The 259,010-nt window shown below is 43.1% G+C and overlaps 12 protein-coding genes and 3 long non-coding RNA genes across 17 annotated transcripts; 7 read left to right on the top strand and 8 right to left on the bottom strand.

Annotated features, from left to right (window-relative positions):
* The first annotated feature begins 39,439 nt into the window (after positions 1–39,439).
* On the top strand, positions 39,440–41,708 carry LOC124279305 (cell death specification protein 2-like). The gene is made up of 2 exons (XM_046715117.1): positions 39,440–39,573; positions 40,909–41,708. The coding sequence occupies exon 2, from the start codon at positions 40,919–40,921 to the stop codon at positions 41,681–41,683; it is 765 nt and encodes a 254-aa protein (XP_046571073.1). The 5' UTR covers positions 39,440–39,573; positions 40,909–40,918; the 3' UTR covers positions 41,684–41,708.
* A 23,799-nt stretch (positions 41,709–65,507) lies between these two features.
* On the top strand, positions 65,508–73,193 carry LOC124279337. Its single transcript, XM_046715148.1, is given in 8 exon segments — positions 65,508–65,642; positions 65,794–65,890; positions 66,601–66,684; positions 66,686–66,901; positions 67,594–67,761; positions 70,485–70,637; positions 70,861–70,995; positions 72,451–73,193. Coding segments are annotated over 8 exon segments (1,101 nt in total). The 5' UTR covers positions 65,508–65,526; the 3' UTR covers positions 72,583–73,193.
* Positions 73,194–75,659: 2,466 nt separating this feature from the next.
* On the bottom strand, positions 75,660–78,460 carry LOC124279338 (ADP-ribosylation factor-like protein 2). Its single transcript, XM_046715149.1, has 5 exons — positions 78,293–78,460; positions 77,523–77,633; positions 76,946–77,108; positions 76,246–76,326; positions 75,660–76,081 (listed from the first exon to the last, which is right to left on the bottom strand). Exons 1-5 carry the CDS (start codon positions 78,355–78,357, stop codon positions 75,947–75,949), a joined length of 555 nt encoding a protein of 184 aa, XP_046571105.1. The 5' UTR covers positions 78,358–78,460; the 3' UTR covers positions 75,660–75,946.
* Positions 78,461–78,656: 196 nt separating this feature from the next.
* LOC124279336 (ribosomal protein S6 kinase delta-1-like) lies at positions 78,657–100,208 on the top strand. The gene is made up of 13 exons (XM_046715147.1): positions 78,657–78,923; positions 80,253–80,288; positions 81,386–81,503; positions 84,185–84,300; positions 88,645–88,871; positions 89,122–89,999; positions 90,394–90,518; positions 91,929–92,084; positions 92,942–94,428; positions 95,400–95,527; positions 95,837–95,919; positions 96,177–96,272; positions 98,625–100,208. The coding sequence occupies exons 1-13, from the start codon at positions 78,828–78,830 to the stop codon at positions 98,736–98,738; spliced, it is 3,660 nt and encodes a 1,219-aa protein (XP_046571103.1). The 5' UTR covers positions 78,657–78,827; the 3' UTR covers positions 98,739–100,208.
* A 3,410-nt stretch (positions 100,209–103,618) lies between these two features.
* Positions 103,619–107,825, top strand: LOC124279333 (28S ribosomal protein S18a, mitochondrial-like). The gene is made up of 5 exons (XM_046715145.1): positions 103,619–103,784; positions 104,124–104,155; positions 105,817–105,921; positions 106,644–106,767; positions 107,461–107,825. Exons 1-5 carry the CDS (start codon positions 103,661–103,663, stop codon positions 107,556–107,558), a joined length of 483 nt encoding a protein of 160 aa, XP_046571101.1. The 5' UTR covers positions 103,619–103,660; the 3' UTR covers positions 107,559–107,825.
* A 123-nt stretch (positions 107,826–107,948) lies between these two features.
* Positions 107,949–110,474, bottom strand: LOC124279332 (radial spoke head protein 9 homolog). The gene is made up of 5 exons (XM_046715144.1): positions 110,154–110,474; positions 109,490–109,655; positions 109,249–109,378; positions 108,365–108,511; positions 107,949–108,238 (listed from the first exon to the last, which is right to left on the bottom strand). The coding sequence occupies exons 1-5, from the start codon at positions 110,378–110,380 to the stop codon at positions 108,078–108,080; spliced, it is 831 nt and encodes a 276-aa protein (XP_046571100.1). The 5' UTR covers positions 110,381–110,474; the 3' UTR covers positions 107,949–108,077.
* Positions 110,475–110,754: 280 nt separating this feature from the next.
* On the top strand, positions 110,755–117,496 carry LOC124279330 (uridine diphosphate glucose pyrophosphatase NUDT22-like). Its single transcript, XM_046715143.1, has 3 exons — positions 110,755–111,339; positions 116,387–116,592; positions 116,729–117,496. Exons 1-3 carry the CDS (start codon positions 110,863–110,865, stop codon positions 116,928–116,930), a joined length of 885 nt encoding a protein of 294 aa, XP_046571099.1. The 5' UTR covers positions 110,755–110,862; the 3' UTR covers positions 116,931–117,496.
* A 6,978-nt stretch (positions 117,497–124,474) lies between these two features.
* On the top strand, positions 124,475–125,228 carry LOC124279335. The gene is made up of 3 exons (XR_006899339.1): positions 124,475–124,486; positions 124,826–124,830; positions 125,162–125,228. It is a non-coding gene; the product is annotated as an uncharacterized LOC124279335 (long non-coding RNA).
* A 2-nt stretch (positions 125,229–125,230) lies between these two features.
* LOC124279329 (photoreceptor outer segment membrane glycoprotein 2-like) lies at positions 125,231–129,307 on the bottom strand. Of its 2 annotated transcripts, XM_046715141.1 has the most exons (5): positions 128,669–129,307; positions 127,527–127,580; positions 127,190–127,418; positions 126,568–126,736; positions 125,231–126,012 (listed from the first exon to the last, which is right to left on the bottom strand). In XM_046715141.1, exons 1-5 carry the CDS (start codon positions 129,229–129,231, stop codon positions 125,705–125,707), a joined length of 1,323 nt encoding a protein of 440 aa, XP_046571097.1. In that variant the 5' UTR covers positions 129,232–129,307; the 3' UTR covers positions 125,231–125,704. The 2 variants fall into 2 exon arrangements, with proteins under 2 accessions (XP_046571097.1, XP_046571098.1); XM_046715142.1 differs by lacking the exon at positions 127,527–127,580.
* Positions 129,308–129,321: 14 nt separating this feature from the next.
* On the top strand, positions 129,322–130,832 carry LOC124279334. The gene is made up of 2 exons (XR_006899338.1): positions 129,322–129,404; positions 130,026–130,832. It is a non-coding gene; the product is annotated as an uncharacterized LOC124279334 (long non-coding RNA).
* A 2,113-nt stretch (positions 130,833–132,945) lies between these two features.
* On the bottom strand, positions 132,946–134,827 carry LOC124279328 (tubulin-specific chaperone C-like). Its single transcript, XM_046715140.1, is given in 2 exon segments — positions 132,946–134,077; positions 134,079–134,827. Coding segments are annotated over 2 exon segments (1,023 nt in total). The 5' UTR covers positions 134,616–134,827; the 3' UTR covers positions 132,946–133,591.
* Positions 134,828–141,095: 6,268 nt separating this feature from the next.
* Positions 141,096–169,356, bottom strand: LOC124279324 (nesprin-1-like). Of its 2 annotated transcripts, XM_046715135.1 has the most exons (25): positions 169,196–169,356; positions 168,154–168,804; positions 166,846–167,178; positions 166,441–166,574; positions 166,102–166,294; positions 165,353–165,985; positions 164,894–165,214; positions 164,333–164,653; positions 159,764–160,078; positions 152,968–153,134; positions 152,700–152,862; positions 152,364–152,551; positions 151,632–151,782; positions 151,194–151,514; positions 150,802–150,996; positions 149,563–149,619; positions 149,139–149,304; positions 148,828–149,003; positions 148,552–148,666; positions 148,258–148,463; positions 147,368–147,697; positions 146,668–146,880; positions 146,397–146,534; positions 146,048–146,100; positions 141,096–142,188 (listed from the first exon to the last, which is right to left on the bottom strand). In XM_046715135.1, the coding sequence occupies exons 1-25, from the start codon at positions 169,277–169,279 to the stop codon at positions 141,963–141,965; spliced, it is 5,850 nt and encodes a 1,949-aa protein (XP_046571091.1). In that variant the 5' UTR covers positions 169,280–169,356; the 3' UTR covers positions 141,096–141,962. The 2 variants fall into 2 exon arrangements, with proteins under 2 accessions (XP_046571091.1, XP_046571092.1); XM_046715136.1 differs by lacking the exon at positions 146,048–146,100 and having other exon boundaries at positions 142,045–142,188.
* On the bottom strand, positions 142,195–146,041 carry LOC124279327. Its single transcript, XR_006899337.1, has 4 exons — positions 145,690–146,041; positions 144,887–145,124; positions 144,724–144,827; positions 142,195–144,471 (listed from the first exon to the last, which is right to left on the bottom strand). It is a non-coding gene; the product is annotated as an uncharacterized LOC124279327 (long non-coding RNA).
* Positions 169,357–173,597: 4,241 nt separating the features above from the next.
* LOC124279304 (nesprin-2-like) lies at positions 173,598–177,946 on the bottom strand. Its single transcript, XM_046715116.1, has 6 exons — positions 177,738–177,946; positions 177,504–177,608; positions 177,335–177,361; positions 175,002–175,148; positions 174,597–174,767; positions 173,598–174,098 (listed from the first exon to the last, which is right to left on the bottom strand). Exons 1-6 carry the CDS (start codon positions 177,903–177,905, stop codon positions 173,598–173,600), a joined length of 1,119 nt encoding a protein of 372 aa, XP_046571072.1. The 5' UTR covers positions 177,906–177,946.
* Positions 177,947–178,458: 512 nt separating this feature from the next.
* On the bottom strand, positions 178,459–224,036 carry LOC124279303 (nesprin-1-like). Its single transcript, XM_046715115.1, has 28 exons — positions 223,881–224,036; positions 222,438–222,761; positions 222,209–222,329; positions 221,976–222,027; positions 221,437–221,593; positions 219,718–220,041; positions 219,101–219,406; positions 218,584–218,910; positions 218,079–218,228; positions 217,213–217,386; positions 215,568–215,780; positions 214,401–214,517; positions 213,963–214,148; positions 211,911–212,051; positions 210,557–210,702; positions 209,722–209,902; positions 209,224–209,532; positions 201,618–201,944; positions 198,359–198,664; positions 191,257–191,571; positions 185,580–186,050; positions 184,008–184,079; positions 181,762–181,926; positions 180,904–181,086; positions 180,113–180,277; positions 179,618–179,965; positions 178,920–179,138; positions 178,459–178,749 (listed from the first exon to the last, which is right to left on the bottom strand). The coding sequence occupies exons 1-28, from the start codon at positions 224,034–224,036 to the stop codon at positions 178,492–178,494; spliced, it is 6,213 nt and encodes a 2,070-aa protein (XP_046571071.1). The 3' UTR covers positions 178,459–178,491.
* Between the last annotated feature and the right edge of the window lie 34,974 nt (positions 224,037–259,010).

Below are 259,010 nucleotides of genomic sequence, written 5' to 3'. Positions count from 1 at the left end.
TTTAATGCCGCTCCACAATACATGTGAAGGTTCACATTTGTGCATAATGTTGTACATATTGATAATGGTTATATCAAGTTATCTCTGAATAATAACAATCATGGATATCAACAATTTATCTTGGTTTTGTTTCATGGCCAGTTGATACAAATAGAAAAATAAGAGAAGCTACACATTTTTTTATGAATCAGATCGTTTTGATGTAATAATGAATTGATGGACTGACCGTAGAATATCCATATTCGTCTGATGAGATACTGAGTTATTGCCATTTAGCACATCCCGCAGGGAGAAACCTTTCACATAGAAATATGATTCGTATCGAATGGTATTATATTTAGGACACATGAAAAAATAGTCGAATACATCCTCACAATCTTGTGAGCAGGAACAAGAAGCATTATCAGAAATGAAAGGATTATACTTATCACTGTTTAAGTCACTGCATCCCAATCTAAGGCGGCAGTGTATTATTTGACAAAATCGACTACCAAAATTTAGATCGAACATTGTGTTGGTATTAACTTGTGGTGTGATAAGATTCTTAAACTGTCCAACAGAGGAAGCGTTTGTAGCATTTGTAGGTAGGCCATTCCACAGTTTAATTGTATCGGGCAAAAACGATTTGGCATAATCAGTAGATTTGCATCTTATAGTCTGATAATTTTCATTATTCCTAAGATTGTAGTTACTGTTATCAGAAACATTCCCTGGAGCAAGATCACAAAGATCGTCAGGAACCATATGGTTTACCATTTGTAAAATAATGTTAATTTAGAAGTTTCTCTCCGTTTCGCTAAGGAAGTCAGGTTTGTCTCATAACATAGTTTCGCATGGCTCGTACCTTTAACTGCACCGCATATTGTGCGTAAGGCATCTAAGTACCATCTCACAGATAAAGCTTCGTCTCTAAAAATATATACTCTTAATGGAAACAAATTTCTCCATCTCAACTGAAAATCATACAGCATTAAATAAGAAAACCTTTGTATTGTTAATTATGATAAATCAAAAGCCAGCCAGCCAGACAGACAGTCACGACAGACAGTATATTTCAGTAAAAGGACTTCGGCCAAAAATACAAACTTTATCACAAGTATTGACACAATGCGCATTTACATTTTGTTTTAGATAGATACACATCTCTTATTACATCACTGTTATTACTATAATTGATCGCAGCCAAAGCGTATTCATGAATTGGGAAATATCCAAACCAAGATTCCAGGAGGCGAGCGTACCATTTGGGCCGTGCTTGGTCCTTTACTCTCTTTGTTGTTTATGTAAATGATATTGCTGAAAACAAGACGTTTTGTTGACAATACATCGACTGGCATGCCATCCAATCATAACAGCTATTCTTAACTGAGTGGGAAAAACGCTGCTAACTTACAATTCCGAAAAGACTAAATCTGCTCTATTCATTCGCGAAAAAAACCCACTGGAGATAAACATTTATATTTCGACGGAAAAGAAACCAGATCTGTTCATAGACATATGCACTTTAAACCAGTGGTTTTGTCATATAGATACTATAATAATAATAATAATAATGATATACCTAATGAGTAAACAAACACCTACTTCACAGAGAAACTCTTAAAATATATATTGAGTCTTTGAAGGGCATTTAGAAGTGATACACATAAAGAAGACAAGAGTTTGTTTATGGATGACAACTTCTTTATTGTGAAGGGTCACGACGTTTTGAAGTATATTCTTACTCCTGCACATCCAGTCTCTAGAATCATCAACAGGACCCTCAAAACATCCAAACCTAAACCCAAAGCTGCCACATCACCCATCAGGATCACTATTCCCTACCTAGGCCCTGTCAGCCACCAGGTCTCCCGACTAGTAAAGAACACGGCAAATATTGATGTCACCTTCTCCAGCAACAAGACCATCAAAACCCTCCTGCACGCCAATGGCAGAGGCACCAGCAGCTCAACACCCAACCCCAGAGGATGTGTATATCAAATTATCTGCAATTGTGGTGACACATACATCGGCGAAACCCTCATGCCTCGGAACACCAGACTCATAGTTAACATCAAGCATCCGTCAACAAACTCGACCTCAAATCTGCTGTTTCTGAACACATCAACAAGAACCAGGACCACGCCATCGTATGGGAAGGCACCAAAGCCCTATCTGTCAACAACAACAACCGGCGGCAAAGAAAATTACAAGAGGCCATAGACAGCAGAAGAAGCCAACCAGCAATCAGTCGTGACCAGGGAACATATCTTCCTAGCGCTTGGGACTTATTAATTTAATTGACCATCACTGCTGGTCTCTTTGTCCTTGTATTTATCACTATTAGGCCTGGCTTCCATTTGTGATCTCAACACCCTGTTATATGCCACTATTGTTACCTCATCAACTACGCCTGGATTAACAATCCCTGGCTTCCGTTTGTCCATCCACCCAGTTAGTGCTAATTATACCCCCCCTGGCTTCTATTTGTCTTTCTTATCAATCATGCCTGGATTAACAATCCCTGGCTTCCACTTGTCCATCCACCAATTAACTACTGGTTTCCTTTGTTGCACTGTTGTTGTTTCAACATGTACATATATAGATGTTTGTTCCTAACTGTTTCATTCACCTGATGAAGGAGTAAGAACATACTTCGAAGCGTCGTGACTCTTCACAATAAAGAAGTTGTCATCCATAAAAAACCCTTGTCTTTAAAATATATATTGTTTCGAGATCACAGGTCGAATAATCAAGTGAAGGACAAAAGGAGACATTTAAAGAGTTACAATTAAAAGCTGCACGAATTGTAACTGGTCTACTGCCTTAAGGTATTAATAATATTACAACATCGGGTGGGAAGGTTTAGTAGAGAGAAGTAAGAAATGTTAAATTTGTCTTTTCTTCGAACTTCTGTTAAGGCACCGTAGTATCTAATAGATATATACTCTCCCAAAAAAGAAACGCATCATGAGAATAGCAATTTCATGTAGCAATGAATTAAGACGTGATTCATTTTACAAAAGGTTTTGCTCTGTTTATGAGTCCTATGGTGTTTATGTTTTGAAACATCACAACAAAAGGCACCATCCGTAAAATACCCGTATTTAAAAGCATGATTTTCAGTTTCGGCGTGTAGTGTCACAGAATACACAATTCACATGCAATGCACGTGAAAGTTGGGGATCAGATAGTCTCAATGATGGGTATAAAAGGTTGATCGCTGTCTGTCGATTATTCACTGTATTTGGAATATTGTTGACGAACGCAAAATGCCACGTCTAAGTGAAGCCAACCGTCATATCGCCATTGGTTTGCTTGCAGCTGGCCAGTCTCAACGTGCAGTTCCCCGACGCATGAATGTTCACCAAAGCACCATTTCACGGCTCTGGGAGAGATATCGCCGGCAGAATGCAGTAGCAGATGCCCCTCGTAGTGGGCGACCTCGAGCGACCACTGCGGCGCAGGATCGCTACATCCGGGTACATCACCTGCGTCATCGAACAGCTACGGCGACCAGTACCGCTCGACAAATACCCGGATTGAGGAGGCTTTCTGCACAGACCGTCAGGAACAGGTTGAGAGAGGCTGGTTACGTGCCAGAAGACCTTATTTTGGCCCTGTGCTTCGACAACAAAATCGTCGACATCGAGTTCAATGGTGCACCAACGTTCAGGCCTGGAACCTACCGAATTAGCGTAGAATCTGGTTCAGTGATGAATCACGATTTCTATTGGAACGACGCGCTGGAAGAATGCGGGTGTACAGACGTCGACGTGAACGTTTCGCCGACGCTTGCGTTCCCCAGGTGGCCAGATTCGGCCGGGGAAGCGTTATGATGTGGGGGAAAATCACCTGCCGTAGGCGAAGTGATTTGGTGATGATCCAGGGCAACTTGACAGCTCAACGGTACTGTGACGAAATCCTACGCCCAAACCTCCTTCCAATCATTGATCGCCAGAGGGAGTTGTTTCAACAGGACAATGCCAGGCTCCACACAGCACGTCACACTAGAGGCTTCTTAGAGAACCACAACATCAATGTGCTCCCCTGGCCCTCAAGATCACCGGACGTAAACCCGATCGAACATCTGTGGGATGCCCTGGACAGACGGGTGCGACGCCGTAACCCTCAGCCACAGACACTTCAGCAACTCGCACAGGCACTACAGGCAGAGTGGGCTGCGATTGGGCAACACGAGATTCTGAGCCTTATTCGTTCGATGCCGTGCAGTTCTGGATGCCCACGGTGGTCACACGAGGTATTGACTTCAGCGCCACCACACGTCTCCATGTGACACTCAAACTGACTTTCCTCGAGTTGGTGCCAAAGACGGATAGGTCTGCATTCCCAGTGTGCAATTTCGCTATATTTCATGGACTCATAAAGCCTACCAGATGTTTCAAAATAAACATAAAAATACAGTTGAAATTCCTATATGCGTTCCTTTTTGGGAGAGTATATATTGTGAAACTTTGTTCCGTCATCAGAACAAAATTCTACGATTTCTTATTTACAAAGGTTCCGCCCTACCTCACCTGCGTACTTCACATATGGGAAATATAATATCTCGCACTGAGATCAAACTGAGATGCATGTGGAGTCAATTGAGTTTAGATAGAAATATTCAAATAAATGTGAAAATGCATATCATTACACCCTGGAATGTCCATTGGTGACGACGCGAGGGCATATGGCGAGGTTACTCGTACTGAAATCAAACCGCCAATGACTTCACCGACGCTGACGTTAGCGCAGCAGACCCCGGGGACCAGGCTGCCAATGACTTCATCAACGACAGCAATAAAGAAACAAAACAATCGCTTCAAATCTAGGACATAATCAGGAATGTCACCAAACATTCCAACGACAGTGACAACAGCAACACAAGTGACGATGAAACAGACGATGCAATCCCAACGTTTCAACGCGTAAGAATATCCTTGAATGACATGATTACCTGTTTGGAAAGTAACGGCGACACTGCCTCTTTTGATCTGATCTGCTGAACACGACCGCAACAAGTACAACATGGGCAGTTAAGCGCTAGGTTAAAGGAGACTTTTGGAAGTGTACATAAATGAATATGTAATTGTCCTGGGCGGCAATTGTCCTAGGAGGCAATTGTCCAAGGTGACAAATGTCTTGCTCCCGTTGTTACATGTACTGCCAATACTGGACTCATATAGTCAACGTATAAATATTCATTAAAGAACTGAACTTTGAATATTTGAACTTTCCTTGATAGAATTTGGGTAGGAGAGGTAACTCTGGTCAGCTGACAAGTGAGTCAGGTATCCCGAAATCCGTTTATCCGGGCGATATTTGAAAACTTGATTGTGTGAATGTGTTTACCGCCGTTAAAATATTATTCATAGCATGCTTACTGATGTGAAACTACTGCTATAACACAATGTAGATCTCATCATTACAGAAACTACTGCTATAACACAATGTAGATCTCATCATTACAGAAACTACTGCTATAACACAATGTAGATCTCATCATTACAGAAACTACTGCTATAACACAATGTAGATCTCATCATTACAGAAACTACTGCTATAACACAATGATCTCATCATTACAGAAACTACTGCTATAACACAATGTAGATCTCATCATTACAGAAACTACTGCTATAACAAAATGTAGATCTCATCATTACAGAAACTACTGCTATAACACAATGTAGATCTCATCATTACAGAAACTACTGCTATAACACAATGTAGATCTCATCATTACAGAAACTACTGCTATAACACAATGTAGATCTCATCATACAGAAACTACTGCTATAACACAATGTAGATCTCATCATTACAGAAACTGCTATAACAGAATCACACAATGTAGATCTCATCATTACAGAAACTACTGCTATAAACACAATGTAGATCTCATCATTACAGAAACTACTGCTATAACACAATGTAGATCTCATCATTACAGAAACTACTGCTATAACACAATGTAGATCTCATCATTACAGAAACTACTGCTATAACACAATGTAGATCTCATCATTACAGAAACTACTGCTATAACACAATGTAGATCTCATCATTACAGAAACTACTGCTATAACACAAATGTAGATCTCATCATTACAGAAACTACTGCTATAACACAATGTAGATCTCATCATTACAGAAACTACTGCTATAACACAATGTAGATCTCATCATTACAGAAACTACTGCTATAACACAATGTAGATCTCATCATTACAGAAACTACTGCTATAACACAATGTAGATCTCATCATTACAGAAACTACTGCTATAACACAATGTAGATCTCATCATTACAGAAACTACTGCTATAACACAATGTAGATCTCATCATTACAGAAACTACTGCTATAAAACATCATGTAGATCTCATCATTACAGAAACTACTGCTATAACACAATGTAGATCTCATCATTACAGAAACTACTGCTATAACACAATGTAGATCTCATCATTACAGAAACTACTGCTATAACAAATGTGAGATCACAATGTAGATCTCATCATTACAGAAACTACTGCTATAACACAATGTAGATCTCATCATTACAGAAACTACTGCTATAAAACAATGTAGATCTCATCATTACAGAAACTACTGCTATAAAACAATGTAAATCTCATCATTACAGAAACTACTGCTATAACACAATGTAGATCTCATCATTACAGAAACTACTGCTATAACACAATGTAGATCTCATCATTACAGAACTACTGCTATAACACAATGTAGATCTCATCATTACAGAACTACTGCTATAACACAATGTTGATCTCATCATTACAGAAATGAATACACGCACGCACGCGCAGTATATTTACTGTAAAAGTAAAATATGTACATTCATTCTAAGTTTAAGGAAGTGTCCCTCAGTCCCATTCACTTCTTGTGAATGCATATCTGTAGGTCAGTTGAAAAGGAGCCCCATTAGGATGGGAGATTCTAGTGTCTTCATGTAGGGCTTTTATGCGATAGAAGGGGCTGTGCGGAAGGGAAAATAATATGGCGAGACAGACTACTATCCTGAAGTCATCACAGATACTAAGTTTAGAGTCTTATAAGAATTATAAGAATATTAACAACCCTAAGGCTCGTCAAATCGTTTTAGATCATTTAGAAAACATGAACTTACTAGACGCATGGAGAGAGGTAAACATTGACACGAGAAAATATACATGGTGGAAAAGAAACCCTCGCAAACAAGCTAGGTTAGATTTCTTCTTGGTCACTGAAGACCTGTTTAACATAAGTACCAATACCTCCATCATACCAGGCTATAAGAGTGATCATTCGGCTGTAACACTATCTCTATCAATACAAAATAGCAAGGAAAAGGGACGTGGGTATTGGAAGTTCGTTATTACGACATGGGGAATATGTAGCATTAGTAACTGACTTACTCAATGATACTAAGCATGAATACGCAGATCCTAAGTATACAGATGAAGAAGTACACGGCACAGATCATTCAGACTTACTCTTAACCATCAATGATACACTGTTTTTGGAAACACTCTTAATGGAAGTCAGGGGGAAATCTATTTCATACTCGTCATATCTTAAAAAGACTAAGAAAGAAAAATACAAAGAATTGGAAGAGAACATATGTCGTTTAGAAGATGAAATAAGGAATGCTTTCCAAAATGTTGATGAAACTCTTCTCTCAAATCTTTCAAAAAATAAAATCGAACTCGAAACAATAAAAGAAGAAGAAATGAAAGGAATACAAATTCGTAATAGAATCCAATGGTATGATGAAGGGGAGAAACCTACGAATTACTTTTGCCATCTGGAGAATAGAAGCTACACAAACAAACTTATTAATTCTCTTATTACTGACACTGGTCATGAAATAACAGATGGAGAAGCAATAAGGAATAAACAGAAGATTTTTTACGAAAATTTGTATAAATCAAGTAATGTAATCGATGATGACAGTAAAGCTATATTCCAAACTATTGACACCCCTTCCTTAAAGGTCACATGCAACCAAAAAATCAAACATAATTAAAACACAATTATCACTTATTCATGACATATAATATACATTGCTGGTTATGAAAAAACATATAAACAAAATTATAAGCGTACAATCGCAAATCAAAAGTGCAATATTGTGTACATGGGTTTACTTCCCAAGAAACGAAGCAGCCGGGATACCGAACCCAGTCAGAGCGGGTGGGTGTGCACTCAAGTGTAACGGCTGGTTCATTTGCAGATGCCGTCACGGCTCATTGTGTGTGTATATATAGAGATGTTGGGTTTTGTAAATACATGCTCATTTTTTGTGTATAACATTTTCCAATCAACAGACATCATAACATGTCATGTGTTCAAGTATCACACCTGCCTGTCTGTGTAATTACATAATGTGACAGAGACCGAACTCGGGCCATAAATCAATGCGTTTTGTTTATGGTGTATAGCCTGATTGGTGTTAAGTTCAAATTGCAGGTCAGTGATAGCACCTGTGTATTGAATATTGTCATTAGCAGATAGGCAGGCAGACACACAGGTGTCAATAAAACAAGACATTGAGTTTTGTCTGTGACAACGACATATCTATATCTCAATTCTGTCAACGCTAAATAATGACATTGCTTTCAAGTATCGAACTGAGAAAGTGACTCGGTAAGAAGAACGTGTGGTGAAATAGACAAATGAAATTATATAAACAGTTAATTTACTGTCATAACATATAAAAAGCTCGCGCCTGTGAGATATCAACAAAACATTAGAAAAATAGCTCACACCAATGCCTTCACCGGAGTATTCAACCCGCTTCCAAGCTGCGCGAACCTATTTCACTGCGCACGTGCTATGAGCGCAGCCCAGCTGTTGAAACCCGTTTTCCCCAGAAAAGTCGGGGGAAAATTAGTGAAACGTTTGAACTCCGATTTCGCGCGGTTTTTTTCATCGCGTTATTTTTCAACTTTATAAGTTGAATTTGCATTTTTGACGATTTGTTTCGGTAAGTCCATACCGAAAGGTATCAGAATCTGCAAAGTTGTGTTTTACGTTGCATGTGACCTTTAAACAAAGACCAGTCAGATGAATTAGAACGTGAAATAAGTCTCGAGGAATTATCACTTGCCATTAAATCGATGAAAAACAATAAAAGCCCTGGCCTAGATGGTTTCCCTATAGAATTCTTTAATTTTTTTGGAAAGACCTTAAAATATGGGTTCAGCGGTATGTTAAGGACACTTTCAACCGGAACTCTTTGACAATGACTATGAATAGAGGAGTGATCACATGTATCCCCAAACCAGGCAAAGATAGAAGATTCCTAAAACAATGGCGCCCTATCTCCCTCCTTAATGTATTGTATAAGATTATAAGTACTTGTATTACTAACAGGATTAAGAAGACACTTGATAATCTCATTAACGAAAACCAAACGGGTATCATCTCAGGAAGATGTATAACAGAAAATATCCGACTCCTCTACGGCATCATGTTCGAAACTAAAATACAAAACAAAAAAAGTCCTGATTGATTTTCAATAAGCCTTTGACACTGTCTTTAAGAAGTTTATTACGATGGTACTGGATAAGTTCGGGTTTGGATGTAACATACAGAAATGGGTAAATATATTGATATCAAATGCTTCTTCATGTATTGTTTTAAATGGACATTTGTCAACATTTTTTTTGTAAACGAAAGGGGTTGTAGGCAGGGTGATCCAATCTACCCATACTTATTCTTACTCGTTGCCGAAATACTAGGGATTTTATAACGACAACATAAAGGGAATTGTGCTAAACGAAATTGAGCACATTATTGGCCAGTATGCTGATGATACTGAATTATTCTTGGATGGATCGGAAGCATCTCTTAACGAAGCTATGAAAACACTTATAACATTTTACAATATGTCTGGTCTAAAAATAACATGGATAAAACTAAAGCAGTTTGGCTTGGGGCAATGGCTGGCAGTAAGACAACTTTATCCCATGATTTTAAGCTAGATTGGCATAGTGAAAATTTTGACGTTCTGTGAATATAACTAAATGCAGACTTACAAAACCTTTGGGTGATCAATACTAAAAGGAGACTTGAAAATATTAAAAGAATTCTTTTGAGCTGGAAAAAACGAAATTTAACCCTGATTGGAAAAATAACTGTTATAAAAACCTTGGTTCTATCAACTCTTGTTCATATCCCCTCTTCTCTCCCAAATCCACCAGATGAGTTTATAAGCTATTTTTTAATTCATATGGAACGATAAGAGGGACAAGATAAAACGAATCAATTTAATGCGAAAGTACGAGGAGGGTGGTCTCAGGATGGTCGATGTTAAAACTGTTATTGATTCATTAAAACTTTCTTGTTTAAAGAGATATGTTTTAAAATCAAACTGCTATACACTAGCCGCTTTCCAATAGAACACATCATTCAGTTAGGAGCGAATATTAACAAAAACTACAAAGTTACAAATCCGTACTGGAAATATGCACTTGATGCCTGGAATAGATATATAAAGGAAAATGTAGTTAATGATATTAACATAAATGAAATTCTTATGCAACCTCTCTGGTTAAATCACCAGTTTCACAATCCATATTTGATAATCAATAACTGGTTCAAACAAGGAATTGTTCATATTAAAGACATTTTCAATGACCAAGAGCTACTCTCATTTGCAGAACTTAAAACAAAATTTGATATTAAGGGCACAGTATTTAACCTAAACCGTGTCATCCTTAGTATTCCAAAAAAATGGAAAGAAGTCACTCAAAAAGCTGGACACCCAAGCATAACAAATGTATCGATATGTTCCCCTTGGAATGATCTTATTAAACTTACTAAAGGGTCAAGGTCATTTTACGATAGTCTCATATCTAAATCCAATTTTCCAAACGTATGCGAAAAATGGGAAAGTGAATTAAACAATCATATCAATCAATCTTTATTCGGCACTTAAAGGCCACAGGCCTATAGTACATTTATATACACAATATTTACAACTGCGCAGCAGAAAAGCACATGTCAAATATTTACAGATTTCAAATTTGAAGCCGATTTTCTATGCATAAATGCAAAATAGATATACATTGACAGGTTCTGTAATTCAAAAGTATTTTCATTTGTTAATAATCTAGTCATTTTTATTTCATTTGGATGGGTATAATAGTAGGATGTTAAATATTTCTTTCTAAGGTTTTCATAGGCGGGGCAGATGAAAAGAAAATGGTATTTGTCTTCTACAGCAATAACGTTACAGAGGTTTCAAATTCTATGGTTACGCGGAATATTCATGTAACGCCCAGTTTCAACAAACAAGTCGTGGGATGAGCTGCGAAAACGGGATAAAGCTACACGGAATTTCTTTACAGTGATTTTTGGTAAATAATATTCTTGGCATAGTTCAGATTTCCAATGTTTATAATACAGACATTTAGAGGATAGACAGATAGATTCAAGCCATTTTTGTTGATAGATGTCCTTCATTCTTTGGGTCAGTGACATAATAAAAGAATTTTCTGGTTGGGCGTTTTGATTATTCCAAACATAAGCATATCCCGTTTTGAATAAAAATTCCCTTACATTAGTTACCCAATTTCTTTTCACATTTTTATCATATACTAGCATCATATTATAACACTTCTTAGGAAATCTATGACATAGCATAGTTAACAATCGTAACCAGTACTTTAAAACTTTAATAGTAGAATATATGTATAATGGAAATCTACCACACTCGCCGTATACCATAGTGCTACATGTGCTAGATTTCACACCGAGATATTTTTTTGCATGCATACAAATGGACTTTTTCAATAGATTCATAATTATTCAAACCCCATATTTCTGATCCATATAAGAGTATTGGGCGTACTTTAACATCAAATATTTTAAAGAATGATTTATATGATATGTCCCCCAGGATATGGGCATTTCTAATTATAGTTATCAAAACCTTAAGGGCTTGTACAGATGCCTGTTTTGTGTGGTTAATCCACGAAAGATGATTTGAAAAATAGACTCCAAGATATTTATATACTTTTGTAGTTTCTAGTTTTTCGCCTTTGTAAATCCATTTCTCCCTTTTTTGAAAGTTTCCCGCCATTCTTAAAAACAATAACCTTTGTTTTACTCCTGTTTACTGCCAAATTCCACTCATCAGAATAGATTTCAAGTTGATCAATTTGTTTCTGTAAACCATTTATGGTGCTGGAAAACAAGACAATATCATCCGCAAAGAGTAACAAAAATAATTGGGTTAAATCTGGATGTAGCTGGATCCCGTTTGTATAGGTATCACATATTTGCACAGCTAATTCATTGATAAAAAATGTAAACAGAAAGGGACTTAAAATACAGCCTTGTCTGACACCTAAATGGCAAATAAAATATTCTGAGACTTCATTAGTGTTTCTTACACATACGTTGACATTTTCATATATGCTACACAAACGAATATATTGTCAGCCCGCTTAATTAATCTTTTGTTTATGATATATGTAAAATGTTTCCCGAAGATACTAAGGAGAGTAATTCCACCGTAGGTATTTGGGTTGTTTACATCACCGTGTTTATGTATGAGTACAATAATACCATTTGACCATGATGTAGGAAAATTACCGGTTTCTAGTATAACATTAAATAAAAGGTCAAGATAAGGAAGTAATATATCAGACGAATGTTTAAAAAATTCCGGGAGAATATTGTCTATCCCTGATGACATTTTGCACTTGACATTCTGTATACTTTCTATTATTTCCTGTCCATCTATGGGTGTATCTAAAATGTCATAGACAATACCCAAGTTAGGGTCAGTATTTACAAAATGTGTTGGTGCCTCACTATTTACGGTAGTGTCACTATCTATTTCCGGATTTGAGAAAAGATTTTCAAAATATGTATACCAATTTACAATTCCTATGTTATTTTTGGGGTGTTTTTCGAATTAAGATTTTTTAATTCTGTCCAAAATATTTTCGATTCATTTATATTTGTTTCTAAATATACTCTTTTATGATCAAAATATTCTTTTTCCTTCCGTTTACAGGTCTCAGTGTACTTATTTCTAGCTCTATGATAGTACTCGAGGGATTCAGTTGGTTTCTGTTTTCGAAAATCATTTAATAATTTACGTCGTTCCTTTTTCAAATCGTAAGAGGCGACTAACGGGATCGGGTGGTCAGGCTCGCTGACTTGGTTGACACATGTCATCGATTCCCAATTGCGCAGATCGATGCTCATGCTGTTGATCACTGGATTGTCTGGTCCAGACTCGATTATTTACAGACCGCCGCCATATAGCTGGAATATTGCTGAGTGCGGCGTAAAACTAAACTCACTCACTCACTCACTCCTTTTTTCAAATAGTCACTTTCACTATCAAACCATATATTTCTATTACCTCCCCTTGGCGAAAGCTTGACTTGTTTTTTCATATCCGAAGCTGCTAAACTCAGAGCATCTACAATGAAATCTACACTCTTGTTGATATCTGTAAAAGCAACATCCATAGATTTTTCAAATAAATCCTGTATCTCATCAGTATGAAGATATTGTTTCTAAATTCTGTTTACTTATCCCAGACAAATTTAAATGCTTTGTTATTTGTTCTAGTTTCATTACTTTTACGTTCACGAGAGTGATGCGCACGTAATTCTAGTGTCAGTGGTAAATGAGACGATTCAGCGCGTGGAAGTATATCAAAACTTTGTATGCTATCAAAAATTCTAGCCGATGCTAAAACGTAGTCAATAACACTAGTACCATTTGTACCAATAAATGTATATTGGCCAATATTAGAATCTGATCCACACCTACCATTTACTATGTGGATATTTAGAATACTACATATATCTAACAAGCATCTACCAAAATGGTTCACAATCTTATCACATGAGAATCGTTCAAGATCAAAGTTATCTAGAATAAAATCATACATCGAATGATCTTTACTTTCAGTTTGAAGAATGATATCATCGTCAACAAACTCAGAATTAGTACTTGTTCGAGCATTGAAGTCACCCCCACATAGCACATAGATGTTGGGTAAATCAGATATCAGCTCTAATAGTTTCTCCTGGAAAATTGTAATACCATTTCTGCAGTATGCATTCAATTTATTGTACCACGAAGATCCCTCTGGGTGTAATAAGTACAGCTATATAATAAGTCAGCATCAAGATCAAAGAGACATTTATCAAATAAGATAAATATTGTGTTATCCGTTATTTTGGACCATTTTATGTGGTGTGATAGCTTTTTTCGAACCATAACTAGTATGCCACCAAACAATCTTCCACATAATGCTAATTTATCTGCACTTTTACAAACACAATCATAATAATTAAATACATCACTAAAATCAAGATTCTTACTCCATGTCTCTATTATACCAATAATGTCAAAGGATGTAATATAATCAAGAAGGTCATTATCAGTCAGTTTATGAGAAATACCTGAAATGTTCCACCAACACAGCCAGTATGTAGTCACGCTCACTGTCACTGGAATCCTTCTGAAGCGCCGTATAGTCATTGTGACTCGATCGGCCCTGGCCACACCCCTATCGTGACTGCCCCCAACAATCATATCGATTGGAAGACCACATTTTTGCAATATAGACAAACCATTAAAGACACATAGCTTTTGGATTTTCAATACAAATTTATACATAGAGTTATTTATACAAAACGAGAGTTGTTTAAAATGAAACTAGTGGATAATGACATATGTACATCATGTGGCGTAAGTGAGAATATTTATCATGTGTATATTGAATGTCCAACCATTAGATTATTCTGGAAAGAATTCACCAATTTTGTTGATTATGTCCTGCACAGAACATTCGTACTCTCAGCTCAAGATATACTATGTTGTGCTAATAGCGACCCCTTGCTCAACCATATGATCATACTAGCCAAGCGCCACATTTTTGTCATGAATATCAAGGGTGTGAAACCAAGCTTCACCACATATAAAGGGTTACTAAAAGACGTATATGACATTGAGAAATATATTGCTAGAAACAATTTCAATGTGAATATATTGGAGAGAAAATAGATTATACCCTAAAATGTTCTGTGATTGTGACAATGAAATAGCTTATACCCAAGTGTATCTGCCTTTGCTCCAGTTTTACATGCTCTTTTTTCCCCAGTGGAAACTGAAACAAAGTCACATGCCACTCCTTATATTATATCATTACAAAACTTTATCCACGGATTGTTTTATACAAAGTGTAACCAAGTGAAGTGAATAAAAAAAGATGTGAAAAAAAGAAGTTTAGAGTCTTTATTGTTCAATTTAATAGCCATATGCTAACGACAAACGCTTTTTACAGCATGTCACCAATATGCCATACCTTAGATATTTTTCTTGCGTTGGTAAGTCGGCAATTCATAGATACACATTTACAAAGGGTGGATTACAATATTTGATTGCTGTTTTATAAGCTGGAGAACGAATTGTGTGTGTTACATGTCTCCATTGTACAGCGACGGAAATGTTTCCAGGGTCAATATGTGGGCACAAAATATCATGATTTTGAAATCTTCTTTCATCTTGTTAAATGCACACACATGCTATGTGGTATGTGTCAGGTAAAACACTTCCACTCGGGTTTTATCAGATTTAGTACCCTCTTCCTCGAGATTAAACCTCGTAGTCCTCAGTTTGAGGGGTAGAAGGGAGGGGCTGGAGGTTTTAGCGTGAAGATGATCGTGTTAAATCTCATAAAATCCACGGGAAAGTGTATGTTCTTAACCCTAAATTATCAACCGAAAGAAAAATGGGACACAAAATTGATACGACGTTTCAAAGACACTTTACATGAACCTTACGAAGCGGACATAAAATGTCTCTGGCGGCTATGATTGGTTGTTTGGTTCTTTACGCCACACTCAGCAATATTCCAGCTATATGGCGGCGGTCTGTAAATAGTCGAGTTTGGACCACACAATCCAGTGATCAACATCATGAGCATCGATCTACGCAATTGGGCAACCCGATCCCGTTAGTCGCGTCCTACGACAAGCATGGGTTAAGTATGGGTTGTTGTGACCCGGATCTTCAAGGTTCCTGCAGATATGAGGGTTTCCACTCAATATATAGACGTCTTGCGATTTATCATCTTTCCTTATGTAGATAGGGACATTCTATCAAATATCCTGGGACAAAAGTATCCATCCATATCCATATTAGTATACATAGACTATACCTGGGATAGAGGAACTTTCTGTAGACTATACCTAGGATAGAGGGACTTTCTGTAGGCTATACCTGGGATAAAGGGACTTTCTGTAGGCAATACCTGGGATAAAGGGACATTCTGTAGGCAATACCTAGGATAGTGGGACATTCTGTAGGCTATACCTAGGATAGAGGGACTTTCTGTAGGCTATACCTGGGATAAAGGGACTTTCTGTAGGCAATACCTAGGATAGTGGGACATTCTGTAGGCTATACCTAGGATAGAGGGACTTTCTGTAGGCTATACCTGGGATAAAGGGACTTTCTGTAGGCAATACCTAGGATAGTGGGACATTCTGTAGGCTATACCTGGGATAGACGGCGTTTCTGTAGGTTATACATTATACATGGGATAGAGGGACATTCTATAGACTTTACCTGGATAGAGGGACTTTCTGTAGACTATACCTGGGATAGAGGGACTTTCTGTAGACTATACCTGGGATAGTGGGACTTTCTATAGGCTATACCTAGGATAGAGGGACTTTCTGTATACTATACCTTGGATAGAGGGACTTTCTGTAGGCTATACCTGGGATAAAGGGACTTTCTGTGGGCTATACCTGGGATAGAGGGACTTTCTGTAGGCTATACCTGGGATAGTGGGACTTTCTGTAGGCTATACCTAGGATAGAGGGACATTCTGTATACTATACCTTGGATAGAGGGACTTTCTGTAGGCTATACCTGGGATAAAGGGACTTTCTGTGGGCTATACCTGAGATAGAGGGACTTTCTGTAGGCTATACCTGGGATAGAGGGACTTTCTGTAGGCTATACCTAGGATAGAGGGACTTTCTGTATACTATACCTGGGATAGAGGGACTTTCTGTAGGCTATACCTGGGATAGAGGGACTTTCTGTGGGCTATACCTGGGATAGAGGGACTTTCTGTAGGCTATACCTGGGATAAAGGGACTTTCTGTATACTATACCTGGGAAAGAGGGACTTTCTGTAGGCTATACCTGGGATAGAGGGACTTTCTGTAGGCTATACCTGGGATAAAGGGACTTTCTGTAGGCTATACCTAGGATAGAGGGACTTTCTGTATACTATACCTGGGATAGAGGGACTTTCTGTAGGCTATACCTGGGAAAGGGGACTTTCTGTAGGCTATACCTGAGATAGAGGGACTTTCTGTAGGCTATACCTGGGATAGAGGGACTTTCTGTAGGCTATACCAGTGGAGCAGACAGTATATGAAACCTACGTATATAATGTATATGACATAACATCAGTAATGTTGTGTTGAGTATATGAACCCAACGTATATAATGTATATGACATACAATCAGTAATGTTGTGTTGAGTATATGAACCCAACGTATATAATGTATATGACATAATATCAGTAATGTTGTCTTGAGTATATATGAACCCAACGTATATAATGTATATGACATAACATCAGTAATGTTGTGTTGAGTATATGAACCCAACGTATATAATGCATATGACATACAATCAGTAATGTTGTGTTGAGTATATGAACCCAACGTATATAATGTATATGATATACAATCAGTAATGTTGTGTTGAGTATATGAACCCAACGTATATAATGTATATGATATAATAATCAGTAATGTTGTCTTGAGTATATGAACCCAACGTATATAATGTATATGATATAATATCAGTAATGTTGTGTTGAGTATATGAACCCAACGTATATAATGTATATGACATAACATCAGTAATGTTGTGTTGAGTATATGAACCCAACGTATATAATGTATATGATATACAATCAGTAATGTTGTGTTGAGTATATGAACCCAACGTATATAATGTATATGATATACAATCAGTAATGTTGTGTTGAGTATATGAACCCAACGTATATAATGTAAATGACATAACATCAGTAATGTTGTGTTGAGTATATGAACCCAACGTATATAATGTATATGACATAATATCAGTAATGTTGTGTTGAGTATATGAACCCAACGTATATAATGTATATGACATAACATCAGTAATGTTGTGTTGAGTATATGAACCCAACGTATATAATGTATATGACATACAATCAGTAATGTTGTGTTGAGTATATGAACCCAACGTATATAATGTATATGATATACAATCAGTAATGTTGTGTTGAGTATATGAACCCAACGTATATAATGTATATGATATACAATCAGTAATGTTGTGTTGAGTATATGAACCCAACGTATATAATGTATATGATATACAATCAGTAATGTTGTGTTGAGTATATGAACCCAACGTATATAATGTATATGATATAACATCAGTAATGTTGTGTTGAGTATATGAACCCAACGTATATAATGTATATGATATACAATCAGTAATGTTGTGTTTGAGTATATGAACCCAACGTATATAATGTATATGACATAACATCAGTAATGTTGTGTTGAGTATATGAACCCAACGTATATAATGTATATGACATAACATCAGTAATGTTGTCTTGAGTATATATGAACCCAACGTATATAATGTATATGACATACAATCAGTAATGTTGTGTTGAGTATATGAACCCAACGTATATAATGTATATGACATAACATCAGTAATGTTGTGTTGAGTATATGAACCCAACGTATATAATGTATATGACATAACATCAGTAATGTTGTCTTGAGTATATATGAACCCAACGTATATAATGTATATGACATAACATCAGTAATGTTGTGTTGAGTATATGAACCCAACGTATATATATGTATATGATATACAATCAGTAATGTTGTGTTGAGTATATGAACCCAACGTATATAATGTATATGATATACAATCAGTAATGTTGTGTTGAGTATATGAACCCAACGCATATAATGTATATGATATATTCAATCAGTAATGTTGTGTTGAGTATATGAACCCAACGCATATAATGTATATGATATACAATCAGTAATGTTGTGTTGAGTATATGAACCCAACGCATATAATGTATATGATATAACAATCAGTAATGTTGTGTTGAGTATATGAACCCAACGCATATAATGTATACGACATAACATCAGTAATGTTGTGTTGAGTATATGAACCCAACGTATATAATGTATACAGTAATAATGCGCATGTTGAGTATATGAACCCAACGCATATAATGCATATGATATACAATCAGTAATGTTGTGTTGAGTATATGAACCCTACGCATATAATGCATATGACATAATATCAGTAATGTTGTCTTGAGTATATATGAACCCAACGTATATAATGTAAATGACATAATCAGTAATGTTGTGGTTGATATATGAACCCAACGCATATAATGTATATGACATAACATCAGTAATGTTGTGTTGAGTATATATGAACCCAACGTATATAATGTATATGATGATATACAATCAGTAATGTTGTGTTGAGTATATGAACCCAACGTATATAATGCATATGACATAATATCAGTAATGTTGTCTTGAGCATATATGAACCCAACGCATATAATGTAAACGACATAACATCAGTAATGTTGTCTTGAGTGTATATGAACCCAACGTATATAATGCATATGACATAACATCAGTAATGTTGCGGTTGAGCATATACGAACCCAACGCATATAATGCATACATGACATAATATCAGTAATGTTGTCTTGATATTATATGAACCCAACGTATATAATGTATATGATATACAATCAGTAATGTTGTGTTGAGTATATGAACAACGTATATAATGTATATGATATACAATCAGTAATGTTGTGTTGAGTATATGAACCCAACGTATATAAATGTATATGACATACAGTCAGTAATGTTGTGTTGAGTATATGAACCCAACGTATATAATGTATATGACATAACATCAGTAATGTTGTGTTGAGTATATGAACCCAACGTATATAATGTATATGACATAACATCAGTAATGTTGTGTTGAGTATATGAACCCAACGTATATAATGTATATGACATAACATCAGTAATGTTGTGTTGAGTATATGAACCCAACGTATATAATGTATATGACATAACATCAGTAATGTTGTGTTGAGTATATGAACCCAACGTATATAATGTAAATGACATACAATCAGTAATGTTGTGTTGAGTATATGAACCCAACGTATATAATGTATATGACATAACATCAGTAATGTTGTGTTGAGTATATGAACCCAACGTATATAATGTATATGACATAACATCAGTAATGTTGTCTTGAGTATATATGAACCCAACGTATATAATGTATATGACATAACATCAGTAATGTTGTGTTGAGTATATGAACCCAACGTATATAATGTATATGATACATGCCAATCAGTAATGTTTGTTGAGTATATGAACCCAACGTATATAATGTATATGATATACAATCAGTAATGTTGTGTTGAGTATATGAACCCAACGTATATAATGTATATGACATAACATCAGTAATGTTGTCTTGAGTATATATGAACCCAACGTATATAATGTATATGACATAACATCAGTAATGTTGTGTTGAGTATATGAACCCAACGTATATAATGCATATGACATAATATCAGTAATGTTGTCTTGAGTATATATGAACCCAACGTATATAATGTAAATGACATACAATCAGTAATGTTGTGTTGAGTATATGAACCCAACGTATATAATGTATATGATATACAATCAGTAATGTTGTGTTGAGTATATGAACCCAAACGTGTATATATGATTCAGTAATGAGTATATGAACCCAACGTATATAATGTATATGACATAACATCAGTAATGTTGTGTTGAGTATATGAACCCAACGTATATAATGTATATGACATAACATCAGTAATGTTGTGTTGAGTATATGAACCCAACGCGTATAATGTATATGATATACATATCAGTAATGTTGTGTTGAGTATATGAACCCAACGTATATAATGTATATGATATAACATCAGTAATGTTGTGTTGAGTATATGAACCCAACGTATATAATGTATATGATATAACAATCAGTAATGTTGTGTTGAGTATATGAACCCAACGTATATAATGTATATGACATAACAGTCAGTAATGTTGTGTTGAGTATATGAACCCAACGTATATAATGTATATGACATAACATCAGTAATGTTGTGTTGAGTATATGAACCCAACGTATATAATGTATATGACATAACATCAGTAATGTTGTGTTGAGTATATGAACCCAACGTATATAATGTATATGATATACAATCAGTAATGTTGTGTTGAGTATATGAACCCAACGTATATAATGTATATGATATACAATCAGTAATGTTGTGTTGAGTATATGAACCCAACGCATATAATGTATATGATATACAATCAGTAATGTTGTGTTGAGTATATGAACCCAACGCATATAATGTATATGACATAACATCAGTAATGTTGTGAGTATATGAACCCAACGCATATAATGCATGATATAACATCAGTAATGTTGTGTTGAGCATATGAACCCAACGTATAATGTATATGACATAACATCAGTAATGTTGTGTTAGGTTGAGTATGAACCCAACGCATATAATGCATATGATATAATATCAGTAATGTTGTGTTGATATAGCGAACCCAACGCATATAATGCATATGACAATCAGTAATGTTGTTTGAGTATATGAACCCAACGTATATAATGCATATGATATAACAATCAGTAATGTTGTGTTGAGCATATGAACCCAACGCATATAATGTATATGATATAACAATCAGTAATGTTGTGTTGAGCATATGAACCCAACGCATATATACAATGATGATTAATAATCAGTAATGTTGTGTTGAGTATATGAACCCAACGTATATAATGTATATGACATAACATCAGTAACGTTGTGTTGAGCATATGAACCCAACCGCATATAATGCATATGACATAACATCAGTAATGTATAGCATATATGAACCCAACGCATAAATGACATGAACATCAGTAAATGTTGTTGTTGAGTATATGAACCCAACGCATATAATGCATATGATGATCATAACAATCCAGTAATGTTGTATTGAGTATATGAACCCAACGTGATATAATGCATACGACATACAACAACTCAGTAATGCTGTGTTGAGCTACGAACCCTTACGCATATAAATGCATGATATTAAGTAATCAGTAATGCTGCATCGATGATGGTATGAACCCAACGCATATATATGCATACGACACCACCAATCAGTAATGCCAGGTTGAGCATACGAACCCAACGCATATACAACGCATATAATGTATATGACTACATTGTGTGTATGTGATACAATTGACATACAATCAGTAATGTTGTGTTGAGTATATGAACCCTACGTATATAATGTATATGATATACAATCAGTAATGTTGTGTTGAGTATATGAACCCAACGTATATAATGTATATGATATAACAATCAGTAATGTTGTGTTGAGTATGAAACCCAACGTATATAATGTATATGATATACAATCAGTAATGTTGTGTTGAGTATATGAACCCAACGCATATAATGTATATGACATACAATCAGTAATGTTGTGTTGAGTATATGAACCCAACGTACGTATATATAATGTAAATGACATAACATCAGTAATGTTGTGTTGAGTATATGAACCCAACGTATATAATGCATATGACATAATATCAGTAATGTTGTCTTGAGTATATATGAACCCAACGTATATAATGTAAATGACATAACATCAGTAATGTTGTGTTGAGTATATGAACCCAACGTATATAATGTATATGACATAATATCAGTAATGTTGTGTTGAGTATATGAACCCAACGTATATAATGTAAATGATATACAATCAGTAATGTTGTGTTGAGTATATGAACCCAACGTATATAATGTATATGACATACAATCAGTAATGTTGTGTTGAGTATATGAACCCTACGTATATAATGTATATGATATACAATCAGTAATGTTGTGTTGAGTATATGAACCCAACGTATATAATGTATATGACGTACAGTCAGTAATGTTGTGTTGAGTATATGAACCCAACGTATATAATGTATATGACGTATCAGTAATGTTGTGTTGAGTATATGAACCCTACGTATATAATGTATATGATATACAATCAGTAATGTTGTGTTGAGTATATGAACCCAACGTATATAATGTATATGACATACAGTCAGTAATGTTGTGTTGATATATGAACCCAACGTATATAATGTAAATGACATAACATCAGTAATGTTGTGTTGAGTATATGAACCCAACGTATATAATGTATATGACATAACATCAGTAATGTTGTGTTGAGTATATGAACCCAACGTATATAATGTATATGACATAACATCAGTAATGTTGTGTTGAGTATATGAACCCAACGTATATAATGTATATGACATAACATCAGTAATGTTGTGTTGAGTATATGAACCCAACGTATATAATGTATATGACATAACATCAGTAATGTTGTGTTGAGTATATGAACCCAACGTATATAATGTATATGATATACAATCAGTAATGTTGTGTTGAGTATATGAACCCAACGTATATAATGTATATGACATAACATCAGTAATGTTGTGTTGAGTATATGAACCCTACGTATATAATGTATATGATATAACAATCAGTAATGTTGTGTTGAGTATATGAACCCAACGTATATATAATGTAAATGACATAACATCAGTAATGTTGTGTTGAGTATATATGAACCCAACGTATATAATGTATATGACATAACATCAGTAATGTTGTGTTGAGTATATGAACCCTACGTATATAATGTATATGATATACAACAGTAATGTTGTGTTGAGTATATGAACCCAACGTATATAATGTATATGACATAACATCAGTAATGTTGTCTTGAGTATATATGAACCCAACGTATATAATGTATATGACATACAATCAGTAATGTTGTGTTGAGTATATGAACCCAACGTATATAATGTATATGACATAACATCAGTAATGTTGTGTTGAGTATATGAACCCAACGTATATAATGTAAATGACATACAATCAGTAATGTTGTGTTGAGTTATCATCCCAAGTGGTATACGTCATATGACATAACACACATTACAACTCATAATGGATGCTGGACAGCTGTAATGCGATGCTGGACAGCGCTACCACTACAACACATGTATTGTCTGAGAGGTATTCTTGAAGTTGTAAGTAATAGGAATGACGAGTGTGTATGGATGATCGTGTATAACCATGCTTGTTTACATTGTTAATCATCTTGTTTATCATCCATTGTCTTTGTTAGCCCTCATGTACCCTGTATATACTGCTGAGTCCATTCACGACCGTACTTGAAAACGGTATAAGTATCTGTACCGAAACGTCGTCACAGTAAAGAAGTCGATCATCCATAAACACCCGTCATCCCTACACCGCGTGTGTAGATTGCCGCTTCACTCGCGTAAGCATAACAGAAACACGACCAGCCCATAAAATCATACCGACCTGAGCCGCTGCTGTCGGGAGGGGTGGGGCAGTGTCACCTGACCCCGTCACGGACCTGGGTCGACCCTACACATTTGGGGTTAGGTGACGAAGCGCAACGTACCATCGTCCTCCCCCACTGTCTGGTTTTCGGGGACGCGTACCTCAGCTCCATCGAACGTCGGGCAGCGTGCGTGAGGACGATGCGGCCACTCAACACCAGGCAGTGTTGCGGGGCTGACCGGAGTGTGTTAAACAGAGCGAGGAAGGTTATGCAACAAGTGGGGTCAGTACATCCAACGGGCTGGCCGCGCGCTGACCCACCACCCTCGCTGACCACATCACAGACAGGGGCACGGTGGGTTATTGCGCTCAGAGAGATAAAAATCTCCATTACCAAGGCCGCACTGGCAGAAGTACTGTGTTAAATCCAACAAAAATGCAAATTATCGCGATTCTTAGTTTCAAAAGAAAAACTGTAAATGGGTTGACCATGTGTGTTGTGTTTGTTCTCTGTGGGGACCATGAAGATTTCATCTCGACACATGGACAAAGAAACGAGTTACATGTTTCTCCATATTGCCCACGTTCCCCAGTACGTGTGGACTAACTGTACAAATAGCATAGAACTTCTTTACATCAAGCTGCGCGGAGGTCCATGGGTGGATCTGTATGACGTGTTCGTCACTGTAGGAGGAAGTTGATAATAAAGCCTACCAACAGCAACCAGCAAACAATTAGGAAATTGATATTGGTTATATATCTTTCTGAATTCATTCATTCTTTATCACAAAATGTGTCTTTTTGGGAAACTGTTTATTAAAAAAAGATACCAGATTATTCATACTACAGAACCCACAGTGCGTTGAATTCTACCCAAAAAAATGAGGTTTTGTCTTTTTGCATTTTGGACTCGAAAAGGGTGCCAACAGGAAACATTGGTATATATGTTTAGTATTAATGAGCATAGTAACAGCACACCATGTCCGCTCGGCGAACACCACGATAAAATTATAATTCTAACAGACTCACTCAGTGGTCTTCAAGGAATAAAACAAAAAAGCACACACACACAAAAGAAAGCCCTTAACTAATAAACGGAATACTAAAAAAACACCCAGGATGTACACGCCCTAGGCAAAAAAGGTAGAGTTCAAAGTGAATACCACAGTTCAAATTCTAAACTAATAAATGTACTAAAAGAAAAATACAAAAAAACTAAAACTAAATCTAAACCTATTAACAGGGCGATAACCAAATTACAAATAGGTCACACAACATTTAATTCCTATCAACATAAAATCATAAAGTTAAAAAACACACCAAAAAGACAAATGCACACATTGCAACGAAACAGAAAGGTCCAAACACGTCCTACTACACTGCATACACTACCAACAACACAGTGAGTGAGCGAGTGAGTTTAGTTTTACGCCGCTTTTAGCAGTATTCCAGCAATATCACGGCGGGGACACCAGAAATGGGCTTCACACATTGTACCCATGTGTGGAATCGAACCCGGGTTTTCGGCTTGACGAGCGAACGCTTTAACCACTAGACTACCCCACCGCCCCACCAACAACAAAGAATGGTGCTCCAGGGTTCACTGGACACTAACACACACCTGACACTACAAACACTTCTAAGCCAACTAAATAACACTCAAACCTTAGGTATATTTCTTATCAAAATTGGCCTTCTAGGTCACATATAATCCCACATAATCAACTAGAGGTAACACAAACACATTTACAAAAACAAAACATAAAAACAAACAAAACAAGTACCAACCAAACCATCACGTAGTACATCGATCCCTCCTACCACTTCTGACAAATTTCCAAATTCAAAATTCATAAAATTTTAATTATACAACCTTAACGCTCCCTTCAGGTTGCCATATCTGTCGGTCAATCTCCTGCTCCACCCAGTCCCATAAAGGAAGTCAGGATGTACAACAGCTAACACAGTCTCTACAATACCTCACAGTCCTTCACTCATACCTTTCACCAATTATCAAATATTTTTAATCCATACTGTTCATTCTATTGTTATTTTCTCAATCTTGGTAAATGAGAGGCGAATCCGTGGCTGCATATATACATATATTTACAAAAGAAACAGATATATTCCAACTAGTTCAATAAACATGGTATATGATCGACAAACTATACTTGCATGTGTAATTATGTGCGTGCGTGCGTGCGCTCAACGTTTCTTCTTCTATGAGGTCTCTTACCCCCGAGAATAGTTTCCATGGAAACAGTGTGATTGGTCATCGTGCATCCACTTTCTCAAAGCATCATTGCTTTATACTTCAACGTAACACCTACGTCGATGACAGCATATTGGTCGTCAACGTAACACCTACGTCGATGACAGCATGTTGGTCGTCAACGTAACGCCTACGCCGATGACAGCATGTTGGTCGTCAACGTAACACCTACGTCGATGACAGCATGTTGGTCGTCAACGTAACACCTACGTCGATGACAGCATGTTGGTCTTCAACGTAACACCTACGTCGATGACAGCATGTTGGTCGTCAACGTAACACCTACTTCGATGACAGCATGTTGGTCTTCAACGTAACACCTACGTCGATGACAGCATGTTGGTCTTCAACGTAACACCTACGTCGATGACAGCATGTTGGTCGTCAACGTAACACCTACGTCGATGACAGCATGTTGGTCGTCAACGTAACACCTACGTCGATGACAGCATGTTGGTCGTCACTAGCATGTTAACCTTTTCTGTCTATTGAATTTCACAGCTGAAATCATATGGAAGTAGCAAAATATAACTTTAAAAAAACAAACTAATTTTTTTACTTTTAAAAAACTTTGACACTTTGAATGAAGATGTACTTAATTGTTTTGAGGGTACCTTAATCAATGAAACTCTATGAAATCAATCAGTAGGAATTAAACCAGGAGTTTCATCAAACCAACCCGGATCTGTTGCCGTAGTCGAGACAGTATGGCTGCAAAGACGGTAATTCGATACAAAATGATACCTTTTCCTAAGTAGATTATAACATCTATATTATTTATATTATCTGGATGTAAGTATTATCTACGTAGATGTAAGTATTCACTTCGTGGATATTCAAACTATCACGCATTTAAATGTTCGTAGCGTTAAGGATAACTTAAGTGTTTTGAGCGCAGAAATTGTGTCGTCTGATGTGATCTGTTTGACTGAAACATGGCTATGTGAAGACATTCGAAGTGGGGATATACAGATTCCTGGTTTCCAGTTACCAAGAGACAGAATAACACGAAAATATATAATTACTCTCTGGCAGATGCAGATGGTATAAATCACGATATTAATGCCATAGACTCTGATAGTTTATTTTCATCTGACGATATTGATACTATCACGGATGAGTTTACTTGTAAAATTAAAGATATTCTCGATAGAAATAATGGGATTGTCAGGAAAAAAGATCCTCTGTGTCTAAATATAAGACTCGAAGGCGTATTTATAAACTTGCTAAAAAACGAAATAGACTGGGACAAATTTAGACAATGCAGGAATAAAGTAATATCATTAGTCAGAAAAGCCAAAAGAGATTCTGAATTAAAAATAGATAAAATAATAAATAGTACAAAGAAGTGGTGGCGACTGGCTAACAGGTATATAAAAAAGCATACCGAAAATACGTCGTTTCCGGCAATTGTATCAAATAGCATTTTGTATGATGACATGGGAGATATTACTAATGCCCTGAATGGATGTTTCGTAAAGTCAATGAACGATTACAGTCTGTGAATTTGAACCTAAAAGAAGTTTATGGTATTCTTCTGTCTGTAGATAGATACAACTAAAGCTACAGGACCAGATGGGATAGGAAACAAACTACTTGAATTAACAGCGATTATCCTAGCTCCTATTCTTACCAAATTATTTAACTTATCTCTCAAAAATAAAATTTAATGTTTTACGTCAGTCTGGAAACAAGCATCAATAACGCCAAAAATCTTTTGATAGGGTATGCATGACGGTATCATCCATAAACTTAACGCTTATGGTATCCAAGGTGATCTGAAATGGTTCAAAAGTTATTTAGAAAACAAAAGGTAGTTATTAATGATTATAGTTCAGAATCAAAATATGTACAAGCAGGGGTTCCCCAGGGATCGGTCCTAGGACCACTGGTGTTTATTGTTTACGTAAAGGACATTGTCGAAAGCATAGAAAGTAATATGCGCCTATTTGTAGACGATACACGTCCATATATATCATAGTTGGCGATCACATGTCCGCAGCAAATTGTATAAATAACGATTTAGCAAAAAAATCAAATTGGGCCCGCTAAATGCAAGTTGGATTCAACCCTGATAAGGCCAAAACTATAATATTTAGCCATAAAGTCGGATCTAGTGTTAGACCAATTAAACCTATACATGGAGAGAACTCTTATAAAAGAAGTACAAAGCCATAAACATTTAGGAATTACACTTCAAAGTGATTGCTTCAAGTACAGTCTGACCAGAAATACACTTGATGCCATGTATGTGTCTTCAAGTATAGTCTGACCAGAAATACACTTGATACTATGTATGTGTCTTCAAGTACAGACTGACCAGAAATACACTTGATACTATGTATGTGTCGTTTATCTTACGTAATGTCGACAACTGTTGTCATATCTGGGACAACAGTTACCGTATCAACGAACAATCATTACTACTCGAGAATTTGCATGTGTACGCCCTGAGAACTATCCGTGAGGCAGTTCGTGGTACTAGTCATGCCAAAATATATAGCGAAACAAACTTTCAACCTCTAAAAAAACGAAGACATCGCTTCAAATTGATTACATCTTATAAAATGAAAAACGGTATTTCACCTGAATACCTCAACAATCTTATACCACCTGAAGTCTCTGAAAGTAACAAATATAATCTTAGAATAGATCCAACGTATAGACAGTCAAATACAGAACCCAGTCTTATGCCAGACACTTTCCTCCGGACACGACCAGTCTTATGCCAGATACTTTCCTCCGGACACGATCAACTTGTGAAATAATCTACCAGATGAAGTAACTAATGCAAGCTCATTAAAATAATTTAAGTAATTAATTAATCGACCTGACAGAATTACGAATAACCTGGGGCTGTATTATGGTTCTAGATTCTGCCAAATTTTCCACTGTCGCCACAGTTTAGGCTCCAAGTATCAGAAACCCCGGACTACACATGTGGGTATGAATTTGAGGATACAATTTACTTTTTCTTTACCTGCCACAAATATGTTAATATCAGAAAGACCATGTACTTTTACATACATACATACGTATTACCAGCTGTGACATCTCATTACCTAAAGAGGTATTTATAAAGCAAGTTTGTTTTTTTTTATGGATACAGATTTCTTTGGAAAACAAATCACCTTTACGACAAACCTTTACTGCACCGTTAGGCTGAAACACCTTTATGACAATCCTTTACTGCACCGTTAGGCTGAAACACCTTTACGACAATCCTTGACTGCACCGTTAGGCTGAAACACCCTTACGACAATCCTTGACTGCACCGTTAGGCTGAAACACCTTTACGACAATCCTTGACTGCTAGGCTGCACCTTTACGACAATCCTTGACTGCAACGTTAGGCTGAAACACCTTTACGACAATCCTTGACTGCACCGTTAGGCTGAAACACCTTTACGACAATCCTTGACTGCACCGTTAGGCTGAAACACCTTTACGACAATCCTTGACTGCACCGTTAGGCTGAAACACCTTTACGACAATCCTTGACTGCACCGTTAGGCTGAAACACCTTTACGACAATCCTTGACTGCACCGTTAGGCTGAAACACCTTTACGACAATCCTTTACTGCACCGTTAGGCTGAAACACCTTTACGACATCCTTTACTGCACCGTTAGGCTGAAACACCTTTACGACAATCCTTGACTGCACCGTTAGGCTGAAACACCTTTACGACAATCCTTGACTGCACCGTTAGGCTGAAACACCTTTACGACAATCCTTTACTGCACCGTTAGGCTGAAACACCTTTACGATGTCCTTTACTGCACCGTTAGGCTGAAACACCTTTACGATGTCCTTTACTGCACCGTTAGGCTGAAACACCTTTCCGGCAATCCTTTACTGCACCGTTAGGTTGAAGCACCTTTACGACAATCCTTTACTGTACCTCTAGATATGAAGCACCTCTACATGTACTCTTTATTGCACTGTCCGACGCTAAAATGAAATAATACTTGACCCATCATATCTGTATACACGATACAATGTAGAAGTATGTACGTATACAATATCTCTGTTTCATCATATCTGTATACAGACCCCTCACTTTCAGGACAAACTACATCACGGCACATCACCCATCACTTTCAGGACAAACTAAGTGTAGACTACAGTGTAGACGGCACATCACCCCTCACTTTCAGGACAAACTACAGTGTAGACGGCACATCACCCCTCACTTTCAGGACAAACTACAGTGTAGACGGCACATCACCCATCACTTTCAGGACAAACTACAGTGTAGACGGCACATCACCCCTCACTTTCAGGACAAACTACAGTGTAGACGGCACATCACCCCTCACTTTCAGGACAAACTACAGTGTAGACGGCACATCACCCCTCACTTTCAGGACAAACTACAGTGTAGACGGCACATCACCCTCACTTTCAGGACAAACTACAGTGTAGACGGCACATCACCCCTCACTTTCAGGACAAACTACAGTGTAGACGGCACATCACCCACATCACTTTCAGGACAAACTACAGTGTAGACGGCACATCACCCATCACTTTCAGGACAAACTACAGTGTAGACGGGACAAACACAGTCAGATTTGGCACATCACCCATCACTTACAGGACAAACTACAGTGTAGACGGCACATCACCCCTCACTTTCAGGACAAACTACAGTGTAGACGGCACATCACCCCTCACTTTCAGGACAAACTACAGTGTAGACGGCACATCACCCCTCACTTTCAGGACAAACTACAGTGTAGACGGCACATCACCCCTCACTTACAGGACAAACTACAGTGTAGACGGCACATCACCCATCACTTACAGGACAAACTACAGTGTAGACGGCACATCACCCATCACTTACAGGACAAACTACAGTGTAGATGGTTGCCTAACTGGTGCACCCTCGCTCCCACACCCCTAAACCCTCCCAATCTCTCTCTCTCTCTCTCTCTCTCTCTCTCTCTCTCTCTCTCTCTCTCTCTCTCTCTCTCTCTCTCTCTCTCTCTCTCTCTCTCTCTCTCTCTCTCTCTCTCTCTCTCTCTCTCTCTCTCACACACACACACACACCATGCACATGCAAACCTCACTAACGGATACACGCGAGGCATGGGAGCGTGACCTCTGAGTGACACGGGCTCCGCCATGATGGCGCAATAATTGCGTCAGGTGGTCAGTGCTGGGTTCACCCGAGCACATTATAGGAAGTGATTATAGAGGTCATGATGACCCGCAGCAGGAGGCCACACGCAATAGCTCCCAACTGTACCCTGCAATATCCCGTAACAATCACAGGAATCCCTGCAATAATACGGCGATGTCTCGGACTGATTTCATAAAGCCTCAGTGTTCTTACACAATACATACATGTACTTTTCATATGTTAGACAATACCTTGGAGGCACTTTGATGTGGGCTCGCAGCGACAAGTGTATTTTTCAATTTGCTTTAATCAGATTGCTCCTATCAGAGATTATAAGAAAAAAAGTCCTCGGTAAAAAGTACCAGTAAAACTTTGTAGTAAAAACTGGTTTGGTTATTTATTTGACAAGATTGACAAGATTTAGAAAAAACAAAAAAACAAGAAGAAATCGTATATATAATTACATTTTCAAATTGATGTTTGATCTTTTAAACATCTAAAAAACATGATGTGCTCGCGGATTAAATATCTAAAGTGACCTTTGATCTGTAGTAAAAACTGATTTAGTTATATATTTGACAAGATTGACATCAACGACATAAAAATAATAACATGAAGAAATCACATATGACAGATTAATTTTTAAATATCTAAACTGACCTTTGACCTGTAGTAAACAGCTGTAAGTGTGTCACTGTGTTTACTGATCACAGATTATAGGCGATATTAATTGGTTGCATCTCATTCAGAAATAGTTACCAGTAAAAACACTGAACATTTGTTGTTCTGACCACATCACGATGTTCCTAGAAGAGGTCACATGGTAACACCCAGACAGACCACATCACGATGTTCCTAGAAGAGGTCACGTGGTAACACCCAGACAGACCACATCACGATGTTCCTAGAAGAGGTCACGTGGTAACACCCAGACAGACCACATCACGATGTTCCTAGAAGAGGTCACATGGTAACACCCAGACAGACCACATCACGATGTTCCTAGAAGAGGTCACGTGGTAACACCCAGACAGACCACATCACGATGTTCCTAGAAGAGGTCACATGGTAACACCCAGACAGACCACATCACGATGTTCCTAGAAGAGGTCACGTGGTAACACCCAGACAGACCACATCACGATGTTCCTAGAAGAGGTCACGTGGTAACACCCAGACAGACCACATCACGATGTTCCTAGAAGAGGTCACATGGTAACACCCAGACAGACCACATCACGATGTTCCTAGAAGAGGTCACGTGGTAACAGCCAGACAGACCAAGTTAAACTAATGCATCCGGTGATAATATCACATCCATGAGACCACATGGTAATATTACATTCACGAGACCACGTCATAATATTACATTCATAGAGACCCATTGAGACCGCGTGATGATATTAAAATTATAGAGACAATTATAGCGACCATATGATAATACTACATTCATAGAGACCCACGGATGATAAAATCATAGAGACTCTTAGGGACCACGTGATAACACTTTTCTTTTAAAAGTTTTTATTGTTGATAATGTTAATATTATCGTAGACTCAACTTTACACGGTGGTTTATTTATACTCCAATGCATATTCAATAGGACATCAATGCTAGTATTTCATTCCTTGTGAACAATGACGTTATTTGCGCACTCTTCTATTTTCTGCTGCAGACCGCATTGACATAATTATGACAGCCCAGTGAAGAGTTCTACATTTGATGACACTAATTATATTCATTTTTCATCCGCTGATGATGGAGAAATTGTGGCACCTCAACGCGTGACGTGTCACAAGACTATTTCCAATAGGCACTTGTGTTCTCAGTCGCCCATTATAGAACACGCGTTATTCAATTTCCATCGAAATCATCGACATTTTCATCATTAAATTAAAGCTGACCACGACTATTGTGATGGTGACACCTGCCGCTACCGACCAGTATGGATAGGCGACATCTGGCGACTCCAGCGCCAAACACGACTGCCGGTAAAACACCCTGCTTTGCTTGCGTCTCTTGTGCAATATGGCCGCTGTGGTCAGTACTGGACGCCCCGATTCAGCGGCATTGTTTGTAACAGCCATAACGCCCAGCTGCCGCACGTTCTCAGTGCAACAATGCCATCACGTTGCAGGGGAGGGACCAACTTTATCGAAATATTACTGATACTTGCAATAAACTGTTGGGGTGTAATATTTCATTATTGAAAGATCGATAAAACCGTTCCAAATATGACTCCATCGCTGGTGACGCCAACAATATTTCCATGGAGATGTTGCAGCAATGGACACGGATGACGGACCAATGCAAAGTCTCCGCAACCTCCCACTCCATGTCCTCACCAGTCTCTAAGCTGGTTAGGTGTATCTTACACACCCATGGAGATGACTATAGTGATGATCACTATAGTGCAGGGGACCTATCCCTGTGTAGTGGAAAACTATCACTATAGTGCAGGGGACCTACCCCTGTGTAGTAGAAAACAATCACTATAGTGCAGGGGACCTATCCCTGTGTAGTGGAAAACAATCACTATAGTGCAGGGGACCTACCCCTGTGTAGTAGAAAACAATCACTATAGTGCAGGGGACCTATCCCTGTGTAGTGGAAAACAATCACTATAGTGCAGGGGACCTATCCCTGTGTAGTAGAAAACAATCACTGTAGTGCAGGGGACCTATCCCTGTGTAGAAAACAATCACTGTAGTGCAGGCAGGGACCTATCCCTGTGTGTAGAAAACAATCACTATAGTGCAGGGGTGTGGAAAACCTATCCCTGTGTAGTGGAAAAAATCAATCACTATAGTGCAGGGGGGACCTATCCCTGTGTAGTAGAAAACAATCACTATAGTGCAGGGGACCTATCCCTGTGTAGTAGAAAACAATCACTATAGTGCAGGGGACCTATCCCTGTGTAGTAGAAAACAATCACTATAGTGCAGGGGACCTATCCCTATATAGTAGAAAACAATCACTATAGTGCAGGGGACCTATCCCTGTGTAGTAGAAAACAATCACTATAGTGCAGGGGACCTATCCTGTGTAGTGAAAACTATATGCACTATAGTGCAGGGGGGACCTATCCTGTGTAGTGGAAAACTATCACTATAGTGCAGGGGACCTATCCCTGTGTAGTAGAAAACAATCACTATAGTGCAGGGGACCTATCCCTGTGTAGTGGAAAACTATCACTATAGTGCAGGGGACCTATCCCTATATAGTAGTGGAAACAATCACTATAGTGCAGGGGACCTATCCCTGTGTAGTAGAAAACTATCACTATAGTGCAGGGGACCTATCCCTGTGTAGTGGAAAACAATCACTATAGTGCAGGGGACCTATCCCTGTGTAGTAGAAAACAATCACTATAGTGCAGGGGACCTATCCCTGTGTAGTAGAAAACTATCACTATAGTGCAGGGGACCTATCCCTGTGTAGTAGAAAACTATCACTATAGTGCAGGGGACCTATCCCTGTGTAGTAGAAAACTATCACTATAGTGCAGGGGACCTATCCCTGTGTAGTAGAAAACTATCACTATAGTGCAGGGGACCTATCCCTATATAGTAGTACATATGTGTGTGTGTGTGTGTGTGTGTGTGTGTGTGTGTGTGTGTGTGTGTGTGTGTGTGTGTGTGTGTGTGTGTGTGTGTGTGTGTGTGTGTGTGTGTGTATGGGGTGTGTAGTGTGTGTGTGTGTACATATGGGGTGTGTGTGTGTGTACATATGGGGTAATGTGTGCATATGGGGTAGTGTGTCAGTGCATATATGTGTACATATGCGGTAGTGTGTAAGTGTGTGTGTACATATGGGGTAGTGTGTGAGTGCATATATGTGTACATATGGGGTAGTGTGTCAGTGCCTATGTGTGTACATATGGGGTAGTGTGTGAGTGCATATATGTGTACATATGGGGTGTAGTGTGTGATGTATGTGTGTACATATGGGAGTAGTGTGTGAGTGCATATGGTGTGTGTACATATGCCTAGCGTGTGTGCATGTGGGGTAGTGTGTGTGTGTGTACATGTGTGGTAGTGTGGGTGTGCACATATGTGTGTACATATGCGGTAGTGTGTGTGTGTACATGTGGGTGTGTATAGTGTGTGTGTGTGTGTACATGTGGAGAAGTGTCTGTGTGTACATGTGGGGTGGTGTGTGTGAATATATGTGTGTGTGCACTTGCGTGCGTGTACATGAGGGCTAGTGTGGGTGTACATGTGGGTGTACATGTGTGAGTGAGGGTGTGGTGTACATGTAGTAGTGGGTGTACATGGGTGGTAGTGTGGGTGTACATGTGGGTGTACATGTGGGGGTAGTGTGTGTGGGTGTACATGTGGGGTAGTGTGGGTGTACATGTGGGTGTACATGTGGGGTAGTGTGGGTGTACATGTGGGTGTACATGTGGGGTAGTGGGTGTAGTGTGGGTGTATGTGGGTGTACATGTGGGGTGTGGGTGTGGGTGTACATGTGGGTGTACATGTGGGGTGTACATGTGGGTGTACATGTGGGGTAGTGTGGGTGTACATGTGGGTGTACATGTGGGGTAGTGTGGGTGTACATGTGGGGTAGTGTGGGTGTACATGTGGGGTAGTGTGGGTGTACATGTGGGGTAGTGTGGTGGGTGTACATGTGGGGTAGTGTGGGTGTACATGCATAGTGTGGGTGTGGGTGTACATGTGGGGTAGTGTGGGTGTACATGTGGGTGTACATGTGGGGTAGTGTGGGTGTACATGTGGGGTTACATGTGGGTGTACATGTGGGTACATGGGGGTAGTGTGGGTGTACATGTGGGGTAGTGTGGGTGTACATATGGGTGTACATGTGGGTGTACATGTGGGTGTACATGTGGGTGTGTACATGTGGGGGTGTATGTGGGTACATGTGGGTGTAGGGTGTGGGTGTACATGTGGGTGTACATGTGGGTGTACATGTGGGGTAGTGGTGGGTGTACATGTGGGGTAGTGTGGGTGTACATGTGGGGTAGTGTGGGTGTACATGTGGGTGTACATGTGGGGTAGTGTGGGTGTACATGTGGGTGTACATGTGGGGTAGTGTGGGTGTACATGTGGGGTAGTGTGGGTGTACATGTGTACATGTGGGTGTACATGTGGGGTGTACATGTGGGTGTGTGTGTGGGTGTACATGTGTGGGTGTACATGTGGGTGTACATGTGGGGTAGTGTGGGTGTACATGTGGGGTAGTGTGGGTGTACATGTGGGGTAGTGTGGGTGTACATGTGGGGTAGTGTGGGTGTACATGTGGGGTAGTGTGGGTGTACATGTGGGTGTACATGTGGGTGTACATGTGGGGTAGTGTGGGTGTACATGTGGGGTAGTGTGGGTGTACATGTGGGTGTACATGTGGGGTAGTGTGGGTGTACATGTGGGGTAGTGTGGGTGTACATGTGGGGTAGTGTGGGTGTACATGTGGGGTAGTGTGGGTGTACATGTGTGATGTGGGTAACATATATCTTCAGTTTATTTGTCTGCACATAATCTGTACTCCTGTCAAACGTGGGAGCAGTTAACATGGCGAGAACTGATGAAGATACAAGATACGATATTTTTTTGCGCAAACGTTCCATGTAGTGACAATATTCTATAAACTACATAAATAAGTCAGAGTAATAATACGTAGACTACATTTGTTGGATGTTGTATATATGGTAGCAGATTATTTCTATGCTATCTGGTTCATTACTTGTAAACAGGAGGTTATTTGTTTCTGTGGTGGTAAGGCTTTGAAAGTACTTTGAGAGGAAAGGGACTTAAGTCGTCTATTAATTTGGTTTTGTGATCCCGTGCTTCGACTGGTTTAGTTGGACGTTCCTGCATTGATTGTGGCGAGTTCCAGGACACGACACTGACCCTTTGTCCCTGGACAGCCCTATGTGTCCGACTGGACGAGGCCGCTCTGGACGAGGCCGCTCTGGGTAGAGGAATGAGCTAGACCAAACAGCCGTTCCTATTGTACATAGTCAGATTTATTTCACAACGCGAAGTGCAGTTTTATATTACTATCAAAAGAAATGAATAACATAGACTATATTTCATAGTCACTTTACGGTAAACTGTAAGGATTTGTCTATTTCATAATGGAAAAAAAGAAGAGTTTTTCTCGAAAATGCTTTTAAATATATTGTTGAGTGCATGTAAACTGTTGTTCATATAGTTGTTGTATTTTTAAACTGCTTCTCGTGCGACCTGCTCGGGGAGGTCTGTAAATGTCAGAGTCGTACAGGAGGGGTCGCTACGTATTATTAAACATGAGCACTCTAGGTGTGCTCAGCGCGTCAGCACTGGCAGCGGAACTTTCAACTTCCTCGGTGTAATCCTACTTGTCGAATGTTCAATAATTATACCCCAATATTTCAGTGAGTATTTGTACGCATGAGACAAGGTGCCTGCATGTCTAGTGCTTCGAGGGCGTCATCCCAGTCACAATGCCGTATGGTTCATGTGTTCAGTTGCTACACGTGCCCATGTCACTCCAGGCAAAGTCACCAAAGTAAAATCAAAGCAACTATATCATCAAGTTCTAGGGATCGTCAACTTCTTTATTGCAATGAGTGCGACGTTTCGGTGTAGGTACTAACACAGTTATCAAGCAAGTGATATCATCATAGAACTTGGTTTTCCTTCATCTTTACAACTTCTAAATGCCTCTCAAAGAACTACATTGTATATCACCGGAATGTTCTAAACTTCTGATGAGTAACGTGTTATACCGCTAAAGAAGGTAAGGAATGCCAGATTGTTTATATTGCTACAGGTACCCTGTTAAAGCATAAGTGACAGGTGATAGTGGGATAAAATCGCGTGTTTAACAGATATAGTTATATACGATGTTGACTAATACCAAAGTATGGTTTTTTTCCAATTTAACAGGAATACGATCAAAATGGTTCTTTGTGTCTAACTGTTGCACCCCCTTCCCCGACCCCCCTTCCCTGACCCCTGTGTTTGACCAGCTGTGCCCGGTGATGATCGAGCGCCGCATATGACCCCTGTCCGCTAGCAGCCGTGATATATGACCAACGGTCATTCTTGCCTGTCTCATAATGTTCAATGTTACTTGCTACAACTCGGTCAGTTAGGTCACACTGACCCAAGCATCAGAGCGGAGCTATCTCTATTAGCACCCTTGTGATCGTCTCATTCTAACTGGACAATAATTTGGCGGGTTAGTATCTCTTGGTGTTACGCAATCTTCCTCTCAGAGTTAGCCAGACACAGAGATGGCCATTGGATTACCACAGTGAAAGAGAGAGAGCTATTAATAGCAACTGGCCAGTGCTACGTCACGCCAGCTCTTTATGCAGCCATTGTGCAAGCGGGTCACTCCGAGTTCACGCATTCGCAAACACTGTATAAGCATTGGTCACTGACAGCGCGTCAGTTGGGCTGACCTGTGCTGGAGTAAAGAGAGCTCGGACGTCGTCCGCTGCCGCAACAGCTTGGATACTATTTTGATTGTGTATACCACCCGGATACCTACCTCACTTCCCCCACCCGGATACCACACGTGGACTTCTTATTAACAGTAAGTATTAGAATGGCAGCATAGGTCAGCGTGACATGACATTGGACACGACTGTACTTGACCAATCTGGTCCCGAGTGGTCAGTATCCAGACTCTGCGAGCTTTGGCAGCGGGGTTCCTTGTGTGGTAGAGAGGGTCGTGGATGTCTCCTCGGAACCTGCCACACCCACCTGGTCCGACCTCAGCTTCGTCGCAGGTCTCATGGTTCAGGTGAATACTATTCCCGTTGGAACTTACTGTGTACCAGGCCTTCTCTGGAAGTGCTCCGGAGCCGACATGGAGCTATGATACATCATCGATCAACACGATTGTGTGGACAGTGGACCTGGAAACAGACACAGGAATTGAGTTGGGCTGGACATTCATGTGATGCCAAGTTTTCCCAGATTATGCAGTACATTCTGCCTCGTGTACCGCTATCCCGGGACCAGGCGTTCTGTGTATACACATGGGACTGGACACTGTACACGGCTTTCCTTACGTTAATTTACTTTCCTTGCGTTAATTTACTGGACTATTTGAAAACTCTCACCGTTGTTTTGTATTACGTATATTTAGACGTGGTTTTTAACAGTCGCCTGTAATTGGTCACAGCCGTGTAAGTACAACATGAAAACTATTCAGGATTCAAGATATGACTAGAACAATGCGTTGATTAAGATTCTGTGAGACAATTTGGGCCGATCCCTTGTCGACCCTCAGTACAACCCTCGTTCGTTGTCTAACAACAGGGGTCTGACAGACGGAAAGGAGGCGTCGTGTCGCCTTATCTCGCAATGCAGCAGGATGGACAATCACTCACCTCCAGACCATCTATATTAATTATTGTTTCGTTATTCAGTTTCTGATTTTTGATAATTTCTGACAGTTTTTGGTGATAACATACAACAGCGTTTAAACATGCCTGGAAGGAGATTGGTGTATCCTAAATTGCGAGAATACGTATGGAAATTCAAACTCTTTCTGATCTGTCGATTTCTGTTTACGTAAACCTTAGACTTCACATTGCTGTAGCGCTATTCAAGACAAGGTAGATATGATGTTCAACTATTGTTCAAAGTCTGTGTAGACCATGCGGGCCAGGCCGACCGTTCTTGAGGCAGTTATTAGACCGACACCCGAAACAGTACCAAGTGACACTGAATCCCGCATTGAAAGACTACAGCAGCTGAAACATATGCCGCTGTTTTCGATACATGATACGAATGCCAACTATTTAAAAGAAGTCAAAGAACACACGATTATTTCCTATGACAACAGTAAATGTGTCTTGGTATGATGATGTTTGTGTATTCGACCTGTTGGTTTTAATCTTTTGATTCTTTATTGTTTCAGTACATGAGCCATGGCCGACACAGCCCTCGACCTGAGTAAACCATCCCTACCGCCGCCCACGGAGCGCGTGGCCCCTCTTCCCCCATCCCTGCCGTCTCTGCCCCCCGACATCAGCAGCGACTCCGGCAGGGCGTCCACGTCCTCCACCAGCTCAAATGACGAGCTTCGCCAGCCTGCACCCGACCCCGAGACCCGGGGCCGAGACAGTCCCCTGGATGTGAAACCCCCGCTTCTATCCCCGTCTCCGTCGATGGACAGTGTGTCTGAGGACGACGACCATGACAAGTCAGACAGAGTTGCTCCAATCCGGCCGTTCAAGATGTACCCGATGGACGCCTACTCCGGTAGCCCGATGGCCGGCATGTCCGGGATGGGCGGCCTCAGCCCGACTACAGCTGCCGCGGCCGGCCTCAGTCCATCACTCGGAATGCCGCCCATGATAGACCCGGCATCTGTGTCGCCCTTTGCCATGACCCCCATGACGTCCCACTTATTACAACGAAAACGACGGGCAGAGAACCGCATACAAATCACGGAAGACGCGAAGAAAACGATACCTGTCCCGGAAGAACGGAAAGATGATGCATACTGGGAACGGCGGCGGAAGAACAACGAGGCTGCAAAGCGGTCAAGAGATGCACGGCGGATGAAGGAAGAGGAAATTGCAATGAGAGCAGCCTATCTGGAACAGGAAAATCTCAAACTGAGAGCACAGGTTGCCATCTTAAAGAACGAGACTGCCAAGTTGCACTACATGTTATATAACAGAATGTGATGTGGGAAACTATAGACTTCCTCAATCTCAGGGATACAAACGGTCACGCCCCGCGCCTTACCCGACTGTGGTGCCCACGGGCCCCGTCCAGCCTCGTGACAGAGACACGCATATAGGCAGGGGCGGAGACACCACCGAGTGAGTGAGTGAACGCGTCCAGCTCGGATGCGTGCCGGTGACTAGAACACGAATCTCAAGTCACGTGACACAGTGCACGTGCATATGTGTGTATATTTTTGTACAGACTCATGTATCTAGGTCAACGATTGTTCATCTCAGGTTGTCGCGGTGTTGTCTGACCGTGACGTGGAACGGCTGCCTCGCCGGCTGCTGTAACTACCTCAACAACATTCTGGATAAGCTTCAAGTCCCTCTCTCGAGGCAATCTGTTTTGTTTGGTATTCTCTCTAGCTAGGTACAAAATGTTTTTACTTGGAAAATGTGATGAAGATTATATTTACATGAGTGTAAGTGCTATCATTAGATGATGCTGTCGGCGATGACGCCGAGTGCAGAAGTAGGAATGGTTGTCGCAGGAGCGAGTTCTCTATACAGCGTGTAAGTGCTATCATAGGCCCGGCAGACATAGTAGCTAGACTAGAAGCCAAGATGTTTCTCTCTTATATATCATTATTACTATTATTATTGCTATTATTATTATTTGGATTATATATTGTCGCTGCTTCTCCCTCCATCAGCCTGTGCATTACTTGGTGCAGCTGCACTGTGAGCTGACCAAGGCAGAGTATTTTGTCATCTACACATTTGTATGAATAAACAATGCAGAATCACTCGCCTATCTTTTTCTGGTTTTTCCCTACGGTAAGAAGGTAAACAGATGGTGTTTGTGTCCAATACCTGAACATTTCTTGTGGAGTTAACATCGGTAGCCGGAGACTTCAATGTCAAAATTTCAATAACTCCGGGAAATCTGACCACACCTCATGTCGCTGGACACTTGATTAATTGTCCTTGGCACCCTCTGCGTGAATTATACATGTTTGAAACACTCATACTTTAATCACTTTATTCAGAATTGAAGGCCATGTGGCCAAGAGTACAACAGGCAATACAACATTGTCATGGTGTGTAGAGGTGACATATTATTCATAATACAATTATTTTAACGTAGGTTTTGCTTCAGGAATATACATATTCCTTTAAGAACAGTGAAACTGTGTATCTTCATAAGGGCTCGGAATTTGACAATTGAAGGTGGGCTGTAGAAATAGGCTGGAATACATTGGGATCTGCATCGGTTATAAAATGGACATATTAGCAACAAGTGATATTCGTCTTCAAGCACGTTTAAAGTACATTTGTTACAAACTAATTCTTTATATGGGACAATTATCTTTGAAAAACGTTGTTTTTGTATATTCAAGTTATGTGATTGACATCGGAATTTGATCAACATTCGCATAAGATCTTTGTTTGATGCGCCACAGGAAATATACAGTTCAGGTTCAAGAAGTGACTTAAATGTACTATAATTTACAAGAAATGATGAGTTTCTTATTTCACTATTCCAGTGTTGTATATTAATATCTATACAGCGTTGTTTGAAGTCAAACATGAAGAGATTTACATCGCCACAATCTTGGGCTAACCAGACATAGGAGAAACCTGCTGTAAATAGAAGCAGTCCAACATGTGAAACCCAGTTTGTGCCTCCGTTATCATTATAGGCATTTGGGTATCTATTTTGGTCCATACGAATAATTCGGCACCAATATTTAATACAACTTGAATAGTAATATACACACAAGTTATATCTGCCAATTTCTCCAAGTACCGCACATGATCAAATTTTATTAATGACTGACAGAAATCATTTATAGTACTCACTGTGAACCTTTTCAATACACGTTCTATAAGTATAGCTCCAAATTTCACTTCCATAGGTTAAAATTGGTAGTATCTTACTGACAAATATATTATGAGCAATAGTTAAAGACATACTTCGATACTTGGTGAACAGTTGAAACAGAGGGAAACATGCACGTTTGGCTTGTAAAGATAGAGTTTCACAGGCTTTGGACCAAACTAAACGAGATGAAAATACAATTCCTAAATATTTATAAGGGGTGGCCTCTACAGGTAGACCTTTCAAGAAACATTTTTCATTTCTCTTAACGCGTCCTCCGTTTCGAAAAACAACCACCTTAGATTTATCCAGGTTTACTTCAAAGCTCCGCGTGTTACAAAAATTTTCAAGAATGTCTAAGTTTCTTTGTAAATCAACAATGCTATGTCCTAGTAGTGCAACGTCATCCGCCCTTCATTAAGTAAAGCATTAAACTCGGCCCAGCTACGCAGTCGTCTTTCAAGAACATAAGTGAAAATTTGACCAATGACACTTAACATGGATATTCCCCGATAGTTGTTGGGATCAGACATATTTCCTTGTTTATAGATAGGTACCAGTAAACCAACATTCCAAGCAGAGGGAAATACTCCTGAATCTAACATGACATTAAACAACGCATAGAAATCATCAGCAAGGGAAGGTGCATTCTTCGTGGATTCTGGTGGAAGGCCATCTATTCCTGGTGACTTGCCCGATGAAGCACCCATACGTCACTAGGCCATGTCATGGCGGCAGGAGACAATGGATGGCATAATGTGTTCCTGAATGGAACTCGCATTGCTTGTAGAACAACAAGTCTGATTACACAAGTAGAATTGAAAAAGAAAATATTGTTATGAAGAAAGGCATTCATACGGTGGTAAATGACTGCACGATTTACGGAGAATCCATTCCCGGCCCGAACAGAACTGACTGAACTGGTCGTAATATGTCTAACAGTCCCTGAACCACATTATTTTCCCTACTGCCTGGCCCTCCCTGCAATGTAGTCTGTCTCACAGTCCCTGAACCACATTATTTTCCCTACTGCCCAGCCCTCCCTGCAATGTAGTCTGTCTCACAGTCCCTGAACCACATTATTTTCCCTACTGCCAGCCCTCCCTGCAATGTAGTCTGTCTCACAGTCCCTGAACCACATTATTTTCCCTACTGCCGAGCCCTCCCTGCAATGTAGTCTGTCTCACAGTCCCTGAACCACATTATTTTCCCTACTGCCCAGCCCTCCCTGCAATGTAGTCTGTCTCACAGTCCCTGAACCACATTATTTTCCCTACTGCCCAGCCCCTCCCTGCAATGTAGTCTGTCTCACAGTCCCTGAACCACATTATTTTCCCTACTGCCCAGCCCTCCCTGCAATGTAATGTAGTCTGTCCCTCACAGTCCCTGAACCACATTATTTTCCCTACTGCCCAGCCCTCCCTGCAATGCAATGTAGTCTGTCTCACAGTCCCTGAACCACATTATTTTCCCTACTGCCCAGCCCTCCCTGCAATGTAGTCTGTCTCACAGTCCCTGAACCACATTATTTTCCCTACTGCCCAGCCCTCCCTGCAATGTAGTCTGTCTCACAGTCCCTGAACCACATTATTTTCCCTACTGCCCAGCCCTCCCTGCAATGTAGTCTGTCTCACAGTCCCTGAACCACATTATTTTCCCTACTGTCCAGCCCTCCCTGCAATGTAGTCTGTCTCACAGTCCCTGAACCACATTATTTTCCCAACTGCCCAGCCCTCCCTGCAATGCTAAAACCCTACGTGAAGCAGGTCTAGATTTCCCCAGATTCAGAATCTCGGGTCTCCCTGTGTCTCCTTTTCAGTTTAAATGGGTTTATTTGTTACTATTAAATTATATATATTCAGTGACTAAGCGTTAGTCTAAACTGGTCGCTGTGAGCCGGTAAACTGGGCCCTTTCTCGTATATCTCGATGTACGGGAAGGACCAAAGAGACGATGGTTGTGAACACCGAAATAATCGACACACACAAGGTTAAGTAGTATTTTATTGAATGCCATTTTAGACGGAATCGCTACTCCTCCACGAAAGACGTCTAAAAGAATTTTCTTTTGTTTTGTAAAAACGCTACCATGCAAACGTTGGAAAGTCCTTTGAAAAATGAAATTGTACTTATTTGTTGGAAACTAATTTCCCAAAATTCTAATATGGTAGTATTTTAAGTATGTGATATCAATATTCATGAGAAATAACACTACACGGCTGTATTGTCGCGACCGGCGGCACCCATTGATCACTTTCTGCCTGAGAAATTTGAATGACAGTCAGTTCCGAGGATTTATTTGATTTCCAATATTTTACTTTGTTTACAATAACCATCTGTGACCATGTACTCGTATTGATTAAAAAGGATAAATTTTCATTCTTCAGTGTGAACATCGTAATAACGACTTAACATTTGAGACACGGCTAAAGTGTTTGCACCGTTGCACAACCCCCGAGCTGAATACTGCATAATGGACATACACTTGTCGATGCCGGGGCCACGAAATTATCACAGGAACCAAAATACAAATTTGAAGATCATTTTGTCCTTACATCGAGCTCAATTTACGAACAGTAATTCCCCCATATTTGGGGGTTTAAATTGAAATGTACTAGATAATGACGAGAAAGGTAAACAACTAAACTAGTTGCTAGATCTTTCAGCGCAGCGTCAATATAGAGACGGAGTCCAGGTTGAACAAGCCAAACATGACGTCAGCTATACGAGCAGAGTGTTTTAATGGCGGCCTGTACCGGCTTTAGGCTGTGTTGGAGGGGACCGGATATGTTTTTTATTTCAAGTATACATTTCAGAGAATACATATAGATCTACATAGAATAGAAGGTGACCCTCAGTGAAGAGATGAACGCACTCATACAAGTATGCAAGCACACACAGGTGGCGCTAAGAACGTTTAGTGCAGGTGCACCATCAGGACCTTCCCACGGGAGTGCCAGACTGAGTTGTGCTAACTGATATTGTTTTATTCCGCCATTTGATGGCGTGTTAATTAGCCACGTAAGCAATCGCCACATGGAGTTGATATTTATAAAAGTATGTTCAATTAGTGGAAGTGTGAACGTCAGGTTTGAAATCGTTGCCTGGGTCTATGTTGCTATGTACTGTTTCGTCATAATGTGTAATACACACCACGCGGGTGTCTCAAAACAAGGTGTTTGTCTTCACATCTGTAGCTCTGGCCTCTCGGCATTATAGCACTGTCACAGGCCGATTTGGGTATCACGAGAACAGCCTACTGGTAGCCTTTCAGTGAAAGTTTAAAGATTGTTTTGCACCCCCATACATGTATGCTACTACAACAGTGCTGAGCACGACCATATTATCTGAAGCTACAAACCGGAGTGACGTATCACAAGCTATCTGTTGAGCTTCCATGCCCAACAACTTTTGTATCCATAGTATAATTACGTAAAAGGACATTTCCTTTTTTAAGGATGCATGGTCGATGAAAGTTACGATTTCTAAAGGAATAAACATTGTACAAAAGGAAGAGCGCGTGTTTTGTTTAAAAGACGACCAGACTGAATCCTAATGTACTGAACGAGAAGATGTCATGGTAGGAGAGAAAGAACGGGTTCGAACCACGGCTGTATTGCACGGCTGTATTATACGACTGTATTACACGGCTGTATTACACGACTGTATTGCACGACAGTATTACAAGACTGCATTACACGGCTGTACTGCACGACTGTATTGCACGACTGTATTACACGGCTGTATTGCACGGCTGTATTGCACGGCTGTATTACACGACTGTATTGCACGGCTGTATTGCACAGCTGTATTGCACAGCCGTATTACACGGCTGTATTGCACGACTGTTTTACACGACTGTATAACACGGCTGTATTGCACGGCTGTATTCCACGACTGTATTCCACGGCTGTATTCCACGACTGTATTGCACGACTGTATTGTACGGCTGTATTGCACGGCTGTATTGTATGATTGTATTACACGGCTGTATTGCACGACTGTATTACACAGCTGTACTGCAAGACTGTATTGCACGGCTGTATTCCACGACAGTATTACACGGCTCTATTGCACGACTGTTTTACACGGCTGTATTGCACGACTGTATTCCACGACTGAATTACACGGCTGTATTACACAACTGTATTGCACGACTGTATTACACGGCTGTATTACCCGACTGTATTACACGGCTGTGTTGCACGTCTTTTTTGCACGGCTGTATTACAAGGCTGTATTGCACGACTGTATTACATGGCTGCATTACACTTTTGCTGTATTACAAGGCTGTATTGCATGACTGTATTACATGGCTGCATTTCACGGCTGCATTACACGGCTGTATTGCACAACTGTATTGCACGTCCGCTGCACATTACTTCAACATCAAGTGTGGACATGGTGCACGGCCACTGCATATTACTTCAACATCAAGTGTGGACATGATGCACGACCTCTGCACAGTACTTCAACATCAAGTGTGGACATGATGCACGACCTCTGCACAGTACTTCAACATCAAGTATGGACATGATGCACGGTTGCAGCAAATTACTTCAACATCAAATGTTGACATGATGCACGACCGCAGCACATTACTTCAACATCAAGTGTGGACATGATGCACGGTAGCAGCAAATTACTTCAACATCAAGTGTGGACATGGTTCACGACCGCAGCACATTACTTCAACATCAAGTGTTGACATGATGCACGGTCGCAGCACATTACTTCAACATCAAGTGTGGACATGGTGCACGACCGCAGCACATTACTTCAACATCAAGTGTGGACATGGTTCACGACCGCAGCACATTACTTCAACATTAAGTGTTGACATGATGCACGACCGCAGCACATTACTTCGACATCAAGTGTGGATATGATGTACGACCTCTGCACATTACTTCAACATCAAGTGTGGACATAATGCACGGTCGCAGCACATTACTTCATCAAGATACAGCTACATATAAGTTCACTTGCGCCGGACCAGGCGCGGTGAAGAATGTTTGACCTTACTTTGACCATTCCAGATCCAAACATCCTCCCGCATTTAAACCGTCAGCCTGCAACAAGATATCACATCCATCTTCTGACAACTAGAGTGACGTCACTGTGTCTGATTCATCTCATTAGCCCACCTGCTCACGTACATTCGCGTCATCCCAACAGAAAACCTGTGTCTGCTTACACCACAGCTGCCTGGATGAGGCCATAAAGACAATTCCAATCATCTCCTATGTCTATAGATGACGTCACTGTACCTAAAACGACGCCTTTGTCGTGTCAAACCGTTGTTTATCACAGGAAGCTCACGTCATACTGAAACAAACAGTTTCTGGAAATACATGGAAATCCAGTCACGTTCTTTTCATAAAACTCCTTTAAATTCAGTTACGATGAACGAAATTTGGACAAGGTGAGGATCCAATGGATAAGCGTTTTTCATGAGATTGAAAATAATGAATTGACTTTATCTGCTATGGAGATGCGTACAGCTATATGGATAAGATAGATTCAGTACAATACATCCCACTGGGGAACAGATGTGACACAACTACAGGCGCACAAACACATAAACTGTGCATAAATAAAATATGGTAAGTCATGAATATAAATGAAACATATGTTGATGTATCATTATGTATTAGTTGAAAATGTAAATATGAAAAAAATGGTCTTGAACGAAACCATATTACTACAGACGTAATAGGCCATCTCAATGTAAGTACTTTAATTTGGTAGCTTCGTCAGATAATATTGATCATACAATGTTATTCTTCCTTGATTGTTTTCGACAATGATTTAGATAGTGCTTTTCGTTATCTACTAGTTGAGTAGTGTTTAACCATGGTACCGTGCTGCCGGTAGGTGCGGGGCTGTCTCGTATTGTCGGAAATACCATGGGGAGAGAGGCTGTTGCTATAGTTGGTCAGCCTGGTCAACAGGACTGGTCAGCTGCCGGGCGAGCGGCCTGCTCTCTCCGACCAGCCCTGTACAACACCACACAAGTCATAGTTAGGTCACTGAGCGGTCAGTGCGAGAATAAAACACACACCTTGTTCTGCAACCCGAGACGCTGACCGGTCACGTGATGCGGAGTATTCCGTCGGATAAAAAGAAGTGGAGTTTAAGATGAGGTCATTGAAACGGCAACATGTGTGTAACCGACCCGTCTCGCATGTACACGTGATGCTTGCGGCAACAGTAGCCCCAACCTCCCGGTCTTAAACGCGCTCCCCCCACCTCCCCGCCCTGTCCCTCACCCCCGTTCTGACCACCTCCCGCCCTGTCCCTCCCCCCCGTTCTGATAAACATGACGAAGGAACATCCCAGGTCAGTCTAACAACTCGACCTGGTGGAAGCCATCGAGATACTAGTCATTGGTAGAAGCCATCGAGAAACTAGTCACTGGTAGAAGCCATCGACATTCTAGTCATTGGTAGAAGCCATCGAGATACTAGTCATTGGTAGAAGCCATCGAGATACTAGTCATTGGTACAGTGTGTGAGCGAGTTTAGTTTTACACCGCTTTTAGCAATATTCCAGCAATATCGCGGCGGGGACCAGATATAGGCTTCTCACACTGCACCCATGTGGGGAATCAAAACCCGGGTCTTCGGCGTGACGAGCGAACGCTTTACCCACTTGGCTACCCCACCGCCCTCATTGGTAAAAGCCACCGAAATACTAGTCACTGGTAGAATCCATCGAGATACTAGTCATTGGTAGAAACCATCGAGATACTAGTCATTGGTAGAAACCATCGAGATACTAGTCATTGGTAGAAACCATCGAGATACTAGTCATTGGTAGAAACCATCGAGATACTAGTCATTGGTAGAAACCATCGAGATACTAGTCATTGGTAGAAACCATCGAGATACTAGTCATTGGTAGAAGCCACCGAAATACTAGTCACTGGTAGAAGCCACCGAAATACTAGTCACTGGTAGAATCCATCGAGATACTAGTCATTGGTAGAAACCATCGAGATACTAGTCATTGGTAGAAACCATCGAGATACTAGTCATTGGTAGAAACCATCGAGATACTAGTCATTGGTAGAAACCATCGAGATACTAGTCATTGGTAGAATCCATCGAGATACTAGTCATTGGTAGAAACCATCGAGATACCAGTCATTGGTAGAAACCATCGAGATACCAGTCATTGGTAGAAGACATTGAGATCCTATTCTTCGCATCGATTGCCTGATGCAGAAACACGTACTACCGGTCCAGAGTGAAATTAAACAGTATCACATACATACATGCATACGTACATAAATATAACACGCTTAAATATACCACCCGCTGTGCTGCAGGAGGAATTACAAGAATGCTTAGATTTAATGTTAAGTGACCAAGAGTTGAGCACTTCTTTAAATGTATTAAATTGGATGACTACCAAAATAGGTTTCCGTGGTTAACATCAGTGGAAGTGGGACGTGGGACGTGACAGGTCGTCGGCGCTGACCCCAGTATACCCACCACGTTATCGGCAGTAAGTAAAAGTTGACGAGGCCACGCAACCATTGCCCAATTGACCGGTTCACGACCTGGGAGCCCTGCCAACTGCGGCCGTGTTATCCAAACTTACACAAGTTCTCGAGAAGTCGGCTAATGCAGACTTTGTGCTGCCTTGCGTAACGCTCTCTCTAGCGGGGCGGGGACGTTCGGGACGTCAGTGGAACCTTGCGTAACGTCTGACCGCTATAGTCGACACGTTGCGACGAACACTGAACACAATTGCACGAGTCTTGTGCAACACAAATAAGCAGGCCGCTTATACAAGTGATTAGAGCGCCAGTAGGGTCGTGAACTCGACAAGCACCTGTGTGGCCACCAGTCATGACGTCACAATCACAAAGACAGCCAGGGCTTTTAGAACCATGAATCCGTAAGACGAAGACTTAAATTCTCTTAACAGCATTTAAGCACAAAACGCTTCTTCCGACAGCTCACGAGTTATATTCCCGGTTGATTGACAGAGAGGCGATGACTCAACCCTTGTTCATAAATCTTCATTGAGATACCGGTTTGAACCTCTGACATTTATCCATTGCCTTTATCCGTTCCATACACTAGATGTGAAGCTAAACGTGATTTGCTTCAAAAGGTGTTTCCATTTCGTGTTTTAGTTTCTAGATTAGGGCGTCGCGTTGATCCCACATTTACAGGCCTAACGTGAACGTGTGAATAATCTCACTGTCTGTGAACGTGGTGTTCTTTTGCTGAATTAATTTTACTTAGGCCCCAACTTTGTAAACATTGATGGATAAGGACAGCTTTGCCTTCATCTATTCTTCACTGGGAAATTCCCAAGACAACCTAATGTGATTCACATCTGTATATTGTAAACCCGACAACGAATATCTCACATGACACCATCCACTATAACAGTATTGCCGAAGACCAACATCTCGGACTTGTACAACAATGTGAAGAAGTCAGACATTAGGTTGACGGTGAAATGGTACTTCTAACAATATCGGGTGTCCTACGGCCCAAACAGTGACACGTGTCAGGAATGTCGTCAGTTCATCTGCCTAAATCTCGTCCGCTCAACAGCCCAACCCAAGACCTCTGTATACTCGTCCGCTCAACAGCCCAACCCAAGACCTCTGTATACTCGTCCGCTCAACAGCCCAACCCAAGACCTCTGTATACTCGTCCACTCAACAGCCCAACCCAAGACCTCTGTATACTCGTCCACTCAACAGCCAAACCCAAGACCTCTGTATACTCGTCCGCTCAACAGCCAAACCCAAGACCTCTGTATACTCGTCCGCTCAACAGCCCAACCCAAGACCTCTGTATACTCGTCCGCTCAACAGCCCAACCCAAGACCTCTGTATACTCGTCCGCTCAACAGCCCAACCCAAGACCTCTGTATACTCGTCCGCTCAACAGCCCAACCCAAGACCTCTGTATACTCGTCCACTCAACAGCCCAACCCAAGACCTCTGTATACTCGTCCGCTCAACAGCCCAACCCAAGACCTCTGTATACTCGTCCACTCAACAGCCCAACCCAAGACCTCTGTATACTCGTCCGCTCAACAGCCCAACCCAAGACCTCTGTATACCTGTCCGCTCAACAGCCCAACCCAAGACCTCTGTATACTCGTCCACTCAACAGCCCAACCCAAGACCTCTGTATACTCGTCTGCTCAACAGCCCAACCCATGACCTCTGTATACTCGTCCGCTCAACAGCCCAACCCAAGACCTCTGTATACTCGTCTGCTCAACAGCCCAACCCAAGACCTCTGTATACTCGTCCACTCAACAGCCCAACCCAAGACCTCTGTATACTCGTCTGCTCAACAGCCCAACCCAAGACCTCTGTATACTCGTCCGCTCAACAGCCCAACCCAAGACCTCTGTATACTCGTCCGCTCAACAGCCCAACCCAAGACCTTTGTATACTCGTCTGCCAAAGGAGCAAACCTAGACCTTTGGACAAACACTCGTCGCTAGAATTGGTCTTCAGCAAGCCATGCTTGTCGTAAGACTCGACTAACGGGATCGGCTGGTCAGACTTGCTGACTTGGTTGACACATGTCATCGTATCTCAATTTCAAAGATCGACGCTCACGCTCAAATGTTTACGCAGCACTTCCGTAAGTCCATGGTACAGTATGAGATATACTGTTTATGCAGCACTTCCGTAGGTTCATGGTACAGTATGAGATATACTGTTTATGCAGCACTTCCGTAAGTCCATGGTTCAGTATGAGATATACTGTTTGTGCAGCACTTCCGTAGGTTCATGGTACAGTATGAGATATACTGTTTATGCAGCACTTCCGTAAGTCCATGGTTCAGTTATGAGATATACTGTTTGTGCAGCACTTCCGTAGGTTCATGGTACAGTATGAAATATACTGTTTATGCAGCACTGTAGGTTCATGGTACAGTATAAGATATACTGTTTATGTAGCACTTCCGTAAGTCCAAGTGAAAGTATGGGAGTCACTTTACTCTTAGTTATATGGTTTGACATTATTCATAAACAAAAACAGTATGCACGCACATGTAGATGGTATGCGATATAGCATTATTCACTGACAAAGGCAGTATGCACGCACATGTAGATGGTATGCAATATACCATTATTCACTGACAAAGGCAGTATGCACGCACATGTAGATGGTATGCGATATAGCATTATTCACTGACAAAGGCAGTATGCACGCACATGTAGATGGTATGCGATATAGCATTATTCACTGACAAAGGCAGTATGCATGCACATGTAGATGGTATGCGATATAGCATTATTCACCGACAAAGGCAGCACAGTATGCACGTACATGTACATGGTATGCGATATAGCATTATTCACTGACAAAGGCAGTATGCACGCACATGTAGATGGTATGCAATATAGCATTACTCACCGACAAAGGCAGTATGCACGCATTCGGAACCTGTTTACGTGGACATTGTTTTCTTCATCGATGTATACTTTGATCCCGTATTTTTGGTAAGTTTGGGTATTTATGACTAGTTCCCGTCAGTAGACTGATATAGAATGAGTCCTAATGGAATATTGTCTTCTTTGAGCATTCAGTTTCCGGCTGTCTGACTCGAACAGCTCCACGTGAAGCAACAAGATGCCCTGCGGCTTAATGGAAGGCAAATACCAATTTAAGCTTTCCTAAAAACTATTAAATTTATGTCCTTACCACCCGGACACCAAGACGTAGAACCCCACCCCCATCCACCCCCTTCCCTGCAGCCTCATCTCACCTGTTCATATATTACTACCATTGTTCTACAGTCAACTAATTACCTGCGGGGGGAGAGCTGGCTGACCCAGGGTCACGTGACCCGTGGTCACGGCCGGACCCCAGCGCCTTCAGAACAATACCTATTTACTTCTTTCTTACCCTGGTACACACTTGCACGTGAACTTTCAATAAACGTGGCACGTGCTCCTTCAAATCAGATCCCGCGGCGTCGACACAAAATAATAAAGCCATAACTAGGAACAAGAGGGCAGAAAAAACATTGTAAACGGCACCATTAGTCGGTGTGTTTGACAGCATTGAAGCACAGGCGGCCGACAGTGCCGGCATTGTACACATCAATGAAACCATTGACTCACAGAAAAATATATTGTTTTATAATGAATATGACATCCCGAGCGTAAAATGATGAGGAATGTAATTCAGTGCGGCCTCAAGCTGGCAGCTGCAGCTCTGCCCCTTCTCTCACCCCGGCCCTAGCTGGACCCTAAGCCAACAACCCCAAACCATCCCTCAAACATAATAAACATGAACAAAATACAAACAAACCCGTACAACAACAAATAAATCAACCACAACAAGAAGAAACTAAAACTATTAAAATACAAAAAAGACACACCAAACAGTTACAGTTATTTTCTTTATTATTTCAGACAACCCGATATTTGTGTACCCTTCAGTTCTCCATATCTAACATATGTGGTACAAAAAATACGTCGACAGTTTCCAACCGGGGGCCCTACTGAGCGCATAACTCACTAATGCTGAAGGGGTTGTTGTCGACATGGGTACTACAGATGTGTACCCAAGGTACGTCAGCCAAAATCAGAATACAGAAACGTACCCTACGACGAGTGCATTCCGCATTGTGCCGTTTTCTTGGACGGGACTGTCATACTGTTGTATTAGATTCATTTGATTGCGTTATATAAGAAACGATAATACACAATAACAAATATTTTGCCAAGCACAATACCACACGCAATCAGTTGAACGGGAACAACTACATAAGGTTTTGGTTTTGGTTGCAAAATATGGACTGGTCCCCCGTTTAGGGTACCGGGTACGTTTCTGACTTTGTTTAGGGTACATTTCTGAATACAGAAACGTACCTGGGTTACACATCTGTAGTGGACAACGACCCTTTCAGCCTGACTAAGTGACTGTCGATCAGTACTGGGCTACAGCACGACAATGGCGTTACAATGGTGGTGGTTCTTCAGTTTGCGTGGGCTCCGCTTTTCATTTCTTGTCTACCACTGTTGTTTTGGGGCGATACTTTGAAACGAGATAGGATCTAGATACGAACATGGCCGTGACACACATCCCCAGATTCCCAGTGCCACCAGGTTGTCTGGGCGGGGTACGACGACAGCCGCAAGGGGATGTCATGATGACCGCGGATCTCGGGGACGGAAAACCGATCACGGTCTGTCCCGGACAAAGCAGTCCGAGAGTGGTGCAATATGGCTGACCTTTCGACCCCGAAGTAACGCACCGGTGCAAGTGTTTAGTGCCGCTCTTGCTGTAATCACGTTTTCTTCTGACAATTTGAAGTTCATGTCGTCATCGATGTCTCACAGGGCCGTCCATCAAAGAATCTCCACAAGGACCACGTGATCTTTAAATGGTTTTCAATGTGCAATCTGTCCTAATGAGCGGACCGCCGGATAGCGGGACGGGGTGGAGGGGAAGAAGAGGGGGGGGGGGAGAGAGAGATCTGTCATCACCCTGTCTGCACCGTACCCATCTGTGTAGATTTACTGCTACATAGCGCCTCGAATACACACACGTCTTTTACAAGGCACGTGGCATCGATGGCGTCACATTGTTGCATCCAATCTCGACTGACATCTTCACTTCGTAAACCCGAAGTCAGTACTGTCACATTAGCGGTAGCTTATATCAGCCATACATGCATCACCTCAGTAAACATCAATAAACACCGTTACAGTATAACGACATCATGACTTGGAGACCGTGGGAGGTGGACAGCCAGCTGCCCCATGCAGGGCACGTTAGGTCGAATATTTCCAAAACTAATTCAGAGGGTGCTAGTAGTAGTAGTAGTTGTAGTAGTGGTAGTAGTTGTAGTAGTGGTAGTAGTAGTAGTTGTAGTAGTGGTAGTAGTTGTAGTAGTAGTTGTAGTAGTAGTTGTAGTAGTGGTAGTAGTTAGTAGTAGTAGTAGTAGCGGTAGTAGTAGTAGCTGTAGCAGTGGCAGTAGTAGTGGTAGTAGCTGCAGTAGTGGTAGTAGCTGTAGTAGTAGCTTGTAGTAGTAGTAGTAGTAGTAGTAGTAGCAGTGGTAGTAGTAGTAGTAGTAGTAGTAGTGTAGCAGTTGTAGCAGTAGCTGTAGTAGTAGTAGTAGCAGTGCAGTGCAGTAGTAGTAGCTGTAGTAGTGGTAGTAGTAGTGTAGTAGTGGTAGTAGTAGTAGCAGTAGCAGTAGTAGTAGTAGTAGTAGTAGTAGTGGTAGTAGTAGTAGTAGTAGTAGGTAGTAGTAGTAGTAGTAGTAGTAGTAGTAGTAGTGGTAGTAGTAGTAGTAGTAGTAGTAGTAGTAGTAGTAGTAGTAGTAGTAGTAGTAGTAGTAGTAGTAGTAGTGGTGGTGTAGTAGTTGTAGTAGTAGTTGTAGTAGTTGTAGTAGTAGTAGTAGTAGTAGTAGTTGTAGTAGTGGTAGTAGTGGTAGTAGCGGTAGTAGTTGTAGTTGTAGTTGTAGTAGTAGTAGTAGTGGTAATGGTAGGCTTGTCATAAGGCATGTGTTCGATTGCATGGGTGCAACACGATTCCCATTCTGGCTGTCCTACGTGCAATGTCAATGTCGGGGAAATCAGCATATAGGGGTGGATTAATGCCAGACATATGTGCATGGGGGAATCAGCGTATAGGGGTGGATTAATGCCAGACATATGTGCATGGGGAATCAGCATATAGGGGTGGATTAATGCCAGACAAATGTGCATGGGGGAATCAGCGTATAGATGGACCAATGCCAGACATATGTGAATGGGGAATCAGCATATAGGGGTGGATTAATGCCCGACACATGTGCATGGGGAATCAGCATATAGATGGACCAATGCCAGACATATGTGCATGGGGAATCAGCATATAGATGGACCAATGCCAGACATATGTGCATGGGGAATCAGCATATAGGGGTGGATTAATGCCCGACACATGTGCATGGGGAATCAGCATATAGGTGGACCAATGCCAGACATATGTGCATGGGGAATCAGCATATAGGGGTGGATTAATGCCCGACACATGTGCATGGGGAATCAGCATATAGGTGGACCAATGCCAGACACAGACACCTATACGCTGATTCCCCCGGCATGTGTCCACGACCTGCCAGCATACAGGTGGACCAATGCCAGAACATGTTTTTTTAGTAGTATAGGGGAGATCAGCATATAGGTGGACCAATGCCAGAACATGTGGGGGTCCAGCATATAGGTGGACCAATGCCAGAACATGTGGGGGGAATCAGCATATAGGTGGACCAATGCCAGAACATGTTGGGGGCATCAGCATATGGGTGGACCAATGCCAGAACATGTGGGGGAGATCAGCATATAGGCGGACCAATTCCAGAACATGTTGGTGTGTGTGGGGTGGTAGGGGAGAGATCAGCATATAGGTGGACCAATGCCAGAACATGGGGGGGGGGGTTCCAGCATATAGGTGGACCAATGCCAGAACATGTGGGGGAATCAGCATATAGGTGGACCAATGCCAGAACATGGACACCGGACCACCGACATCAATGTCTGGTGCTAGGAACTGGCTACGTCTGCAACACTGCGTGTCTGTGTACCGTGGTTCATTGTCTCCAAACACTCGGTGTCATCTTAACATAGCTTACTATGTCAAACACTCGGTGTCATCTTAACATAGCTTACTATGTCAAACACTCGGTGTGAGCGTACAGTAGTTTACTGTGTCAAGACACGGTGTCCTTGTGCAATGTGTTACTGAGTCGTTGATGATAATAATTTGGTGATTTTATAGAGTCAAAACACTCGGTTTTAAAAATAATTTGTGCCCTGCGGGTGACTCCGTAACCATGGCAACAGCATCATGTGGATCTGTGAGCGTTGTACATCATCGTGGACTGTTGTATTACATTGAGATGACCAGTACCTGACCTCACACGCCACATCGCCGTGACTGACCAGACGGCCTCAAAGCAACAATTAAAAAAGTCATAAGCGTTGACCTGGCGATAAAGTCAACATCTGCCGCACCAGTCAGTAGCGCACAGCGTCCTCTCTCCCCCACCCACCCCTCCGTTAGAATTGGTACGCCACTGAGTAGCGTACATCGTCCCCTCTCCCCCACTGTTTCCCCAACCCCTCCGTTAGAATTGGTTGGTTTGGTTGTTGCATAACGCCGCACCAGCTATATGACGGCGGTCTGTAAATAATCGAGACTGGATCAAGACCATCCAGTGATCAACATCGTGAGCATTGATCTACACAACTGTCATGCCATGACATGCGTCAAATAAGTCAGCGAGCCTGTGTTAGAATTGGTACAACACCGAGTATCGCACACAGTTTCCCTTCTACTTACTGTACCAGATACAAACCGTCAGGTGTTGCTAAGAAGCAGATAGACAGTATTGGCGTCTCATTATCATTATAGACAAACTGTATGGATAACAACTTCTTATAGTGCGTGAGTGTGACGATTCGGTACAGCAGTCTTGCTTGACAACGGTACGAGAATCTGTAAGTTGAAGTTGTCATCCATAAAGTTTGTCTATATTGTACTTCCAATCTTTTAAAATGCCACTCAAAGAAGTCTCATTATCAAATGACAAGAATAAAGAACAGGTTTCTGTAGCAATCGGTGGTAACGAGCCATACACCCTTTCAATCCACGTTTTGGCACAGATGGAGCACTATATGGGTTTAAGTGTTCAGTGCATGGCAATCACAAAAAGGGCGATCAGACAAAAAAATTGTCCTATTTCACCATGAGCATTAGACATGTAAGAGAATTGTGTACAGCAGAAGACAGACTGCAGCATTAACTGGTGTTGTTAATAAGACACCAGTACAGGTACTCAGATTGAGGGGCTGGATCTCAGGTCATCTCATCCTGTTCTCACGCGGTGGAGTTTTCTTATCTTAGATAACTGACCAGAGACGGAGTAACACATGACCCAACTGCCAGTCACGGGTCGCGGTCACTTGTTGCGTGACGGTGTGGGGGGCGCTGGGCCGGAACGCCGACTGACCTGGGTCACTTATGTCCCCATCGTTCACCCCTGGCTGACCGCCACGTTATTACGCTGGGCTGAACACGCTTTTCAACTTTTATGACATATTGGCAAACGTTAATCCTTCTGGGGCCATTAAAGTCCGATTGAAGGTGAGTGTTTGTGCCCCGATCTAGGGAGATGGTCATCGCGGCGAGGTGCTGAAAGAGAGGGCGAATTCCTCCCTTGTTTAAAGTTCACCGTCAGTTTGGTTGTAACAAAGCGCATGTGAACAAATAAAGCGGTATGAACTTTGTGAGAAGATGGTTTTCATGTCTGCACTGGACACGTCACTGGTTAGACCACCGAACACAACCTCTGTATGTTACACAGAATTTCAGCTGCCATTTAATAGAAATTAGTTTTTATTCAGCTAATTCAGTTTCTTCTCAAGTTCCATTCAAATCCAACTGCGTATGAAGCGAAATCAGTAATCCTCGGTGAAGACAATGAGAGAGCATCTGACCGTCTGGCCTCGTCTGACCCGCCTTGTGCAATACTTACAAATCACGATAGGCTTCCCACGGTACCGTAGTCTGTTTGCACATGCGCAATATGGCTTCATCCTATGCAAATTAGCGGGTTCAGTGAGTGGTCAGCAGGTCGCAGCAGCCCTTTGTTCCATCATGCTAATTACGCAACCATGCAGCTGATACGGAAATGGGCGTGGTTTGTGGGGGGAGTGGGGAGGGCATGTCCCTAACCCCCGGACTGGCCTTGCCCCCGGGACGAACACTGTGGAAACTAACACCAAGAAAATATCCTTAGTATAAATATAACCACATTCTGGTAATGGTCGATAATGGTCGATAATATAAAATATTTATAGTTGTTCTAACGTTAGTTACTGGATAGCCGTAAGCCGGTGGTGATTGTAGACAGCCAACCCAGCAGTTGAAGAACGGGACCTTAAGACCAAGAAAGTATCCTTAGTTCTGTACGGTGCTTTATTAAAAATCCTCGATAATATCCAGGGTATACGTTCCGATAAATCCCCATCGAGTATACCCTGGAGATTATCGAGGATGTATTAAACAGTCACCCCATTGTTCATTTCCTCCCACTCTCGGTACATGTTCCTATGATGTAGACAACTCATGTTAAGGAACACCCACAATGGAGGCTGTGTTACAATACCCACCAGACAAGAACAGATTCACTAATAGATTAACAAGTCCCAAACATCTTCTATAACCCTTGGTCATTTAAACATCTATCTATCAGTATATATATAGAATATTGTCACTGTTTCTCCATGGAACCTTTGTACAATGAATATCTTGCATCTTGTGTCTTACTACAGATGTATTAGACAGACTACAGGTGTATGAAAGAATCGGAATACATTAACTCATCTTGAGTATTTTGTGTTAGAAACCAGAAATGTTCTTTTACATTGCAAAGATTCCTTTACAGATTACACTGCCATAGATCCATGTAGCGCCACCAACTCTAAAAGACCAGTTCAAAGCTGCTACAGCAGCCATTACCCAGAACACAGAATTTATTGCGGGTCGGTTTCCGAAAGTTGTGAATTTTAAAAGGCTGGTTAGTAATTTTCTATTAGAGAGGGGGCAAGTTATTAGTTTGTTCCCAATGCTGGAACAAGTGAACTGTTCCCTCTTCTCGCCCTGACAGACACCAGTGGACCAACACTATCGTCCATCACTATAGCAGACGTGGGCGAGGAAGGGAAAAGATGGGTGTATCGTTTATTACAGCAACACGCTGTTTATCGCTGTTGTCATGACAACTCACCATGCACGCGACCCGGGCCCCAAAGGAGTTGTAAACATGCTTGTGTTTGATTTCAAAACCCTGCACGGTCCAAATGAACCCGCACTGACCAAGGTATAACCCAAGTTAACCCGTATTGGCCAAGGTATAACCAAAGTTCATCTTAGTTTTCAATGTTATTACATGTTAACTTATTTAAGTCACATTTCGGTTGAAATGCGTCGCTCATACCTACTGAACTCTGTGGGAGTTCTCTGGTTAGATACCCCTGAGTGACGTGATCATTTAAGCTGATTAGTTCCTGGTATTTATTTAATCTTCAATATAACATTTCAATGAGTGAAATGAACAAGGTATTGACAGCATGTATACATTTAAATCTTTCGATTATTTATACAAAACTTTCGAACCAGCAATGCAACTTGGGTGATGACTTTTCATCTCTGCTGTTCAGCACGTTTTTGGATTTCTTCTTCTTGTCGTTTTAGATGAGGTGACATTTAGGCCAGTTGTTTCATCCAGGTAGCTATGTTATCTCTACGATTAACATTGAGTAGCGCAGTTTATAGCTTGTCAACTCTGGCTGCCAGAAATGTAACCTCGATTGACCAAGGTCATTCAAATACAGTTAAAATATCGATTGCACATAATGTTACACAATTGCAGTGGCCGGACCCGCCTTCACTGACCATCAGGTTATCGTAATGGACACCAAGTGGCACGGGGCGCGTGGCGTGTCGTAATGTGACTGTGTAGTAGATAGAAGATAGGTGCGAGCTGATTCTGACCTGAACTCTTGACCCCTGTCCTGGTTTCAAAGGGGGATATACGCCAAAAACTGTTAAGAACACGGAAATGCTGGACGTGATCAGATAGCTTTGTAAATATTCCCATTCATCTGCTGAAGGAGCAAGAATCAGCTCTGAAACGTCGCATAAAGAAGTTGCTATCCATAAAAAACATGTCATGTATTCGTAATCAGGTAGGTTTGAGTGACGGGTCACGGTGACCTGCAATAGTGTACCCCGTCATGTAGGATATATCGTCACGTAGAGGTAGCATACATCTCTCTCACTCACTCACTCACTCACTCACTCACTCACTCACACACACACACACACACACACACACACACACACACACCAAAACAAACGTTACCCATCCACCTGTATGAATTACTTAAAAACTATCAAAGATATGTTAGAAGGTATTAGTTTACAAGAAATTAAGCTTAACAACACAGCTTTAAGCAAATCACGAAAAAAATAAGTTAGAAGGTATTAGTTTACAAGAAAGCTTAACAACACAGCTTTATGCAAATCACGAAACAATTTCTCAAATGCATTCATATTGCATCTTTTTCAGAGGAATTAAATTGTCCTATCTTCGACCATGCTGAAATAAACCAATAACAGTGATTTAGATGTCCAAAAGAAAGGTTGAAATAAAATTCTGCCCTGAGACAAAGATAAACAATTTAAAGTCATCAATTTTCAACTATTAAAACAAGAAACGACTGTTGTAGAGTGTGTAAAATTATAAAAGAATCATTCCTATGCTTTCAGTCTTTTAAAATATTTCTGCTGATTTGCATTAGTGAAAATAAGTAAAAAATGTCTTTGATATTGTGAAGAAGTGTTTAGGAACATCTAAAATTATCTTTGTTAACATTTTTGCTTGCCAAGTAATATTTGTCCATTTTCTATTTACAAATAGCAACATCAATCGCCAAAATGTAGCAATATTCAAGCAGTATTTGCATTCATTTCACGTGTAGAATGATTCTATAAGGTATAAAGAGAGAGTAGAATGCATGTTATGGTATAAAAGTACGACAAATATGCCACGATTAACAGCTGAAGAGAGAGAAAGAGCCATTGGTATGGTGCAGATGGGATCGACATACAATGCTGATGCCAACGCCCTCTGATGCCACCGTATCACGATTATAAGACGTATTCAGCGGGTATCCTCCCAAAACTTCCACATCCCAAAACTTCCACATCTTATAACAACAACATTCCTGGTTGACTGCACACACTTTAGCATACTGATTACCCCAGTCTGTAATGGTTTAACCCGTTAATTAGTAACGAATACAAACAATGACTAAGTAATAAATTATATATCCAAGATTTCACCCGCACATTTGGCAGTCATAACCCTGTCACTCTGTACTGTTGTTGGAGCATGTGGACGGTTCCGTAGAAGAACACGGCTGTGATAGGGCCGTTACGGTAGCGACATTATATACCGTCACAGTGTCACTGCAGTAACATGCAGTCTTTACCTGTTTTTCGATGGCAGGGACATCCATAAGTAAATCTTTTGCCTATTAAATATTCTTTAAACATTCTGCTAATATCTGACTGACAAATTTCATTAAATTATCTTTTAAAGTAAACACAAAAACTTGCTATTATTACAAATGTCACTACAGTTATTGTGCCACTACCATAACAATTAATGGTCCATACCATAACATTATCAATTTCCTTATTTAATTAAAATTGATTTATGTGTTTATGCCTGGATTTGGTATATTACTTTATATTTGCAAATCAGAATTGAAAGGAATTATTAGGCTTGTTGGCCCATTTTAAGCAATAAATATAAAATTTCAAAACTCATTAGCCATGTTTTATCTTAAATCTACATATCTTAATATACATGTACCTTAAACGTAGGTTAAGCTTGCATAATTTATGTTTTGCATTTGTATATTCAGAGTACTATGAACGTAAACAACAACATTTCAAGGTAATACAAGAAAACAAAATTTACATTTTTGCCTACATGAAATATGCACGAATTTATATTAATATATTTCAGATTTATTAACTATTATATATATTTCTACTTGTTGTCATTATCAGTTGTTTCAGTTCAGTGCACTTCCCGGGCTATCCTATTACATAAAAAGGGGTGATGAGGAGTTGTTGTTTTAACAATGTGTAGTAGTATTGGGATGTGGAAGTTTTGGGATATAACCATTCAGCGCTATCTAATTGATAAATATGAACGTAAGCGGAAGAATATCTATGCTTGCTTCATCGATTTAAAAAAGCCAGGGACACAGATGACAGAAATCTGTTGCTCAACAAACTAAATATACATGAAATTAATGGTAACATGTTACCGTCCATATGCTCCATGTACTCAAATGTGAAATATCAGCTAAAAACACAACAAGGGTTGTCTATGCCGTTTGCATCAAACACCGGTGTTCGATATGGATGTACATTATCACCAACACTCTTTAATATATTTATAAACGATATACATTTATATCTACAACCAGAAATACTAGGACTAAAACTGAATAATATTCAAATATGCCATTTATTATTTGCTGATAATATCTTGTTATTATCAGATTCACCCCTTAAATCTCAAATGCTATTGAACAATGTATCACGATATTGCACCATAAATAACCTACAAATTAACCATGATAAATCCAAAGTAGTTATCCACGGAAAGAACAAAAAATGCAGCAAAAACTTTTATTGTTATTATTGAAATTTATGTAATGTACATCATTAATATGTGAAATGTATCTGTATATCTATATCTGTGTACCTAATATGTTTACATTTGTTTTATATAGAATATTGCAACTGTTCCCTCGTGGAATGCTGTGCAATAAATATCTTATCTTATCGATCTTATGTCATGTTGGATACACCTCCTTCTCTCTCTCTCTCTTTCTCTCTCTCTCTCTCTCTCTCTCTCTCTCTCTCTCTCTCTCTCTCTCTCTCTCTCTCTCTCTCTCTCTCTCTCTCTCACACACACTCACTCACTCCACACTCTCTCTCCCCCAACAGAATCTGAAACTATGACAAACATGCAATTAAATCCTTCCTCTGAAGTGCACACCAAGCATTGTTCGAAAACTTCATGTATCATCATATACTTTGCCCCTGAGTTTTGGGTAGAGGAAATATTATAAAAAGAAAGGGGGTGTCTTTTCCCGCCGATCAGATGTATGTGAAATGTTTTAAAAACCTACTCATTGAATGTATCAATGTAAACAAACAGAAAAACAAACTAGAATCCCGTCTGCTGTCAGATGACAGCTTGTAACGGAAGATTTGCCGGCCGATTCTTTCAGTATCGCAGGTCTCTTAAATTTGCTCGTCCAGCAGAGTATTCTCCCCTTAAAAACTCTCTTTTCGAGTGAAACTATGTTAGTGCAGAAAGGAAGCGCCAAGATGAGACTCAAACAGAAAGATGGGGAGGGTTGCCTCGATAAAGTAGAGATAAAAAGATTGTGGGAACTGAATTGTAAAGAGAGTTTCAACGTCATATGTGTTGGCAGTCTCTTCAGGTGATGACAAAAAGCCGTGACCACGTTTTTTACTTCATAGAATCAGCTGATCAGTTTGTTGACAAGCCAAGTGTGGTGCACACTAAGTTAGTCATTAACAATTTTTAACCAGTTGAAGGTCAGTGTTTAGAGGTTCACTTCTCTGTTGCAGACAGAATGGCATGGCCGTGGTCACAGGCGGAGAGGATGCGATTGTGCGCTGTTACAACCTAACACCATCCGGAAGTCTGGCTGCCCAGGTCCCACAGGTAGGCAACAACAGAACCTATGTAAGATCACTGCAGCCAGCAGGGTTACTGGCCATGTACATTCCCTTCCTACAGGTAGGCAACAACTGAACCTATGTCAGTGTTTAAAACTCACAAAATTCCAAGCCAAACAGCCGGACTGGTAACTTTAAAAAATTACCAGTTCGGATACAAACTTGCCTGTCCGATTTTCAACAATGAAAAAAAATCAGGTATACCGAGTTTAGGTATACTGACAGTAAATGTGTTGTGATTGGTTATTGTAAAATGAACTGTCCAATAGTAAACATAATTATCATAAATACCTTAAACACCTCAAACTGACGACAAGAGAACCTGTCTGATATTATGAAGTATTTACTGTTAGGGGTAAAAACATCTACCAGACCACCGGACAGGCTACTTTTGAAATCTGACCGTCTGAGATGAAAATAGACCATTCTGGACGATCGGGCAGGCGGGAATTTTAAACGCTGACTATGTAAGATCACGCTAGCCAGCAGGGTTACTGGCCATGTCAGTTCCCTTCCTACAGGTAGGCAACAACTGACCTATCCTGACACATGGATCCTTTTAAGACATGAAGCAATTATATTCAAGACAAGTCTTACAAATCCAGAAAATCGGATTCTTTTACCTAAATAAGATGGCGGTTCCCCATTTAATCCAGATTCAAGGTTTAACTTATTTAGCCTGTTGATTTTTTTCAGGTTACGTTGGAGACCAAGAGTGGCCCCATTCAGACCATGGTTATTCATGACATGACCAAGTTCTATAACAATGATCTGATCGTGGGCTGACTCCCTGGGCAGCCTGACTGTCATATGTAACCAACAGATCCTTAGTCGGCAGAACGTCTCCCCCTGCAGCATCAACACCCTCCAGGTATACCACGACACAGCAGGGACATCGTCAGTCGTCATGTGTAATGACTCAGGGCTGGTGTCAGCAGTGCTGCCCTCTAGTGAGCAGTGGAGGGTTGATCTCAACAGCAGTCAAAGTGTCCCTGTGGTAAGCATCAGATATGAAAACAGTCACAGCGATTTACCTTGAGCTACAAAACTTGGGATCAAGGCCACTACCAATGATTAATTTTAGTGTCCTGTAAAGTAATGAAATAGTGGTGTGATCGCTTCCTGTAAGATTTGATAATTATTTCAAAGTATCTGTCTATTTCTTGTAAAAATTCTGTAAAATGAATATTACTTTGTACCCCAGGATGTGATATTCTCCTTTCTGCATCATGTAATCCATGATCTGGCATTGCTGTACATGTATTGTGTAAAATGAATATTACTCTGTACCCCAGGATGTGATATTCTCCAAGTGACAGGTCCAGTTAACTTCATTAAATAGGGTAGCAGAGAATGTTATTAATGTTGCTGCTCGCTGCCTAAAAGCCCGAATCGGAAACATTAAACCATCTGTAGCTTCGTTTTTAAAGAAAGTTAGGACATTGCTGATGATTTCTCGACACTGAGATGTCAAATGGAGACCTGTATCGGCTGTTCGGACATGTTGACAATCAACTGACAAAGGTGCACCTCTTCACAATAATAGACCCAACCAGTTGTGACACGGTCACGCAATGCATTAGTATTCACTTGATCAGGTCAAGCTGAACAAGCTGTAGCTGTGATGGTGATGTAGCGGTGATGTTGATGTAGCAGCAATGTTGATGTAGCTGTGATGTTGTTTCACAGAGTTCAGTCTCCCATCTGGTAGTGACATCTCTACTGACAGCGGAGCTGGTCGACCAGCATGGCCGGGAGTGCAACTATGTCCTGGTAGCTGACAATGCTGGTCACATCTTCATCCTCAACCAGGGCGTGGTCGTCATGGTGCTCACTGCACCAGCACCAGTCACCGCGGTGAGTTACCCACTTGATGCTGCAGTGAGTTATACACTCGACACTGTGGTGAGATATACACTAGACACCTTGGTGAGTTATACACTAGACACGGTGGTGAGTTACCCACTTGATGCTGCGGTGAGTTACTGGACACTGTGGTGAGTTACCCACTGGACATGTGGTGAGTTATACACTAGACATGGTGGTGAGTTATACACTAGACATGGTGAGTTATACACTAGACACTGTGGTGAGTTATACACTAGACACGGTGGTGAGTTACCCACTTGATGCTGTGGTGAGTTATACACTGGACACTGTGGTGAGTTATACACTAGACACTGTGGTGAGTTATACACTAGACATGGTGGTGAGTTACCCACTGGACACTGTGGTGAGTTACCCACTGGACGCTGTGGTGAGTTATACACTAGACACCTTGGTGAGTTATACACTAGACACCTTGGTGAGTTATACACTGGACACTGTGGTGAGTTATACACTAGACATGGTGGTGAGTTACCCACTGGACACTGTGGTGAGTTATACACTAGACATGGTGGTGAGTTATACACTAGACATGGTGGTGAGTTATACACTAGACATGGTGAGTTATACACTAGACATGGTGGTGAGTTACCCACTTGATGCTGCGGTGAGTTATACACTCGACACTGTGGTGAGTTATACACTAGACATGGTGGTGAGATACCCACTGGACGCTGTGGTGAGTTACACATTCAACACGTCTGTGATGTAATGAAAAATGGCAAATTTTCAAAAACCTATGCCCACTCTGCATTTCTCCTTGTTTTGTTCCCTGAGTGGAAATCTGTCAGACCTGCTTCAAGTTTGAAAAGAACTCATGACATACATCCAAGGGGTGGTTGCCATGGAGACCTCTTGGTGAGGGTCACAAGAAAAGAAATTGTACACTAGACATGTTGGTGACAATTAGACAGGTTAAACATCTGTAAGGTGGTACTGGTGTCATTCAAACATCCTGGATATAAGATTTGATGATAGATTAACTTCATCATTACTCATTTAGGAATTTAACATCATGATTTGTCAGTTGCCATTGGTTTATAATCCAAAGACGTCCACTTGCGTGCCTCTACGTGTCAATGCTCTGTGTCATGACATCAAGTTACAACTGATAACTGATGCCACTTGGAGCAAGCAAGCCGAACATCAAGATATTCACTAAAACTTAGAGTCTGTAGGTTTTGATCTTGTAATGATCAATGTTGCATGTGTTGTTATGTCTCCCCACAAAGGGTCGGGAGACATATTGTATTTTGTTGAGTATCCGTCGGGCGTTAGCAAATGCTCCTATTGTATCCTTTTGGGGTTTGAGTTTTTCAATTTTATATTTTCTTCTTTTCAACATAACTCTAAAACTACTTGAACAATCTTCACCAAATTTGCTATACTGCCCCTCCATATCATGTAGATGTGCCTTTTGGGGGTTTGAACTTTACTTTCAATTTTTGTTTTGTTTTGGTTCTTGATTAGATTCCTGTGAAAAGTTAGATCCATAACTTAATGTGATAAAATTGGATTTTGATTTCAGCATTTGTTGAAATATTTATTGACTAGAGGACAACTCTGTGACTGAAAAACAACAGATTCATTCATGCATTTCGAAATAGAATCACTTAGAATTCTGAATGTTTTGTAAAATATAACTATGGAGTTGTTGATTTGTTGATAAGCAATTAAGTTCAATTGAATATAAAAATATTAACTGAAGACTTTACAAACATAATAACATTTTATCAATACTATGTATTTTCATACTTAGAGCTTTTGAAATGAAGGAATCAAATGAATTGTTTGAGGTCTCAACGTTGACAAAAAGATCTGTTTATACGAGTAAGAACACTTTCTAGTTAGCACAGTGTTCAGGATACTAGGAGCTGGAACGTTTACACACTACTACCCACTAGTGGTGTTCCGATTAATTGAAATAATCGAAGATTGATCGCAGTGACCAAACGACCAAGCAATCGATCACATTTTCTCATAATCGAACATAAACGATTTTGGAACTACTGTTTTAGTCGTTGAAAAACTTGACATTGGAACATATCTTAGAAGTGGTCAGGGCCTGAAAACGTGTTTAATTCTTAGAAAACTCATTTCACTAAAAGCCATGACTGAATATTTCTCTAAGACTCAAGGAAGTTTATGTTCATGATATATTTTTAGTCATCACTTTAAAGTAGCAAGTTGCATCATGTTATACATATCTGCAATAACAACCTGGATAGGAAACTCTGAAACGCTAACCAATTTTTTTCGATATTGTTGTTGGTACCATCAATTTGAGATTTCAACCACTCCCAACACTTTGTACAGAGATGCCAACCACTCCCATTGGTAATGAAGCTAAAAACTCTATAGAATATTTGTAAGATCAATTGTGAGATTTCAAGTATGCCCAGAAATTGCCCAGGCTAAATCTAACTAGGGGACCCCACCGGGTTCCCAAAACGCCCCCAGCCCCTCTCAACCTCGGCACTTTCAGGGCTCAGGAATTGCTTTTAGCAAGGCATGACTCCGCTTTCATTTGATTCAGGGTTGGCATCTCTGTATGTATCTCAAAGTACACCCTGCTAAGAACACTTGTAACTCATAGTACTCCCAGTTAATGATATTGGAACTCACAGTATCCTCTTACAGTGATATGTGTAGATCATGAACTTAAATCCAGTGACTGTGCTGTTTTTCATCAGATGTGTAAAGGTCGCTTTGTGGCAGCAGACAAGTTGGATCTCTCATCCCCTGGGAAAGATGCTCCTCCCCTTCCAGCAGTCACCTCCAAACACTGCCACCAGGTGGCTCTAGGAACACAAACAGGAGCCATCTATCTCCTCCACAGTTTTACTGTAAGTCAACCCTTATTGCGTTGGGTCTCTGTTATGAGATATGTGCTCTTTCTGTAATCATATAATAGCTTCACATGAGAACCTAATGTTATGTTTGCTCATTAAGGAGGACTAGATTTCAAGGTCAGCTTCTTCGCTCTTTGTTGGCTGACAAACAACAGTATTTTAGTGGATGCCAATTATAGCTAAACCAAATAATGATAGTTATGCCATCTGTTGTCAGATAACTGTGGATGAATTTGCCAATGCACAGAGTAAGGTGAGCAACATGACCACACTGAATCGTCCAGATTCCGACACGGACATCCTGCTGTGCTGTGGGCAGTTCAACCACCTCAATGCCTACCATGATGGCCAGGTGAGCTTCTCATCTAGCTATGTGGCTGTATCTAGCCTGTATCTTAGTGCCAATGTGGCTGTATCTAGCCTCTCTGTTAGTGCCAGTGTGGCTGTATCTAGCCTCTATCTTAGTGCCAGTGTGGCTGTATCCAGCCTCTATCTTAGTGCCAGTGTGGCTGGATCTAGCCTCTATCTTAGTGTCAGTGTGGCTGTATCTAGCCTCTATCTTAGTGTCAGTGTGGCTGTATCTAGCCTCTATCTTAGTGCCAGTGTGGCTGTATCTAGCCTCTATCTTAGTGCCAGTGTGGCTGTATCTAGCCTCTATAGCCTCTATCTTAGTGCCAGTGTGGCTGTATCTAGCCTCTATCTTAGTGCCAGTGTGGCTGTATCCAGCCTCTATCTTAGTGCCAGTGTGGCTGTATCCAGCCTCTATCATAGTGCCAGTGTGGCTGGATCTAGCCTCTATCTTAGTGCCAGTGTGGCTGTATCTAGCCTCTATCTTAGTGCCAGTGTGGCTGTATCTAGCCACTAATTATCTCCCGCAACGCATTTAGCGGGGGGTATTAAAATGGACTCCGTCCGTCCGTCCGTGCACATTTGTCTTTTCCGGAGCAGAACTCTAAAACCGTTCAATATTTCTTCACCAAACGTGGCACATAGATAGATCTGGTGGTGTACTGGTGCCTTTTGGTAGTTTTGGAATTCCCAATAAACTATTTTTGGCTTTTGCGTGGCAACAAGTTTGACTTAGCCTGAAATTGGTGGTAGTGCTCTTTTCCGGAGCAGAACTTTAAAAAACCTTTCAATACTCTCCTTCCACTTTTCTATATACACACCTAAATATTTGACATAATCATAACTTGTAGACATAATCATGAAGAGTATTTTGCCATTGCGGGGGATATTGATGACTTTGTCTTCTTGTTTACATTTTTAGTGCCAGTGTGGCTGTATCTGGCCTACAGTGCAGGTGGTGGGGTAGCCTAGTGATTAAAGGGTTTGCTTGTCACACCGAAGACCTGGGCCCGATTCCCCACATGGGTACAATGTGTGAAACCCATTTCTGGTGTTGCTAAAAGCGGCTTAATACCATACTCACTCACTCACTCACTCACTCTATTTTATTGCCAGTGTGGCTGTATCTAGCCTTTGTCTCATGAAAAACAACTCTTTGCTTGCTCTACATATGAGTTTGTGGTTTGTACAACAAAATGAAGTAACCGTTCAACTGAATGTACTGAAGTCAGTGATTTTGATATATGGATTCTTATACACTCGCATAACAAATACTCAAGACTCAAAAATACAGAACATTGGTGGCTTGAATTCTGGAATGTGAAGACCAAGGAATACCAACCGTGGGATTCATATCTTGAATGAGCAGTATTTTGGTTTTCATTCAATTTCCATGGAAATATATCCTAGTATGGTCAGTAGGTATTCCTGTATGAATGTCCTGTTATTCCTGTTTCAGCTGGTGGCTGAGTTCCCAACACCCGACTGGATCCACACCCTGGCTGTGGCAGACATTGACAGTGATGGAGTTCCAGAGGCAGTAGTTGGTTGTCTAGATCACTCCATGCATGCGATCAAAATACTAACTTGATGCTGGGCAGTGATGTACTGCCATCTGGGACGATAATGTAAGGCAAACGTTGTGACATAAACATGCCCAAAGAGGATCAGTAGAAGAAGTTTACTGTCGTCACAGTGACAAGGAAAGAACAATGTCTGAAAGTATGGTGGCCAAGTACGGTTGATGTGAAGCAATCCTGCTGACGCGAACGAATGACATCATGCGAGAGAGTTGCGTGTAATATATATGTAGGACTGACACCTTGCCTCATGGAGAGAGATCTGGGGAACCGCATTCCATGTCTGAGGACGGATACATTCAAGTTGCTAGATTGGGAAGCCATAATCAATGTTGTTCCCTTTCATCCAGTGATTGTCAACTGTGCAGGGATCTTGCAGGCTGGGGCTACACATGAACATTGTCAACTGAGCAGGGATCTTGCAGGCTGGGGCTACACATGAACATTGTCAACTGAGCAGGCATCTTGCAGGCTGGGGCTACACATGAACATTGTCAACTGAGCAGGGATCTTGCAGGCTGGGGCTACACATGAACATTGTCAACTGTGCAGGGATCTTGCAGGCTGGGGCTACACATGAACATTGTCAACTGAGCAGGGATCTTGCAGGCTGGGGCTACACATGAACATTGTCAACATTGTCAACTGAGCAGGCAGGATCTTGCAGGCTGGGGCTACACATGAACATTGTCAACTGGATCTCGCAGGGGGATCTTGCAGGCAGGATGGGGCTACACATGAACATTGTCAACTGAGCAGGATCTTGCAGGCTGGGGCTACACATGAACATTGTCAACTGAGCAGGGATCTTGCAGGCTGGGGCTACACATGAACATTGTCAACTGAGCAGGGATCTTGCAGGCTGGGGCTACACATGAACATTGTCAACTGAGCAGGGATCTTGCAGGCTGGGGCTACACATGAACATTGTCAACTGAGCAGGGATCTTGCAGGCTGGGGCTACATTGTCATGAACATTGTTGTCAACTGAGCAGGGATCTTGCAGGCTGGGGCTACACATGAACATTGTCAACTGAGCAGGGATCTTGCAGGCTGGGGCTACATGAACATTGTCAACTGAGCAGGGATCTTGCAGGCAGGCTGTCAACTGGGGATCTTGCAGGCTGGGGCTACATGAACATTGTCAACTGAGCAGGGATCTCTGCAGGCTGGGGCTACACATGAACATTGTCAACTGAGCAGGATCTTGCAGGCTGGGGCTACACATGAACATTGTCAACTGAGCAGGGATCTTGCAGGCTGGGGCTACACATGAACATTGTCAACTGAGCAGGGATCTTGCAGGCTGGGGCTACATGAACATTGTCAACTGAGCAGGGATCTTGCAGGCTGGGGCTACATGAACATTGTCAACTGAGCAGGATCTTGCAGGCTGGGGCTACACATGAACATTGTCAACTGAGCAGGATCTTGCAGGCTGGGGCTACACATGAACATTGTCAACTGAGCAGGGATCTTGCAGGCTGGGGCTACACATGAACATTGTCAACTGAGCAGGGATCTTGCAGGCTGGGGCTACACATGAACATTGTCAACTGAGCAGGGATCTTGCAGGCTGGGGCTACACATGAACATTGTCAACTGAGCAGGGATCTTGCAGGCTGGGGCTACACATGAACATTGCTCTAAGTCCAGTACTGCTGGACACGTCCAGCAAGTTCCACTGACGTGCTGACCATCTTCTGCGTGCCTGGAGATGTCCAGATTTATGTTCTGATGTCAGATTGGCCTCCAGGTGGGGTGCATCACAGGGATGCTGTAGATGCTGAGACGTCGGTTGCCAGGAGTTGCATTGGTGGATGCACTGCATGGTTCGAATCTGTATGTCTTGGCAAGAGATGACAGGGTGGTCAGCCATTACAGGAACGTTCTCCAGTACGCGAAGTCGAGCTGCATTGTACCAGGGTCAAGAATTCCTATGGCTCAACGTCACTTTGGAGTAGCATAGTGAAAACTCAAAACATTCTAAAATGGTGTGTTGTTCCACTTTAAAAGATTGCTTGACTGACGATAACATGTCATTAGCCTTTTATAGAGAAATATATTTCTTCCAAAAGATATACAGTACCAATGATATTTGGTTGGTTGATTATGATCAAGCTTTTTCATAAACTTTTTTCCTTTTTCGAATTCAAAACTCCATTTTTTTATTTGTGAGGAAAATCCATGGCACAAAATCTTTAGCCTTTGAATACATGTTCTACATTGTACTAAAACCACTACTGTGTATCTCACCTGTGTTGGAATAGGTCTGCATGACTGCGTGGGTTCAACAGGTGACATGGTACAGTCATCATTCCCTGACTACAATACAAATGTTTGATTGGGACGCTGCTGTGATATGGCTGCTATACTGTAATATGAGCTCCCACAATCTGATCTGCCAGCTGGTCCTGATCTCTGCTCATCATTACTTTGTAGTGTGTTGTGTGATATACATGGAAGGTTGAAGAAAAACTCTATGAGCGTCGCTGTGTAGTCAAAACTCACTCACTAAATCCTGTGATTTATATGAATGGTGTTTTCAGAACCAAAGCAAAGAAAACAAATAAATCTCTATGGAAACTTTAATGTCTTCTGGCTCAATAAATATGGTGACCCTGTGAGTGGTGTGGCTGTTCTGTACTTCTTCATAGTGGTGGTCCAATCGATTGAAATAATCGAAGATTGGTCGTAATGACTAAACGACCAAGCAATCGATCACATTTTGTCATAATCGAACACAAACAATTTTGGAACACTTGTTTGCATTGACAATATTTATCAAAAGGTTGGTTTTGTTTGTTTTTCGTTTCAGAAGCACTACAAGCTCGTTCCAAGTCATGATTAATATTTATCTTGAAGACTCCAGGAAATTTATGTTCCTAACATATTAGTTATCCTTTAAAGACATGAAATTTGCCAAAACAACCGAAAGAACTAAATGTTTTTCTTTTATTTTGTGTACATTAACAAACATAACCAGGACAATTTGATAAATAACACTAACCAACTATTTTCGATGATTGATCGGTTGTAATGACCAATCATCAATTATAAGATTTTAACCAATTCCCAACACTACTGCTTCAGTTAGACTGGTATCGTAACAGGGTAGAAACCTTTATAAGCAACAGATGAAACTGTCCACAACCCGATGGACCAGACACATTGCCAGTGATGATGATGATTAGACATAATTAACATGTGGTCAACAGTATGGTAGCATTTACAATCAATAAGTGGCATGTACTCGAAGATAAGACTGGTATCATGGTCCTCGTCTCTCGGTCCAGCCCATCTTGCCATAATAGCAGGACTGCTGACCACTGAAATCGTTCAATAGTGTAGGGTATATCTATCACAGTAGCTCTGTCAGTCCATGGTGAAGATACGCGAGGCAATATCGTCAATGACCCAGTCGATTCCTTCCAGAAGGTGCTGGCCTGTCACGGCACTGCAGTCTTGAATCAGCCAGTGATGTGTCTTGATGTTATCCAGCTCCAGAGCCTGATACACAAAACACCAGTAACCATGGTAATATGGCACAACAGGCCTGCACAGAACCACACATCAACTACCATTGGTCGTTCTTGTATTCAATAAACATGATTCAATTGTCACTTACAGCATAGAGATGATGACAAACAACATATGAGAGAGGCCATACGTACCACCCGGATTTCATCTGATGTCAGTGCACCAGGCAAGTCCTGCTTATTTGCGAACACCAGAAGGGTTGCTCCAGCAAGTCTCTGAAACAGAAAACAATGACATATACACAAAGAAAATATACATGCTGAAACAAAACCTGACCATGCTGACAACACAAAACACTCCTTGTGGAAATTGTTTATATAATCACCAACTCTTAACTCTTCAGTAAGCATCTAGAACTAATCATTGCTACCTGTTGAATGTTGTGCTGTTTGAACTATTATACGTTGAACCTGTAGATTCAGTAAACATGGTAAGGCACAGAGGTGTTTAAGGGGTAGACTTGTACTAGATTTAGTGCTACAAGCAGCTTATTCCAGAATTATCCGCCATAGACAGTATTGTGAAACTTTCTAGCATTAAGTTGTTAGGTATATAAGGTATATTAGGTATATATCTCACATGACATCATAAGTTATCAGATGACCAGCATTGTGTCTGTGATGATCGTTATACCCAGCCTAGATCTAGTCATAAGTTGGACCATCCCAAGCCTCTTCATATACCACACTCCAGTTGCCCTTCCAAAGCCTCAACATACTCCAGTCGCCTATCCCAAGTTTCAATCTCCCATACAAAGCATCGACATACACCAGTAGCCCATCCCAAGTCTCCATCTACTCCAGTAGCCTATCCAGAAGCTGATCTACCACTGACCTCCTCCAGAAGCAGTGCCTGCAGCTCCTGCTTACAGTCCTGCAGCCTCATCCTATCAGCACTGTCCACAACCCAGATCAGGCCATCAGTGCTTTCAAAGTAGTTCCGCCAGTATGAGCTCAAAGATTTCTGTCCACCCACATCCCAGACATTTAGTTTAAACCTGGAATGAAAAAACATCCATGATTCTACTCCAATTCATTCAACAACCAACTTCTGTTACTAACTGTTATGGAAACAAAAACCTTGACTAGGACAAAATGTCCCCAAACAACAGGGAGTGAGTGGGTTCAGCTGAAAATACAAAGATTAATGTATTTCAAGGTATGACGACATACAAGAGCCAAAAGTGTCAAGTCATCATCATTACCACTTTGTAAAACCAATAATCACTGTTATAGTGCAAACATATAATGAATGAAGATGAAAATGGGATTAGAACCCAACTATGCACCACAAATTACAGTTCCTTGCACCATCCACTGTACAATCTGTGATCTATAGTACGGGATTGCATTCTGTAAACTTTCTGCTATAATGTTTTGGTAATAAAAACAAGCATTTCAGACACACCTACCCTCTATGTTCTAATGTCTTGATGTTGAAGCCAAGCGTTGGAGATATTGTGTCAATGTCTTCACCGTTGAATTTCTTCAGGATGGTCGTCTTCCCAGCATTGTCCAAGCCTCTGATTTCAGTGAAGGAATTTTAGCATAATGTCAACAGTTCTACTTATGCTGAACTACTGACCCCAGTTAACACAGCTTGCTCATAGTTTGATCCCCTTATGTCTGTGGGTGTTTTCAGGTTTTCATTTCTTTTAATCAAAATAATATAGACTGCTGTTTATGTGAAGGTAGCAGCACATGGAGTAATCCCACAGATGCCATCCGGGGAGTACTGCACTTAACCCTTAACCCTAAACCCTAACCCTAAGGATCGTAAAGGGTGCCTAACCCTAGGATCGTAAAGGGTGCCATACCCTAACCCTAAAGATCGTAAAGGGAGCAGCGAGGGCTGCGCCCGGTAAAGTGCATTCTAGCCGCCATCCGTACCTTATCAGGCTTGGGTTAACCTCAGGTGGTCACAGTATCAGAAATTGGATCGGAAGGTCCGTAGTTCGAATTCCATCAGGGCACTCTCAAATATTGCAGCAACATGATCAAGAGGGGTTTGTCATTTTGGTTACCCACTATAATGTGTGTGGTAATCAAATAACTTTTGGAATTTTACAGTATCATCAATGTGTCACTGAACATGTGACAACGAAAGCGTCTTAAAACGGCATCAGACAAGTTCAGTCAGATTTCGATGTAAATATAAACTAAATCATTGCAAAAAGGATACAGCATAAGTAGACGAACTTCTTTTTCTTTCTGCTTCATTTTCTTCAAAATTGTCAACAGTCCCATTTTTGATTTGATGTAAACACCCAATAAATAACATCTAAGTTGCAGTCATTCTTCGTGAATCATAGCTATTTTGAAAGAGAACTCTCTCGACTTGGAGGAGTGAACATAATGGGTGTATGTAAATAGAATATATACGGAATACGGAATAATATTTCTTTAAGATTAACATTATCTTGCTTTGTCATTTATAAGTAGCAGACAGTAACACGATTTGTTTATCCGTCTGTAAAACATAATCGCGTTTGATGTCTTTAAGCTTTGTCTCAGTCCCCGAAAGTAGTTAAAGTTTTTGTAATGATCCATTTCCTGTTTGGGTTGTACTTCCGGTGTAACCTAACGAAAATGACACCTCGACCAAAATATGGTGTAAAATGAAAAGAGAAAAGAACACGGACTTGTCTTTTCGTGTAATTTTTACAGTTAGATGTAATAACGATGTAGGGAAGTTTGAAAAGTTGTAAATAAGCACAATGGCGACTACCAAAGTTGATTACATTTGGTTCTTCGAGGTGTCGGACCCACAGTTACACCCTAAAGGATTTACTGTTTACAAAGTGACGTGCAAAGTAAGTGAGACTAGGATTGTTGCAACTCAAAAATAACTCTTTGAGACAAACATAGCTCTAAGCTTGTAATCGCACAATGGCTGTGACTTTCAGTTGACTGATGTTTTGTACTGTTACCGTATGCCCATGTATGGTCTCATGTAACTGTTAGGGTATTCATTTCTCAGTATATTTTAATTGAACAGTGTACACGATTTATTAAGCTTGAGTCTGGGGGAGAAAACAAACATAGAATTGGCCTGTTGTAAGAGCTAACGGGATCGGGGAGTCAGGTTCACCAGAGATCTATTATATGGTCTCTGGGTTCACTGGCTTGGTTGATGCATGTCATCATATCCCAATTGCATGAATCAGTGCTCATGATGTTAATCACAGGACAATATGGTCCAGACTAAATTATTTACACATCACCGTCATATATCTGGAGCATTGCTGAGTGTGGCATTAAACAACATTGCAAAGATGATAGATTGATAGTTCATTGAGGCATTTGCACACTTGATGATCCCAACAGCCATTTTGCTTGGGTATTGTTTCTTTCAAAAGAATTCAACCAGTTATATCATAGGTTACTTGTTGCTGAATTGATAAGATATTCCCTTAAATCACACTTACTAATACTACCATGATAACTGGAGTGAGTGAGTTGGGGTTTACGCTACTTTTACCTATATTCCAGCAATATCATAGTGGGGGACATCAGAAATGGGCTTCACAATAAATCACACATTGTACCCATGTGGGGATTTGAACCTGGGTCTTTACAGTTTAATCACTAGGCTATCCCACCACCCAACTTGATCACTGAAACCAACAGTTCAAGCCCTGAAGCTGGACCAAGATTTTCAAAAGGCTCTCAGCTCCCAACTGTTCATGGTCCAAGGTTACTATTTCTAGATTGGGTGGTTGCACTTGATGAGGTGAATTTGTACTCATGTTTGCTGAGTTTAGATATGATTATTGCCATGCTGCTGTGAGATAGCTGGAATATATTAAACTCAAGCTTTAATTTCTTCTGATTTTCCTAAGAATCTGTTTCCAGCAAGAACATTAAGAGATTACCTCCTTTTCAGGTCTCATGATTTTAGGTTTGTTTTTTAAACTGCACCTAACCATCTTCATTAGTTTGCAGAGAAACATGGCTTTACTTCTATGATAGTTATGCAAGAACAAACTGCTTTCAAACAAATACATCAATGGAACACACCCAAGCGAGGGGCTTATTGATATCATGGTAACCATGGTGACAGTTGGTGTTTACAAACTTTGTCATGCATTCATCACCCTGCTGAGTCGGTGGGTTTGTTATCAGAACTCATGTATTTTCAGGTGTTCCCGATAAGCTGCCCTGAATGTTTAAAGGAGGTGAGAGCCTGACTGGTGTTGATCATAGACAATGCAGTTGTAATTCAGCTAATATGTACAGATATATTGCAGTACTTGTTTTGACTGCAGCATGTGGGTGAGGCAGATGTAGTACAGTACTTGTTTTGACTGCAGCATGTGGGTGAGGCAGATGTAGTACAGTGCTTGTGAGGACTGCAGCATGTGGGAGGGACAGTTGTAGTACAGTGCTTGAGGAGACAGTTGTAGTACAGTGCTTGTTAGAGCTGCAGCATGTTGATGGGGCAGATGTAGTACAGTGCTTGTTAGGACTGCAGCATGTGGGAGGGACAGTTGTAGTACAGTGCTTGTTAGGACTGCAGCATGTTGATGGGGCAGATGTAGTACAGTGCTTGTTAGGACTGCAGCATGTGGGAGGGACAGTTGTAGTACAGTGCTTGTTAGGACTGCAGCATGTTGATGGGGCAGATGTAGTACAGTGCTTGTTAGGACTGCAGCATGTGGGAGGGACAGATGTAGTACAGTGCTTGTTAGGACTGCAGCATGTGGGAGGGGCAGATGTAGTACAGTGCTTGTTAGGACTGCAGCATGTGGGTGGGGAAGATGTAGTACAGGACAGATGGGGCAGATGTAGTACAGTGCTTGTTAGGACTGCAGCAGCATGTGGGAGGGGCAGATGTAGTACAGTGCTTGTTAGGACTGCAGCATGTGGGAGGGACAGATGTAGTACAGTGCTTGTTAGGACTGCAGCATGTGGGTGGGGCAGATGTAGTACAGTGCTTGTTAGGACTGCAGCATGTGGGAGGGACAGATGTAGTACAGTGCTTGTTAGGACTGCAGCATGTGGGTGGGGCAGATGTAGTATAGTGCTTGTTAGGACTGCAGCATGTGGGTGGGGCAGATGTAGTATAGTGCTTGTTATGACTGCAGCATGTTGGTGGGGCAGATGTAGTACAGTATTTGTTATAACTGCAGCATGTGGGTGGGGCAGATGTAGTACAGTACTTGTTATGGCCACACCATGTGGTTGGGATATTTGGAGTACATAGCTACAAGAAGTTAGCATAATCATCATTTGTCTGGTTTTAATGTTAGTTGATTTTTGTTGGATTTGGCAGACAATCATCTGGAAACGCTACAATGACTTCAAGCAGCTGCACAAAGCCATGTTCAATCTCCACAAGGCACTTCACAGAAGGGAGGAATTCCCACAGTTTGCTAAACCCAAACTGTTTGGTAAGACTGCAATATTCTACAGGCAATGAACTTCACTGAGTCTTATAAGTCAATGGTTGATGTTGTTGAAATATAACTGATTTCAATTTTTCTGGTGCTGTGTCATAGTAAGTAACATAGCAAATGTAGATACTGTGTAAATAATATGTAGATATCTTTTAGTGAAAGTGAAGAAGATAAGTTTTATGAAAAGTGGATGCTATACCATGATTTAGCAACTTTCAAGTGATCTTGTTGAATTCTTTCTACTTGCCTTTTGATGATCATGTAATCAGCCTTGATATGTTGAACCCAAAACTGTAAGTTGTGTGAACATTCTGTGAGTGATTGGTGAGTGAATGTGTTGTAGTGTCTTTTTTTTCAAAAAATGTTTTCTGTATTCCACTTTTGAAACTCACATCCTTAATGATTTTATGTAAGACTTTACAATCCCCTGGCTGTATCACCTTATTTGTAACAGGGAGTCAGGAAATATAAAAATTCAATTTTAAGAAAAATATTATGTAGTTACTACTAGTATGTAAATGTTATGTAGTAACTTTGTAGATACGATGTAAATACTGTGTAGATATATGTAAATGCTATGTAGTATTTCTGTATATACGATGTAAATACTGTGTAGATATATGTAAATGCTATATAGTTACTGTGTACATACTAGGGCTATAACGATACATTGAACTATCGACGGATTGCAATTGTTGAGTCTGCGATAGGAATTAATTGATGGTAGAAACGAAAAACTATCGATGCATCAACTTCAGTTGAGTAAGTACGCAACTCAAAATACAGGAAGTACCAGATTTGTTCACTTTTATTCAGAGTTATCCGCCCCTGTTACCTCTTAAACAAACTTGATCTGGGTTTCAAGTTTCTTGTCATTAAGTAAAAGAGACTGAAATTACTTCAGCTTGTTTTTATTTCATATAAACTATGCATTCATTTGGGAAATTACTTCAAATGAGACAATTCAAAGGGGTAAAAACTATTGCAATAGTATTGTAATAGTTGGTCACAATAGACGATCGCTATCGCAGAAGTACGTTGCAATAGACTATTACAAAAGTTGTTTCCCGTCATTATAGCTAAAATACATGGAATTATCATGAAACGGCCCTCCCATTATCAGAAATTTGCGGGCCGCTGCAAATGATATTGGACCGCTCAACCTTACCGACGGGCCACTATCAGTTCTGTTGTCAAGTGACGTCATAGTGGGTGCGTGGGCTTACGGTTCATTCGACATTAATTGGCTTTCGACTGGCAGATATTCTGGGTCAAACAAGTCAAAGCAACCCGAATTCCCGCTTTAAATAGCGGTAATATTGGCTTTCTTGTTGGTGCTAACCTTAGCAATTGCACTATTAAGGCTATTGATGGACCAAAACAGAACACTGACATAGTTTGACATGTTGTAGGCTATGGTATTGTCAAAGGCCAAGGTCGAATATCGTCACTTTCTGTTGTGACGTCACTTGAATGTTCGATGATGTAATTGCATTCGGGCAGTCAACCCCGTCAGAAGTTGACTTGGGTAAACTTACAGTCAAATTTCTTCATTGTTTCCTTTTTCTTTTCAACACAAATTCCATGTATTTTAGCAATAATAACGGTAATGCTATTTTTGAGGGCATTATCATTTGCAGAAGCCCTTGGTCTTTTTCAACTGCCCTCCTTCGTCGGGCAGTTAATGGCAGACCTCGGGCTTCTGCAAATGATAATGCCCTCAAAAATAGCATTACCCTTATAATAGTCACCCCAAGTACATACTGTGTAGTTACTTTGTAGTTACTATCTGGTTACTATGTAGTTGCTAGTTAGGTATTATGTAGTTATTATGTTGGTGCATGGCTATGCAGATGTTCTGTATTTGTTTAGTAGTTACTACCTAATTACTATGGTGTTACTACCTAATTACTATGGTGTTACTACCTAGTTACTATGGTGTTACTACCTAGTTACTATGGTGTTACTACCTAGTTACTATGGTGTTACTACCTAGTTACTATGGTGTTACTACCTAGTTACTATGGTGTTACTACCTAATTACTATGGTGTTACTACCTAGTTACTATGGTGTTACTACCTAGTTACTATGGTGTTACTACCTAGTTACTATGGTGTTACTACCTAGTTACTATGGTGTTACTACCTAGTTACTATGGTGTTACTACCTAGTTACTATGGTGTTACTACCTAGTTACTATGGTGTTACTACCTAGTTACTATGGTGTTACTACCTAGTTACTATGGTGTTACTACCTAGTTACTATGGTGTTACTATGCACCCTTTCAAACTATTGAAGCCAGATACACATGGAATGCTCTGGCCTTTCATCATTGTCTTATGCCATGTACTATTCAGGGATGGAAATAACCCATTGCCCGACGCCCAAGTCCAGTGTTTTTTTCTGTCGGGCAAGCAAATTTGTATATCTCACTGTACCGGTGTCCAGTTGATATTCCAATGTTAATTATGTTGTTTATTTAAAATATCAACAAGAAAACGGCCGGTATAGTGGAAAAATTATCAGGGCAAGTGATTTTACATGTGCCACTGTACCGGAGTACACTAACAATTTTAAAGTTATTTCCAACCCTGACTTTTACAGATGAATGCTTGGATACTCTGATGATCATGAAACATGTATTGAGATAGAAAGTTGTGTATTTGTTAACAGGTCGTTTTGATGACACTGTAATCGAAGAAAGAAGACAAAGTGGCCTTGATCTCTTAAACTTTATCGGCAAACAACCACATCTGTTCAAGTCACACATATTCGAGAAATTCTGGCAGGTAAATGTACAACCACATTCTACCTGGTCAGCAGTCTGCTGTATTGATGAAAGGACAGTGGCCATGGTGTCTCATGTCTTTAGAGAATGGGAGAAATATAGAGCAACCAGTTGCCATGGCATCCCAGATCTTTACAGAATGGTAGAAATATAGAGCAACCAGTTGCCATGGTATCCCAGATCTTTACAGAATGGGTGAAATATAGAGCAACCAGTTGCCATGGTAATCCCAGATCTTTACAGAATGGGTGAAATATAGCAGCAACCAGTTGCCATGGTATCCCAGATCTTTACAGAATGGGTGAAATATAGAGCAACCAGTTACATGGCATCCAGTTTTACCATAGGCATCCATGGTATCCAGATCTTTACAGAATTGGTGAAATATAGAGCAACCAGTTGCCATGGCATCCCAGATCTTTACAGAATGGGTGAAATATAGAGCAACCAGTTGCCATGGTATCCCAGATCTTTACAGAATGGGTGAAATATAGAGCAACCAGTTGCCATGGTATCCCAGATCTTTACAGAATGGGTGAAATATAGAGCAACCAGTTGCCATGGTATCCCAGATCTTTACAGAATGGGTGAAATATAGAGCAACCAGTTGCCATGGTATCCCAGATCTTTACAGAATGGATGAAATATAGCGCAACCAGTTGCCATGGTATCCCAGATCTTTACAGAATGGGTGAAATATAGAGCAACCAGTTACCATGGCATCCCAGATCTTTACAGAATGGTAGAAATATAGAGCAGCCAGTTGCCATGGTATCCCAGATCTTTACAGAATGGTAGAAATATAGAGCAGCCAGTTGCCATGGTATCCCAGATCTTTACAGAATGGGTGAAATATAGAGCAACCAGTTGCCATGGTGTCTCATGTCTTTACAGAATGGGTGAAATATAGAGCAGCCAGTTGCCATGGTATCCCAGATCTTTACAGAATGGGTGAAATATAGAGCAACCAGTTGCCATGGTATCCCAGATCTTTACAGAATGGGTGAAATATAGAGCAACCAGTTGCCATGGTATCCCAGATCTTTACAGAATGGGTGAAATATAGAGCAGCCAGTTGCCATGGCATCCCAGATCTTTACAGAATGGGTGAAATATAGAGCAACCAGTTGCCATGGTATCCCAGATCTTTACAGAATGGGTGAAATATAGAGCAACCAGTTACCATGGCATCCCAGATCTTTACAGAATGGTAGAAATATAGAGCAGCCAGTTGCCATGGTATCCCAGATCTTTACAGAATGGTAGAAATATAGAGCAGCCAGTTGCCATGGTATCCCAGATCTTTACAGAATGGGTGAAATATAGAGCAACCAGTTGCCATGGTATCCCAGATCTTTACAGAATGGGTGAAATATATCCCAGCAACCAGTTGCCATGGCATCCCAGATCTTTACAGAATGGGTGAAATATAGAGCAAGCAGTTGCCATGGTATCCCAGATCTTTACAGAATGGGTGAAATATAGAGCAACCAGTTGCCATGGCATCCCAGATCTTTACAGAATGGGTGAAATATAGAGCAGCCAGTTGCCATGGTATCCCAGATCTTTACAGAATGGGTGAAATATAGAGCAACCAGTTACCATGGCATCCCAGATCTTTACAGAATGGTAGAAATATAGAGCAACCAGTTGCCATGGTATCCCAGATCTTTACAGAATGGTAGAAATATAGAGCAGCCAGTTGCCATGGTATCCCAGATCTTTACAGAATGGTAGAAATATAGAGCAACCAGTTGCCATGGTGTCTCATGTCTTTACAGAATGGGTGAAATATAGAGCAGCCAGTTGCCATGGCATCCCAGATCTTTACAGAATGGGTGAAATATAGAGCAACCAGTTGCCATGGTATCCCAGATCTTTACAGAATGGGTGAAATATAGAGCAACCAGTTGCCATGGCATCCCAGATCTTTACAGAATGGGTGAAATATAGAGCAACCAGTTGCCATGGTATCCCAGATCTTTACAGAATGGGTGAAATATAGAGCAACCAGTTGCCATGGTGTCCCAGATCTTTACAGAATGGGTGAAATATAGAGCAACCAGTTGCCATGGTATCCCAGATCTTTACAGAATGGGTGAAATATAGAGCAGCCAGTTGCCTTTACAGAATGGGTAAATATAGAGCAACCAGATGCCATTATCCCAGATCTTTACAGAATGGGTGAAATATAGAGCAACCAGTTGCCATGGTATCCCAGATCTTTACAGAATGGGTGAAATATAGAGCAACCAGTTGCCATGGTATCCCAGATCTTTACAGAATGGGTGAAATATAGAGCAACCAGTTGCCATGGTATCCCAGATCTTTACAGAATGGGTGAAATATAGAGCAACCAGTTGCCATGGTATCCCAGATCTTTACAGAATGGTAGAAATATAGAGCAACCAGTTGCCATGGTATCCCAGATCTTTACAGAATGGGTGAAATATAGAGCAGCCAGTTGCCATGGTATCCCAGATCTTTACAGAATGGGTGAAATATAGAGCAACCAGTTGCCATGGTATCCCAGATCTTTACAGAATGGGTGAAATATAGAGCAACCAGTTGCCATGGTATCCCAGATCTTTACAGAATGGGTGAAATATAGAGCAACCAGTTGCCATGGTATCCCAGATCTTTACAGAATGGGTGAAATATAGAGCAACCAGTTACCATGGCATCCCAGATCTTTACAGAATGGTAGAAATATAGAGCAGCCAGTTGCCATGGTATCCCAGATCTTTACAGAATGGGTGAAATATAGAGCAACCAGTTGCCATGGTATCCCAGATCTTTACAGAATGGTAGAAATATAGAGCAACCAGTTGCCATGGCATCCCAGATCTTTACAGAATGGGTGAAATATAGAGCAACCAGTTACCATGGTATCCCAGATCTTTACATGGGTGATCCCAGATCTTTACAGAATGGGTAGAAATATAGAGCAGCCAGTTGCCATGGTATCCCAGATCTTTACAGAATGGGTGAAATATAGAGCAACCAGTTGCCATGGTATCCCTTTACAGATGGGTGAAATATAGAGCAGCCAGTTGCCATGGCATCCCAGATCTTTACAGAATGGGTGAAATATAGAGCAGCCAGTTGCCATGGTATCCCAGATCTTTACAGAATGGTAGAAATATAGAGCAACCAGTTGCCATGGCATCCCAGATCTTTACAGAATGGGTGAAATATAGAGCAGCCAGTTGCCATGGCATCCCAGATCTTTACAGAATGGGTGAAATATAGAGCAACCAGTTGCATCTTTACAGAGAAATTGCCATGGTATCCCAGTTGCCATGGCATCCCAGATCTTTACAGAATGGGTTAAATATAGGGCAACCAGTTGCCATGGCATCCCAGATCTTTACAGAATTGATGAAATATAGAGCAACCAGTTGCCATGGTATCCCAGATCTTTACAGAATGGGTGAAATATAGAGCAACCAGTTACCATGGCATCCCAGATCTTTACAGAATGGGTGAAATATAGAGCAACCAGTTGCCATGGTATCCCAGATCTTTACAGAATGGGTGAAATATAGAGCAACCAGTTGCCATGGCATCCCAGATCTTTACAGAATGGGTGAAATATAGAGCAACCAGTTGCCATGGCATCCCAGATCTTTACAGAATGGTAGAAATATAGGGCAACCACTTGCCGTGGTATCCAAGATCTTTACAGAATGGATGAAATATAGAGCAATTTGTTGTAGATGGGCATGATGGATGAGGGCCTCTGTTACACTATCTTTGTAGATGGGCATGGGAGGTGAGGACCTCTGTTACACTATCTTTGTAGATGGGCATGGTGGGTGAGGACCTCTGTTACACTATCTTTGTAGATGGGCATGGTAGGTGAGGACCTCTGTTACACTATCTTTGTGGGCATGGTGGGTGAGGTGGGCATGGTGGGGGTGAGGACCTCTGTTACACTATCTTTGTAGATGGGCATGGGAGGTGAGGACCTCTGTTACACTATCTCTGTAGATGGGCATGGTGGGTGAGGGCCTCTGTTACTCTATCTTTGTAGATGGGCATGGGAGGTGAGGACCTCTGTTACACTATCTTTGTAGATGGGCATGGGAGGTGAGGACCTCTGTTACACTATCTTTGTAGATGGGCATGGTGGGTGAGGACCTCTGTTACACTATCTCTGTAGATGGGCATGGTGGGCAGATACACTATCTTTGCAGGTTGGCATGGGAGGTGAGGACCTCTGTTACACTATCTCTGTAGATGGGCATGGTAGGTGAGGACCTCTGTTACACTATCTCTGTAGACGGGCATGGTGGGTGAGGACCTCTGTTACACTGACCTTCTTTTTGTGTTGTTTTTTAAGGGTGGGAAGACATCCCAGGGTTCTGGTGGTCCTCCTGCTATGCGGCCTTCCAAACTGGACGTCATCTCCAGTGATGCCACAGACAGCAACCCACCGCCAGATGTAGTCCCAGTGATGGCTCCTGGCCAGGGCTCCAGATGCTCCAGTCACTCTGCTAACATGTCAGAGGAAGCCGAAGCAAGCTCAGATCAGTCGGTCACACTAACAGTGAATGGCAGGAAAGAGGAGTAAGATTTATACTTTAATATTTGTCCCCGTTAGAATAGGTAACCTGCTTGAATGTTGTCCTGGGAGGTCAGGCTTGGTAACTTGATTGATTGTGTGACCAAACCTGAGGTGGATGTTTATGTTAGCCCTTGTGTTGCTGGCAGCTGTAGGTCAACAAACATGGATATGCTTCAGACCAACTGATTTATATACTTAATAGACACGGGTCAAATGATGTTGTAGTGATGAGCTGCCTGATGGTTGTTTCAGGGCTCGGGTGTTGGAGGGCACCTGGAACTTCCCACAGCTACCAGACACCATCAGCCTGGACTCATCTGCCTCATTCGGTGAGGCCGGGGACACCGATCTGGACTCTCCGCTGGGGACCTCTCTCCCTGACACAGACATCAGCTCGTTTGACCCCCTGGCATCAGAGCTGGTGGGGGAGGTGGAGGGTGGCATGACCCGCAGTAACAGCTGGCTGGTGAAGGCCCTGCATACATGTGCCCAGCTCGGGGAGGACAAGGACGGGACGCGGATGGACGATGGGAAGGAGGACTACACAATTACAAACATGGCAGATATGGAGGAGTCACAAGAGTTGAGTCCAGGAGGGGAAGATGTCATTTTTGAAATTGGAGAATTTGATCCTCTACGGAGTCGAGGTGAGTCAAAAGTGGAATGTGGCAAAGGAGATATCGACCTGTCTCTTCCGTCAATAAGAACAGGAAGTGTCAGCTCAACAACCAGCTCTCAGACATCCTCATCAGCCAGGACAGCATCGGCATCAGCGAGTCCGGCACACAGGTCTGATTCCACAGTAGGCAGTCCGACAAAGTCTGGCTCGGGATATGCAAGTCCGGCACACAAGACATCATCTGTGTCTGTGAGTCCTGCGAGGAAATCGGGATCACTGTCAGCAAGTCCTGCACATCACGTCAGAAGTAACACCCCAAGCCCCGCCCGGAAAAGTCGTGCAGGGACACATTCCAGTGTGTCAAGCATGGACTTGGGGGGCAAGGATGACTACATCTACCTGGCTGCCCACCAGATCTGTCTGGCACAGGAGCATGAAGCCAATGCAAACTATGAAATGTCCTTTGCTTGTTACAAGACAGGAGTTGGAATCTTGCTACAGGGAGTGCAGGGTGAGTGGCCATCAGGGAGTCCTTCACAGTAGTCTGGTACCTGGTAAACTGACTTGTCCCAGAGTAATTCTACTGTTAGTGACTGAGGAGTAACCAACAATTGTTGGTGTAAGTTAGTTCTATGAAGGTAACAAGTTCTGTGAAATGTTGTCCAACAGTCCTCAAGGTTCTAGTAAGTATACAGTGGTTGAGAGGGTTAAGTTTAACAATATTGTAAGTCTCCTGTTGGGAAGTAAATGTAAGTTGAAGAAACATTAAGAGCAATATAGTCTATTGTGTTAAGGATCCCGGAAATACTAGTTGACATCAGCACACACGTCATGTCTGTGTCATTTGTGCAGTTTTTAAGATGACTTTGAGAAGAAGTAAAGTCTGTATTGGTTGTTGACTGAAGGGGACAGCAACAAGAGTCGGCGTGATGCGGTGCGGAGGAAGACGGCCCAGTACCTCATGAAGGCTGAAGACCTGTACAATCTGCACATGGCACAGGACACAGCGGATGAGAGGCGATGGGCTGCAGTGAGTATACACCCTGGCAACACACACCCCACCTGGTGTACCATAGCAACACACACCCCACCTGGTGTACCTTAGCAACACACACCCCACCTGGTGTACCTTAGCAACACACACCCCACCTGGTGTACCTTAGCAACACACACCCCACCTGGTGTACCTTAGCAACACACACCCCAACTGGTGTACAACACACACCCCACCTGGTGTACCTTAGCAACACACACCCCACCTGGTGTACCTTAGCAACACACACCCCACCTGGTGTACCATAGCAACACACACCCCACCTGGTGTACCATAGCAACACACACCCCACCTGGTGTACCATAGCAACACACACCCCACCTGGTGTACCATAGCAACACACACCCCACCTGGTGTACCATAGCAACACACACACCCTACCTGGTGTCCCATAGCAACTCACATCCCCCACCCCACACCCCCCACCTGGTGTCCTTGGCATAGCAACACATAGCACACACATCCCACCTGGTGTACCATACCAACACACATCCTACCTGGTGTTCCATACCAACACACATCCCACCTGGTGTCCCATAGCAACACACACTAAGTGATCCTGGGTATGTACATCACTAAGTGATTCTGGATATGTACATCACTAAGTGATCCTGGATATGTACATCACTAAGTGATCCTGGGTATGTACATCACTAAGTGATCCTGGATATGTACATCACTAAGTGATCCTGGGTATGTACATCACTAAGTGATCCTGGGTATGTACATCACTAAGTGATCCTGGGTTTGTACATCACTATGATCCTGGATATGTACACTAAGTGATTCTGGATATGTAAATCCTGGGTATGTATCACTAAGTGATCCTGGGTATGTACATCACTAAGTGATCCTGGATATGTACATCACTAAGGTACATCACTAAGTGATCCTGGATATGTACATCACTAAGTGATCCTGGATATGTACATCACTAAGTGATCCTGGATATGTACATCACTAAGTACATCACTAAGTGATCCTGGGTATGTACATCAGTGATCCTGGATATGTACATCACTAAGTGATCCTGGGTATGTACATCACTAAGTGATCCTGGGTATGTACATCACTAAGTGATCCTGGATATGTACATCACTAAGTGATCCTGGGTATGTACATCACTAAGTGATCCTGGGTATGTACATCACTAAGTGATCCTGGATATGTACATCACTAAGTGATCCTGGGTATGTACATCACTAAGTGATCCTGGATATGTACATCACTAAGTGATCCTGGGTATGTCCATCACTAAGTGATCCTGGGTATGTCCATCACTAAGTGATCCTGGATATGTCCATCACTAAGTGATCCTGGGTATGTACATCACTAAGTGATCCTGGGTATGTACATCACTAAGTTGAATGTTTTCGATCTTTATAGACTGACATCACCCTGTCCCCCTCACTTGACCTTGACCCGTCGCTGGCTTTCATCCAAGGGTCCATGTCTGAGTTACGGAGCTACAAGGTGCTGGGTACAGTGGACCGTGTTGTTCTGGTGATGGACCGCACCTCAGACGAGACTTACGTCATAAAGGTAATAAGGCTGTCACATGTCACACAGTGACAATTCATTTCCTAGGATTTCTCAGGCTGCAACGAATCCAGTATGAGGTGAATATGATACAAATCGCAAACATTGGGTAACAAATACAAGTATTGGGTGACCATTACCATTTCAAGTCAGCAGTAGATGTATTTTTCCTTATCTGTAGTGAAACAGTATCAAAAGGAGTGTTTTTCTTGTATTAGGGGTTATCTATCAAAGCAAGATTGCAGACAGGAATATTTCTAAGACAGGGAAGTGGTCAAGACTCTTGTATATCTACTTGGACCTCATGTGGTCAGTGGTCATTGACAATGTTCACATGGCTGAAACAGGTCCAATAATATTTTTCTGAAAGTCATAAATATTCAATATATGTGAAAGCGAATGGAATTCATGAAGGGATACGGTTCAATTCACTGAATATTTAAGTGAAGCAATACACTACCAGTAATGTGATAGTGATTATATTCAGCCAGGTAGGTCATGATTGTTTTGTGAAGAACAGGCTAGCTATTCTCGAAACGTTCGTAGCCCTACGAACTTCTTAAGCCCATTCTTAACACATTGGCTACATTCAAAGTTAAGAATTCTCAGGGTTACGAACGTTTTGAGAATAAGGGCCCTATTATAAAATAGGGGTTTTCTCTTCAGTGCTCAGTGAATTGTTCCTGATATTGGGTGATTAACTGTTCCCCTGAAGCAACCTCCCAGGGATAAGTCATCACACAGAGAGGCTTGTATCATAGTGAAAAAGATATCAGTTTAATGAGATTGATCATAAATACAGTTATTTTAATTCCATTAAACCTAATAGTTCTTAATCATAGACATTTGTATTATCCCAGACAGTTCACAAGGCAGCGGTTACCCCGACAACTCGTATGCCCTCCATCCTGCCAACTAGTTGCCCATATATGGTCAGCCTGTACAAGTTCTATGAGACCCACAATGCCATCTATCTGTTGTTGCAATATGCCAGCGGGGGCAAACTGTGGACTCACATCAGTAGCTTCCTCCAGAACCAGGACACTATTACAGGGGGAGACAACTCTCCGGTTGGGCTCTACCCACACAACAGCAGCAATGTTTACTCGGGACAGGTGTGCCACACTGAGGATACTGACTCCACTGCTGTGCCCACTGTGACGCCCACCAACATGGACCAGAAGAAGCCAGCCCAGATCGCAATAGGCCCCAGTACCTCTGCTGGACGTGTTGTCCACTTCTCCAACCAGGTGACATCCCCTGATGAAGTTGATCCTGACACTCCTGCTAATGACACACCTGCTTCTGATGCACCTGCTCCTGACACACATGCTTCTGATGCACCTGCTTCTGATGCACCTGCTGGCTCCTCCAATTTAAAACCTGACTACCTTAGGCTATCCAGTCTGTCGTCAGATGAGGGTAAGTCAGTCGGCGATGTAACAGTAGGTGCAGACTGTGTTGCTGCAGCAGACTCCAGTAAGATTAGCCTGGATGATGGCCGTGATTTCCAAGAGGTGTTGGATCAAACCAGACCAGCTCTGGAACAGTTCTCTATCAACAGCTTTGACAGTGATGCCATGTCCCGCCTTGACAGTAACATGTCCGACCACATCGAGAGCATTCCAGAGGAGACAGGGGAGACAACTGAGGTGTCTGACCAGCAGGGGGAGCCACATGTTGATACAAGCAACAGTACAGCTGATGATGTGTTTGGGAGTGAGGACACATCACGCAGTGACCGCCTGGACTCCCAACAGGATAGCTCTCCCAGTATAACAGAGGGAGACCTCAGTTTAGACGCACAAAGGATTGTTCAGAGTTCTAAGGAACTGATCAAATTAGTTGATCGTGTGCTGTCTGAGTCAGGGAGTTTGGACAGTTCTGCCTTAGATTCAGCTGATCACGTAACTGCTGTAGGTGGTAACACATCCTCCAACTCTCACGAGTCTACCGAGCCCAGCATCTATGACTGCCACAATTCCAATGACAGTGATATCAGTGAAGCAGGTGTAGGGGATGACAAGATGTCCTCTGTAACACCTGCTGATGCATCAGGAACCCCCACAGCCAGCCTAACCCCCACGTCAACACTACCCACATCCACCCCTAAAAGGAAGGTCAGTGTGAAGCGAATGACCTCCAAAGATCTCACGCGATCAGCTTCTTTTGAATGTGATCTCAAATCACCAACCAAGAACCGAGCCCGAGCCATGACAGACTTATTTGATGAGCTTGACTCAAGAAATCCTGAAACTTTCAAACTTCCTGAATCCTGCATCAAAACTTGGGCTGCAGAAATAGTCTGTGCAATCTCACGACTTCATGCATTGGGTGTCATCTGCAGGTATGTATAGCCACAAGTGGTCTAGGTCTGTGACAAGTCCAGTTTCACTACCTGGGTACCGGATCCCCTATTCCCACAGTCTATCCAGGTACCCATTGTAGGTCTCAACAGTTGGGTGCCGTAGGTACCTGTCTCAATACTAACTGGTTCCTCCAAGCCATGTACCACCCTGTAGTATGCCCCTGATATTCAGTAGAAATGTTGCTAGGATTCAGTATGAACATTGAAAAAAGAAGTAAAAGAATAGTGAAAAAACATATTGCGAGAGTTGTATACCCATGTTTGCTGTTGTGTGGTTGGATAATGTGTGCTAGGGAAGGTGATGTGTACTGTTGCTAGGGTGAGTGGTGTGTGTTGTTGCTAGTGGTGAGTGATGTGTGTAGGGAAGGTGATTTGTATTGTTGCTAGGATGAGTGATGTGTGTTGTTGCTAGTGGTGAGTGATGTGTGTTGTTGCTAGGATGAGTGATGTGTGTTGTTGCTAGGGAAGGTGATGTGTGTTGTTGCTAGGGAAGTTGATGTGTGTTGCTGCTAGTGGTGAGTGATGTGTGTTGTTGCTAGGGAAGGTGATTTGTATTGTTGCTAGGATGAGTGATGTGTGTTTTTGCTAGGGTGATTGATACATGTTGTTGCTAGGGTGAGTGATGTGTATTGTTGTTAGGGTGAGTGATGTGTGTTGTTGCTTGACTGGGTAATGTGTGTTGCTTGAATTGTTGATTTGTATTGTTGCTAGGGTGAGTGAGGTGTGATATTGCTTGGGTGAGTGATGTGTGTTGTTGCTAGGTTGAGTGATACATATTGTTGCTAAGGTGAGTGATATGTGTTGCTGATAGGGCATTAGATGTGTGTTGTTGCTATGGCGCATGATGTGTGTTGTTGCTCTGGTGTGTGATGAGTGAGTTTGCTACAGTCAGTGATGTGTATCTTACATGATTACAGCAGGACTATTTTATGTGTGATATGTATTGCCAGAGATCTGCGACCAGACAACGTTCTTCTTGGTGACAAGGGCCACATCCTTTTGTCCTACTTCTGTCAGATGACTCTGATTGACAAGCAGGTGGACCCAGAAGCTGTCGACAATCTGTACGTTGCACCAGGTGAGTGTTAAGGTGAAGGTGAATAGACACTTTTTCATTTGATGATGTTTTGGACGTTTGCACTACATTACATTTGATGATGTTTTGAAGGTTTTCACTATATCTGATGATGTTTTGGACATTTTCACTATATCTGATGATGCTTTTGAGGTTTGCACTATATCTAATGATGTTTTGGAGGTTTTCACTACATTACATTTGATGATGTTTTGGAGATTTTCACTTTATCTAATGATGTTTTGGAGGGTTTTCACTACATTACATTTTGATGATGTTTTGGAGGTTTCACTATATTTGATGTTGTTGTAGAGGTGAGCTCCATCACAGGGTACTCAGAGGTGTGCGACTGGTGGAGCCTCGGTGCACTGCTATATGAGCTCCTCACAGGGAAGGTGGGTATATTCTGTAAGCTTTTGACCTGCTAGACTTTGATGTTTTATTCTTTATGTGTTATGAACTGAGTGCCGTAACAATTACTGTGAATTCAAACTCTTTTACTGCTTTGCTATTACTAGCTCTGAAATATGTGATTTAAAAGATATCTACAAACTGAAATAGAAAGTTAATCAGAGACCTATATCTTTCATACATTTATACACCACACATTTCTGTATGCTGACACTTGTACATAGAATATCTCCTCTTGCAGAGTTTGAGCAGTTACCACCCAGGTGGGATTAACTCACACACACATCTACACATCCCCAACCATGTGTCTTCAGAGGGACAGGCCTTGCTCAAGGAGGTAAGGAGAGGGTTTCACTTAGGAGAGGGTTTCACTAAGTTGGCATAACTTGTACCCAATCAATTCTCTTGAATAAATATGTTTAAATCAAATCAAGGAGGTAAGACCACAGTCTTCAGCTCACATGCCTCCACAGGCCAGTCACCATCTTACAAGTGTTGTTTGGTTGTGTATAACACTGTACCATGTCCATGCTGCCATGGTAACACAGTATCCCACCATCTTACAAGTGTTGTTTGGTTGTGTATAACACTGTACCATGTCCATGCTGCCGTGGTAACACAGTATCCCACCATCATACATGTGTTGTTTGGTAGTGTATGACACTGTACCATGTCCATGCTGCCATGGTAACACAGTATCCCACCATCATACAAGTGTTGTTTGGTTGTGTATGACACTGTACCATGTCCATGCTGCCATGGTAACACAGTATCCCACCATCATACAAGTGTTGTTTGGTAGTGTATGACACTGTACCATGTCCATGCTGCCATGGTAACACAGTATCCCACCATCATACAAGTGTTGTTTGGTTGTGTATGACACTGTACCATGTCCATGCTGCCATGGTAACACAGTAACCCACCATCATACAAGTGTTGTTTGGTTGTGTATGACACTGTACCATGTCCATGCTGCCATGGTAACACAGTATCCCACCATCATACAAGTGTTGTTTGGTTGTGTATGACACTGTACCATGTCCATGCTGCCATGGTAACACAGTATCCCACCATCATACAAGTGTTGTTTGGTTGTGTATGACACTGTACCATGTCCATGCTGCCATGGTAACACAGTATCCCACCATCATACATGTGTTGTTTGGTAGTGTATGACACTGTACCATGTCCATGCTGCCATGGTAACACAGTATCCCACCATCATACAAATGTTGTTTGGTAGTGTATGACACTGTACCATGTCCATGCTGCCATGGTAACACAGTATCCCACCATCATACAAGTGTTGTTTGGTTGTGTATGACACTGTACCATGTCCATGCTGCCATGGTAACACAGTATCCCACCATCATACAAGTGTTGTTTGGTAGTGTATGACACTGTACCATGTCCATGCTGCCATGGTAACACAGTATCCCACCATCATACATGTGTTGTTTGGTTGTGTATGACACTGTACCATGTCCATGCTGCCCACCATGGTAACACAGTATCCCACCATCCCATCATACAAGTGTTGTTTGGTAGTGTATGACACTGTACCATGTCCATGCTGCCATGGTAACACAGTATCCCACCATCATACATGTGTTGTTTGGTTGTGTATGACACTGTACCATGTCCATGCTGCCATGGTAACACAGTATCCCACCATCATACAAATGTTGTTTGGTAGTGTATGATGACACTGTACCATGTCCATGCTGCCATGGTAACACAGTATCCCACCATCATACAAGTGTTGTTTGGTTGTGTATGACACTGTACCATGTCCATGCTGCCATGGTAACACAGTATCCCATGGTAACACATCATACCATCATACAAGTGTTGTTTGGTTGTGTATGACACTGTACCATGTCCATGCTGCCATGGTAACACAGTAACCCACCATCATACAAGTGTTGTTTGGTTGTGTATGACACTGTACCATGTCCATGCTGCCATGGTAACACAGTATCCCACCATCATACAAAGTGTTGTTTGGTTGTGTATGACACTGTACCATGTCCATGCTGCCATGGTAACACAGTATCCCACCATCATACAAGTGTTGTTTGGTTGTGTATGACACTGTACCATGTCCATGCTGCCATGGTAACACAGTATCCCACCATCATACAAATGTTGTTTGGTTGTGTATGACACTGTACCACGTCCATGCTGCCATGGTAACACAGTATCCCACCATCATACAAGTGTTGTTTGGTTGTGTATGACACTGTACCACTTCCATGCTGCCATGGTAACACAGTATCCCACCATCATACAAGTGTTGTTTGGTTGTGTATGACACTGTACCATGTCCATGCTGCCATGGTAACACAGTATCCCACCATCATACATGTGTTGTTTGGTTGTGTATGACACTGTACCATGTCCATGCTGCCATGGTAACACAGTATCCCACCATCATACATGTGTTGTTTGGTTGTGTATGACACTGTACCATGTCCATGCTGCCATGGTAACACAGTATCCCACCATCATACAAGTGTTGTTTGGTTGTGTATGACACTGTACCACTTCCATGCTGCCATGATAATTCAGTATCCCACCATCATACAAGTGTTGTTTGGTTGTGTATGACACTGTACCATGTCCATGCTGCCATGGTAACACAGTATCCCACCATCTTACAAGTGTTGTTTGGTTTGTTTTGCAGCTGCTGTGTTTTGACCCCCGAGAGCGGCTGGGGTCAGGGTTGGATGGAGCAGAGGCGCTGAAGGCACACCCTTTCTTCTCTTGCATCAACTGGAATGCCATAGAAAATGGCTGAATCCACACCCACAGGATTGTGGATATGAGGATTTCATGAATTACAAAATAGATTTTATTAGTGTTGATTCATTGGAAAATTTCAGTCTGAAAGTTCATCGGCACTGGATCTGATTGTGATACTGAATGAATCCTTGATGGCTGTCTCTTGTTCATCACAGAACTGTGATGTTATTGATGTGGTGTCCCAGCATTAGTGGCAGACGGCCATTGAACAACTCAGGGGATAGCAGGGGCAGACACTTCTCAGTATAAGAAACACTTCCTGGCACCAGATACCTTGAGGCAGGACACCCTCTGGGAAGATGCAGAGGATGAGCTGCTGGATGAATCTAATAAACATACGGGCATGAGGGATGATTTTATGTTCTCGTTGTTTGCTAGTTGGGTGATGGACTTTGTGATACTGTGTGATATGTCATCTGTATGGATGTGATGTGTGTAATGTGTGTCTGTGTGTGTTGTTATATCACTGTGCAATATGATGCTGTAAGGTGAGAGATGATGAGTGTGTTGATGAGTCCGAGCGCCACGGGGCGGTCAGTCACTGCAGCAGTGTCCACTGTCAGTCTGGCATCAGCAGAAACCTCCACAACATGTAGTGGAGTATAATCAAAACATATTTTTTATATAGGATAAGTGTGTCACAATAGTTTCTTTACATGATGCATCTCCACAATGTTAAATGTGCCACAATGTAGTACAAATAGTTGCTTTATTAAGACAAATTGTACATTATGTAATACTGATACCCAGAACTATAGGAAGGAAATATAATGAAGATATATGCTGACTCGTGCTTGTATTATGTTTGTAACTGAACCAGATGTGTACATATCAGGAGTGTGTTGTGCATCATAGCTGCAAGTATTGTTTAAAGACACTTTGTGACATTCCACATGTGCAAGATGAGCTGTGATTTTTACCATACTCAGCGTAAAAGGACTAGTTGTGATGTTTGAACAAAGACCAAAAGATTTGACCAAAGGCTTGAAAATGGATGCACTTGAGCATAACTTGGGTCAGACAAGAGGATTCTAGAAGTGTCTCACATCTATTTTTTCCTACCAATTAGTATTGATATTATTCTAATAACAACAATCATTATTCCCCACCAACAAGCAGTTCATTATGTGGTAACTCCCATATTTGGGTATACTGCAAGGCCACACAGAGCTGTGTAAAACGTCATAAAATATGTTGTGTGTCATGTATGGACAGGCTTTCTACATGGGTGAGAAATAACATACTATGGAAGACACGCCTCCGCCCCTGCCCCTGAAAAAACACTCCACCCCTGTTTTCCCCACCCCCACCCCTCCCACCCTGGGACAACTGTTCCTCCATGTTGTCTCCTGTGTGTAACACTGCCCAGGCAGCAACGCAAGTGCTGATGCTACTTACCTATCTACCATGTTCAATACATTAAATCTGTAAATCTGTGATGGTATTAATAAATATCTTCCACATTTGTGTGACTTTGTCTTTTGTTGATATCAACATAGACAGAAATCTGAGATAAGACCTGGGTGCCGTTCCACTAACCGATCATACTAAGATCAATCTTAGCAAGTTATGCCAATTTTACAATCGTCTTAGCTAAAAGTTACACTTAGATCGAGACTCTTTCTTAACCATGACATTGCAATATTGTTGTGCAAATGTATCCCGATCTTACACTTAGATCGTGTTGCCATGACTCTTGGTCAGACTCGCCTCAGATTTGTAAGGTTTCAGTGCTGTGTTTGTTTACATCACAGAAATAAACAAATTCATTTCATGGGGGGTTTTAGGGGACGCTCACAGTGAAATGGTCGCTATTCTTCTTTACATAGAAGGGCCGGTGGGGTAGTCTAGTGGTTAAAGCGTTGGCTCGTCGTGCCGAAGACCCTGGTTCGAATCCCCGCATGGGTACAATGAGTGAAGCCCATTTCTGGTGTCCCCAACCGTGATATTGCTGGAATATTGCTAAAAGCGGCGTAGAACCAAACTCAGTCAGTCAGTCAGTCTTCACATAGAATATGAAAGCCACCATTTTGGTTTCTCTACTATTGATTTTAGCGATCCTAAGTTGGTCATGAGCAACTTAGACTTTGGATCTTAACTCTACGATTGACTTGGGTAAGATTGGTTAGTGGAACGGTATGCCGATCTTAACGTCACGCTAAGATAGGGATTTTAAGGATTTACGATTGGCAGAGGGCCAAGATCAGTTAGTGGAACGGCACCCTGGACTTGAGTAGTTGATACTGTGATTATATGTCTGGAACACCTGTACCTAATTCCTACTGGTATTATTCTTGTATTCCTGGGAAAGTATATTTCAAGCAAATTTCAATATCTATATAAAGGTAAAATCAACTTTGTATTTTAATGATGTTTTATGAGTGATTGAACTATATTATTATCTTTAAAATATTTTTTTTTTTAAATATCCTGAACCTTTGAAACTGAAGTGTCCTTTTAAAACCATGGCCTGCATTCAGCCTGTTTCTCTGTTGTTGATATTGCAGAAACTAATTTACCAGGTGGGCTTTGTCAATCATGATTGACCTGATGGCATACAAGTGCACATGTCACACTTCAAGTTAAGTTGGACAAGAGACTCACTGGACGGATGATCTAGTTCGACAACTTGAAAGTCTCAAGGGCTTCAGTCCTGCCCCATGCTGAAACATGTGACCTTAGGCAAGGTGTTTCTATTTGATTAAGCTTTTGTTCACAAGTATTGACTTAGCACCTGGTGGAATGCAATGGTTACCTGACTGTTGACCTTCTAGCTCCTCATAGTCAGCTTGAGTTGTACGCTCCTCAGGAAGTTGAGAATGAAAATCAAGTGCATGCTGATCCACTGACACAGGTATTAATGTAGGCCTTTGAGCATACTGTAGGGACTGAACTTGGCAAATTTTTATGTACACCACATTCATTCACAATGAATATTTAATTCAAACACAGACGTAGGACTCAATGACAGGTCAGCAGCCTGTGGTGGATTATCTCAGTACTGGCAGATTTAGAATGTCTCTGCTAGATTACATTGATATCATCAACCGTATTGATGTCATCTCACTATGAACGAAGGTTTTGTCATGTTTCTGGAGGAGAGGGATATGGACTGAGGAGCACCCTGATGTCCTGGACAAAGTTTACAAGTCAGTAGAGTGAGACATTCAACCTTATATCCTTACATTAGAAAAAGATTAATATATATTTTTGCCAAAAAGGGAACACAAGCGTGAATGTTGGACTGCTATTATCATTTTCATATGATCTTGACAGGAGGGTGTTGAGTTTGTCCATGTAGAAAATGTACTTGTCAGCCTTATGTGGCTGTAAAGTCAGCACAGTTCATAGTCATGTGTAAAGGTGAGTGAGTGAGGGTAGTTTGACGCAACACTCAGCAATATTCCAGCTATATGGCAGCGGTCTGTAAATAATCGGGTCTGGACCAGACAATCCAGTGATCAACAGTATGAGGATCGATCTACGCAAATGGGATACGATGACGTGTCAGACAGAGAAGCTCCAGTGAGTCCCTAACAGCTAACCCGGATCTTCATGGGTTCAGCATGACAATGTTAGCTGTGATGGTGGTCTAGAGTTATCAAATGGGATTATCACTGTCTGACTGATTGTGTAAGTGTAGTGTCAAATGTCAGGTTGGCAGAGAGGCTGGTGAATTTGGTGGCAAGGTTTGACCAGATCCGATTGTGTGACAGGACAAGGTTTGACTTTCCTGATACACTGGTGACAAGAAGATAAATTCTAACCTGATTGATCTTCACTGGGTTCATGTGTGAAAGACAAGATTGGGTGACATTGTACACTGATGACAAGGTTTGACTTTCCTGATTTTGTGACATTGTACACTGGTGGCATGACAAGGTTTGACTTTCCTGATTGTGTGACATTGTACACTGGTGACAAGGTTTGACTTTCCTGATTGTGTGACATTGTACACTGGTGACAAGGTTTGACTTTCCTGATTGTGTGACATTGTACACTGGTGACAAGGTTTGACTTTCCTGATTGTGTGACATTGTACACTGTTGACAAGGTTTGACTTTCCTGATTGTGTGTCATTGTACACTGGTGATGTTTGACTTTCCTGATTGTGTGAATTGTGTAAATTATTTCTTTTAAAAACTTTCAAAAATACAAGTATGTGAAATTTACAATATTTTCTCATTCCTTCAATTATTTTCTTGTTACTTCTATATCATTCACTGTTTCGCCCTACAAAATCTAAAAGCTAAGAAAACACAGAAGATTAAAACAGATTGAATATTGCTTTTTATAAAACATTGACATAACAGAACAGTCAAAATTTAGTGTGAACTGTTTTTTTCTAAGAAGTGTCGGGGTTTTTTCCATAATGGCAATATATGTGTACCTCCAAGAAACTTGGATGAGAAAGTAACGAGAGTAAAATCGAAGCAACGAGAAAATATTTGGAAGTAAAGTTTTCATAAAGAGAAGATATATTTGACTGAAGTTAATGTTTTATTCATAAAGAACACCAGATACATGAACCCGGTCAATGAGAAATCTATCACAGCAGCAAGAAGATACTCAAAATTTCAACGTTTTAAAAGAAACTTGAAGTAACAAAGAAACACACTAACTGACAAGAAATTAACAAACAAAATTGATAGACCACAAAAGTACTCAAAATTTCAAGTTTGGAAAAAAACCCCTGAAATATAGATTAAATAATAGAAATAGGAAGAAGAAATGAAGGAAATATTCTGACAACAGAAAATTAATGTACAGCTCAAAATCCATATTGCAAAATGAAGGAAATTCATACGAATGAAAACCTTGATTTGAACTTAGGGTGCAGGTGACATCGAACATCAAGTTATATGAATACATGTAGTATTAGCGTAGCAGTTATGTCCCTTTGAGTGGAGAGCAGCCATGCTTTGGGGAAGTGTTTTGACGTGTGTTTTGAGATCCAGCCGTCAAGCCACCGCACATGGATCACCGATGGCTGCGCTCTGTCGATTATTTACTACAACAAACCGCAACCAATTGAAAGAAGGTACTCATATGTTGCTGTTTATAGACTGACAGTAGACACACATGTGTTGTTCAGATTTCGATCAGTTCAATAACACTTATTACACATCGTGATGGAAACACCTCAGATTCTACAGTATATCATTATTTCAGTGTTTGAATTTTCATGTTATATGACCAGGAACAATAAGGATAACCTTCTGGCCCTTTAAACTGATGCGTATCGAAATACTCACTGTGCACTACATATTATAACCCATAACTCAAATACTGCTTGTGAAGATGGTATGTAACTTTGTATAAATATCCCAAACATGTGTGTTGTTCCTGTGCTTGATGCTCCTTGTCTTCTGTGTTACAGTCAGGGAAACACAAACAGAGAATGCAACTGTGGTGAGTAGTAACTGGTTATGATGATTTCTGACCCAAATTTAATTACATCTTCCCAGTCCTTTAACTCAACTTAGCTGGAGGTCACAGTTAAGATTGATTCCCGCAAACAAATGTGTGCTTGTCTTGGTTGACATGTGAGTGATATATGGAAGACATCTGACGGTGCACCACACTGACAACCAACAGCCCAAAGGTGATCCATATTCTAAAGATGCCCCTTTTTGACAGCCATAAGCCTAACAGTGCTCATAATTTGAAAAACTAATCAATTTTGACATCTCCATTTGAGAGCGTCCGCCGGGATGGGTTCGATCCCGACACTCACCTCAAAGACTGCCTATACATTTGTTCTTTGTTTAACAAGGATGGCAGTAATAGTCCTCCTTTGACATGGCTCCTTATCTGGAACAAACTAGTGATTGATATCATAAGCAACATCTCATACTATTGGGGTACAATAAAAACATCTCACAATCAGTAACCATGCCATTGTCAGAAGAATGAATAGCTACATGAAACACATTTGTAAAACCATAAGACAGTGTGTCATGTGATTGCATTCAGCTCTGCAGTGATGCACAGCATGGGTTTAGATTTTACTGGTGATGTCAACAGTCAGGTATCAACAAGAGACCTTTGTTTCATGTGGTCCAAGACATCGAAGTATATTCATCACTAAACTGTTTATTTCTTTTAATTACATATGTCATGTTTGTTTTTTCACGCTAAATACGACTTTGGAATCAGTCTAGATTATGAACTAACCAAGCTCTGCATACATCATGAATAGACATGTTGCTGTGTGTATGTTTGTATTTTACCAATTCAAAACTCACCCAGATGCCTTGTACCAGCAAATCTGTCATACTCCAAAACATGCAAGTTGTTTGACTTCACCAGACCACTCTCTGTCCATCAGTTTAAGCTCCATTACTATATACATGTAGTATACTTAATGCCTCATGTTCACAGATAAAGCCAGAAAGTACCGGTTTACATCATACTAGTGTCACTCAGAGGCGTTGTGTGTAGTATTTTGCCATTGTCGTCTTCCAAGAACCAGCCAATTAAACAAGGCTGTTAAGGGCAGCTGGAATGTTTGCTCAGTGCATTCTGGATGATGAATATATGATGCATGCAGGGTATTACTGGTTGCAAAATATGTGTAAAATGGACACAAGTAATTTATATAATTCAATATTTGAAGTAGGAATTTGAAACATCTGATGAGTATATTCTTATAAAAATTACACTCCAGGTTTTCACAGTGTTCACTCAGTCAATGTTTTGATACAAGGCTTCTCTCAGGAAACCGTTTCTAGTAGCGACACCTCCATAATAATTATTTTGATAATCCACAAAACTCAGGAACTCATAGACAAAGGTTACTGTATCATTCAAGTGAAGAGTTTTCAATGCATGTAGTTCTTTTGACATATGAATAGCGCCTTTTAGAGACAATGAATCGATTTGTAGGCCATAATCTGCAGATAAGTATTCTCTTGTTGTTATTGATAGGTTGACTGTCAATGTTTAGACAATAGTCTCTTTATCTTGAGACATGTTATTTCCCAAACTTGAGATATTTACATACGCCATCAGAAATGAACAGTGGACAAAATGGATTCAACTTGTGATGTTGATGACTGTTTTTTTTCCAGATTGAAGGTGTCAAGGTTCCATCCAGTCGGACTGATTACCTGTTGCCAGGCAACTCAGAGGTCAAGTGCCCCTTGTGCAAGGTTCATACCGACCTCAAGTACACGGTCAGTAGAATGTGTGGATGAGTTGCTCCCATGTAGACACAGCTTATGATATTTTAATATCAACTGTTGATGGTTGGTTGTTTACTGCAAGGCTACTGCTGACATAGCAATCACTCGAAACTCAGGACTTCCTGTTGTGGAAGGATGGGTACCCTTGATGAAAGTTAGTAAATTTGTATAAGTATAGAAGAAAGTGGAATTAATCTCCGACATCTCCTCTGTAGATTGGCCACCTATGATGTGTTGAATGTGTTGACTTGTTTGTTCAGCTGCTGTCATGAGTTCCGAGGTTAAGGATAAAACATAGAGATAATTGTTTAACATGTTCCATACTATAATCAGAAAAAATAATTGATATTGAAATTACATTGCTAACTTTGATGAATTTAAAATATTTCTTTACAAATACTTCTTTGCCATCATAGACTTTCGCATGAAAACGTTTACTATCAAACGAGCAAATACCCATCTAGTTTAGTGTCAGTGATTCTCCTACTCATCCGAAACTTGCTTCATCAAGAGACACGGGTAAGGTGTCTGATCATTGTTATGGCAGTCGCTGAAGCTGCTTTGATGTACACAGTGAAGAGACTGGTTATTACTGATGACAAGCTAGTAAATCTGTGGAGTTTTAAACTATTATCTATGAGTGTTGACATATTTGATATCAACAAAATATTATTTTTTTAGTGGTTTTCTATTTTTTGCAACTGTTGTTTCAGGATGTGCTCATTCTCAGTCAGTTTCTTCGTCCTGATGGCTGCCTCCTTCCCAGGCGGGTAACAGGCGTGTGTAAGAGACAGCAGCGATCTCTGGAGAAGCTGATACACCAAGCTCAGAGGGCAGGTAGGTAATGTGTGGACACTGTGGCTACACTAGGGATACTCAGTCTCACCAACACCCTGCAGGGATGGGTCCATCTACTATCGAGTAGAAGGGACAGGCAGAGATAATGTTTGGGGGTTGTATGACATGCTCCTCATGATTTACAGAAACTGTACTTAGGCCTTTTACTTATTGTGGATTTCAATATTAGATTGAATAAAGTCAACCACTGATATTCTGGACTTCTTGCCAGGTCAGAAATGACTGTAATTTGTAACATGCAATTTCCTGTCTTCCTTACATTATATGATTCAGAGAGCGGAAGGTCGCGGGTTCGATCCCCGACCACGTCATACCAAAAGACGTTAAAATATGGTACTTGTTGGTCCCTGCCTGGCGCTCGGCATTAATGGGTACAACAAGGACTGGTCGGCTCGGAGTCAGTATAATGTGTCTGAGTGGGGTATTCTTGCTTCACTGCGACATTGTATCTCAGTGGGCTAGCACTATAAAACCAGCTTCAGTCTGGGCTAGTACAAGCAGCTGCACGTACACATACACACGCATGCTCGTCGTCAATGAGCGAAATATTCTCCAGTGCGACGTTAAACCCTATTTCACCTCACCTCACCTTTTATGATTCATTTGTTTGCTTCCATTCTCCATTTGTAATTAGTGTCTGGCAAAATTCTAACATGAATGGGTTTGTTCCAGGCCTACTGCCAACATTCCGACCTGATCTGCCCAGTGGGAAAGAGAGGACTCAGCCACACTCACAGTTCAAGTGGAAAAAAATACAATGTATATTATGAGGAGGATTGATGATGATACTTTAGGTCAAAACAAATACATGATGTTGTGTTAGAAGACACAGTAGGTGACATCAACGTGTTCTGAACAATGCAACCTTTGTCATGAAGAGTGTGGTGTGACAGACTGTGTACCTTGATGTAAGACACCCTGTGTATTGTGCCCTGCACCCTGGAGACACCACCACTGGAAGATGGTGTATGTGCATGGTAGGGGCACGGAAGATCGTGTGTGTGTGCAGAGTAGAAACTAATAAAAAATCAAGATGCCTTTTGTCTCTGTTTGATTTTAGTTGTGCTAGACCAGTGTGCAGGGTGCTTCAGTGAGACAACACCTCCGTAGTGGGAAACACAGCAAGCCTGGGGTCTCATAAGTAGACACAAACTACAATGCATTATCAATAATGTTTTATTATATTTAACAATGGGTGTTACTTGGATCTTCTTTATATAAAGGATGTGACAGGCGGAGTACACAATGATGTAGGCATGGTGAGGCTATGTACAGATGATCAAGGTGGCCTACAACATGAATGGCAGGTCCAAGTTCTTCTCGCCAGTGCCGAAGTACACTGAGCCAAACTTGCGCTGTCCTGGGACGTGACAGAAGATGTAGCCTTGCCACAGCAGGCTGCGGAGAGTCACAAGGCCACTACCACGCTCAAACTGTAGACTCCAGGAGCCTAGAAACAAAACAACACTCCTTGTATTCACATATCAAATTACACGATGGGACAGGTACCATAACTCAAGCAGCAGGTTGTGTTCAAGTTGACAGTACTAGTAGTATTATGGAAATGTTGGCTTACCTCGGGGGATGTCCTCCTCCACGGAGTCCATGAAATCAATGGCCTTGTCCAGACTAGCCCGCTGTAGGATGCTCTGCTCGCTGATCAGCTGGGGTTCACGGAAGTGGAAGTAGTTGCACAGCTTGGCTGCCTCCGACACAGACAGACCTGCACACAATGGTCAATTCATTGCTTACTAAGGCTAAATGGTTCACTGGTGTTCCATAACCTGAAGTACACTTACAACCACAAGAAAATGGGTTGTGGAGCATATATGTACCAAGAAAAATATCAATCACAACCTCTGCTATATTTAATAACATCAGAAGTTTCAAGTACCTCTGGGAAATATCCACACTTATCTTAATGTCACAGTTTCTCCTTATAATTGCAAGTACAGTGGCACATGATACAATGAAGCAATAGAATGGGTAGTACAGTAACGGTTACAGTTACAAAACCTCACTAGATAATTGATATTAGTTTTGTATTGGAATCGAAGTATGATCTATCTAAACAAGTTTTGCCATAAAATACAAACTGAATTTGATTTATGAAAATGGATTATTTTATAGGGAAATATAATATCATATTTTGGACTAAGTAGGGTTTAAGGTCCAAGGTGTACATATCACGTCACACAAAAGACTAGAACTTATTTTAGACTTAACATGACTGTTGAATGACAAAACAGTTTGCAATGTGTTATTACTGAGCCTGGGTTATGCTGCAATAAGCATGTTCTTCGTACAAAAGTTGGGTTGCCTTCTTGGTAATTTTCAGTGTGAGTCACATGACAACATTTGCATGTTGGAACCAGCTGGCTCAAATAATAATCTCTCATTTTTATGTCTGTTATAGCGTAAAATGATATGAAAAATTCACAATAGCTTTAAAAAACAGACCTTCAAAACTCCTGTTAGAGATCACTTGTCCAGTTGGAGTTTTGATGAAAGCAGCACGTGGGACAATGCGAACGTCTTCATCAATCTCAGTGATGACAGATGCCAGACGATCCTCCTCCTTGATTGTCAGCTAATAAAATATAAACAACAGTGTCACACTGGCTACCTTCACATCTTGTCAACTTAACTATATTTTCCCACTAGATATTCTAGATATAGCACATGTTCGAGCCCCACTCACCGTTTCTTCTTCCTCTGTGGCATCCTCGCCTTCTCCTACTTTCTTCGTTTCCACATGTTCATACTCATATGAAGGGTCTCCAGTAAAGCGACCCTTGGCAAGCTTACTCTGATCTCGCATCATTTTTGTTGCTGGTGGAAGGAGGCCCCAGTGGATACAGTCCTTGCTACAAGATGAGAACAGCAGCCTAAGTTGTGATGCTGATTATACAATACACATTAACAAGTAATAAGCAGGTATACATGCATAACACTGCATATCTCTTTGAACATCCTCATAATGTGCATATTCGAAAAATAGAAAGACTGATATAATTGCTTATACTCTCTCCAAAAAGGGCAGCATTCTAACAACATTAATGATTTACTTCCCGAAGATCGCAAGTATAACCACACTATCATGACATTATTGACTTATATAGATTTAAAAGTCACAGAATTTTTTTATTGCACTTGCGGTTTTGTTTGAGCTCGGTATGCAGATTGCACTTAAGTAATTTGATTGAGGCATCCCCTTTTCATTATTATTCTAGTAGAAAAAGAAAGGGTTTTGGTCGGAGACTCGCACATTCCTTGTACACACAACTGTTTTATGATGGTCGACATCGACGTAACAATGACTTTGCAATGGCATTAAATATTGTGATTTATCTTCGATTTCTTACCTATAAAATGTTTTGCGACCAGCAAATTCATCTTTGTCGAATCCTTGGGCAACAAAGTAGTCTTCCTTGACTCCGACGATTTTCCCCCAGAAGTACACTTTGTGAAACTTATTTTCATTTTGTAAAATCACTAATGATGTCTGAAGGGCTGCTTTCTGTTCTGGACTAAGAACAACGCCGCTGCTACCGACGTAGTCAATATTCAGATGTAAACCCTCGGATTCCATGTCGTGTTATCTTGTAGTGAGCGTTAACACAAATGTGGAGAAGGTAAATGTTGTCGAGGGGTAATGGTTGTTTACACCGTTTCTATGTAAGTGGAACATGCGCAAACGATAGCTTCCGTTGCTAAGGCACATGGTAATATTTCCTTGCAACTACCGTTTGCTATGTTTTTGTATTACTAAAATAAGTGACATTCATGATGCCACAGTGCATATATAAAATGAAAATAATATTATTACATTTTTGTAAATATAATTAAGAGGAAAACTGAAAGTTTTTGCCCAGGAGCACATTCAATTTGTCGAAAAACGGAGAATAGTTTTGTGTAGCATGTATTGACTGGTCCACTGTCTACAAAACGCTGAAAGCGCAACAGAATTTGCGCATGCGTGTAAATAACTTCCCTCGTTTACAAGTTTGAAAAGTCGGAGCTGACATGTGTGCGATATAAACTTAAGTCTGAACTTCATCCAGTATCAATAATATGGCATCTTTAGATCCTGACACTGACATCATGTATGTGTGTCGATCAAATTTAGTACTACGTTCTCAAATGCGAGTGATATTGTCGGAAACATACAATCGAAAAAGACTGCCAGAAGCAATGGAACACAATGTTGAAACTGTGTGGAGTGATCGTCTCGCCAAAAATCCCAAGCTATACAATGGTACCAAGTTCAGGATAGATTCAGTATCGATTGAGGGCGATGCACTAACCGTAAATCTCGGTGTAACATGTTATAAAGAATATATAGGAAGCAACTGGTCTCCTAACGTAGAGCTATATCAAACTCTAGGTCGTCAATATTGTAACAACCCTCAGGTTTATCTGTCAGATCCTCTTGGCGTCGGATCGTTTGTGTTGACCAGTGATAATCGTGTGATTCTGCTGAGGAGAAGTGTACATTGTGGCGAGGCTCCTGGTCTGTGGGACGTCCCAGGTGGACATGCAGAGCCTGAGGTATACACACGTTGATGGGAGAAAAGTACAAGTAACACTCTTTTGTAGTTAGATTTAAAACAAGCTTGAATTAACCACTCTTGCCATTTAGATGCAAACATGTCGATTGCAATAGCCTCTTGTAAAACGAACATTTAATGGCTTCTATCAGACTTGTTTGGACAGCAATATTGTTAGATTAACTCTCTGACAATCCTGTTGCAAATCATTCTGATAGAAACAAATAACTGTTGAAATTGAAAAGAGCCCCAGTTTACTCAGAGAATCAGAATCTGAGGACTTGATTCAATTAATGCATTTGTGCTACAGAAGGAGCTAGATGGTAGAAAATAATGTAGTTCGGGGACTGTGAGACAGACTACAAATTTGTCTGCACTAGTTGCCCCTGACTTCAGTATCTCAGACCTTGTGGCCTCCTCAATCCAACGGGGAGGGGAGGTAGCCTTGTGGTGAAAGCTTTCACTCGTCATGCCCTAGTTCGAGTCAGCACATAGGTAAATTGTGTGCCAGTGCAGCCAGTTTCTGGTGTACCTGGTGTATTGCTGGAATATTGTTAAAGGCGGTGTAAAATTAAATTCATTCACCCACTCTCAATCCACCAATCAAACACAATGAAACACCAGTTGTGTATTTCATTTCAAATACAACTGTAGGCACTTGCTGGAGATGAAATAGTTTGGATTGTATACAACCATGGTAACATGCACAACAAATTCCATTTAGAGTCTCCACGTAGAACCATTTAGAGTGTCCACGTAGAACCATTTAGTGTCCACGTAGAACCATTTAGAGTGTCCACCAGTTAGAGTGTCCACGTAGAACCAGTTAGAGTGTCCACGTAGAACCATTTAGAGTGTCCACGTAGAACCATTTAGAGTGTCCACATCCAGTTAGTGTCCACGTAGAACCAGTTAGTGTCCACGTAGAACCATTTAGAGTGTCCACGTAGAACCATTTAGAGTGTCCACGTAGAACCATTTAGAGTGTCCACGTAGAACCATTTAGAGGGTCCACGTAGAACCATTTAGAGTGTCCACGTAGAACCATTTAGAGTGTCCACGTAGAACCATTTAGAGGGTCCACGTAGAACCATTTAGAGTGTCCACGTAGAACCATTTAGAGTGTCCACGTAGAACCAGTTAGTGTCCACGTAGAACCATTTAGAGTGTCCACGTAGAACCATTTAGAGTGTCCACGTAGAACCATTTAGAGTGTCCACGTAGAACCAGTTAGAGTGTCCACGAGAACCAGTTAGTAGAGTGTCCACGAGAGAACCATTTAGAGTGTCCACGTGGGAACCATTTAGAGTGTCCACGTAGAACCATTTAGAGTGTCCACGTAGAACCATTTAGAGGGTCCACGTAGAACCATTTAGAGGGTCCACGTAGAACCATTTAGAGTGTCCACGTAGAACCATTTAGAGGGTCCACGTAGAACCATTTAGAGTGTCCACGTAGAACCAGTTAGAGGGTCCACGTAGAGGAAGCAAGCATGGCTAGGGTCAAATGACGAAGCCTTTGACAAACGAGGTGAATGAACACTGGTCTCCCTCAGCATTGGTCACTCTTATTTTCCTGTGGTATTACATAGTCAAGAAATAGTTCTTGATTAACTTGTGTAGATGGGTACAGTGTGTGAAGCCCATTTCTGGTGTCCCCTGCCGTGATATTGCTAAAAGCGGCGTAAAACCATACTCACTCGCTTGTGTAGACTACGTTGTTTTCTTATGATGCAATTTTACCAATACAGCTATTCAAATCACTCTAGTGGCTTCAATATTTGACCATAATAGCATGCTGTTTATTAAAGTCTATTTTGAAATGGTAAATTCCTATAGTACTTTCAATCGCTTCTGAAAAGTAGCAGCTCTACCACAACACATTTATTACAAAGGAATTTTATTGTTTATTGGGTATTTTCCTGTAAGATCTCATGAGAATTCCATTAATTTCCAAATCATTGACTGTGTGACTTCTTGGTACACCAGCCAGCTTCCAAGTCTCCAGACATCAGCAGTTTGCAGTGCACTGTCTGTAACCATGGTAACAGCTGGCAGCTCCTTGAGTGGAACAATCTGTGTGGGGGAATTATCCCAAGATCACTGAATGTTTAAATCGATTGATAATCACCAATTTTCCCAATGAACATAGTAACAGAGGAGAATTTATAGCTGTCAACTTCTTTAACAGAAGGAACACAATGTGTTAAGGTGATAAGGTGAATGAAAAACTAGGAAGCAGATAGCTCTATAAGTATGTTTGAAACAACAAAAGTGATGACATAGCAATGATGGGCAGGTAACAAGGGAACTAGTAGTTAATGGTTCTGTTGGTGATACTGGACATCTGGCATTGTAGTCAATGCAGTTGTTGACAGCTCTGTTCTGAGGACTGGTCTGATATCCCGATCTGTGTCTTGGACAGAAGTGTTGGGGCTGCTGCACCTGGGATTCTCCCAGTACTGCATGGCATCTAGCAGCAGTTTCAGTAGTTATAAGATTTCTTTTGTGTATTGGTATGATTTTATATATTAGGCCAGACCAATTTATCTCTTGTTTTTCCGATCAGTGGTATTTTTTCAAGAATAAGAAAATAAATAAATTAATTTTCCCTGCTCAAAACATAAAATCCTCATGATTTTATTGGTCAAAAATGTAAACTTACCTTACTTTTAGTATTTTAAAGGAATATTACTTTGACTGGTGATTTTTATTTTTTTCCCTCCTGACTTTAGGTTTTCTGAAGAGAAAAATCCGTAAAACAAGAAATAAAATTGATCTGGCCCTATTTTTAGAAACTAAAAACTGCACATTAGGACCTGCAACACATGTTTATGCATGGCTGGAGATGTTTGTGTGAGGCTAGTTACTGGAGAGATTTATAACAGTAGAGGAAACAGAACAGAATGTACAAAGTAGGTGTTTTCATTGAGAAGAGGTGGCCAAATACAGAATTGTGTCAAGATATTGAAGACATTACATGGAACCCTATAGTGGATATTACATGGAACCCTATAGTGGAGTTACATGGAACCCTATAGTGGAGTTACATGGAACCCTAGTAGATACTATAGGGTTCCATGTAATATCCACTATAGGGTTCCATGTAATATCCACTATAGGGGGTTCCATGTAATGTCAACTATAGGGTTCCATGTAATGTCAACTATAGGGTTCCATTTAATATCCACTATAGGGTTCCATGTAATATCCACTATAGGGTTCCATGTAATGTCCACTATAGGGTTCCATGTAATATCCACTATAGCGTTCCAAGTAATATCCACTATAGGGTTCCATGTAATGTCCACTATAGGGTTCCATGTAATGTCCACTATAGGGTTCCATGTAATGTCCACTATAGGGTTCCACATTACATGGAGCCCTATAGTGGATATAACATGGAACCCTATAGTCGAGTTACATGGAGCCCTATAGTGGATATTACATGGAACCCTATAGTGGAGTTACAGAGAAGTGGATGTGGTCGAGGTCTTACTTAATTTATATAATATCTGATTAAGAGATTGGAAACATTTAATGAGCTCAGTATGAACAGAAAGGATATTTTCTTAAATAAAAACATGTCCAAACTCATTGACGTAATCCTTATCCGTAATTATGTGAAACTGTCTGTATCCACTAAGTCTAGTTTAGAAAAGTTCCATGTTGATAAGCATGTTGACATTAATCCCAACTCCATTGTGTGACTAATGTCACATCTGATTTGTGAGTAAACCCTCTTCAAGTCAAATGTTTAGAGGTTTAAGTGAAATGTATGATGCGTGATTATACATGGTTTATTGAATTAATAGTGAAATATGAAAGAAGTAGGTACAGCCACTACAAGTTTGTGTACAGATTGTCTAGTTTTGTGTGTAAGTCATCCACATGAAGTACAAATGCTCCAAATTTGGTATGACTTGGACAGAAACATTAGGTACGGATTAGCCATTTTCAAAGTGTACAATTCTCTGTGGATACTGATAATCTAGTATCAGGTGAAACTATTTTGAGACTATTGTTTCTGGATCACTTCATGAATGTTTCACTTTTTCATCAGGCATATCTAGAAGCCTCAATGCTGTTTGGCTCATTAGAAAGTTCACTTCAGTTTGTGACATCTTCATGACGATAGATATCGGAGTGAAAGATTTGAGTTCAATGAGATTGCTTCTCTTGTTCTCCATGCAGGTTTTCGTATTTTGGAAATGACAGGTGGTTTCTCATAAGAGCTGGGAAGCCTCTGTTTAAAAGTTAAAAGACACATAGTATAACCTGTCTACATCCAGCAGACACATATTAGAACCTGTCTACATCCAGCAGACACATATTAGAACCTGTCTACATCCAGCAGACACATGGTAGAAGTCCTCTGCATCCCGCAGACACATGGTAGAAGTCCTATACATCCCGCAGACACATGGTAGAAGTCCTCTGCATCCCGCAGACACATGGTAGAAGTCCTATACATCCAGCAGACACATGGTAGAACTCCTCTGCATCCCACAGACACATGGTAGAAGTCCTATACATCCTGCAGACACATGGTAGAAGTCCTCTGCATCCAGCAGACACATGGTAGAAGTCCTCTACATCCAGTATACACATGGTAGAACCTGTCTACATCCAGCAGACACATATTAGAACCTGTCTACATCCAGCAGACACATGGTAGAACCTGTCTACATCCAGCAGACATATGGTAGAACCTGTCTACATCCAGCAGACACATGGTAGAAGTCCTCTACATCCTGCAGACACATGGTAGAAGTCCTGTACATCCTGCAGACACATGGTAGAAGTCCTCTGCATCCCACAGACACATGGTAGAAGTCTTCTGCATCCTGCAGACACATGGTAGAAGTCCTCTGCATCTAGCAGACACATGGTAGAAGTCCTCTGCATCTAGCAGACACATGGTAGAAGTCCTCTGCGTCTAGCAGACACATGGTAGAACCTGTCCTTTTCATTAAGCGGCACACATTTGTGTCATGGACTTATGCAACACGTTGAGCACCTTTAACTCTGGTTACTGTTGTCTGTCAGGAGCTGGTTGGGAAAAAGTCCTTTGAGGAAATTGATGTGTCATCCATGGATTCTCAAGCTGTGACTGATGAAATCTTTGACTCTATCCTGCGGGAGATTCGGGATGAGGTCAATCTTCCCCAGTCTTCCTTGTCTGATCCGGAACTCCTCGGTATTGCCCGGAACACCACTAGTGCCAGCAGACCCAGCATGGAGTTTCTTGTCAGGTATGGAAATCTATTGGTATATGTGGTAATATATACTGGTTCAGTCACAGCTAAGTAACTATTGTAAACCTTACTGATGTAACATGTGTAATGACGAAGAATAAACGAGCAGGTTCATTAAGAGGTGTGTCTGTAGGTGCAGTCTGAAGTCTGAGGAGGTGGTGTCTCGCTACCAGCAGGGCAACCAGGCCGAGGCTGATGAGTCAACCAGCATCAAGATGCTCCCACTAGAAGATGCTGTTGTCTTGGAAACAAAGAATCCAGACTTGTGGAGGGAAATGGCTCCCTCTGGAAAAGGATGTTTCATTCTGTACAGGTTAACAAACAGGAGTCCATAAGACCTTCGTGACACTGCCACTGCTGCTAATACTGTTGACCATCCTGACACTGCCAACACTGCTGTCACTGTTAACTGCTAACACTGCTAACAAAAGAATGCTCCATGTGTATTCTGGACCATGACCGAGAATGAATAATGAACTGTGACTGGGGTTTAGCAACATAGTTAGCAGTAACAGCTGTGTAGTAAATGCAATGGAGTACTGATGGAAAATGTACAGAGTCGGTCATGCATGGAATACTTATGACAGTGTTTCTATATTTTAGGCCGCCGTCATATAGCTGGAATATTCCTGAGTGCAGAGTAAAACTAAACTTAATATATTTTATCGTTATGTAGATTTTAGTAATGTGGGTTGCTTTACATATCATGGATTAATGTAATGTGGGTCGCATCCTATATCATGGATTAATGTAATGTTGGTCTCATCCTATATCATGGATTAATGTAATGTGGGTCTCATCCTACATCATGGATTAATGTAATGTGGGTCTCATCCTATATCATGGATTAATGTAATGTGGGTCACATCCTACAACATGGATTAAAGTAATGTGCGTCTCATCCTATATCATGGATTAATGTAATGTGGGTCACATCCTACAACATGGATTGATGTAATGTGGGTCTCATCCTACATCATGGATTAATGTAATGTGGGTCACATCCTATATCATGTAATGTAGGTCCATTCTATACCATGGACTAATGTAATGTGGGTCACATCCTATATCATGGATTAATGTAATGTATGTCACATCCTATATCATGGATTAATGTAATGTGGGTCACATCCTACATCATGTAATGTAGGTCCATTCTATACCATGGACTAATGTAATGTGGGTCACATCCTATATCATGGATTAATGTAATGTATGTCACATCCTATATCATGGATTAATGTAATGTGGGTCACATCCTATATCATGGATTAATGTAATGTATGTCAGATCCTATATCATGGATTAATGCAATGTGGGTCACATCCTATATCATGGATTAATGCAATGTGGGTCACATCCTATATCATGGATTAATGCAATGTGGGTCACATCCTATATCATGTAATGTAGGTCCATTCTATACCATGGACTAATGTAATGTGGGTCACATCCTATATCATGGATTAATGTAATGTATGTCACATCCTATATCATGGATTAATGTAATGTGGGTCACATCCTATATCATGGATTAATGTAATGTGGGTCACATCCTACATCATGGATTAATGTAATGTAGGTCCATTCTATACCATGGACTAATGTAATGTGGGTCACATCCTATATCATGGATTAATGTAATGTATGTCACATCCTATATCATGGACTAATGCAATGTATGTCACATCCTATATCATGGACTAATACAATGTGGGTCACACCCTATATCATGTACTAATGCCATGCATGTCACATCCTATATCATGGATTAATGCAATGTAGGTCACATCCTATATCATGGACTAATGCAACGTGGGTCACATCCTATATCATGTACTAATGCTATTTATTACCTACGAGGGCGAACGTATCGGGGTTCATATTTTTCGTACCATGCCCTAGGGCAAAATATCACTTTGTCATGGTGACGTGACGTCATGAACAATGCTATGACGTCACGTTTCTTCTGTGCCGTTGCGTTCTACATGCGGCGTCGGCGGGTAGAGGGCCTATGTTTGAAAGTAGAATATTTTGGGTTAGATTGGGTTATTTTCCTCAATTTGACGACTTCGGTAATAAACAGAATATTATATTCGTGCCCATATCATACTATGTTTACGACACTTGTGCCTAAATATCGGTATATCCCTCGCTCTCGCTCAGGAAATACCAAAATTTCGGTACTCGTGTCGTAAACATAGTATGACATGGGCACTCATATAATATCCTCTATGTATGTCACATCCTAATCATGAACTAATGTAATGTGGGTCTCATCCTATATCATGGATTAATGTAATGTGGGTCTCATCCTATATCATGGATTAATGTAATGTGGGTCTCATCCTATATCATGGATTAATGCAATGTGGGTCTCATCCTATATCATGGACTAATGCAATGTGGGTCTCATCCTACATCATGAGTTCTAAGATGCTTTGTTGAAAGATCAAATTTTAAGGCGCCGACAGTACTTTATCAGGCGCTGAAGTACACTTTTTGCGTGACTTCACGCAGTATTGACGTCACTACGCCGTTGTCATCTGCCCCCTCGTTATCAAGCGTACCCCTGGTAACGGACGTTTTTGGGTTTGCAGATGCTTCACACGGCAATCATCTTATGGAAACATTACGTTTATATTTTTCGACGGATAAAATGTCTCGGGTAGTCACAATTAAACAGCTACACGGCAACGTTCGCAATGTTTACATTCCCACAATGCCTCCGTGGAAAGTCGCGTGAATAGTCAGCTCCATCTTGATGGACTGATCTAAACTTACGTTGGTTGTAGAAATGCGGCGTTTATATTGTCCATTTGGTTTACATTAATCACAGAGGTAACTGAAATAATATAGAGAACATATTTAGCCCGAACGGAAACCGTCTTGAAACTGCCTGTCTTTTGTTTTCACGTGACAGCAGGGGCGTAGGAACGGATCAAGACGAAACCATATCTACCTTACCATAACTACAATTTCATTTTGATTTTCAATACTTTTCATAAATTAACCACACACACCACCATCCCACCCCCATCCCCCGCTCTTAAAACCGTTCCTACGCCCCTGTAACATATGTTATATTTGGGATTATACTTTCTTAGTAAAGTGCAGATTCTAGTACTTTTGTTGGGTTGAGTCCGGGATTCGAACCCACACCCTCACGGCAACGTTCGTCTTAACATAGGGGTGCAAACACGTAACCGGAAGAGCTCATCAGTTGGCCCTGAACGAGGATTGTTAATTTAGGTCACCGACACCGTCGTTTTTGTGTTTGTTTTCGGTAAGTATTAAATTTGGCATCTCAGAAAAGAAATAAAGTTCGCTCTACCCCCATGTATAGTGTAATAAAGTACACTTTCGTCCTGACCTATTTTAACGTTAAAGCACTCGGACGCAAGCGTCCTGTACTATATTTAAGCGTGCTTTATTACGCTACATGGTGGTAGACCGAACTGTATTTCTAACTAATGTAATGTAGGTGTCATCCTGTATCGGGACGGTGGGGTAGCCTAGTGGTTAAAGCGTTCGCTCGTCACGCCGAAGACCCGGGTTTGATTCCCCACATGGGTACAATGTGTGAAGCCCATTTCTGGTGTCCCCCGCCGTGATATTGCTGGAATATTGCTGAAAGCTGCGTAGAACTAAACTCACTCACTCACTCATCCTGTATCATGGAATAAGTGAAGATTCGGGGTTAGAACTGGCCCACAGTAACGTAACGCTTGTCGTGTTAAAGATGCGACTGACGGGATCGGGTGTACAGGCTACTGAAGACTGATCCGGACCAGTTGTAGGTTTCCATTGTACAATGAACTTGGCCATCAATCGCCTTTTGTAAGTGGATGGCAGTGATAGTGGAAGCCTAAGATCGCGATTTTAAGGATTTACTATAATTGTAGGGCTAAGATTGTTTTGTGTAAGGGGCCATAGAGTGACTGAAACGGCGAACATGCCGAGACGGGGAATTTATTATCCATGTGGTAAACGTATTACTTACGTCACACGAGTGTCATAGTGCGTTGACCTGTGTCGGAACGACTTTACCTGAGATTCTAACGATTTGATTGAATAACCGATGGCCTCTCAGTTAGATCATGTTGTGACGGAACGACTTTCTCAATCACAAGAACAGGGGCGGATGCAGCTTTTTGAGAAGGTATGTATGTGTGTGCGCGCGCGCACTATTGAGAAAAGGGGGGGTGCACACTTCATTTTCACCCGAGTTTCAATGGTCATTGAGTGAGTGAGTTTAGTTCTACGCAGCTTTCAGCAATATTCCAGCAATATCACGGCGGGGGACACCAGAAATGGGCTTCACACATTGTACCCATGTGGGGAATCGAACCCGGGTCTTCGGCGTGACGAGCGAACTCTTTAACCACTAGGCTACCCAACCGCCCCCGATGGTCATTGAACAAACTTTCAGGACAAAAGGAGGGTGCGCATCGTGCGGGGTGGGGTGATGTGACATGAGTTGATAGTTCGTTATTATTCTATAATGAGAAATATTTGCTTCTTTTGAAGCTTGTATTTGCTGTTCTTAAAATTTAAAAGCGTTTCCACATGTTTCCACGTTTCCTTACTAAGTAGAACAGATAAGAACTATATTCAGTTGCGCATATTTAGGAATGTCACAAGAAGTGCAAATGTTAGTCCTCAACAAAGTTCTTCCGCAACCTCTTTATGAAACCGGTTTCGATTGAAAGCATTAAAATAACAAAAATACGGTATTTTGTTAGTTTTATGCAGGTAAGGCGTGGGTAATAAATTTAATACCACACTTGGTCTCATTATACGAAACACGTGACCTTCCTGTGGTATCTGAGGCCGAGTGTAAAGTAAGTCCAGAAATGCTTGGAAAAAGCTTTTTGGCAATTATTTGAAAATGGTTGATATTTCACATTCAAATATATAATCATTCATACCACCTCGACCTAATATGGCATATGAGTAATCACGATGTACCGTTGTACATAATGATTACTCGTACAATATCGAAAAACAGGGTGACAGCGTTATGTAACGCACGGGCAGTACATGTCAGGGACCGTCTCAAAATATCAAGTGTCAGTATCACTGCTAGTCGAGGACTCTAGCGGAATTACAACTGGTGCAACTCGGCTGACGTTAACGCCGTCCCGCAGACGGTATTCGTCCTCGATTTTGAGAACACGGTCTTCAGCCTTTTGCCACACTTCTGGCGTAATTCTCGCAAAAGAAGCATACACAAGCTCTTTAACGTCTTAAAGCGTGGTATTATTGCGAGCAATAAAATTCTTAAAGTTACCCCAGATCAGCTCGATGGGATTTCAGCTCACAGTGCCGTACTGGTGTACGCAGAACTATGTGGCCTTGTTTTGCAGCTCGGTTGTCAGTGATGTACTGGATTGGCTTTTTGTGCTGCCGGATTTTTCCATGAGCTGGGGCTTTGTTTCTGATTGCTTGTAAGGCATGTTACAGGAAGTGAGAAAATCCTGCAACTGAGCCTTGAGATTGCTCATGGTGGGTGTGATGGTACCAGGGACACGCAGGTTGTGGTATACCGGTAAATGGCGTTATCCAAAATGATAACGCTTGGTTCGTCCAGCTGTAGTAAAAAAACTGATGTTCGAACCACAGGGGCGTGTCACGCTTAGAAACAGCGTTAGAAAGACATATAGGTATATAGACCCTACCCTAGTACTATATAAAAGGAAAGGGATGTAACGACGGAACCACCCCCTCCTCAATCAAAGTTAGATTTCACCATCGGCGATCGGCAATCATACTCACTTGTCGGCCATAGATGGCCTTGACATTCAAGTGATCTGAGCAGTAAATTTGTAAGAATAATTTTAGAGGTTAAATATTTATAAATATAATTTCCTAAAAATGAATCAATATCGAATGCATTTTTACAACCTCTAAAACTATTCTTAACAATTTACTGTTCCGTACATCATCCAAAATAAAGGATTATTGCAAAGTTCATATTTCGCGCCCATTAGCAAACAGTCAAAATCACACTCCGGCACAGCGATGACTTAACATAACATCACTGCCACAGGCTAATTTGCATATCACGTGACCGGACTTTTCTCTTGTTTGTAAACAAACGCGCATATTCATAATAAGAAGAGACTGGCCTTACGGAAGTTTTTTCGGTGCGCACTTTACAATGTTTAACATTGTTACATATATATTCTTCCACAACTGCGACAATAACATTTATTACAGTACATATTTAGATGTCAAACTGGTTGCATCGTTTAATCCCTGTCGGCTTCGATGACAGCACGTGGAGCCGTACAACCTACGTAAACAAAGGATCGCTACGCAAATCGAAATAGTGTTACATGTTTTAGGATATTTTCTCAGTGAAACTAAGCCATTCTATCAAAGATGTTTAATTAGATGTTTAGGCTCGTAAAAAATAAAAGAGTTAAGAATATGTACATTATATTGAATGGACGGTGCAAGATGTGTCGAATCGCCACATTTTTCCGGCCTGTGGCAGAGGTACTATGCTGGCTGGCCGCATGGAACTCTGGGTAGGAGATTGAGTCAAAATCTTACAGTATATTATATTTTCCACCAATCGGATGGCCCAATTTCGTTTCTGCGGATCTGCTCAGATCACTTGAATGTCAAGGCCATCTATGGCCGACAAGTGAGTATGATTGCCGATGGTTTTGGAGAAAATGCCTACTTACTGTCGAGGAAATGATTTGTAGATGTTGCAATAAGTTTTTAGACCCGTGGAATGCCGCTCGCTTTCGATCCGTAGGCATCGACGGGTCCTTATAAATAGTTGACGTGGTGAAATCTAACTTTGATTGAGGAGGGGGTGGTTCCGTCGTTACATCCCTTTCCTTTTATATAGTACTAGGGTAGGGTCTATATACCTATATGTCTTTCTAACGCTGTTTCTAAGCGTGACACGCCCCTGTGGTTCGAACCAATCCAAAAATACCTGCCCATTCATTTCGCTATGGTAGTCACCATCAGATTTCTTGGCCTCAACCCCAATCAGCCCCTTGCTACGGGTACCAGCATGCAAGATGATCAGGCGTCTACCTTTGCCTGATGGTAACACTGGTGCCTTCGAACAATCTGAACGAAGCCACATCCGATCGGTTGACTGATTTTTATAATTTGAAACCCCATATTGCAGTATTCTTCAACTGTTCTGAGATAAGCTGATCGCATGGACAGGATTGAGTACTTTTCTCTAAACACAGCTCTGTCATCTCCCCTTTTGGTGTACCCGGACCCCATTTCTACCAGAGCTACAACAAGTGTTGTTTTCGAGACATGTATTGTATCTTTGATCTCATCTTGTCTTTTAGCACACGTCCGTGGGATTTTGCGTTCATACAGTTTATAAACTGCACGGCGTATGACACCCTTATCAAAGCTATCCAGTTTGTGTTCCCTACCTGGTTTTGATTTTGACACGACCCCTGAGGTAACTAATTTGTTTACAACTTGGTAAACCTGACTATATGTCAAATTAAGGGCTTTACACATTCTATAGTAAACCCTGTCACAGCTGACGAGAGGTCCCCTTTGTTTCTCCAGTATGAAATACTGGTATAAATTTGAAATTAATTGTTCTGCTGAGATATCAAGTCGCATGTTTTGCCAGTTCAAAGCTCATACACGAAGTGAAACTTCTATGGGTGAACAAGATTATCTATGCAATTTTAATTCAGACTTTTTACGTAATAATTTTGAATATAACTACTACAAGAGTTCCATCTTTTTCACATATAGATGTTCCAAAAAAAACAAAACTTTTTACAATCATTTATGTAATTTAATTAGTTGAGGCTATATGAATAATTATAGTCTGTATTTCTAAACTACAGTTTGTACTTAGAATATTTACGAATGTTGTTAAAACGTCAAAATTTCCTCCTGTGAAGTCACCCCTCAAGTGCATTTTTTCATCTGAGCTTTAATATCCAACTAGGTAGAGTCGTACATGTATCATATATGTAATTTTATCTTGTGTCAAATTCATCATATTGATATTGAAGCCAAAAAGCATTTCCCAAGGATTTCTGGCCTTACTTTAGTATTCTCTACGCTTGAAATTGACTACGTGTGAAATATACCATGTCAGCCACCCAAACTACTTTCTTTACGACAGAATCTGTTTCCACCTGGACCGTCAATAACAAATAACAAGCACGGGAAAAAGCTGCCGCTCTCCTGTGTGAATGGAAACACCACCAGTTAGATGCAGTGCCAATACTTTAGAGTAGAACTGTCTCTAGAAAAAGCTTGACCTTGTTCTTGTTCCAATGCAAGGTGACGGTCAAGCTTACTAGAAGTGATCACAAGGTTGTATGGTGACAGGACTTTAAGACTCGTTTATTTGGCAATACGTGCGTCGTATGACTGTATCTATCAATATATCGACATGGACATCCTCACAGTTCCTCTCCTTATCCTTCTGTGGTGAGGCATTGGAAGTGGTTAGGAGTTTATAGTGATTGATTGACATGTTCGTCAAGTGCTGTAACCGCCAGATTGTTACCAGAAAAGTGATTTAGAGATGCTGAAGCCCAATCAGCAGTCTTGACAGTAGTGACATCTGTATTCCAAGCATGCATTGTTGTGACAGTAGTGACATCTGTATTCCAAGCATGCATTGTTGTGACAGTAGTGACATCTGTATTCCAAGCATGCATTGTTGTGACAGTAGTGACATCTGTATTCCAAGCATGCATTGTTGTGACAGTAGTGACTTCTGTATTCCAAGCATGCATTGTTGTGACAGTAGTGACATCTGTATTCCAAGCATGCATTGTTGTGACAATGGTGACATCTGTATTCCAAGCATGCATTGTTGTGACAATGGTGACATCTGTATTCCAAGCATGCATTGTTGTGACAATGGTGACATCTGTATTCCAAGCATGCATTGTTGTGACAATGGTGACATCTGTATTCCAAGCATGCATTGTTGTGACAATGGTGACATCTGTATTCCAAGCATGCATTGTTGTGACAGTAGTGACACAGTCTGGTTATTCCTAACATGACGGTGAAGACACTGGCTACATGCTGCATCTCCTCCTTGGGGATAGTTGCTAACGTATCCACAGGTCAACACTTATCGCCTTCCTCGTGCTTTACCTCTAAACCCCCCTTTGGATTTTGGGCTGGGCTTCTTTGAACCTTTTTTGGCAGATTTGGGACTGGAGTTTTTCTTAGGACTGTCTTTACCCTTTTTCTTACTTTTTCCATCTTTCTTTTTTTCTGATTTCTGTTTCTCTTTGCCTTTGGTTTTTTTATCTTTCTTTTTTCTCTCAGGCGAGTCCTTTCCGCCATCGTGACTGTCCTCTCCGCCGGCAGATCCTCCTAGTTCCCCCGCCCCTCCTGCCCCGCCCCCGCTTCCAGTATCATAATCCTCAGCCAGCTCTGGGGACAGAAAAACATGTGACCAGCATGACAGATTTACAAACATTATGCCACAAAACACATGCATGTCGTAACAAAGGCCACGGTGCAGAGTCATACAAGAGCACATTTTAAAGTAAACTGTAAGATCCTGCCACGTCTAAGACACGCACTACTACATATATAATAGGACTGGGACACCAAATGCTGTAGATGATGCATCTAAAAGTACTTACGTGGCGATCTGAGTTAGAATTGGTCTTCAGTAACCCATGCTTGCCGTAAGAGGCGACTCACGGGATCGGGTGGTTAGACTTGGTTGGTACATGTCATCGTATCCCAATCGCGTAGATCGATGCTCATGTTGTTTATCACTGGATTGTCTGGTCCAGAATCGATTATTTACAGACTGCCGCCATGTAGCTGGAATATTGCTGAGTGCGGCGATAAACAGCCAACAACCTTACTGTATTGTTTTCGTCCTGCACCCAGATCACATTAACCTTCTCCCGCCTAGTTCGGAGTGTTGGTCAGTCAAATGAGCTGACCAAATGGTGACATGTTGATTGAGCTCACCCGCATCCCTGTCCCGTTTTCTGAGGTATCTGTTGGGGTCACCTCCATCACAACACAGGATGGAACAGCCGTCGATACAGAAGGCGTCCCCCGGACCAGCCTCATCTCCCTCCTCCCAGGCGCTGATGATGGAGGTCTGCAGGTGGCGGAACAGGATGATGACCAACAGCTGTCAAAACATACATGGGTGTTTCATCAATATACACGGGTGTTTCATCAATATACACGGGTGTTTCATCAATATACACGGGTGTTTCATCAATATACATGTGTTTCGTGAACTTTTGTCAACACACAGCTAGAACATAGTCACGTCATGCTGGGAAAACGTCAAAACACGTTGGCAATGTGTATACTGACTGGAAATGCAGTTCGGGAATCAACTCATTTATACGCAGGGACGAACGTCTGGACAAAATTTATGAAAATAATTTGTTCCAGAAAATATCAGGTTTTACACCAAAATACAAATATAGTTGTAAGATCTAGAGTGTTTATGGCTTGCTTCTCTTTGGTCGGAATTTTAGTGTTTAGTGCGGGTCTGTTTTCAAACAGTGACCAATATTATCTCTAACACCAGAGACCCCCAGACAGAACATTGGCTGGTAGGTCCTACACTCACCTCAACACCAAATGTGACGAAAACTGTGTTGGCCGCCGGTGTCAGCACTGTGTCAGAGAAATAGTCCCCGAGGACGCTCGTGCATCCGTGTTTGTAGAGCGTGACGTCACTGTAGTGCTTGTGAATCTTGCTGTCGTTCACGTGGTTGTGTATACACGGGCGGGGTGACATGACACTGCAGCAGCTGAAAGGCACGCTGTCGGTGATGAGCTCGCCGTCTCGCAGGTTCCTACAACCAAGTCGCCCACATCATCATACACCTAGAAGCCCAAGCAGGTGTACTGCTTGTGTATTAGTAAAGATGATCATATACGAAAGAAATGAAGAAAACGTATACCTCAATGACTGATGGATGAAGTGCCTTAGCTTCTGGTGTGTTTCCAAATCATATCTGTATTAAATAAGAGAGTAGTTCGTGCAGAGCAAACTAAAATGTACATTGATCAACGTTAGGCTGAAAACACTAGTCAAATCACTGCATTGTTTCTTCTTCATTTAATTCTTTACCGTTAAATAAAGATGTAAACTTTCTTTTGTACATAAGTTTGCAAGGCGTGCAGAATAACTAATGACCATATAGGTGATACGAACTGAAGATATTGTCAAGCCCTGTACAGTGTGAGGGTGTATTCAGGATGGCACTTGTTCTGTACACAATTAGGTAACCGATTACAAATCTCAGTACATCCCCGCCTTCTCCGTCATCCGCTGTTGGCCACCTTCAACCCAAATAGTTCATTCACCCCTAAGCTTTCATTACTGATAATTGGCAGAAGTATCATGACTGAACCTTGTCGGATATAGTTCTTTAAGTGTTGGATTACCAAAAGTCATCTTTTTCGCTTCTTCGGATCTTGAGTGCGGCCCGTAATACAACAGTAACAACTTTACGACACTGTTATGTTTGCTGGCAAACCTTACCGGGTAAGTACACAGAAAAAACGTGCCGCCAAGTCTGTCAAACTACCAAGACGGAAGACAGGCCCCTTTCTTACAACATCTGTAGACAGACCCAGCTGTAATGGAGTGATTTGCTTATAACTTGGCTTTGAACGGTATTCCACTATATACCACGGCGTGTCAGCTTGTTGAAGGAGGCCGGGACGCCATGGAGGCAGGACTTACACGTTTATTACTTTGGAGAAACCAGGATATGGTGCAGGTAAACCTAGAAACATCTTCAGGGAGAAACGAAAATAGAACCACGATCATAAATCATACCACTCACGCCCCCAGATGTAATGGACATTATGACGAGGAATCATCAATACCGGAGTGGACTATTATAATGTATTTACACTACAGTACGTCGCTGTCACGTAAATCCATGTAGAGAACCCGCGAACCAAACACTAAGAGTAATGTGTTTAATGAGCATCCATGCCATGGAGGTCTACCAACAGACTTGGGAAATAATTCACATGCACATTTGTAATAATCATGTTCATGCTACATGTAGATCTAGATCTATATTCTCACTTTATGACATTTTCGTGTTCGGTGTTGAGGTATTTGTTGCTGACCCAGCTGACGTGGAACCAGTCGCTGTAAATCTTGCTGCCGCAACACCGGAAGTCCAGCTGTAGTCTGTCCACCGCCGCCTTGATTCCCTGGTCGCTCTTGTACATCTTCAACGCAGTGTACAGACCTTGGTGGAGCGAGGTTTGGATGATACCTCTGTGGGCGAAGCACATGCACCCTGCAGCCATCACAAACAGGCTGAGGACGCAGAGGGTGACAAAGAAACAGACAAATACATTACGAAAGCGTTGACGGGTTTCCACTGAGGCGCAGTCGAAAGAAATCTTGGTGCCGAACGAATGGATAACGAACATTAAACAGCCAACAGAAATGAGAAAATACGGGAGCGTGTCCGAACTGTAATTCTCCAACAAAAGCATCTTGCTTTCAATCCGAACCTTCATGTAGATAGAGAAACAAATCAACGTCAGTCCGAACAAAGCCAGCAGAAGGTGTAAGACGCCGGTGACGATGCCGAGACGCTCCCGTACCGTCTCGCTGAACTTAAACCTCACACACATGGTAGCATCGAAATTCTTACTTCAATCACACTGGATCAACGACACAGTATGTCGGCCATTTATGACGTCGTCCTGACAACGTCCGAACGATGACGTCACAATGTTCTTAGTGACACAACAATACCGTATGACATCACCCTAATCATTGAAGCGGGCTTTGTTGTGGGGATTGAGTGAGTACCTATGCATGAACATATCACGTTATGTTGTTCATATACGCAGTCTCTCTCTCTCTCTCTCTCTCTCAGAGATGTGTATGTGTGTAGCTATGGCTTAAGCTGAAATGATTAATCTAAAACTTGTTATAGCTGGAATATTGCTGAGTGCGACGTAAAACTAAACTCACTCACTCATAGCCAGAGTCACGGGGACACTGTGAACCTGTACTGAACGCACACAAAGATCAACTACAGGTCGCCATACCCTTCTGCACCTGTACATAACGTTACATATTATATCTACAGCCACAAGATACCAGGAATGTGTAGACCGGTGGCAGACATGTCTACATGCCTTGAGGGTGGACACCGCCCCGGGAGACCAGGGCACGGTAATCTCCATGCTGGGTCTCCCTCGGCTGTGGGTGTCTCATAACACCTTTATCTACACAGAGACAACGGAAGCAATCGTGTTATTTTAACCCATGTGATTTACTCTGATCTATTGTATGGATTCACTGGTACGCGACAGTTAATATGCGGAGTTGTAACAACCTTGCTTCAGGACTCCAGGTACCACTGTCTTTTCCCCGTCCTTTGGGGCATGTCTGACGTTCTTCATCCGCCATGTTTCAGCTACGTCCGTCCCGGCAGCGTCCTTCCATGGGCACCGCCGCCACCTCGCTCAAAGCAACAGCTAAATCAAAGTCCACGAAGAAAGCCCGAGTTACCATAGAAACACCTATACCAGATGAAAACGACGACACAGAAAGCAGAAACGTCGTGATTCTGACCCGCCCCCAAATGATCCTGGATGACAGACGCGATTCTGTGACTGGTACATCACGTGCTTCACCAAACACCAGTAGGGACAAGCCAAGTCAACCCGGAAACAAGCCCACGTCTCTCGTGAGGAAATCAAGCGCCTCGCTCACACGGGTGGTCCGTTTGTAGAATACCCAGCAAGTTGACACACACACACACACACAGAGAATGTGAGGTGGCTCCTGACAATCTGGGAATCGTGGGTTGATGTTAAAGCAGATATGACTACACAGACAATTCATCTGTGTATGTTGTGTATTGGAATAGAAACAATGTGATATCCGTTGTTGCAAGGCTGACAGAAGATTGATCCTGATAACTGTGTTGCCTGCCGCTTCTCTGTGTTTGACATGAGATGTGTGGGTCTGCAGTATTCTACTTCGTGCATGTACGCTCATTAACAAGATTGGTGAACTTGTCCAGTTTGTGGAGTTTCCTACATGCATCCAGACTTTTAGTCTCCTGATAGTTACAAACCCAGTTTACTAATAAACCTTTCTGAAACAAGTTTGTGTGCTGTTATGTTGGTAGCAGTGGCTTGTAATGGATTGTAACTTCATTGTGTTAGTTGTGTAATCAATTTGCTTGAATATTTGATCATGCTCATTGTGTTCCTACTGATAAATCCTGCAAAACTCCTGCAACATCGCTGACGATAAACAACTTCGTCTGGACTGGGATGCTCAGTGTAAAAGTAGCTGCTGATCCACAATCGGGGCTTGTCATATCACACCAGATTGTACATAAAGGGAGTCTGTACCAGGGTGTACATTAAACTGATCCAGAATCAGGGCCTGTCATATCACAACAGATTGTACAGAGCCTGGACCAGGGTGTACAGTAAACTGATCCACTGCTAGGGCCTGTCATATCACAACAGATTGTACATAACGGGAGTCTGTACCAGGGTGTACAGTAAACTGATCCACTACTAGGGCCTGTCATATCACAAGATTGTACAGAGCCTGGACCAGGGTGTTCAGTAAACTGATCCACTGCTAGGGCCTGCCATGTCAAAACAGGTTGTACGTAGTCTGTACCAGGGTGTACAGTAAACTGATCCACTGTTAGGGCCTGCCATGTCACAACAGATTGTACAGAGCCTGGACCAGGATGTACAGATTGTACAGTAAACTGATCCACTGTTAGGGCCTGCCATGTCACAACAGATTGTACAGAGCCTGGACCAGGATGTACAGATTGTACAGTAAACTGATCCACTGTTAGGGCCTGCCATGTCACAACAGATTGTACAGAGCCTGGACCAGGATGTACAGATTGTACAGTAAACTGATCCACTGTTAGGGCCTGCCATATCACAACAGATTGTACAGAGTCTGGACCAGGGTGTACAGTAAACTGATCCACTGTCAGGGCCTGCCATCTCACAACAGATTGTACAGAGTCTGGACCAATGGTGTACAGTAAGCTGATCCACTGTTAGGGCCTGTCATGCCACAACATATTGTACAGTCTGGACCAGGGTGTACAGTAAACTGATCCACTGTTAGGGCCTGCCATATCGCAACAGATTGTACAGTAAACTGATCCACTGTTAAGGCCTGCCATATCATATCGCAACACTGGCACTGGTACTGGCACAGAGACTCCAGAAGGATGCATCCTGGTCTTCACTTATTTTACTGTATCTAATGTTACATATGTCATGAAAGCTTTTCAACTTCTTATGTGGTGCTGTAGAATATTCTTCCACTTTTGATAAACTAAATTTGCTGATTCAATGCCATGAACATTTAGAGCCTCATCATGGTGCTTGTTTTACCCCACTGGGCTGTTAGGTTTGGAGAAGAATTCATTGAATACAGATGATGAACACCAAATCCTGTCATCAACTTACTTGGACGTTCAGTCTTTGGATGGTGGTGGGATAGCCTAGTGGTAGCCTAGTGTCGGGGACAATGTGTGAAGCCCATTTCTGGTGTCCCCAACCATGATATTGCTGGAATATTGCTAAATGCGGTGTAAACTTTAACTCACTCACTTCAATCTTTGGGAAAACCATTCACTCGTCTTGTCCTGATAAACAAGGGGGATAATTCTATGGATACATGTCTATATTACAATACAGAAGTGATATATTGTAACAAAGAAGTTGTAGATCCATAGAACTATCTCCCATGTTCATGATCCCAACTTGTAAATGCCATACTTTATACGTACTTTATATTAGGGATTACACTTGGGATGAATTAAAGTATTAAGTGCATGCAGATACGTCATCTATTTTGACATGGCCGATGTAGTACAGCAATTTTAGTGCCAGTCTAAAAAATGGTCTATTAATCAAGTGGAGCTTCATGTCCCCTCATTATTGTGGCAACACTGTAAAACAATATTCTGGACTTGAGGAATCTTGTAAAATACACTTGAGCCCAAGTTGAGGCCTTTCATAGTAAGTGAATATGGTTTTACACAGCTTTTAACAACATTCCTGCAATATCATGTGGAACATAAGAAACAGGCTTCATATATTGTACCTACATGAGGAATTGAACCCACATTTTCGGTGTTGTATGTGAATGCTTTAACCACAAGGCTACCACGCCAACCCTTAATGAGATATCTCTCACCATATTACATGGTAAACAAAAAGATAAAACTACCAATTTGACAATAAACATACTTACTATTTACTGATCCAAAAGCACCTATGGACATCAATTAAAGATGGCCCTTCACAAATCTATATCATGATTAACAACAACACATGGCATGAAACTAAACTGTATTTTCACATCAATTAAATCAGTTGCATCATAACCTGTTTATCAAGCTTTACTCATACCTTCAGGAAACAAAGACATTCAACTTATAACAGCTTGATAATTCAGACAGATAACATATTCTTTAACAGGCAACCAGCTCATAATATATTAGGATAGCAAGATAAATCATGTATGGTGGAGTAAAATGCATAATATATTATCACATTATTTATAACTGGTAAAATCACTGTATAACCTCCACAATATAGACAATGCAACTCATTAATATTTGGTGAATCACTGTAGCCTTCCTTTTCACATATGTCCACTAAAAGTGAAATGTTCCATAAACTTGATAGATTATTAATCAGTATAATATTATGGGTACTACTGCAGTGATTTGGGGAGACAGATGGTAATAGGGCACTACATAGTTGATAGGGCATTCATCTATATCATTACTAAATGTGAAAAGTTTTTTGTATCAATCAATCAATGGCAACAGTCTGCATAAACCCTGATTTTGATCAACACAAAAGATGTTGGTTAATTACAGTAACTAGTGTGTAATGGTATCAATCACTGTCAATATGATTTACAATCAAATGTTAAGTGGATTTTATCACTTGTCAGCAATACATAAACGAAGCACTAAATATTCCAGTGTTGAGTTTGGTCTGCTTCAGCTATCACTGACCAATTAGGTGAATGATCATTGGCAGCCAGCCAATTGAAGTCATCAATGTCTGCCCAGTTGTTTCTCTTCCTGTCAAGACCTGCAACCTGATAATGTTCATCAAGGTCAGGATACTTCCAGTTATAAGGAGCAAACCGAGTCCTGGTGCTGTCCTCAATGATAGCTTTACTGGTAACATGAATGTAGAAATCGGTGTCTTGAGTAGTATGGATCCTCAGTTGCTGACACGGTAGAACAAACGTACAGCCAACACACTGCCTAATAAATACTGAACCAGATACCGGCCCACTGAATACCCTACAGTTGTTGAGTTTATTGATGTGTATAGCTGATGGTGCTCCCAGTAGTTTGACTGTGCAGTCTGTCAGGTCTGCCAATGCAACATCTTTCTGGTTTAGTTCTTCCGAAGTTTTCTCAAGCACTTTGGAAACTTCACCAACAAACTTTACACTCTGCCAGTTCAACCTCAAGATTAGTCTGAGTGTTCGCAGCATGGTCAACTACATCCTCAACCAGTTTAGGGGCTTTAGCTTTCTCCATTTTCTTCGACTTGAAAGCAAACCTTTTCTTTGGTATCATGACATCTCGCTTTTCCTGGATAGCGACTTGCAGCTTATTCATCGTCTGCTGGGCTTTGCTAACTTCATACGAGGATAGAAACATTGTGGACTCCGACACATACTTCTGCAACTTGGCCAGATGCGACGAAACATTGTCAAAATGTTCCACAAGTCCATTTTCCGGTATCTGTTCGCTGTTAGAAAGTTGTGATTCGATATTCTGTTTCTCTTTGGAAAAATTATCTAGGAAGCACACAGTGCTCTCTTGTGCAGCATCAGTTAACGACTTTTCCTCTTGTCGTTTTTGAAGCTCCGCTTGTCTTTCATCGTTTCTCTTTTGAAGTCGTTTTTCAACTTCACGCTTTTTCTTGTCATCTTGCAAATCAGATTCAACAGGTGATTCTCCTAAGGTCGACATTTCGCGTGAGGACTGATAACGGGTCGTTGCTATTTATCACACTGATCATGACCGCGATGCCGCTTATAAACAAGAAAAAAACCGGGGCAGATGAGCCATCTAATCCCTGCTTTGAGGCCGTTTATCTCTGAGCTAAACATAATTTGTGCAAGAAATGATCTAATATAGTTTTTATCGTTTTATCGTTTGGAAGTTGAAAAATATAAACTATCGTTGCTGTAAGCGATAACAACAACCAAGGGCGGGTAACTCTGTTGTATGACACAAAACTGGTGGCGTGTCAGAATGTTGACTCATTTGCCAAAGATGGGATCGTATCATACCTGATAGCTTGCTTTGTCATTGATCAACAGTTTTTACTAGGGCCGATGTCATGACGCATTGTTTTGTTGTGTGTAGGATTAGAAAGTCAATTTTTATTTAGAAAGAATCTCTGTGTGTAACTGACAAGAAACAGAATATATGATTTCAGGACGAGTTGAAACTTCGCTACAGATTTACATGTGTACGATATCAATACTTTATATAGCATAGGAGGCAATATTTTCAGAGTGAAATGATGTCATTTCTATGCATGAATTGGGTTTGTGAAAATGATTAGTTTTCAATAGACCAGTCCAGTGATTGGATAAAGGAAAAGTTCTTGGGGTTGTGGGCAAAAGGGCCAAAGGACAAAAGGGCCAAAACTGAAAAAGTCAAAAGGGCCATAGATCAAATTCAAATAACATATATATTTTATATGTGTGTAGTAATAATACTATCAAATAGTAATATATAGTGTGATCATCATACATTCAGGTGTTGATATGTGATCAAATATTCATAATTAATTCAAATGTTCATAATTTACACATCTTTAAAGTTCACTACAGACATCATCATCATCACTCCACACATCAGCAGCTGTAATGGAAGGAGGCTGACTCCCATGTGGAGAGCTGGGATCATCTTGTACAGTCATAACTGCTGTCTTGTTACAAGCAACAAACTTTACAGGCATAGTTACCAATTTGAATTGTGGTTGAACTGTTCGTCTTATATAGGATTCTCAGTCATGAGACCAATCACAACTAATTAAAATGTTAATCTTGTTTAGATTACTGACTAGTGTAATTGTCACCAGCGACTCTGTTAAAACCTCTTTTAACCATTACATAAACAGTTGTATGGTTGACTATACTCATAAAATAAACACTTAACCACTCTGAGATGTTTTAAATATACAAAACTGAGACACTCTGAGATGTTTAGGATTACAACTACTGCAACAACATAAAATGAATTTCTTCTAATCTTACTATTTTCTAAAAGTTTGGCCCTTTTGACTTAAATCTGTCCCTTTTGACTTTCCCTTGGCCCTTTTGACTTTTCTTTGTCCCTTTTGTCCTTTGTCCCTTTTGACCTTTTCTCTGAAAACAATAGCATCAGAATTATTGAAGGAATGATAACCAAGAAGTTTGGAAATTTTAACCATAAATTGTATATTTATACACGCTTATAGAGATGATTGACAGGTCATGCTATCGGAGTGGGGGCAGAGGTCAGGTGGGTGAGAGGCCGTAAAGATTTGATTCAATTTAGCCTCCAGCATGTTTCCACACATGGTCGTAGAAGAAGAGAGGTGCGAGGCGTGAGATAGGATAAGTTTAAAAATAAACACTTTGAGATGCGCATAAGGCACCGAGGTTGCTGAAGTAATGTAGCTGTTACCTGCCCTCCATCACGTGCTGGGCCAGCGGTTATTGTGTTGCCATGGTCATGTTGTAGTTTACTTTAGTCAGTTCAGTCTGTTTTTCATTTGTATAATAACCAAACTTGTTATGTTCTTGTAACTTTTGTTTCTTGTTACTTGGTATTTCTTTAGATAGTTAGATGGGCTTAACTCCCACTCTACATTGCTGGTACAGTTCGACTTAATGGGTCTTTGGATTGCATCTTGCCAGACTAATTAGGACTGGGCCATCACGTTCATTGCTCTTCATGGGTCTTGCAGGTCTTGGATGATCTTTACTTCACTGGAGGCCATGTGCTTCCTCACATCAACTAGTAACTGTGCTGTTAATGTTCGCGGCAATGCTGTGACAGGTGATCCCTGCGTCATGCATGTCAGTAACGTGCTATCATGTATAAGTCTGCATCTTACATATCAAGATAGTTAATTTTTAATACTGTTACCTTCTAAATCAGTTCAGAAAACTGCAGTACAATCGCCTGTTCAGACCAAAAATTGCTCTTGAATTCAGGTGGTGGTTAGTTAGTTCTCATGTGGACATATATGTATCACCTATGTTCACCTCACCTATCATTATAGATAATGCAATGAATAGGTCTTTATGATCGTCAACATCCATCTGCATGATATGGATTTAAAACACTTTAAGCAATGTACTAAAGGTCTCCGAGTTGTCCCCCTCACAACTGGTCTTCTCCCTGTTGCAGATATGACAAATGCTGAAGCCTGTGTATGTACTATACATCATGTACCACCCTGTGGGATGTAAGGTTGGAGGAGATTGGTCAGAGTAGTCAGTGGGAACAACATGTTAAAAAGCAGTGTTTTTGTTGTTGTAAACTCATAAAAAGTTAATCATTTAACAATTAGTTAAACTTAAAAATACTATACCTAAAACAAAAACACATACTCCAAGGGATGGTGGGGTAGCCTAGTGGTTACAGCGTTGGCTCGTCACGTCGAAAACCCGGATTCGATTCCCCACATGGGTACAATGTGTGAAGCCCATTTCTGGTGTCCCCCGCGGTGATACTGCTGGAATATTGCTAAAAGTGGCGTAAACCTAAACTCAGACATACTCCAAGATTGTGCTTGACCAAGTGTTACTGTACAAGTACTCATGGGTGATCCTTTGTCTGGACCACACCAGTACTCATGGACGATCCTTTGTCTGTCCCATAGTCTATTTGTGGGTGATCCTTTGTCTGTCCCATAGTCTATTTGTGGGTGATCCTTTGTCTGGACCATAGTCTATTTGTGGGTGATCCTTTGTCTGGACCACACCAGTACTCATGGACGATCCTTTGTCTGTCCCATAGTCTATTTGTGGGTGATCCTTTGTCTGTCCCATAGTCTATTTGTGGGTGATCCTTTGTCTGGACCATAGTCTATTTGTGGGTGATCCTTTGTCTGGACCATACCAGTACTCCTGGGTGATCCTTTGTCTGGACCATACCAGTACTCATGGATGATTCTTTGTCTGGACCATACCAGTACTCCTGGGTGATCCTTTGTCTGGACCATAGTCTATTTGTGGGTGATCCTTTGTCTGGACCATACCAGTACTCCTGGGTGATCCTTTGTCTGGACCATAGTCTATTTGTGGGTGATCCTTTGTCCCATAGTCTATTTGTGGGTGATCCTTTGTCTGGACCATAGTCTATTTGTGGGTGATCCTTTGTCTGGACCATACCAGTACTCCTGGGTGATCCTTTGTCTGGACCATACCAGTACTCATGGATGATTCTTTGTCTGGACCATACCAGTACTCCTGGGTGATCCTTTGTCTGGACCATAGTCTATTTGTGGGTGATCCTTTGTCTGGACCATACCAGTACTCATGGATGATTCTTTTTCTGGACCATAGTCTATTTGTGGATGATTCTTTTTCTGGACCATAGTCTATTTGTGGGTGATCCTTTGTCTGGACCATAGTCTATTTTTATTTTTTTTTATTATTATAGGATATTTATATAGCGCACATATCCAGGCAACTAGTGCATGCTCAAGGCGCTGGTATTTTCCCCTCGATCATTGGATGTCAATTTGTGGGTGATCTTTTGTCTGGACCACACCAGTACTCATGGGTGATCCTTTGTCTGGACCACACCAGTACTCCTGGGTGATCCTTTGTCTGGACCACACCAGTACTCATGGGTGATCCTTTGTCTGGACCACACCAGTACTCATGGATGATTCTTTTTCTGGACCATAGTCTATTTGTGGGTGATCCTTTGTCTGGACCATAGTCTATTTGTGGGTGATCCTTTGTCTGGACCATAGTCTATTTGTGGGTGATCCTTTGTCTGGACCACACCAGTACTCATGGGTGATCCTTTGTCTGGACCACACCAGTACTCATGGGTGATCCTTTGTCTGGACCACACCAGTACTCATGGGTGATCCTTTGTCTGGACCACACCAGTACTCATGGATGATTCTTTTTCTGGACCATAGTCTATTTGTGGGTGATCCTTTGTCTGGACCATAGTCTATTTGTGGGTGATCCTTTGTCTGGACCATACCAGTACTCCTGGGTGATCCTTTGTCTGGACCATACCAGTACTCATGGATGATTCTTTGTCTGGACCATACCAGTACTCCTGGGTGATCCTTTGTCTGGACCATAGTCTATTTGTGGGTGATCCTTTGTCTGGACCATACCAGTACTCATGGATGATTCTTTTTCTGGACCATAGTCTATTTGTGGGTGATCCTTTGTCTGGACCATAGTCTATTTGTGGGTGATCTTTTGTCTGGACCACACCAGTACTCATGGGTGATCCTTTGTCTGGACCACACCAGTACTCATGGATGATTCTTTTTCTGGACCATAGTCTATTTGTGGGTGATCCTTTGTCTGGACCATAGTCTATTTGTGGGTGATCCTTTGTCTGGACCATAGTCTATTTGTGGGTGATCCTTTGTCTGGACCACACCAGTACTCATGGGTGATCCTTTGTCTGGACCACACCAGTACTCATGGGTGATCCTTTGTCTGGACCACACCAGTACTCATGGGTGATCCTTTGTCTGGACCACACCAGTACTCATGGATGATTCTTTTTCTGGACCATAGTCTATTTGTGGGTGATCCTTTGTCTGGACCATAGTCTATTTGTGGGTGATCCTTTGTCTGGACCATAGTCTATTTTTCGGGTGATCCTTTGTCTGGACCATACCAGTACTCCTGGGTGATCCTTTGTCTGGACCACACCAGTACTCATGGATGATTCTTTGTCTGGACCATAGTCTATTTGTGGGTGATCCTTTGTCTGGACCATACCAGTACTCATGGGTGATCCTTTGTCTTTACCATGCTAGTACTTGTAGGTAATGCTATGTTTGGACCATACCAGCACTTGTGGTTTATCCTTTGCCTGTCCCATACCTTTATTTGTTGGTCATTCTTTGTCCAGCTCACACCAGTACTTTGGTACTTCCATACCAGTCCTCATGGGTCATCCTGTACTCAGACCACACTAGTACTCATGGCTTTCAGAAAGGTGAACCTGAGTGTGTAGGACATTTGACTGCTGTGGCTGACACCAACTGCCAGGACCTGAACTACTGTGGACCTGAGTGTGTAGGACATTTGACTGCTGTGGCTGACACCAACTACTAGGACCTGAACTACTGTGGACCTGAGTGTGTAGGACATTTGACTGCTGTGGCTGACACCAACTACCAGGACCTGAACTACTGTGGACCTGAACTACACTTGACTGCTGTGGCTGACACTAACTACCAGGACCTGAACTACTGTCAACCTGTGTGTGGGACATTTGACTGCTGTGGCTGACACCAACTACCAGGACCTGAACTACTGTCAACCTGAGTGTGTAGGACATTTGACTGCTGTGGCTGACAACTACCAGGACTACCAGGACCTGAACTACTGTCAACCTGAGTGTGTAGGACATTTGACTGCTGTGGCTGACACCAACTGTCAACCTGAGTGTGTAGGACATTTGACTGCTGTGGCTGACACCAACTACCAGGACCTGAACTACTGTCAACCTGAGTGTGTAGGACATTTGACTGCTGTGGCTGACACCAACTACCAGGACCTGAACTACTGTCAACCTGAGTGTGTAGGACATTTGACTGCTGTGGCTGACACCAACTACCAGGACCTGAACTACTGTCAACCTGAGTGTGTAGGACATTTGACTGCTGTGGCTGGCACCAACTACCAGGACCTGAACTACTGTCAACCTGAGTGTGTAGGACATTTGACTGCTGTGGCTGACACCAACTACCAGGACCTGAACTACTGTCAACCTGTGTGACTGCTGTGGGACATTTGACTGCTGTGGCTGACACCAACTACCAGGACCTGAACTACTGTCAACCTGAGTGTGTAGGACATTTGACTGCTGTGGCTGGCACCAACTACCAGGACCTGAACTACTCTCAACCTGAGTGTGTAGGACATTTGACTGCTGTGGCTGGCACCAACTACCAGGACCTGAACTACTCTCAACCTGAGTGTGTAGGACATTTGACTGCTGTGGCTGACACCAACTACCAGGACCTGAACTACTCTCAACCTGAGTGTGTAGGACATTTGACTGCTGTGGCTGACACCAACTACCAGGACCTGAACTACTGTCAACCTGAGTGTGTAGGACATTTGACTGCTGTGGCTGACACCAACTACCAGGACCTGCACTACTGTGGAGCTGTCTCCCTCCATCACATCACACAAGACAGAGCCTTGGGACACACAATGACAAACACCTGTGTAATATAATTACTTTATTGATACAGGTAGCAAAATAGATGATAATTGTTGGCTAAACTGATGATGATGTGAAAATTGTACAAAATGGCAGAATAACATTATTGACAGCATTCATCTGAGTAGATATGTACATATTTCAGATCGTTTCCAGTGTGACAGTAGACTACTACAGAGTAGTGGTGTTGCCTACAAGCCGAGGCGACACACAGATGTCTGTTTGATGTATAATAAGCTACAAGGCACGACTATCACAGACTTGTGAAGCACAGAAAGACATCTAGGAATAAAATATGCAATAATTCAGTGTATAGAGCATGGCAGTAAATAACAACCTTACAACAAGAGAAATATTATGTACAATATTATGTATATATTTCATTATGAATTCTTTATTATGTTAAACAATATTATGTCATATCATGGTCCCTGCTTTGAGACAGTCTCCCAGTCACACACACAGAGAATGTTCTGTGACGCCATCTCGTTGTTGAAGGTCCTCTACAGTGTGACCAACTCTGCTGCCTTGTAGAGATTATATCACAGGAGACACGGAAGTGTGCCTGCCCAACATCGACCTCACATACACAGTTTCCCGTGGCTTCTGAACATTCACTATTTCCGGGGTTTCCAGAAACACTTTATATTTTCCCAGTGTATCACACATACAATTGTTCCATTTACTGTGCTCACGCAAGTCCAAATAATCCATCTAAGAAGTCAGAGATTCAAACAGTTGCCATGGCAACCACATGAAACTGGGATCCAATCAACAGGTTTTGTGTATAACTTTGGTAGAAAGATGCAATGTTTGTTCAACACTTGGGGGGCCTGTCATTCTGTGTACTGTAAAGATGGTGACTTCAGCAATCTACATTGGTGGAGGCCCCTGGGTGTAGCGCAACATCGGCGACAGTGACTGCTGCAGGTTGTTGGCAAGGACGCAGCTGTACTCATCCTCACAGATAGGGACCAGGCAGGCCATGCCCAGCAGCAGCAGTAACAACAGCTGGAGTGGCAATGCTGTCCGCAACACTCGCGCAAACAGCGGTGCCCGTCGTCGCCGGAGGGACACGATATCACGTGCGGTATTTAAACTGAAAGAGTTGAAAGTAGAGTGTGACACTGTGTCCATGACAACACACATAAGTGATAAACAGCGATGTAGATCATTGAGTGATGTGACGGTGATGAACAGGGAGATGATCTGATGCAATAGGGAACAATGATGGAAGTAATTAGAAAAGAATATTTCTTTAACCATTTCAGAAATATTTAAAGTGATTACTGAAGTATTACACCATCAGTGTGAAAGATTTTGAAAGGGAAATCTTGATGAATTACAACTAATTGCCCATTGTTTGAAAGATGGCACATGGAACTATGAGATCAGCTTGTTTAGTGAAGCATGAGTACTGCAGAAGGTATGGAGGGTGAGAAGGTTACAAATGGAATGAGCGATGATTAGAACGGAGCTTTGTTGACATCAGCCATCTGGTTGGCATAGTGATATATTGTCTGCTATATGTCTCCTGCTCCAGTATTACACCAGCTCCAGAAGCGTGACCTGTATATATGTATATGGACATTCTGCTATGTTATACAGCTTATACATGCAACTGCAAGCCCTATCTACTGCAATAAAGAAGATGTCTATCCATAACCAAATATTCCTCTTCATCATACCAGCTTATAAATGTCACTAAAGGAACCTACATATCCAGACAGCTCGTATATGAAGCTGCGGGAGTTAGTCCTGTTTACACTGCCCTGATGCCCTGAACAGTAGTCTAGCTGCGGGAGTTAGTCCTGTTTACACTGCCCTGATGCCCTGAACAGTATTCTAGCTGCGGGAGTTAGTCCTGTTTACACTGCCCTGATGCCCTGAACAGTAGTCTAGCTGCGGAGTTAGTCCTGTTTACACTGCCCTGATGCCCTGAACAGTATTCTAGCTGCGGGAGTTAGTCCTGTTTACACTGCCCTGATGCCCTGAACAGTATTCTAGCTGCGGGAGTTAGTCCTGTTTACACTGCCCTGATGTCCTGAACAGTATTCTAGCTGCGGGAGTTAGTCCTGTTTACACTGCCCTGATGCCCTGAACAGTAGTCTAGCTGCGTGAGTTAGTCCTGTTTACACTGCCCTGATGCCCTGAACAGTAGTCTAGCTGCGTGAGTTAGTCCTGTTTACACTGCCCTGATGCCCTGAACCGTATTCTAGCTGCAGGAGTTAGTCCTGTTTACACTGCCCTGATGCCCTGAACAGTAGTCTAGCTGCGTGAGTTAGTCCTGTTTACACTGTCCTGATGCCCTGAACCGTATTCTAGCTGCGGGAGTTAGTCCTGTTTACACTGCCCTGATGCCCTGAACCGTATTCTAGTTGTTGCAGAGACAGCGTAGGTGTTTCTCCTTCCATCCATAGTGGATACTTGGCTTGTTTTAATTCTCATTTTCATAAAATTAATTAAAGTTTTTAATGAATCTATCTGCAAGTGTGCTTCAGTTACATATAACACTGGTGACAAAAGTGGCAATCACACACACACGATACATGTGACACAAACGTGATCCAGAAGTGATTCACGTGATACACGTGATGCTTCCGTGACAATCACATATGTGACTCTCACACACACTAGTGAAATGTGTCCACGATATAAGCCTACACTAGTGAACAGTTTGCACAATGTATAAAGAAGAAAGTTGTCATGCAAAGCAATGTGTTGACAAATGCCTTAAACAGGCATTGAAGGAACTGACTACTCATTTCTGAAAGTTGAACTAAACTGATAGAAAATGTAAAACAACAACAAATCAAGATGCAGGAATCTGTTTCCAAGTTCTAGAAGATGTTCTGCTGTCAGTGATCATCACAGAACTGTGGAGGAAGGAGGTAGACTGAACAACAAATGACGGATGTGTCAAGGTTGAAGCAAACATAAAGTCAGAGTAAAACCATTGAGGCTGTCGCGCACAAGCTGTGCACCACGGCAACAGAAGGGAGTGCCCACAGGAACAACTCTCCGAGAACTTGTCATGGTCAAGGCCAAATGGGCAAGCATCAGTGAGTGTCTAGCTACAGAAGGCGCTGGAGACCTACAGCTGCTATGTTAACTTGTGTTTGATACTCGCATCAACTACACATATTTCTGTTACATGCTTTCATCCCAGGGAGGACTTTCAGGGGACATACCAATACAAGGGCGTGTTACTGGTGAGACTTTAGTATGTATGTTGGTGCATCAGTGCTGGTGTTAGACATGCGGAACCTTTGTGTGTGGTTTTGAGGTAGTGCCCGTGGTTGATGGTGTGACTACCTGCAGGAGAGTGCCTGTGTGTAACTGTTGGTATCGTAGGAGAGTGCCTGTGTGTAACTGTTGATACCTGCAGGAGAGTGACTGTTGGTACCTGTGGGAGAGTGCCTGTGTGTGACTGTCGGTACCTGTAGGAGAGAGTCTGTGTGTGACTGATGGTACCTGCAGGAAAGTGTCTGCATGTGACTGATGGTACCTCCAGGAGAGTTCCTGTGTGTGACTGATGGTACCTGCAGGAGAGTGCCTGTGTGTGTCTGATGGTACCTGCAGGAGAGTTCCTGTGTGTGTCTGATGGTATCTGTAGGAGAGTGACTGTTAGTACCTGTAGGAGAGCGCCTGCATGTGTGACTGATGGTACCTGTAGGAGAGTTCCTGTGTGTGACTGATGGTACCTGTAGGAGAGTTCCTGTGTGTGACTGATGGTACCTGCAGGAGAGCTGACTGATGGTACCTGCAGGAGAGTTCCTGTGTGTGACTGATGGTACCTGCAGGAGAGTTCCTGTGTGTGACTGATGGTACCTGCAGGAGAGTTCCTGTGTGTGACTGATGGTACCTGCAGGAGAGTTCCTGTGTGTGACTGATGGTACCTGCAGGAGAGCTCCTGTGTGTGACTGATGGTACCTGTAGGAGAGCGTCTGCATGTGACTGATGGTACCTGCAGGAGAGTTCCTGTGTGTGACTGATGGTACCTGCAGGAGAGTTCCTGTGTGTGACTGATGGTACCTGTAGGAGAGCGTCTGCATGTGACTGATGGTACCTGTAGGAGAGCGTCTGCATGTGACTGATGGTACCTGCAGGAGAGAGTCTGCGTGTAACTGATGGTACCTGTAGGAGAGAGTCTGTGTGTAACTGTTGGTACCTGCAGGAGAGAGTCTGTGTGTAACTGTTGGTACCTGCAGGAGAGAGTCTGTGTGTAACTGTTGGTACCTGTAGGAGAGAGTCTGCGTGTGACTGATGGTACCTGTAGGAGAGCGTCTGCATGTGACTGATGGTACCTGCAGGAGAGAGTGTGTGTAACTGTTGGTACCTGTAGGAGAGAGTCTGCTGTGTAACTGTTGGTACCTGTAGGAGAGCGTCTGCATGTGACTGATGGTACCTGTGGAGTGATGTGACTGATGGTACCTGCAGGAGAGAGTGTGTGTAACTGTTGGTACCTGTAGGAGAGCGTCTGCATGTGACTGATGGTACCTGTAGGAGAGCGTCTGCATGTGACTGATGGTACCTGTAGGAGAGCGTCTGCATGTGACTGATGGTACCTGCAGGAGAGAGTGTGTGTAACTGTTGGTACCTGTAGGAGAGTGCTTGTTTGGACTAATAATGTTGGAGGAGGAGGTGGTAGAGGTAGAGTGTCAGACCAATATAAGCCATGTTGCTGTTGATGTTCTACACTAATGTTGTTACCAACACCCATGCAATGCAGGTACTTCCCAGAGTGCGAGATTGCTAAGTCGTGCACTGCCCCTGCACATTGATCTATCTAAACCCAGTCCTCTTGGGCAGCCATATTGGAGTCTGAGGCAGCACAAAGGTAGTAACGATGCACCAAAGCAAACATTGAACATGCTGAGAATCATGACCCAGAAGTCTGGGCCCCTCCCCTCTCCCTCCAAGGAATGGGGAAGGAGTGGTAGGGGAATGGTATTTACTTGTCAGTTTCGTCCGCTGGCTGGAGCAGGGGTCGAGTGTCTCCAAACAGAAGCTGTAGAAAGCAACACAATCATATTTATAGGGGAGATAACTGAAGTAAGGATGGTTATGCGTTACAAGGTTTACAACTACAAATTACCCACAGATTGTTGGCTGTACTATCAGTATACTGACATGTCTACAGTATGGAGGAGCTTCCTGCACACAACAAATACTTAGTGCTTCTGGCCAGAGTGCTGCTCGCTTTCTAGGCTGCTCAGCATACAACATTTAAGTTGACAAAAAAATCTTGAATGCCCTTGATTTTGATTCCTGTAATGATTGCATGACTCTGATTCTCCTGCGTACCTGTCGTGAGAGGGCAAAGGGTGATCGATTCCTCACTCTCAAGGAGGATCCTGGCCTCAGTAGGGATGACCTTGGACTGCTTGATCGTGATCCTCGCGATGTCCCAGAGGATACATCTGATACATCTAAGTTTGCTGGCTGGAACAACCCAAAACAACTACAGATCAGCTAAAAACACACTTTATCCAAACTATTTAGGTCCCAAGTACATATGAAATGTTTGAACAACTTAACCCTTCAGTTAGCAGGAGTTCCTAAGACAACTACTCACCGATGCCCGAGCAGAGATGTGTAGCTTGTTCTCCAGACTAGAGATATAGGATGATGTCAGCCGAAGTAATGCCCTTACACGGTTGGCAATGATGTGCATTTTATCTTTGGCATTAACCATCTCCTGTGAGTCAGTGTTCATATACAGCTGGTCTGTGGTGTCCTTGATGGCCAGGATCTTAGGCTGGTTCCTCTCCAGCTCTCCATGCAGCTCCTGCAACAGTCCTCCACATCATACTGGGTATCATCACAGAAGGTACCACTTTACAGGGTACCACCTGACAGGGTACCAGTATACAGGGTACAGTCATGTAGGGCTACCATCATATCGTCATATAATAAGCCAACATCAGGTAGAGATATGGACTTATCATCAGCTGGTTATATTGACTTACTATCAATCGGTTGAACTGACTTACCATCAATTGGTTGTACTGACTTACCAGGTTGTACTGACTTGCCATCAGCTGGTTGTACTGACTTGCCATCAGCTGGTTGTACTGACTTGCCATCAGCTGGTTGTACTGACTTACCATCAGCTGACTGTACTGACTTACCATCAGCTGGTTGTACTGACTTACCATCAGCTGGCTGTACTGACTTACCATCAGCTGGTTGTACTGACTTACCATCAGCTGGCTGTACTGACTTACCATCAGCTGGTTGTACTGACTTACCATCAGCTGGTTGTACTGACTTACCATCAATCTGTTGTACTGCAGCCACAGGTGTGTCTCATCAGCATTCAGCTTAATGGGCTCACACTTCTGCATCCTGTTCTCGATGCTCTCCAGCCACATGTAGCGGTCATGTATTTCATGATGGAACTCCTGACTCTGCAGCAGGGCCACCTGCAGGCCACGGTGGACACTATCAGCCCGTGAGTTGACTGCCTCCCATCGTTCGTTCATCTGTCGGAGTTTCTCCTGCATATCACGGCCATCTGCTGTGGAGAGGTTGATGAAGTTCTTGCTGATGAGGTTGATGGACAACACCCGGGCTTTCTTTGACTCCAGCTGCACCAGGAAGTCCTGAAACACATGTTTGTGATTGTCCACAGATCTGGCATAAACTCATTCCCATAAGATTCTTGCATATCATCTCACCTTGTACTGTCTGATGACACTTTCCAGTTCTGCCATGTCGCCAGGCAACGGTTGCTGGGCTGACTGCACGTCATCTCACCTTGTACTGTCTGATGACACTTTCCAGTTCTGCCATGTCGCCAGGCAACGGTTGCTGGGCTGACTGCACGTCATCTCACCTTGTACTGTCTGATAACACTGTCCAGTTCTGCCATGTCGCCAGGCAACGGTTGCTGGGCTGACTGCACGTCATCTCACCTTGTACTGTCTGATGACACTTTCCAGTTCTGCCATGTCGCCAGGCAGGCAGCGGTTGCTGGGCTGACTGCCGCGTCATGCTCATCTCACCTTGTACTGTCTGATGACACTTTCCAGTTCTGCCATGTTGCCAGGTAACGGTTGTTGGGCTGACTGCATGTCAACTCACCTTGTACTGTCTGATGACACTGTCCAGTTCTGCCATGTCGCCAGGCAACGGTTGTTGGGCTGACTGCATGTCAACTCACCTTGTACTGTCTGATGACACTTTCCAGTTCTGCCATGTCGCCAGGCAACGGTTGCTGGGCTGACTGCAGGGCCTCGGCCTCATCCAGCCAGGCCAGCATGTTGTCCAGGTCGACCCGGAACTGTGTCTGGTCCTGGCGCTCGGTCACCACCTTGTACTCACGCTCCGTGACACGCAGCTGGAGGATCTCCCAACGCTGCACAACACCTGCAGACAACCGAGGCAGTCAGTGTACATACATAACAGGCAGTCTTCTGAACATATGTACATGAGAAACTGAACAAGAGAAACTTACTTCTGACTTGAGTGTCAAGATAATTCATTCGTGTCTGGCCTGTCTCCGACTTGAGGCGCTGCTCCAGACGTTGAACTGTCTCAATCGCCCGCTCACAATCGGACCGATAACTATGCTGCAACACAGAGGGGAATACTGGTGTATTTAGTGTCAGCTGCCACTCCCTTCAAAGGATTAACACTCAATGTCAGTGTGACACAATAAAGAGGTACTCCAGACAAATGTGTGCTGCAAATGGCTACAGAGACATACACGGCAGAAATATGGAGGACATACGAGACTACTGCTGTCTGCTCCGGAGGAGATCTGCCTCTCGGCCACAAGCAGCTTCCCTGCAGCATCCTCAATAGCATCCCCAAGCTTGTTGAGGAGGGGGTCATACTTGGCTGTCTTCCCCTTCTGACCCAACTCCGACTTCATCTTCTGTCGCTTCTCAACTCGCTTGCTGGCATCTGCAACAATAAATGGTGAGTATGTAAGTAGCTTTCTCTTCTTGCATCCTGTCAATCCATGTAAACCCATCAGCTCCCCCTGTGTCCATGTACAGTGTTAAGGTCACCCAGTGACAATCGCTCGTTATGCATCACCTGTGTCTAGAGTTGATGATCGTGGCATTGTGCGACGTTTCTGTGGGGGGCTCTCTGGTGGGGAACTGGCCAAGTAGGCCTCCAGCTCTGTGACATCCAAGTCTACTGTGGCTGATGTATCCTGCATCTGTCTCCGCCGCACATCGACAGATGTGACACTCATCTCCTGCAGAAGCAGAGAGCCCAGAGTAAGTTCAGGACAGTCATATGGCAAAATATTACTATCTTTTGTTTTAATGAAACAAAGAAATTAGAAGCAACCAATTCAATAAAGACTCTAACTGACGCTCTAAGTTCTGAGTGTCTGCTACCACCATTGGAGATGGCTGAGTCAACTGTCCCAGAATTCTATAATAATCTGAGGCACAAGGCGTAACTTCTCTGAGGGAAGACTGTTGGTAATGACAGCAACGTGGGTACCTACCTCCTCATCAGGATTCACCATGGTACTCCTCTGCTCAAACAGACGTGTCTCCTCAATCTGAAAACAATCAGTAGACAGTTCACTCTCCAGCACAGTCCCCTGACCAGTAAAACATCCATATTCACACCACCTATCCATATAACAACGACTATGCACTACTACATTCAACCAGGAGAATGGAAACAGTGCATCATGTATAAGCAGCAGTGATGCCAATGCCCCATACCCTACACCCCGTGTGTGTTGTATAGAGTACACTGCCACCTGTGTTCTACCATGTGTCCTGCCTTCTACCCACCTGTGTTATACCATGTGTCCTGCCTTCTACCCACTTGTGTTCTACCATGTGTCCTGCCTTCTACCCACCTGTGTTATACCACATGTCCTGCCTTCTACCCACCTGTGTTATACCATGTGTCCTGCCTTCTACCCACCTGTGTTATACCATGTGTCCTGCCTTCTACCCACCTGTGTTATACCATGTGTCCTGCCTTCTACCCACCTGTGTTATACCATGTGTCCTGCCTTCTACCCACCTGTGAATTACCATGTGTGTCCTGCCTTCTACCCACCTGTGTTATACCATGTGTCCTGCCTTCTACCCACCTGTGTTCTACCATGTGTTCTGCCTTCTACCCACCTGTGTTATACCATGTGTCCTGCCTTCTACCCACCTGTGTTCTACCATGTGTCCTGCCTTCTACCCACCTGTTTCCTGCCTTCATACCATGTGTCCTGCCTGCCTCCTCCTACCCACCTGTGTTTATACCACACCTGTCCTGCCTTCCATACCCCCACCTGTGTTATACCATGTGTCCTGCCTTCTACCCACCTGTGTTATACCATGTGTCCTGCCTTCTAAGTGTCCTGCCTTCTATTTTATACCACATGTCCTGCCTTCTACCCACCTGTTATACCATGTGTCCTGCCTTCTACCCACCTATGTTTTACCCTGCCTTTTACCCACCTGTGTTATACCATGTGTCCTGCCTTCTACCTGCCTGTGTTATACCATGTGTTCCGCCTTCTACCTGCCTGTGTTATACCATGTGTCCTGCCTTCTACCCACCTGTGTTATACCATGTGTCCTAACTTCTACCCACCTGTGTTATACCATGTGACCGGCCTTCTACCCACCTGTGTTCTACCATGTGTCATGCCTTCTACCCACCTGTGTTCTACCATGTGTCCTGCCTTCTACCCACCTGTGTTATACCATGTGTCCTGCCTTCTACCCACCTGTGTTGTAGATGACACCTGTATGTTGTACACAGTGGCCTGCTCCAGAACCTGCTTCCAGCGTCGCCGTATCTCCTCCAGGTCCCCCTGCACCTGCACCACCTCGTCAGCATCACCTTTCTGCATCAAGTATACAGCTGACTGGTCCAGGTACTCAAACCTGCTCCTCTTTGAATTGATCTCCTCCACCAGTCTCTGAAGACAAAATACACAAAGTTGTGTACCATGACACACCAATATCTGTACCATGATACACCAATGTCTGTACCATGATACACCAATGTTTGTACCATGATACACCAATGTCTGTACCATGATACACCAATGTCTGTACCATGATACACCAATGTCTACACACCAACCATCACATACTGTTACATCCACTATCTTACACTGATCTGGGCCTGCTGTGTTGCCATGTCTCCACTGGAGTGCCGCTGGATGGTGTTCAGTTGAGACTCTATCTCTATCAGCCAGGTCATCAGGGATGTTTGTGTGCTGCTAAAGTCTGTGCGGATGCTGGTGGAGTTGCGGAGGCATTTCATGATGGAGGTGACGCGCTTCTGCAGATGGTCCCACCGATCATTGACATCCTGCATGCTGGCCCGCAGACTGCCATTGGTGTCTGTGCGTCCCTCCCTGGCCAGACGCCGGTACTGCTTGTTGATGTGCTCCAGCTCTCCCAGGTGGTTGAGCACGTTGCGCTGGAGGGTCTGTGGGAGAAGGAAGAAGGAGGGTAACTGTGCTGAACTGGGAATGAAACAATGTGTAGTTTGTAGTTGTTTGAATGGAGAAGGGATTATAGTTTAGTTGTGATGAATTGGACTGACCTCATATTTCCTGATCTCCTCTTTGGTGAGTTCCACAGACACATCTTCCACACTGTAGGTGCCGACCTCAGTTTCAACATCAATCAGCCAGTCACTGAAGGTCTTACAGTCTTGCTTGAACACTTCCCAAAGCTGCCAACTCTCTTCAATCCTACAATACACCATACAGATCTGTGAGCTCAATCTTACAACACCCCATGAAGATCTTTGACCTCAGTTCTACAATACACCATGAAGATCAGTGACCTCAATACTACAATACACCATGAACATCTGTGACTTCAATTCTACAACACCCTATGAAGATCAGTGACCTTAATTCTACAACACTCCATGAAGATCAGTGACCTCAATTCTACAACACCCCATGAACACCTGTGACCTCAATTCTACAATACACCATACAGATCAGTGACCTCAATCTTAAACACCTCACAGAAACGGTGGCATCAATCAAATATACATTTGTGACCAGTAGAACAATTCCTGTAGATCACTGACCTCAATCTTACATTACACTTACATGATGGCTGCACATTGATCCAGACTTATGCATGCTCAACACATTTGATATATTGTATGGCCACTTGCATAAAAGTAATGTTTATATACTGTATATGTGCATTGCCCAAACTTAATATTGTATGTTAGAAATTCTAGACTGTCATACACCCTGTTTGAAGACATACAATCTCCAATGTGGGACCTGATATGGTGCCCTGTCTCTCTCACCTTGCCCGCCTCTCCGGGGACAGCTTACAGATGGAGCGCAAGCGCTGGTCCAGGGTTTTGCGAGCATGCTGCAAAGCGTTGTACTCAATGTCTGTTGGGCAGGCGTCGGAGTCATGGAGCAACACCTCACACAGGTTGAGTACTGACGCCACACCAGCACTGTGCTGCTCGATGTCCTTCTGTAACTCCTGCAACACACAACGTCACACTTCATTGTATTTCTTGGTTTATGATTCTCATTTCATTAACTATAAAGGTAAAAGAAAAACAACATCACACAAATCAAACAATTGACAAAATTGACTCGCATCACACATGAAGCAGTAAAATCCCCACCTGTTGTTGGTGAATCTTTGTCTGTATCTCTTGCCAATCACAATCACTGTAGACTATAGCGCCACCTACTTCTTGTTCCATATCTGACAACCATCTGCTCAGGTTGCGCATACTGATGTCTAGTTGTCTTACAGCAAGCACCGTCTCATGCAGCTTCCTCTTTCTGTAACAAAGGCAGGCCAATGAGCCACGGTGACACATGTTGCCGAGAGAGTGGGTGGGGGTGCTCGTGCTATTCACTTCAGTAACATACGTAGAAACGGCTCACCTGAAGCTGACAACTGACTGCAAGTGTTGCCATCTATCATCAAGTTTCTCAATACGGTGTTCAATGTCCGAGGCACGGATGTCACTGCTGACCTTCATCAGCCGATGACCTTGATCCATTAGCTGGTTCTTCTCTCTTTCCTTTGCCATAAGCTTGTCTTGCACCTCCTGGAGATCAGACAAAAATAACTTTACATTCTTAAAGGAGGACTAAAAGGTTGACTTGAACACTGCTCAAATTCAGCTCATAAACAGACCTACAGACTACATAAACAACACTTAGTCAACACAGAGAGACACCTGACATTAGCCTGTAGATTTAGACAGTGGACAATGACAGATTTTGTCAACACAAAGAGACAGCTGACATTAGCCTGTGTCAACACAGAGAGACAGCTGACATTAGCTTGTGTCAACACAGAGAGACAGCTGACATTAGCCTGTGTCAACACAGAGAGACAGCTGACATTAGCTTGTGTCAACACAGAGAGAGCTGACATTGACCTGTGTCAACACAGACAGACAGCTGACATTAGCTTGTGTCAACACAGAGAGACAGCTGACATTAGCCTGTGTCAACACAGAGAGACACCTGAAATTGACCTGTGTCAACACAGAGAGACACCTGACATTAAGCTTGTGTCAACACAGAGAGACAGCTGACATTAGCCTGTGTCAACACAGAGAGACAGCTGACATTAGCTTGTGTCAACACAGAGAGACAGCTGACATTAGCCTGACATTAGCCTGTTGATTTAGACAGTGGACAATGACAGATTTTGCCAACACAAAGAGACAGCTGACATTAGCTTGTGTCAACACAGAGAGACAGCTGACATTAGCCCGTGTCAACACAGACAGCTGACATTAGCCTGTGTCAACAGACAGACAGCTGACATAAGCCCGTGTCAACACAGAGAGACAGCTGACATTAGCCTGACATTAGCTTGTGTCAACACAGAGAGACAGCTGACATTAGCTTGTGTCAACACAGAGAGACAGCTGACATTAGCCTGTGTCAACACAGACGGCTGACATTAGCCCGTGTCAACACATAGAGACAGCTGACATTAGCCTGACATTAGCTTGTGTCAACACAGAGAGACAGCTGACATTAGCCTGACATTAGCTTGTGTCAACACAGAGAGACAGCTGACATTAGCCTGACATTAGCTTGTGTCAACACAGAGAGACAGCTGACTTTAGCTTGTGTCAACACAGAGAGACAGCTGACATTAGCTTGTGTCAACACAGAGAGACAGCTGACATTAGCCTGACATTAGCTTGTGTCAACACATAGAGACAGCTGACATTAGCCTGACATTAGCTTGTGTCAACACAGAGAGACAGCTGACATTAGCCTGACATTAGCTTGTGTCAACACAGAGAGACAGCTGACATTAGCCTGACATTAGCTTGTGTCAACACAGAGAGACAGCTGACTTTAGCTTGTGTCAACACAGAGAGAGCTGACATTGACCTGTGTCAACACAGACAGACAGCTGACATTAGCACATGTCAACACAGAGAGACAGCTGACATTGGCCTGTGTCAACACAGATAGACACCTGACATTAGCCTGACATTAGCTTGTGTCAACACAGAGAGACAGCTGAAATAGACCTGTGTCAACACAGAGAGACACCTGACATTAGCTTGTGTCAACACAGAGAGACAGCTGACATTAGCTTGTGTCAACACAGAGAGACAGCTGACATTAGCCTGTGTCAACACAGACAGACAGCTGACATTAGCCTGACATTTGCCTGTGTCAACACAGAGAGACAGCTGACATTAGCCTGACATTGGCCCGTGTCAACAAAGAGAGACAGCTGACATTCGCCTGTGTCAACACAGAGAGACAGCTGACATTAGCTTGTGTGAACACAGAGAGACAGCTGACATAAGCCCGTGTCAACACAGATAGACAGCTGACATTAGCCTGTGTCAACACAGAGAGACAGCTGACATTAGCCTGACATTAGCTTGTGTCAACACAGAGAGACAGCTGACATTAGCTTGTGTCAACACAGATAGACAGCTGACATTAGCCTGACATTAGCTTGTGTCAACACAGAGAGACAGCTGATATTAGCTTGTGTCAACACAGAGAGACAGCTGACATTAGCCTGTGTCAACACAGAGAGACAGCTGACTTTAGCTTGTGTCAACACAGAGAGACAGCTGACATTAGCCTGTGTCAACACAGAGAGACAGCTGACATTAGCTTTTGCCAACACACAGAGAGACAGCTGACATTAGCCTATGTCAACACAGAACACAGACAGCTGACATTAGCAGCTGACATTAGCCTGACAGAGAGACAGCTGACATTAGCCTGACATTAGCTGTCACACAATGAGACAGCTGCCAACACAGATAGACAGAGACAGCTGACATCAGCCTGACATACGATGTCAACACAGAGAGACAGCTGACATTAGCCTGACATTAGCTTGTGCCAACACACAGAGAGACAGCTGACATCAGCCTATGTCAACACAGAGAGACAGCTGACATTAGCATATGTCAACACACAGAGACAGCTGACATTAGCTTGTGCCAACACAGAGAGACAGCTGACATTAGCTTGTGCCAACACACAGAGAGACAGCTGACATTAGCCTATGTCAACACAGAGAGACAGCTGACATTAGCCTGTGTCAACACAGAGAGACAGCTGACATTAGCTTGTGCCAACACACAGAGAGACAGCTGACATTAGCCTATGTCAACACAGACAGCTGACATTAGCCTCACATTAGCTTTTGCCAACACACAGAGAGACAGCTGACATTAGCCTATGTCAACACACAGAGACAGCTGACATTAGCTTGTGCCAACACAGAGAGACAGCTGACATCAGCCTATGTCAACACAGAGAGACAGCCGACATTAGCCTGTGTCAACACAGAGAGACAGCTGATATTAGCCTATGTCAACACACAGAGACAGCTGACATTAGCTTTTGCCAACACACAGAGAGACAGCTGACATTAGCCTATGTCAACACACAGAGACAGCTGACATTAGCTTGTGTCAACACAGAGAGACAGCTGATATTAGCTTGTGCCAACACACAGAGAGACAGCTGACATCAGCCTGACATTAGCCTGACATTAGCCTGACATTAGCTTGTGTCAACACACAGAGAGACAGCTGACATCAGCCTGTTGATGGAGACAGTGAATTGATCTGACAATGTAAAGGGGTTAATCTGAGTTTCATAGCCTGATTTGGACAGTTAGTGCACACAATTTGTGGCAGTAATATTCATTATTTGAAAATTCATCTAGATTAGTATGACATCCTGCCATTTGCCATTGTCAGACATCTAACCAATGTCCCAGTGAATACGCTGATACGTCCACACAATGGCCTACCCACCTACCAGAGACAGGGAAGCCCTCTATACAATATATATGTGTGAGTGTAAATAGTGACAGCTAGAGGGCAGCACCCCCTGATACCACCTTTGAAAACAGATCTACAGTGCCATAAAACATAAGATGGACAATTCCATCAGTTTAATATGGTTCCACAAGATCAGAAATCATCCTTCTTGTCACTTCATACTGGGCTTCTTGCCACCTACCTTCTCCTGTGTTGCTGTATAGAGAGAGCGAGAGATTGAGCTGTATCCACACAGAGAGCTGTATAGAGAGACAGAGCTGACCCACTACCGTTTAGACAGAGGCAGCATATGGCCACCACATGGGCTGGCTTCACATCCACTTGCCCCACCCAGGGGGAATACAGTCAGTAACTACACTGGAGTGATGTAATCACATGTGGCTTCACGCACACCCTTCTAATGTGGACACTGATTTAACGAACACTGTTTATAGCAAATATTTAATTACTATATAATTGGGACATTGAAAGAGCAGAACACTTTGTTAAGTGAACTGTGTTATATCTTGAGTTGATATTGTGATACCTGAACATTTGGTATAGTGGACAATGTGATTCCTAGACACTTCAGTAAGTGGACACTGGGAAATGTGGACACTTCACACAGTTTATACTATGATACCTAGAAATCTCACAAAACAGACACTGTGACACAAGATCACTTATAAAAGTGGACACTGTAATACATTGACACTACATAAAGTGGACATTGTAATATCTTGCATTTAAAGGTATACAAAACTTTTAATCGTGCAGCCAGTGCCAGGTCATAATATCTTTAATCGTTCTAGACATTTTTAAATATTAGAATGTTACATGTGACAATGAATGAATTTCCTGCTATAGATGTTTTGGATGTTGTTCCTATGTGTGGATATTAGTGGATGCAAGGTAACTGCCTGATATTGTATTTGTAACTTGTTTGGATGTAATTATGACATTTACATTTTCTTTTCAGTCATTTGCTGAACGTGTGAGGGATCAATCATCCTGGTTACTGATCAAATTGTTCCATGCATAAAAATTATCTGGCAGTAGCAATAAATTATTCCAAGTGATTATATTTTATGAAATATATTTAGCAAAAGCTGCAAATATAAAAATAACTTGATCTTGGGATCTGCGTATAAAACTTTGCCTAGCAAGACAGAAAATACAATGGTAAATCATCATGTCAAGTGATAATTTATCTCAGATTTCACATTTTATTGACCAAGTTGACCATCAGCTATTTGTTTACGAGAAGTCTCTCAAGGGATACTGCATCCTTTTGTACTGGGCATAATCCTGATGTTCACCAACAGCTTCATGCTTTACGCGTACTATTATTATTATTATCTTTATATAGCCCACATATCCAGGCAACTAGTGCTTGCTCAAGGCACTGGTATTTTTTCCCCTCGATCATTGGATGTCAGTCTCAACAGCACATCATGTTATCCATCTCAACTCCCTGGGGGAATGTGTTAATCAACATATATCAGTTCAGCTGTAACTCTTTATTGTATATCCTTTGTAATGAGTCAGCTTGTCATTCTTTGATTCTACAGTACATGTCATGCAAGACAGCAAGAACAGAGCGGAACGTAAATAAAACCTGTTGAAATTATGGTCCATGATAGTCAAATGTGTATTCCGCGAAGAAACAAATGATTCATATTTCGACGCTTTCAAAGCTGGAGTTTTGTTTCTCTTTGACAAATCGACACATTGATACATGGACACTTATTAGATAGGACACTGTGATAGCTTGACACTTATTAGATAGGACACTGTGATAGCTGGACACTTCATAAAGAGAACAATGAAAAACTCAAGATACTATAGAAAGAAAATATTCTCTTAAGTGGCGCTGTCGTATTTATTACTTGTTAAAAGGGGACAGAGAATTATCAACAGCAATAGAAGACACTTCTGGAAAGTCATCTGGTATATCACATCAAAATTGAGTCAGCTGTAAGAATCTGTCACAAAGTGACAAGGGAATCACACAGGTTACAGGTGAGGCTACAGTGGGACAGAGTACAGTGAACTAAGGTGTAACAAGGCTAAGTGTAAAGGGTACAGTGGGACAGAGTACAGTGAACTAAGGGGGAACAAGGCTAAGTGTAAAGGCTACAGTGGGACAGAGTACAGTGAACTAAGGGGGAACAAGGCTAAGTGTAAAGGGTACAGTGGGACAGAGTACAGTGAACTAAGGGGTAACAAGGCTAAGTGTAAAGGGTACAGTGGGACAGAGTACAGTGAACTAAGGGGGAACAAGGCTAAGTGTAAAGGCTACAGTGGGACAGAGTACAGTGAACTAAGGGGGAACAAGGCTAAGTGTAAAGGCTACAGTGGGACAGAGTACAGTGAACTAAGGGGGAACAAGGCTAAGTGTAAAGGGTACAGTGGGACAGAGTACAGTGAACTAAGGGGGAACAAGGCTAAGTGTAAAGGGTACAGTGGGACAGAGTACAGTGAACTAAGGGGGAACAAGGCTAAGTGTAAAGGCTACAGTGGGACAGAGTACAGTGAACTAAGGGGGAACAAGGCTAAGTGTAAAGGCTACAGTGGGACAGAGTACAGTGAACTAAGGGGGAACAAGGCTAAGTGTAAAGGGTACAGTGGGACAGAGTACAGTGAAACTAAGGTGTAACTAGGCTAAGTGTAAAGGGTACAGTGGGACAGAGTACAGTGAACTAAGGGGGAACAAGGATAAGTGTAAAGGGTACAGTGGGACAGAGTACAGTGAACTAAGGGGGAACAAGGCTAAGTGTAAAGGGTACAGTGGGACAGAGTAGTGTGGAAGGGTTTAGTGTAAAGTTTAAATGTGACAGGGTACTGTGTCAGTCTAAGTAAACTTAGACTCAGTATTATTCGTTACACTGCTCTACTAAGTCTAACAAAACCTTGTTGAAGGTCGCGTCAGGTAACCTTTGAGCGACATATGACCGTCCAATCAAATGCGAGATGACAGAACAGATTTAACCAATCAGACAACGGCTACTATTTAGTGTTCGTCGGGACTTACAAAATGGATTTACTCTTCCCCGGTCGCCAACACTGATCTCACAACAAATGAAAACCCGCATAAAACACAGATGTTTGACCTGCAGAATATACGCTTTTGGGTTTCTGTTGACATGTGCATCACTCAGAAGTGATCGTACGGAAAAGAGCATTTGGAGTCATTCGGGTACAAATGTTTTTCGAGGTAAAAGGTATGTGTGAATGTCAGCTTTTGCGATTTGGTAAGCTGTGTTCTGATTGGTCAATTGAAAAGGTTACCCGACGGGACATTCCACAAGCTTTTGTTAGACTCAGTGTAGCAGTGTAACGAATAATACTGAGCCTAAGTTTACTTAGACTGGGTACTGTGTAAAATCTACAAATGTACTCACAGTTTCAAGTCTGTTGAGGAGATCCTCCACATGCATCTCTAGGCTTGTAGTCACAGTGATCTCCATGTCCTTTATCCAGTCCAGGAAGTCCTGGACCTGGTCAGAGAAGCCAGACCAGCGACACATGGCATCTCGGAGGCGCTGTTCCCGGAGTAGTGTCTGACTGGCCAGCTCATTCCACTGCTTGTTGAGGAGGCGGATCCGCTGGGCCAAGACATTCATGTCCTCTGAGTGGATCCTTCGGGACAGATTCCTCTCCCGTGACAACAGTTGTTGGCGGCGGTCCTCCGAGTTGGCAAATGATGTTGCTATATCCTGTAGAAGCAAAGGCACACTACTCATGAATGGCATGTTCACGGCAGCAAATGTCTGGGGGGGAGGGGCTGGTCTAATCTATGGTTAGCAATGTCAGGGGAGGGGCTAGTCTAATCTATGGTTAGCAATGTCAGGGGAGGGGGCTAGTCTAATCTATGGTTAGCAATGTCTGGGGGAGGGGCTAGTCTAATCTATGGTTAGCAATGTCTGGGGGAGGGACTGGTCTATGGTTAGAAATGTCTGGGGGAGGGGCTGGTCTAATCTATGGTTAGGGAATGTCTGGGGGGAGGCTGCTGGTCTAATCTATGGTTAGCAATGTCTGGGGGAGGGGCTGGTCTAATCTATGTTAGGTCTGGGGGAGGGGCTGGTCTAATCTATGGTTAGAATGTCTGGGGGAGGGGCTGGTCTAATCTATGGTTAGCAATGTCTGGGGAGGGGCTGATCTAATCTATGGTTAGAATGTCTAGGGGAGGGGCTGGTCTAATCTATGGTTAGCAATGTCTTGGGGAGAGGCTGGTCTAATCTATGGTTAGCAATGTCTGGGGGAGGGGCTGGTCTAATCTATGGTTAGCAATGTCTGTCTGGGGAGGGGCTGGTCTAATCTATGGTTAGCAATGTCTGGGGGAGGGGCTGGTCTAATCTATGGTTAGCAATGTCTTGGGGAGAGGCTGGTCTAATCTATGGTTAGCAATGTCTGGGGGAGGGGCTGGTCTAATCTATGGTTAGCAATGTCTGGGGGAGAATCTATGGCTGGGGGAGGGCTCTAATCTATGGTTAGCAATGTCTGGGGGAGGGGCTGGTCTAATCTATGGTTAGCAATGTCTGGGGGGGGCTGGTCTAATCTATGGTTAGCAATGTCTGGGGAGGGGCTGGTCTAATCTGGTCTAATCTATGGTTAGCAATGTCTGGGGGGGGGGCTGGTCTAATCTATGGTTAGCAATGTCTGGGGGAGGGGCTGGTCTAATCTATGGTTAGCAATGTCTGGGGGAGGGGCTGGTCTAATCTATGGTTAGCAATGTCTGGGGGAGGGGCTGGTCTAATCTATGGTTAGCAATGTCTGGGGGAGGGGCTGGTCTAATCTATGGTTAGCAATGTCTGGGGGAGGGGCTGGTCTAATCTATGGTTAGCAATGTCTGGGGAGGGGCTGGTCTAATCTATGGTTCTATAGGTTAGCAATGTCTGGGGGAGGGGCTGGTCTAATCTATGGTTAGCAATGTCTGGGGGGGAGGGCTGGTCTAATCTATGGTTAGCAATGTCTGGGGAGGGGCTGATCTAATCTATGGTTAGCAATGTCTGGGGGAGGGGCTGGTCTAATCTATGGTTAGCAATGTCTGGGGAGGGGCTGGTCTAATCTATGGTTAGCAATGTCTGGGGGAGGGGCTGGTCTAATCTATGGTTAGCAATGTCTGGGGGAGGGGCTGGTCTAATCTATGGTTAGCAATGTCTGGGGAGGGGGCTATGGTTAGCAATGTCTGGGGGAGGGCTGGTCTAATCTATGGTTAGCAATGTCTGGGGAGGGGCTGGTCTAATCTATGGTTAGCAAATGTCTGGGGGAGAGGCTGGTCTAATCTATGGTTAGCAATGTCTGGGGGAGGGGCTGGTCTAATCTATGGTTAGCAATGTCTGGGGGAGGGGCTAGTCGATTACAAGTATGGTTAGCAATGTCTGGAGGGGAGGGGCTGGTCTAATCTATGGTTAGAATGTCTGGGGGAGGGGCTGGTCTAATCTATGGTTAGAAATGTCTGGGGAGGGGCTGGTCAAATCTATGGTTAGCAATGTCTGGGGGAGGGGCTAGTCGATTACAAAGTATGGTTAGCAATGTCTGGGGGAGGGGCTGGTAATTACAAGTATGGTTAGCAATGTCTGGAATGTCTGGAGGGAGGGGCTGGTCTAATCTATGGTTAGAATGTCTGGGGGAGGGGCTGGTCTAATCTATGGTTAGAATGTCTGGGGGAGGGGCTGGTCTAATCTATGGTTAGCAATGTCTGGGGAGGGGCTAGTCGATTACAAGTATGGTTAGCAATGTCTGGAGGGAGGGGCTGGTCTAATCTATGGTTAGAATGTCTGGGGGGAGGGGCTGGTCTAATCTATGGTTAGAATGTCTGAGGGAGGGGCTGGTCTAATTTATTGTTAGCAATGTCTGGGGAGGGGCTGGTCTAATCTATGGTTAGAATGTCTGGGGGAGGGGCTGGTCCAATCTATGGTTAGCAATGTCTGGGGGAGGGGCTGGTCTAATCTATGGTTAGAATGTCTGGGGGGAGGGGCTGGTCTAATCTATGATTAGAATGTCTGGGGGGAGGGGCTGGTCTAATCTAAGGTTAGCAATGTCTGAGGTAACTAGCAAGGACACTGGACATGGAAACCTGTGTATTTGCAAAATTACCTTAAAATATCACATGCACAGTCAGCAACGTTTCAGTGTTATCACATGAGTGGAGTCGAGGCCAGTACATGTCCGGGCCCTCTGTGTAGGGTGACATGACCTCTGCCAGAGTAAACTTTATATTTCTTACTTCAGTGGGCTGGTGTGACATGTTTCGCCAGCAGCCTTATTTCTTCTTTATTCTGTATAAGGCTGCATCTCCACTGTCTAATTATAAGTAGCTGTACGTGCTACCCACAGCCAATTCACTACCTCCTAATAACAATTTGTTACCTGCCTGCAAGGAGTCCACACTTTCTGATGAAGATCGGTCTTGCTTCAGGTTAGCACTCTCCTAATATATTCATTCTACATCTATATTTGATTGCCAGTATAATAATTATATCGAATATAGTACTTAACTATCAATCAGGTAATGTAATCTCACGTTAGTAACTCCCAGGCATATCTCTATGACTAATGTACACACTGCACTGGCATAACATGTAAGAGAGTGTATGAAAGGCAAGCATTGTATACAGTGAGACCTCGGATACCCGGACCCCAGATATCTGGAAACCTCGCCTTCCGGTCATTTTTTAGAAAAAACCATTCTCTTACGTTATAAAAGTGACTGTCTATAACGGATATTCGGTTTCCGTTTCCGGACGGTACATTTTACAAACAAACCGGCTAAATCAACGCAAAATTGACTCACCTATCCGCACGAAGCTTTGATCTACCGCTAACCGTGTGAAGGGAAGTGCGAGAGTCCCACGTGTTTTGACACGAGACGTGGTGTCATATATTATTGTGTCTAATATAGCTTCTCTAAATATCATATTTATTGTAGCAACAAACTGGCTTGCTTATTTTACCCCATTCAACAATCACGAACTGATTACCGCCTCGTTTTCCATTGACTGCTAGTTTACAGTAACATCGGTAAAAATGTGTGAATTTAAATGGTTTCCGTATTTTACCCCAGTCCGTATAACCTTAGGGTTGATTATATATATTTTACATAAAAACTGTAAATAAAATTCTTTGGGTTAAATAATAGTATTCTGTATTATATTTTACTGACGACTAAGGCCAGAATTCGGCCCCGCTATATTATTGTGCATGTTTGAACTTGTTCGGCGGAAACGGTGCACAGCTGATTGCTATTTCCGGCTTTGTGTAATGGTGACAAATACGCACGGTAATCTTAATCCCTGCAAATAATACAATGCCCAGCAAAAACAACTTATAACTTAAAAGGTAAATAATCTTGTCTAGTGATGTTTAATTGCAAATTTGACGTCTCTACTGACAAAGTCGTCTTCTGTTGTTTGTTCACGCGAAGTGATATGATGCTGTTTATTCAGTCAAAGCAATAAAAGTGCAGTGTGTCGATATTCAAGCCAGTTATGTTGTGATGCTGTTTTTGAATGTCTATACATGTATAATAAACCCTTGATGATCATAAATATTTTGGATTTTCCTTGAGGTGTATGAAAACCAAAAATCCAGATATCCGGATATTCAATTATCCGGACGATTTACGTAAAAACGAATGTGTCCGGATATCCGAGGTCTCACTGTATATGTCATATCATAAAACACACTACACCAAGATGACACTGACCTCGCGCCCTATGTGTGACGTCTGTATGTCATCACTTCATCATAACGCCCTACCATGCCTAGCCCATTAGTGGTTATATGTATTTTGCATATTTTACTCAAACCATTATTTTAACTATTATACCGTACATTGATTTCATGAGCACTTCTGGACAATCGTTCATCATTTATTTAACTAAGCCATCCCCCATGCTGAGCCCAGTGGATAGCAAGGGTCGTATCTCAGGGGAAGTTGGATATGACAGGTGAGTGGTATATTTTACCTTGCTGTTGTTGAGATCTGCCTGGAGATTGTCGTACACTGTAGGGAGATCTGCCGCCAGGATCTGCCGAGTCTCCCTGAGCCATGCCAGGATGTCGTCAATGTCCTCCTCACACTCCTGCCACTCCTGCAGAAGCTCCTCCAGATGCAGGCGGTGGTGCTCAAGGCGGCTGTAGCTGTCACACCAGCTGCGCTCCAGCTGTTCCATGTTGACCTTCACCTGGTCCTTCGCCACTGGGTCAGCCCGCTGCTGGAGGTCACGGCCGATCTCGTGAATCTGTCTGAAGCTGTGCTCCTGTAGCTGGAACTCTTGCTGAGTGGTCTGCCATAGTGAACCAAGAACTAATGATGCATCTCACTTAAACTTGTTGTGTTCAGTAATGATTATGTAATGCGTGGGTGAGTAAGATGCTCCAGGGAAGTTACAGTTGGGTACACACTGTGAAAATCTGGACTTTATCTTGACATGTTTACCCCTCATCCACCTCATCACCACAAATCAGATTTTAATGTACAAAACTCATCACTACTAACTGTAACCAATGTAGTAGCTACTACTGACCTTGACCTTCTGTAGCATGCTGTTTATCTGTTGTAGTGAGGCTGTTTCGAACTCAAACTCTTGCATTGTCTTGTCCTCTAGCCAGACTCGGAGTTGCTGACTTAGGTTGTTGTAGGTGTTCCACTGCTGTATGCTGTTGTCAATGATGACTTTCCGTTGGTTGGCCCGGCGCACCACACTCCTCCATTGCTCTGACAGGAGGTGAAGCTTCTGCTGAAACTCTGCTGGGTCATCAATGTCTCCTGCCTGCAGCATCTTCCCACCATCACTGATAATGGCATGAAGCACCTGTTGCCGACTGTACATCTCGGAATCAAATTTCTGAAATGGCAGAAAATTCCAGCATAAGAATCCACTTGTGAAGCAAAAGGTATCCTATAGCCACAAATACTAATTTCCTACAGTGTGCACAGACACGGTCACACTTATTTCTCTCTCAAACAGCAGAAGTTTCTTTACCTGGCACATCTTCTGCTGATCCCGGAGGTCCACCAGATTTCCGGCAATGTCTACTGCCAGGTCCTGTTCTGTCTGGGCCAGGAATGTCATCCAGGAGTCACACTTGGAACTGAAGTCCTGCTGCACCAACACATTGGCTTGAAGACTCTTGCTTCTCTCCCCACAGCAGCTGTAGAGTCGGTGCCAGCGGTGGTTCAGGTCACTAAGACGCTGTGCATCACGGTCACCCAGAGCCAGTTTGTAGCCCATGATGTTCAAACTGTCAAGTTTGGCATAATTGTTGGTGAACTGAGTCTGTAGGTCCTTCAGCTGGTTTAAACGGTCTCTCAGGTCAATCTCATCTGATGACTTGTTTGGATCTGCTTGCTCCAGGACAACCTCAGCATGATCCAGGAAGATGCGGAGGACTTCAAATGCATCCCTGAACTGCTCTAGTGAAGTCAGGTCATCTTGGAGGGCTTCCATGTTCTGGGCCAGGACATGGCGGAGTCCAAGGAGTCTCTGTTCAAGTCCGGAGTGTCTGGACGTCATCATCAGGATTGAGGATGGCTCCATACTTTTGGCAAGGTCATCACTAAGATGACACAGTTGAGAAACCCGACTCTGGATGTTGTCAAACTCTGCCTGTAATGTCTACAACACACGATAAATTATTAGTTCATAAACATTAGTATCTATACTTTGTGAGTTTGTGTACAAAATGAAGAGAAGACCTTTGAGTACAGATTCAATGACAACGTCATCCCTACCTTGCTCTGCTCCAGACATTGGCGGCGTGAAGTGGGGTCATCCTGGCAGGTGGTCAGACCATGGCAGATCTTCTCCTTGTCATCTAGCCAACGGCGGATACTGTCGTATTCTGACTCATAATTCTGCCATCGCTGCAAGAACTGCTCAAACTGCTTCCGTCGTGTTGACAGATCAGCAGAAAGTCGGCGCCATCTAGAGAAAAAATCAATCAAATGTTTAAGGTAGACATTTTAGCTGCGTAAGCAAAGAAACATTTGGATGCTACTGCAAAAGGCAGTTCCACTGGGCTCAGACCGAACATGGAGAAACAAAGGATGTAACAAAGCATGACCACTCACTTGTTTTGGACGTCTGCAGCAGTCTTCTGGATGTCTGCTGAGATGGGAGCATCACTGACCTTGGTGAGCTGCTGACACAAAGCTAGGAAGGCATCCCTCTGGGGCTCATGGTGATGGAGCTCTGCCTCCAGGGTCTGCAGGGAATCACACAGAAAACAAATAATCACAGCTGTGCAAAATGATTTCAACATTACTCTAACCTGTGCAGTAAACTGCAGCTATTATGAACTGAAAGTCACCACTAAATCTAGTTTGTGTAGTTTGTTATACACATTTCAGTGAAAACATGCAGCAAGTGGTCCGGACCAACAGACGTTCTTTACATCCATCAGTTCTTTATAAGTGTGTTTATCGTCATAGCTGACACATTCACCAACTGCCATCATCATTCAGCTAGAGACTCACCCTGAGTTTGTTGACCTGGTCGGTGAGTGTTGAGATGTCCCCGCCCACCAAGGTGTAGCGGTTGAGACAGTAGTCAATGTTGGTGAGCATCTGCATGAGAGCCTGCAGCTGTGAGGAGTAGTGTCCCCACTCTCCCAGCATGCCCTCCAGGGTGTTCTCCAGCTGGCCGAGCTGCTCCTCCAGATGGAGCCACTGTCTGTTGAGTCCGTCCAAGCTGTCCTGAACTCCACGCTGACATCCAGGAGAGTCCACACTGAGGTCAATCAGGCTTTCAGCCAGAGACTTGGCAGCCTGTATATCAGACTCTTTGGCCTTCAGCTGACGTTGTAGTTCCTGCAGAAACATGAGCACAGATATATTAAACACAGCAAATTTCACATTGGCATTGGACAAGTACACATCTTTCAATCATAAACAAATTTGTGCATAATTGTTCGTGATCATACCTCCATACACTCAAAGTAACAGGAATTCAATTCTTATGAATAAATGTGTTCACGATAATAACTATACAGGCTGTTTGACGAATTATTATCAGCCAATCAAATGCCATGGAATCACACACGCGTTATCTATATTATATTTGATTGGAAATGAAGACGTGCAACTAACCTCACAGAGATCACACCAACTAACCTCCCAGAGATCACACCAACTAACCTACCAGAGATCACAGCAACTAACCTCCCAGAAATCACACCAACTAACCTCCCAGAGATCACAGCAACTAACCTCCCAGAGATCACACCAACTAACTTCCCAGAGATCACACCAACTAACCTCCCAGAGATCACACCAACTAACCTCCCAGAGATCACACCAACTAATCTACCAGAGATCACACCAACTAACCTCCCAGAGATCACACCAACTAACCTCCCAGAGATAACACCAACTAACCTCCCAGAGATCACACCAACTAACCTACCAAAGATCACACCAACTAACCTCCCAGAGATCACACCAACTAACCTCCCAGAGATCACACCAACTTACCTCCCAGAGATCACACCCACTAACCTCCCAGAGATCACACCAACTAATCTACCAGAGATCACACCAACTAGCCTACCAGAGATCACACCAACTAACCTCCCAGAGATAACACCAACTAACCTACCAGAGATCACACCAACTAACCTCCCAGAGATCACACCAACTAACCTCCCACAGATCACACCAACTAACCTACCAGAGATCACACCAACTAGCCTACCAGAGATCACACCAACGAACCTCCCAGAGATCACACCAACTAACCTCCCAGAGATAACACCAATTAACCTACCAGAGATCACACCAACTAACCTTGCATTCACTGAGTGTCTGCCTGACACCAGACGTGTGACCAACATGTCCATAGTTTTTTATTTTATCCTCCTGTTCTCTGAACCACAACTTGAGCCGAGACATTAACTTCTCAAAGTCCTCAAACTTGGATGACAGTCTCTCCAATGTCCTCAGCCTCTCATTCACATCACTAGTGAATATCTTCCACTGGCGATTGAACTCCCCCAGCTTCTCGGCGAAGTCAAGTTTCTCTGCATCCTCCTCGGGGATGTGTGGCTGGAGAACCTGCTGGTTGACGAAGTCCACCGTGAGCTGCTTGCTGCTCAGCTCAATCTTGTACCCCTTGTACTTCTTCAGCATCACCTCCATGTCAGCCAGGCTGTGGATGGGCTTGTTCTTGTCCTCCTGGAGCTGTGTCCGGATGATGTCCAGCCACTCGGCCAGCTCATGCAGGGCTTGTCGGGACGGCATGAGGTCCATCTGAGCCTGGTGCAGTGTCTCCTCAGTGTGGACGATGTCCCGCTGTAGCTCCGCCCACTCTGTCTCATATCCCTGGAGGCGATCACCAAGACCAGTGGTGTTGTATGACGAACTCATCATCAGCTGACGACCCACATTCAACACCTTGGAGCGAAGTGGCAGCTGGTTCTCAACCTCCTTCTGGAACTCCTGAAGAATAAAACAAAAGGTTTCAAGTGTTTGGGGTGCCAAGTGGACAAGCACTGGGGTGTTGTAGCATGGAGTTTCATAGGCTGGGTGTGATTGGTAGGGATGTTATGTGCGGGGGTGTCGCAGGTCGGGTATCATGGGTTGGGTGTCATCAATAAGGTCAATAATGATTGGATGTCATGAAACTAGGAAATGAATAAATTATGTAACTTAGTGAATTGCATCAACTGCATACATGATCCAGAGGTAAAGGACTAAACATTCAGCTCTTGTACTGGATTGTCAGTCAGTTTAGTTTGACAATGAGTGGGTCTGACTTTTGTTATTTTGGTCATGCTCAGCTGGGAATGGAGACAGCCACAAAGATAAACCTGTGGCCGACTGGACTTACCAGCAACTTCTCCACCTTGGCTCGAATGGCTGCCATACTCTGCAGATCCTGCTCACTCAGCTGCTTCAAACTCGACAACTTCATCTTTGCTGTCCTCAGCCAGGAGTTCAAGATGGCCGCCTCTGCTTCAAATGTTTGCAGTTGGTCACCCAGTATTTCAGTTCTGAAGGACAAGTAAAGGGTCAGGGGCTTTGGAAAGTTAATCCATATATTATGGTATTATGATATACAATCTCCTCTTTTACCATTTCATATATACCATCTGAACAAACAAAAAAAAGGTTCACAGTATTACTACAAAATACTTATTAAAAACATATGCGAGAGAAATAACCACTTCGCTAAATGGGAGTACGTCCTTGGACATGATATTAACGAACAAGATTGGAAGAGTATCAATTCTATCCCATTTAGTTGCACGAAAGCGACTGAACTACAGTGGTTCCAATATCAAATCTTACACCATGTATTGCCAACCAACTGTCTTCTCTCTAAGATGGGTTACGTAGACAGTACAATATTCAAATCAAATGGAAGATGTCCTACATATATTCTGGGAATGCAACAAAGTGAGTTCCATCTGGAGAGACCTGGAAGGTTGGATATCGTACAAACTGCAAAGTCCGGTAACAATATCCAAAGAAAACGTTCTTTTTGGCTATCCATCGAAAAATAACAATCCCCTAAACCTTGTCATCATCCTGTCAAAACGAATTATTTTCAACTTTAGAAAGAATAATTACCCACTAACATTCCAGTTCATACAGAAGGAGCTCACTGAATTCTACAAGTAAACAAAGTATACCTCTGTCATTAATTGTAGTAGAGACTATTTCAATAAGGCTTGGTCAAACTGCCATGCTTTATTCTCCTAAATAAGCTGCCATGCCCAACCGTGTAAATGCTTAGATAAATAAACAAATTATAAAATAAAAATAAAAAAAGATATTATGGTGTCCACCTTGATGACAGTGTTCAGTGATCACAGTTTTTACTTTCAAATGAAATTTAAAAGAGTGTTGACTATTATCCTCTCTGTCATGAGTACATTCTGTATATTCTCGAGGTGGTAAATAACTGACAAATTTAAGTTAAAAGTAAAAATTCATGATTATTCAAATGCAGTGATTGCAAATAATAAACTCAATTCATAAAGAAATACTGAGCTTGATTCATCAAATGCATGAGTGAATCTTGACAGTCCTATCATATAGTAATGGAAGTACAGTAATGGATAATGTGGAACTCCTATCATATAGTAATGGCAGTACAGTAATGTATAATATGGAACTCGTATCATATAGTAATGGAAGTACAGTAATGTATAATATGGAACTCCTATCATATAGTAATGGCAGTACAGTAATGTATAATATGGAGCTCCTATCATATAGTAATGGAAGTACAGTAATGGATAATATGGAACTCCTATCATATAGTAATGGAAGTACAGTAATGTATAATATGGAACGCCTATCATATAGTAATGGAAGTACAGTAATGTATAATGTGGAACTCCTATCATATAGTAATGGAAGTACAGTAATGTATAATATGGAACTCCTATCATATAGTAATGGAAGTACAGTAATGGATAATATGGAACTCCTATCATATAGTAATGGAAGTACAGTAATGTATAATATGGAACTCCTATCATATAGTAATGGAAGTACAGTAATGTATAATGTGGAACTCCTATCATATAGTAATGGAAGTACAGTAATGTATAATATGGAACTCCTATCATATAGTAATGGAAGTACAGTAATGTATAATATGGAACTCCTATCATATAGTAATGGAAGTACAGTAATGTATAATATGGAACTCCTATCATATAGTAATGGAAGTACAGTAATGTATAATATGGAACTCCTATCATATAGTAATGGAAGTACAGTAATGTATAATATGGAACTCCTATCATATAGTAATGGAAGTACAGTAATGTATAATATGGAACTCCTATCATATAGTAATGGAAGTACAGTAATGTATAATATGGAACTCCTATCATATAGTAATGGAAGTACAGTAATGGATAATATGGAACTCCTATCATATAGTAATGGAAGTACAGTAATGTATAATATGGAACTCCTATCATATAGTAATGGAAGTACAGTAATGTATAATATGGAACTCCTATCATATAGTAATGGAAGTACAGTAATGTATAATATGGAACTCCTATCATATAGTAATGGAAGTACAGTAATGTATAATATGGAACTCCTATCATATAGTAATGGAAGTACAGTAATGTATAATATGGAACTCCTATCATATAGTAATGGAAGTACAGTAATGGATATAATGGGAACTCCTATCATATAGTAATGGAAGTACAGTAATGTATAATATGGAACTCCTATCATATAGTAATGGAAGTACAGTAATGTATAATATGGAACTCCTATCATATAGTAATGGAAGTACAGTAATGTATAATATGGAACTCCTATCATATAGTAATGGAAGTACAGTAATGTATAATATGGAACTCCTATCATATAGTAATGGAAGTACAGTAATGTATAATATGGAACTCCTATCATATAGTAATGGAAGTACAGTAATGTATAATATGGAACTCCTATCATATAGTAATGGAAGTACAGTAATGTATAATAATATCATATAGTAATGGAAGTACCTATCATCATAGTAATGGAAGTACAGTAATGTATAATATGGAACTCCTATCATATAGTAATGGAAGTACAGTAATGTATAATGTGGAACTCCTATCATATAGTAATGGAAGTACAGTAATGTATAATATGGAACTCCTATCATATAGTAATGGAAGTACAGTAATGTATAATATGGAACTCCTATCATATAGTAATGGAAGTACAGTAATGTATAATATGGAACTCCTATCATATAGTAATGGAAGTACAGTAATGTATAATATGGAACTCCTATCATATAGTAATGGAAGTACAGTAATGTATAATATGGAACTCCTATCATATAGTAATGGAAGTACAGTAATGTATAATATGGAACTCCTATCATATAGTAATGGAAGTACAGTAATGTATAATATGGAACTCCTATCATATAGTAATGGAAGTACAGTAATGTATAATATGGAACTCCTATCATATAGTAATGGAAGTACAGTAATGTATAATATGGAACTCCTATCATATAGTAATGGAAGTACAGTAATGTATAATATGGAACTCCTATCATATAGTAATGGAAGTACAGTAATGTATAATATGGAACTCCTATCATATAGTAATGGAAGTACAGTAATGTATAATATGGAACTCCTATCATATAGTAATGGAAGTACAGTAATGTATAATATGGAACTCCTATCATATAGTAATGGAAGTACAGTAATGTATAATATGGAACTCCTATCATATAGTAATGGAAGTACAGTAATGTATAATATGGAACTCCTATCATATAGTAATGGAAGTACAGTAATGTATAATATGGAACTCCTATCATATAGTAATGGAAGTACAGTAATGTATAATATGGAACTCCTATCATATAGTAATGGAAGTACAGTAATGTATAATATGGAACTCCTATCATATAGTAATGGAAGTACAGTAATGTATAATATGGAACTCCTATCATATAGTAATGGAAGTACAGTAATGTATAATATGGAACTCCTATCATATAGTAATGGAAGTACAGTAATGTATAATATGGAACTCCTATCATATAGTAATGGAAGTACAGTAATGTATAATATGGAACTCCTATCATATAGTAATGGAAGTACAGTAATGTATAATATGGAACTCCTATCATATAGTAATGGAAGTACAGTAATGTATAATATGGAACTCCTATCATATAGTAATGGAAGTACAGTAATGTATAATATGGAACTCCTATCATATAGTAATGGAAGTACAGTAATGTATAATATGGAACTCCTATCATATAGTAATGGAAGTACAGTAATGTATAATATGGAACTCCTATCATATAGTAATGGAAGTACAGTAATGTATAATATGGAACTCCTATCATATAGTAATGGAAGTACAGTAATGTATAATATGGAACTCCTATCATATAGTAATGGAAGTACAGTAATGTATAATATGGAACTCCTATCATATAGTAATGGAAGTACAGTAATGTATAATATGGAACTCCTATCATATAGTAATGGAAGTACAGTAATGTATAATATGGAACTCCTATCATATAGTAATGGAAGTACAGTAATGTATAATATGGAACTCCTATCATATAGTAATGGAAGTACAGTAATGTATAATATGGAACTCCTATCATATAGTAATGGAAGTACAGTAATGTATAATATGGAACTCCTATCATATAGTATTGCAAGTACAGTAATGTATAATATGGAACTCCTATCATATAGTAACTCTTGAAGTATTGAATGTTACCAATAATAGTCATTATTTGAATACGGCGTCTCATTAGCAGCATAATCTGTAACTTCATTATGAATGTTGTCTGCGAGGCGTGCAACGGAGTTCTCCAGTTCGGGACAGGTGAGGCTATGAAGGATCTCCTTCCCCTTGTCGACCACCTCAAACACCCAGCTTTTCTCTTCAGCGAGCTCACGCTGCAGCTGTTGATATTTTTCCAGCTTGGCCTGGATAGTTGCCATGGAGTCTCCGCTAGCGATTGCTCCAGGGATCCGCTGCTCGATGTTGGCCAGAGAGGCCTGGAGCCTGGTCAACTTGACGTCCAGGTCCTCCCACTGCCGCACCAGTCTCTCGAGCCGCTGACCATGCAGGCTCGCCTTGTCCACCATGACATGGGTCTGGCTGCTGAGGTGATTGTGCTGAGCCTGATGCTGTGCTCGCATGGATACCTGACACTGGGAGGCCAGTGAGTCCAGCATCGCCTTGTGAACCTCAAGGTCACTGAAGAAATCCTGAACATCACAAGGACAGATGATGAAAAACAGTTCAAAGTCTATGCTTGGGATCATCGTTACCACTGCAAGGACAGTTTTATACAAAATTGGCCTACAATTCAAAGTAGGTGATCTAAATGAATGATTCAGTTTAGTTTTACGCCGCTTTTAGCAATATTCCTGCAATATCACAGCAAGGGACACCAGAAATGGGCATGACACATTGAGCCCATTTGGGGAATCATCAAACCTGCGTTTTTCAGCATAACGAGCAAACGCTTTAAGCACTAGGCTCCCCCACCACCCTGGGTGATCTGAAACTTGTTCCCGTATTAGTAATATGAATGAAATATGATCTTGTTGGTCCCATCATCACAGAAGTGGAAGTGCCAAACAACATCAAAAGATAAGTGTCTTGTAAGACTTATTTTATTTCTAACTGCAGGTGTGTCCCATAAATTAAATTAAAGAATTATAGCCCGAATCTTTAGGAAAACTACAATGGATTATTCAAACCTTATGTGCTGTGAGTTGATGCCGTAAGTGGATCAGGTCACTGGATGCGACCTCCTCTGACCTCAGTTTGCCTTCCGCGGTCTCGATGAACTGAGCATAGTCCTTGAGGAGCTTCTCGTACTGCTCCTGACCAGATGTCAGCTGCAGCACACTGGCTCTCCGTTCAGACACCTACACACAGTGGAGAGGCCAGATAGTGTATTGACTTTGGGGTTATATAGTTACTCTTTGAACAGTTAATATATAATATCAAGGACTCTCAGACCTGAACCCTGTAGTGGTTGGAACAAGGCCACAGCCTGATATACTGTCTGACCTCCAATGGGATCAGGTCTGAGAGCCATTGTTTAAAATATTGAAATCATTAATTCTCTTTACACTTATGTTTGTGTAGTTGACACTCACCCTGCGCTGTAGATCCATGTAGCTGGTCTGTAGAGTCCGCAGCTCGGAGGGAAACACACCTTGTGGATAAAGGGCAGACAACTCTGTCTCCTTCTTCTTGAGGCTGTCAAGCTTGCCTTCACATTGGTGGAGGTGGGTCTCCATCTCCTAGGGAGACAGGACAATCATCACGAGGATAACACATGTCACACACTTTGATTTAATGTCAACATTTATAGTTGTCACATTCTGCCACAAACACTGCTCTCCACACTTACCATGCATCTCATCACAGGAAGTCTGCTACAAAGTCCTGCGAAATCATGTTATGGGGTCTGATGCAATGGCAGGGTCTGTCCTGATCTGACATAACTGCCATGGTAACACTGTAACATGTCACACACTTTGATTCACTTTGGCACTGTAACATGCCCTGATCTGATGTAAGAGTCAAGGTGGCACTGTAACATGCCCTGATCTAATGTAACGGCCAAGGTGGTACTGTTACATGCCCTGATCTGATGTAAGGGTCAAGGTGGCACTGTAACATGCCCTGATCTGATGTAACGGCCAAGGTGGCACTGTAATATGCCCTGATCTGATGTAAGGGTCAAGTTGGTACTGTAACATGCCGTGATCTGATGTAATGGCCAAGGTGGCACTGTAACATGCCCTGATCTGATGTAACGGCCAAGTTGGAGCTGTAACATGGCCCAATTTGATGTAAGGGTAAAGGTGGTACTGTAACATGCCCTGATCTGATGTAAGGGTCAAGGTGGCACTGTAACATGCCCTGATCTGATGTTAGGGTCAAAGTGGCACTGTAACATGCCCTGATCTGATGTTACGGCCAAGGTGGTACTGTAACATGCCCTGATCTGATGTAACGGCCAAGGTGGCACTGTAACATGCCCTGATCTGATGTAAGGGTCAAGGTGGCACTGTAACATGCCCTGATCTGATGTTAGGGTCAAAGTGGCACTGTAACATGCCCTGATCTGATGTAACGGCCAAGGTGGTACTGTAACATGCCCTGATCTGATGTAAGGGCGGTGGCACTGTAACATGCCCTGATCTGATGTTAGGGTCAAAGTGGCACTGTAACATGCCCTGATCTGATGTAACGGCCAAGGTGGTACTGTAACATGCCCTGATCTGATGTAACGGCCAAGGTGGTACTGTAACATGCCCTGATCTGATGTTAGGGTCAAGGTGGCACTGTAATATGCCCTGATCTGATGTAATGGCCAAGGTGGCACTATAACATGCCCTGATCTGATGTAAGGGTCAAGGTGGCACTGTAACATGCCCTGATCTGATGTAACGGTCAAGGTGGCACTGTAACATGCCCTGATCTGATGTAAGGGCCAAGGTGGCACTGTAACATGCCCTGATCTGATGTAAGGGTCAAGGTGGCACTGTAATATGCCCTGATCTGATGTAACAGCCAAGGTCATGGCACTGTAACATGCCCTGATCTGATGTAACGGCCAAGGTGGCACTGTAACATGCCCTGATCTGATGTAAGGGTCAAGGTGGCACTGTAACATGCCCTGATCTGATGTAAGGGTCAAGGTGGTACTGTAACATGCCCTGATCTGATGTAAGGGTCAAGGTGGCACTGTAACATGCCCTGATCTGATGTAAGGGCAATGGTAAGACAGAAATACGCCCATGTTGTTGCTCTTGCAAAGCAGAATACAAGTGATCGGTATTGGCTTTTCTTTCATGTCTCAAATCATACAATAATTATTGATGTATTTGGATACATACCACCATATATTGCATGCAAAAACTATAAAAATAACCTTGAAAAACACATCCTACAAGTTTTTTTAGAAACATGTTGTGTTTTGTATTTATGAACATTTCCGATTGTGGTGTGGCGGTAATACTGCACACCAGAATATCATTACCAGCTGGTGCGGTCCTCACAAAGGTTGAGCAGAATATTACTGTTGAAATATGTTGAAGTGACCATTCAATTAACATCAACACCATCACCATTCTACTACATCTATATCTACATCAACACAAGCTAAAAATTGAACATACTGCACATTGCACATGCACTGACGTCTGCACTGTCCTGATCATGACTGCATGCATCAAAGTTACTAATGACAGTATGGACCCCACTACAAAGCCTCAGCTATAAAAGCTTGATGAACACCTCAGTTTACAAGATTTACCAAACATGCATTGATGTCAGCACTGATGGCGTATGTTTGTCTACAAATGTGAGATTCAAGCATGCTGTTGATGTGGACAAAGTGATATTTGGAAGAGATGGGATTGGATACAGCAACCTAATGACTTCATGTGACCTTCACCTTGTACAATAAATGTCTTACCTCTTTGGTCTCCCATCGGTCAGTAGCCTGGTTGGCAAACAAACATGACTACAGCATATATAGGCTCATGTGAATGCAGCTAATCATGAAACAGTTTGAACCATGTTGTAAATCTTGTATTATGATCTAGAATCAGTGACTGACTTGAGACAGGCAAGAAGATGGTTACCTGGACAGTGTCCACTAGGTCATCACTGGTGGCGGAGGACGGGGGTCTGGAGTGGATCAAACGTTGGGTGTCCTGCAATTGTTTCTGTAGACAGTCCACTTCATCCTGCACAAAGGAAACATGGCATGATTTGAGTGTTTTCATTCACTCACTGATGGCAATCTCCTTCCAATTAACAACCATCATCTGAAATGGTAGGCAGTTAGTAGGCAGTCAATAGGCAGTTGTACTAACCTGATATTGTTGCCAGTGAGAGTCCACCACCTGGAGCTCCTGGCCACGATGCTGGGCCTGGCTCTCCAACATGGAGACTCTGTCATTGAGGTTGGTGAGAGACTGCTGAATCAGCTGACCACTCTCTCCACTGGTTGTGGACAAAAGATTCTGTGCCTGGTTCTTCATGGTGGTTATCTCCCCTTGTAAAACTTGGATTTCTCGTTGAAGATTCTGTATAGATCAGAGGTGACATTATTATTTTACTGAGATGACATTGAATAAAACATAAAACATAAAAAGATGTTGTTTGACAGATGACAGATGTTTTTGATACATTCCTATTCTATAGACAGATGTTATTTGTGATACATTCCTATTCTATAGACAGATGTTGTTTGTGACACATTCCTATTCTATAGACAGATGTTGTTTGTGACACATTCCTATTCTATAGACAGATGTTGTTTGTGATACATTCCTATTCTATAGACAGATGTTGTTTGTGACACATTCCTATTCTATAGACAGATGTTGTTTGTGACACATTCCTATTCTATAGACAGATGTTGTTTGTGATACATTCCTATTCTATAGACAGATGTTGTTTGTGATACATTCCTATTCTATAGACAGATGTTGTTTGTGATACATTCCTATTCTATAGACAGATGTTGTTTGTGATACATTCCTATAATCGGTCTGATGACTGACCTCGACACATTTTTCTATGTAGTTGTTGTTGTGTTACTTGTGCCACCAGTGTCGGAGTATTCTATAGAGATGTTGACGGTGTTGGGATACATTTCTGGGCGGAGTCCAGCCAGGAGGAGATGGTGAGGAGGGCCTGCTGATACTGCTGCTGGAAGGAGAGCGCCTGTTCCACCCGGACCTGCCTGTCCTCCACCTGACCCTGGAGCTGCTCCCAGCACTCACCCAGGTCACCCACAATCTGCCGGATCTCCTCCAGGTTCCTACTGGGGTCTACCCCCGGGGACAGGCTCTGACGCCGGAAACTTGCAGCTGGTACTTCCTGGTGTGAAACATTTACATTGACATTGGTAATCAGTCAGTTAAAGATGCAAAGCTGTGATCTACAAGACAAGGAATGTAGGAACATTCCATCTAAACCACAAACATCTTGTTGACCTACAGCTCTGGGGTTTGACACACGTGTACACAAGGAGTTCACTTCATACTCACCCCAGGTGTTCTCGTCTTCACCAAGTCCTCCAGAGTCTGCTTCTTCTCAGCCAGGTCCTTCTGCAGTTCTTCCCATCTCAGATGCAGCTCAGTTTCTCCGACGGCAGGAACAACCCGCTCAGATGTATCAGACATCATCGCTGTGTCTCTGGACCGCTGACCAGTCACTGATATTTGCTGGACAAGTTGGCGATGCTCCACTAGTCCAGATGTCAGGTCCTGGAGAAAGTCACATCAGAGCAAGCATGAAGGAACTGAGAGACAGTCTGTGATACAATGCCAGTTTTAACAATATTCCACCCAACACACCAAGAATGGGCTTCAATACCCAACTTCAACAAACAACACATACGATTCTGACTAAGGTCGCCATATACCCCATGGACCAAAGAATGAAGTTTCCCATTAAGTTTGGCATGTTGGATGGGGCCTACAAGTTGAAAAATGAAATATTTAGACAGCTATTGAACTGATTAGTTTTTTAGATTGAAAAGGTTTAAGAAGTAGTTTGAGCTTATGAGAGTCCATGTGGTATTAATTCCACTTGTCTCAAATATTTTCTGTGAATTTAAAAGTCCTTTGATTGTATTTAATAAAATGGTTCATCTTTGAGACAGGGATTTGGTGGTACATACGCCAAACCCAGCAATATAAACCATCCATGAGCCACCTGTAAGTGGGAGACAGGGATGCAGTACCTGTTGGAGTCGGTGACGTTCAGGCATCACAGCAGTGTAGTCTGCAGACCTGACGGTAGGGACAGTCATCTGCTTTGTGTCACTCATCCACTGCTGCAGTTTCTGAACATTGTCCTCATAGTCGGACATTTCCCGCTGTCTCTTGTCTGCATCCTTGATGGCACCACGGAGCTGGCTCTGCTTGTCGATGGTCTCCAGCTTGAAGTCCCCGAGCTGCTTCTGCAGGCTGGCCAGCTGGGTCCTCAGCTTCTCAGCACTGGTGGGGGTCTCCTGCTCACACAGGGAGTCACACTGCACAGCCAGGTCCGACACCAGGCGCAGATGCACATTCACCTCCTCCTGGACGTCCTGGGAATCAGTGAACAATGGCTGCATGTATATGTATATATATCTTGGCAACATTGGTACTGATTATTCTAGAATGAGAACTGGCATCTGCTCATTGGCTGAATGTGACAAGGCTAGTGGGACAGTGGCTGACTCGCCTACACTCACCCTGGTGCAGTCCATCTGGGTCTGGAGATCTTCTAGCGTGTCAGTCGGCAGTGTGCTGGTCGCATGTTTCACTCTCGTGTCTGACAGCCATGTTTCCACATCCTTCACACGCTTCTTGTAAGCCTCCAGCAGAATATTGTGCTTCTCCCGATCTTTGACTGCTGCCTGCAAAACAAGTGAGTGGGTGATGTTAAATGGCAAGTTCACAGGACATAAACCAATCTTACTTTTTCAACATAAAACTATTTACCAAGTAGTTTCATAGCCAAAACAATACAGACATCAAAAGTAAAGAACTTTATTGCATTAAATCTTTTTTTAAAATGTTTTTCACATTTACCGAGAGTTCTATTTCCTTAATATACGACAGGCTTATGTCCCTTGCAATAGGATGTCAACTGATAAACGACACCATTAGACATATTAGACCTGCGGTACAGATGTGCAGTTCTTGCATCTTGATACACAGCCCCTGGGTGACATATATTCCGATGCTTTCCATCCCTCGCTTTCATAGATAAACTTCAAAATAATCTCATACACAAATATAATTCATAGGTTTGAATTCTGTGGGGAATTCCCTGTTCTGGGATATCGTCCACTGTCATTGTAGGAAAAGCAAAATTACAGAAACTTCATACATACATTATTAATCTCACCATTTCTGACACCATATAAACATACGGTACTGGGGTGTAGTCTGCCATGGAATACATCATAGTTCTATTTGTACGACACAAGTACAGAAACAATAAATCATCAAATCAGTCAGTTCAGTCAGTCCTCCCTACCTGCAGTTTACGGCCCGCATCACTGGCCATCACCTGCAAGCTTTCAGCTCGGTCTGTCAGCATCGTCAATGTCGCCTCCATGGCCTTACGTCCCTCAGGATCAGACTTGTCAAGGATCATTCGACTTTGCTCTTGAAGTTGGATAATATCATTCTTAATACTATCTATCTCAGACAGAGTTTCCTGGAACATAATGAAAAGCAATATACATGAAGTAGTTCTTTACTAACTCACAGAAATGCAAATTAGGGTCAAGTGGTAGACATGTAAGCACTCAGATTCTCAAGTAGCGGAAATAAAGACTTAAATGCTGCTCATAGCAATATTCCTAAAATATTTAGGCTGGTAGCTCACTTTCGTCAATCAGCTAATCCAGTTAATCCTAGACCACCTGGCTTCACCCTCAATCACTGGGTCAACCTAATCCACCCTAGACCACCTGGCTTCACCCTCAATCACTGGGCCACCCTGATCCACCTTAGACCACCTGGCTTCACCCTTCAATCACTGGGCCACCCTGATCCACCTGGATCACCCTCAATCACTGGGCCACCCTGATCCACTCTAGACCACCTGGCTTCACCCTCAATCACTGGGCCACCCTGATCCACCTTAGACCACCTGGCTTCACCCTCAATCACTGGGCCACCCTGATCCACCCTAGACCACCTGGCTTCACCCTCAATCACTGGGCCACCCTGATCAACCCTAGACCACCTGGCTTCACCCTCAATCACTGGGCCACCCAGATCAACCGTAGACCACCTGGCTTCACCCTCAATCACTAGGCCACCCTGATCCACCTTAGACCACCATTAGAGAACATCAATTCTTCCTACAGCCCAAGGCACTACTGACCTTGTGGTCATCTTGTTGTCTGTCAAAGGTGTCTGTGGGGCTGGGAGGTCTGCTGGACAGCCTCTTCTGAGCATGTTCCATCTTTGCTGTTACTTCCTGTACAGAACGCTGGTAGTCCTCTTGTTGCTGTAGAGCACTGTGAAGTTCCTTCTCCTTGGCTACAACCTGCAACATAGATGACTGATGTCAGCTTCAACTCTCCTTGTATCAGTGTTGGGACTGGCAACAGTAGGCATGTCTTGTGCTGTGTATCTAGGACATCTAACTATTGCATCACCGACATTGATACCACCTGGCATCACCATAATGAGAGCCAAGACACGCCTGGGTGTACTTACACAATCCACATGACATCTTTCAGGTAGACAGTATCATTGTCAGTCAGGTTTGAAGTGGCCAGGTAGGCTAACCTCATTAGTCAGGTAGAAATGAAGTGGTACAAGTCAGGAAGCAAGTGACAACATGACGAGGAACAACACTCACGGCGCGGCACCAGCCTATGCAGCCTTGACTATGACATTGTGTCCTTTCACTGCTCCCACCACCATACACTGCTGCCTTTATACGCTGTCACTAGTACAGCAGACATGTTTGTCACACAGTGTTTATGTGTGCATGAATGACAAGCACTTCATATTGACAATTTTATTCATATAGTCTCTTCCGCTAAATGGATGACATATGAGCTTTTATAGTGGCATTTACTCCATACGCCATAACGGCATGACTTCAAAAGACTGCCCGGGTCAGCACTGGTGGCATTCAGGGGGCAGCATTCAGGGACAGCACCACACTGTCACACTGCATACAGTCACTGCACTTACAGCCCTCCACTGTGTGCGTCACGCCTGACTGCACCCAGCAATTCATGAAAAAAATCTGCTTGTCAACTCATTGAGCCTATGACATAGAACCGATGACAGTCTGACCACATACAACAGACACAACCGATGACTGTCTGACCTTCTATTACACATACAACAGCCCTCCATGACACAACCAATGACCTTGCTGACTGCCTGACCTTCTATTACACATACAACAGCCCTCCATGACACAACCAATGACCTTGCTGACTGCCTGACCTTCTATTACACATACAACAGCCCTCCATGACACAACCAATGACCTTGCTGACTGTCTGACCTTCTATTACACCATACACATACAACAGCCCTCCATGACACAACCAATGACCTTTGCTGACTGCCTGACCTTCTATTACACATACAACAGCCCTCCATGACACAACCAATGACCTTGCTGACTGCTGACCTTCTATTACACATACAACAGCCCTCCATGACACAACCAATGACCTTGCTGACTGCCTGACCTTCTATTACACATACAACAGCCCTCCATGACACAACCAATGACCTTGCTGACTGCCTGACCTTCTATTACACATACAACAGCCCTCCATGACACAACCAATGACCTTGCTGACTGCCTGACCTTCTATTACACATACAACAGCCCTCCATGACACAACCAATGACCTTGCTGACTGCCTGACAACATTACACATACAACAGCCCTCCATGACACAACCAATGACCTTGCTGACTGCCTGACCTTCTATTACACATACAACAGCCCTCCATGACACAACCAATGACCTTGCTGACTGCCTGACCTTCTATTACACATACAACAGCCCTCCATGACACAACCAATGACCTTGCTGACTGCCTGACCTTCTATTACACATACAACAGCCCTCCATGACACAACCAATGACCTTGCTGACTGCCTGACCTTCTATTACACATACAACAGTCCTCCATGACACAACCAATGACCTTGCTGACTGCCTGACCTTCTATTACACATACAACAGTCCTCCATGACTGCCAATGACCTTCTGACCTATTTATGAGTTGACCTACTGCAAGGTTCCATGACACAACCACCAAATACGAAATAAGAGTACACATGGAACAAGCTGTTATTCAGTGACAACTGTTTGACGATGAATACACAATGCCATTTAGAAAGTGGTCAAATGTAACACATGTATATTTGGGATTACACTTTCTTAGTAAAGTACAGATTCTACTACTATCTGTTGGGTTGAGTCCTAACTGGGATTCAAACCCACACCCTCAGAGTCGACCCTCAAATTTCGATCACTTACAATCACACTGAAATGGTACAGTCAAACAATGGCAATTTCAATAGCAATATAAGTGAATCAATGTAAATATACATATATCCATGGTCAAGTGACAATGGTTTCTCACCTGTTCCTGTAGACTGGCCCAGGATGTGTTGAGCTCCACCAACTGTGAGGATGGGTCGGCCCCTGGGGGTACCTACATCATAAGACACAGGGTCAGTACACCTGGTGATCCAATAAGTTGTAACATGACACACTTGTAGCATGACACACTTGTAGCACAACACACATGTAGCATGACACACTTGTAGCATGACACACTTGTAGCACGACACACTTGTAGCATGACACACATGTAGCACGACACACATGTAGCACGACACACATGTAGCACTTTGTAGCATGCATGTACATGACACACATGTAGCATGACACACACACATGTACATGACACACATGTAGCACACATGTAGCATGACACACATGTAGCACACACACTGTAGCATGACACACTTGTAGCATGACTCGACACACATGTAGCACGACACACATGTAGCACGACACACATAGTTAGTATAGCTAGCTACATGCAGGGAGCAAGAGGGTGGAACAAGTCTGTAATGAAATGTGAATGTGAATCTCGGCCTGTGTTGGAAATAAAATGATACTGAGCAGGGAAGTGAAAACCAACTGTTGTAAATTGAACTTCTGTTATCACTGACTTGATATGTTCCCATTGGCATTACAACTGTATAGGTTACATCTATCAAATCAATGACAACATGCCTTCTGGTTCAGAATACAAAGTTGTTTCTATTCTACCATGACAATACTGAACCTAAACTGGTTGCTGAGTGGTCTGGCTACTGACTGGATGAATGTGAAGGTTTAGTGGTCTGGCTACTGACTGGATGAATGTGAAGGTTTAGTACCTTGAAGTGACCAAGCAGAATATACTTTTACTGAGTCCTGGTAGAATACCTAACTTCAGAGGGTAAGTCAATAAGTAACTAGTCCTGTCAATCAGAAGCTTTCATTATCAATTTGAACACGGCAAGTTAATTCTAAAATGGAAGTTTCATGATTTGAGTCTGAGGTGAAGTTGGCAGAAATTAGAGTGATGCTGACACTGACATCCTCTTTGACACCTCCTGCTTCCAGCACACACAACGCTGAGCCCACTAGATGGTACATACAGCTGATATATGGACTTTGTCCCAAACTTACTAAGTTGACTCACATGAACAGGCACTTGACCCATTACTTGAATAGACTTGTTATGTGAATGCCTTACTCTGCAAAGTGTTGACAATATGCTGACTCTCAGACTGGCTACGTTATGGACATCCCTCTGATAGCAAGCCTATTCTGATAGATAAATACTGTGAACAATAACTGTATATTACAGACACTATTAAGCAGCCACAAGCAGTTACATGAGTATTGTAGACAGAAGACCCACCCGCTTCGGGGCACTGTGAGTGGTGGTGTTAGTGGAAGGTGCTGAGGATGGTTTAGGAGAGAGAGAGCGCATTCGTGGAGGAGTATAAGCCCTGCGGCTTCGCGAGTGCAAATCTGTGAGTGAAGAAGCAAAGTCCAGAGAAGCAGAGTAGGGTGAGAGTGATCTCCCCTTGGCCACACGAAGAGAAGGTTGTGCTTGGACAGAACCATGCGGTTGTGCGACACTTCCAGCTACCTTGTCGGTGTTGTTTTGACTTTTGATTGGTTGGAAGGGTGATGGTCTGTCTCCACCATGTCCTCCTCTCTCGGAACGGAGACTGGTGAGACTCTGGGACCGGAAGCTGTCAAAGCTGTCTACCTGTTCCCGATGGCGGTCCCCTGGATGTCCCACACTGCGAATTGTGGTTGATGTGCGGTCAGATCTGTCGGACAGCGATGACCAGGAGAGACTGGAGGGCATTGTGTTGAGAGAGTCAGACATGTGAGCACCACTGTCTTCAATACTGTCCGTGTAGCCAAAGTGAGGTGAACTATGATTGTGGAAGTGGGCACTAGAGAATCCACTACTACCAACACTAGTGTTCATTAGGAAGCGTCTGCGGACTAGAGTGGGGCTGCGCTGGAGGCTGCGCTCAGACAACCCTCGGTTCTTCTCGTTGATCTGGCTGAGCCGGGCCTGGTAAGTCTTAATCTGGGCTGCTAGAGTCTGAAAGCAAGCAGGGGTAACAGGCATGCAGGTTAGACACATGCAACACACACAGGCACAAACATGATGCAGCCTCCTGTCAGGGAACTGGTAGCTTACCTCTACCACGGCCATCATCCCTGGCACACCGTCTGACAGGAACAACATCATAGTGATCATATTCATATACATCCTATCTGATATTACTGTAACACATAAACAATCTTTCACATGACAGCAGTTCCATTGTTGAGCAATACAAAGTTGTCGGCATGCAGGTACATCAGTGTCCTTACATTCAACAGTGTCCCTACAATCAACAGCGTCCCTACAATCAACAGCGTCCCTACATTCAACAGTGTCCATACAATCAACAGTGTCCCTACATTCAACAGTGTCCCTACATTCATCAGTGTCCCTACATGACAGTGTCCCTACATACAACAGTGTCCCTACATTCTACAGTGTCCCTACATTCAACAGTGTCCTTACATGACAGTGTCCCTACATGACAGTGTCCCTACATTCATCAGTGTCCCTACATTCAACAGTGTCCCTACATGACAGTGTCCCTACATTCAACAGTGTCCCTACATTCATCAGTGTCCCTACATGACAGTGTCCCTACAATCAACAGTGTACCTACATACAACAGTGACCCTACATTATACAGTGTCCCTACATTCAACAGTGTCCTTACATGACAGTGTCCCTACATGACAGTGTCCCTACAATCAACAGTGTCCTCAATTCATCAGTGTCCCTACATTCATCACTGTCCATACATGACAGTGTCCCTACATTCATCAGTGTCCCTACAATCAACAATGTCCCTACATTCAACAGTGTCCCTACATTCATCAGTGTCCCTACAATCAACAGTGTACCTACATTCAACAGTCAATATAATCAACAGTGTCAATACATTCATCAGTGTCCCTACAATCAACAGTGTCCCTACAATCAACAGTGTCCTTTCATAACAGTGTCCCTACATGACAGTTTCCCTACAGTCAACAGTGTCTCTACATGACAGTGTCCCTACATTCAACGGTGACCTACATTCATCAGTGTCCCTACAATCAACAGTGTCCCTACATTCATCAGTGTCCCTACATTCATCAGTGTCCCTACAATCAACAGTGTCCCTACATTCATCAGTGTCCCTACATTCATCAGTGTCCCTACATTCATCAGTGTCCCTACAATCAACAGTGTTCCTACATTCATAATGTGACACAAGACATACCTACACTGATGCATTTTGATCCACATCAGACATGGGACAAACACAAAACAATAAGCACAATAAAAGGTGCCTTGACGTGTAAGTTGTCAGAGGTTCAGTAAAGCTTCGTGATCGTGACAAAAGATCTGCTGTGAAATCTGTGGACTGATGTAGGAAAGGTGCAGGTGAACTGTACTAAACTTTGTTAATCCCAAACATTTTAAGTTGGGGCTGCAAAACCCACACAGGATTTCATAATAAAGAAATTCCTTCTGAAGATGAACAGAGTTCAACTTTGACTTATGTATACCTCTGGCATTTTAGAACCATGTGACTTTGTTAGGACAACAATGGTGGCATCTCTGACATGTTGCCTCACAGATCTATCACGCCCGATCAGTCTGCAGCTGCTGACATACTGCTAGTTCCGCATCTATACTGAACATCATTGAAAACACACCACTTATAAAAGTTCAGATTATTAAAAGCATGTGTAAGGAATTAATAATTTTTGAGTGGATAATAACAGATGGACGACTGACAAAAACAACACAGGAAAGACGCTCATTCATTGAAATGTTCCATAGTCAGAAAGGATCAAACACACGTGGGGTCAAATCGAAAAGTCAATATCGCGTGTGACCGCCATTTGCATTGACACATGCAGTTCAACGTCTCCTCATTGAGTCAATAAGCGTCCGAATAGAGTTCTTGAGGATGGCATTCACCTTCTGCAGTAGTGCAGCCTCAAGTTCCCGGATGTTTCGCATCTGTTGTCACCGCAAAAGACTTTGACCAATTTCGTCCCACAAGCGCTCCATGGGGGATACATCTGGCGACTGTGCTGGCCAATGAATAACCTGGATATGTTGCTGGGCCAGATACTGCATGGAAAGTCTTGTTGTGTGTGTCCGTGCGTTGTCCTGTTGAAAAGTATGGACATCTTGGTGGTGATTGAAGACAGATATGATGTGATTCTGAAGAATCTGCTCACGGTAATAAAGGGCATTAACTCTCCCTTGAATGCCATGAAGGCACTCCCACCACCCAAAGGTCTGTCTGAACCACACACTCATTAGCATAACGTTCACCACGTCTACGCCAAACACGTAATCGACCGTCAGCATTACGTAGATTAAGATGTGACTCGTCAGTGACTACCACACCATGCCATTGTTGTAAACTTTACTGAAATTGCCTGCTAGCTCATTGCAGTGTCTGTCAGTCAGAGTTAGTCCAACGTAAGGACGTCGAACATGGAGCCTAGGCGGCGTCGCATGGAGTCAGCGCTGATGACCCCCACATCAACCTTGAACTAGTGCAGCAGTCCTGGCAGTCGGCAGTGTTCAATCACTGATATGGACAAGGTCAATATGGCGATCCTGATGGAGCGTCGTAACACGTTGTTGCCAAGGTCATTGAAGGTCACGGGTGCTGCCTGTCTACTGATGTCGTCAATGAAGCTTAACGATGGTGGAGTGGCCAAGTCCAAGTTGTCGAGCAATATCCCCGCTGCTGGTGCCAACCTGAATCATGCCTAGTGCACGTTCTCTTTCGTGAGGTGTTAACCTCGGCATCTCTGTCCTCGTTTCACAGTCGTTAGTGAAGCAATGAGAATCGGTTCTCATACACCTGCTTTTAATGTCACAGTCAGTATGATTTCAGAATGAAATTCGCGCTTTTTTCATGGCGTGGCTGCATGTTGATGCATTTTGGAATTAAGAGTCTGTGGACAGGAATTTGTTTCTAAACCATTTTTTCAACTGGACATGCCCTTCGACTTCATGTTAGTTATATTCATTGATCATTGTCATGCTGAAATCCATCTTGATGAAAATATGGACAATTTTAGACTGGTGCGTTTTCAGTGATGTTCAGTATATATACACCGTACTTGCTGCACACACACACACACACACACCAACACTATCTACATGCAACCTGCTGTATCTTCCTCCATGTACGATCCTGGAAACTCTACCGGTACTTTAGATTATATGGAACTTAGCAGTTTACATCTCTTTAAAACCTTTCCAACATCCCTACAACATCCTCCACATCCCCCAAGGTCCACGCTGCCAGTCGGCAGTCAACTGTCAACACCAAGTCTATCCTGAAATACCAACTCTATCAGATGTGAGACACCTGGACGTGGCGTACGGCAAACATGGTTTGCAATGACTGGCAACAGATACACAATCAGTCACGGCGGACATCAAATTCACATCAAGCTGTGCAGCAGCAGCAGCAGCAACATCCACTTTATCGGAGTTGCCAGAGTGGGAACAACAGAGACAGGAAGAAGTCAGCTCAGGTGAGTCAGGTAAGCCTTACACAGGAATCATGGGTAACATGTTAGTACAACTAGGTGAGCTTCACACAGGAATCATGGGTAACATGTAAGTACAACCAGGTGAGCTTCACACAGGAATCATGGGTAACATGTTAGTACAACCAGGTGAGCTTCACACAGGAATCATGGGTAACATGTAAGTACAACCAGGTGAGCTTCACACAGGAATCAGATGTCTTGTGTGAGTACAAGCTGGTAAATTGGAAGTAATTAGTTGATCAGTAGGAACAGAGGAAATACAGCAAATACCAGACAAGGATCCAGATGTGTCTCAGACAGGCAGGTAGGACATTCAGTTGAGACACCTGCAGGTGTACAGGAGGAGATATCACAAGTCTAGCTACAGGTAGACACAATGTACACAGTGGTTATACAGCAGCAGGAAGCAGCACAGAGTACCAGCACAAGCCATATGACATACAGGCAACAACGTTATATATAAGGCCTAAAAAAAAAAGCTTGTGGTTCCGATTTCCCGACCAACCCTAAATATTCCCACCGAGCCTAACGATTTTACTCACCACATAACAAATTAAATTTATTTTCTGACACATGTGTAGTGTAAAAATATTTTGCAAAAAAACCCAAAAAACCTACCTACCTACCCTAGTTCTGAAATGTAGGAAATCGGAACCACAACATTTATTTTTTTGGCCTAAAGGAAAACAAAGATATATGGCAAACAGCAGGTGAAGACATAGCATGGTTACACACAACGGTAAATCAAAGATGAGAGATTTTATGAATGCTTCACTCTTCTTTGCAATTATAGATAATTATTTTTCAGATGAGACAAACAGAAATATTACATTACAATGTTTGAATTTTAAAGCTTGTCACAAAGGTAAAAAACTGGAGCATAATGAAACTAAGCAATCAAACAGCATCTGACAATATTAGAAAAGAAGGATAACATAAAAGTTATTAAACTGGAATGAAAGGTTATGAAAAAGTCCAATTGTGCTGGTGTGGTCTCTCCCACCCACCCCAAAAAAAGGTTATTTGCCAAACTAAAATGTGTTAGTGCACAATTTTCTAAAGTTTGTTAGAGTCAGTTGGTATAAGGAAGACAAAGGGAAAAAAGGTATTAGTTATTTAAAGGGAAACAAAACTCCAAGCCTTAATCTATTGAAAAAAGGTTCGGCCATTTCTTTGCAGAATACAAATGTGCTTATTATGGACTACAATCTTGAATGGTTTGACTTGTGGTTGCTGCACGAAGGAACACCTATTAGGGAATCGAAGTTTAAGAAACTGTATATCTCAAAGGAGATACAATGAGATAGCATACGTGACATCTATGAATTTGCAAAAAAGTCGAGGGTTCTGGTAAGCAGACACCGATCAAATATGAGAATGAAATGGGATTCCTCTGGCTGTCAACAAGATGCTCACTAGTTTGTTGAGTCACAGACACTAATTGACATCTGGTGATGACACGGGTTAATTACAATGGTGCCAACTAGAAGAGTGAGTACTGGAGTTATGTTTAACTTAGGATCAACGAGTATGTTAGTAGATGAGGTAGTGATGTTAGCAACAGTGTTGACAATCTTGTCAGGAGGTGGGTGTTGCCACAAGACGGGGGAGGTGGTGTGAATCTGGTGTCTCATGACTGCGTGTGTCTCCAGTCAGTCAGTACGTACGTCATGTTCAGCTATCTGTTGTTTCAGCGTATCCACACTTGAGGCAAGGACTGGGGATGCAAGCAGTTTCTCTTGTGCTTCTCCGATGGCAGTGTTGAGCTGTTTAATCTCTGTGTCATTCCTGTCCTGTTCCTGCACGACCTCCTGCAGCTGCTCGCACTGTTCCACTGCTGCATCCTCCAGCTGCCCGATGTCTACAAGCAGACGTGAGCCAACAGAGGGCGCTGACACCTCTGCCAGGGATCTCAGATCCTCATATCGCTGGAGGAGCATCTGAGCCCTGGACTTCTGGGCTCTCAGCTCTTGAAGCAGTTGCTGAAACACAGGCAAGTGATAACAATCAGGGTTAAAGGGTTATACAACTACAGGGTAACATGGAACTGACATACCGACCTGGGTTACACATCTAACTGACACACCGACCTGGGTTACACATCTAACTGACACACCGACCTGGGTTACACATCTAACTGACACACCGACCTGGGTTACACATCTAACTGGTTACACATCTAACTGACACACCGACAATCTGGGTTACACATCTAACTGACACACTGACAAAGGGTTACACATCTAACACACACCGACTGGGGGTAACTGGAACTGACACACCTGACACACCTGGGTTACACATCTAACTGACACACCGACCTGGGTTACACATCTAACTGATTCACCGACCTGGGTTACACATCTAACTGACACACCGACCTGGGTTACACATCTAACTGACACACCGACCTGGGTTACACATCTACTGACATCTCTAACTGACACACCGACCTGGGTTACACATCTAACTGACACACCGACCTGGGTTACACATCTAACTGACACACCGACCTGGGTTACACATCTAACTGACGCACACCGACCTGGGTTACACATCTAACTTACACATCTAACTGACACCACCAACCTGGTTTACACATCTAACTGGCGCTTTTGCCGACCTGGGTTACACATCTAACGACACCCGACCTGGGTTACCTGGGTTACACATCTAACTGACACACCGACCATCAGGGTTAAAGGGTTATACAGCTACAGGGTAACACATGGAACTGACACACCGACCTGGGTTACACATCTAACTGACACACCGACCTGGGTTACACATCTAACTGATGCACCGACCTGGGTTACACATCTAACTGACACACCGACCTGGGTTACACATCTAACTGACACACCGACCTGGGTTACACATCTAACTGACACCGACCTGGGTTACACATCTAACTGACGACCTGGGTTACACATCTAACTGACCGATACACACCAACCTGGGTTTACACAACTTTTACACATCTAACTGACACACCGACCTGGGTTACACATCTAACTGACACACCGACCTGGGTTACACATCTGGACGTTACACATCTAACTGACACACCACCTGGGTTACACATCTAACTGACACACCGACCTGGGTTACACATCTAACTGACACACCGACCTGGGTTACACCGACCTGGGTTACACATCTAACTGACACACCAACCTCCGGGTTACACATCATCTAACTGACACACCGACCTGGGTTACACATCTAACTGACGCACCTGGGTTGGGTTACACATCTAACTGACACACCAACCTGGGTTACACATCTAACTGATGCACCGACCTGGGTTACACATCTAACTGAACTGGGTTACACATCTGGGTTACACATCTAACTGACACTGGGTTACACATCTAACTGACACCGACCTGCACCGACACTGGGTTACACATCTAACTGACACACCGACCTGGGTTACACATCTAACTGACACACCGACCTGGGTTACACATCTAACTGACACACCGACCTGGGTTACACATCAAACTGACACACCGACCAGGGTTACACATCTAACTGACACACCGACCAGGGTTACACATCTAACTGACACACTTACCTGGGTTACACATTTAACTGACACACCAACCTGGGTTACACATCTAACTGACACACCGACCTGGGTTACACATCTAACTGACACACCGACCTGGGTTACACATCTAACTGACACACCGACCTGGGTTACACATCTAACTGACACACCTACCTGGGTTACACATCTAACTGACACACCGACCTGGGTTACACATCTAACTGACACACCGACCTGGGTTACAAATCTAACTGACATTTTGGCCACAGGTAACATGTAGTCTAAGTAACGAGCAGTCACTCTATGAAAGGCCCATATTCATGACATCTATTATGGTACTGATCAAGATTTAATTAGTGAAAGATTAACTGTACAGGTTGTACTACAGCAGATCAGATTCCGGCACTGTTCGTGGGGAGCCTTCAGTGCAGACTGAATCACCTTAAAGCTGGGACTGGGGGATGTTGTGTTTTTTTAATGTACATCCATCCAGTAATTAAAACTGATCATATTTCTTAATATTTAGTCTTTTTTTTTACATAATGACCTTTGCTGAATGTGACAACGGTTGACAAGCGGTTGACATTTTGTGCAGAACCTAAGTTGGTCTGTTCAGCTTCCTGTACTCAGAAAAGGTCATATTTTATGTTTTTATTGCTTCTTTAGGACCAGACCATGCACACATGTGCATGTAATAGCTGTGGATGGCTTAGTTAACTTAAACAGAAACATTTATAAAAGAAGATATAAGTCACACACAGAATAGCAGGAATATCTTGTTGGAAACATCAGGTAATATAAATAGCATTGGAAACTGCCAGAGAAGAATAAGCCTGGCTAGAGACCTTGCCACCATTAATGATCATGTGAAAAGTGAACTCTGAAATTCTGGAAATCAGGGATTATTTACCATAAAGCAAATAAGGAATAAGGGTAAGAAATCTATGGGTAACAAAAAGTTGATTAGTAGGGGAAAGGTGGCTGACCAATAGGAAGGGGTGCTGATGACTGTGGTGATGTTGGAGCCTGGGACGTGGGAAGAAGCAGAACCCAGAAGTCTGGTGCACACCTGCTCTTGTCTTACTGTCACTGACTTTTAGACTAAGAAACAAGCTCAAGGCACCAGAATTTTTACCGAGACAGAAGCTTTGTGGCCAAAGAATTTTGACAAGGTGACATATAGAGTCTGTTGGAATAGCAATGCCAAGAGTGAATAAATACTGTTGTCACTGCTGGTGGAACTATGATACCACAGGTCCTAGGACCTTGGGCTACTGACTCTCACACATTCCAAGAGTGAATAAATACTGTTGTCACTGCTGGTGGAACTATGATACCATTCAGGTCTGTTGTCACTGCTGGTGGAACTATGATACCACAGGTAGGACCTTGGGCTACTGACTCTCACACATTCCAAGAGTGAATAAATACTGTTGTCACTGCTGGTGGAACTATGATACCACAGGTCCTAGGACCTTGGGGTACTGACTCTCACACATTCCAAGAGTGAATAAATACTGTTGTCACTGCTGGTGGAACTATGATACCACAGGTCCTAGGACCTTGGGCTACTGACTCTCACACATTCCAAGAGTGAATAAATACTGTTGTCACTGCTGGTGGAACTATGATACCACAGGTCCAAGGGCCTAGGGCCTTGGGCTACTGACTCTCACACATTCCAAGAGTGAATAAATACTGTTGTCACTGCTGGTGGAACTATGATACCACAGGTCCAAGGGCCTAGGGCCTTGGGCTACTGACTCTCACACATTCCAAGAGTGAATAAATACTGTTGTCACTGCTGGTGGAACTATGATACCACAGGTCTTAGGAACCTTGGGGTACTGACTCTCACACATTCCAAGAGTGAATAAATACTGTTGTCACTGCTGGTGGAACTATGATACCACAGGTCCTAGGGACCTTGGGCTACTGACTCTCACACATTCCAAGAGTGAATAAATACTGTTGTCACTGCTGGTGGAACTATGATACCACAGGTCTTAGGACCTTGGGGTACTGACTCTCACACATTCCAAGAGTGAATAAATACTGTTGTCACTGCTGGTGGAACTATGATACCACAGGTCCTAGGACCTTGGGCTACTGACTCTCACACATTCCAAGAGTGAATAAATACTGTTGTCACTGCTGGTGGAACTATGATACCACAGGTCCAAGGGCCTAGGACCTTGGGCTACTGACTCTCACACATTCCAAAAAACCAAATCAACAGGACTGAAAAACAAGGATACACCATAGTTCAGGTAAATATATGTGAATCCAGGTGTTGGCTAATAAACTTCAAGAGAGAAAAACGGTTTACATTCAGCTAGGCAGGCAATGGGTTTACTTCAAGAGAAGGAAAACAGGTTCACATCCCAAGAGAAGGACAACAGGATTCCATCCCAAGAGGACAACAGGTTCACATCCCAAGAGAAGGACAACAGGTTTACATCCCAAGAAAAGGACAACAGGTTTACAGCCAAGAAGGCAACAGGTTTATATCCTAAGAGAAGGACAACATGTTTATATCCTAAGAGAAGGGAAACAGGTTTATATCCTAAGAGAAGGACAACAGGTTTACATCCAAAGAGAAGGACAACAGGTTTACATCCCAAGAGAAGGACAACAAGTTTATATCCTAAGAGAAGGACAACAGGTTTACATCCCAAGAGAAGGACAACAGGTTGATATCCTAAGAGAAGGACAACAGGTTTACATCCAAGAAGGCAACAGGTTTACATCCAAGAAGGCAACAGTTTACATCCAAGAAGGCAACAGGATTACATTGCAATAGGCAGACATCAGGCTCTACAACCAACAAACCACAAGACAGACACGGAAACAATCCACAAGACAGACAAGGAAACAATCCACAAGACAGACAAGGAAACAATCCACAAGACAGACAAGGAAACAATCCACAAGACAGACAAGGAAACAATCCACAAGACAGACAAGGAAACAATCCACAAGACAGACAAGGAAACAATCCACAAGACAGACAAGGAAACAATCCACAAGACAGACAAGGAAACAATCCACAAGACAGACAAGGAAACAATCCACAAGACAGACAAGGAAACAATCCACAAGACAGACACAAAACAATCCACAAGACAGACAAGGAAACAATCCACAAGACAGACAAGGAAACAATCCACAAGACAGACAAGGAAACAATCCACAAGACAGACACGGAAACAATCCACAAGACAGACAAGGAAACAATCCACAAGACAGACAAGGAAACAATCCACAAGACAGACACGGAAACAATCCACAAGACAGACAAGGAAACAATCCACAAGACAGACAAGGAAACAATCCACAAGACAGACAAGGAAACAATCCACAAGACAGACACGGAAACAATCCACAAGACAGACAAGGAAACAATCCACAAGACAGACAAGGAAACAATCCACAAGACAGACAAGGAAACAATCCACAAGACAGACAAGGAAACAATCCACAAGACAGACAAGGAAACAATCCACAAGACAGACAAGGAAACAATCCACAAGACAGACAAGGAAACAATCCACAAGACAGACAAGGAAACAATCCACAAAGCAGACAACAGTTGCAAACAACAACTGCACAAGTGTCTGGGAAGACAATGAGAATCTAGGATTTGAGCCATCCTAATTTTCTCCCACTTGGTTTTTGGTCTAAAACAGGATATACAGTACTGCTTCAGCTTTCATCTGCTTGTCTGTGAAGGTCTACACAGAAATTATCCAGACTTCAAGAGAGTGTTTTATTTTATATACCTCTGGATGTGTTACCTAAAATAATCACAGACTTCCTGTTCCACTGAAACATTGTTATCATCATACAAGTCAAGTTAGCTTGTTGGTTTTCCTGACTGAGATCAAGGGTTTGCTCAATAATTGATTGTATTTACATGTTTGGTGAAAGGATCCACTCATAGTTCTGATCACTGATGTTCAGTGTTTGTAGATCTACTCAACATAAACACTGTCCCACGTTAACTGTCTGGTCAGCTCACCACAGCTACACGCACTAGTACAGTCCCCAAGCCATGTTTAATGACATTTAGCTGGTGGTGTTGACACAAGAGATTCCGAATCTACAGCCCAGCAACAGAGGAATGTCCCTCTGGTACTCTCACTGCAAGCACGACTCTCCTTCAATGATCAGCAATCAGGTTGTGCTATCAGCACAGATTATCTCAGGACAAGAAACACACCAAGATCACTGATTTGGCTTCACAGACACGAGGAATTATGGTTGAACACTGCAGTAGTCCTGGACCAGCAATGCCTTAAGCTCACTCCGTACTGTACGAGATCAAAGGGCAGTGTGGTACTGAACACTTGACCTACGGGACAGCTGTTTGGGAAACACTCCAACAACAACCACTACACTCAACACGCTTTCAGCCCATCTACATACTCACTACAACCAGTCCTATACTCACTACAACCAGTCCTATACTCACTACAACCAGTCCTATACTCACTACAACCAGTCCTATACTCACTACAACCAGTCCTATACTCACTACAACCAGTCCTATACTCACTACAACCAGTCCTATACTCACTACAACCAGTCCTATACTCACTACAACCAGTCATATACTCACCAGTCCTATACTCACTACAACCAGTCCTATACTCACTACAACCAGTCCTATACTCACTACAACCAGTCATATACTCACTACAACCAGTCCTATACTCACTACAACCAGTCATATACTCACTACAACCAGTCATATACTCACTACAACCAGTCATATACTAACATCTTGTCAATAACAGGGTCCCTGCTACTTTAAAAAAAGGGTCCTTCTATTTTGGACCCCAAATACTTCCCAAACAGGGTCCTTTTAATGTGGACCCTGATAAAGTCAAGACAGGGTCCTTCTAACTTGGATCCCAATACTTTGAAAACAAAATCCTTCTAACTTGGAACACAATACTTCCAAAACAGGACCCTTCTAACTTGGACCCCAATACTTAAAAAACAAGATCCTTCTAACTTGGACCCTGATACTGTCAAGACACAGTCCTCCTGATTTGGGCCACAATACCTCCAAGACAGGATCCTCCTAACTTGGACCACAATATCTCCAAAACAGGATCCTTCTAACTTGGACCACAATACTGAAAAGACAAGGTGCTACTCACATGGACAATATATCTTTCTTGTACTGCCATGATCAGACAACATACCTCACTGCCAGCAAGATGGGCCTTAACATCGAGCGGTGGATCCCGATCAGCCAACTGTGCTCGTGTCTTCTCCAACCAGCGGGTGATGTCAGCAATGTCGGTCTCATACTCCTCTATACGGGCGTGTGTGTTCTCCAGAGTTGACAGCCGATCCTGCACAGTGATGGACACCCTTGACACCCTCTGTGCCATGGTGTCCAGCTTGGCGGCGGCCGAGGATGTGTCGCTGAACTGACTAAGCTGCTTCACGGTCACATGGAGATTTCGCAGTTGAGTCTGGCTCTGTATGGACTCCTCTGATAGTCGCTATGGCAACAACAACAGCATGTCTCAGGGTAGGCATCAGATCACATATTATACATGTACATCAACACAGTAGGAGTCTGTGGATCTGTGATTACTGGTCACAGCACCAAGAAACATACAGGGCAGTGAGTATTCCATGTCCTGTCCAACACGCCTCTCCTGACACCGACATTCATGACCCTATCACTCTCGTCACCTGCTGAATCCTTCTCTCTGTGTCGTCCTGGTGTAACACAGATTTGGTTTCAGGCTTTTGAAACTCTATTGTGAATACTATAAAACTGTGAAAAGAGGTTAATTTCTTGATGGACAGTCTACAAAATAGTGCATCATTTCAGAGTGAGTGAGTTTAGTTTTATGCTCCACTCAGCAATATTCCAGCTATATGGTGGGGGTCTGTAAATTATCAAGTCTGGACCAGACAATCCAATGATCAACAGCATGAGCATCAGTCTACACAATTGGGATAGGATGACATGCGTCAACTAAGTCAGTGAGCCTGACCACGCTATCCCGTGCATCGCCTCTTACAACAATCATGGGTTACTGAAGATCAATTCCAACTCGGATCTTCACGGGTCGCACGGTTTCAGAGGGGGAAGGAAAAGAAGACGCAACAGAACACAACAGGAACTATTCTAGCATGTGTGAAAGTCTTCACTCATTTCAGGATTAAATTATAATCATTCAAATTATCTGAGATGAAATTTCAGTTCTGTCATTTTTAATAAGTATTTCTTATATCTGGATATACTTTGAATGTAGTTTTCACTGAAGGAAGATAATAATGCTTTGTAAACTAATACAACAATAAAACTTGATGGGATCTGGTCAACTTCTCTATGGATCACCATGTCTGGTCAAAACCATTTGATATTCTTAAGTGGCTCTATGACAGTATGATGATCAGTAACATACACCATATCTGTCTGGCAGAAGTGCAAAAGTGATCAGGGAACATGTTGATATTCATTAAGTGGCTCTACTTTAACCCGACAGTAACAACCGCAGTGATCAGGGAACATGTTGACCTTGTCACAACACACAACTAGGCTGTAACAACAGCAGTGATCAGGGAACATGTTGACCTTGTCACAACACACTACTAGGCTGTAACAACCGCAGTGATCAGGGAACATGTTGACCTTGTCACAACACACAACACCTTGTCACAACACACAACTAGGCTGTAACAACCGCAGTGATCAGGGAACATGTTGACCTTGTCACAACACACTACTAGGCTGTAACAACCGCAGTGATCAGGGAACATGTTGACCTTGTCACAGGGACATGTTGACCTTGTCACAACACACAACTAGGCTGTAACAACCGCAGTGATCAGGGAACATGTTGACCTTGTCACAACACACAACTAGGCTGTAACAACAGCAGTGATCAGGGAACATGTTGACCTTGTCACAACACACAACTAGGCTGTAACAACAGCAGTGATCAGGGAACATGTTGACCTTGTCACAACACACTACTAGGCTGTAACAACCGCGGTGATCAGGGAACATGTTGACCTTGTCACAACACACTACTAGGCTGTAACAACCGCGGTGATCAGGGAACATGTTGACCTTGTCACAACACACTACTAGGCTGCACACTTCACCCAGGAATTTACAGAAAGTTGAAATGTACACATTTTCTAGAAGTACCCCATCACTTGATGATGTCAAGCATGAATAATTACACATCACACGTGGATTATTGATGTCTGGTAAAATAAGATTTTGGATTTATTGAGTTTGAGATTGAGGCTTGCTGGACATGTAAAAGTCAGACACAAATTTGACTGATTTTGTCATGTGTAGTGCATGTGTAGTGATCTGCAGTCAAATCCAGCTCTGAACTGTGTTGTGTGGTGCCAGTAATTGGTTCATATTGTACACGATTCACACTTATTGGTCTGGCATCCTCTACTTGTATGTTTCCCTCTCTTTGGTGGCAGTGTGATGATAAAAGATTGTCAACAACTGACAAAGGATTGTGCATCATATTGAAAAAGTGTTTTAGAATTTTATCTACTTTAATATGAAAGTTGCGAATTTCTGTTTTGAGAAACTTTGTGGATCTGGCATGTATTTGAAACAAACTGTTCACCTAAAACAACATCAAGCACGTCATGAAGAGACATTTTTAACTTGGCCTGGAATTGACACTTCAGTCTTTTGGTCCTATATCATTGTATTTCTTTTCTGGGCAGTATAAATCTTAGGGGAATTAAAACACCCACCCCGCCCCGACACAATTCACCTACATGACTGACCATCAGCGACACGACCTGTACCGGTTAAATGTTTGACTTGGGCACTTAACCCCACACACGGACAACAATGACAGCCCTCACCAGGACACTGTGACAGGAGATCGGCACGCAATGTGCCATTCTTCCAGACACTCAGGCAGCGAGGGTCTTCCTTGCATGACAAGCCAGGGGGCTGTGATGCGCATCATTAGCTACATTGTACAGATGAAACCCTAAACACCGAGCCTCATAAGGCAATCAGATCTGCTGCCACAAACACACAGGGGAATGCAGGAATAGGCAGAGACTGTATTTACTCAACAGGAATAAACATTAATACAGGTGACGATCACACAGGATCTGTTAGGTAATATTGGATTCGCCTTGGATGAATGAATGAACGAGTTAATGAATGAACAAATGAATGAATGAACAAATGAATGAATGAACAAATGAATGAATGAACAAATGAATGAATGAACAAACAAATGAATGGATGAACAAATGAATGAATGGATGAACAAACGAGGGAATGAATGAATGAATGAATGAATGAATGAATGAATGACGTGGTTAACAAATCCAGTATGAAGGTTTCAAAAACTCCAACAGGTCCATGTACATACATGAAAAGTTTTCAGAGAGACTGCAATATTTCCTGGCAATCTGACAAAAGTGAGGCATGAGGTAACCTACCTGGAAAGTCTTTAGTTCCTCGTTGACTGTCTCAAAGTCAGTCCAGCTGAGTTCTGCACTGCTGATGGCCTCTGCCTCCCTCAGCCATGTTGTCACTGATGCTGCACCATCACCATACAACGTTGTCAGTCGTGATGCTTCCTGGAGGTGCTGACTCCTCTCCCGTACTCGAGACTGTGTCGCTGAAAACTGGCGGTTCACTTCCGCGAGGCTGCTCTGGATGCGGGACTTCTCGGCAGGGTCCGGGGTGTGCTGGATGAGGGCGCTGCCTGTTCCTCTCACAGCGTCAAGGTGGGTCTGGAACTCTGGGATCTCTCCAAGCAGGGCCTGTGGGGAATCAGTACAGGTGAGACCAAGACTAGCAGACAGTGGGGTGTTTAAATCAGTTTGGCAAGTCCTGACAGGTAGGCAGTGTTGGTGACACACTAGCTCACAGACCGTGGCAGCTAGGCAGTGAGCACACACACACACAGGGAGTGAACGCTGGAACTACAGGTAGTCTGCAGTCACAGGATCCATGGTGACAGACCTACCGTTATCTAAACCTCTCTTTCTGGCATGGTGCCAACATCATAGACTCCATATACAGCACAAACACTTTCAGCGTAAATCATTAAACCAAAGCTCTGCTGAAAGTCGATACCATACATCGATACCTTGACAGGTTCAAATTTTAAATTAAAGTGTATTCGTATGCCAGGCACATGCTGACTTGCGACTGTGTGGACATTAGGTATAGTTGTTAACAAAGAACAATGTTTATCTGAGGCTTGATCAAACATTAAAGTTGCTGAGTGAAAGGCCACAGAGACCCTTATCGTAGTGAATGGTATATGGGGGGGTAGTCACTGATCAATAGAGCAGCAATCACTCCAACACTCGCTCGTACGGCCATAAATCAAACAATGGCTTGAGGGGCCGGGTGTAGCAGGAGATTGTGCTTACCTTACAAGGACAACTGGCAGGTTGTGTGTAGCAGTATTAGGACCAAGTACGTGGACAGAATAACATGTGGAATGAATGATGACCAGGGTGGACTGATGTGGGGTGGAGGATGGACTGATGTGAGGTGAAGGGTGGACTGATGTGAGGTGAAGGGTGGACTGATGTGAGGTGAAGGGTGGACTGATGTGAGGTGAAGAGTGGACTGATGTGGAGTGGAGGGTGGACTAATGTGAGGTGAAGGGTGGACTAATGTGAGGTGAAGGGTGGACTAATGTGAGGTGAAGGGTGGACTAATGTGAGGTGAACGGTGGACTGATGTGAGGTGAAGGGTGAACTAATGTGAGGTGAAGGGTGGACTGATGTGAGGTGAAGGGTGGACTGATGTGAGGTGAAGGGTGGACTGATGTGAGGTGAAGGGTGGACTGATGTGAGGTGAAGAGGTGGACTGAAGTGGAGTGGAGGGTGGACTGATGTGGGGTGAAGGGTGGACTGATGTGAGGTGAAGGGTGGAATAATGTGAGGTGAACGGTGGACTAATGTGAGGTGAAGGGTGGACTAATGTGAGGTGAACGGTGGACTGATGTGAGGTGAAGGGTGGACTAATGTGAGGTGAAGGGTGGACTGATGTGAGGTGAAGGGTGGACTGAGCTAGGGCAGGTACACACAGAGCTAGGGCAGGTACACACAGAGCTAGGAGAGGTACACACAGAGCTAGGGCAGGTATACACAGAGCTAGGGCAGGTATACACAGAGCTAGGACAGGTATACACAGAGCTAGGACAGGTACACACAGAGCTAGGATAGGTATACACAGAGCTAGTGCAGGTACACACAGAGCTAGGGCAGGTATACACAGAGCTAGGGCAGGTACACACAGAGCTAGGACAGGTACACAGAGCTAAGACAGGTATACACAGAGCTAGAACAGGTATACACAGAGCTAGGACATGCACACACAGAGCTAGGATACGTACACACAGCTTGGGCAGGTACACACAGCTAGGACAGGTATACACAGAGCTAGGGCAGGTACACACAGAGCTAGGGCAGGTACACAGAGCCTAAGACAAGTAGAGCTAGGACAGGTACACACAAGAGAGCAAGGATAGGTATACACAGAGCTAGGGCATGTACACAGAGAGCTAGGACAGGTATACACAGAGCTAGGGCAGGTACACAGAGAGCTAAGACAAGTATACACAGAGCTAGGACAGGTACACACAGAGCTAGGACATGCACACACAGAGCTAGGATAGGTACACAGAGAGCAAGGATAGGTATACACAGAGCTAGGGCAGGTACACACAGAGCTAGGACATGCACACACAGAGCTAGGATAGGTACACAGAGAGCTAGGACAGGTATACACAGAGCTAGGGCAGGTACACACAGAGCTAAGACAAGTATACACAGAGCTAGGACAGGTACACACAGAGCTAGGGTGGGTATACACAGAGCTAGGGCAGGTACACACAGAGCTAGGACATGCACACACAGAGCTAGGATAGGTACACAGAGAGCAAGGATAGGTATACACAGAGCTAGGGCAGGTACACACAGAGCTAGGACATGCACACACAGAGCTAGCATAGGTACACAGAGAGCAAGGATAGGTATACACAGAGCTAGGGCAGGTACACAGAGAGCTAGGACAGGTATACACAGAGCTAGGATAGGTACACAGAGAGCAAGGATAGGTATACACAGAGCTAGGGCAGGTACACACAGAGCTAAGACAAGTATACACAGAGCTAGGACAGGTACACACAGAGCTAGGGCAGGTATACACAGAGCTAGGGCAGGTACACACAGAGCTAGGACATGCACACACAGAGCTAGGATAGGTACACAGAGAGCAAGGATAGGTATACACAGAGCTAGGGCAGGTACACAGAGAGCTAGGACAGGTATACACAGCTAGGGCAGGGACACAGAGAGCTAGGACAGGTATACACAGAGCTAGGGCAGGTATACACAGAGCTAGGACAGGTACACAGAGAGCTAAGACAGGTACACACAGAGCTAAGAAAGGTATACACAGAGAAAGGACAGGTATACACAGAGCTAGGACAGGTATACAGGCACACACAGAGCAAGGACAGGTATAGACAGCTAGGGCAGGTACACACAGAGCTAGGATAGGTATACACAGAGCTAGGGCAGGTACACACAGAGCTAGGACAGGTATACACAGAGCTGGGACAGGTATACACAGAGCTGGGGCAGGTACACACAGAGCTAGGGCAGGTACACACAGAGCTAGGACAGGTATACACAGAGCTAGGACAGGTATACACAGAGCTAGGACAGGTATACACAGAGCTAGGGCAGGTACACACAGAGCTAGGACAGGTATACACAGAGCTAGGACAGGTATACACAGAGCTAAGATAGGTACACATAGAGCTAGGGCAGGTACACACAGAGCTAGGGCAGGTACACACAGAGCTAGGGCAGGTACACACAGAGCTAGGACAGGTATACACAGAGCTAGGACAGGTACACACAGAGCTAGGACAGGTACACACAGAGCTAGGACAGGTACACTCAGAGCTAGGATAGGTACACAGAGCTAGGACAGGTACACACAGAGCTAGGACAGGTACACCGAGAGCTAGGACAGGTACACAGAGCTAGGACAGGTACACACAGAGTTAGGACAGGTACACACAGAGCTAGGACAGGTACACACAGAGCTAGGACAGGCACACAGAGCTAGGACAGGTATACACAGAGCTAGGACAGGTACACACAGAGGTAGGACAGGTACACAGAGCTAGGACAGGTATACACAGAGCTAGGACAGGTACACACAGAGCTAGGGCAGGTACACACACAGAGCTAGGACAGGTACACACAGAGCTAGGACACACATAGTACACACAGAGCTAGGACAGGTACACACAGGACAGCTAGGGCAGGTACACACAGAGCTAGGGCAGGTACACACAGAGCTAGGGCAGGTACACACAGAGCAAGGACAGGTATACACAGCTAGGGCAGGTACACACAGAGCTAGGGCAGGTACACACAGAGCTAGGGCAGGTACACACAGAGCTAGGGCAGGTACACACAGCACTAGGGCAGGTACACCGAGGTAATCCCCTGCCCTGGACTTGATAGATTACTACGGATGTTTGTGTGAGGTGACGAGGACTCAATGGATTACTCCCTGCTTATACCTAGCACAGTGAGAGGTGTTTTGAGTCAGAGTCTACAGCAACAGGAACAAAGAGCAGGCTAAGAGAGGTCAACACAACACACTCACTAATGGAATCTTGGACATTTGTGTCAGTGTAGAGTAAGAGGATAGAGGATTGTCAGGTCGTTCACAGAATGACATCTACATACATAACGTATACACTACAAAGGAAGCCTTCATTGCAGGTGCTTGCAATTTCCATGCTTCTTTGTGAGACATTCATTGTAATGTCTACCGATTCGACAGATCAGTGAATACATCACAACACAATGGCAGATTCATACAGTACATGTCTGCGGTCTCAATACAGCTTCTGTCGGAACCCTGAATCACATCAATAATTGATGAAGTGCTTGAAGCCATAACACTGATATTTACGTTGACACAAAGCACAACTACACCAAACCAACAGTATCTGTCCACACAAGATGAACCTGACAGTAAGTTGATAGGCTCACAAGCCTTGATTGCAATGTCCAAATTGTCCCACTGGCAATGTCCTAATAGTCACACTGGTAATGTCCTAATTGTCACACTGGCAAAGTCCTAATTGTCACACTGGCAAAGTCCTAATTGTCACACTGGCAAAGTCCTAATTGTCACACTGGCAATGTCCTAATTGTCACACTGGACTTGTACATTGGCAATGTCCTAATAGTCACACTGGCAATGTCCTAATTGTCCCACGGGCAATGTCTTAACTGTCCCACTGGCAGTGTCCTAATTGTCACATTGGCAATGTCTTAATAGTCACACAGGTAACGTTCTAATAGTCATACTGGCTATGTCCTAAATGTCATACTTGCTATGTCCTAAATGTCATACTGGCTATGTCCTAAATGTCATACTGGCTATGTACTAAATGTCACACTGGTAATGTCCTAATAGTCACACTGGCAATGTCTTAATAGTCACACAGGTAACGTTCTAATAGTCATACTGGCTATGTCCTAAATGTCATACTGGCTATGTCCTAATCATACTGGCTATGTCCTAATAGTCATACTGGCTATGTCCTAAATGTCATACTGGCTATGTCCAAAATGTCATACTGGCAATGTCTTAATTGTCATACTGGCAATGTCCTAATAGTCACACTGGCAATGTCCTAATAGTCACACTGGCTATGTCCTAATTGACCCACTGGAAATGTCCTAATTGACACACTGGTAATGTCCTAATTGTCACACTGGCAAGGTCCTAATAGTCATACTGGCTATGTCCTAAATGTAATACTGGCAATGTCCTAATAGTCCCACTGGCAATGTCCTAATTGGCCCACTGGCAATGTCCTAATTGACCCACTGGCAATGTCCTAATTGTGACACTTAGCAGTGACAAAGACTGAGATGGAGACATGACATACAGCAAGACCAATGTCCTGAAATTAGACACTGAACTGACTTCACCTGACACAGAAGTTTGTCCTAGTCTGGGGTCGACTAACTGACTTCACCTGTGATAGACGTTGTTGTAGTCTGGGACTAACTGACTTCACCTGTGATAGACTTTGTTGTAGTCTGGACTAACTGACTTCACCTGTGATAGACTTTGTTGTAGTCTGGACTAACTTACTGACATCACCTGTGATAGACTTTGTTGTAGTCTGGGGTCGACTTACTGACATCACCTGTGATAGACTTTGTTGTAGTCTGGGGTCGACTAACTGACTTCACCTGTGATAGACTTTGTTGTAGTCTGGGACTAACTGACTTCACCTGTGATAGACTTTGTTGTAGTCTGGACTAACTGACTTCACCTGTGATAGACTTTGTTGTAGTCTGGGGTCGACTTACTGACATCACGTGTGATAGACTTTGTTGTAGTCTGGGGTCGACTTACTGACATCACCTGTGATAGACTTTGTTGTAGTCTGGGGTCGACTAACTGACTTCACCTGTGATAGACTTTGTTGTAGTCTGGGGTCGACTTACTGACATCACCTGTGATAGACTTTGTTGTAGTCTGGACTAACTGACTTCACCTGTGATAGACTTTGTTGTAGTCTGGGGTTGACTAACTGACTTCACCTGTGATAGACGTTGTTGTAGTCTGGGACTAACTGACTTCACCTGATATAGACTTTGTTGTAGTCTGGGGTCGACTAACTGATTTCACCTGTGGCAATGTCCTAATAGTCACACTGGCAATGTCTTAATAGTCACACAGGTAATGTTCTAATAGTCATACTGGCTATGTCCTAAATGTCATACTTGCTATGTCCTAAATGTCATACTGGCTATGTCCTAAATGTCACACTGGTAATGTCCTAATTGTCATACTGGCACTGTACTAACAGTAACACTGGCAATGCCCTAATTGTCACACTGGCAATGTCCTATTAGTCATACTGGCTATGTCCTGATAGTCATACTGGCTATGTCCTAATAGTCATACTGGCTATGTCCTAAATGTCATACTGGCTATGTCCTAAATGTCATACTGGCTAGGTCCTAAATGTCATACTGGCTATGTCCTAAATGTCACACTGGTAATGTCCTAATTGTCATACTGGCACTGTACTAACAGTAACACTGGCAATGCCCTAATAGTCATACTGGCTATGTCCTAAATGTCATACTGGCTATGTCCTAAATGTCATACTGGCAATGTCTTGTCACACTGGTAATGTCCTAATAGTCATACTGGCAATGTCCTAATAGTCATACTGGCTATGTCCTAAATGTCATACTGGCTATGTCCTAAATGTCATACTGGCTTTGTCCTAATAGTCACACTGGCAATGTCCTAATAGTCACACTGGCTATGTTCTAAATGTCATACTGGCAATGTCCTAATTGTCACACTGGTAATGTCCTAATTGTCACACTGGCAAGGTCCTAATAGTCATACTGGCTATGTCCTAAATGTAATACTGGCAATGTCCTAATAGTCCCACTGGTAATGTCCTAATTGGCCCACTGGCAATGTCCTAATAGTCCCACTGGCAATGTCCTAATTGGCCCACTGGCAATGTCCTAATTGACCCACTGGCAATGTCCTAATTGTGACACTTAGCAGTGACAAAGACTGAGATGGAGACATGACATACAGCAAGACCAATGTCCTGAAATTAGACACTGAACTGACTTCACCTGACACAGAAGTTTGTCCTAGTCTGGGGTCGACTAACTGACTTCACCTGTGATAGACGTTGTTGTAGTCTGGGACTAACTGACTTCACCTGTGATAGACTTTGCTGTAGTCTGGACTAACTGACTTCACCTGTGATAGACTTTGTTGTAGTCTGGGGTCGACTTACTGACTTCACCTGTGATAGACTTTGTTGTAGTCTGGGGTCGACTAACTGATTTCACGTGTGATAGACTTTGTTGTAGTCTGGGGTCGACTTACTGACATCACCTGTGATAGACTTTGTTGTAGTCTGGGACTAACTGACTTCACCTGTGAAACAGACATTGCCACACATTGTGTTCATATGAAGTGTGCAGGTCCTACCTCGTGCTCCTGTTTACTGTTATCCAGGTTGGGTATTTGTTTCCTCAAGGTAGCATCTGCTCGTGTCAGCCATTGTGTCACTAGCTCCATCTGGGTCTGGTACTGCTCACGATCTTCTCTCAGATTCAGAAGTTCCTCTTCCTTTGACTGCAATGTGTCTGTGATGCTTGCCTCCAGCTCCCTGATCTGTGCCATCTCCACACGCAGCGACTCAGGTAGTTGCTTCCCTTGAGCGCTATATTTAGCTTCCTGCACCTGCACAATGCGGTGGAACTGCTGGATCCGAGTTCTGACATCTTGCTGAAGAACCTGCAACAAAGGAGTGATAAGTAAAGAAATACTAGTGTACTGTCTGAAGGCGACTATATATTACAGATGTATTTGTTGTGTGGTTAGAGAACTTCTTGTTACGTACCTTGTATCTCTGTAAGCTGTCTGAAGGCGACTATATATTACAGATGTATTTGTTGTGTTGTTAGAGAACTTCTTGTTACGTACCTTGTATCTCTGTAAGCTGTCTGCTGTGTGTGTCTGATCCGGGCCCTTGTGGAGTTGCATCAACTCCTCCTGGGTGTGAGTGAACAATGTCATTGTCTGTGTGATCTCTGTCAGGTATGACTGTTGATCCTCCTGGTCTTCACGGGCAGACATCAGCTCGTTCCGCACTTCATCACGTAGTCTGCAAAACACATGAACATTATATTTCTCTCACACATGGGTCACACACTAACATTATATTTCTATCACACATGGATCACACATGAACATTATATTTCTATCACACATGGATCACACGTGAATATTATAGTCCTCTCACACACATCATATTCTCTCACATATGGATCACACGTGACCATTATATCCCTCTCTTACATGAACATAATATTCCTCTCACACATGAACATTATATTCCTCTCACAAATGAACATAATATTCCTCTCACACATGAACATAATATTTCTCTCACACATGAACATAATATTTCTCTCACACATGAACACTGTATTTTTCTCACACATGGATCACACATGAACATTATATTTCTCTCACACATGAAACATATTAAACATATTCCTCTCACACATGAACATTATATTTCTCTCACATATGGATCACACATGAACATATGTTTTTCTCACATATGGATCACACATGAACAGATGTTTTTCTCACATATGGATCACACATGAACATTATATTTTCTCACACATGAAACATATTAAACATATTCCTCTCACAAATGAACATTATATCTCTCTCACATATGGATCACACATGAACATATGTTTTTCTCACAGTCAGTACATCGTGCATCTCCCTTGTTTCTCCTCACCTCTCAAATTTCTCCTGAGCTGAGAGCAGACTGTTGTGACTCGAGACTCTTGCTTCAGCTGTGGGCAGACTACGCTGTAGAGTTGTACTGGATCTCTGCAGAACATCAAGTCTGGTCTCGGAACTTGACAGTGTGAGGCTCAACTCCTGGATAACAAACATTTTGTCAGGTTAGCTACTGAACAACAGTCATCATTGTCGATAATTCTCTGAATTCTACACGACATCGCTGCCATAAAACTGTATTTAGAACTTCAATCACACTAAAACCAAATGACAGATTTTCAACAGAAGTCTCCTTCAATTTCAATTCTATTCAATATATTCCCTGCTACTGTGTCCTGTACAAGTCACCAGCTGCCTCCCTGTAGAGGAGGATGTATGTATGTGATATATTCCCTGCTACTGTGTCCTGTACAAGTCACCAGCTGCCTCCCTGTAGAGGAGGATGTATGTATGTGATATATTCCCTGCTACTGTGTCCTGTACAAGTAACCTGTGCCTCCCTGTAGAGGGAGGATGTATGTACATAGTCCCTGCTAGCCTGTACAAGTCACCAGCTGCCTCCCTGTAGAGGAGGGAGGATGTGTATGTATGTGATATATTCCCTGCTACTGTGTCCTGTACAAGGATCACCAGTGATATATTCCTGCTACTGTGTCCTGTGCCTCCCTGTAGAGGAGGAGGATGTATGTATGTGATATATTCCCTGCTACTGTGTCCTGTACATGTGATATATTCCCTGCTACTGTGTCACCACCAGCTGCCTCCCTGTAGAGGAGGATGTATGTATGTGATATATTCCCTGCTACTGTGTCCTGTACAAGTCACCAGCTGCCTCCCTGTAGAGGAGGATGTGTATGTATGTGATATATTCCCTGCTACTGTGTCCTGTACAAGTCACCAGCTGCCTCCCTGTAGAGGAGGAGGATGTATGTATGTGATATATTCCCTGCTACTGTGTCCTGTACAAGTCACCAGCTGCCTCCCTGTAGAGGAGGATGTATGTATGTGATATATTCCCTGCTACTGTGTCCTGTACAAGTCACCAGCTGCCTCCCTGTAGAGGAGGATGTATGTATGTGATATATTCCCTGCTACTGTGTCCTGTACAAGTCACCAGCTGCCTCCCTGTAGAGGAGGATGTATGTATGTGATATATTCCCTGCTACTGTGTCCTGTACAAGTCACCAGCTGCCTCCCTGTAGAGGAGGATGTATGTATGTGATATATTCCCTGCTACTGTGTCCTGTACAAGCCACCAGAGGAAACAAGGTTGTGGATACTGTCACCATGACTACCACACAGTTACCTCCCCTTATCTATGTAGTGTACGGTTGAAAGCAAGAGCTCACCTGAAGGATGGTGATGTAGGTGTTGAGGTCGTCAGCGTCACGGGCATGTCTCGCTGCATCAAGCTTGTCCTGGACATCCTGCAGGGTGACTTCCATCTTCTCCAGGTCAGAGGCGTAGTCCGTCCACTGATTGCCTGTCTCCTGCAACACAAGCATCTCCTGGTGACTTCACCACGGCAGCAGCCAGACAAACAGGTAGCTGATTAAGTTCATAGTTATCTAGTACAGTGCTGCACTCTTTCAACCTGGTGTTGTGAACCACAGCAAGCCGACCTGGAGAAAGAGCACTCTAACTATATGAAGGTGGGTTGATAAGGATAAGGCAGTCCACACAGACTAGACATAGTTTTACTACAAACTGGAACTGAATAAAATGGAAGAAAATGTAAACAATGTCTGAGGCTAAGGACCACTGACACAAGGTCATCACTACTTCTCAAGAAAACACAATGCCTGAGGCTAAGGACCACTGACACAAGGTCATCACTACTTCTCAAGAAAACACAATGCCTGAGGCTAAGGACCACTGACACAAGGTCATCACTACTTCTCAAGAAAACACAATGCCTGAGGCTAAGGACCACTGACACAAGGTCATCACTACTTCTCAAGAAAACACAATGCCTGAGGCTAAGGACCACTGACACAAGGTCATCACTACTTCTCAAGAAAACACAATGCCTGAGGCTAAGGACCACTGACACAAGGTCATCACTACTTCTCAAGAAAACACAATGCCTGAGGCTAAGGACCACTGACACAAGGTCATCACTACTTCTCAAGAAAACACAATGCCTGAGGCTAAGGACCACTGACACAAGGTCATCACTACTTCTCAAGAAAACACAATGCCTGAGGCTAAGGACCACTGACACAAGGTCATCACTACTTCTCAAGAAAACACAATGCCTGAGGCTAAGGACCACTGACACAAGGTCATCACTACTTCTCAAGAAAACACAATGCCTGAGGCTAAGGACCACTGACACAAGGTCATCACTACTTCTCAAGAAAACACAATGCCTGAGGCTAAGGACCACTGACACAAGGTCATCACTACTTCTCTAAGAAAACAAGGTCATCACTACTTCTCAAGAAAACACAATGCCTGAGGCTAAGGACCACTGACACAAGGTCATCACTACTTCTCAAGAAAACACAATGCCTGAGGCTAAGGACCACTGACACAAGGTCATCACTACTTCTCAAGAAAACACAATGTCTGAGGCTAAGGACCACTGACACAAGGTCATCACTGACTTCTCAAGAAAACACAATGCCTGAGGCTAAGGACCACTGACACAAGGTCATCACTACTTCTCAAGAAAACACAATGCCTGAGGCTAAGGACCACTGACACAAGGTCATCACTACTTCTCAAGAAAACACAATGCCTGAGGCTAAGGACCACTGACACAAGGTCATCACTACTTCTCAAGAAAACACAATGCCTGAGGCTAAGGACCACTGACACAAGGTCATCACTACTTCTCAAGAAAACACAATGCCTGAGGCTAAGGACCACTGACACAAGGTCATCACTACTTCTCAAGAAAACACAATGTCTGAGGCTAAGGACCACTGACACAAGGTCATCACTACTTCTCAAGAAAACACAATGCCTGAGGCTAAGGACCACTGACACAAGGTCATCACTACTTCTCAAGAAAACACAATGCCTGAGGCTAAGGACCACTGACACAAGGTCATCACTACTTCTCAAGAAAACACAATGCCTGAGGCTAAGGACCACTGAGGACCACTGACAACTTCTCAAGAAAACACAATGCCTGAGGCTAAGGACCACTGACACAAGGTCATCACTACTTCTCAAGAAAACACAATGCCTGAGGCTAAGGACCACTGACACAAGGTCATCACTACTTCTCAAGAAAACACAATGCCTGAGGCTAAGGACCACTGACACAAGGTCATCACTACTTCTCAAGAAAACACAATGCCTGAGGCTAAGGACCACTGACACAAGGTCATCACTACTTCTCAAGAAAACACAATGTCTGAGGCTAAGGAGCTTGTGGACCCAATGTTTACCTGGACATTCAACAGTTTAGCCTCCATCTGTGCAACAAGGGTGTTCCAGCGACTGTTTATGCTGGAGGTGTGTTTGTTGATGAGGGAGCGGCTGTTGGAGTTGGCAACACGGTCCAAGGAACGGGCGTGGTCATTGAGTTCATCCACCGCTGGTCGGCACTGGGACTCCATCACTGTTTGGATGTTCTACAAGTGGAGCATTGGTATCACGAACCCGAGCATGTACAGAACACCAGACACAGACACAGATCTCACAGACCAGAGCATGTACAGAACAACAGACACAATCACAGATCTAACAGACCAGAGCATGTACAGAACACCAGACAACAGTGTTGAGTTTCATAGCTCTGACAAGACAGAAAGTTATTTAAGAAACATCAGTAGGAAAACTTCATTTTGCAGATACATGGACAAACATGGAGGAAATGAGCAAACCTTGGTGTTGTGGAGTGCCAGCTCCAGATCCTGTGGAGTACCAATGGCCATCTTGTCGACCTCCGCCATCTGCGTCTCCAGCCCCTCCAGAGTCAGATGAAGGTCCTGGTGGGCAGCCTGAAGCAATCGCATGTATGGGTATATATTCAGAAATACGAGGGGATATCAAAAAAGTTATAATTATCGCCATGAATTTATTGAGAAATTATGACAAACATTTGAAGGTAACATCAGTGATCCTTATTTAGTTGATGGACCAAAATCTATTTACATCACTATATTTAATCTTGTGCTAGTTGATCCAAAACATGAGTAACCCCATGCCTGGAGAAAATTGTGGCACTTGAAGGGTTGCACTGCCCGACAGATTCACGAGGAGATGAAATCTGTTTGTGGTGAATGAAGATAGTTCATCTTATGATACTGTTGTGAGATGGAAAAGGCATTTTCAAACCAGTCATATGTCCCTCACAGTTGAGCCAGGATGTGCACTCTGTTTTAACGATACCAATGAGGCCATTGAAGAGGTGGAGGGTTGGTTTTCAATGAAATCAGGGGGTCTATTCAAGCAATCTGCACATGGTCAAGAAATGTTGGGAGAAATGTGTCACTCTGGATGGTGACTATGTAGAGAAGTCTTAAGGACAAGAAATCAGTATAAAGTTTCTACCCTGAATACGTCTTGGTGATAATTAGAAAATTGTTTGATACCCCTATTACCTGACTAAAGTATCCTCTCTTTCCAGTTTTGCAAACTATTATCCAATCTGGATGATCTTTCCAGTTTCCACAATCACACACTCTTAATCTCAACAATCCTGCTCCCCATGGCTGGCTGACATCAACCCTCGTACAGGTGGTCTACCTTGAACACCTTCCACTCTGATGCCTTAATCTCCAGTGTTATAAAGGCAGGTGACCAGACTTAACGTTCTACTACCTGGAACACCTTCCACTCTGATGCCTTAATCTCCAGTGTTATAAAGACAGGTGACCAGACTTAACGTTCTACCTACCTGGAACACCTTCCACTCTGATGCCTTAATCTCCAGTGTTATAAAGGCAGGTGACCAGACTTAACGTTCTACTACCTGGAACACCTTCCACTCTGATGCCTTAATCTCCAGTGTTATAAAGGCAGGTGACCAGACTTAACGTTCTACCTACCTGGAACACCTTCCACTCTGATGCCTTAATCTCCAGCTGTTCCTGTTTGCTCTGTGCCGTGGAGATGACAGACACCAGTTTCTTGTTGGTGCTGGTGAGTGACTGCTGGAGAGTGGTCTTGTCGTTGGTGTCCAGTGTGGGAAGCAACTTGTCCGACAGCTCCATCACTTGCTCCATCTCATCCTGGCACAGGCTGGCCTCCGAGAAGTAGTCCTACACAGACACGACCTCATTATTCAAACAATCGTGTTACAACTGTCCTGCTCTCCGAGAAGTAGTCCTACACATACACAACCTCATTATTCAAACAATCGTGTTACAGCTGTCCTGCTCTCTGAGAAGTAGTCCTACACAGACACGACCTCATTATTCAAACAATCGTGTTACAGCTGTCCTGCCCTCCGAGAAGTAGTCCTACACAGACACGACCTCATTATTCAAACAATCGTGTTACAGCTGTCCTGCCCTCCGAGAAGTAGTCCTACACAGACACGACCTCATTATTCAAACAATCGTGTTACAGCTGTCCTGCCCTCCGAGAAGTAGTCCTACACAGACACGACCTCATTAATCAAACAATCGTGTTACAGCTGTCCTGCTCTCTGACAAGTAGTCCTACACAGACACGACCTCATTATTCAAACAATTCGTGTTACAGCTGTCCTGCTCTCTCTGAGAAGTAGTCCTACACAGACACGACCTCATTATTCAAACAATCGTGTTACAACTGTCCTGCCCTCCGAGAAGTAGTCCTACACAGACACGACCTCATTAATCAAACAATCGTGTTACAGCTGTCCTGCTCTCTGACAAGTAGTCCTACAATGACACGACCTCATTATTCAAACAATCTTGTTACAACTGTCCTGCTCTCTGACAAGTAGTCCTACAATGACACGACCTCATTATTCAAACAATCGTGTTACAGCTGTCCTGCTCTCTGACAAGTAGTCCTACACAGACACGACCTCATTATTCAAACAATCGTGTTACAGCTGTCCTGCTCTCTGACAAGTAGTCCTACAATGACACTACCTCATTATTCAAACAATCGTATTACAACTGTCCTGCTCTCTGACAAGTAGTCCTACAATGACACGACCTCATTATTCAAACAATCTTGTTACAACTGTCCTGCTCTCTGACAAGTAGTCCTACAATGACACGACCTCATTATTCAAACAATCTTGTTACAACTGTCCTGCTCTCTGACAAGTAGTCCTACAATGACCTGCTCTCTGACAAGTACCTCATTATTCAAACAATCTTGTTACAGCTGTCCTGCTCTCTGACAAGTAGTCCTACAATGACACGACCTCATTATTCAAACAATCGTATTACAACTGTCCTGCTCTCTGACAAGTAGTCCTACAATGACACGACCTCATTATTCAAACAATCGTATTACAACTGTCCTGCTCTCTGACAAGTAGTCCTACAATGACACGACCTTTCTTCTTCCTCCTTTCCTTGGAACCAGTATAATCTGATACTAGCTTTCCAATAAATTCAAATAATTTCAGAATACTGTTCAAACTGACCATTTATTTTGTCAGCATATTATGTTTGTCAGCATATTGTATCAAGTCAATGTGTTGTGCAAACTGACCATATATTCTGAGAGAGTGTTGTTGAGCAAACTGACCGTATATTCTGAGAGAGTGTTGTTGATCGTGTCATAGTCAAGGCCATCGTAGCCAGAGTCCAACATGTCCTCAGCCCCGTGTAGCCACTCTGTCACCTGGCGCATGGAGTTCTCGTACTGGACGCGGTCGGCCTTGGCTTCCACCAGGTACTGCTCCTTCTTCTCAATGGCATCCTGTGCAGGAGCAACCAACAGTCATCAACGTGCAGCAGCTGGGTTTTGTTCCAGTGTTCATGACAGATGAATTATGTATAAAATGCTCGTACGTCTGAGTTTTTTAAAAGGGAAACTGGTTTACCAATGTCAAATTATTTACACTACCATATTAATTAAGCTGTGCTAGTCATATTAAGCCATATTTGGTCATCCACATCGAGTAGCCTACACCCTCCCAGGTATGCATGTCTCACATCCAGTAGCCTACACCCTCCCAGGTAGGCATGTCTCTCATCCAGTAGCCTACACCCTCCCAGGTAGGCATGTCTCTCAGTAGCTATGCAGGTAGGCATGTCCTCATACAGTAGCCCCACCCAGGTAGCATGTCTCACCCTACACAGGTAGGCATGTCTCACATCCAGTAGCCTACACCCTCCCAGGTAGGCATGTCTCTCATCCAGTAGCCTACACCCTCCCAGGTAGGCATGTCTCTCATCCAGTAGCCTACACCCTCCCAGGTAGGCATGTCTCTCATCCAGTAGCCTACACCCTCCCAGGTAGGCATGTCTCACATCCAGTAGCCTACACCCTCCCAGGTAGGCATGTCTCACATCCAGTAGCCTACATCCCCCCAGGTAGGTATGTCCCAGGTCTAGTAGCCTACACCCTCCTTCCAACAAAGGGACATATCCTAATAACTTAAGGTGTACCTTGATCGAGTCCTCCAGACTATGGATCTGGCTGAGCTTCTCGTTTAAGGCCACAGGGATGACTTCCTGCAGTTCATCATAGTGCTGCTTCTCCATCTCAGCCTTCTCTCGGATCACACTCAGCCTCTCCAGAGCCTTGCTGGACATTGTCTACAAACACACATTCAATCCACTTGTGGATGTTTTCTTTGACAGACCAATGGATAGAGAATGTGTGCAAATGAGTATGTTTATACTGATTCCACTGATTCTCAAGCTACACTACAACAGCAACCTTATGTAAATGATGGACAATCATCTTTAATTTGAAATATGCTGAATGAATAGGAGTGAGCTTGGGTTTCCAAAGTTGTGTAGCAATATCTAAACAGTATCATTGTGGCACCACCTACATTGAGCATCACACATTGTACCCAGTTTAACATTTGGATACACATCCCAACATTGTTGGACACACATCCCAAGTGCAGTTCATCAGATTCCACAACCATCATCTCCTGCTTACCTGGTGTTTGCTGAGGACAGGGTTCACTTTGACGGAGTCGAGGTTCAGCGCACCCCTTGATGCCAGGATGTCTTCCTTCTGCTCCAGCCAGGCAATGGTCGACCCAACCATTTCCTCAAAATCTTCTCGTTCCTGCTGTAGTTGCTCACACTGCTGCTTCCTCGAGTCCACCTCAGTCAGCACGTCCTTCACCTTGTCGCGCACAGCTTGGACTCTCTCTTTGTTTCGTGCATCATCTTCTGCTGTGTTGTCAATGGCCATCTGCTGAACCTGGTCGCTGGCCACAAACAGATCTGGCTCTAGACTCACCAGCTTATCCTTAATTTCCTGCAACAAAACAGAACTCCTTGCAATGATGGATCAGCCCTGCACAGTCACATTACAGAGGGAGATACACTGATTACCATTTACACCAGGGTAATGAGTGATGGACCAATGTTGTCCATGTGAACCCCTCAGTCCTGTAAATGTATGGGGAGCAATCAGGTGTATATAAATGAGGGGGCCATGTACGAACCCGGTATCTCTCTATCCTGGTGGAAACATCCACTCCCAGCTCTGTCATGGCAGCCATCTTGTCCTGGCACTGTCTGACGGAGTTCTCGAGGTCGGTGATGTGGGCCAGGAACTGCTGGCGGAGTTGGAGCATCTGGCGACATCGCTTCTGGTGTTGGCAGACCTGGTCAATCAGCTGCTCATACTGACTGGTCACTTTGAGTACAGCCTCAGCCTGGCTGGTCTGTCCGGCAGTCCTCAGGACAGAAACCGTCTCATTCAACTTGGACACAGACGTCTGATACCCTGCCAGCTTCTGCTCCAAGTCCTAGAGGAACACACACACACATGATGACACAGGGCAGTAGCACATGTTCATTCTATTGTGAGAAATACCGAGGAGATAACATGACTTGTTTGATGTCTGATTTCAATAATATGATTAATTAGCCATCTAATGAAATCTTCACAGTGTACAGCATTCTGTTTGAAGTAATGGGTCCAAGGTTTTCATCCTAACATCCTACATTACCCTTGATAGTCAGGGATGGACAACAGTTAAATCCAAACATAATAGGAAACCAGTTTTCATGTAAATATATTCAATACATATTGTTTCATATGTCCTTTATCCCTTGCCTGGAACCTTGTGATGGCATCTTCAGCATCTTCTACTGATGCTCCCAAGGGCACCTGCTGCATCTCCGCCTGCATGGTCTTCAGCCACACCTCAGTCTGTGAGATGCTGGCAGCAGCCTCTGTCTGGCTCTGTACAGCCACCTCCAGGGCAAGCACACGTTCAGAGAGTGAGGTTGAAATGGGGTTGAAACGTTGAGGCAGTGATGAAAGCTGTTTGTCCAGGACCGGTCGATCTGTTTCATAGAGGTTTGTGTAGAAGCCTTCACCACGCTGTATCGTCATGGCCAGGAGGTCGGCACATCCTTCACTTGACTGCTGCAGAGCCTGGGGAGCAGTACATGTACATCACAATCGCTGATCAGTTCAACAAGGCCTGCTGATTGGTGTTAGGTGAACACATGAGGGGATTACAAATATCATTGACTTGGAATTTAACCTCTGGTCCCTAAACTTTTGTAGTTACTGTCCTACTCTTTAAGTAATCCTGTAACACATCTAAACACCTTGTGAGGTGTCATGACAAACAGCGGGATTAGCTCCAAGTGTAACACAATTCACCTTCCTGACACAAGATGCAGCTACAAGAAGGGCACTACAAGGTGTGGACTTCAAGTACTAGACTACAAGGTGTGGACTTCAAGTACTAGACTACAAGGTGTGGACTTCAAGGACTGCACTACAAGGTGTGGACTTCAAGGACTGCACTACAAGGTGTGGACTTCAAGTACTAGACTACAAGGTGTGGACTTCAAGTACTAGACTACAAGGTGTGGACTTCAAGGACTGGACTACAAGGTGTGGACTGCAAGGACTGGACTACAAGGTGTGGACTTCAAGGACTGGACTACAAGGTGTGGACTTCAAGAACTGGACTACAAGGTGTGGACTTCAAGAACTGGACTACAAGGTGTGGACTTCAAGAACTGGACTACAAGGTGTGGACTTCAAGTTCTGGAAGTACTAGACTACAAGGTGTGGACTTCAAGTACTACAAGGTGTAAACTTCACTCAGTCACTACTAACTTCAAGGACTGGACTACAAGGTGTGACTTCAAGGACTGGACTGGACTACAAGGTGTGGAGACTGGACTACAAGGTGTGGACTTCAGACTACACTACAAGGTGTGGGCTTCAAGTACTGGACTACAAAGGTGTGGACTTCAAGAACTGGACTACAAGGTGTGGACTTCAAGGACTGGACTACTGGAAGGTGTGGACTTCAAGAACTGGACTCTTCAAGAACTGGAAGTGTGGACTGGACTACAAGGTGTGGACTTCAAGTACTGGATTACAAGGTGTGGACATCAAAGACTGCACTACAGGGTGTGGACTTCAAGGACTGGATTACAAGGTGTGGATTTCAAGGACTGCACTACAAGGTGTGGATTTCAAGTACTGGACTACAAGGTGTGGACTTCAAGTACTGGACTACATGGTGTGGACTTCAAGTACTGGACTACAAGGTGTGGACTCAAAGACTGCACTACAAGGTGTGGACTTCAAGGACTACAAGGTGTGGATTTCAAGTACTGGACTACAAGGTGTGGACTTCAAGTACTGGACTACAAGGTGTGGACTTCAAGTACTGGACTACAAGGTGTGGACTTCAAGGACTGGACTACAAGGTGTGGACTTCAAGGACTGGACTACAAGGTGTGGACTTCAAGTACTGGACTACAAGATGTGGACTTCAAGGACTGGACTACAAGTGGTGCCTACCCTGAAGGTCTTCATCTGTTCTTGCAGCACCTCCACGGCAGTCCATGGGAACATCAGTGGAACACTGCAGCTCAGTGTCCTCACACCATCGCTCAATCTGCTGACAGTCTGACTCGAACTGTCTTCGGGCTGCAGCCACAGTGTGGAGGATGTCCTGCTGGTGTTGTAAATGTGTCACCAGGCCCTCGTACCGACCTGTCAGGTCTGTTGGACAACACAACAAACAACACCATCAGTAGTGAGACGAATAGCTGTAGTGGACAACTAATTATAACATACTGAAAATTGTAAATTTTACAATTAATTGCATATTTATGATACTTGTCCTGTCTCACATAGTACACTTCCCCTTTTTTGACCTTTCAGTGGCAATGACGACAAAACGTTCCAGCCTCTACTGTCACCTTGCATGAGCACACTCCTGAGCCAGCTTTTAATTGTAGGCAGTCACAATACGTCCATGATTGAAGAAAAGTAAAAGTGCTCTATATGAGATGGAATATATGAGAAACATCTAACCTGACTCCATGAATGTTCACTACAATCTGTCACCATGACAACACTTGGAGGCTGCCGATGGATGAACGTTTTCTACACACACAACTTCAGCCATGCATTAATAATTCTTGCAGAAAATTCAGGGAAGGATGTATCAGAACTTAAAAAAAAGTGAGCCTAGACTCGCTTCTCAGAAGGTATATCCTCTAAGGGTTAACCAGCATACCATTAAGAGTTACACATTGCATACCACCAAGTATCTCATATAGCATACCACTGAAAGTCTTATCCATTGCTGCGGCCATCTCATCACCACTTTCAGCCTTCAGTGTCTCAGCCTGAACTTTGACTGGTTCAAGGTGCATCATGTGGCTCTGCACTTCAGCGCACAAACTCTGTAACATATCAGGCCAACATTGAATGTCAAACCACAAAAACCCCTTCATTATTGTTCAAATGTACTTGATCCATTGTTTCTCTTACTGCCAATCAGTGATGCTCACCTTGCACTTCTCAGCCTGCTTGTCCACATCAGTGGCCAGGAGTCTGAAGGTGACACTCCTCTCTGCGGTGCGCTCCCGATCCTCCAGCCAGGTGACAAGTTTGTCCACCATCACCTGGTAGTCCTGTCTCTCTGCCATCTTGACATGGATCAGCTGTGTTTTCTGCGACATTAGCGTGTACGACTTGTCATGTTCAGTCTGCACCAATGCCATCAGCTTCACAGAGTCTCGCTCTGCGACAGGTAGATCTGCCACCAGGGATGCTGACTTGCCCCGGATTGTGCTAAGTATCTCCTGTCGGCCACCTAACTCGCCACACAGCTCCTGCAGCACAACACAGTCAACAGTTCAGTAGCACCAGCATACAGGAGAGATGGGGTTCAGTAGCACCAACATACAGGGGAGATGGGGTTCAGTAGCACCAACATACAGGGAAGATGGGGTTCAGTAGCACCAACATACAGTGGAAATGGGGTTCAGTAGCACCAGCATACAGGGGAGATGGGGTTCAGTAGCACCAACATACAGGAGAGATGGGGTTCAGTAGCCAACATACAGGGGAGATGGGGTGCAGTAGCACCCAACATCAGTAGCACCAACATACAGGGGGAGATGGGGTTCAGTCACTGGAGATGGGGTTCAGTAGCACCAACATACAGGGAGATGGGGTTCAGTAGCACCAACAGGGGAGATGGGGTTCAGTAGCACCAACATACAGGGGAGATGATGGGGGAGATTCAGTAGCACCAGCATACAGGGGAGATGGGGTTCAGTAGCACCACCATACTGGGGAGATGGGGTTCAGTAGCACCAACATACAGGGGAGATGGGGTTCAGTAGCACCAGTGGGGTTCAGTAGCACCAACATACAGGGGAGATGGGGGTTCAGTAGCACCAACATGGGAGATGGGGTTCAGTAGCACCAACATACAGGGGAGATGGGGTTCAGTAGCACCAACATACAGGGGAGATGGGGTTCAGTAGCACCAACATACAGGGGAGATGGGGTTCAGTAGCACCAACATACAGGGGAGATGGGGTTCAGTAGCACCAACATACAGGGGAGATGGGGTTCAGTAGCACCAACATACAGGGGAGATGATGGGGTTCAGTAGCACCAACATACAGGGGAGATGGGGTTCAGTAGCACCAACATACAGGGGAGATGGGGTTCAGTAGCACCAACATACAGGGGAGATGGGGTTCAGTAGCACCAACATACAGGGAGATGGGGTTCAGTAGCACCCAGCACCAGGGAGATGGGGTTCATAGCACCAACATACAGGGGAGATGGGGTTCAGTAGCACCAACATACAGGGGAGATGGGGTTCAGTAGCACCAACATACAGGGGAGATGGGGTTCAGTAGCACCAACATACAGGGGAGATGGGGTTCAGTAGCACCAACATACAGGGGAGATGGGGTTCAGCAGCACCAACATACAGGGGAGATGGGGTTCAGCAGCAGTTCAGATATATCACTGTCACCTTGAAAGAAAGCCTCTTGTGAATGCAGGTCAGTTATGTTTATCACAAAGTCACCAAGCATGATGGACCTCCCTCCCCTCAGGACCAGGATGTGGTACTGTGGCTCCTCCATCCCCCTTGGCAGGGACAGGACCAGGATGTGTCAAAATGGTATGTTTCGTGCATAAGCCGATCCCCTGCGATGGGGTCCTAATCGCGGCAAACACAGACCACAGACAACTGGCAGTTACCAATAATTATAACTTTGGTCCACATTATTCAAAGAATTCACAATCATATATATTGCGTCTACTCACGACCCCCTTCTACAGACTGCTTTTTTTGGTCCTCAAAATTCGGCTTATAGACGGTTATATACGGTACCTCCAGATGTCTGATGTACACAGTCTGGGAACCTACTTCCAGATGTCTGATGTACACAGTCTGGGAACCTACCTCCAGATGTCTGATGTACACAGTCTGGGAACCTACTTCCAGATGTCTGATGTACACAGTCTGGGAACCTACCTCCAGATGTCTGATGTACACAGTCTGGGAACCTACCTCCAGATGTCTGATGTACACAGTCTGGGAACCTACCTCCAGATGTCTGATGTACACAGTCTGGGAACCTACCTCCAGATGTCTGATGTACACAGTCTGGGAACCTACCTCCAGATGTCTGATGTACAGTACTAGATGTCTGATGTACACTACCTACCTCCAGATGTCTGATGTAACTGGGACAGTCCAGATGTCTGATGTACACTGGGAACCTACCTCCAGATGTCTACCTCCAGATGTCTGATGTACAGTCTGGGAACCTACCTCCAGATGTCTGATGTACACAGTCTGGGAACCTACCTCCCAGATGTCTGATGGATGTCTGATGTACACAGTCTGGGAACCTACCTCCAGATGTCTGATGTACAGTCAGTTGGGAACCTACCTCCAGATGTCTGATGTACACAGTCTGGGAACCTACCTCCAGATGTCTGATGTACACAGTCTGGGAACCTACCTCCAGATGTCTGATGTACACAGTTGGGAACCTACCTCCAGATGTCTGATGTACACAGTTGGGAACCTACCTCCAGATGTCTGATGGTACAGTCTGGGAACCTACCTCCAGATGTCTGATGTACAGTCTGGGAACCTACCTCCAGATGATTAAGCTGAGTTTGTGTGTCTGCTTCTGTGTCCTCACTGATGTCAGTTTGTTTCTGTTGCAGCCATGACAGATAATTGTTGGCCTCATCCTTGATCTCTACCAGACTTCCTCCCAGCATGCAGTACTGTTGTTGCTTCCTGTTGACTGCGGTGAGCAGCTCGTTATAACTTCGCTCAGTTGTCCTGCAATACAATGTTATACAATCTACTTGATGTCATACCTGACATTCTCTCCCTCATTGTAATAACCTATCTACATGACTCTCTCATCTATACCAGACCTACTAGTCTACATCATCTCCTCCACACTACCTCATCTGACTTATTGATGATGTGACTCATGGGTGCTAGCTCTTCTACAACTGACCTACAGGCCTACATTATTGCTCACATGACTCTCTCCTCCTCCACACTAGACCTACTGACCTACATCAGTGCTCATCCGACTCTCTCCTCCACACTAGACCTACTGACCTACATCAGTGCTAATCTGACTCTCCTCCACACTAGACCTACTGACCTACATCAGTGCTCATCTGACTCTCTCCTCCACACTTGACCTACTGACCTATCATCAGTGCCTACATCAGTGCTCATCTGACTCTCCTCCACACTAGACCTACTGACCTACATCAGTGCTCATCACCTGACTCTCCTCACACACTTGACCTACTGACCTACATCAGTGCTCATCCTGACTCTCTCCTCCACACTAGACCTACTGACCTACATCAGTGCTAATCTGACTCTCCTCCACACTAGACCTACTGACCTACATCAGTGCTCATCTGACTCTCCTCCACACTAGACCTACTGACCTACATCAGTGCTCATGCTGACTCTCCTCCACACTTGACCTACTGACATACATCAGTGCTCATCTGATTCTCTCCTTCACATTTGACCTACTGACCTACATCAGCGCTCATGTGACTCTCTCCTCCACACTAGACCTACTGACCTACATCAGTGCTAATCTGACTCTCCTCCACACTACACTGACCTACATCAGTGCCATCTGACTCACTCCTGATCTCTCTCATCAACACTTGACCTACTGACCTACATCCAGACGCTCACCTGACTCTCTCCTCCACACTAGACCTACTGACCTACATCAGTGCTCATCTGACTCTCTCCTCCACACTAGACCTACTGACCTACATCAGTGCTAATCTGACTCTCCTCCACACTAGACCTACTGACCTACATCAGTGCTCATGTGACTCTCCTCCACACTAGACCTACTGACCTACATCAGTGCTAATCATGTGACTCTCTCTCCACACTAGACCTACTAGACCTACTGACCTCTCCTCCACATCAGTGCTCATCTGACTCTCCTCCACACTAGACCTGCTGACTACACTCAGACTGACTACTCAGTGCTGACCTACATCAGTGCCTCATCTGCTCACTCTCCTCCACATTTGACCTACTGACTACATCACATCTGAGCACTCATGTGACTCTCCTCAACACTTGACCTACTGCACTAGCCTATATCAGTGCTCATCCACACTGATTCTCTCCTCAGTTACATTCTCTCCTACTGACCTACTGACTACATCAGTGCTCATCCTGACTCTCTCCTCAACACTTGACCTACTGACCTACATCCAGTGCTCATCTGACTCTCCCCTTACATTTGACCTACTGACCTCTCACCTGGCTCTCTCACACTCACTTGACCTACACCAACGCTCACACGACTCTCTCATCCAACACTTGACCTACTGACCTGCCTCACTGACCTACACTTGCGGCCTGCGACACTGACGCTCACACCAGACTCTCTCCTGCAACACTTGACCTACTGGCCTACATGAGTGCCTCACACTCAGTGCTCACCAGTGCCTTCACTCTCTCCTCAACACTTGACCTTACACTGACCTACATCTGACCGGCCACCACACCAGTGCTCACCTGACTCTCTCCTCAACACTTGACCTACTGACCTACATCAATGCTCACCTGATTCTCTCCTCCACAAGGTCAGCATCATGATTACTCAGTTTATCCTTCAGTTCCACAGACTTGACCTTCACCTTGTTCACATCTGCCCGACGGTTCTCGATCTCATCAGCATGTTTCTAAAATGACAAAAGCCAGTTAAATTTGAGGACAGAAAATATGATACAAAACAGTACAGTGGCAAACAATTTTCTGCCTCCCAATCAAATCAGTAGAGAAACCAGCAGCAGCAATATCACATCCTGCAGAAACTGCCAGTTAAAGCTGATTACCTTCATGCACTTGTATAGAATCAAGGAAACTTCTCATACAATGTTCCAGGCTATAAGCCTGTATCACCAAGTAGGTGTGTAAGCCTGTGTCACTCAGTAGGCATGTAAGCCTGTATCACTCAATAGGTATGTAAGCCTGCATCATCCAGTAGGTGTGTAAGCCTGTATCACTCAGTAGGTAAGCCTGTATCACCCAGTAGGTGTGTGAGCCTGTATCACTCAGTATGTACGCCTTTATCACTCAGTACGTGTGCGTGAGACTGTATCACACAGTATGTGTGTAAGCCTGTATCACCTAGTAGGTCTGTAAGCCTGCATCGCCCAGTAGGTGTGTAAGCCTGTATTACGCAGTAGGTGTGTAAGCCTGTATCATCTAGTACGTACGCCTGTATCATTCAGGTGTGTGAGCCTTTATCACTCAGTAGGTAAGCCTGTATCACCCAGCAGTGTGTAATTCTGTATCACTCAGTAGGTTTGTAAGCCTGTATCACTCAGTAGGTGTGTAAGCCTGCATCACCCAGTAGGTGTGTAATCCTGTAAGCCTGTATCACTCAGTGTGTAGGTGTGTGAGCCTGTATCACTCAGTAGGTGTAAGGTGTAGTAAGCCTGTATCACCCAGCAGTGTGTGTAAGGCCTGTATCACAGGTGTGTAGCCTGTATCAGTGTGTGAGCCTGTATCCTGTGAGCCTGTATCACTCAGTAGGTGTGTAAGCCTGTATCACTCAGTAGGTGCGTAAGCCTGTATCACTCAGTAGGTGTGTAAGCCTGTATCACTCAGTAGGTGTGTAAGCCTGTATCATCTCAGTAGGTGTGTAAGCCTGTATCACCTAGTAGGTGTGTAAGCCTGTGTGTATCCCTAGCAGGGTGTGTAAGCCTGTATCACCCAGTAGGTGTGTAAGCCTGTATCACCAGTAGTAGGTGTGTGTAAGCCTGTATCACCCAGAAGGTGTATGTAAGCCTGCCTGTATCACCCAGTAGGTGTGTAAAGCCTGTATCCTCAGTAGTGTATGTGTGGAAGGCTGTATCACCCAGTAGGTGTGTAAGCCTGTATCATTCAGTAGGTGTGCCTAATCACCCAGTAGGTGTGTAAGCCTGTATCACCAGTAGGTGTGTAAGCCTGTATCACCCAGTAGGTGTGTAAGCCTGTATCACCAAGTAGGTGTGTAAGCCTGTATCACTGTAGCCTGTATCACACTCAGTAGGTGTGTAAGCCTGTATCACCAGTAGGTGTGTAAGCCTGTATCACTCAGTAGGTGTAAGCCTGTATCACTCAGTAGGTGTGTAAGCCTGTATCAGTAGGTGTGTAAGCTCAGTAGGTGTGTAGGTGTGTAAATGTGTATCACCCAGTAGGTGTGTAAGCCTGTATCACCCAGTAGGTGTGTAAGCCTGTATCACCCAGTAGGTGTGTGTAAGTATCACTCCGTAGTATCCTGTAAGCCTGTAAGCCTGTATCACCCAGTAGGTGTGTAAATGTGTATCCTCTAGTAGGTGTGTGGCCTGTATCACTGTGTGTAGTGTGTATCAGCCTAGGTGTGTAAAGCCTGTATCCAGTAGGTGTGTAAGCCTGTATCACCCAGATGTATCCTCTAGTATGTGTGTAAGCCTGTATCACTCAGTAGGTGTGTAAGCCTGTATCACCTAGTAGGTGTGTAGCAAGCCTGTATGTAATCACCCAGCCTGTATGTATCACCCAGTAGGTGTGTAAGCCTGTATCACTCCAGTAGGTGTGTAAGCCTGTATCACCCAGTAGGTGTGTAAGTAGGTGTGTAAGCCTGTATCACTGTATCAGTAGGTGTGTAAGCCTGTATCACCCAGTAGGTGTGTAAGCCTGTAAGCCTGTATCCTAGTAGGGTGTGTAAGCCTGTATCACCTAGTAGGTGTGTAAGCCTGTATCACCTAGTAGGTGTAAGCCTGTATCACTCCAGTATGTGTGTAAGCCTGTATCCCTGTGTATCACCCAGTAGGTGTGTAAGCCTGTATCACCCAGTAGGTGTGTAAGCCTGTATCACCCAGTAGGTGTGTAAGCCTGTATCACCCAGTAGGTGTGTAAGCCTGTATCACCCAGTAGGTGTGTAAGCCTGTATCACCCAGTAAGTGTGTAAGCCTGTATCACCCAGTAGGTGTGTAAGCCTGTATCACCCAGTATGTAAGCCTGTATCACCCAGTAAGTGTGTAAGCCTGTATCCCTCAGTATGTGTGTAAGCGTGTATCCTCTAGTATGTGTGTAAGCCTGTATCACTCAGTAGGTGTGTAAGCCTGTATCACCTAGTATGTGTGTAAACGTGTATCCTCTAGCATGTGTGTAAGCCTGTATCACCCAGTAGGTGTGTAAGCCTGTATCCTCTAGTATATGTGCAAGCCTGTATCACCCAGTAGGTGTGTAAGCCTGTATCACTCAGTAGGTGTGTAAGCCTGTATCACCCAGTAGGTGTGTAAGCCTGTATCACCCAGTATGTGTGTAAGCCTGTATCACCTAGGTATGTGTGTATCACCCAGTAGGTGTGTAAGCCTGTATCACCCAGTAGGTGTGTAAGCCTGTATCACCCAGTAGGTGTGTAAGCCTGTATCACTCCAGTAGGTGTGTAAGCCTGTATCACTCTAGTAGGTGTGTAAGTATGTGTAAGCCTGTATCACCCAGTATGTGTGTAAGCCTGTATCACCCAGTAGGTGTGTAAGCCTGTATCACCCAGTAGGTGTGTAAGCCTGTATCACCCAGTAGGTGTGTAAGCCTGTATCACTCAGTAGGTGTGTAAGCCTGTATCACCCAGTAGGTGTGTAAGCCTGTATCACCCAGTAGGTGTGTAAGCCTGTATCACCCGTAGGTGTGTAAGCCTGTATCACCTAGTAGGTGTGTAAGCCTGTATCACTCAGTAGGTGTGTAAGCCTGTATCACTCAGTAGGTGTGTAAGCCTGTATCACCCAGTAGGTGTGTAAGCCTGTATCCTTAGCAGGTGTGTAAGCCTGTATCACTCAGTAGGTGTGTAAGCCTGTATCACTCAGTAGGTGTGTAAGCCTGTATCACTCAGTAGGTGTGTAAGCCTGTATCACCCAGTAGGTGTGTAAGCCTGTATCACCCAGTAGGTGTGTAAGCCTGTATCACCCAGTAGGTGTGTAAGCCTGTATCACCCAGTAAGTGTGTAAGCCTGTATCCCTCAGTATGTGTGTAAACGTGTATCCTCTAGTATGTGTGTAAGCCTGTATCACTCAGTAGGTGTGTAAGCCTGTATTACCTAGTATGTGTGTAAATGTGTATCCTCTAGCATGAGTGTAACCCAGTAGGTGTGTAAGCCTGTATCACCCAGTAGGTGTGTAAGCCTGTATCACCCAGTGTGTAAGGTGTGTAAGCCTGTATCACCCAATAGGTGTGTAAGCCTGTATCACCCAGTAGGTGTGTAAGCCTGTATCACTCAGTAGGTGTGTAAATGTGTATCCTCTAGTAGGTGTGTAAGCCTGTATCAGCCATAGGTGTGTAAGCCTGTATCATCCAGTAAGTGTGTAAGCCTGTATCAGTATGTGTGTAAGCCTGTATCCTCTAGCATGTGTGTAAGACTGCACTGTATGTGTGTAAGCCTGTATTACCCAGTATGTGTGTAAGCCTGTATCACTCTAGTATGTGTAAAGTAGTATCCCCCTCAGTATGTGTGTAAGCCTGTATCACCCAGTAGGTGTGTAAGCCTGTATCACCCAGTAGGTGTGTAAGCCTGTATCACCTAGTATGTGTGTAAGCCTGTATCACCCAGTAGTGTGTGTAAGCCTGTATCACCCAGGTAGGTGTGTGTGTAAGCCTGTGTATCACACCCAGTAGGTGTGTAAGCCTGTATCACCCAGTAGGTGTGTAAGCCTGTATCACCCAGTAGGTGTGTGTAAGCCTGTATCACCCAGTAGGTGTGTAAGCCTGTATCACCCAGTATGTAAGCAAGCCTGTATCACTGTAAGCCTGTATCACCCAGTGTGTAAGCCTGTATCACTCAGTAGGTGTGTAAGCCTGTATCACCCAGTAGGTGTGTGAGCCTGTCTCACCCAGTAGGTGTGTAAGCCTGTATCACCCAGTAGGTGTGTAAGCCTGTATCACTCAGTAGGTGTGTAAGCCTGTATCACCCAGTAGGTGTGTAAGCCTGTATCACTCAGTAGGTGTGTAAGCCTGTATTACCTAGTATGTGTGTAAAATGTGTATCCTCTAGCATGAGTGTAACCCAGTAGGTGTGTAAGCCTATATCACCCAAAGGTGTGTAAGCCTGTATCAGTAAATAGGTGTGAAAGCCTGTATCACCCAGCAGGTGTGTAAGCCTGTATCACTCAGTAGGTATGTACCGGTAAGCCTGTATCACTCAGTGGGTGTGTAAGCCTGTATCACCTAGTAGGTGTGTAAGCCTGTATCACCCAGTAGGTGTGTGAGCCTGTATCACACAGTACATGTGCAAGCCTGTATCACACAGTACATGTGCAAGCCTGTATCACCCAGTAGGTATGTGAGCCTGTATCACTCAGTAGGTGTGCAAGCCTGTATCACCCAGTAGGTGTATAAGCCTGTATCACCCGAAGGTGTGTAAGCCTGTATCACCCAGTATGTGTGTAAGCGTGTATCACTCAGTAGGTGTGTAAGCCTGTATCGCTCAGTACGTAGGTGTGTAAGCCTGTATCACTCAGTATGTGTGTAAGCCTGTCTCACACAGTAGGTGTGTAAGCCTGTATCACCTTGGTCTGTTGTCTTCATCACCTGTTATGTCTTTGAGCGTTTTATTTCCTCCAGGTTTCCCATATGCTCAGTGAACCAACTCATTCAATGCCTTATCAGGTACGACATCTTTTGTATTGGGAATAATGATTTCCTGATCAAATATGTGTTCAATGTAATATACATGAAGTGGAAACAGCAATATATTTGTGGTGTAGTTTGTGAGGCCTTTGTTGACCCTGGCAGTCAGTGTTGTATATCTACTGAAGCAGGTCGCACTGGTAAATCAATCTCACTGGTCACACATCACTGAGTTGTCCTCATTGACTGTAAACTGTCAGGAACAACAGATTCCTGGAAACCTGACAATACATCCCCGAGTTATGTGCACTCAGTATAACAGAGGCTAGAGCGATGGGAGGAGAAGAGCTGTAGGTGTGACTGACATACATGGGCCACACGTACATGGGATATACGTACATGGGACACACGTACACCTGCCTGTGTATATCCAAGCCTGCTTCATACTGAACACTCATGCACTTCACTCTTACACATTCAACTCTCACAAATAGTCTACGATCTTTAAAGTGACTTTAGCTGACATAATATTATCCCAGATATGGAGAGAAAATAGCCATACAGAAAATGGCCATGCTCTGCTGGAGTTATAGTCGCTGTATGAAGATGTATTGTAAATTAGTGTTAAAGTACTGTCTGAAATAGACAAAAAATGTTTTTTTCACATTCATATCTGCATTTTATGTAGTTAATATGTGAAGGTGTGAAATATCTGTTAAACTAAGTTTGGCCTAACTACAGTCGCAGTGGTAGGGAGATAGGAAATGTAAAAAGAGGACTTTATACTGAGGAGAGATTAGTGCAGAAATGAGCAATTCGGGGGTTTTCTAAGTCCAAAGCGACTTATGTGGAACAGACCATGGCTTTATGCAAATTAGTGTGCAATGATATTGTATTACAACAGACGCTTTTTAAATGCCTATTTTGAAATTAAACTTAGCTTCATCATAAACGATAGCTGACGTATAATAATAGTAACTATAATACTGAAACTATTAAGGATGTAGCTAACATGGAGTCTCACTATCACTATAAATAGAAATAGGTAGGAGGGGTTGTCTCAAAAGCAAACCCAGGACAGGTGTCACTGGCGGTGGTTGGGGTCGGGCTAGGGAATAGACATATCAGCTAAGATAAGATGATCCTTTAGGGGAATTAAACTGGGGAAGTAAACGTCATGTCATAACAATTTACAAATAATATCCCGTCCTGTCGATCTTCAGGTGGTCATGCCACCTACATATTTTGATACATAGGTATCATACTCTTTTACATATCTCAACATAACCTTTATGAAAGACAGACATGTAAGATGTTAATCAATAGATGAGACATATTCAACACACATGAAAAAGCATAAAATATCTTTGAGATGACCCCTTGTGCTTGTAGGCAGCACGTGCCTTTCTAAGCCTTTTTCTAAGTTTTTACAGATTTTACGAGTAACTATGCTTTTCTGGATATCCTATTACGCATCCCACTGAATGCCCAGTTAGGCCGATGTGGTTTTTTTCGATATATGCTATTTGCAATTGTGTAAATTTTAGGGATACAGAGTAACAGCCTAAAACAGTTTTTTTATCTATTTTAGACAGTACTTAAGTAAACTTGTGTACCATGGAACACTACAAAACATTGATGTATGCATAGATAAATGTTGTCTGAAATATTTACCTTTTTCTTCCTTTTTTTAGATTTATGGCCAGTACATTTGAGCAATGAGCTAGCACCACCCATGGTAACAATCCATTATTACAAGTGAACACAGAACTAGTCCAGAGCAAGCTGTCAGTCTATTTGCCCTCTTCCCCTGAACTGAGACGTTATAGTGTGTCCTTGTGATGACCTGCCTTTAGTGCTGGACGAGGTCCTGAGCTCCCGAACACAGACGACGTGAGAACACTGCAGCCATTGACAGGTGGATTGTGACAGTGACTAATCTGGCTACTGTTACACACAAGGCCTTATGCCACGTCTACACAGATTCGTGTAACTATATACTGTTACACACAAGGCCTTATGCCACCACGTCTACACAGATTCATGCTGCCAGCCACGAGACTCACAACTCTGTCAGCCACCTCTTGTCACATACATGGGTCCTCTGTACCGCTAGGCTTGACTCCGAAACTTTCACTTCCCTCCACCACTGACCAGAAATGTGTCAAGCCTTGAGTAAAGACCCTGTTATGTGCAAGCAGTTGATAGAACTCCCCCTTACAATAGGTCTGGCAAGGGTTATTGGACAGGTCTTGTGTTAATAACAGGTCTGTAGCATAGAAGCAGCTTTTGTATTCGTATTTCAGTCAGGAAACCAAGCTGTTTGTCGGCTTATGAACATAATTCAGCCAGTGATTAAATGTATTCCATGTTGAACCTGGCCTAGAACCCTCCAAGAAGTCACAGTCAAGGTGGGGCATTAGCAGCAGTGAAGGTTGGGCTAACAGACGAGCACCACTCAAGGTGGCACAACTTGATAAACATGAACCACCAGGCCTTGGACGGTAACGTTGCTGCCCACCCACTGTTGCCAGGGTCACACAACACCAGGCCTTGGACGGTAACGTTGCTGCCCACCCACTGTTGCCAGGGTCACACAACACCAGACCTTGGACGGTAACGTTGTTGCCAGGGTCACACAACGACTGCTGCCCACCCACTGTTGCCAGGGTCACACAACACCAGACCTTGACGGTAACGTTGCTGCGTTAGCGTTGCTGCCCACCCACTGTTGCCAGGGTCACACAACACCAGACCTTGGGCGGTAACGTTGCTGCCCAGCCACTGTTGCCAGGGTCACACAACACCACCCACTGCTGCCAGGCCAGGGTCACACAACACCAGACCGTTGGCCCACCCACCTGCCAGGGTAGCGTTGCTGCCCACCCACTGTTGCCAGGGTCACACAACACCAGACCTTGGACGGTAACGCGCCCACCCACTTGCTGCCCACCCAGACCTTGACGGTAGCGTTGTTGCCAGGGTCACACAACACCAGACCTTGGGCCCACCCACTGTTGTAACAACACCAGACCTTGGACGGTAACGTTGCTGCCCACCCACTGTTGCCAGGGTCACACAACACCAGGCCTTAGACGGTAGCATTGCTGCCCTGTCACTGTTGCAACAATCACATTTGATTGGGGTTCTCCCCATCCATACAGTAACATCACTGGTGTTGAGCACTCGCCTCCAGCCATGACACTTCAGAGGTACTGAACCCCTCACCCTCAGTCAACATCCTTGTTCCCCTCACCCTCAATCAACATCCTTGTTCCCCTCACCCTCTGGAAACATCCTTGTTCCCCTCAACCTCTGGAAACATCCTTGTTCCAGCAAGCCCTTCCCTCCCAGAGCCTGGTTCCACCACCCTCCCACCATTACAACACTGTATTGATTGCTGTCACCAGCATCATCACTCACCCAGAGACTGACATCAATAAGACTGATGGACCAAGAACAACTGGGCTAGATTGCATAGAGGTATTCTTCAGTGACGGGTTGATGTCACTCATGGAGTTTATACCTGCATCTTTTATGCCGTAAGTTGCTGTCAGTGATGTGTGAAGTGTCTTCCATTGTAATTAAAGTAATAGAATGAGGTTGTGTTAATCCTGATGTTCATTAGATCATTTTACAACATTAATGTAGGGTCAACAGTTTCCTGTGTTTAAGCGAGTGAGTGGGTGCACTGTGTACATGACATAGGGAATCTGTAGGTGCCAGACTGGCTCCTCTTGATTGACTCACCTGAACTGGGTGTTGCCCCCACTGTTTACTATTTTACAAATTAACCAATCACAACTATTTCTTTCAAGGTATCAAGGTTCATATGAAACTAGACCTAGACCTTTCAAGAAAATAAGTCCAAGTCAACATCTTTCAAGACAACTGATCCTAGTCAAGACCGTTTATGACAACAGATCCTAGTCAAGTCCTTTCAAGACAGCTGATCCTAGTCGACTCCGTTTTTGACAACTGACCCTAGTCAAGTCTGTTTATGACAACTGATCCTAGTGAAGTCTGTTTTTGACAACTGATCCTAGTCAAGTCCGTTGTTGACAACTGATCCTAGTCAAGTCTGTTTATGACAACTGATCCTAGTCAAGTCTGTTTATGACAACTGATCCTAGTCAAGTCCGTTGTTGACAACTGATCCTAGTCAAGTCCGTTTATGACAACTGATCCTAGTCAAGTCTGTTTATGACAACTGATCCTAGTCAAGTCCGTTGTTGACAACTGATCCTAGTCAAGTCTGTTTATGACAACTGATCCTAGTGAAATCTGTTTATGACAACTGATCCTAGTCAAGTCCGTTGTTGACAACTGATCCTAGTCAAGTCTGTTTATAACAACTGATCTTAGTCGAAGTCTGTTTATGACAAGTGATCCTAGTCAAGTCCGTTTATGACAAGTGATCCTAGTCAAGTCCGTTGTTGACAAGTGATCCTAGTCAAGTCTGTTGTTGACAACTGATCCTAGTCAGGTCTGTTTATGACAACTGATCCTAGTCAAGTCCATTTATGACAACTGATCCTAGTCAAGTCCGTTTATGACAACTGATCCTAGTCAAGTCTGTTTATGACAACTGATCCTAGTCAAGTCCGTTGTTGACAACTGATCCTAGTCAAGTCTGTTTATGACAACTGATCCTAGTCAAGTCCGTTGTTGACAACTGATTCTAGCCAAGTCTGTTTATGACAACTGATCCTAGTCAAGTCCGTTTATGACAACTGATCCTAGTCAAGTCCGTTTATGACAACTGATCCTAGTGAAATCTGTTTATGACAACTGATCCTAGTCAAGTCCGTTGTTGACAACTGATCCTAGTCAAGTCTGTTTATGACAACTGATCCTAGTCAAGTCCGTTTATGACAACTGATCCTAGTCAAGTCTGTTTATGACAACTGATCCTAGTCAAGTCTGTTTATGACAACTGATCCTAGTCAAGTCCGTTGTTGACAACTGATCCTAGTCAAGTCTGTTTATGACAACTGATCTTAGTCAAATCTGTTTATGACAAGTGATCCTAGTCAAGTCTGTTTATGACAACTGATCCTAGTCAAGTCCACTGTTGACAACTGATCCTAGTCAAGTCCGTACATGATGGTAATAACTGGGATGAGGATAGGGATGAAACCACTTATTGACAGGATGGGAATGTGGCTGACTTCTCAAAGCATTTATCTAAAACAATATTAATTGAAAGAAGCATTGTTCATTTTAATATGCAAGTTGTACATACGTTAATTCTTTACGTTGATACATGCAAGTGCCTGGCACAGCACACAGCACACAGAGTGTCATGCACACAGCACACAGAGTGTCATGCACACAGTACACAGCACACAGTGTCATGCACACATCAACTTCAACAAGAAGTACAGTGGTAGGAGAATATTTTATTGCATAACAAATTAAGAACATGGGTGACTAAGTGAAATTGTAAAAATAAATGATAATTACTCATAAAATATATGTGTGTAAATATAAATATGTGTATATGATTCATGACAATCATGCCCAGTGCCCCCGGAAAAAGGGGAGGTAACTGGAGGAAGCATGCCATGGAAGCATGTTCAGGGAGACAGATCGCTGTTGTAACGCTGTTGTAGCGCTGTTGGTAGAGGTATTTGGGCAAAACTGTCAGACTCTACACTACTACTGGACGGAGTTACAATACCTGTTCTCTATGATAGCTATATATAATATGCATATGAGCACACTTCTAATATTTTGATTTCATTATTGGACCTACACAATCACATATTTGGCAAATGCATTATTGATAACTTGGTCATTGTGTACAGTGGAATCACAGAAAATACACAGAACATCACCATAACGTGGCACTTAGTACAGTCAGATCTCTTCTGCTTGAGACAGTTACAACGTCCACAATACATCACAGCCAGCAACACTGAAGTTACATCTCAAAAATATCTCAGGACAAGGGGGATAACTCCAGCACTGATACCAAACTTTCAACGTAACAGTAATAAATAGAAACAATGATCCACTGGAATGTTCATCACAATAGGTTCAGCATTCAATATGGATGCTGGTTGTCAAACTGATAAATAACATATACAATACTGAGTAACTGGACGGTGATCTCTAAATAACGAGACTACGATAAAGTGCATATCACAGATTAAAGTTAACAATAATGCAAATCACAGACAAAGTTAGATGGCAATCGGTGGTAGACTGAACAATCGTGTAATGAAGGAAAATTCAACAGTCATCAAACAATCACAGTATCTCGAACAATAGACCATGTTCCCCTGAAGTTGCCTGAGGATGAGAACTCTGAGGGGAGATAATCTGGAAGGAATTTGACAACTTGGTTGTGATTCTTGAACCAAAGACAACCATAGGCAATATGATTACATGAACAGCCAGAACTGACTGGCAACAAGCAATTTCATCACAATCTAATACTGATGTGATTACGACATTTTGTCTTGACTTAGTGATCTTAGTTGAGTATCTCGGGATTGGGATCAGGCGTTTCCGTCCTTGACTCAGGAAGGAATATGGCAATATATTGTCATTGTCACAGCATCATATTATCATTGAGAATAGATCTATTCAATATCGATTAAGTTCATCACGAAGATTTCGTTTCATCTTGGAAGACATCTTTTTGAGTTGCCTGGCAGTGGCAGCAGCTTCATCTAGGGCGTCGTCAAGGTGATAGCGACCCATCAAGTTTCCGTAAGAGGATGAATGATGTCGACGGGAACGTGACGTGCGGCTGTGACGGTGGAACTCTGCATCCTGAGACATCAGGTCCATATCATCATAGGAGTGAACAAACTCACGAACACGATATCTATGAGGTCGTCGAGGTGGCTCTGGCAATACCCGGCGAGACTCCTGCTGAAATGTGACAGTGTGTTCAGATGGAGACCTCCTTGGAGGTACCTGATAGCTTTGAAGCCGATCAAGTCGACTGCTTATAGCATTGAGTTCCTCCTGGGTTACACGTCGTCTCCCCATAGTGGAGTAAGCCCCAGAAGGCCCAGCCATAGCAGCAGCTCCGGGGAATGTCTGGACATATTGGCCTGGCATGGCTGCTGCTCCAGGGTAGGCCTGTTGTCCTGGCTGGGGCAGACCCGCATATCCATTCAGGTAGGCATTGGTTGGGGCACTAGCACCAGCTCCTGGATCCGCAGCTAAAGCTGGTTCAGCACTCAGTGGCTGGGGGGAATCAAATCTGGCAGGGGTAGTGCGGGGGATGGTGCTTGGGGAGTCCATTACACTCTGTCTTGACTCTGACACTTTCACTGAAGTGCGCTGAGAACCACGCATATGTCGCACTTCATCCATGAGATCATGGAAGCGTCCTCGTCGTGCATTAAGCATGTGATCCCCTTCAGGAAACAGTCGCTCAGACGTCTGAGTAGCTTGTTGGGTAGATGTCTGGGTTGTGGCATTTCCATGGCGACCAGCATTTTTAAGTGTACTGACATCGTTATAGAGACTTTGCAATGTTTCTTTGCGTATGGTTGTGGCTGAGGAAACAGATATGTCATCTCTCATGCTGGTGTTGGCAGAACTCAAGCCTTGTTGCTTCTTTATTTCCTTGACATCTGATAAGATGGACCGCAGGAGGTTTGCACGTGATCGACTGTGTTTCTTTGTCTGGGCTCCAATGGACTGCAGGGATGTGTTGGAAGTCTGCATTTCACGACTCCCAAATCCTTCTTCTGTTTGGGTCTCAACTGTCCGGGGACCACGGCCAAACATGGAGCTGTCTGTCTGGGTGCGGGCATGGCCAGGAGTCTGTGAGCTGCGGTGACGCAGATCTTCAGGATTCACGGGGAGAAAAATTCCTGTGACAAAACTAGCATTGGACTCTGTATCTGAGTCTGCAAATACAGAGGGGTCCTCCTGCAGAGTCTCCGAGCCCATCCAATCAGACGGTTCATCAAGATGCGTGTCAAAGCTTGATGCGTGCATAGTCTCCCCGACTGTGTCACCATACCCAGACTCCTCACTGTCTGAATCAACAAGGGCAGAAGCACCTCCCTTCTTCAAGTCACGGTCCAACCGCCGTGAGCGGTTCAGGCTGCGATTCAGACTACGATTCAGACTGCGATTATGTGCACGGGGAGTGGTTGGTAGCAGTCGACCTTTGGTACCAGGAAATCCACCACCCTTTGATCCCGGAGGACCTCTTGGCCGTTTTGGACCAAAGGTGTCAAAACCATCTGTGTCTGAGTCAAAAGAGTCAAAGACATTGCGTGATGAATTGGGTGTCTGTGTTGAGCGGCATCGTCGACGCTGCGGCTGTTGATGAAAAAAACCGAACATGTTAATTAAGTAATTGAAGCACAAATAAAATCACATCAAACAACACTGAGAACATATGCATTGAGCTGAGTGAAAATCATATACATGGTGTGTAACAACCTCATACCAGGCAGTGAAACAACCCCATACCTGACCCCCATACCTGGCAGTGTAACAATCCCGTACCTGACAGTGTAACAACCCCACACCTGGCAGTGTAACAACCCCATACCTGGCAGTGTAACAACCCCATACCTGGCAGTGTAACAACCCCTTACCAGGCAGTGTAACAATCCCGTACCTGACAGTGTAACAACCCAACACCTAACAGTGTAACAACCTCACACCTAAGAGTGTAACAACCCCGTACCTGAGAGTGTAACAACCCCACACCTGACAGTGTAACAACCCCACACCTAACAGTGTAACAACCCCTACCTGAAAGTGTAACAACCCCACACCTGACAGTGTAACAACCCCACACTAACAGTGTAACAACCCCACACCTAACAGTGTAACAACCCCACACCTGACAGTGTAACAACCCCACACCTTGCAGTGTAACAACCCCATACCTGGCAGTGTAATAATCCCATACCTGGCAGTGTAACAACCCATACCTGTGTAACTAGGCAGTGTAACAACCCCGTACCTGACAGTATAACAACCTCATACCAGGCAGTGTAACAACCCCATACCAGGCAGTGTAACAACCCCACACCTAACAGTGTAACAACCCCACAACTAACAGTGTAACAACCCCACACCTAACAGTGTAACAACCCCACACCTTGCAATGTAACAACCCCATACCTGGCAGTGTAATAATCCCATACCTGGCAGTGTAACAACCCCGTACTAGGCAGTGTAACAACCCCGTACCTGACAGTATAACAACCTCATACCAGGCAGTGTAACAACCCCATACCTGGCAGTGTAACAACCCCACACCTAACAGTGTAACAACCCCACAACTAACAGTGTAACAACCCCACACCTAACAGTGTAACAACCCCACACCTTGCAATGTAACAACCCCATACCTGGCAGTGTAATAATCCCATACCTGGCAGTGTAACAACCCCGTACTAGGCAGTGTAACAACCCCGTACCTGACAGTATAACAACCTCATACCTGGCAGTGTAACAACCCCATACCTGGCAGTGTAACAACCCCATACCAGGCAGTGTAACAACCCTGTACCTGGCAGTGTAACAACCCCATACCAGGCAGTGTAACAACCCCATATCAGGCAGTGTAACAACCCCATACCTGGCAGTGTAGCAACCCCATACCTGGCAGTGTAACAACCCTGTACCTGGCAGTGTAACAACCCCATACCTGGCAGTGTAACAACCCCATACCGGCAGTGTAACAACCCTGTACCTGGCAGTGTAACAACCCCATACCTGGCAGTGTTACAACCTCATACCTGGCAGTGTAACAACCCCATACCAGACAGTGTAACAACAACACACCTGACAGTGTAACAACCCCATACCTGGCAGTGTAACAACCCCACACCTGGCAGTGTAACAACCCCACACCTGGCAGTGTAACAACCCCACACCTGGCAGTGTAACAACCCCATACCAGGCAGTGTAACAACCCCATACCTGGCAGTGTAACAACCCCATACCTGGAAGTGAAACAACCCCATACCTGGCAGTGTAACAACCCCACACCTGACAGTGTAACAACCCCATACCTGGCAGTGTAACAACCCTGTACCTGGCAGTGTAACAACCCCATACCTGGCAGTATTACAACCTCATACCTGGCAGTGTAACAACCCCATACCAGACAGTGTAACAACAACACACCTGACAGTGTAACAACCCCATACCTGGCAGTGTAACAACCCCATACCTGGCAGTGTAACAACCCCATACCTGGCAGTGTAACAACCTCATACCAGGCAGTGTAACAACCCCATACCTGGCAGTGTAACAACCCCATACCAGGCAGTGTAACAACCCCATACCTGGCAGTGTAACAACCCCATACCTGGCAGGGTAACAACCAAACACCTGACAGTGTAACAACCTCATACCTGACAGTGTAACAACCTCATACCTGGTAGTGTAACAACCCCACACCTGGCACTGTAACAACCCCATACCTGGCAGTGTAACAACCCCATACCTGGCAGTGAAACAACCCCATACCTGGCAGTGTAACAACCTCATACCTGGCAGTGTAACAACCTCATACCTGACAGTGTAACAACCCCACACCTGGCAGTGTAACAACCCCATACCTGGCAGTGTAACAACCCCATACCTGACAGTGTAACAACCCCACACCTGGCAGTGTAACAACCCTAACAGTGTAACAACCTACCTGCGGTGTAACAGCCCCATACCTGGCGGTGTAACAACCCCACACCTAACGGTGTAACAACCTCACACCTGGCGGTGTAACAACCCCATACCTGGCGGTGTAACAACCCCATACCTGGCGGTGTAACAACCCCATACCAGGCAGTGTAACAACCCCTGTACCTGACGGTGTAACAACCCCAACCCCCTGGCGGTGTAACAACCCCATACCAGGCAGTGTAACAGCCCCATACCTGGCAGTGTAACAGCCCCATACCTGGCGGTGTAACAGCCCTGTACCTGGCGGTGTAACAACCCCATACCTGGCAGTGTAACAACCCCCATACCTGGCAGTGTAACCCCATACCCACTGTACAGCCCCATACCTGGCGGTGTAACAACCCCATACCTGGTAGGTGTTACAACCCATACCTGGCGGTGTAACAACCCCATACCAGGCAGTGTAACAACCCCATACCTGGCAGTGTAACAACCCCATACCTGGCAGTGTAACAACCCCATACCTGGCAGTGTAACAACCCCATACCTGGCAGTGTAACAACCTCATACCTGGCAGTGTAACAACCTCATACCTTGGCAGTGTAACAACCTCATACCAGGCGGTGTAACAACCTCATACCTGGCAGTGTAACGACCCCATACCTGGCGGTGTAACAACCCCATACCTGGCAGTGTAACAACCTCATACCTGGCAGTGTAACAACCTCATACCTGGCAGTGTAACAACCTCATACCTGGCAGTGTAACAACCCCATACCTGGCAGTGTAACAACCCCATACCTGACAGTGTAACAACCCCATACCTGGCAGTGTAACAACCCCATACCTGGCAGTGTAACAACCCCATACCAGGCAGTGTAACAACCTCATACCAGGCAGTGTAACAACCCCATACCTGGCAGTGTAACAACCCCATACCTGGCAGTGTAACAACCTCATACCTGGCAGTGTAACAACCCCATACCTGGCAGTGTAACAACCCCATACCAGGCAGTGTAACAACCCTGTACCTGGCAGTGTAACAACCCCATACCAGGCAGTGTAACAACCCTGTACCTGGCAGTGTAACAACCCCATACCTGGCAGTGTAACAACCCCATACCTGGCAGTGTAACAACCCTGTACCTGGCAGTGTAAAACCCCATACCTGGCACTGTAACAACCCCATACCTGGCAGTGTAACAACCCCATACCTGACAGTGAAACATTCCCATACCTGGCAGTGAAACAACCCCATACCTGGTAGTGAAACAACCCCATACCTGGCAGTGTAACAACCCCATACCTGGCAGTGTAACAACCCCATACCTGGCAGTGTAACAACCCCATACCTGGCAGTGTAACAACCCCATACCTGTCAGTGTAACAACCTCATACCAGGCAGTGTAACAACCTCATACCTGGCAGTGTAACAACCTCATACCTGGCAGTGTAACAACCCCATACCTGGCAGTGTAACAACCTCATACCTGGCAGTGTAACAACCTCATACCTGGCAGTGTAACAACCTCATACCTGGCAGTGTAACAACCTCATGTAACAATAACCCGTACCCTGGCGGTGTAACAACCTCATACCTGGCAGTGTAACAACCCCATACCTGGCAGTGTAACAACCCCATACCAGGCAGTGTAACAACCCCATACCTGGCAGTGTAACAACCCCATACCTGGCAGTGTAACAACCCCATACCTGGCAGTGTAACAACCCCATACCTGGCAGTGTAACAACCCTGTACCTGGCAGTGTAACAACCCCATACCTGGCAGTGTAACAACCCCATACACGGCAGTGTGACAACCCCATACCTGGCAGTGTAACAACCCCATACCTGGCAGTGTAACAACCCCATACCTGGCAGTGTAACAACCCCATACCTGGCAGTGTAACAACCCCATACCTGGCAGTGTAACAACCCCACACCTGGCAGTGTAACAACCCCATACCTGGTAGTGTTAACAACCTCATACCTGGCAGTGTAACAACCCCATACCTGACAGTGTAACAACCCCACACCTGGCAGTGTAACAACCTCATACCTTGCAGTGTAACAACCCCATACCTGGCAGTGTAACAACCCCACACCTGGCAGTGTAACAACCCCACACCTGGCAGTGTAACAACCCCACACCTGGCAGTGTAACAACCCCACACCTGGCAGTGTAACAACCCCATACCTGGCAGTGTAACAACCTCATACCTGGCAGTGTAACAACCCCATACCTGGCGGTGTAACAACCCCATACCTGGCGGTGTAACAACCCCATACCTGGCGGTGTAACAACCCCACACCTGGCGGTGGCAGTGTAACAACCCCACACCTGGCAGTGTAACAATCACACACCTGGCGGTGTAACAACCCCATACCTGGCGGTGTAACAACCCCATCCCTGGCGGTGTAACAACCCCATACCTGGCAGTGTAACAACCCCATACCTGGCGGTATAACAGCCTCATACCTGGCGGTGTAACAACCCCATACCTGGCCAGGCGTAACAACCCATACCTGGCAGTGTAACAACCCCATACCTGGCGGTGTAACCCAACCCCACACCTGGCAGTGTAACAACCCCATACCTGGCAGTGTAACAACCCTGTACCTGGCAGTGTAACAACCCCATACCTGGCGGTGTAACAACCCCATACCTTGCGGTGTAACAGCCCCATACCTGGCGGTGTAACAGCCCCATACCTGGCAGTGTAACAACCCCACACCTGGCAGTGTAACAGCCCACAAGTGTAACAACCCCACACCTGGCAGTGTAACAACCCCATACCTGGCAGTGTAACAACCCCACACCTGGCAGTGTAACAACCCCATACCTGGCAGTGTAACAACCCATACCTGGCAGTGTAACAACCCCACACCTGGCAGTGTAACAACCCCACACCTGGCAGTGTAACAACCCACACCTGGCAGTGTAACAACCCATACCTGGCAGTGTAACAACCCCACACCTGGCAGTGTAACAACCCCATACCTGGCAGTGTAACAACTTCATACCTGGCAGCGTAACAATCAATCAGTAGGTCAATCATGTCAAGCAACAGCCTCTATGATTTTAGTGTGTGACGTCAATCATGTCAATCTGCGGTGATTCCGTCATACCAGTAAATGATTCCGTCATATCAGTCAGTGATTCAGTCATACCAGTCAGTGGTCCAGTCATACCAGTCAGTGATTCAGTCATACCAATCAGTGATTCAGTCATACCAGTCAGTTGTTCAGTCATACCAGTTAGTGGTCCAGTCATACCAGTTAGTGGTTCAGTCATACCAGTTAGTGGTTCAGTCATACCAGCCAGTAGTTCAGTCATACCAGTAAGTGATGCAGTCATACCAGTCAGTGATTCAGTCATACCAGTCAGTGGTTCAGTCATATCAGTGGTTCAGTCATATCAGTCAGTGGTCCAGTCATACCAGTCAGTGATTCAGTCATACCAGTCAGTGATTCAGTCATACCAGTCAGTGGTTCAGTCATATCAGTGGTTCAGTCATATCAGTCAGTGGTCCAGTCATACAAGTCAGTGATTCAGTCATACCAATCACTGATTCAGTCATACCAGTCAGTTGTTCAGTCATACCAGTTAGTGGTCCAGTCATACCAGTTAGTGGTTCAGTCATACCAGTTAGTGGTTCAGTCATACCAGCCAGTAGTTCAGTCATATCAGTCAGTGATGCAGTCATACCAGTCAGTGGCTCAGTCATATCAGTCAGTGATTCAGTCATATCAGTGGTTCAGTCATATCAGTCAGTGATTCAGTCATACCAGTCAGTGATTTAGTCATACCATACCAATCAGTGATTCAGTCGTACCAGTCAGTGATTTAGTCATACCAGCCAGTGGTTCAGTCATACCGTTCAGTGCTTCAGTCATACCAGTCAGTGGTTCAGACACACAAGTCAGTGGTTCAGTCACACTAGTCAGTGGTTCAGACACACAAGTCAGTTGTTCAGTCACACTAGCTAATGGTTCAGTCATACCAGTGGTTCAGACACACTAGTCAATGGTTCAATCACCCAAGTCCATGGTTCAGTTATACCAGCTAATGGTTCAGTCATATCAGTCGGTGGTTCAGTCATACCAGTGGTTCAGACACACTAGTCAATGGTTCAATCACCCAAGTCCATGGTTCAGTTATACCAGCTAATGGTTCAGACACACAAGTCAGTGGTTCAGTCATATCAGTCAGTGGTTCAGTCATACCAGTCAGGGCTTCAGGCAGACCAGTGGTTCTGTCATACCAGTCAGTGGTTCAATTGTCTAAGTCAGTGGTTCAGTCACATCAGTCAGTGGTTCAAGCATACCAGTCAGCCATACCAGTGGTTCAGCCATAACAGTCACTGGTTCAAGCATACCAGCTAATGGTTCAGTCATATCAGTCAGTGGTCCAAGCACACCAGTTAGTGGTTCAAGCATACCAGTCAGTGGATCAAGCACACCAGTTAGTGGTTCAAGGATACAGTTAGTGGTTCAGCCATACCAAGCATACCAGTTAGTGGTTCAAGCATACCAGTCAGTGGTCCAAGCACAAAGTTTGTGGTTCAAGCATACCAGTCAGTGGTTCAAGCACACCAGTTAGTGGTTCAAGCATACAGTTAGTGGTTCAGTCATACCAGTTAATGGTTTAGTCATGTCAGTCAGTGTTTCAATCATACAAGTTAATGGTTCAGTCATACCAGACAGTGGTTCAGTCATACCAGACAGTGGTTCAGTCATATCAGTCAGTGATTCAGTCATACCAGTCAGTGATTCAGTCATACCAGACAGTGGTTTAGTCATGTCAGTCAGTGGTTCAATCATACTAGTTAATGGTTCAGTCATACCAGACAGTGGTTCAGTCATACCAGACAGTGGTTCAGTCATATCAGTCAGTGATTCAGTCATAACCAGTCAGTGATTCAGTCATACCAGACAGTGGTTCAGTCATACCAGACAGTGGTTCAGTCATACCAGTCAGGGGTTCAGTCATACCAGACAGTGGTTCAGTCATACCAGACAGTGGTTCAGTCATACCAGTCAGGGGTTCAGTCATACCAGACAGTGGTTCAGTAGACAGTGGTTCAGTCATACCAGTCAGGGGTTCAGTCATACCAGACAGTGGTTCAGTCATACCAGTCAGGGGTTCAGTCATACCAGACAGTGGTTCAGTCATATCAGCCAGTGATGCAGTCATATCAGTCAGGGGTTCAGTCATACCAGACAGTGGTTCAGTCATACCAGACAGTGGTTCAGTCATACCAGACAGTGGTTCAGTCATACCAGTCAGTGGTTCAGTCATACCAGACAGTGGTTCAGTCATACCAGACAGTGGTTCAGTCATACCAGTTAATAGTGCAATTATCTAAGGTGGTTCAGTCATACCAGTTAATAGTGCAATTATCTAAGTCAGTGGTTCAGTCATACCAGTCAGCGGTTCAGTCATCTAAGTCAGTGGTTCAGTCAAACCAGTCAGTGGTTCTGTCATAGCTGTCAGTGGCTCAGTTATCTAAGTCAGTGGTTCAGTCAATTAAGTCAGTGCTTCAGTCAATTAAGTCAGTGCTTCAGTCAGACCAGTCAGTAGTTTAATCAGCCCCCTAAGTCAGTGGTTCAGTCATCTAAATCAGTGGTTCAGTCGTCTAAGTCAGTGGTTCAGTCATCTAAGTCAGTGGTTCAGTCATCTTAGTCAGTGGTTCAGTCATCTTAGTCAGTGGTTCAGTCATCTAAGTCAGTGGTTCAGTCATCTAAGTCAGTGGTTCAGTCATCTAAGTCAGTGGTTCAGTCATCTAAGTCAGTGGTTCAGACATGTCAGTCAGTGGTTCAGACATATCAGTATATATCCGCGCATAAAATAAGCACCACGCTGTATTTTTACCAATTAATTTTGTCTGAAATGAAATAGAAACTCTTTCCAAAAATTAACCTTCATTATTTGATAGAGCAAGTACATTTCAAAAACGAAAACATCATTGAAATTACCATGTACTTTAATTAGGATAATTGCCTATATTTAAAACAGGTGATTTTTCTGTCCTAAAACAAGTTACCTTATTTTGAAAAGTGAAAGTAGTAATTGATTGTTATATGGCCTATAAATTCGTTATTTGTTGTGATTGGATGAAAATTTGTAAACTAAGCTTTAGAAAAAGTTACAGCCAAACTAAAAAAAAATGTAAAATGCAGTAAAAGTTGCTTTACAAACAAAACAAATAGATTTAGCTGCAATTATCAGTATCCGGCAAGGAAAAGTGTTTATTCAATACAATAAGCTCAAAATCATAAAAGATTTATTCCAAAATCTTATTAATGTGGCCTTTTTCAGATTTTGTCAATTAGCAATCTGAATTGTTGGAAAAAGGTCTGGCCCCGATTTCTCGAAACAAACTTAAGTTTTTACTCAAATTTCAAACTGAGTTTGACAATTTGAAACATCTGAATTTTTAACTCAACTGCATTTTTAAAATAGAAAAGCCCATACAACTTCAGTAATCTATCCACCAAACCCAAATTGTCTCTTATGTTTGAGTTTAATATCAATTTCAGTTCAATCTAGGAAATGCATTTTCTCAAATTTGAGTAAAAACTCTAACTTAAGTCAAAACTCAGACTTAAGTTTGTTTCAGGAAATCTGGGCCTGAATCTTTGACATTGGGTTCTTCCTGATTAGGCATAATTAAAGCTTACTTGATGTGTAAATGTCATCTTGGTATCAAACAGAATTGTTATTTTTAGTCAAAACCTAATGTAATTGCATAGTTTGAGCAGGAGAGGAATAGTTATTTTGGGTAAAAATTCAGTCCCATCACATTTGCATCAACATGTTCTTTCATAAAAAATAGAAAAGGTTATGGTATTTGTAAAACTGTCAATGGATAAAGCTTCTTTAACTATAGGTTGATTAAATTAATGGCCATACCCAGAGCTCCAGATAAGATTTAGCTCATGTGGGTACTGTACCCACTGTATTTGTTTGGAGTGGGTATTATGAATGTTCAGTGGGTATTTCATTTTCCGTTACCCACTGCTTTCAAATATGTGCGTATTTCAGTCATTTTACTCATCTAAGTATATGTCATTGAGTAAGTTTACTAAGCAGGTATGTTCTGCCTTATGTCATACCTAATCAAAACCAACTGAAATATAATGGAAATGATTTTTAAAAAAATCACTCATCCTATACTGACAGTACAACACTTGTCCTATACTAACAGTACAACTTGATAGCAATCGATGTCTTTTTCATTTTGAAGCGATTTTTATAAATATATTCCGTACGCATTTGTTTTAAACTTGTTGCATATCTAACATTTTAAATGCGTAATTGGTACGCAACAATTATTTTTTCAATGCATAATTGGAAATTTTCTATGCGTATTTTACCCGGATACGCAGCTTATCTGGGTCTCTGCATACCCTAACTTTTCTGTAGAATCACATCTTATTTTCACAATAGGATGGTACTTCATTAATGCACGGGTACATACACATACATATAAAACACATATGAATGGATTACTAAAGAAACCTGTTGTCATAATTATACTGTAATTTCTTGAGCATTGAATACGAAAATTCAGACCCTCAACACTTTAAGAAAGTCTTTGCAAGATTTAATAAATTTGAAAATTTCACAAATCAAATTCTGTCAAGCATTGATTGTCCTATTGACAATTGCTTTTGTTCCTATTGTCCATTTAAAGCATCCTGTGGTTGTTCCTGTTGCCTGTCAGCATAGATAATAGTGACAGTGACAGTATTGTGAAAGTATATATGATGTTCAACTATTATTATTATTATTATTATTATTTTAGGATATTTATATAGCGCACATATCCAGGCAACTAGTGCATGCTCAAGGCGCTGGTATTTTTTCCCCTCGATCATTGGATGTCAATCTCAACGGCACATCGTATTATCAATCTCAACTCCCTGGGGAGTATACAACTCTTGCAGCCAGTAGACGCACCAAGTTATTGTGGGTTGTCACAGCTGGGTGGACTGGGATACATAGTCACAGTACTTTGTCCAAGTTCACTGCACGTTGCTGTACCCACAACTAGGTGTTTGCACGTATTCATGTGGCCACCATCTGGTCATATACCAACGGATTCGTGGGTTCTTTTAAGTGCACAGGGTTGTGTACTGTACACTTAGGGTTGTGACAACACTGAAAGAGTCTGCACACAAAGTTGACTCCAAGGTTTTTACACCCAGTCACAGGTGTGCTCGATCCCAACACCTCAACCTCGCTGGATCACTAGCCTGGCACCTTAGTCAGCTCGCCCACCCCGCCACACCGACAACAATGTCTGCTATGCTAGTCATAACCTTGGAACTAATTTACCAGCTGCACAGACTGTACTATAAAGCTGCTTTTATACTTTCTATCATCTCATTTATACTTTCTATCATCTCATTTATACTTTCTCGAGGAAAGTCCTCAGCATGATTCTGCCATGTCATATACATTTATATTTGATACTTTCTATCATCTCATTTATACTTTCCCGAGGAAAGTCCTCAGCATGATTCTGCCATGTCATATACATTTATATTTGATACTTTCTATCATCTCATTTATACTTTCTCGAGGAAAGTCCTCAGCATGATTCTGCCATGTCATATACATTTATATTTGATACTTTCTATCATCTCATTTATACTTTTCTCAGCATGATTCTGCCATGTCATATACATTTATATTTGATACTTTCTATCATCCCATTTATACTTTCTCGAGGAAAGTCCTCAGCATGATTCTGCCATGTCATATACATTTAAATTTATACTTTCTATCATCTCATTTATACTTTCCCGAGGAAAGTCCTCAGCATGATTCTGCCATGTCATATACATTTATATTTGATACTTTCTATCATCTTCTGTTATAAATACAATATTTGAAAGAGACCATTACAAAACAAAGCTAGCTGTTGTCTACAACCTACTTGTATGGTGACATCCTACAGACACTGCCAGGTACAAGGTTGTCCACTCTCTACAGCAGCGGTTACACCAACAGCATCAACAGCAGCACACAGACACACAAACAGCAACATCAGCGACAAAACACATCGCTGTTACACTCAACATGAGTACCACAGCAGTTGCAAGCTTGCTTTGCATAGAGTAGTAGTAGTAGTAGTTGTGGCAGTTGTAGTACAAGTGCTTACATTACATTCTAACCTGCCTGGTCAGACTCAGAGGTTACTGCAGTGGGCCAACAGAACAGGGCACAGGTCACCATACCACGCAGAGGAAGATAGACAGGTCACAATACCACGCAGAGGAAGATAGACAGGTCACAATACCACGCATAGGATGACAGACAGGTCACAGTACCAGAGATAGGCAGAAAAACAGGTCACGATACCACAGATAGGCAGATAAGAGTTGTGGTAGCAGGGACATGACAACAAGCTGGGATTGGCACTACATGATGATGGTCAGGGGTAGGGGTGAGGGTGAGGTGTGGGGGTGAGGGTCTAGGGTGAGAGGTAGGGTGGGGGTGAGGGTCTGGGGTCAGAGGTGGGGTGAGGGTGAGGGTCTGGGGGGTGGATGGTGGGGGTTGGGATGGGTGGGAATAAGGTGGGGTTAGCACGAATCAGTGAAGGAGAGGGTCATGGAGTACAGGTAAGGATGAGGTAAGGATGAGGTAGAGGTGCCAGGCAAGGAAGGTCATGGGAGGGGTGAGATTTGAGTCAGGTGTGGTTTACCTTGGTAGACCTGTTAAAGGGTAGTGTAAGGTACAATGTGTACCCAACTACTACGGGGAGTACGCTTAGTACTCACCCTCCACTGCTCCGGTGGAACTACTACTAAATACCTCTAATCCTGTGAACCAGCGCAAGTCTATACACGCACCTGGGCGGAGGGAAGTCCTATTGCCTGCCAGTCATGGGTAATCACAGCCTCATTCATAATGGGGAGTATTAATAGCAGATATAGTATAACAGTCGTATCACACTGTGGAAATAAGCCCTGTGGCTGGCAGACCTGAAGGCAGCACACAAAACCCTGGCTCACTGGGATATTCAATACTCATTGATGTACTGATTATTGAACATTCTGCTGAAGCTGACTCCATATTGATTTATGTTCCAGGTGACTGCAGTCACAGGAGCTATAGCAAAGTGTCCTTACAAACGTTGCTGCCTGGCCTACAGCAAGGCTCTCTAGGAAATGTGAAGTGTTTAATATTTGATAGTCTACTGAAAGTTCAATTGAATGGAAACACTGTCAAATACACTAAATGAACTTCTACATCTCCAATAATGTTCGTTTTCCCACTATCTAAACAGTATGTGTATCAGCAGCAGTTCACTGACATGGCAATCAAATATTACTGGACCTATTCTGGGGCTGGTTCACAGGAGTGAGGGTCAGTGTGTGAGTGAGTGAGTGAGTTAGGGAAGGAGGGAGTTGACTTGCTTACAGGGTGAGTGAGTTGACAGAAGGGGAGTACGGTGGATGACAATGGCCCACTGAGGGTAAGACAGAAGCTGACTACATGATACACATGCAGGTGTTAGAACAAGGACAGCTTGTGTTACACTGCTACACCATAAGACAACCCCATGAAGCACACACAGGTCGATGGCCATCACATGCAGGGGACACACATACACGGGGGAGGATGACCAAGCCGCATGCAGCACAGACTGATGTGTAGTAGTGGAAGTAGTAGTAGTAGAAGTAGCTGTTTCAGTACCTGGACACATCTGTCTGGCTCCCGTCGTCCCTCCTCAGCCAGATATCGAGCACTGACAGTGACAAATCTTGAAACAGTAGCATTGACGAGAACACCCGTTCAAGGAAGGCAGCGTACCCTTCCTTCGCGCATTGGTAAATACGGTGACAACACTCCGAAAGCTGGCCAGCCAAGTGGTTAATGAGATGACAATGAGGCTAGTGAGCTAAGATTATAGACACAGACTGGGAATCACGCACAACACAATGCTAGATTACAAGATAATCCTTACCTAATCCCCACATAATGAGTGGTGTAAGGGATTATCTTGGATTTTTAATTCCCACCCATTCTCAAATTACCAACAAATACCCAACTGATTTTCCCCAACTAAGGACACACAGAGCAATGGCCAAACTAAGGATCTGTTGACAGTCTCCATGGCCCCTACTGGAGTCAGCACATGTATAGCTGACATCTTGTTTGAGTGGCATCATGTCTGTAGCTGACATGATGCAATTCACTACACTTCAACAGTTGCCCTGAAACTAGTAGCCCTGAGGAACACATTACAGTTGCCCTGAACTGATTCAAGACCGGCTCATGACCACCTCAAGACCTGGTTGTATTCATATGACCTCATCCAACACTGAAACCCTATTCCTCTGCATGAGATGCATGTCTCCCAATGATCTGAGTGAAGACATATCCTCAAGAAGTCATACAATGCCATTTCATGAACCAGTGGCAGGAGCTTGTCGTTACAAGAGCTGGGTGGTTACATCTAGATACACTAACAGTGGAGCTGTGGGCTGCCACTGAATCAACCACCCTTTGAGGTACCTCAGCTCAGGTGAAAGAAATGGTGACATGTGATCTGTTAGATTGGATGAAGGGGGCTGGACAAAAGATTTTATATTCATCAAATCAAAGACAATTCATTTAACTGAACAATATAACTGCATGCAAAGCAAGTAGGCAACTAATTTCTACATCACTACCAACTGTCGGAAACCAAACAGACCTACTTGTGCATGCATTTTCTCCTCGTGTGCTGCAGGGTGCAGAGTGATGACTTACCGTGTCTGGGTCTGGAACAACGCTACAACATGAGGGACGGACCCTCTTACTCCTGTCAGTTACTACAGTAGAGCAGTGACATTACAATACTGCAGGCTCCTCCTGGACAAAATGCATGCATCAAGCTGCTATGTTAGTGATCATGTCCACGCTGTGAGTTGGGTGAGGTCTACCCGCTACTCCCATGGCTATCACACATACCTTCATCTGCACCGCCTTGTGCTCCATGGCAGCATCAGACTTGTCCAACCTCTCCAGTGCACGAGCGTAGTTCTCCAGGTCCTCATCCATGGTATCATTGTGATTCTGTAGTTCCCGGGTGTCTATGAGAGCCTGTTCCCGGTTGGCCAGCAGGTTGTCAAGTTGACCAATCAGCTCCTCCCAGTCTTCCTGGACTGCCTGCACCACAGGGTCAGCCAGGCTTGGGTCGTGTTGGGTGAGAGTCCGATACTGGGACACGAAGGTCTCTATGGCCGGGCCACGAGCAACAACCTCATCCCTCAAGGCCTGAAGGAACAAGCATTCAATGAAGATGGTGGTATCATCGAACCCCAAACAAATACAGCAACCCCAACCCACTACACATGCAGGCACACATGCACATACACTCAGTCCTTCAGTAACAGAATTCAGTAATTGGTTCTTGGTACCACCATCAATGATGTGCTCCATACACCAATGGTGTGCTGGTACCATTGCCCTCCATACACCAATGGTGTGCTGGTACCACTGACCCTCCATACACCAATGGTGTGCTGGTACCATTGCCCTCCATACACCAATGGTGTGCTGGTACCATTGCCCTCCATACACCAATGGTGTGCTGGTACCACTGACCCTCCATACACCAACAGTGTGCTGGTACTACTGACCCTCTATACACCAACAGTGTGCTGGTACCACTGACCCTCTATACACCAACAGTGTGCTGGTACCATTGCCCTCCATACACCAACAGTGTGCTGGTACCACTGACCCTCTATACACCAATGGTGTGCTGGTACAACTGACCCTCCATACACCAATGGTGTGCTGGTACCACTGACCCTCCATACACCAATGGTGTGCTGGTACCACTGACCCTCCATACACCAATGGTGTGCTGGTACCACTGACCCTCCATACACCAATGGTGTGCTGGTACCACTGACCCTCCATACACCAATGGTGTGCTGGTACAACTGACCCTCCATACACCAATGGTGTGCTGGTACCACTGACCCTCCATACACCAATGGTGTGCTGGTACCACTGACCCTCCATACACCAATGGTGTGCTGGTACCACTGACCCTCTATACACCAATGGTGTGCTGGTACCACTGACCCTCTATACACCAATGGTGTGCTGGTACCACTGACCCTCTATACACCAATGGTGTGTTGGTACTACTGACCCTCCATACACCAATGGTGTGCTGGTACCATTGCCCTCTATACATCAACAGTGTGCTGGTACCACTTACTCACCTTGATCCTGTCAATGTCGATCTCAGCAGCCTCAGCATGCAGCTTGGCTGGCTTCTGCTCCATCTCCTGCACCTCCTCCTTCTTTGTGTGGAGCCAGTGCCGTAGTGAGCTTCTTTCTCGCTCCACATTGTCCCACTTCCTGATCATATCTCGCAATCTGTCCAGACGAGCCTCGACCTATAGGTCACAGAAACAAGGAGAACGTCACAAACAGAGTTATAATTCTGTGACACTGGATTTATGCAGGGTCCTACACTAGAGCTGAAGCCTCAAGGTATGTCATCCATTTGGAATGTCCATCATGTGCCACTCAGCATCCGCATACATTAACTGACCTACTCCTGGTGTAATTGACAGAAACATGAAAGTGAACTTCCAGGACAATGCAACCCAACGCAAGCAGGCCTTGCCTAGGGAGATAGCCATCTTGCCCGGGTGGGAACCACTTCACTCTCTCTTTGTCAGACACTCAGACTCCTATATCAGTACCCTGTACTTTACAATAGTGAGAAGGTTGATTAACAACTAATTGAAGTTATACATTCAATTGCTTCAAGTATTTGATGCACTATAACAAATCTATTTATGTTGATATCATTAGAGACCAGTTAATGATAATTGTGAAGTTGATAAAACCTTTGATACTGACATCAATGCTGGTCATTAGTTGACAACTATGTTGGCTCAAATTCCACTTGTATCGGACACTATCAGCACATACAGCAATAAAGAACTATGTCCCAGATCTCCCTATAGACCCTTTACAGAAAACACCTCTGTCTACACTACACCACACACCTCCTCCAGTACCCATCCCTGTGTACACTACACCCCACATCTCCTCCAGTACCCATCCCAGAGTACACTACACCACACACCTCCTCCAATACCCATCCCTGTATACACTACACCACACATCTCCTCCAGTACCCATCCTAGTGTACACTACACCACACATTTCCTCCAGTACTGTACCATCCCAGTGTACACTACACCACACATTTCCTCCAGTACCCATCCCAGTGTACACTACACCACACATCTCCTCCAGTACCCATCCCAGTGTACACTACACCACACATTTCCTCCAGTACCCATCCCAGTGTACACTACACCACACATCTCCTCCAGTACCCATCCCAGTATACACTACACCACAGATCTCCTCCAGTACCCATCCTAGTGTACACTACACCACAGATCTCCTCCAGTACCCATCCTAGTGTACACTACACCACACATTTCCTCCAGTACCCATCCCTGTGTACACTACACCACACATCTCCTCCAGTACCCATCCCAGTGTACACTACACCACACATTTCCTCAAGTACCCATCCCAGTGTACACTACACCACACATTTCCTCCAGTACCCATCCCAGTGTACACTACACCACAGATCTCCTCCAGTACCCATCCCAGTGTACACTACACCACACACCTCCTCCAGTACCCATCCCTGTGTACACTACACCACACATTTCCTCCAGTACCCATCCCAGAATACACTACACCACAGATCTCCTCCAGTACCCATCCCAGTGTACACTACACCACACATCTCCTCCAGTACCCATCCCAGTGTACACTACACCACACATCTCTCCTCCAGTACCCATCCCAGTGTACACTACACCACACATCTCCTCCAGTACCCATCCCAGTGTACACTACACCACACATTTCCTCCAGTACCCATCCCAGTGTACACTACACCACACATCTCCTCCAGTACCCATCCCTGTGTACACTACACCACACATCTCCTCCAGTACCCATCCCTGTGTACACTACACCACACATCTCCTCCAGTACCCATCCCTGTGTACACTACACCACACATCTCCTCCAGTACCCATCCCTGTGTACACTACACCACACATTTCCTCCAGTACCCATCCCAGTGTACACTGCACCACACATTTCCTCCAGTACCCATCCCTGTGTACACTACACCACACATTTCCTCCAGTACCCATCCCTGTGTACACTACACCACACATCTCCTCCAGTACCCATCCCAGTGTACACTACACCACACATCTCCTCCAGTACCCATCCCAGTGTACACTACACCACACACCTCCTCCAGTACCCATCCCAGTGTACACTACACCACACATCCTCCTCCAGTACCCATCCCTGTGTACACTACACCACACATTTCCTCCAGTACCCATCCCAGTGTACACTGCACCACATATCTCCTCCAGTACCCATCCCAGTGTATTCAACATGAGCTCACCTGACTGATGGCGGCCTGGAGCTCTGCATTGACCTTGTCCGCTAAGCGGGAGATGGAGGAGTCTTGAGCAGATTCTGTCTGGTCTAAATTCTCCATACTGCCGAGGTTCTCACAGCGGTGAGCAGCAGCAGACAGATCTTGCTTCTTGGTGGTAAGTTTCTCCAGCATTCCCTGTAATGTGACAATTTTTTTCAGAAGTGACCTTTTTGAGCAATAACATAATGATGATTTGTAGGCATGTTCCTCATGAATATTACTTGTTTTAAATTAAATGTTTAATGCCCACCTGAGTTGCCTCCCTTTGTTCCTGTGCCTCGTCAAGTGTGTCTGGGACATCAGCTTCATTTTCATTGAGCCAATCCTTGAAGTCACGCTGGAGGTACTGTGATGTGGCTTCAAGCAAGTCTCTATACTGCTGCCACTTGTCTAAGACTTCCTGGAGGCGATCCTATGTGAATATGAAAGACACATAATGGTCTGTTGCACTACAGACTGTGGAAGACAGAACTTAATCTTCAATTTTAGAGGTGACTGTATAGGAAGTGAAGATGTGGAGATGGGACCTGGAGGTGATGACTGCTGTACAGGGAGGGAAGATGTGGAGATGGGACCTGGAGGTGATGACTGCTGTACAGGGAGGGAAGATGTGGAGATGGGACCTAGAGGTGATGACTGATGTACAGGGAGGGAAGATGTGGAGATGGGACCTAGAGGTGATGACTGATGTACAGGGAGGGAAGATGTGGAGATGATGATGGGGGACCTGGAGGTGATGACTGCTGTACAGGGAAGGAAGATGTGGAGATGGGACCTGGAGGTGATGACTG

Source organism: Haliotis rubra, unplaced genomic scaffold, assembly GCF_003918875.1.
Source record: "Haliotis rubra isolate DU_JTF1 unplaced genomic scaffold, ASM391887v1 Scf25, whole genome shotgun sequence".
In the NCBI taxonomy this organism is placed as follows: Eukaryota; Metazoa; Mollusca; class Gastropoda; order Lepetellida; family Haliotidae; genus Haliotis; species Haliotis rubra.
The sequence above is the reverse complement of the archived record's forward strand: the minus strand, read 5'-3'. Positions and strand labels throughout refer to the sequence as shown.

What these genes read in the sequence shown, in the direction of transcription:
- LOC124279324 (XM_046715135.1), bottom strand. Translation starts at nt 169,279, where the DNA reads ATGAAGTTGTCGAGTTTGAAGCAGCTGAGTGAGCAGGATCTGCAGAGT. An exon ending in ACCAGGTCAACAAACTCAGG is followed by an intron (nt 166,575 to 166,845) that starts GTGAGTCTCTAG and finishes GATTCCCTGCAG; the next exon opens with ACCCTGGAGGCAGAGCTCCA. An exon ending in CAGTCAGTTGTCAGCTTCAG is followed by an intron (nt 152,863 to 152,967) that starts GTGAGCCGTTTC and finishes CCTTTGTTACAG; the next exon opens with AAAGAGGAAGCTGCATGAGA.
- LOC124279332 (XM_046715144.1), bottom strand. Translation starts at nt 110,380, where the DNA reads ATGGAATCCGAGGGTTTACATCTGAATATTGACTACGTCGGTAGCAGC. An exon ending in GGTCGCAAAACATTTTATAG is followed by an intron (nt 109,656 to 110,153) that starts GTAAGAAATCGA and finishes CTCATCTTGTAG; the next exon opens with CAAGGACTGTATCCACTGGG. An exon ending in GGAGGAGGACATCCCCCGAG is followed by an intron (nt 108,239 to 108,364) that starts GTAAGCCAACAT and finishes TTTTGTTTCTAG; the next exon opens with GCTCCTGGAGTCTACAGTTT.
- LOC124279338 (XM_046715149.1), bottom strand. Translation starts at nt 78,357, where the DNA reads ATGGGACTGTTGACAATTTTGAAGAAAATGAAGCAGAAAGAAAAAGAA. An exon ending in AGGCACTGCTTCTGGAGGAG is followed by an intron (nt 76,327 to 76,945) that starts GTCAGTGGTAGA and finishes TTTCTGTTTCAG; the next exon opens with AGACTTGCTGGAGCAACCCT. An exon ending in CATCAGATGAAATCCGGGTG is followed by an intron (nt 76,082 to 76,245) that starts GTACGTATGGCC and finishes TTTGTGTATCAG; the next exon opens with GCTCTGGAGCTGGATAACAT.
- LOC124279303 (XM_046715115.1), bottom strand. Translation starts at nt 224,036, where the DNA reads ATGGAGGAGCCACAGTACCACATCCTGGTCCTGAGGGGAGGGAGGTCC. An exon ending in AACAGATGAAGACCTTCAGG is followed by an intron (nt 220,042 to 221,436) that starts GTAGGCACCACT and finishes ACTGCTCCCCAG; the next exon opens with GCTCTGCAGCAGTCAAGTGA. An exon ending in GTCTGGAGGACTCGATCAAG is followed by an intron (nt 217,387 to 218,078) that starts GTACACCTTAAG and finishes GCTCCTGCACAG; the next exon opens with GATGCCATTGAGAAGAAGGA.
- LOC124279305 (XM_046715117.1), top strand. Translation starts at nt 40,919, where the DNA reads ATGGCCGACACAGCCCTCGACCTGAGTAAACCATCCCTACCGCCGCCC.
- LOC124279329 (XM_046715141.1), bottom strand. Translation starts at nt 129,231, where the DNA reads ATGTGTGTGAGGTTTAAGTTCAGCGAGACGGTACGGGAGCGTCTCGGC. An exon ending in TTCATCCATCAGTCATTGAG is followed by an intron (nt 127,419 to 127,526) that starts GTATACGTTTTC and finishes ACTTGGTTGTAG; the next exon opens with GAACCTGCGAGACGGCGAGC. An exon ending in TCGTCACATTTGGTGTTGAG is followed by an intron (nt 126,737 to 127,189) that starts GTGAGTGTAGGA and finishes ATGTTTTGACAG; the next exon opens with CTGTTGGTCATCATCCTGTT.
- LOC124279330 (XM_046715143.1), top strand. Translation starts at nt 110,863, where the DNA reads ATGGCATCTTTAGATCCTGACACTGACATCATGTATGTGTGTCGATCA. An exon ending in GTGGACATGCAGAGCCTGAG is followed by an intron (nt 111,340 to 116,386) that starts GTATACACACGT and finishes GTTGTCTGTCAG; the next exon opens with GAGCTGGTTGGGAAAAAGTC. An exon ending in AGCATGGAGTTTCTTGTCAG is followed by an intron (nt 116,593 to 116,728) that starts GTATGGAAATCT and finishes GTGTGTCTGTAG; the next exon opens with GTGCAGTCTGAAGTCTGAGG.
- LOC124279336 (XM_046715147.1), top strand. Translation starts at nt 78,828, where the DNA reads ATGGCGACTACCAAAGTTGATTACATTTGGTTCTTCGAGGTGTCGGAC. An exon ending in TGCTAAACCCAAACTGTTTG is followed by an intron (nt 81,504 to 84,184) that starts GTAAGACTGCAA and finishes ATTTGTTAACAG; the next exon opens with GTCGTTTTGATGACACTGTA. An exon ending in ATGAGAGGCGATGGGCTGCA is followed by an intron (nt 90,519 to 91,928) that starts GTGAGTATACAC and finishes CGATCTTTATAG; the next exon opens with ACTGACATCACCCTGTCCCC.
- LOC124279304 (XM_046715116.1), bottom strand. Translation starts at nt 177,905, where the DNA reads ATGAAGAACCAGGCACAGAATCTTTTGTCCACAACCAGTGGAGAGAGT. An exon ending in ACCTAGTGGACACTGTCCAG is followed by an intron (nt 177,362 to 177,503) that starts GTAACCATCTTC and finishes TTTGCCAACCAG; the next exon opens with GCTACTGACCGATGGGAGAC. An exon ending in ACCGATGGGAGACCAAAGAG is followed by an intron (nt 175,149 to 177,334) that starts GTAAGACATTTA and finishes CTGTCTCCCTAG; the next exon opens with GAGATGGAGACCCACCTCCA.
- LOC124279333 (XM_046715145.1), top strand. Translation starts at nt 103,661, where the DNA reads ATGCTTTGGGGAAGTGTTTTGACGTGTGTTTTGAGATCCAGCCGTCAA. An exon ending in CCGCAACCAATTGAAAGAAG is followed by an intron (nt 103,785 to 104,123) that starts GTACTCATATGT and finishes TCTGTGTTACAG; the next exon opens with TCAGGGAAACACAAACAGAG. An exon ending in AAACAGAGAATGCAACTGTG is followed by an intron (nt 104,156 to 105,816) that starts GTGAGTAGTAAC and finishes TTTTTTTTCCAG; the next exon opens with ATTGAAGGTGTCAAGGTTCC.